The 288358-nt window shown below is 47.5% G+C and overlaps 4 protein-coding genes across 19 annotated transcripts in view; all 4 read right to left on the reverse strand.

The window, feature by feature from the left end:
* Window positions 1–15353: 15353 nt before the first annotated feature.
* Window positions 15354–190611, reverse strand: DYSF (dysferlin). 13 transcript variants are annotated; one of them, XM_083398134.1, is made up of 57 exons: window positions 190291–190547; window positions 172581–172636; window positions 171292–171383; window positions 159673–159778; window positions 156704–156818; window positions 155998–156185; window positions 153986–154114; window positions 152343–152405; window positions 150978–151028; window positions 149561–149591; window positions 149090–149205; window positions 147268–147394; window positions 145765–145868; window positions 145005–145073; window positions 144645–144688; window positions 142712–142794; window positions 138238–138279; window positions 136745–136860; window positions 135646–135759; window positions 133810–133987; window positions 132568–132692; window positions 130144–130250; window positions 125887–126079; window positions 124826–124981; window positions 124052–124183; window positions 118264–118430; window positions 117182–117296; window positions 116336–116441; window positions 115189–115331; window positions 112115–112288; window positions 99582–99675; window positions 98072–98149; window positions 90480–90661; window positions 88687–88827; window positions 81003–81032; window positions 79175–79201; window positions 76921–76962; window positions 71632–71733; window positions 70603–70764; window positions 69113–69278; window positions 68097–68170; window positions 59019–59081; window positions 52085–52183; window positions 49999–50127; window positions 48614–48769; window positions 47739–47830; window positions 46791–46961; window positions 45767–45909; window positions 41529–41668; window positions 39662–39750; window positions 38390–38485; window positions 36591–36732; window positions 30123–30222; window positions 27558–27727; window positions 26188–26297; window positions 25110–25257; window positions 15354–16123 (listed from the first exon to the last, which is right to left on the reverse strand). In XM_083398134.1, exons 1-57 carry the CDS (start codon window positions 190376–190378, stop codon window positions 16085–16087), a joined length of 6315 nt encoding a protein of 2104 aa, XP_083254260.1. In that variant the 5' UTR covers window positions 190379–190547; the 3' UTR covers window positions 15354–16084. The 13 variants fall into 13 exon arrangements, with proteins under 13 accessions (XP_083254260.1, XP_083254255.1, XP_083254264.1 ...); XM_083398129.1 differs by lacking the exon at window positions 190291–190547 and adding an exon at window positions 178688–178824; XM_083398138.1 differs by lacking the exon at window positions 138238–138279.
* A 7560-nt stretch (window positions 190612–198171) lies between these two features.
* Window positions 198172–263658, reverse strand: ZNF638 (zinc finger protein 638). 4 transcript variants are annotated; one of them, XM_083398125.1, is made up of 26 exons: window positions 262563–263657; window positions 232611–234189; window positions 229317–229378; window positions 228366–228407; window positions 226560–226849; window positions 224734–225023; window positions 224084–224230; window positions 223491–223622; window positions 220609–220991; window positions 220422–220477; window positions 219436–219816; window positions 218485–218534; window positions 217586–217717; window positions 217287–217415; window positions 215750–215791; window positions 215240–215380; window positions 214818–214943; window positions 213798–213847; window positions 208155–209526; window positions 207524–207577; window positions 205130–206270; window positions 204959–205027; window positions 203830–204102; window positions 201484–201573; window positions 200526–200644; window positions 198172–199222 (listed from the first exon to the last, which is right to left on the reverse strand). In XM_083398125.1, the coding sequence occupies exons 1-26, from the start codon at window positions 262652–262654 to the stop codon at window positions 199145–199147; spliced, it is 7320 nt and encodes a 2439-aa protein (XP_083254251.1). In that variant the 5' UTR covers window positions 262655–263657; the 3' UTR covers window positions 198172–199144. The 4 variants fall into 4 exon arrangements, with proteins under 4 accessions (XP_083254251.1, XP_083254252.1, XP_083254253.1 ...); XM_083398126.1 differs by lacking the exon at window positions 204959–205027 and having other exon boundaries at window positions 262563–263658; XM_083398127.1 differs by lacking the exon at window positions 215240–215380.
* Window positions 252133–288358, reverse strand: part of LOC310657502 (uncharacterized protein) — a 126245-nt gene continuing 90019 nt past the window's right edge. Inside the window, exon 13 of the transcript XR_014501805.1 lies at window positions 252133–252280. The gene's annotated coding sequence lies outside the window, so the exon portion shown is untranslated. The remainder of the gene's footprint in view (window positions 252281–288358) is intronic.
* Window positions 269419–288358, reverse strand: part of LOC310657514 (uncharacterized protein) — a 27026-nt gene continuing 8086 nt past the window's right edge. Inside the window, exons 3-12 of the mRNA XM_083398244.1 lie at window positions 287948–288009; window positions 287322–287363; window positions 285857–286593; window positions 284696–284752; window positions 284257–284405; window positions 283497–283558; window positions 282871–282912; window positions 273741–274126; window positions 269964–270710; window positions 269419–269776 (exon numbers count right to left, since the gene is read on the reverse strand). Coding sequence (XP_083254370.1) covers window positions 269703–269776; window positions 269964–270710; window positions 273741–274126; window positions 282871–282912; window positions 283497–283558; window positions 284257–284405; window positions 284696–284752; window positions 285857–286593; window positions 287322–287363; window positions 287948–288009 — 2358 coding nt within the window. The 3' untranslated portion in view covers window positions 269419–269702. The remainder of the gene's footprint in view (window positions 269777–269963; window positions 270711–273740; window positions 274127–282870; window positions 282913–283496; window positions 283559–284256; window positions 284406–284695; window positions 284753–285856; window positions 286594–287321; window positions 287364–287947; window positions 288010–288358) is intronic.

Here is a 288358-nt window from a genome sequence, read left to right on the forward strand (position 1 = left end):
GATTTGTGTCATGTGTGGCCGGGAACCTTTTTATGGGAGGAAAGTCTGACTCACTCCTTTAGCCGTTCACGTTTGGAGGGGGGGGAGAGAAGGCGGGAAGGGGGGCTCCTCTTCCTCCCTTTCATCCGCGCCTTGTTATGGGGGGCTCCCGGCAAGGCGGAATGGAACTTTCCTTGACGTGTCGGGGAGGCTCAGCCCCGTCTTGGAAGGCGCCCCGGTTGGCCAGGCCAAAGAAAACGCCTCGGGCCACCAGGGCGATGGCCAGAGTTATTATTCCAGGGGAGCCTGTTGGATGGAAACAATTAACAGGTTTTAAAAATTCTTTGATTGCGGGTTTTGTTCTATAAATAGCGGGGCGGGAGGGGGGCTGAGAAGAAAGAAAGAGAGGAAGAGAGAGAGAGGAGAAAGAAGAGAGAGAAAGAAAGAAAGAAAGAAAGAAAGAAAGAAAGAAAGAAAGAAAGAAAGAAAGAAAGAAAGAAAGGGAAGGAAGGAAGGAAGGAAGGAAGGGAGGGAGGGAGGGAGGGAGGGAGGGAGGAGACACAGTAGGGGGGTGCTTGCCTTGACAAGAGTTGATTTATTATTATTTATTAAATTTCTATATTGCCCTTCACCTGTAGATTGCAGGGCGGTTCACAACATAAAAATGCAAAACAAAAGACACAAAACACATAATAAAAACAAGAACAAAACAACACACACACCCTTTACTCAAAAGTATTTCTCGGCCACATTTTTGTGGCGGATGCTTCACCCCAGCTGCCCACCCGCTCCAATACCATACCTGTCTGCCCGGTCAAGGAACGCATCCTGGCTTGTGCTTCAGGGCACCTGGGGCTCAGTGGCGCTAAGGAAAGGTCTGCTGGGCTAAGGATTGCCCACATCTCTCCTCATTGGCCAAACCTTTCTGAGCTGATCCCAGGCAGCACAGAGCGAAACTAGATGCCACCTTCGTTGCGCAGGGACCAGGCAGTCATGTGTTTCCACCACAGCTTTATTCAACTTGAGGCACCAACGGTGATGCCATAACCCCCAAGTTTTTTCTTCCAGATGGTGCCTGGTTTCTCGAAGCTGGTTTCCTTCTTTCTTTCTTTCTTTCTTTCTTTCTTTCTTTCTTTCTTTCTTTCTTTCTTTTTATTTATTGGTTTTCACACATTACAATACAGATGTACCAAAGCCATCACCATTTCCTCCCCATCCCCCCATACATTTACATTTCTATTTCCTATAGCAGTTCATTTTGCCAAAATTAAATATTCACTTAGTTTACAAATCCATTCCTCCTTTGTAGGTATAGTTTGTGACTTCCACCTAGCAGTGATCACTATTCTAGTAGAAATCACTATTCTGGAGATACCACGGGGGGGGGGGGAGAATTTTTCTATATGCAAGTACAGCTGCGAAGCTGGTTTCTTGAAGTGAAACGGTGACAGGTACACGATTCAGGACCACTGCATTTGGGGAGGGGTGTTTTAACCTTTCCCAGTCACAATCCTAACTAAAATCCCCCTCCCCAGCCAGGCATGGTTACAAGATGTTTTAAAAGGGGCTCCTTTCCTGTGGAGTTTCCTTTGACATTATTATTATTATTATTATTATTATTATTATTATTATTATTATTGGAATAAATGGGATTCTGGCAAACTGGCTGCCTGCTTCCACCCAGAAGGCAACAGATGTCTGTGCTCACTCAGTGTCCCTCTAGTCCTGTGGTTCCCAACGTGGGGCAATTTGATTTTTTAAGTGGGGCAATTTGAGAATGCACATGAAATTTATTACGGTCAGAGACCAGCTTGAGAAACACTAAATGGAACTACAATCCCAAAAGCAAAACAAACATTTTAAACAATATACAACAATGGATTTTAAGTTTAAAAGTGCAGTAGGCATATAAACACATAAAAACTTAAAAACAGACTACTTTAGAGAAATGACCCAAAGTCACCCGTGGATCTGGGATTGGGAATTTTCTTAACAAACTACATTGAATCAGGGGATGGTCTGTGCCTACAGATTGGTGCACAGAATCTGATTCGAGAATGAGTTATTAACTGTGAATGGCCTTTTGTTTTGTTTTTGTTAGCAAAGCAAATATAGAAAATATAGAAAACAAGGTTAAAATGTTAAGGACATAATAAGACACCAAGCAGGGCAAACGAATGTGTAAGAAACCAGGAGGGGAAGTTGGGGGAAGTCGTGGGGGAGGGGGTAACCAGGAATTTATTTTTTGATTAAATTGTTAATTGTGATTATGATGTAAAATTCAATACCCCCCCCCAAAAAAAAAACCCCCACAGTGAATGGCCTTTTAGGCTTTCTCCACATGAAAAGGAGTTCATGGTCCGATCTGAAAATTATGAATATTTAGGTTACAAAACTATAAAAATTTAGAAAAATTAAGTTTGTGAAACAATAATTACCGTGTGGTTAGGGTAGATCAACGTGTCAGTGTCCACTTATCCCCAGTGTAAATATGGCATATCGGCAAAAGTCGGAAATTGAAAGATAACTATAGCATGTACACGAAAATTGATTTCAGATTTGAAATCAGCATTGAAAGAACATATAAGAACAGTTGAAAAATCTCATGCAAGAGAAAATGAAAAAAAATTGTTCCCCAGTGATGTCACAGCAGGGAGGGGGGCATCAGGATTTTAGAGATGCAAGATTGCACTGCAGGGGGTGGACTAGATGTCCCCTGGTGTTCCTTCCAAATCTATGATTCTCCGAATGATGGGCTTAAGCCGTATAATTCAATTATGAAAATAAGCGGCTTTGGGGACGAAAAGGAAAGCTGTGAATTTCCAAGCGAGGAGAACCAGGACCCTCCTGAGATGAAATGAGAAACTCCGAGCGTGTGAAGGGAGAATGCAAATGTGTAAAAATCTCCCCGCAGTCCCCCAACTGCCAAGCCCCAAAGTTGTCTGCTCTTGTTTGGAAAGGAAACCAAAAAAATTCTCCTCCTGTAAATGGAATAACGTTTTCAGGCTCCCCTCCCCGCTTCCTCACGCAGCCTGCCTCCTGTTTCTCCCCACCCCCAATTTGCGGTTTGTTGTCAGTTTGGTTCCAGACCTCATAAAATAAGTGCCTTCTCTGGAGAAATGGCAAATTACAACCTACAAATTAGCAAAGCCCTGACGCACTGCTCCTGCTCTGTCTTTCTAATTTGAGCAGGGCAAGCTACTGCCCCGTAGAACATGTGCAAAATGACTTGATCGATTTCCCCCCATCTCCATCCCTATTGCAAGGCCTTTGGTCAGATTTAAGAATCTAAGAAGAGTCATTCGGAAACCCGCAAGCGGGATTTGAACACAAGAGCCCTCGCCCCTCTTGTGTAAGGTTGCCAGATTTTTTTCACAGAATCTGGGGACACTTTTTTTAAAAGAAAAAAAGAGAACTAATATCTTCTCTTCTGTGGTCTCCTCTGTCACGCAGCCTTCCTCTGGGCCCCATCCTGCTCTCTTGGAGCACTAGCCACCGTGGAGTAGGCTTGGGACGGGCCTGGGCTTGGCCACGTGTCCTTTCCTACCTCTCCTCAGCGGCGGTGGCGGCAGCGGCGCATCAAGGCCAGGGTTCCCCTCTTTTTTCTCCTTCCTCTTTCTCTCACTTCCTTCTCCTCTCTTCCTCCTCCCTGCATCAGTTGGCCGGGTGGCCGGGCGCTCTTGCTCCCAGCTCAATTTGGGTCAAGGGGAGGTCAGTGGTTCCCCCAGTAGACACACTGGGCGTCCCCGGTTCCCCCTTGGCAGTGGTGGCAGCAGCAGCAGCAGCCTCAGCAGCCCAGAGCCAGCCTGGTACCGCAGTTGGCTCAGGCTGGCTTAAGGAGCTGCTCACTGCCGTGGCGCCCATCATTTCGTCTTGCTGGAAGTCCCCATATGATGTGTCTAGTGCCGTTGAACCCATCACACAACATTCATTCCCTACTAATAAATCTAAAGTAAAGGTAAAGGTATCCCTGCCCGTACGGGCCAGTCTTGCCAGACTCTAGGGTTGTGCGCTCATCTCACTCTATAGGCCAGGAGCCAGCGCTGTCCGCAGACACTTCCAGGTCACGTGGCCAGCGTGACAAGCTGCATCTGGCGAGCCAGCGCAGCACACGGAAACGCCGTTTACCTTCCCGCTGGTAAGCGGTACCTATTTATCTACTTGCACTTAAGGGTGCTTTCGAACTGCTAGGTGGGCAGGAGCTCAGACCGAACGACGGGAGCTCACCTCACCGTGGGGATTCGAACCACCGACCATGCGATCAGCAAGTCCTAGGCGCTGAAGTTTAACCCACAGCGCCACCTGTGTCCCACTAATAAATCTACAACACTTTAAATATAAATCGGGGACATTAAATGAAATCTGGGGACATACGGCGTCCATACGGGCTGCCTCTCGCACAGCGACCGTACAGGATGCCACGTGTGTGCAGTCCGTACAGGAAGCTGTTTGTGTGCAGTCTGTATGGGTGTTGCGGGTGCACCACCAGGCGGTTCGCCCCGCCCCTCGGCATCCTGGCCCAGGTGCCAGAGAGGGCTCCTCTGCCACTGACTAGTCCTTGCATTATGAACCAGACAGAAGGAAACTGCAACCCACACTCAGTCAGCATGGAAGTCTGAAAAACATCAGGAAAAACTTTCTCATGGTCTTCTTCTTCTTTGGCGATCCCTCATAGCCAAGCAAGGGACACGGGTGGCACTGTGGGTTAAACCACAGAGCCTAGGGCTTGCCGATCAGAAGGTTGGTGGTTCGAATCCCCACGACGGGGTGAGCTCCCGTTGCTCGGTCCCTGCTCCTGCCAACCTAGCAGTTCAAAAGCGCATCAAAGTGCAAGTAGATAAATAGGTACCACTCTGGTGGGAAGGTAAATGGTGTTTCCATGCGCTGCTCTGGTTCGCCAGAAGCGGCTTAGTCCTGCTGGCCACATAACCCGGAGGCTGTACGCCGGCTCACTCGGCCAGTAAAGCGAGATGAGCGCCGCAACCCCAGAGTCAGCCACGACTGGACCTAATGGTCTGGGGTCCCTTTACCTTTACCTTTTACATAGCCGAGTAATATTGTCTTCCATAAACATGGTTTTAACAATGAGTCCTTAAGTGACTACGGAGGCCAATTCTGGATCCACACATCCTTCCACAGTGGGGACATTGGTTTCCGGGCTGGAGTTGATCACGGTGTGGATTTGCCTTCCTCTGAACACATTTCTCCCTTGCGTCAATTGTCTTTTGCAACCACTGAGTGGTGATCCCACTGGGCGCAGTAATCCAGTCAGGAAAAAAGGGAGGCAGACTATGTTCAGGGCACCTTTTCTAGCCCCTCCCCCTTTTCGGGGTGAGCAGAGTGGATCCTAAAAAGGGCTGCTCAGTCATGGATGCAGCTGCCGAGCTGCTCAACTGCCTCGTTCCTTGAGTCAGAGTGACTGAATCTGTATCCACCGCCCATGTGCCGGTTCATGACTAGGGGCTTCCAGATTTCACAATCCTGCCCCCGTTACCATTTGCCGATCGCCATGGGACTTTGGGGGCTTGGCTTGGGTTTTTGGAAGATTCCTGTGCGTAAATTTGTTTTATGTGTGCAGACCAGTTGCCCGAAAGCAGAATGGACTCCCTCAGGAAATAGAGTGGACTCTCCATCCTTGGAGATTCTTCAGCAGAGGTTGGGTGGCCACCTGCCCAGGATGATTTAATAATAATAATAATAATAATAATAATAATAATAATAATTTATAATTTATACCCCACCCATCTGACTGAGTCTCCCCAGCCACTCTGGGCGGCTTCCAACAGAATATCAAAAACAATACAGCGTCAGACATTAAAAACTTCCCTAAAATGGCCGCCTTCAGTTGTCTTCTAAAAGTCATATAGTTGTTCATTTCCTTGGCATCGGAAGGGAGGGCGTTCCACAGGGTGGGCGCTGCCACTGAGAAGGCCCTCTGCCTGGTTCCCTGTAACCTCGCTTCTCACAGAGAGGGAACTGCCAGAAGGCCCTCGGAGCTGGACCTCAGTGTCCGGGCTGAATGATGGAGGTGGAGACGCTCCTTCAGATATACTGGGCCGAGGCCAGTTAGGGCTTTAAAGGTCAGCACCAACACTTTGAATTGTGCTCAGAAACGTATTGGGAGCCAATGCAGATCTCTCAGGACCGGTGTTATATGGTCTCGGCGGCCACTCCCCGTTGTGACTCCTGCATTGCAGGTGGTTAGACTGGATGAGCCTTTGGGTTCCCTTCCAATTTGTCAATTCTATATTCATAGGATGCTGCCATCTGCAATGCCATTAATTTTGCTCCATTAAGCAAAAGCTCTCTCCGGGGTCCTTCCACCTAAGATCCTTCAGGGATGCCAGGAGATGAAGCTGCAATGTTCAGCATGCAGAGCGCATGACAGGGAACTGGGCTCCCTCCCCTCATCCTAAGGAAGGGGTGCTGCCACTCAGTGGAGTTGGAGCCACTCCTGGGACAAGGATGTCCCCGCTTGCAGCAGAAGATCACAAGTCTCTGCTCTGCTCTCACCTTGCAAGTAATTTTGGCGCAAAACATTTGCTGGGTCCAAAATTCTCCCCAGAAGCTTTCCAGGGGACATTTCCATCCTACCAGAAATCTGCGCTGGTTGTTGAATGGGTGCCAGTCCAAGCTCAAGGCATTAATATTAGTATAAAGTAAAAGGTAAAGGACCCCTGGATGGTTAAATGCAGTCAAAGGCAACTATGGGGTTGCGACGCTCATCTCGCTCTCAGGCCGAGGGGGCCGGTGATCATCCACAGACAGCTTTCCAGGTCATGTGGTCAGCAGGACTAAACCGCTACTGGGGCAACGGGACACTATGATGGAAACCAGAGTGCATGAAAATGTCGTTTACCTGCCCACCGGAGCGGTACCTATTTATCTACTTGCACTGGTGTGCTTTTGAACTGCTAGGTTGGCAGGAGCTGTGACCATGTAACAGGAGCTCACCCTGTTGCAGGGATTTGAACCGCTGACCTTCTGATTGGCAAGTCCAAGAGGCTCAGTGGTTTAGACCGCAGCGCCACCCACGTCCCTGCTATTAGTATATAGGGTTCTTAACAACAAGTTTTCCTGTGAATTTGCCATAGCCCACGGCCACCCCTTCAATCGGTCAAAGTGGCACTCAGAGAGGTGCCACGTATATTACTCATTCTGCATTTGAAAGGACTCGGTCATTTAGTGTGGCAGCACAGACACATTGGAACTCCCTGCCTACTGACATCAGGCAGGCGCCTTTGCTGTGCTCTTTCCAAGCACCTGCTAAAACCACTTTTGTTTAGATCGTAATAACACCCTGTCCATCTGGCCCAGTTTCTGTTTTACTAATTTAGATTAATTTTAATGTTTTGGGTTTTTGTAAACTGCTTTGAGGGTTGTTCTTTTTTAAAGTGAATAGGTATTTTTTAAAAAATGCAATCATTCAATCAATCAATGCAACGGCAAGCCCACTAGGGACCCTGTTTGCTGGTGATAAAGCCTCGCATGTGCCCAGGGCCCAGGGCAAAGGGTCAGGATTGGGGAGCAGGGACTCTAGGTAAGCCCACTGCTCAAAATACTCAGATGAAATGAGCCTAAACCTGGCTTGGGAACTTGTAATACCAGTAATTAATTCTTAATTATCTATCTATCATCTATCTGTCTGTCTGTCTGTCTATCTATCTGGGGCTCTTATTTTTAACTCAGATGCACCAAAATATAACACATGCACTTCAAATTGTGAAAAGAAAGGAACTTGCATAGCATTTATGTTCAATTTGGTGGGACTTCCTTTCTTACATTTCAGGTCATGTCCTAAAAGGATCCTTTCCCACAGCATGGAGAGAAATATGACCCCCCCCCCAATTAATGTATAAATATAATTGTACTTTAATCAATTATATGATTTCTACTCCACCCATCTGGCTGGGTTGCCCCAGACACTCTGCGGAACATGAACATCTCAGTGACATGTTGGTGTTGGTGGTTATTTGCCAAAGATAAAATGTGATATTTTTCACTTTGCAAAGAGACCAGTTAATGCAGCAAATAAATGGGGGGGGGGGCCTCAGGCGCACGAAGCCCGGGAGTCTGCTACTTGGGGTTACGAGAGTTCATCTTGCTTGCGGTGTGGCAGCCGGCCAGCGTCTAATCCTGGCAGCCCTCCGCCTCGCCAGGCCGAACCGACACCCGAGCAGGAACACAAAGGTATGTTGTTGTGGCCTCCCCTACGGGCAGCCGGCACACTCCATAATTCCAGCCTTCAATTACGCACAACACAAGAGTTAAAGACCAAGGAAATAATATGAAAACAAGCATCACAAACTTCGCTAAGCAGTGGAACATTCTGCAATTAACTTTTATGCGCGCACAAGAGACAGCGCTCGGGGCCCCGACGGCACTTCGTAGGCCTTTTCCTGGTGCGCTTATGTGCTCGCATGTGCAGATGTGCAGACGGACCAGGCAGGAACAAAATCGCGGGGGGGGGGGGAGGACACAAATCTCAGCAACGTCTGCTGCCATCACAAAATAAATAAGTAAACCTCCCCCTGTGAGTCCTTCTCATTTGGTATCTCCCCTCACCCACTCACTGCACTGTTGTTGTTGTTTAGTCATTTAGTCGTGTCTGCCTCTTCGTGACCCCATGGACCAGAGCACGTCAGGCACTCCTGTCTTCCACTGCCTCCCACAGTTTGGGCAAACTCATGCTGGTAGCTTCCAGAACACTGTCCAACCATCTCGTCCTCTGTCGTCCCCTTCTCCTTGTGCCCTCCATCTTTCCCAGCATCAGGGTCTTTTCCACGGAGTCTTCTCTTCTCATGAGGTGGCCAGAGTATTGGAGCCTCAGCTTCAGGATCTGTCCTTCCAGTGAGCACTCAGGGCTGATTTCCTTCAGAATGGAGAGGTTTGATCTTCTTGCAGTCCATGGGACTCTCAAGAGTCTCCTCCAGCACCAGAATTCAAAAGCATCAATTCTTTGGCGATCAGTCTTCTTGATGGTCCAGCTCTCACTTCCATACATCACTACTGGGAAGACCATAGCTTTAACTATATGGACCTTTGTTGGCAAGGTGGTGTCTCTGCTTTTTAAGATGCTGTCTAGGTTTGTCATTGCTTTTCTCCCAAGAAGCAGGCGTCTTTTAATTTCGTGGCTGCTGTCCACACCTGCAGTGATCATGGAGCCCAAGAAAGTAAAATCTCTCACTGTCTCCATTTCTTCCCCTTCTATTTGCCAGGAGGTGATGGGACCAGTGGCCATGATCTTAGTTTTTTTGATGTTGAGCTTCAGACCATATTTTGCGCTCTCCTCTTTCACCCTCAATAAAGGGTTCTTTAATTCCTCCTCACTTTCTGCCATCAAGGCACTCACTGCATACCCTCCAACATTTCTCTGATGAAAACAGGGGCGCCCCATTCCATCATGATAATTTTATGATTTATACCCCACTCATCTGACTGGGTTGCCCCGGCCACTCTGGGTAGCTTCCAACATATACAAAAAACATAATAAAACATTATTATTATTATTAAAAACATACAAACTTCCCTATACAGGACGGCTCAGGTGTCAGATAACTCTTCAGCATTTCTCTAATGAAAATAGGGACATCCTAAGGAAAAGCAGGACATTCTGGGATCAAATCAGAAACCAGGACGGCTTTTCTAAATCAGAGGAGTCCCTGGAAACTTGGGGGGGGGGGGTCTGCCACACCAGGATTACAAGCTGAACTGAGACTGGCCTGCTTTTCTCCAAGTGTGAAAGGGCACTCGGGAAGGTTGCCTCTGGACAAAAAAAACACTCAGTTTCACATATACGCTCCTTGGATCTGAGCGGGCCATTATGGACCAAGAACAAGACCATGGGGTCATAGGAAAGAGTTTGATGGAGATGTCTGCCCTTCCGTGGAGACCCTCGAAACCACGGGTCTCCGTTGCTTTCCTCTTGCCCCAATCCTTTCCCATGGAAAACCTGCTCTTTAGAGATACACTGGAACAAAAGGCGATCCGGGGGAAACCCAAATTGCTGTTTGTTCCAATCGATGTCTAAAGAGCTTTTTTCCCCAGGGGAAACAGAAGAAGAGGAAGAGGAGGAGGAGTTTGGATTTGATATCCCGCCTTTCACTCCCTTTAAGGAGTCTCAAAGTGGCTCACATTCTCCTTTCCCTTCCTCCCCCACAAAAAACACTCTGTGAGGTGAGTGGGGCTGAGAGACTTCAGAGAAGTGTGACTGGCCCAAGGTCACCCAGCAGCTGCAGGTGGAGGAGCGGAGACATGAACCCAGTTCCCCAGATTAGGAGTCTACCACTCTTAACCACTACACCACACTGGCTCCATGGCTCATGGTCTTTAGGTTCATACGATCATAGAGTTGCACAGTCAGAAGAGACCCCAAGGGCCATCTAGTCAACCCCCTACAATGCCAGAATCCCAGCTAAAGAATCCCCAACAGACAGCCGGCCCACCTCTGCTTAGAAACCTCCAAGGAAGGAGGCTGGTTTGTTTTGAAATGACTTTTCATTCTGGTATGTTCTTGTCTCGGTTGCAGCCCATCCGGAATTTTTGGGACAGAACCAGCCTGATGGGGGGAATCCAACCATCTTGTGGGCTGATCTTTTCAAGGGGCATCCTGCAAAAAGCATTACGAGCAAAGCTCGGCTCAGACGGGCCCACAGCGATTACGTGATGGGAGAGGTATGGGAAAGCAGCCGGGAAGATGGTGTGGGAGGCCGTCAGAGGGTTCCTGGCAGGAGATCTCCCTGGCGGTGGTGGCGGGGGCACACTTCCACGGCGGGTCTGAAATGATTCCAACATAAAGTCAAGGAGTGTGCAGCAACGTGGCTGCCTTTTTGGAGACCAACCTTGCCAGAGGATTACCTGCCTCCCTTCCCATCCCATTGGGGAGAGCGAGAGAGCACAAGCTTGGGTTTGCAAAATGATGCACCGGGTGGAGAAAGCAGGTGGAGAGTCTTTTTCACCTCCTAACAGCAAATCGCAGGTGCACTGAGAAGGAGAGCTCATAGAACTGGAGAGTTGGAAAGGATCACAAGGATCATCCAGTCCAATCCCCTGCAATGCAGGAATCAAGCTAGAGAATCCTTGGCAGATGGACATCCAATCTCTGCTTAAAAACCTCCAAGGAAGGAGAGTCCACCATTTTCCCAAGGGAGACCATTCCACAGTCGATCAGCTCTTACTGTAACGACAGTGACTGTGGAAGGTCTATCTCAGAAGACTCTCCAGAAGAGACAAAAGGGAGTCCTCCATCACATCATGCAGTGGTTGCCACAAAAATGGCTTCGACGGCCATCAAGGGAAGAGGGTGGGTCTCTTAACAGCTAGGAGCCAGGATAGTCTCTGAAAATCTTTAAATGAAGTGAGGTACCAGACTTTGTATGATGAAAGACAAGCTGTGAAGATTTGTGTATTCAGCAAATATGATGTCCAACACTGAACAGTGATTCTGGATATTGACTACTGTTTCATAGACTTCTTCATCAGTGTGGTGGGAGGATAGAGAATTGCTTCATCAACTGAAAATATTTTTTTACAGATGATGACCTACATGCACATATCACTTTACAAATATTTTTATTGTCTTTCATCTGGTACCTCACGTCATTTAAAGATTTCCAGAGACTTTGAGATGAAAGATTTCATATTGTACTTGTTATGGTTTGAAGGAATTTTATAAAAGATTGTCCATTGCTTATGTACATGGTCATCATGTTGCCTAGACATTGCTGACCCCCTTACAACTTGAGCAGTGCCTCTGGGTACCAGATGCCAACCAGGGACAAAGCAGCCCGGAGAAACCATCCCTGCCACGCCTTACTTGGCAACTTGGCATCTGCTTCACTGTGCTTAAACCCAAGACTTGATGGACCCACCTTAGTCTAATCCAGAAGGACTGGATTTGAGTTTTGTTTTATTTTTTGCATGCAGAGGACCTGCTGTTCCACAGTTACTCTTGCAAAATGTGCGGGGAACCTACCAGGAGAGCTGCTGGCAGTTGAAAGCAAAGAATCCTGAGCCATCTCACCTTCTTCACCCAGCGCAATGGAGATAAACAAGATGGTGACACACCTCCATTTGATTCCCTGCTAAGTGGCATCAGATGCAATGGCTCTCCACATGTTTTTGGGGGGGAGCGATGGGAGAGCTATAAACACCCCGCCCCCCACCCACACACCCCTGAGCTTCATGTTCTGGAAAATAAAACACCAGAGGCATGCGGGAGGTTTAATAGGATTTCATTGGTAACCGCAATGCAATTGCGATATTGCTTCCAAGGCAAATACAGGTGATACAGAAAACTCCCAGCCACCTCCCTTTCAAAGAGCCCTGAGCTCTGGAGCGGCTCTGAAGCAGTTTTATATGTGGCTTCTGGTTTGTCTCAGCTGCAGCAAAGATCAGGCCTGCAGAAGGTGCTCCATAATATTGCATAAAATAATAAAATAAAATGCAAAACGGATTGGGGCTGGTTCCCTCTGGATGGGACAGGAAGCCTAGCCTGCCTTTCAGGCCTCGGCACCCAGGCCAGGAAACGGAATAAACCCTTTGAGCAAGCAAGGGGTGGGCCGCAGGGGTCTGTTGAGGTTACACCTCTGCATGGGTTGTCCAAGAGGACTCATGTGGGCCACTGTCAGCAGAATCATTCCCCCAACTGCTGAATGGTTGCAATGGTTGGGACCATTGCTAGGGATGGGCAAATTTCTCTCGGCTTCTCATTTTTCCACTCTGAAGTTCAAAGTCCTCATGAACATCCATCATCATTTTAGCATAAATTTCTTCCAACAATCTCAATTTGGGGGGGGGGTGCAATTTTGCCTAACACACACATTCCTGCAAAGCAACCCCCCTTACACAGTGAATCTTTTCATATTACTTTCACAAACATACACATCTTGAGGCCGGAGAACTGCATTGCAAAATTCAGAAAAGAGCGAATTTCGACGGCTGATGGCATTTCAATTCCCTTCTTGTTTTAGAAAGTGAGAATTCAGTAGGTTCGCTTTTAAACATGAACCGGATTGGATTTCTGCCCCATCCCTGGCTGCCAACCAGTGAAATAAATTGTAAGCCAGTTAAATTGCTCAGTTGCTAAGAGGTGAAAGCACTGATTAAATCTACACATATTTGCATAAGAAGTAAAAACAATTGTTCTGGAGGGTGGGGAAGCGAACCTCCAGGCCAAGAGAAGGCACAGCATTCAGAAAACACTTGCATGAGGAAAAAACAATCGCAGCTTGTCTTGAAATTGGCAGTCCGGTTGACCAAAAGGTCTCCGTTAATTTCCATGGTTATGGCTGTGATCCTAAGCACACTTTTCTCAGAGTAAGTCCTAAGGGATTCAGAGGGGTTTGCTTCTGAGCAGACAGGCAAAGGGTTGCTCGGCAAAGCAACGAAAATCTGCCATTCCAGTTTTTGCAGATTTGCTAATGGGGGAACAGCCACATTAGGCTGGCCAAAGTAGGTCGGTTGATGGGAGGTCCAAGCTTTGGACTGGAAAACGGGCAGAGGCAGATTGGAAGCGTGTCAGGAGTTGCTAGAAAAAATAAAAAGAATTGGGGCAGTGTGTGTGTGTGTGTGTGTGTGTGTCTGTTCTGCTTTGCAGCCCAATAATAACTTAGTCCAGCCTGCCATCAGTCGACAGCTGTGGCAGGTCCAGCTGCCAGAGGGCAGATCTGAAAAAAGCATTTCTCACCAATGTGAAACCTGGCAACGTTTTCAATCTCTTCACATTTTGAAACTTGACAACTTTGCATTAAGGGGGGGGGGGAGCAGCCTCTGTCTTCAGCCCCGTCGCAAGGTCTTTGCAAATGCTGTCCAAAATAAATCACCCAGTACTGTACTTATTTTTGAAATGTTTGGAAGTCAATCTAAACTTGGTGAATTTTAACCCTGATCATCTACTGCTCAAGAGCACCATCCAGTGAGAACTTCTCCTGCTCAAGCCCTGCAGAAGTGCATGGGGTTAGCACAAGAACATGGAACGAAGCTGCAGCAGGAGAACATCCACCCGGATGGTCCTCCAAATTTCCTTCTGCTTCCTGAATTCTGTAACGGTCTGATTTATCTTATCAAAATTTGAACAATTTGATTGCCTGTGACAACTGTGGAATTAGTTAGATGCGGGATAGACAAATCTGTCTGCTTCGGTTTCTATGGTTTCCTCTTTTTTTCTGATCTTAAATTCAGTTCCCCACATTTTGGCAACAATTTGCTATTTCTTAAAAAAATAAGGTAAAGGTAAAGGTACCCCTGCCCGTACGGGCCAGTCTTGACAGACTCTAGGGTTGTGCGCCCATCTCACTCAAGAGGCTGGGGGCCAGCGCTGTCCATAGACACTTCCGGGTCATGTGGCCAGCATGACATCGCTGCTCTGGCAAGCCAGTGCCGCACACGGAAACGCTGTTTACCTTCCCACTAGTAAGCGGTCCCTATTTATCTACTTGCACCCGGGAGTGCTTTCGAACTGCTAGGTTGGCAGGTGCTGGGACCGAACGACGGGAGCGCACCCCGCCACGGGGATTCGAACCGCCGACCTTTCGATCGGCAAGCCCTAGGCGCTGAGGCTTTTACCCACAGCGCCACCCGCGTCCCTCCGGGCATTTTAGTTCCTCCTAATGTACACATTTTTGTATGCAATTCTGACTAATATACACATTTTTGCAAAGCAATTTTCTCCAGCACAATGCATTTTTGCATGCCAGTTTCACCACTGTCTGCATTTTTAATGCACACTTGCTTTCTAATATATGGCATTTTGTACACACTGTTTGGCCGGGGAACTGACCGGCAAAACTCAGAGAAGTGTGAATTTCAAAGATCAGGTGTGTTTCAATTTGCAGATCAGAAAGTGTGCATTGGATAGTTTCTCATTAAAATTAAAACAAAATTGAATCCCCGGTTATGAGCACAGGATTTTGGGTGCTGTCCATCAGTTCACAGGTGAAATAATACACACCCCAATTCTCATTACACATGGATCTTCTCCATCCGCTCTGCTCATTCATTCTTTCCAAGCCTGTTCACAACAGATTTTTAAACAAATAGGGTATTTGTTCCAAAGAAAAATGTCATTTCCCTCCAATCTTTGGCCAACAGCGCAAAATATACTTTAAGTGTCACAGTGTGGAAAATGGCGGCCCTCTGTTCGAGTGCTTGCATTGACCCAGGCACGAGAGGTGGGTGCCCCAGAGATTTCAGCCCTAGAGATCCTGGAGAGGGGGTAGTGGACAAGGGGGCTGAGACTTGAAGAAGCTCACATGAATATTTGCATAAGGCACCCCGGAAACTGACCCAATCAAAGCAGAGTTTTTTCCAGGAGGAGGGATCGTGAAACAGGACCCACCCCTGGTAAGCAGGAACGCTGGGGAGTATCTGGATTATGAGGTGTGGAGGATTCCGGGGTCCGGATCCTAAAAAACCACCATGCTTTTCCTGTTTCCAAGAGGCTTTGAGCACCTTGCCAATGCCGGAAGAGGAAGTCTCATGCGAGGATCCAGCTCTCCTCCTGGGACGGCTACCGTTGGGCAAGAAGCGACCATTTTCTTGTCCAGGTGTCTAAGGGAAGTCTCAAGGAAGCTCTTTCAGCTTCTCTATACAGTCATACCTCATGTTACGTTCTTTCAGGTTATGTCCCACGGCGACCCGAAAGTACTGGAACGGGTTACTTCTGGGTTTTGCCGCTCCCGCATGCGCAGATGAGCAAAATGACATCATGCGCATGCGCAGAAGCAGCGGCCCACGCGTGCGCAGACGCGTCGCTGCGGGTTGCGTTCTTTTCATGTTGCGAATGGGCCTCCGGAACGGATCCCGTTCGCAACCAGAGGTACCACTGTACAGAAAACAAGCCTGCAGAGGGTTGGGGGAAGGCCAGCTTTGGTATACCAGTTGAGTCACCTGAGCAGCAGTCGCAGGGTTGGAAAAGTGGGGAGGGAGGGGTTGTGTGTGTGTCTGAAAGAGTGCCGTTCCGGCCAGGAGGCGCCGCCAATTCCTTTCCCCCTTTGCACAGCATGGCAGAGGTCGGGCCTTGACTTTGGAAAGGCGCCATCGTCCGGGGATCTCAGCGGGTTCCCCAGCTCCTTCCCAGCAGCTCTTTCTCCTCCCTGGCCCACGTTCAGCTGAAGGGCTTCACCAGCTTCATGGCAGCATAGTTCTGCAGGGAGACAAAGGCAACCAGGTGAGGAAAGGTCGCTCTGGGCAGTTTATTTTATTTTAATTATTTTTACTTTTCAGATATATGCATTTCACCGATTTTACAATCATTTTGACATTTTAAAACTTGCCTTCCTTCCCCCTCTTTCTGTGGTTCGTTAAATTTATTTTTAATATCTTCTGCATATCCAAATTAACTGTTTAGGGAAGTTTTTAATGGCTGTTGTTTTAATGTATTTTTAATCTTTTGTTGGAAGCCGCCCAGAGTGTCTGGGGACACCCAGCAAGATGGGCAGGGTATAAATAATATTTTTTTATATTATTATTATTATTATTATTATTATTATTATTATTATTTAGCATACTCATATATTTATCTTCTTTAAAGATATACTCTCCTTCCTCCAAAGTGGCTCTTTCCCCTCCCCAAAACAAGAGCAAATTTGCAGAAAACAACAAGTGTTCCTGAAGGAAAAACCCATGTGGAAATGCCTAACAGCACAGATTTCTTTTTATATATATAAAAAATTAACATTACTGGCCTGGCAGAGAATACTTCTGATATATTCATTTCCAGGAACAGTTTTGCTTCATCTCTTCCATATGTTAGAAGAAGAAGAAAACAGCCCTTGTCCATAAACAGATTCTGAGCGCCAGTTAAAATCTTCCAAACGGCCGATAACTTTTCCCAGCAGGCGAGAGCGGCTGCCTCTTTTGCTCTCCTAATAATGTCTGCCACCGAGAGAGGCCTTTGCCGGAGGATGGACTGGGCAGCAGAGTCCAGCAGCGTCCAGGCAAGACCAGCAAGGACAATGTTTTCTTATTTGTTTCTAATAAATTTGGAAAATTAATAATAAAAGAAAATTGGGGGGGACCAGCAAGGACAGGGGAGAAAGAAACAGATCATAACCTAGAAAGAGGGAGCGTTTGGCTTTCCGATGGACTCTTGGGGACTTTTGGTTCTCTTTTGTGCTGATTTTTATTTTATTTTTTTATGTCTACGGCTTAGAAATGGGGAAAAGAATTAAGCTGGCAGTTCCCAAAGCGCAGGGCTGCCATACGTCCGGAATTTCCCGGATGTAGCCGGGATTCATCTGCCGGAAATAATGTCTGGGTGGAATTTCTGAAAATCAGCAAAAATGTCCAGGAAGACCTAGGCATAGGGCAACCCATGTCGGAAGTGTGTTGCTGTTTTTTAAGCTTTGGCCCCAAAATAAATAAATGTGGCAACCCTACCAAAGCAGGCGGGACCCCCCTTGGGAGGAGGGGAGTGGGGAATCACCGGGGTGGGGGGGCCAAGAGGCATAAATGACCACCCGACTTTGAAAAACTGCTATCACTGGGTCAAGTTCATCCGTTCTGCTGAATCAATCCAACTTGAATAGTTTTAATTCGGTTTTCAATAAACGTGCAATGAATGGTGACAGTTTTGAATTTTCTCGAGTCGCCGTCTTCTTTAGTGGGTTGTGCAAACTGCCGTTAGGAATCATGTATTTGATAGGGTAGGAGAATGAGTTTATGGACCCAGGGGGTGAGTTGAGGGAGGGCCTTCTCGGTAGTGGCGCCCTCCTTGTGGAACGACCTCCCTTCAGATGTCAAGGAGATGAAGAACGAACCAACTTTTAGAAGATATCTGAAGGCAGCTCTGTGTTGGGAGGTTTTTAATAGCTGATGTTTTTATATATGTGGGAATCCACCCAGATTTAATAGTATTTATTAATAATAAGGGACGCGGGTGGCGCTGTGGGTTAAACCACAGAGCCTAGGACTTGCCGATCAGAAGGTCAGCAGTTCGAATCCCCGTGAAGTGGTGAGCTCCCGTTGCTCAGTCCCTGCTCCTGCCCACCTAGCAGTTTGAAAGCACGTCAAAGTGCAAGTAGATAAATAGGCACAGCTCCGGCTGGAAGGTAAACAGTGTTTCCATGCGCTGCTCTGGTTCGCCAGAAGCGGCTTAGTCATGCTGGCCACATGACCCGGAAGCTGTACACTGGCTCCCTCGGCCAATAAAGTGAGATGAGCACCGCAACCCCAGAGTCGGTCACAACTGGACCTAATGGTCACTCCGATTCGAACCGCAACCTTCTGATTGGCAAGCCCAAAAGGCTCACTGGTTTAAACCACACTGCCACCCGCGCCCCAACGCCTCTGAATGCAACCAAGGGCACAGTAGCTTGGAAAAAGTCTGCAAACTGCTGAAGAAAGCCGTAGAGAAAGGTATTCAATAAACAAGACCCCGGCGCACGTGCTCAGACCTCCACCCCGACCCCAAACTCTGGCCACCTCTGGACTATTCTCCCCTCTGTGGCCGGCTGTGTTTCCAGCACGGAGCCCGTCACATAAATATTCCGAACGCTTCCCTTATTAAATTTGTAGCAAAGCCAACTGACATCCATGTTTATGCTGCTTGGAAAGAGGTGGAAAGCAGCTCAGATTCACACATACACACGGCTCGGCGAAGGCAAGCAGTTCCCTTCCAAACCCGCTGAATTTAATTGGGACGGGCTGATAGCCACTGCTTGGCCTGCTCTGTTGCCCCCACCCTAAAAAAGCAACGTTGGAAGGAGAGCGAACGGAACCAGAGCCAACCGGGAGGGGGTGGGGCAGGGAAGTGTGACCCCAGGCAGTGTAATAAATTGCCGTTCGCACCAACTTATGAGGCTCTCTTCCCATTGGGGGGGGCAGGGGGGGAGAGGAACGCCCTCCGCCCCATAAAGCAAGCTGCTCCAAAGCAAGGCACATCATCACGCACCATTAGTAAGCTCCCTTGGCGGAACATGAGAACCTCCTAATTAATTTCCCACCGTTTGTCTTTCGGGAGGCTTCCTCCAGAATATCGAGGCTGTTATTTTTAGGGCTTGTCTGCGAGGCTGGGAGGGGGGCCCTCCCATCTGGGTGGAAAAGGCCAGTGTGGTGTAGTGGTTAAGAGCGGTGGATTCGTAATCTGGGGAACCGGGTTCGCTTCCCCGCTCCTCCACCTGCAGCTGCTGGGTGACCTTGGGCCAGTCACACTTCTCTGAAGTCTCTCAGCCCCACTCACCTCACAGAGTGTTTGTTGTGGGGGAGGAAGGGAAAGGAGAATGTGAGCCGCTTTGAGACTCCTTTGGGTAGTGATAAAGCGGGATACCAAATCCAAACTCTTCTTCTTCAAACTTGGAGGGATGGCGGAAGCCAAAAAGGCTTCATCGCCCAAGATGGGGAGAAAGAGGTCCTGGGGTGTGGCAGCAGGAGACGCCCCTTGTGGGTGCTGCCCATGTTCGCTCCATGTGGGAATCATGCGCAGCATCTCATTCTCCAGGTTGGGTTTGTTTCTGTGGCTGAGCCTGACAGAAGCCGGGAGTGCAAGAACACCCAGAGAGTCGTAGGTTAGTGGCCTTTAGCCTCCTTGCTCCACACCAAGAGGGGATGGTTCTCCAGTGTTTAGAATCACAGATGCATAGAGTTGGAAGGGGCCGTGGAGGTCATTTGGTCTAACCCCATGATGCAGAAATGGGGGGCTCAAACCCATGACTCTGAGATTAGGTGTCTCCTGCTCTAAAGTCACTTCCGCCCTGCAGAGGAGGTGGGATTGCGGCCCCAGCCCCAGTGTGATTGGGGGAATCCCCAGCCGCATCATCCCCTGGACAGCCAATCGGCTGGCTCTTGGGGCGTGGCCTGCCCTATTTAAGGCAGGTGCGGCAGGGAATCTCCCTCTTTTCCCGCCTACCAGCTGTTCCTGTTTCCCACCCTCCCGCCCTTTAAGGTTTCCGTTCCTCGACCTTGCTATGGACCTTGGTTGGTCATCGTTGAGGGGCCTGGTAGGGATTTTTCCACTTGGCAAATTGGCACCAGCCACTTGGTTTCCGCCTACCTCATAGCAAATCGTCACAACTTTCTGGGTATTGGAGGTTAGGCATTGGTATTGTTCTGTAGATGGAAGAGGGAAGGAAGCGCCATCACCTGCCCCACATATTGAAGGGTGGTCCGATAAAGGATTCCGGGGGCGTGGCCCTGTCCAAAGCCTGGGGAGGTGAGGGCCCAAGGCATGGCCCCTATCGGTGTCCCTGGGGGATTTCCTAGTTGATGTGCATCAGCAGGACTCCCCCTACTGGTGGTTAACCCTCCCCAGACTTCAAGCGGATGGACTGAAGCCGGATATAGTCGGTTAGGACCAATGCCTAAGCCAATACCGCTCATCCCCTGTAACCAATAAAGCTGTGGCCTTATTTAGCCCATTAACCTTAATGATTGTGTCATGTGCCTTTATTTCCACTGAGACCAGGGTCTTTCCCAGCCCAGGATGGTGTTGCCATCAAGGAAGGAACCTGGGTCCTTTCGCATGAACAGCGCATGCTCTGCCACTGACCACTGGCCCTCTTCCTCCTGGGACTTGTGCGCAGTCCTACCAGGGCATCAGAAGAGGGGTTCTCAAGGCCCCTGTCGGCCACTGGGCAGGGCTGGTGGGCTACCCTGGGCAAGTCTGCGTTGTGGGAAAGAGGTGGCCGTGGGAGAACATTATAGCCTCCCACCCACCTGTTCCAGCAAGGCAGCGAACTGAATCATGGGATCGTAGAATTGTAGAGTTGGAAGGGACCCTGAGGATCATCTAGTCCAACTCCTGGCCGTGCAAGAATCTCAGCTATCTGAAGGAGCATCTCCATGTCCCCTTCATTCAGCCCGGACACCAGGGTCCCTCTCCTGAGGGCCTTCTGGCAGTTCCCTTCCTGCGAGAAGTGAGCTTACAGGGAACCAGGCAGAGGGCCTTCTCGGTGGTGGCACCTGCCCTGTGGAATGCCCTCCCAAGGAAATAAACTATCTGACTTTTAGAAGACATCTGAGGGCAGCTCTGTTTAGAGAAGCTTGTAATGTTTACTGTTTTATCATGTTATTAATATTCTGTTGGGAACCGCCCAGAGTGGCTGGGGAAACCCAGCTGGATGGGCAGGGTATAAATATTGTTGTTGTTGTTGTTGTTATTATTATTATTGAAGCCCTGATAGGTTGGCCATCCAACCTCCCTTGAAAACCTCCAAGGAAGGAGAGTCCACCTCATTCCAAGGGAGTCCGTTCCACTGCTGAACAGCTCTCACCACCAGAAAGTTCTTCCTGATGTTGAGTCGGAATCTCCTTCCTTAGAATTTGAATCCATTTGTTTGGGTCCAGCCCTGTGGAGCCATAGGAAGCGAGCTTGCTCCATCTTCCATGTATGAGCTGAACAGCAGTTTTAAAAGCCGGCCGTTGTGCAATTTTCCATCTGCATCCACTCTGATATGAAGCAAGAAATCACTTCTCTGGGCCTTGCCAGGCCTCTTCGTGTTTGGGGGCATCCCTGATACTCGGAGCGTCACCAATTCCTCCCCCCCCCCAGCCCTTCCCCAATACTAGCACTATTGCCAAAGAGTAATGGGTAACAGAGCAGGGAAAGAGAACCCGGATCCAGGACGAGACATTCAAGTCAGCAACCTCAATAAATGGGGAGAGGGAAGGGGATGGGCGGGGGGCAGGGGAACGGTTCTAAATAAATGAAAGCAGAAAAATTCCATGACATGCCTCAGTTGCTTTTCAGAAATACGAGTCGGGCTGCCCCCTCATTTTCACATATCCAGCTCAATTTCTGTTCTGCTTCATCCCAGGGACTTAAGGGCTTCTTCCACCATCCAAATTGCCATGAAATGCAACCTCAGGCAGCAGACATTGACACCAAAGTAAGGCTGAAGTCCTGAGCCATTTTACCTGGGAATGAATTCAATAGGGTCTACTTCTGAGAAGACACGGTTCGGCTTGTGCCGTACGTCTTAGAGGGCACTGACTTATACCGAGTCCATGTTTCTCAGTGCTGTCTGTACAGACAGGCAGCCAACATGCCAGGATTTCAGGCAAGCATCGCTCACAGCCCTAATGGGAGAAGGTCATTGGAGATGGAACATGAGACCTTCTTCTGGCAAGGCAGATGCTCTGCCAATCAGCTACGGCCCTTACACCCGAGCAAACATGCTGAGGATCTGGTTCCATATTCTAAAAACATCTGTGGAGCGTAGGGTTGCCATATTTCAAAAAGTGAAAAGCCAGACACAAAAGTTGTTGAGGGTTCTTGTCTAAAGAGAAGTTTTTCACCTATATTTTTTATGAAAAACACCAAAAAAATCAACACTTCTGATAAGGGCTGCCAATGTTGTTGTTGTTTAGTCGTGTCCGACTCTTCATGACCCCCTGGACCAGAGCACGCCAGGCACTCCTGTCTTCCACTGCCTCCCGCAGTTTGGTCAAACTCATGTTGGTAGCTTGAAGAACACTGTCCCACCATCTTGACCTCTGTAGTCCCCTTCTCCTTGTGCCCTCCATCTTTCCCAACATCAGGGTCTTCTCCAGGGAGGCTTCTATTCTCATGAGGTGGCCAAAGTATTGGAGCCTCAGCTTCAGGATCTGTCCTTCCAGTGAGCACTCAGGGCTGATTTCCTTCAGAATGGAGAGGTTTGATCTTCTTGCAGTCCATGGGACTCTCAAGAGTCTCCTCCAGCACCAGAATTCAAAAGCATCAATTCTTTGGCGATCAGCCTTCTTTATGGTCATAAGCCCGGGTGTTCCTGTACATTTTAGCCGCTTTTCAAAAATTCCACCTGGACGCCATTTTAGATGGATGAAATGGCAGCCCTAGGGGAGTGGGATCGACAATTAATGAAGCGGAGATTTCCCTGTGGTTTTGTCAAGCATCACAGTGAGGCCACGAAGGACCTGCATGAGTCAACTGGTTGGCTTTAGAAATGGATTAGGTCACCAGTGGCTGCTAACCACGATGGCTGGCTTGCACCACCAACACTGTCCAAGGTGGCATGCTTCTGAGCTGCTGGGAGCCGCAGGAGGGAAGATCTGCTCTTGTGTCAGATCCTGATTTGGGGTTCCCCATAATGGGCATCTGGCTGGCCACTGTGAGAACAGGAGGCTGGACTAGATGGGCCTCTTTGGCCTGGCCCACTAGGCCTCTTCTGTTGTTCCGACGCTCTTATTTGTGGCATTGTCTTGTTTTGGCCAAAAGATATGGGTTATGCACAGATTGGAAACAAGCCAGGATACCCGGCTTGAATTTTCTGCAGGATCCAAGCAGTAATGAACAAGGGTTTGCCAAGGGTAAGATCTGCTCGCCAGCAGAATGTGCTCCCTTGGAAGACTGACTCTCCTTCCTTGGAGCTTTCTAAGCAGCTATTGGATAGACATCTGTCAGGGATGTTTCAGTTGCGATTTCTGATGGCCTGGGACTCTGGCTCAGACTCGGAACCAGAGGAGTCTCAGTCCGCACCGGATCCTTTGCCTCAGGCATTATCTGAACCAAGTCTGGGGCCTGATCCTGAAGAGCCCCAGTCTGCACAGGTTCCCCTGCAACAAACACCAGCTGGGCCTAGTCAGGGGCCTGAGCCTGCCCTAGCTCCAGATGCAGGGATGACCTTGATGCCTCCAGCTGGGCCATCACTTACAGCTGCTCCACTACCAGTTGGGTCAGGGGAGGCTGAGGCGGCCCCTGGGTCTAGTAACCCACCAACGTCTCCCGAGCTGCAGAGACTCAGGTCTGAGAGAAGGAGAGACCTGAGTACTCGCAGGAGGAGTGCTTGCCTTCGGGCGAAACAGGGAGGCGAGTCGCCGGGGGATCAGGACCGGCCATTACCCAGACAGAGATAAAAGGCTGTTGGACCCTGCCCCAGGTTGTGGGAGCAACGTTGCTGTATGCCAGATCCTGCCTGAAATCCTATACCTGTCCTTGCCTGGTTTCCTGCCTCGCGTCCTGCATTGGCCCTGTCGGACTGATTCTGGACTGGTTCATGGGTTACCCCCGGGCCCAGCACACGATTCCTGTCTTGCAGTGGGTTGGACTGGATGACCCTGGGGGTCCCCCCAACACTACAATTCCATGCATAACTTCCCCAATACCACTGTGCGCAGAAATGGATGCACACTGAAAAGGACATCAGGATAGGTGCCCAGCAGCCTCACCCCAACAACAACACCTTCGCTGGCTGCTTTGGGTTCATCTGGGAAGCTCATCAGATAAGGGAGGCTGGGCTTCACCTGGCAGCTAATGAGTTAGGGCCGCATTCCTGGGCAGCTAATGTGTCCAGGGTGACAGGAGAATAAAAACATGGGGAGTCTGCCACATTGCCGGGGAGCGCTGAGCCCTGCAAGGAACCAGCATCCCAAAAGGATCTGACCATTTGTCACCTCATTTGCCTGGCCACCTCGGCCTCCCTTCTCCAGGCCAAGCAGGTATGTTTTTAATATCCCAGCCGCAGAATTTGTTATGTGTGGGACCAGGGCAAATGGGTCGTTTTTCTTATCGGGGTTTGTGTTGGACATCTCGCGGCACTGCATGAATTATTCCGGCGCTTAAAAACGGAGGTACTTGGGAAGTTTGCCCCGTACCAAGCTGGGCAGGTGGAATGTAGCTAGGACTGGCCTGGGGGTGGGGAGGAAACTCTGCCGTCCAGATTAATGAGGCGGCAGCCCCTTCCTCCACATTTAGGCCTCGGGAGGAGGCAGAGAAAGCTCCTTTCAAGCCCCAGGAACGAGCAACGCAGCCTGCGTGACTCTCCATAAAGCATCCTGCTCCATCTTTAAGCGATTCAAGCTGGGAACACTTTCCAGGAGACTCTCCACACTGAGCACCGAGAAGGAGTTGGGCTCCCAAGCAAGCTGCTTTCTTGTCATGCTTCTCTTAGAGACGCCTATGATCCAACGGAGTCCCTTCCAAGCCTAGAATCCTAGGATTGCCTATTGAGAAATAGCACCTTGAACTGGAGACCGGGGCAAAAGTGGACTCAGAAAAACAAAGTCAGTGTTCATGGGAGGCTGAAAAGGGTCCCTCACCCCTGCTATAAAGAGATGCTCGTTTGGTTGAGATACCTGCATTTCAGGGGGTTGGACTAGATGACCCTCAGTGTCCCTTCCACCTCTACGATTCTATGACTTTGGACATGGAGTGTGCGTGCAATTTCATCATCTAACCAACTCCCTGTGGTTCTTACCGGGAAGGCGTAGATGAAGATCCCCAGGAAGAGCAGCACAATGAAGATTAAGAGGAAGACGAGGAAGACCCACTTGAACCGCCTCCACAGGATATACTTCAGAGTCTTGTAGGGGGAGGTAAACCACAGGAAGGAGGTCTCTGGGCGCCTGCAGACAAAGAGAGACACAGCTTGGCCCAGAAATCCTGGAAGCGGTGCCAGGATGGGCCACATACCCTTCAGAAGGGCAGTGCCCTTGGACAGAGACATCCCCCGGCGCTCATGTGGGTAATCGCAGCAGGTGAGACAGGGCAGGGTTGAGATGGAAGGTCGAGGCAACCACAGGCTTTTCAGAAGCCCACAGAGACAGGCATGGGCAGGACCAGGGTGAAGACCTCCGCTTGTCTCCTTCACTGTAAAATTACTCTGCACTAAGGTCTTCTGATGGGACGTGGGTGGCGCATGGGATGTGGGTGGCGCTGTGGTCTAAATCACAGAGCCTAGGACTTGCTGATCAGAAGGTCGGCGGTTTGAATCCCTGCGACGGGGTGAGCTCCCGTTGCTCGGTCCCTGCTCCTGCCAACCCAGCAGTTCGAAAGCACGTCAAGTGCAAGTAGCTAAATAGGTACCGCTCTGGCAGGAAGGTAAACGCCATTTCCGTGCACTGCTTCGGTTCGCCAGAAGCAGCTTGGTAATGCTGGTCACATGACCCAGAAGCTGTGCACCGGCTCCCTTGGCCTATAGAGCGAGATGAGCATGCAACCCCAGTCTCATCCGCGACTGGACCTAACGGTCAGGGGTACCTTTACCTTTACCTTAAGGTCTTCTGAGGTCTTCTAAAGTCTCAAGCTATATCGCCACACGATAGGGCCATGCAAGAGATGGGACGATGCAATAGAAGGGGTGTTGCAATGGGATAAAACAACAGACCAATGCCAATGGGATAAAACAACAGACCAATGCCAATGCAAGGAGTGCCCTGTTGCATGGCATGGCATTTCCCCCAAACCCACTTCCCAATGTTTGCTTCAGCATGGACTGAGGGAGCACAGGTGCAGAGCCCCTTTTTGCACCCAAGGCGACTGTGAACTCCTCTTACTTTGGGTCTTCCAGCTTGGGATTCATGTTTGGTTCATCCCGGCCCAATCCAGCTGGCCTCTCGTCATGCTCTTGCTCACTGATGATCTCCAGGGTCATTTCCAACTTTCCCTGTATGGGAGAGAAGGGGAATTTCGAGGACTGAGATGCAAAGACCACAACACTGATCTGAGGAGACCAAGGGGGCACCTTTCTCTGCCTGAGACCCTGGAGCGCCAAGGCCAGTCAGGGCAGGGAACCCTGGCTGGATAGACAAAGGGTTGTATCCAACGTTAGTCCTACTCAGCACAGACCCGCTAATATTAACAGACAGAACTAATTTCCTGCCCCTTAATTTTAATGGTTCTGCTCTGAGTAGGACTGAGTTAGATGTAGTCTAATTCCCCCGGAATATTTAGAGACGTTTTCTGATTCAGGCTGATGTAAAGGCCCAGAACGGCCACCCCAGAAAACCTCTGTAGTGTTTAGCTTCCTTTTTAGTTGCCGCTTTGTTAGTAGCGACTTCAAGATTGAAATTCCTTTACTGACGATTTGTTCATTGTTTTCTATGATTTACGTCGTACTTGCAGCGTTCAGTTCTGTTATGGTTATTTCTTGTTTGTAAGGCACTTTGGGATTCATTTGGATGAAAAGAAGCATAGAAATACAACTTATCCATCAAATCCCACAATTTATCTATGCACTGTGTGTGTGAAGAAGCATTTTCTTTTGTCTACCCTGAAACGTCCAACATTGAGCTTTCCCGGGTGATCTGTTTGGTTCTAGCGTTTGGCTTCCTCCCTTCTGTTTTCATTACAACTTGTAAAATCTTCTTCATCCACATCCCCACTTTTCTCTAAGCTAAAAGTATGCAAATGCCACCTTTCCTCCACCCCCTTGAACTTTTCCAAACCTCCGTCAATTCTAGAACTGCACGCTGTATTCCAAACGAGGTCACATCGTAGATTTGTATAATGATTTGCATATCTGAGACTGGCAGGCTTATTTTCTAAGGCCTTTCCAAATGCTCCCTAAACATGGAATTTGCTTTTTTCACAGCTACTCTACACTAGGAAGACCTTTTCACTGAGTGATCTGCCACGATCCCAAGGTCTCTTTCCTGGCCTGTTCCCACAAGCTCAGACCCCACAGTCGTGACCCGGATCTTGCCATCCCTGCTTGACCCAGAGAAGGCTTTCATTGTGCAATGAGAAGAGAGGAACCTTCAAGTTGAAGCATGGGAAGTCCTATTAAAAATTCATAATTTGGCAGAATATTCAGATTATTTGATATGTATATGTATAATTTGGAATATTTAATGTGATTTGATTGGATTGTTAAAGTGGAAAATTTAATAAAAATGATTTTTTAAAAGAGAAGAGAGGGACCTACTCCAATGGTCTTTTCTCCGTTCTCCTCTGCCACGCAAGGCCACCAGCCCTTCACTGTCTTCTGCTCGAAGAGCGAGACCACCCTCTCCGCGGAGTCAAGCAGGTCCACTGTGCACTTCTCGGCTGTCTTGACTGGCTTCAGCATGTGGTTGAGATCCAGCTGGATGGAACCTACAAGGCGGGAAGAAAGGAGGAGCCCAGCGCTGTGAATGAAACAGGCTGGATAGCTGCAGAGGACTCGGGTTAGGCAAGCTTCTGCCAGCAACAGGGGTGTTATTTGTAGGCAGCTGCCTTGGTGTGGAAGCCAACATCCACCGACTCCATGCATGAAGCATGCTTCTGCGCAATATGGAAACACAGGTTGCTTTCACCATCGCCACCATTGACCGGAAAAGCGGTCTGCTGAAGTTACTAGCATGCAGGGGTTTTTAACAGCCCAGCTGCCCACAGTTATAGATGTCAGTTATTTGTGACCGAAACAGAGAACAAAGACCTGACTTTCATAAATGGTTTCTTTCTGGTCACCTGGAAGGAATGATAGAATTGTAGCGTTAGTAGGGGCCCCCAGGAGTCATTCCTGCAATGCAGGAATCACAGATAGAAAAGACTTGACAGGTGGCCACCTAACGTCTGTTTAAACACCTCCAAGAGAAGAGAGTCCACCATCTTCCGAGGAAATCCGTTCCACAGTTGGATAGTTCTCACCATCAGAAAGTTCTTCCTAAAGTTTAGTTAGAATCTCTTTTCTTGTCATTTGAAGCCATTTGCATCTGGAGCAACAGAAAACAAGCTTGTTGCATCTTCCATGTGATAGCCCTTGAGATATTTGAAGATGGCTCTCAGATCTCCTCTCAGTCTCCTCTTTTCTAGGCTAAGCATACCTAGATCCTTCAACCATTCCTCATCAGGCTAGGTTTCCAGACCCCTCATCATCTTGGTCACCCTCCTCTGCACATGTTCCAGCTTGTCAATATCCATCTTAAATTGTGGTGCCTAGAACTGGACACTGGACTCCAGGTGTGGACTCCAGGTGTGGTCTGACCAAGACAGGATAGAGTGGGACTAGGACCTCCCTTGATATGGACACTAGACTTCCGTGGATGCAGCCTAGAGCAGCATTAGCATTTATTTTATATTATTATTATTATTATTATTATTATTATTATTATTATTATTGCTGCTGCTGCTGCATCACACTGTGGACTCATGGCAAATTGTGGTCTACTAAGAATCCACACTGGCGGCAGATGATTGGAGGAATGGCAATTTGCAAGGCCGATGTTGAATGGTTGTACAGTCATACCTTGGAAGCTGAACGCCTTGGGAGTCTAATGTTTTGGCTTCCGAACGCCGCAAACCCAGAAGTGAGTGTTTTGGTTTGTGAATGTTCTTTGGAACCCGAACGTTCGATGCAGCTTACAATTGGCTGCAGGAGTTTCCTGCAGCCAATCAGAAGCCGTGCCTTGGTTTCCAAATGTTTTGGACGTAGAACGGTCTTCTGGAACAGATTCTGTTCGACTTCCAAGGTACCACTGTATGGGGTCACTCAATGCCACTGGAAGGCAATACTTGTGAACAGAAGAGAAGCCTTTCCTCTTTGGAAGAGGAAGGAACACCTACTCAGCCTTGCTGGTCATGTGCCAGTGTTGAGAAGAACAGAAAATGAGTTCAGCCATCTCTCAAAAGGAGACTGTCTGGGTCTGCTTTATGGGCTACCGCACAAGTCACAGCTGCCAGACAGCTGCCAGTTTGATCAGTTCCATATTGTGGCTGCTAACCAGTGGCGGGTCACCTATGCACAGTGTTTCACCTGTACACAGGACTGGGAAACTCTCCTGCATTTAAATTCTGGGCTTGGTTCCAACTGCTCAAAGCATGCCGATTTGCTCCAGCTTTCAATGTTCCTCTTGGTTTTTGCACGGGCCTCCATGCGCAATGCTGCTTCTTTGCATTGGCGATGTCTTGGCACAGGGGAAAATCCTGATGCCACATCAAGTTTCCTTCCTGTGCTTCCTTTCAATGCATGCACAGTCCAAGAGTCCAGAGGGAAACTATGCCTGGCTGTGCACCCGCCAATCCCAAAACCAAAATTTGGAAATGCTACAAGTTAAGCGATGAGGGCAGCAGAGTGAAATGTTAGGATATTTCCGTTCCACCTTAAAAGGGAGCAGGCTTTGTGAGTCACAAAGTCTGCGCATTTCCTGTTTTCACAGGATGTTTCTGTTGTGTCTTTGCTTTCGTTTCTCTCTCTCTCTCTGCCGGAACTCTGAAGCAGGCAGTCATGTTTTTCTTTGTTCTGATCAACGCAGAAATAAACTTGTAAATAATGCTCTCCTGACTGCATCTTTCGCTGTGTGTTATCTGCTGATAGAGCGTGCATGGCTCTGGAATGTGGGAAGTTATTTCTGGAGCTCGTGTCGCTAATTGCTGATACTGCGTGTCTACGGGAGATCAATGGACGTCCGGAGACGACGTGGAGTCATGATGGACTTTGTCTCCCTGGCAGTATCTCAACAGGCAAAGAGTCCAAAGACAGCCCAAAGGGGGAAGAGACGTTGCCACTCACCCAAGTAGTCATCAAAAGAGAATTTGTCGTTGTCCCAGATCTGGAGGACCAGCTGCGGACGAACTTTGTTCTCTGTCTTGTCCAGGCTCCAAAAATGCTCCTGCATTTGTACATACATGGGAAGACAGGAAATGCTCCGTTAGAAGGATGAATATTCTGGTTTCTTTCATTTTATCAGCTAAACTGAAGGCTAGGTTTGAGTGTTTGGCATCCACCAATCTCAAGAATCCCAGCATTTAAACATGGCAGCAGCATTTTGAAGGATCAAGAGGTGAACTCTAAGAAGCTGGCATTAGGAGTTGAGCATGAATTACAGCGGGCAATAGGTGGGCATTAGTCCCCAATCGCCCCTCCCCCATCACCTTTATTAATTTATCATTTGCACTTCACCAAATCGTCCCAGGGAAGGATCCAGAAATAACACATTTAAAACAAGAGCAGACTATGTTGAAACAAAGCCACAAAACTAACCAGTAGATATAGACTAATCGAGGCAGGGCTGGGCACATTTATTTAATTTCCATCATTTAATCCGGATGTAGAATTAATATTTTCTCAGCACAGATTTTTTTTAAATTATTGAGGTGGGGCAAACATATGCTTGCCAAGCAAGCAGTAAGCGTGGCATCTGTGGCGAATCACAGAAGCACAGAATTACAGAGCTGGAAGAGACCCAAAGGTGCATCTCATTTAACCCCCTGTGATGCACTTGCTGCTCAACTGGTTTGGACCAGCCATGGTTTGAAAGAAAGCCTTCTGACCACATGGCTTTGGGCTTCATCCAGAGGAGGTGGGTCAAAGAGCTCTTCTTTCTTTGGTCTTTCTGAAATTTTGCCTACCTTGTAGCAAATCATCACGACTTCCTTGGTATTGGCGGCTAGGCATTGGTACTGGTATTGTTCTGTAGACGGAAGAGGGGAGGAAGCTCCATCACCTGCCCCACATATTGAAGGGTGGTCCGACAAAGGATTCCAGGGGGTGTGGCCCTGTCCGAAGCCTATGGGGGTGAGGGCCTAAGGCACGCCTCCTATTGGTGACCCCGGGGGAGTTCCTAGTTGATGTGCATCATCAGGACTCCCCCTACTGGTGATTAACCCTTCCCAGACTTCAAGCAGATGGGCTGGAGTCGGATATAGTCAGTTACGACCAATGCCTAAGCCAATACTGCTCATCACCTGTAACCAATAAAGTTGTGGCCTTATTTAGCCCATTAACCTTAATAATTGTGTCATGTGTCTTTATTTCCACTGGGGGGGGGGGCAGGAACTCGCCACGCAACTGGCATTCAGAAACCTTGCCGCTTCCAGCTGTGGAGGCAGAGCAGAGCATTCCTGGCCAGTAACTGTTGATAGCCCTCCATGAATTTGTCTCATCTTCCTGAAAGCCAATCGTGCATCCTGTGGGAGGGAGTTCCATAGTTTAACTCTGTGCTGTATGATGAAGGATTTCACTTTGGGGTCAGTGGGGTCCACGTGCTCTGCTTGACTTGGTACTATCGGCACGGGAACATCCCGGAGAGAGTGAACATGAAGGAGGCACCCAACCTGATCGTTGCGGGACACCGGTTCCTTCTCCAGTGGGGTGGTTTGCCCATCTCTGTGGGAGCTTCTGCACCAGCTGGGCAGTCTCCAGAGCACCTTGCCAAATTGGACAGGGTGCCCCCGAGGCTACGGGGCACGGATAACTGGGCAGCAGCCTGCGAGGAGGTGGGGGTGGAAGAACTGCCAGGGAAGACCGAAATCTCTCTCTTTGGTGGGGGTCGGAATGAAACCAGCTCAAAACAAACATCTGGGAGAACATTCCAGGGAGGCACACAAAGTATCCATCTTCGTAATGAGCTCCCCAGAGGACCAGTGGGGGCCCCCATCGCCTCAGACAATGGCGAGAGGAGGCCTCCGAAGCAACATCTGGGGGAAACGGCCTCACGTAGGATTAACCTCAAGGTGTCAGCTTCGAGGCCCAATTACAAAGACCTCCAAAGTCAAGGTGTGCACCGAGAAAGCTTCCTGGCTCAGTTTCTTTCGGGAGGAGGGGGTTTACAAGCCCGGCTTGACGCTTTGGAATAAAATAATGAGGAACGATTATCTGGAGAGAGGGTGGAGCCCAGCAGGGGAACAGAGGAGGCCTGGTAAATCCAGATTGGAATTCCATGTTGGCCGCTGATTCAGTCCCAGGGTTCGTTCATCTGCTGGGGCCCAGGAGCACCCTTGGGTGGTGGGGGAGCTCATTCACTCCACCCCCACCCGCCGGTTACTCACTACGGGCCCTACTAAAGCAAACAGTCTAATTGGTCAACGTCTAAAAGATATCGAGCATCAGAACAACCTGGCCGCTATAAGGAAATTCTGCCCTTGGTATGTTCATTTTCCACCTCTCCATTTTGATTCTCTGGCCCCATATCTGCACAAACTTACTATCCCAAAATACAGACATGCTTTTACACTTGCAAGACTGGATGTTTTGCCATCTGAGGTACTTGAGGGTCGATTCCAAAATATCCCTCCTGAGAAACGTCTTTGCCCCTGTGGAGACGGTAGCACCGAAACAGCGGCACACGTCCTCCTGTCTTGTACTCTCTACAAAGACCTGAGGAATGAGATCACCACCCCACTCGTACTAACCATCTCAGGGTGCTCAACCACTGCTGCAATGTCTTTTCCTCTATCAGATCAAAATGAGCAGATAATAGCAAAGGTCGCCAGGTTCATAGCGGGGCAATCAGAATAAGGGCCACTAACTGACGGCTGATTCAGGACTTTAAATTGTGCCCTTATATCAAACTTCCTTTCCTGCGTATACTGTAATGTTTTACTGTTGCTATGGCCATTGGCTAATGAGAATAAAGTTTTATCTTATCTGTCACACACACCAGCTTCCAGCAGCTCAGGTGACACCTCATGAGAGCTGGGCATTTGACACAAGTGCGCCATCCCAGAGACGTCTGGCTTGTGCCAGAGACCGCAGACACCAGGTCTCTATGCCTGTTCATCACTCAAGGACATATCCATTATCTGTGAGAAAAAGGCAAATCTCATAGCAGGGGGCACTGGGAAAGAAACAGAAAACAAATCTGGCCATATCATAATGCCATTAAATAAATCTATGAGATGTGGGTGGCGCTGTGGTCTAAACCACTGAGCCTCTTGGGCTTGCCGATCGGAAGGTCAGAGGTTCGAATCCCCATGACGGGTGAGCTTCCATCACTCTGTCACAGCTTCTGCCAACCTAGCAGTTCAAAAGCACACTAGTGCAAGTAGATAAATAGGTATCGCTGCGGCGGGAAGGTAAACAGTATTTCCGTGTGCTCTTGTTTCCGTCACAGTGTCCCGTTGCACCAGAAGCAGTTTAGTCCTGCTGGCCACATGGCCCGGAAAGCTTTCTGTGGACCAACGCTGGCTCCCTCAGCCTGAAAGCGAGGTGAGAGCCGCAACCCCATCGTCGCCTTTGACTGGATTTAACCATCCAGGGATCATTTACTGTGTGGTGTAAGAGCGGTGGATTCATAATCTGGTGAACTGGGTTCGATTCCCTGCTCCTCCACATGCAGCTGCTGGGTGACCTTGGGCTAGTCACACTTCTCTGAAGTCTCTCAGCCTCACTCACCTCTTCTCGCTTTACAAACTTCTGGTCTTGGACCTTAAGATCTTTCATAAAAGTAAAGGGTAAAGGGACCCCTGACCATTAGGTCCAGTCACGGATGACTCTGGGGTTGCGGCGCTCATCTTGCTTTATTGGCCGAGGGAGCCAGCGTACAGGGTCATGTGGCCAGCATGACTAAGCCGCTTCTGGCGAACCACAGCAGCGCACGGAAACGCCGTTTACCTTCCCGCCAGAGTGGTACCTATTTAGCTACTTGCACATTGACATGCTTTCAAACTGCTAGGTTGGCAGGAGCAGGGACCGAGCAACAGGAGCTCACCCCGTCGCGGGGATTCGAACCGCCGACCTTCTGATCAGCAAGTCCTAGCCTCTAGGACTTAACCCACAGTGCCACCTGCATCCCTTGAGACTCCTTAGGGTAGTGATAAAGTGGGATATCAAATCCAAACTCTTTTTCTTCTTCTTCTTCTTCTTCTTCTCTTTACCATATGGCGCCACCACATATAGAATACTGTGTAAAGCTCTGTTGGCCTCACCTCAAAAAGGATGTTGTCCAAAATCACGAAGGTGGTGGGGCTGCTCCCATATGAGTTTGGTCACGTTTGGGACTTTTTAGTTCAGAGAAAAGGTGAGAAAGAGGCAACATGATAGACTGAAGTTTACAAAATGATGCCTGACAGGGAGAAAGTGGGAAGAGAAAAGCTTTTCTCCCTCTCTCTTAACACGAGGACTTGCAGACATCCAAGGAAGCTGAACGCTGGGAGATTTGGGGCAGAAGAAATGAAGGCGGTTGTGGTCTCTCCTTTGTTAGAGGTTTTTGAGCAGAGGCTTGATGGCCATCTGTCCTGGATGCTTGAGCTGAGATTCCTGCATTGCAGGGGGTTGGACTGGATGACCCTCGGGGTCCCTTCCAGCTCTACAATTCTGTGATTCTGTAGCTCAGTCCCAGGAAGGCATGGCTGAATAGAAGGAGCCACGAATTGTTTCAAACAATGGAAGAAATATCTAAGAAATTTTGTATGGCAGGGGGGAAAGACCAAGGTACAAGTATTAAATACTCATAAGAGGGAAGGCTAGAGGGGGCTTTGCGCTTCCACATATGGAGATGAATTATGAAGCTGCATGTTTGATGTGGGTAAAAGAGTGGATTAGATTAAAAGATGCAGGTACAGTGGTACCTCTGGTTATGTACTTAATTTGTTCTGGAGGTCTGTTCTTAACCTAAAACTGTTCTTAACCTGAAGCACGACTTTAGCTAATGGGGCCTCCTGCTGCCGCTGCACTGCCGCTGCACGATTTCTGTTCTCATCCTGAAGCAAAGTTCTTAACCTGAGGTAATATTTCTGGGTTAGCGGAGTCTGTAACCTGAAGCGTATGTAACCCGAAGTACCACTGTATTTTGGATCTGTAGGGATAGGGCCTGAGATTTGGATGGCACGGCTACATGTCCTGTGAGAAAACGAAGTGGCGTAGAGGATTCTTCTATCATGTTTATCTAACGTGTGGTCCAGATACAGAGGGCTTGGAAATGTCTTGGATGCACAGCACCCTGAAAGCCCAGATCCATTTCGAGGGCACAACGCCACCTTTCAGGGAGGCCCCCACCCCATGGGCCCTTTCCTTCTGCAGCTGCTTTGCCCAAGACGCCTGGAGGCCTCGCCTGCCACCCCAGCTGGCCCTCTTCATGGCAGGTGCCGCTGCGGCAGAACACTTTTCCATCTGAGGGTTTCGGTTTGAACTTCAAGCCTGTGCCGCTTTGCTTCTCGTCTCCCCCCCCCCCCCAAAAAAAATCTCTCTTCTTTTTTACGGCCACAAGTAATGAAGCTGGACTTCAAACGGCACATGGCGAGATCAAAACCCACCAGAGAGGAATGAGTCTCCCTCCTCCAGAGCCCAGCTTGTCACTCATTATTTCTACCTTTGCAAAACCTTTTACAAGCTGTTTCTTTCCTGCATCCAGCGACGGCTGGCGCATGGGGAGGGGGAATCAATAATATCAGTGCAGCGGGGGTTGCTTGCTCAGAGGCTTTTGCGGAGGGGGTGGGGTGGATCAGGCCACGTTTTTGGCAGCAGACAGAACACAAGACCTGCTCAGGGCAAGATGGGCCAGGATTGCATGGGAAACCCAGTTAGATGGGGAGGGAACAAATAAATCATTATTATTATTGTTACTGTTATATCAGTTCAGAAGAATATTTATTTGCATCAGCCACTAGCCATTGCAATAAAATAAAATAATAAAATAAAATAAAATAAAATAATAAAATAGTGTACTGAAAATAGAGGTGAAAACTTAACTACACAAAATACATTTTGGAGGTTTACATCAATAATCAAATACCTTGGTTCTCAAACTTAATCCGTTCCAGGAGTCCGTTCAACTCCCAAAACCATTCCAAAACCAAGTCGCGGCTTCTGATTGGCTGCAGGAGCTGCGTCGGATGTTTGGCTTCTGAAAGGCGTTCAAAAACCAGAACACTTACTTCCAGGTTTTCGGGATTCGGGAGCCAATTTATTCAGCAACTAAGCCATTCAAGAACCAAGGTACCACTGTAATAGATCTTATTCTAATTGCCCCTGCTATTTATTTATTTTTTTTGCAGTTTTTGCTGTCACCTGGTTAAATAAATAAATAAATAAATAAATAAATAAATATAATAATAATAATAATAATAATAATAATAATAATTAGCCAGCCTGACTGAGGGAGAGCACCAAATTTTGGCATCACACGGGGTACCGCTAAAATTTGAGAGCCCCAAACTCTGCCACTGCTCTGCCCATGTGAGGAGACTGGGAAGGAGACTGGAGATGGAGACTGGAGATGGAGACTGGAGATGGAGCTTCCTTTAGCCCAGGAACACTCACCTTCTTGGAGACGCAGCAGACCTGCTCGGCAGGGAGGTAGTCAAAGGGGAAGACAAACCTCCAGTTGAAATTCCCTTCGCCTCCCATCGACCGGTAATGCACGTCCGTCTTCTGCTTGTTCTCTTCGTAACCGACCAGCCACCTGCAAAAGGAGCAGACAGGTCCGGCTGCTCAATGGTTGCTGAAAGATACCTGGAGTCGAGAGTGGATTCCATGCTCTTTATTCAGCTCATAGTAGTGAGGAATGGAAGTTCCCCCGAAATGTCTGCTTTATATACATTATTTACACAATGGGCCCCACGTGATTGGCTAATTCCAGGATTCTCCTGTAGGCCAATCTGGTTGCGGATTCACTTCCACCTGGAGTTGTATTGGGTGGCTCCTGCGGACCAATCAGACTGTTGCATTCTTGATCCTATGGTTCTAGGACCAATCTGACTGCTGCATTCTGGATCCTATTGTTCTAGGACCAATCAAACTGCTGCATTCTGAATCCTATTCTTCTAGGACCAATCAGACTGCTGCATTCTGGATCCCATTGTTCTAGGACCAATCTGACTGCTGCATTCTGGATCCTATTGTTCTAGGACCAATCAGACTGCTGCATTCTGAATCCTATTCAACTAAGTATAAGTACATAACACCTGTGCAAGTGAGGATGAAGGTGGGCTCTTTTTTGCAAATCAGGGGCATGTTCAAAGTACAGTGGATGCTCGGGTTGCAACCGTGATCCGTGCAGGAGGCACGTTCGCAACCCACAGCGTTCGCAACCTGCAGCACCGCGTCTGCGCACGTGCGGATCACAACTTGGCGCTTCTGCGCATGTGCGAGTGCCGAAACCCAGAAGTAACCCGTTCCGGTACTTCCGGGTTCGGCACAGGGCACAACCCGAAAATGGGGAACCTGAAGCATCTGTAACCTGAGGTATGACAGTAGCCAGCCAGACAAGCAACAGTCTGGAATCAGCAGCTGCTCCTGACTCCAAGCTGACAGGGGTGGAACATTTTCCTTTTTTAATGAAATCATTTTTATTTGATTTTACAAATATAAAATTATAGCAAATGTGTACCCATATATAGAGATTACTCTGAATCTCAAGACTTTCCCCCATTCCCTCCATGGATCCCATTGTCAACATTGACAATATGATTCCATCATCTATATTTGGTATCCAACCGTATTTTCCATAATATTTGTTACATTCCAAGTGAGATTAAAATCCTGCTGACGTTTTCCTCTGCTTGCAACGGTCTCCTAAATAAATTATAAATTTTCCCCATTCTTTTGCAAAGTTTTGGTCCCCTTGGTAAATAGATACCATTCCGGCGGAAAGGTAAACGGTGTTTCCCTTTGTTTTGACAGATTGGGGGAGGCTCGGGAGTTGCAGGCGGGCGGCTGTTGCCCAGGAGGGGTGCAAGGCACACGGTTTCTCTGCCATGGACAGGGTTCTGAAAGCTACCAGCATGAGTCTGACCAAACTGCGGGAGGCAGTGGAAGACAGAAGTGCCTGGCGTGCTCTGGTCCAGGGGGTCACGAAGAGGCGGACACGACTAAAGGACTAAAGAACAGCAGCGGGTGTGAGCAGTGAGCTGTGAGCAGTGAGCAGCTCCTGAAGCCAGCCAGAGCCAACTGTGCTACCAGGCTGCCTCCAGGCTGCTGAGGCTGCTGCTGCCATGTTTTCAGACAGATTTGCAAATCCGGGGACTGACCCCGGGAACCCTGGGACGCCTGGTAACCCTATGCTAAGCGGCTGGTGCCCATCTCCAGGACCTCCCCTGCGCCCCGGCAGGATGGCCTACCCTTTGACGTAGATGTCGCTCATCTTCTCCCCCGTGATGCTGAGGTCGTCCAGGATGACGTCTTTGGCATTCCAGATAATGCAGCGCAGGTAGAACCTGAAGCCCAACGGGAAAGAGATTGGGTTCAGTGGGTGCATCTAGGCTATGGGCACCTACCCTGCATTTGAAGCACACCTCTCAAAGGATGCTGGGAACTATATTTTGGCCCACACAGTGCTGCAGTTCCCAGCACCCTTAATGAATCGCCCTAAACAGGATTCCTTGGAGGGCGCTTTATTTATTTATTTACGCTTTTTATTTATTTCATTAGATATTACAAGTATTCCATTCACCTTCAAAACAACACAAGATACACAAAATACATCCAAAAAAATCATGAAGAAACAGCCATACTTAATGAAAAAGTTTCAATACCATATGTCTTCAAGGATCTTAAATCATGATTAGATAGTCTTCTACTTTTTAAGGGTGACTTCCGTCTACCGTTTCCCCTGCTTTATTCCTTTTTTTACCCTTTTTACTGCGTCTTTTATCACCTTAACCATCATCTATATTCTACCCAATACAATATTTATCAATCATGCAATTTGCGAAAATTAGTCAAGGCATGCTAGAGATTTTAGTTGGGGACAATGTGTTTTTTTAAATACCCTCTGTAACATTCCCACTCCTTTGTAAACTTTTGGTTTCTTTGATTCCTGATTATTTCTTTCATTTTTGCAAGTTCCAAATACGCAAACATTTTTATCTGCCATTCTTCCTTCAATGAGATTTTCCCTCCCTTCCAATCTCTAGCAACCACCATTCTCGCTGCTGTTGTTGCGTATAAAAATATCCTTTTCTTATCACCTGGGATATCTGTTGACAAAATACCTAGAAGGAAGGCTTCTGGTTTGTTTGTTTTTTTACAAATGTTTCTTTAAACATTTTCTTTAATTCTTCATACACGATATCCCAAAAAGCTTTTAATTTTTGTGCAACCCCACCACATATGACACATTGTGCCCTCCACATCCTTGGAGGGTGTTTTCAATGCCCGGTTTGGATGCAGCCACAGACCAGCTGCCATCTTGGATGGCTTTGACAGGGGATTAAACAAACTCATAGAATCATATAGTTGTAGGGCTGGAAGAGGGGATCCTGAGGGTCATCTAGTCCAACCCCCCGAAATGAAGGAATCGCAGGACATTTGTGTTTGTCCAGCAGGGCAATTCTTGTGGTTTTGTGGTGTGGGTGTGAATGTATGACAGAGGCAAATAGGAGCCGCATTACCTCTTTGCTTTCCGTGGGGTCACGTTGAACGGGGGCCCTGGGGGGCCCAGGGATTTGGGAAACACATCGACCCACATCTGGAGTTTTCCCTGAAATGAGGAAAAGAGGCTGTGAGGCAGGGAGAGTTCATTCTGGGAGCTCAGACAGCCCTGCTCCATCTCCCTGCTTCTGGAGAGAGGAATGGACCGAAAGGGGGCAAGGGGTTCCTTCTGGAAGCTAGCTATTTCTGGGGTAAAGATGGAAGAGGGAAGATAAAGGCATGAGTTCAGATTCCCCAGCTGGTGTTGGTTGTGAGAGCTTCAGGGACGCTTTGGCTTTTGTTTCTTTGCGCAGTAGGCCCTCAAAGCATCACCCCTTGGGAATGCAAAGTGAAATCTAGACAGACGGAGGCCAATAATTTTCGCTATGGAAGGGGCACTATGGATGAGTTCATGGAACGAACGAGATGGTGGCCCCCAAACGTTTAGGAACTGCTGATGTAAATCTTTATCCTGTGTGTGGTTTGGGAGCTGCACGGGCAGGGAAAAAACAATGCTGTCCAGGGTGGTAAAGACTGCGGAGAGAATAATTGGGTGCACTCTTCCCACCTTGGATCAATCTATGATATGAGATAGTGCGGAATAGTGCACACCCCAGAAATTATCTCTTTCAGCTTCTGCCTTCTAGAAGAAGGTCCAGGGTTATAAAGACTAGGACTAGCCGCCTGAGAAACAGTTTTTATCCAAATGTGATTTTGGTTTTAAACGCAGTGTAAGGTACTCTCTGTGGGAGTATATTGCATTTAATTATGGTTTTTGAATGTCTGATGTAGATTTTTTTCAGTTTTGTTGTTCTGTATGGGACAATGATAGGGACGCAGGTGGTGCTGTCGGTTAAATCACAGAGCCTAGGACTTGCCAATCAGAAGGTTGGCGGTTTGAATGGGAGCGACGGGGTGACCTCCCATTGCTCGGTCCCTGCTCCTGCCAACCTAGCAGTTCGAAAGCACGTTAAAGTGCAAGTACAGTGGTGCCCCGCAAGACGAATGCCTCGCAAGACGGAAAACCCGCAAGACGAAAGGGTTTTCCGTCTGCAGAGGTGCTTCGCAAGATGAATTTCCCTATGGGCTTGCTTCGCAAGACGAAAAATGACGAAAAATTTTGAATTTTTTTTCGCTCCAAAACCCCTTTTTCTGAAGCGGTAAGCTGCTAAAAGCATTTTAGCAGCAAAACCGCTAATCCCCCAAGCCTTAAAAAGCCGTTTTTAGCCCTTAACTTGTCAATAGTGCTAATAGCGCTAATCCGCCTATGGGCTTGCTTCGCAAGACGAAAAAACCACAAGACGAACGGATTCTTTTCGTCCTGCGAGGCACCACTGTAGATAAATAGGTACCGCTCCAGTGGGAAGGTAAACAGCATTTCCTTGCGCTGCTCTGGTTCACCAGAAGTGGCTTAGTCATGCTGGCCACATGACCGAGAAGCTGTATGCCAGCTCCCTCGGCCAATAAAGCGAGATGAGGGCCGCAACCCCAGAGTTGGCCACGACTGGACCTAATGGTCAGGGCTCCCTTTAGCTTTAAGGTAGTCTCTGTGGGAGTATATTGCCTTCAATTATGAGGTATTTTTAGAGGGTTAACCAGGCTGGGATAGCTGGGATAGCAGGCTTGTCGGATTTTGAATGTCTGGTGCAGATTTTTTCAATTTCGTTGTTCTGTTTGGGACAATGGCAATGAAGATTATCGTATCGTATCCCTACTGCATTCCATCTTTCATCTGGCTATTTGGGGGCGTGATTTCCCCCTCAGGCACTGGCCTGACACAGAAGGGCTTTCAAGATGACGGCAGCTGCGCCCTGAGACTCACCGCTGCCTCTCCCACCCAGGTCTTACCTGCTCGATGTCCGGTTGCAAGGGGCTGTACAGTCGCCTCGTCTCTACATGCTCGGGGACCAGGCCTTGCTTCTGCAGGGCGTACAAGGCTAGCCTCTCCTCCGGGGGACCCAGGTGTGGGTTGGGGGGCTTGCCATCATCTAAATGAAAGAGAGAAGGAGGAGACTGCAGCAGCGGACCAGCCATCTACTCCCAGTGCAGATAAAAGGGCAGATCTAAGGAAGGCAGAAGAGGCTTGGGACAGCTGGGACAGCCCTGTTCAACTTCCCCACAGATTACTTACACACAGAGAGAGACGAGGCTGTCAAGTATTCCAGAGGGTGGGTGGGTGGAAGGAAACTGACATGGCCAGAATCTCTGTGATCTTTTTGCTCTGCCACTTTCACCACGAAAACCTGCTCTTTAGTGTTCAATCAGAACAAACATCCGTTTGTTTTTTCCGTGGGTGGATGTTGGCTCCGAACAAGCGCCAAAAAGCAGCTTTTCACAGGGAAAGCTCTGGGGCAAAAAGGAAAAAAAATATAATTACTCGGACAAAGAGCTTCAGAGGGCAGGCTATGCCTGAAAAGATGAGTGTGGCTCAGCCCTCAGTATAAAATGGCCGCGTGTCTTCCTAGGATGTCCTGTGTGAGGCCTCCATCCTTCTGTGAGGCGCTCCTTGTCTGTTGCCTCCAGTTGGCCGAGCAGGGGTCACACCAGCCAAGTGTCCCGCAAAAAACGGGACGTCCCATTTTTTCGTGCCTGATTGTGGTGGCCATTTTGGGTGCTGCTCTTTCTTGCAACACTCTTGCCCTGAAAAAGCGCATTTTGGGGAGTCAGAGTGCATGCGGGTCAAGCGACTCGCCCGGGAGCACATCCCAGAAGGCACATGTCCCAGTTTTTGATCTGCAAAAGTTAGACTGCCGTCTCCAAGTCTCCAGCAGCCAACTCTGTCATTGGGTGTGCATGGACATCACAAAAGCAGCGGCCCCACATTAAAAATAGATCTTTCTCCCTCTTTGCCCCACCGGACACACTTCAAACATCACCAGCGCAGAGCTGATGGAAGCAAGGCCCAGAAACCAAGCTTGCAAAATGTCCTCTGCACTCTGGACTTGCGTGAATTCAGGTTCAGCTCTAACACAGCTGCTTTCCAGACCTCATTCTCCCCCCCCCCCCCCGCCCCCAGTCCCAAGGTCAAAGCTGCCAGAGCTTCAGTTCTGGGTTTGAAGGAGGAGGGAGAAAGAGCTCTGCTCAGCTTTATGCAGCCCTATAAACCTGAGGACACCCTCAGCCGGGATCACTTTGAGGGCACAAAGCTGCTGTGAAGTGAGCCAGTCCTTGGTGGCCCCTCAAACATCCAGACTCCTTTGGCCTGGAGAGGAGAAGACTGACAGGAGAGCCACCATCAAATATCTGGAGGGCTGTCACACGGAGGATGGAGCAAGCTTGTTTCCTGCTGCTCCAGAGGACAGGATCTGAACCAACGGATTCAGTGCCAATGAAGGAGATTCTAACTAAACATCAGGAAAAACTTTCAGATGGTCATTGAAATGGACTCAGAAGCTGGTGGGCTCTCCTTCCTTGGAGGTGTCTATGCAGAGGTTGGATGGTCGTCTGTCATGGATGCTCAAGTTGAGATTCCTGCATTGCACAGGGTGGAGCCATTGGGTCCCTTCCACTGCTACAATTCCACGATTCTATGATTGCCCCCAAAGCAGATTCTACTCCCTGCCCATCATCCAGTTTTGCTCCACCTTCAAAGGAACACCTGGAGGCCAGGCTGGGATCAACCGACACCAACCTCCCTTCCTTCCATCCATCCATGTATTCACTCAATATGAGGCAGTGTTGTGTAGTGGTTAGAGGATAACACCGAGATTGTTAAACTAGGAGACACCAGGTTTCCCTTGTCCATGAAGCTCACTGTCCCTCTCAACCTAACCTACCTCACAGGGTTGTTGTGGGGATAATAAAATAATAATTATTATTTATACAACCCACTCTGGATGGCTCCCAACAAAATATTAAAATACAATAGTCCATCAAACATTAAAAGCTTCCCTAAACAGGGCTGCCTTCAGAGGTCTTCTAAAAGTCTGGTAGTTGTTGTTCTCTTTGACATCTGGTGGAAGGGCGTTCCACAGGGCGGGTGCCACCACCAAGAAGGCCCTCTGCCTGGTTCCCTGTAACTTGACTTCTCACAATGAGGGAACCGCCAGAAGGTCCTCGGCGCTGGACCTCAGTGTCTGGGTAGAACCATGGGGGTGGAGACGCTCCTTCAGGTATACTGGACCGAGGCCGTTTAAGGCTTTAAAGGTCAGCACCAACACTTTGAACTGTGCTCGGAAACGTACTGGGAGCCAATGTAGGTCTTTCAAGACCGGTGTTATATGGTCTTGGTGGCTGCTCCCAGTTACCAGTATAGCTGCTACATTCTGGATTAATTGCAGTTTCCGGCTCACCTTCAAAGGTAGCCCCACGTAGAGTGCATGGCAGTAGTCCAAGAAAGATAACCAGAGCATTCACCACTCTGGCGAGACAGGGATTAAAGGAGGATTTACTGAGAACCCTGCACACTACATTGAGCTCCTTGGAGGAAAAGGTGGAATAATAATGCAATCAATACATTAATACTAATACTAATTGCACGTAAAATCACCATCTCAAGGCTATTTACACATGAAATAATCCAAAGTAGTCAGTGAAGCATAGCAAGCCCTTCATGTCTTGCAATCCCTATTGCCTTCTTTGTTTTTTGCTGGGTGGCCTCAGACACCCCCTTGGGGCCCAGGGGAGAGGAAGAACCGGGCAACCCTGCAAAACCTGCATTCCTCTGGGAATGCCGATTCCGGCTGCCAAGAGACTCTCCACCAGGTCACGGCTTATATTGTGATAGCTCCGTCTGTGTGATAATGTCTCTCTCTGCTGGCCAAAACCTACAAATACAGGACTCTGCTTGCCCACACAAGCCCTGGAGATGACTGCGTGGCCAAAAGGATGCCAAGGAAAAGGCAGGTGGGCAGGAGGAGAGAGAGTGGGTAAAACATGGTTTTTTCCCCATCTGGAACAGAATCCGAGCAACCTGTAAGTAAAGGTAAAGGTAAAGGGACCCCTGACCATTAGATCCAGTCATGACCGACTCTGGGGTTGCAGCGCTCATCACGCTTTACTGGCCGAGGGAGACGGCATACAGCTTCCGGGTCATGTGGCCAGCATGACTAAGCCGCTTCTGGCGAACCAGAGCAGTGCACAGAAATACCGTTTACCTTCCCGCTGGAGTGGTACCTATTGATCTACTTGCACTTGACCTGCTTTCGAACTGCTAGGTTGGCAGGAGCAGGGACCGAGCAATGGGAGCTCACCCCATCAAGGGGATTTGAACTGCTGACCTTCTGATCGGCAAGTCCTAGGCTCTGTGGTTTAACCCACAGCGCCACTCGCGTCCCTTAACCTGTAAGTAGTAAGGTATTTAAGAAGGCTATTGACAAGCCGGAAGGTGTGCAGAGGAGAGACCCCAAGGTGATCAAGGATCTGGAAACCAAGCCTGATGAGGAACGGTTGAAGGAGTCTGGGAAAGAGGAGACTAAGAGAAGATAAGAAAGCCATCTACAAATATCTAAAGGGCCATCACATGGAAGAGGGAACAAGCTTGCGTTCTACAGCTCTGTAGGGTAGGGCTCAAACCCATGGCTTCAAGTTACAAGGAAAGATCAGAAAGGAATTTCTGGTGGTTAGAGCTGTCCAATAGTGGAATGAGCACCTTTGGAAGGTGGTGGACTATCCTCCCTTGAGGGTTGGACGGCCAACGATCATGGGGGTTGGGGTCCCTTCCAACTCTATAATTCTATGAACCTATGAAAGATCTTGGGTGGCACTGTGGGTTAACCCACAGAGCCTAGGACTTGCCAATCAGAAGGTCGGTGGTTCGAATCCCCGCAATGGGGTGAGCTCCCGTTGCTCGGTCCCTGCTCCTGCCCACCTAGTAGTTTGAAAACACGTCAAAGTGCAAGTAGGTAAATAGATACCGCTCTGGTGGGAAGGTAAACAGTGTTTCCATGCGCTGCTCTGGTTCGCCAGAAGCGTCTTAGTCATGCTGGCCACATAACCCAGAAGCTGTACGCCGGGTCCCTCGGCCAGTAAAGCGAGATGAGCGCTGCAACCCCAGAGTCATCCACAACTGGACCTAATGGTCAGGGGTCCCTTTACCCTTTACCTTTATGAAAGATCTTAAGGTCCAAGACCAGAAGTTTGTTTACCAAGGTCTGGGAGACGGTAGATTTGATCTCTGAAGATGATCCGGTCAGGTTTGTAGACGGGAGGCTTCCAGTTGCGTTGCAGAGCAAAGAGGTGGAGCAGCTGAGAAGGACGGAGTTGATCTCTCCATTGGTTGGGACCAGAACTAAGAGCAAAAGAAAAAGCAAACGAAAGCTTCAACCAGCCCTATCCTCCAGGCTTAAGGCAGGAAAAATTTGATGTGCCTTGTTTCACTTTTCAGAGAGACGCTGTCTTGTTCCTGCACACCTCCCCTTTTATTGCAACGTGGTATGTGCAGGAGAACTTCTCACTATTGTATGCTGTGCTGCCTGTCAATCAGCTGATGGTTTACAGGCATCTCACAAAGCCCCAAGGGTCAGCTGAGCACCATGTGCAGCGCTATGCCAGACCTGACAAGCAGCTGATCGCTGGGGCTTTCACAGCTCAGCGCATGGAGCTTTCCAAACCCTGAACATCAGCCGACCGCCATCGTGGGACAAGCCCAACATCCTGCCTTAGATAGTGAGTGACCAGCTGCTTCGGGGCTCTGCAGGCCCCTCCGATCAGCCTTGGGTTCGAGATTCAGGTTCACAGCTCTTCTCGTTTAGTTCCCCAGCTCCACTGTCTCTCCAAAACCCCAGGCGGAAAAAGGACTTTCCTAGGCTGCTGCCGGAAATCCTCTCGAGCTGGAAATGCTTGAAGGCTTCTGCATGGAAGGCTTGCTCTCTACCCCAAAGTGATGCTTGGCCTCATTGCAGTCTCCAGTCCTCTTTAGCTGCCATTCCTGCATTGCAGGGGGCTGGACTAGAGGGCCTCTGGGGTGCCCTCCAATTCTGCAATTCTACCGTTCTGCCTTCCCCCTTGGCCTCCCATCACCCTCAGCTTTGCAGGAACCAGGCTGGATAAACAGGGGAGCTTGAGGCCACCCGGAGGCCCAGCTCTCTCCTGTGGATATTCCCGCAAACCCCCCTCCCCAAAAGAGGGGCAAGGCCCCCTGAGCTGCCTCGGTTTCCCCCAAGCACCCACATGCAGTAAGTCTGGGGCAGGCCACAGCGGGACCCAAATCTGGAGAGGAACCGGTTCTCGAGGTCCAGGGTGGTTTCCCCGATTTTCTCATCTTTGGACAAGAGGTCATAGTCGTAGAGGGTGACCTTCAGATCCTTCTCCAGGGGCAGAATACATGTCAGCTCAAACATCCTACAGGGAGGAGGAAAGCTCAATGTTACTCAGATGGACAGGGTCACTTTTGCTACACTTGCTTAGCAATGTGTTCTATGAACTGCCCTGAGACCTCCAAGCATTGTGTGGTATATAAATTCAATTAATAATGCTAATAATAATAATTAATTTTATTGGTTGGTTGGTTGATTGGTTACACACTGTATTGTTGATTGATTGGTTACAGTCCAGGGGTCAGCAAACTTTTCCAGCAGGGAGCCGGTCCACTGTGCCTCAGACCTTGCGGGGGGCCAGACTGTATTTTTTGGGGGTGGGAATGAACGAATTCCTATGCCCCAGAAATGACCCAGAGATGCATTTTAAATAAAAGCACACATTCTACTCATATAAAAACACGCTGATTCCCAGACCATCCACGGGCCAGATTTAGAAGGCGATTGGGCCGGATCCGGCCCCTGGGCCTTAGTTTGCCTATCCATGTGTTACGCATTCAGCAGAGCACGGGACTCTTTTTCAAAAAAATAAAATTTATTAACCAGGCCTTTGGTTGACCTGCTTGACATCCTATGCCCTTTTGAAATGTGTCTCTTTTTGGGGTGTGATTGGGTTGTTGTTTTTATTCTGACTATATATGTTGTGATCTTTTCTATGAAACACCGTAAGACCTCTGGTTATAGGGTGGTATATAAATTCAAGAAATAAGAATAAGAGGTATTAAAGAGGGAACCTTTCCCTCTTCCCTTCAACACCCCCCAGGTGTCTACATCTATGTCTGGCCTTGCGTTCACCCCTTACTTTCCAAAGACAGGCTCCAGCGTGCAGGGGAGGTAATGGTCCTGGTCATTGATGGATTTCTTCCCCACAGATATCTTGACATAAGGGTCACACTGCAGAGGAGAAAAGAAAGGTGGCCAGTCAAGGTGGGCTCTCTGCAGACCCAGGTAAAGTTACCTGGGCATGTGTAGCCAATGGAGAGACGCAAACAGAGGCAAACGAGGTCCCCACTTCCTGACCCCCAACAGAAGCCCCCCAAAGATACGTGCTTCTTGGTTGGTTTCATAAAATTTGCACAACATAAAAGAACCTCAAGCGCTTTACAAAAAGAAGAAGGAAAAATCAATAATATTATTGCATAAAACAATTAACAGCAATTATTATAAACCTTCAGAAAATCAACAGTAAATGGAAAACAGCTTTAAAGCACACACTGGCATTCTAGATATCTTATTTATTTATCTACTTGTCAAAATTTATATGCCACCCTTTGTAGATCTCAGGCCAGTTCACGACACAAGAATACAAGATAAAAACACAAAATGCATAATAAAACAAACCATGGGAAATAGGTCTTAGGGAGATGTTTAAATCTCCTCCAGCACCACAATTCAAAAGCATCAATTCTTCAGCAATCAGCCTTCTTTATGGTCCAGTTCTCACTTCCGTACATCATTACTGGGAAAACCATGGCTTTAACTATACAGACCTTTGTCGGCAAGGTGATGTCTCTGCTTTTTTAAAAATAAAATAAAATATGGCAATCCTATTTTGGGTAGCTATTGGGTTGTTGTTTTTATTAGGTATTTTGTGTTTTTATATCTTGATTTTATTCTGTGAGCTGCCCTGAGACCCTCGGGGATCCTACCTGCCTGCCCATCCTCTCCCAGGCTTACCTTTCCATTTGAGTCCTTTGGCTGCAGATCAAAGGCCCGGATGATGTAAACACGGACGAGGCATTCCTGGGGGCCTCTGGCTGGAAGCTGGTGGAACTGGCGAGGAGGAACTGCCACCGTGGGGTCATCCGGCAGAGGGTAGATCTTGAAGGCACCCTGCAAGCCAAGGGCCATTAGAGCCTCATAGAATCATAGAGTTGGAAGAGACCACAAGGGCCATCGAGTCCAACCCCCTGCCAAGCAGGAAACACCATCAGAGCACTCCTGACATATGGTTGTCAAGCCTCTGCTTAAAGACCTCCAAAGAAGGAGACTCCACCACACTCCTTGGCAGCAAATTCCACTGTCGAACAGCTCTTACTGTCAGGAAGTTCTTCCTAATGTTTAGGTGGAATCTTCTTTCTTGTAGTTTGGATCCATTGCTCCATGTCCGCTTCTCTGGAGCAGCAGAAAACAACCAACTCCCTCCCAACTCCCTGCATCCTACAGCCAAGCTCAGCGGGGTCACAGCTTACGGAGCAGGACCCGAGGGGCTCACACTGTGAACCAGCCCATCTCTCGAGGAACGCAATGGCTGTGACCTTCAGGAAGGAAGGTGGCTCTGGCAAGGAGTCCATCAAGGCCCTGAACAGGGGCAGACCTACATTTGGGGGCCCCTGAAGCTTAAACTGTCATGGGGGGCCCTTTGCAACCAGCAACGAGGTGTGGGTATCCACTGTTATTTTCTTCCATGGGGTTGTTCCACAACGGGTGACCACACCTTTGCAACATCTATGCTACATTGGGATTGTTGAAATATACTCAACGAAAAATTAATTCATTTGACTCAAATCAATGTGACTCTACTAGACGCAGCAAAATTAAGCAATGGGGTCTCTTCTGAGGCCCCTCTGGGATTAGGGGCCCAAAGCTTTGGCTTCGTTGATTTCATAGCATAATGCTGGTGGTCAACAAAAGAGGTTTAAAGACTCTCTCAAGGCAAATCTTGTAAAAATGCAATATAAACACCAACAACTGGGAAACACTGGCCTGCGAGTCCTCCAATTGGAGAACAGCCTTTACCAAAGGTGTTGTAGACTTTGAAGACACTCGAACTCAGGACGCAAGGGAGAAACGTGCTAAGAGGAAGGGATGCTTGGCAAACCCTCACCATGATCAACTGTGTCCCCACTGTGGAAGGACGTATGGATCCAGAACTGGCCTCCACAGTCACTTATGGACTCACTGTTAAGACAGTGTTCATGGAAGATAATCTTACTCGGCTATGAGGGATTGCCGAAGAAGAAGAAGAAGAAGAAGAAGAAGTGATATTGCAGCAGAGGTTTTATATGGATTACACAGCAATCGTCTCCAGGCCCTCCAGTATCTGAAAGAGGTTAGCAAACCTTGAATTCCCCCACAATGGTCGGGTCTTCATTCGAATCCTGAGTCTTGCCACGGTACAGCTTAAAGGTGTTGCAGAAATCCGAGAGACCCCCAAAGTCTTCTACGCTCTCCAACTCCGTTTCATAGACCTAAGGGAAGAAAAATGTGGGTTCAGTTTGTCCAGTTGGGAGGAGTCCCAAAAGACCAGGGACGCCGACTTGCCCCCCACTGCTTGCCTGTTGGTGGGGCGGGGAGGGCAGGAGGTAATCTTCACCCTCCAGAAGTCCCAGCCCCAGTTGGTGCACCAGCGCTCACCTGGGAGTGGCGGGGGATAACAGCCCCTTCAATTTTGGGGGGGTACTTGGACCCTTGCCCAGAAATACTTAGGGGGCCAGAGCTCCTTCCGCCCCCTATAGTTGGCGCCTCTGCAGAAGTCATGTAACTCAACACCCTGCAAAGTCGTTCCCTGTTCAAGAATCCCTCAGAGATGGCCTCCAACCTCTCTTGAGAAATCTCCAAGGAAAGAGAGCCCAACCCCTTTCAAAGAAGTCCATTCCACTGCTGAATGGCTCTTATCATCTGAAAGTTATCCCTAATGTCTAGTCAGAAACCTCCTCCATCACTGCAGGTGGGTTGGACTAGATCAGGCATAGACAAACTCGGCCCTCCAGACATTTTGGGACTACAATTCCCTGGTCCTGCTAGCTAGAGATGATGGGAGTTGCAGTCCCAAAACATCTGGAGGGCCAAGTTTGCCTATGCCTGGACTAGATGATCCTCCAGGTCCCTTTCAACTCAACAATTCTACAGTTCTATGGTTCTATCTCATCATGGGACTATCAGGTTGGGTCCTGCCCTCCAGAGCAGGAGAAAAGAAGCTTGCTCCCTCTTCCATGGGACAGCCCTTGAGATACTTGAAGATGCCTATCCTATCCCCTCTCAGTCTCCCCTTTTCCAGGCTAAACATATCCAGCTCCTTCAACCATTCCTCATCAGGCTTGGTTTCCGGAGCCTTGATCTTCTTGGTCTCCCTCCTCTGCACACCTTCCAGCTTGTCCATATCCTTCTTAAACTGGGAGGCCTAGAACTGGACACAGGACTCCAGACTGGTTCTGACCAGAACAGATTGGTCCTATGACTTCCCTTGATCTGGACACTAGACTTCTGTTGCTTCTGAGGAGCTGGTGAAGCTCAGAGTGGCTACTGTCCCAGACACCTCCCTGGCTAAGTTTCAGTCTAACCTCACAACCCCCTCCAGCTCGAGTCCCAGGTGCTGCAATTTCACCTCCTAAGCAACAACCGCCATCCTTCCCCTCCCAAGAAAGGTGTCCCTTGCGGCCCTTCACTTCATCAAATCTGGCCCTATCTGAAAAAAGTTTGGACACCACTGATCTCAGTGGCGTAGCGTGGGGGGTGCAGGGGGGCCGGCCGCACCAGGCACAACATCTGGGGGGGCGCGCGCTCGCACTCGCAGCTCTCTGCCCCTACCTGGCTCACTCACTCTCTCTCACTGCAGTGCTGGCTGTGCGAATCCCATCCGAGCCGCCGGGTCGCCGCCCACTGTGGAGGGGAGGGTGCCAGGCGTGCGGTGCGGTGCGGAGAGAGAGTGAGGGACTATCTGGGGGAGGGACAGTGCAGCGGGGGGGGGGGGCGCAAATTACTTGCCTTGCCTCGGGTTAGGGGGCGCAAATTACTTGCCTTGCCCCGGGTGCTGACAACCCACGCTACGCCACTGACTGATCTGTTATTGACTTAGATGACTGCTGCCCACCATCTAATGCCATAAACAAGAGGAAGGAACTCATTTTTCATTAGTGATGGCTCTTTGTAAACTGAAGTAAGCAGCATACAAATCGTGTTACCTAAATATATAACAAGAGCACACTTTGCTATTACACTGCTTTTACAATTTGGTTCTGATGCTTTCGGGCGCCCTTGCCATCAAGGAACCAATTTAACTGCATTGCTTAAATAACTGGAATTGCATAGGTGTCTCAACGAGAAAAATCCTTTTCTTTGCATAGTATTATCAGATGCTATTTGCTGAGGAATCGAGCTCTGGAGCTGTACTGATAAAGAACAAGAGGTCTCCCTCCAACCAGTTACCTTTAGCGTGTCAAAACCCTTTTCCAGGTATGAGCCGCATTTTTCCCGGTCGCCCGTGGAAGCGTAGAACTTGCTCCACCAATCGATGAACTCTTCTTCCTGGGAGAGGAGAAGAAACACTTCGTATCAAGAAATCCCGACAGCGATCAGCACCACCTGAGCGGCTCTCGCTTTGCACGATGGGTCTCCATCAACAGAGCTCAAGAATGAACAACGCTAGTCATTGCAGCGAAACACAACTCTCTTATTAGAAAAACCAGCGGGGGGATTTTGGTGGCTTTTGAAAAGCTGGAGCCGCAGCTCAGTTCTGCTTCCAGAACGCCATGGGTTCAATCCCTTAAGAAAAGCCCGCTGGATCAGACCAATGGCCCATCTAGTCCAGCGTCCTGTTCTCACAATGGCTAGCTGGATGCCCCAATGGAAAATCCACAAGCAGAAGAGCAGACCTCCCCTCCTGCAGTTTCAGCCACGGGGATTCAGTTTGATGTATTTTTAATCTTTGTTGGAAGCACCCAGAGTGGCTGGGGAAACCCAGCCAGATGGGTGGGGTACAAATAATAAATTATTATTATTATTATTATTATTATTATTATTATTATTATTATTATTACTGCCTCAAACTCAAAGCCACTCTGGCTATTAGCCTGCTTCATTTATTTCCCCAATCCTCTTTTCAAGGCATCTAAGTTGACGGCTACCCCAGTCTCCTGTGGCAAGGTGTCCCATAGTTTAACACTGTGCTGCTCGAATGAGTCCTTTCTTTGTATCTGCCCTGAACCTTTCAACTTACCTAGTTAAGTAGGTAATGAGGAAGCCGTTGGCCTGGCTCAGTAGAAGGCACACAGAAGGCTTCGTTTGAACTGGGGGGGGGGGGGGCGGTTGTAAAGAAATGTTATTTTTTTTGGTAATGGCTACAATTCTCAAGGTCAACTGGAGCCAAGATGAAGGAGCAATTGGTAATTCGTGAAACATCCTTAAGCAAATAAATATCTCATTTTGGAATTCCGCAAAATTCCATCACACTAACCTCACGGAGAAGCCGGGATAATGGGGGTTTATGGAGTTTGACTGCAAGCCAGGCAGGCAGGCATCTCGAGAGTCCCTGTCTCCAAAAGGCATTGCGCTGGGACCCAACACTTTCTCTCTCCCCCCCCCTCCCCCCAATTCACTTCCTCCCCTCGTAGGGATATTGAAGAAATCTCCCTTTTCGGCCATCCTTTTGCACTGCCTTTAAAAAGGAAGAAAAGAGGGGGAGCTGCATTCTAACCAAAATGCCTTTATTATGACATTCCACAGGTGCCGAGTTACAAAGAAAGCACTTTCAGTAATCTGACGATTTTACCTCTGGTCTCCTCTGCAGCCCCAAGACAAAGAAAGGGGTTAGAGGTTTCTGCTGATGTTGGGGCTGAGGTTACTGAGAATAACATGTTTTTTGTGTTTTTTAGGGGGGTGTTTTGGATGCGTGTATTGTTTTTTTTTTAAGCAAAACACCAGGAGACACAGCTGGAATGTTAACTGGAAAGGACACTGGCTGCTCACTCAAAACAGGAAAGCCGTGCCTGGCAAGAAAGGCTAAGAAGGGAGCTGGCTTAAGCGTCTTGCGAGGGACACAGAAGGCCCTGGATTGACATCGCATGGCATCCAGAAAGGAGTTTTTACCATATGTGGTGGGATTGCAGTAAGATTAGAAAACTTTGGGAAATGATATATAATGAGTTGAAGAAAATGTTCCAATTAACATTGGTTGAAAAACCTGAAGCATTTTTGTTAGGGATTGTAGGGAAAGACCTGCCAAGGAAATTTAAGGATATCTTTATGTCTGCGACAACGGCGGCAAGAGTCTTAATAGCACAAGGATGGAAGAAACCCCAACTAAAGAACTGTGGGAAGGGAAACTGATGGACTATGTGGAACTGGCAAAATTGACACACAAACTTCAGAACAAGGGCAACTGTGACTTCAAAGAAGAATGGGAACCTTTTGCAAAGTATTTAAAGAAACAACAAATTGAATTGGACTCCTTGGCAGGTTTTGAATAAACATTCACAAATTCATTATTAATAACACATAGATAGATAGGTTAGGCATTTTTACAATTTTATAATATGCAGAGAATTATAAGTATGGAAAAACCAGAGAGAGGCGTTGAGGGAAGTCTGGGGGGGGGGAGTGGAGGATGGGTTCCTTTTTGGGGAGGGGGGAAAAGTAGGGGGGAATTAAGGATGATATGTTTTATTGAAAAGCAATGACAAACCTGGACAGCATCTTAAAAAGCAGAGACATCACCTTGCCGACAAAGGTCTGTATAGTTCAAGCTCTGGTTTTCCCAGTAGTGATGTATGGAAGTGAGAGCTGGACCATCAAGAAGGCTGATCGCCAAAGAATGGATGCTTTTGAATTCTGGTGCTGGAGGAGACTCTTGAGAGTCCCACAGACTGCAAGAAGATCAAACCTCTCCATTCTGGAGGAAATCAGCCCTGAGTGCTCACTGGAAGGACAGATCCTGAAGCTGAGGCTCCAGCACTTTGGCCACCTCATGAGAAGAGAAGACTCCCTGGAAAAGACCCTGATGTTGGGGAAGATGGAGGGCACAAGGAGAAGGGGATGACAGAGGACGAGATGGTGGGACAGAGTTTGACCAAACTGTGGGAGGCAGTGGAAGACAGGAGGGCCTGGCGTGCTCTGGTACATGTTATGTACTGAGTTGAATAGGATCCAAAAGGCAGCAGTCTGATTGGTCCTAGAACAATAGGATTCAGAATGCAGCAGTCAGATTGGTCCTAGAACAATAGGATCCAGAATGCAGCAGTCTGATTGGTCCTAGAACAATAGGGTCCAGAATGCAGCAGCCTGATTGGTCCACAGGAGCCACCCAATCCAGCTCCAGGTGCAAGTGAATCCACAACCTGATTGGCCTACAGGTAACTCCTGGAATTAGCCAATCACATGGGGCCCATTGTGTAAATAATGTATATAAGGGAGACATTCTGGGGGAACTTCCATTCCTCCTCACCACTATGAGCTGAATAAAGAGCATGAAATCCACTCTCGACTCTGAGTATATTTCAAAAGCCATCCACTGCCTCCAGTGGCAGGGAGTTCCATGGTTTAACGACGTGCTGCATGAAGAAGTCCTTTCTTTTCCCTGTCCTGAGACTTCCGACATTGAGCTTCATTGCACGTCCATGAGTTCTAGCATTTGGGAGAGAGGGAAAGCAACTTCTCTCTAGCCCCTTTCCTCCTGCTGTGCATCATTTGAGAAACATCTGTCCACTCCTCCCCATTTCGGTGGGTTCTGCGCAGGAGACCTTCCCAGTGAATTGGAGCCCCTAGGAAGTGGGAGGTTCCTGGGGGGTCTCGGGCTTCTGCGTGGCCTGGGCAAGCTGTTCCCTGCAAGGGTCAGGAGCCACACACACACACACACCCGAGCCTGGGCCTGGCAACCCAATCCTGAACTGGGTGTGGGGAGGCCCCGGCATGGCTGCGTTCATGGGAGGTGACCACAGGAATGCCCAGCTGGCAGGCCACCCCTTCCGAGAGTCTCGGGGCTGGGTATCAACTGTCAGGTTCAGCTGGAGATATCCGATCCCAGTGGCTCTTCCAGGGAAGGGTAACCAGATAGGCCATAAAATATGCGCCACGATTTGAGACTCGCAAGCGCAGCAAATAACCAATTACCCCAAATAGTTTACAGATTTCGGCTCGCATGTTTTCTGGCTCGTGTTTCGCGTGCTAACTTGTCGCTTAATGGCTTATTTGTATTAGAGGCAGCAGAAGGCCTGGCTGGTTGGCTGGCTGCGAGGAGGCGACCCGACAGCTCTCCAAAGCGGCAGCTCCCTTCGCTGACGGGACGGAAGACTGCATCTTCTTCACATGCCAATGTTGGCGATCCAATTTAACATTGCACTTTCTCCATCTACTTCCAATGCACTCGTGGCACATAGCAACCGGATGCTGGGATATTCGGGACAGAGAAAAGAACTTCTTCACGCAGCGCAGACTGTGGAACTCCCTCCCACAAGGGGCAGTGGAGGTCACCAACATGGTCTGGTCCGCTTTAAAAGAAGATCAGAGAGGGCTATCAATGGCTCTTTTCTGCCACCATAGCTGGAGGCAGCAATGCTTCTGAATGCCAGTTGCTGGAAACCACAGGAGAGGAGAGTTGCTCTTGGGTTCGAATCCTGCTTGCAGATTTCCCTTTGGAGCGTGTGGTAGAGGTTGAATCCTGACAAGACAGAAGTAATGTTTTGGGGGGACAGGAGGCGGGTGGGTGTGGCGGACTCCCTGGTCCGGAATGGGGTATCTGTGTCCCTGAAGGACCAGGTGCGCAGCCTGGGAGTCATTTTCGACTTACAGCTGTCCATGGAGGCACAGGTCAATTCTTTGTCCAGGGCAGCTCCATCTGGTACACAGGCTGAGACCCTCCTTGCCCGCAGAATGTCTGGCCAGAGTGGTGCATGATCTAGTTATCTCTCGCTTGGACTACTGCAATGCACCTATGTGGGGCTACCTTTGAAGGTGACCCGGAAACTGCAATTAATCCAGAATGTGGCAGCCAGGGAGTGGCCGCCGAGATCATATAGCACCGGTCTTGAAAGACCTACATTGGTTCCCAGTACGTTTCCGAGCACAATTCAAAGTGTTGGTGCTGACCTTTAAAGCCCTAAATGGCCTCGGTCCAGTATACCTGAAGAGCGTCTCCACCCCCATCGTTCTGCCCGGACACTGAGGTCCAGCACCGAAGGCCTTCTGGCGGTTCCCTCCCTGTGAGAAGCCAAGTTACAGGGAACCAGGCAGAGGGCCTTCTCGGTAGTGGCACCCACTCTGTGGAACACCCTCCCACTAGATGTCAAAAACAACTACCGGACTTTTAGAAGACATCTGAAGGCAGCCCTTAGGGAAGTTTTTAATGTTTAATAGGTTATTGCATTTTAATACTCTGTTAGAAGCCGCCCAGCCAGATGGGTGGGGTATAAATAATAAATTATTATTATTATTATTATTATTAGCCACTTTGAGAACAGGATGCTGGACTGCAGGGGCCATTGGCCTGATCCAGCAGGCTCATCTTGTGCATTCATTTGTGGAATTTCATAAGTTTAGCCATCTCCTCAAATCCCCCATATGTGCATTGGAAACCCTGCAAATTCCGAGGACAGAATTGCTTGCTTTGTGTGAATGGCCCCATCTGAGAAATGCAGCTACGTGGGTGTAAAGGGATTTGTCCAGCTCACTGCTGGCATTTATCCCCTCCCATCCATCCTGGGCAGTGTGTGTGTGTTGCACTGGTGTGCAGTGACCCAGCTTCCTCAGGGATCATCTCCGTATCTTTCCGGCATGTGCTGTACAAGTTAATTTGCAAACGGGGAGGTGAGCAGTGAAAGCAAATGCCATGTCATATCTCAAGTACACAGTGTTGCTTTTACATTTGTTTGCTAAGCAAATGAAACAGCAGAGATAAGGCTGCACAATTTTTTTTGTAATGGTAGCTGCTGAACTGAGATTAGGCTGAACCGGACATCATTAGAGCCTGGCTGCTAGATCACAGTAGCTGCCAGGCTATCCCAGCATCCTGTTCTCCCAGAGGGCAGCCAGGGGAAAGTCCACAGGCAGGAGCAACAGGAGCTCTCCCCACCTGACCCTGTACTGGGTTCCTCAGGATTAGTCCCTCTGGTAATGGCAGAAGCTGAATCAGGCCCCTCTCCAGGTCTGAGACATCAACATTCCCCCAAACCCTAAACCCAGGGGTCAGCAAACTTTTTCAGCAGGGGGCCAGTCCACTGTCCCTCAGACCTTGTGGCGGGCCAGACTATATTTTTTTTTTGGGGGGGGGGGATGAACTAATTCCTATGCCCCACAAATAACCCAGAGATGCATTTTAAATAAAAGCACACATTCTACTCATGTAAAAACACGTTGATTCCTGGACCGTCCGCGGGCTGGATTTAGAAGGCGATTGGGCCGGATCTGGCCCCCGGGCCTTAGTTTGCCTAAAGGTAAAGGTAAAGGGACCCCTGACCATTAGGTCCAGTTGTGACCGACTCTGGGGTTGCGGCGCTCATCTCGCTTTACTGGCCGAGGGAGCCGGCGTACAGCTTCCGGGTCATGTGGCCAGCATGACTAAGCCGCTTCTGGCGAACCAGAGCAGCGCATGGAAACGCCGTTTACCTTCCCGCCGGAGCAGTACCTATTTATCTACTTGCACTTTGACGTGCCTTCGAACTGCAGGAGCAGGGACCGAGCAACCTGAGCTCACCCCATCATGGGGATTCGAACCGCAGACCTTCCAGCAAGCCCTAGGCTCTGTGGTTTAACCCACAGCACCACCCGCATCGCTAACATTCAGTTAGGGTCCTCCTAAACTGGTTCTTGTTTTATGGTCCCTATGCACTCTTGAGTGCAGCCTTGCAGATGGTGGGTTTTGCAGCTCTCGACCTCCAGGCCTTGCAGATACAGCGGCTGGGGTCTACACAGGAACAATTTCTATGTTCTTCATGCACTCCCAAGTTCTCAGCACCCACCAATCCTCAAATCCCCCCAAAATCACTTGAGAGATGTGTGGAAGGAAAGGGAGTCCCTGAGGCCACACGTCAAGGCATCCAGCTATTCCAACTTCATGACCCAATAGCTTCCACCCAGCAAGGAATCCTGGGCTTTGCCTCAACCGAATAACCCAATTTTGTGGTTCCAATTTTCTATTTTTCCTTTAATATCAGGACAAATTTTGCAGGCATAAATAGAAGGCTGGGGTTTTCTCATCTTTCTGTGTAACCGGAGAAAACGTCAATCCGACACTCCCAGCCTCCAATTTGTGGCTGTTTCCACCACCTACCACACGCCATTAAAAGAGAAAGAAAAGAAAACCCCCGGTTTGCAAAATAAAGCATAAAGCCGCCGAACCCAGTAATTAGGTGAGAAACGAAGCCATACATACATGGAGGTCGGCCCGGGAAGTTTGCGTGTTAATGAAAGCTGAGCTGGTCATGCCGTCCTCAGGCTACAAATAAAAGCTTTGATTAGTGGCGGAGTTAGACAAGCACAAATCCAACACACAATGGCAGGAGCAAGGGTTGGCTTTTGTAAAACACAAACAAGGCATAGAAATACAACCTCCCTTATCCAAACGAGCACATGGGAAAGACCCGGAGTCCAAATAACTGGATCTCCAATAACTCAAGGACAAGCAAGGTGTGAGAAAAAATATCCATGCTGAGTGGTTTTGTGAATACAGCAGCTGCCTTTGCACATAATGTTTTGCCAAGCCATGGTTTCTCAGGAATGCCTGGCTGTGCAGGAGATGATGGCACCTGCTTGGCTGCTCCTGGGCTTCACCACTAACACTCTTGCTTAGCCAAGACTGGCTGTTGGGCTGCAGCACATGGTATGGGAGAGAGAAGCCTGAAGAACCGCCCCAGGGATCATGATGGCATACGGAGAGCGTGCTGGATCAGGCCAATGGCCCATCTAGTGAAGGACTCGGGCACAAGAGCAGCAACTCTCCCCATCCCAACAGCCACCCAGAAACTGGGATGCAGAAACCACAGAGCCAGAGCAGAGCCATCAATAGCCCTCTCCTCCTCCATGAATTTGCCCCGTCCTCTGTGAAAGTCATCAAGGTTGGCGCTTCCTGGGGAAGTGAGTTCCATAGATTAACTGCAGACGGCAGGAAGGAGCACTTTCTTGTATCTATCCTGAACTTTGGATATGAGCCTTGGCTTAGCCATTGTCTTGCCCTGAGCTAAAAAGCTGGGGGGGGGGGGAGCAAAGGGGGCCAGGCTCTTCTATGGGAGGCAGCGCCTTCACATAGTCCTGAGATACTCTGGCTCTGTCTTGCGAACCAGGCCAGTGGGTGGTGGCAGAACTAATTTGAACACCCAAAAAGGCAAGGAGGCAAGAGGGCCTCTGAGGTCTCTGTTTTCATCTGGGCCTGCAGATTTTATACCTTTAAAGCATTTCATGGTGTTGCTTTCAAAGTGCTGTTTTCTGTTTGTTTGTTTGTTTGTTTGTTTGTTTGTTTGTTCGTCCGTTTGCATTTATATCCCGCCTTTTTCTCCAAGTAGTGCAAGGCAGCATACATTATTCTCCCTCTCATTTCATCTCCACAACAACCCTGGGAGGTAGGTCAGGCTGAGAGACAGTGACTGTACCCAACAGGTATCCAAACCGCGGTCTCCCAGGTTCTAGTCTAGCACTCTATGCCACAGAGTGTTTCAATGCTCCCCACCCCTTTGTTTACTCATTATAAGCTAGGTTTTTTGGGGGGGTCATTTTGGGCATCAGAAGCACAAGATCCTAAATAAGGAGAACAACAGCCTGAACACCTGCTTACAAGGGCCACATACCAGCTATGACTGGGAAATTCAGGGGGTATGGCAGCCGTGAACTAGAGAATGTGGGAACAACGTGGGAACAGGAGCAAAGAAATAGCCAATATCTTTGTTCCTGTTCCCACATTCTCTAGTTCAGGGCTACCATACACCCCGAATTTCGTAGTCATAGGAAATTGCATCTCATTGCATCCTCATTGCATCTAATGATGCTCAAACACACACAACCCATGGAAAGCAATAACTTTCATGTTGCAGAGATGTGGATAACCGAGGTTAATCAATGCAAAGAGCACAACAAGCTTCCAGAGTTAATCAGGCAAAAACAGACTGGGATTAAAATCCGAACTCCACCTCTCAGCCTCAGTTCCTCAATCTGTAAAATGGGTATGTCTGTGGCCTATCTCACAGAATTGTTGCAAGATCAAGGACACAGCTCTTGAGCAAGCCCTATGAAAATGGTGAGACTTGGTGATCTTCCATCCCTGGCTTTCCTCCTGTTGTCTCTCTTCACTGTTAAAATTACTCGACAAAGGGCTGCATACATTGATAGCACAGGGAGATTATGATAGTCACATTGCAAATCGCAACCATAATCATATTACGCTATAGGAGGGGTTTGCAATATCAGAGCAGTCGAGCAAAAGGGGGCAACAGTCCCCAATGATTCGACAATTGCCTTGCAGAAATATGAAATGATCATTATTAACACCGAATTATGAATCGCTTTCTAAACCACCATCTCAAGGCGACTTTCATATAAAAGAGTCGAAAACACAAACAACCAATTCGCTAAAGTGCCTAAATACAAAGGTGCATCTTACAGAACCCCCAAATGTTCCTATTTTCCAGGGACAGTCCTGGATTTTCAGAAGCTGGACCAGTTTCTGATTTCATCCTGGAATGTCCTGCTTTTCCTCAGGACGTCCCTGTTTTCACCAGAGAAATATTGAAGGGACTTGAATTATCTTACCCAAGAGCCATCTGAAGAGGGTCCTGTATAGGAAAGTTTTTTTAATGTTCTGTTATGTTTTTCTATATGTTGGGAGCCTGGGGCAACTCAGTCAGATGGACGGGGTATAAATAATAAGGTTGTTGTTGTTGTTGTTGTTGTTGTTGTTGTTGTTAAGGAACAGGCTATCCACAGTGCTATTTTTCTAGAAAAAGAGGTGCCAGAACTCACCATGAACACCTCCTTTGTTCTCTGATATTGGCACTGACGTCCTCCTGAGAGGTGCTAGAACTGAGTTCCAGCTGAAAAAAAGCCCTGGGCGCTCCTATTTTCACCGGAGAAATGTTGGAGGATATGATCTTACCGCCTCACCCAGAACCCCAAAAAACTCAGAAGCCCATGAGATGATTTGAGAGAGAGATGGGCAGAAGGGGAAAATTTCCTCCAGACCCACGCACCATCCCAGTGCCCGTCACCAGGGCAGTTTTTTTGTAGGTGCCAGAGAGCCCTGCTCCCCTGAGGTTTGGTGCTCCCAGTTGCATCTCAACTCTGGAATCCCAGACACGAGCTTCTCATTTTATTTGCAAGGAAACTCTCAGTGCCTCTCCTACCTAAGCTCTGAACTCTCTCCCATCCCATCTTCCCTCTCCGTCTCCTGGCAAACGATCGCCTGGTGGGGAGAGGGGGCTGCACATGGATCTTGCGGCGCCAGTGGCGACAGGGTGTGGCAAACCCAAGTCCCTGCGCCACATCTAAGTGGGATAAATCTTTGGCAATTTAAGCAGCAGCAGCAGAAGGCCAGGGCCTTCGGCAGCATGCAGGCAGAGAGCCCCTCCGGCAGCTCCAAATGAATTTAATTGGGAGCAGGCTTAAGGACGGGCAGCCGGGTGGAGCAATGGCAGGAGCAGCAGCAAACATCCTGGAGGTGGAATGCCACCCTGACGACAGACGTAGAAATGCCAAATCTGTGCCAAAGCTATATATTGGGCTTTAAAGGTTTAAACCTTTAAAGCCCTATACGGCCTAGGACCCTCGTACCTACGGGACCGCCTCTCCGGGTATGTCCCACGGAGGACCTTACAGTCTTCAAACAAAAACATCTTGGAGATCCCAGGACACAGGGAGGTTAGGCTGGCCTCAACCAGAGCCAGGGCCTTTTCGGCTGTGGCCCCGATCTGGTGGAACACTCTGTCACAAGAGATCAGGGCCCTGCGGGACTTGACATCTTTCCGCAGGGCCTGCAAGACAGAGCTGTCTGTCTTAACCTCTGCCCTGAGACAAAGTGAGCAACACAAGAACAGCCTCAGATTGAAGTCCACCTGGCCCAGCCTTCTGTTCTCCCAGTGACCAACCAGCTGCCCATGGAAGTCCACCAACAGGGTCCCATTGCAACAGCTTAGCCTCATCCTCCATTAACGGGCCTGATCATCTTTGAAAGCCATCCAAGTTGGTGACCATCACAGACCCTCCTGGAAGCAAATCCCATAGTTGCACCACACACTGAGGATTCCAATTGCCAGAAAGGGGGCCCCTCCCAACCCTACAATTCTAAGTCCTTCCTTTTCCATCTCCTGAATCTTCTGAAGTTCAAAGGCGATGCGGCAGAAAACTCCTAGAGAGCTGCCTGTTGGAAAGAGAACTGGGTTGCAACTTTCCACAGAAGGATCTGATCAGCCTCCGCTTAAGCCTCATAGGTTCTGGTCCTCTTAACGGAGACTGGGGGGTTGGGGGAGATGCCACTTCAAAGGAAGCCACAGTGGAGTCCCAAGAGGCTTGCCAGACCCCAGTCGCTCACCATCTTCTCAGCTATAATACCAGGAAGAACCTCAGAGGAATGCGGGAGAGGACGCCTCCCCTTCTAAGTAAAAGGGCGTCAGTTGCACACACACACACACACACACACACACACAAGCACCCTTTCTGGCTGCCTGATGAAAGGGCTGCTGAAGGAGGGGAGCAGGGATTGCTTGTTTCCCCACCAATGGACAGGGATGAAGTCATAAGCAATTTCCACGTAATAAAGGCCACGTTGGCAGCTTCCATGTGCCGGGATATGGCATTGCGTGTGGAGAAGTGCTCAGGCAGAGCTCAGCTTGAATGACTCTCTTCCCATCCACCAGATGGAACCGATCTGGTCCAGGAGAGAGCATGACTTGCCCCAGAAGTGAAGCCCTTCATCCACATGACATCACAAAATCTGGACGCATTTGTTTGTTTGAAGTGCTGGTCTTTGAAGCCTAAAAGGTCCAGGTCTGGGGTATCTTAGGGCTGCCTCTGTCATCTCACCCTCTTTCTTCCTTATTTCCCAACTCTGCCTTTGACCTGGTCATTTTCTTCTCTACTTCCTGAGTCATATTGCTGTGCGCTTGCTGACCATCCAAGAACCCTCACATCAACACGCTCTTCAGCCCCTCAACACAATAGACCTTCCTCAATCATGGGAGGCATCCCAAGGCATCATCTGAGCCAGCCTGCCAGGCTGGTTATGCCCATCTCTGGCCTGGCCATGTAGCCCACAGGGCAAGGCAGCACCATGGAGAGCTCCTGATCAGCAACCTGCTCTGAGAAGGATTGGAGGTGGCCTTTTCAGCCTCTGCTTCCAGTACCTCTCTCTAAGGCTCCCGAAGAACAGAGCCTCCTGGACAAGGCCAATGGCCCACCAGGCCTGGAATCCTTTTCTAGTATTATGAAAGGGTGGGGTAGCTTTTCTCAAGGCACTTTCCTCATGACATGCCCCACTTTTGAAGGAACGGAGCCTCTTAAAGGCCATGTGCCTGACCTTCTGCACCCGTTAGCCTCCAATCTGGTGCACTCCCTGTGCTGTTGCATCAGGACAGCATCTCCTGGTCTGCCCCGCAGAGGACCTTAAGGTCCATGAATAACCATAGTTTAGAGGTCCTGGTCCCTAAGGAAGTCAGACTATCCTCCACCAGGGCCAGGGCCTTCTCAGTGATTTCTGACCTGGTGGAATGCTCTGTCCCATGAGACCAGGGCCCTGCAGGATTTAACTTCCTTCCGCAGGGCCTGTAAGGCAGAGCTATTTCGCCTGGCTTTCAATTTGAATCTAGCCTGATCTTTTATTCCCCTTCCTTCCCTCCCCCCTCCCTTTTTTGTGAAGATTGCCTGCCCTGGGATCCCACAGCTGGTTCTCCTCTGGTCTCCTCGCTGGCCCAAATAGGACTAATTTAGCCAGCTAGCCCTGGTGATCATCTAATGTTTATTGGATGGATTTCCCCCCTAAATTGATTTTTTAATTCTGAATTTATTGTTATTCACGTTTTATACTGTATTTTATGCTGGTTTTGTTGCATCAATTAAGTGTTTTAAATTTGTTGTTAGCCGCCCTGACCCCGGTTTTCTGAACCAGGAAGGGCAGGGTATAAATAAAGATTTATTTATTTTATTTATTTATCAGGAGGTAGGTTAGGGTTCCAGTAGAAGACACCCATGTTGGTCCGTTGAATTTGTTCCAGGGGATGCCCCCCAGTGCTTGATTTAGTGGGGGCTCCTGGTCACAAGCATCAGAGTCAGGAATCCCATCTCACTTCTTAGAATCATACAAGTGTAGCATTGGAAGGGGTCACCAAGGGCCATCTAGTCCAACGCCCGGCAATGCAGGAATCTCAACTGAAGCTTCCATGACAGAATCATAGAAGAATCATAGAGTTGGAAGAGACCACAAGGGCCATCGAGTCCAACCCCCTGCCAAGCAGGAAACACCATCAGAGCACTCCTGACATATGGTTGTCAAGCCTCTGCTTAAAGACCTCCAAAGAAGGAGACTCCACCACACTCCTTGGCAGCAAATTCCACTGTCGAACAGCTCTTACTGTCAGGAGGTTCTTCCTAATGTTTAGGTGGAATCTTCTTTCTTGTAGTTTGGATCCATTGCTCCGTGTCCGCTTCTCTGGAGCAGCAGAAAACAACCTTTCTCCCTCCTCTATGTGACATCCTTTTATATATTTGAACATGGCTATCATATCACCCCTCAACCTCCTCTTCTCCAGGCTAAACATGCCCAGCTCCCTTAGCCGTTCCTCATAAGGCATCGTTTCCAGGCCTTTGACCATTTTGGTTGCCCTCCTCTGGACACGTTCCAGTTTGTCAGTGTCCTTCTTGAACTGTGGTGCCCAGAACTGGACACAGTACTCCAGGTGAGGTCTGACCAGAGCAGAATACAGTGGCACTATTACTTCCCTTGATCTAGATGTTATACTCCTATTGATGCAGCCCAGAATTGCATTGGCTTTTTTAGTGGCCATCCAACCTCTGCTTAGAAAGCTCCAAGGAAGGCGAGCCCACTGCCTTCCAAGGGAGTCCATACCCAGCTCTTGCCAGCAGAAGGTTCATCCTAAGGTTTAGCCAGATGACTCAGCAGCCTCTCTGGCTCTTTGTCTTGAGCGCTGCTGGACTCCGGGGTCACGACAGGCAAGGAACCGACACAAGCTGTCCCTGACTGGGGTGATGAGAGAAAAGGAACAGGGCTTCCTGTTGCTGATGTTGTGTCCAGCTAAAAGGGAAGGAGGAGCCTTTGGAGAGACCTGGCATGAAAAGGAGTTTCCTGGCAAGATGTGAGTGTTCTCAGGAACACTGACAACGGCGTGAGGCATCTGCACTCTGAAATAAGCACTTGGAGAGCCTGATCCTTGACCTCTTCCTGACTGTCCTGGGACAGGAACATCTTGTCCTGAGGAGTGCTCAAAGCCACTCCTAACTGATCCAGCATCTGAGGGTGTTCCGTGGTCCTCTCGTCCCCATTCACAAATGAGGCAAGCGAGAGTGCTCTGCAGATTGGACAGGGCTTGCTTGGATGAAGGTGGCCTCACCTAGCGGTTGTTCAGACTAGAAGAGGCACCAATGCCTTCTGGATGCCCAGCTGGAGCACAAGGGTGGTCCAGGTCTGAAGGAGCATCTCCACCCCCATCATTCTGCCCGGACGCTGAGGTCCAGTGCCGAGGGCCTTCTGGCAGTTCCCTCACTGCGAGAAGCAAAGTTACAGGGAACCAGGCAGAGGGCCTTCTCGGTGGTGGCGCCCGCCCTGTGGAACGCCCTCCCATCAGATGTCAAAGAGATAAACAACCACCTGACATTTAGAACACATCTGAAGGCAGCCCTGTTCAGGGAAGTTTTTAATGCGTGACATTTTAATGTATTTTTAATCTTTGTTGGAAGCCGCCCAGAGTGGCTGGGGAAACCCAGCCAGATGGACAACTCAGCCAGATGGGGGTACAAATAATAAATTATTATTATTATTATTATTATTATTATTATTATTATTATGACTCTAAGGTAAGGCATCAGATGGAAGAGTAAGCTGGAGTCACAGAAGACAGCGACTGGCTCCAGGTCACCCATTGCTGATTCGAACCTCGGCCTCCCAGGTTCTAGTCTCTCTAACCACTATACCACACTGGCTCAATTCAATTCCTGGCATCTCCAAGTATGTCTGCATTTCCATAGGAAAGAGATCCTGCCTGAAACCCCAGTTGAACTCAGCCATTATGGTAGCCTCCTATATCATTCGGGAAGAGGAATAGGAGAAAAGGAGGGTGGGGGACTAGGGGTGCCCCCCCATGGGAAATCCCTGACTCTTCACTTCTCCCTGAATCAGGGAGATCAGTTTTGGCCCAAGAGGGGGAATGAACAGGAGAAGGCATGCCAGCTGACAGACCACCCTGGGCAGGGCATATATGCCCAGCAGAGTCCTCAATCTTGTAGATCGACAACTGGAAATGCCTTAAAGGCTTTCCTTTCACATTTAATTCTAGGGACCCAATGCCTTTCCCCCACATCTCTGTGGGGTTTTCTTATGTACAATATTTTATGGGTGTGTGTACTAAACCTGTGGCCTAGGACCCACGTACCTATGGGTCCGCCTCTCCTGGTATGTCCTGCGGAGGACCTTAAGGTCCACAAATAACAACACTTTGGAGGCCCTAAGCCTCAAGGAGGTAAGATTGGTTTCAACTATGGTCAGGACCTTTTCAGTTCTGGCCCCAACATGGTGGAACGGACTTGACATCTTTCCGCAGGGCCTGCAAGACAGACCTGTTCCGCCTGGCCTTTGGTTTGGACTCAGTCTGACCCTTCTGTTTCCCTCCCCTTGTGGTTTTGATCTATCAGCTACTTTAAAATGAGGCTGCATTTTAAATTGCACTTTAACCTGTATTTTAAATTGCCCCCCCTCTTTTTCCCCTATTATGTTTCTACTGTGGTTTTATTGGTGTTAGCCACCCTGAGCCCAGCTCTGGCTAGGGAGGGCGGGGTATAAATAAAATTTATTATCATTATGATAATTTCCTCACTAGTCCCAGAATCTCCTTATTTGTCCATCAGCATTCATAGTCCTTATTTGCCTCCTAATTTTCATTTTAAAAATCATGAAAGTCCACACAACAACCCTATGAAGTAGGGATGACTGAGAGAGGAGATTGGGACCCAAGGGCTCTCAATGAGCTTGACTCACCCCGGCAGACTTTTCACTTGTGGGCCACTCCAACACATCTGTATCGGGGTCCAGCCATGCCCACACCCCGAAACAGAAGTCTCCTCAGACGAGGGATAGCAGGGGAACAGGACCCCAACATCCACTGCTCCCGGTTAGCAACCTTTTAGGGGTTGTTGCTGCTTTCATTTGATGAAAAATGTGATCCCTTCGCAATTCCAGCTTGTATTCTGAGCTAGAAACCGGAAAGGTTAGCCTTAATGTTCCCCTTTCTTGCAGAGTGATTACCTGGACTGGAATGAGAGGCTCTTTGTCATCAATATCAATGAGGACGTCATCCCTTGGAGTGAGGCTCACGTCATCTGAAATACAAAATAAATGAGGTTTGCAGAGTGCGGGGAGGCAGGACTGGAATCGTGTGCAAATCACAACCAGCCCATTCTCCTCTTTCCCAGTTCAAGAGACTCTTTTAAGGACATAAGAACCTAAGAAAAAGAATAACAATTTATTATTTATACCCCACCCATCTGGTTGGGTTTCCCCAGCCACTCTGGGCAGCTTCCAACAAAGTATTAAAATACAGTAGTCTGTTAAACATTAAAAGTTTCCCTAAAGAGGGCTGCCTTCAGATGTCTTCTAAAAGTCTGGAGGTTGTTTATCTCTTTGACATCTGGTGGGAGGGCGTTCCACAGGGTGGGTGCCACTACTGAGAAGGCCCTCTGCCTGATTCCCCTGTAACTTGGCTTCTCGCAGGGAGGGAACCGCCAGAAGGCCCTCGGCGCTGGATCTCAGTGTCCGGGCTGAACGATGGGGGTGGAGACGCTCCTTCAGATATACTGGACCGAAGCCATTTAGGGCTTTAAAGGTCAGCACCAACACTTTGAATTGTGCTCAGAAACGTACTGGGAGCCAATGTAAGTCTTTAAAGACCAGTGTTATGTGGAACGCTCTGTCTCATGAGTCCAGGGCCCTGTGGGATCTGATTTCTTTCCGCAGGGCCTGTAAGACAGAGTGATGGAACTCCTATTTGGCAATTTCCCAGGCTTTTTTCTGGCCCATGTAGGACCAGTCTGGATAGTTGGCCTTGGTGAAGATTTGACGTTTCCATCCCCAAAAAGTTTTTGATTTGAGTTTCCATTGAAATGAGGCTGCATTTTAATGTTGTATTTTAATCTTGTTTTTATGTTGCATTTTAATCAATTGTTTTTATACCTGGTGTTAGCCGCCCTGAGCCTTGGCTGGGGAGGGTGGGGTATAAATAAAATGCATTATTATTATTATTATTATTATTATTATTATTATACCTGCATGCATTTCAGGGAACACGGCCTCCTCCTTGTAGGGATCGCAGAAAAATGCTTCCAGGGAGCGGATGGTGCACTGTCCCACCACCGGCTTCCGGCCAAAGGGCCTGTTGTCAATCACTTTGATGATGATGGGGGGACAGTACAGATCTTCCCTTGGCAAGTTCTGAAACAAGAAGCAGAATTAGCACAGCAAGGCAAAGAAAGAGAGGGAGGAAGAGGAGAAAGAGGGAGGGTGGACCTCTTTCCACTGGGCATATGTTAAGTATAATTGTTGTATTGCACACCGAAATGGAGAATGCCTGTCAGGATTTGGAAGAGTAACTTCCTCCCTCCCTTTGGCCGTGGGATAAGCAGAACAAAGCAAAAATTGCCTCTTACCATTTAAAGAGATTTTTAATGATCACAGCGAAAGAGCAAAGAGTCCATCTCAGAATGAAGATGCTCCCAACTAAGGTTTCCACCCACTTCCTCCCTGGTCACTTCCACTGCTTGTAACCTGACTTCGCAACCACCATGCTTTTTGTATAGCCACCTTATCAGCTCTACGTGACCTTGGACTGATAGGCTCGACACTTTCGAGCAAGAGAGAGTCTGTTAGTTCTTTCTTTTCCAATTCTTCTTCACCTTGCTGTTCACCCCCCAGTTCTTCCCAACTTTTGCCTTCAGAACTATGCCTCTCTGCAAACTACTGTTCTAAATCTATACTGCTCCACTGCTCCTGGGCAGCTTCAGAATCCTGGTCAGGAGCAAGGGGAGGGGGAGGCTCCCACCATTCCTCATCAGAGCTCCTCAGCCTGGTCTCTGACAATGCCTTAGGTATATTGCTGAAAGGGTTTAACATTGGAAATTTCCTTTGCAGCATTCTGAAGCTCTCTGAGCTCTAACCAGTTAACTACTGCTGTTCTCTGCTCGCTTACACAAGAGTGTCTAACCTTAGATTACATGATCAAGGTATTCAATTGCAAATCGCCATTTCGAAGGGGAGGTGCCTTTGTCTTTTGTTCCCAGATACAGTTTACTTGGGTCATATAAATGAGCCTCTCCAGGACTTGCATAGCCTTAGGCTAGATGCAGGCTAATGCAACCTATGGGAGAGACAGTGCTTTGATTTTTACTCGTAATTATTTTATATATTGAAGAAAAAGAACCCATGCTTGGATAAGCATAAGACTTTTGGAATTGCTTGGATGTGTCACAGATTGATTTGTGCCTGTTTTGAAGGAGTTCTGGATAGTAAAGCTTTGAAGCACATTTATGGGTCTGGACGATTTTTATTCCAAAAGGAGTCAGCTTTTATGCATCCTATTACTTCAAGCGGTGCAATGTTACTATCTACAATAGTATAAAGATGGAAGAGGGGGCTGGACTAGATGATCTCAGGGTCCCACCCGACTCTTTGATCGTATGATTCAAAGAGCAAAGGTGATTCTCCAGCCAAGGATGACAAGAGAGAGGTGCGATGAGCACACAGAGCGGTGGCCTCTCACCACTTCCATGAAGAGGACAGAGATGTCAAAGTTGGGGTTCTTCTTGAGGTTCTTGATGACGCACGACTGAACCATCTGCCCTCCACACTCCACCAGGAGACTGGGAGACGTCACGCTGGCCAGCTGGTAGCTTTTCAGGTTCCGGAGGCCCCAGGCCAATATCTGAATTCGAGAAGGACAAAGGGAACCAAATATTAAAATACAGTAATGCATCAAACATTAAAAGCTTCCCTAAACAGGGCTGCCTTCAGATGTCTTCTAAAAGTTTGGTAGTTGTTGTTCTCTTTGACATCTGGTGGGAGGGCGTTCCACAGGGTGGGCGCCACTACCGAGAAGGCCCTCTGCCTGGTTCCCTGTAACTTGTCTTCTCGCAGGGAGGGAACCGCCAGAAGGCCCTCGGAGCTGGACCTCAGTGTCCGAGTTGAACGATGGGGGTGGAGATATACTGGACCGAGTATACAGATATACTGGGCCGAGGCTGTTTAGGGCTTTAAAGGTCAGCACCAACACTTTGAATTGTGCTCGGAAACGTACTGGGAGCCAATGTAGGTCTTTCAAGACCGGTGTTATGTGGTCTTGGCGGCTGCTCCCAGTCACCAGTCTAGCTGCCACATTCTGGATTAGTTGTAGTTTCCGGGTCACCTTCAAAGGTAGCCCCACAGAGAGTGCATTGCAGTAGTCCTAGCGGGAGATAACCAGAGCATGCACCACTCTGGCGAGACAGTCCATGGGCAGGGAGGGTCACATCCTGCATACCAGATGGAGCTGGGAGACAGCTGCCCAGGACACAGAATTGACCTGTGCCTCCATGGACACCTGTGAGTCCAGAATGACTCCCAGGCTGCGCACCTGGTCCTTCCGGGACACAGTTACCCCATTCAGGACCAGGGAGTCACCGACCCCTCAAAAATCAGCATCGTATTGTCAGAACCGATGCATTGTGCCTGATCATATCAAATGAAAGTTTCTCTCTCCCAGAGGATTGTTCGTGGCCCTCCAGGCATGGCTGACGTGGCCTCTGGCACCCACCTCAATGGCTGTACGTTGAAGGACGGGCTTGATCCCCTGAGGGACCATGAAGATGTTGGGCTCTCTCTGGGGCGGAGGGTAAGGCAGGTCCGAATCTTCAGACTGGAACAGAAAGGGAAAGGAGTCAGGTTAAATCAGCAATGATACACTGGGCAGCGGATTTGGGGCACAATATTCAACTTTCAGATTGGGAAAGGTTATGAAACACCAATTTGAAATTCACAGCATGTTGTACGCTGAAATAAATCTATACAAAAATGATGTACAGGTGGTATCTGACTCCTAGTAAGTTAGCAAAAATGTGTAAGATAAGTACAATAAGGAAAAAGAAGGTACCTTTTATCGTATGTGGTGGCTGTCTAAAGTAATAAAAGCATTCTGGGAAATGATATGAAATGAAAAAAATGTTTAAAATAACTTTGATTTTATTTAAAAACCAGAAGCCTTTTTATTAGGAATTGTAGGTGCCGATATTCCAAAGGATCAGAAAAGGCTTTTTATGTATGCAGCAACAGCCGCGCGGATGTTACTAGCCCAGAGATGGAAAGAAGATAAAGTCCTGTCCAGAGAGGAATAGCAAACCAAGCTAGGAGACCACTGTAAGCAGATGAAAACATTAGCAGGGGTTTAATAACACTTGTAATGTAACAAGTATTATGGGCAATATGGACAGATTTAAAATATGGATTATGAAATAATATGCAGTTGACAACGTTGACAATAAGACCCAAGGAGGGGATAGAATCATAGAATCATAGAGTTGGAAGACACCACAAGGGCCATCGAGTCCAACCCCCTGCCAAGCAGGAAACACCATCAGAGCACTCCTGACATATGGTTGTCAAGCCTCTGCTTAAAGACCTCCAAAGAAAGAGACTCCACCACACTCCTTGGCAGCAAATTCCACTGTCGAACAGCTCTTACTGTCAGGAAGTTCTTCCTAATGTTTAGGTGGAATCTTCTTTCTTGTAGTTTGGATCCATTGCTCCGTGTCCGCTTCTCTGGAGCAGCAGAAAACAACCTTTCTCCCTCCTCTATGTGACATCCTTTTATATATTTGAACATGGCTATCATATCACCCCTTAACCTCCTCTTCTCCAGGCTAAACATGCCCAGCTCCCTTAGCCGTTCCTCATAAGGCATCGTTTCCAGGCCTTTGACCATTTTGGTTGCCCTCCTCTGGACACGTTCCAGTTTGTCAGTGTCCTTCTTGAACTGTGGTGCCCAGGACTGGACACAGTACTCCAGGTGAGGTCTGACCAGAGCAAAATACAGTGGCACTATGGATGGAAGGAAGTCTAGAGATTCAGAGAAATCTCTAAACATTGATATTTATTTGGTATTGTTATAACTCTACACTTGTAAAAATGAAATAAAAATTATTTTCAAAAATAAGAGGAAGGAAGAAGAAGAAGAAGAAGAAGAAGAAGAAGAAGAAGTCAGAAGTGCCATTCGGCTTCCTTCACACAGCAAGGCAAACACAACTGGCGTGCAATGATTTCAGTCGGGAGCTGGGTCCCGCATTGCAGAGGGTTGTGTTTGCCTTGCTGTGTGAAGGAAGCCTTAAGGACAGACGTGGAATTGTTGTGTGTCACATGACTGTTTACACTCCAGCACAGCTTGCTGGGAACTTCCATTTGTGTCTAGCTTTTGCTTTTTGCTGTCTCACTTTGGACACGAAGGAGATCAGACATGTTTTCCTTTTGTCCTGATGTATGCTGAATAAACTGCTTGTAAATATGCTCAGAGCTGGACCATAAAGAAGGCTGATTGCTGAAGAATGGATGCTTTTGAATTGTGGTGCTGGAGGAGACTCCTGAGAGTCCCATGGGCTGCAAGAAGATCAAACCTCTCCATTCTTAGGGAAATCAGCCCTGAGTGCTCACTGGAAGGACAGATCCTGAAGTTGAGGCTCCAAGACTTTGGCCACCTCATGCGAAGAGAAGACTCCCTGGAAAAGACCCTGATGTTGGGAAAGATGGAGGACACAAGGAGAAGGGGACAACAGAGATGGTTGGACAGTGTCATAGAAGCTACCAGCATGAGTTTGACCAAATTGTGGAGGCAGTGGAAGACAGGAGTGCCTGATGTGCTCTGGTCCAGGGGGTCATGAAGAGTTGGACACGACTAAACAACTAAACAACAACGATATCTGTGTCCTTGTGTGAGTTATTTCCCAACGAGGGGGTGGCTGCGGGGTCTCGACACGCAATCTTATCTGTGGTGGCTCCTAAACTGCGCACCTGGCACCTTCATTGAACAGGATGCTGAAGATGCACATCTTTGACCTCGCCCGAGACCCTTGCGATGTCTGTTTTTATGCCTTATTTTTATTTTCATTGTTACAAGGTTGAAGGGTGTGAGAATAATAATAATAATATTTGAACTCATCACAGTGAAGCCGCTTCCAGAGTCTTCCTTCCTGCTCTGCCTTCGCCCTAGTTTTCCCAGCAAGAAAAGTTCCCAAGGTTCATCCTAACCATGATCTTTTCTAGTCACCGGAGCAAAAGGAAAACCCTCGGGGTCTGGGGGGTGGGGACCAGGCGCCCCCGAACCAAAGGCAGCAGTTGGAAGCAATTTAGGAGCCAGTCACTCTTTCCAGGCTAAAGTATTATTGCATTAAATGAAGGAGGCAGATACATTTCAAACATCAGATCAGGCCATATTTATTTATAGATCCCTATATGTGTGCATTAATAAGGCTACGGAGAGGGATGCCGGGCGGTGGGCTGCCAGAGGCGCTCCGACGTCGGCTCGCAATTTTCCTCGGCGGTTGCCAGGAGCTGCCAAATCAAAACAGCTTGTCGGGAGCAGTGGCTCTGCCAGGTCCGCTCCGGGGAAATTGGAGCCACGGATGTCTCTCCCGATAGAGCAAACCGGGAGGATTTAGGGGTTGGGTGCATAGCAGGGACCCTGTCTTCTCTAAGCCAGGCTACTGTTCTGCCAACGGCTGCAAGGTTGGCAGTGCCACCGTTCAAAGGAGGACATGAGCTATTGCCATCAGCTGGACGACCGTGATGCACTCTGGGTGGGGCTGCCCTTGGCCCTGGTGCAGAAGCGGATGGGAGCAGCCGGCCAAGAACCTGTGGCGCCATTCTTAGCTGCCACTGGCTGCCCGCTTACTCCCAAGTCAGGCTCAGGGTCCTTGCATAAATTTACAAATCCATGAACTACTTTGCCTGAGCCCTAATATCCCAGCTCAATCCCCAATATCTTCTCCATGCATGCCATTGGCCGTTCCTCGAGTTGGTGAGGTTTGTTTGACCACAATGAGAAACCGAGCCTTTCGTATCATGGGCCTGGCCCTGTGGAACTCTCTGCCACTGGAGATTCAGCAGGCACCTTCTCTTTTGACTTTTAACTGCCTGCCTAAACCCTGCTTCCAGCTAGTGTAGACAAGACTGATCTAGACTGGCCAGTGGCCTGACTCTCCTTCGTTCCTGTGACATCATCTGCATCTTTGGTACGCAAGACCCAACCTAATTGGGTATTGATTGGATGTTGGGTATTGATTAGCTGTCAGTTAGCCAGGAGATTTTGAGCTAGATGGCAATCACTGTTAATTGTATACATTGTGATTTGCTGTTTTTTTTTAATTGATTATAGATTGGTAATTCTTTATTGTGGTTGATAAGTGTAAACTCTTTATTATTTGCTGATGTTTAACTTTATGGTTTGCTATTAGATTCTGATGGCTTGTTGAATATTGCTTTGTTTGATAGAAGCTGCTTATTTTAAAGTTATTGTGACTTTTTCTATTGGATCAGATGGTTGCTGTTTGATGTTATATATTATGTTTTGATGTGTGTCGGAAGCTGTCCAGAGTGGGTGTGGTATAAATAAAATAAAATAAAATCATTATCATCATTACCATCATCAGAGTGAACTTTGCTTAGGAGGTTGAGTCCCACCCCAATGCTTAGATTTGCTTTAGAAGTAGAAAGCGAAGCATGAGAAATGTCAGAGCTGCTGGTCAGGCCGGCATGCAAGAAAGACAGTCCAGGAATTAGTTGAGCCAGGCTGGACAAGCCGGGACAGAGTCTGCCCTTCTACAGGAACACGGAGTCATCCCTGATGAGCCAGTCGCTGAAATACCACATTTTGGCCACACACAGAGGGGGCGCTGCAGCACAGAGCAAGCCAGCAAGCCAAGCAGTAGGAAGCTGCCATGGTGGCTCAGAGATCAAGGGCTCTGGCAGGATTTACCCCCCAGCAAAGGGGTCTCTGGTGGGCTGCATCCTGTCTCTGCAGCACCTACCGGCAGCAGTAAGCAGAACCCCAATGGCTGCCATACAGCTGGCTCCGGGAGCCACTGCTTATAAGTCCTCGTTGTGGGACGTCCAAATGGCTCCCAGACTCAGCACCGACAGGAGAATTGGGGGAGAAATATAATTTGAAGAAGGGCCTGGTGGGGTATCAGCAATTTCCCAAGAATGCCGGGTGCTGGCGCCAGGCTTAGCTGGGCTGCCAGACTCTCTTGTTTGGCAATTTATGGGAAGCAAAAGCAGTGGGGGACCCCAAATTCAGCAGCGAGCTTCCAGATTTGGGCTCCAAAATTTCAGGAATGGGAAGGGCCTGCATTTTAAAACATTCTTTTTAAAAAAACCCGTTCATCCAGGCAACTGCAACTAGGCACCGTTAAAACTCTCTGAACCACCACCACCACCCTGCCAAATAATATGCCAACTTCACATATCCTTTGGCTCTGAGGAAAACAGGGGGCATTGGCAAACACCCACACCCACGCCGCAGGGGTGCTGTAAAGATTACGTCTGCAAAAATCTTGCTTGCCCAATGGACTCCGTGACCCATGATGCTGAGCAGGAAATTAGAATGGCTGGGTAGCAAAGGGTTAAGGCAAGGGTCTCTGAAGTGTGAGCAATGGGCAAAAAGAGCCTCAGACATTTATTCTGCATATTTGGGGGGGGGGGTGAGGTTTCTTCCAACATTTAAGGCAACGAGAAGAGAAGCATGTGGCCAATTCAAGGAGAAATCCGGGTGAATTTCATAGGAAAGACCTGATAATAATTGCCCTGAAGGGGGCATTTTGGCCCAGCACTCCCATTCCAACCGCAGCCTGGCAGAAGCCTCTGGTCTTTGGTCCCTGGCATCCGAGATACAGTGCTCCTGCCTGTGGAGGTTCTGTTCTTAGCCCCCCACGGCTATCTGGTAGCCTTTCTCCTCCAGGGGGAGTGCTCTGAAGCTCTTTGGCCCAGTTGCCCAGTCCCCAAGATGGTTGCCCAGCAGAAAGCGGTGGAAAAGGAGAGGGTGAGCAAAACACAATGATACCCATCCGAGAAGCCCTTCTTGGTAGAAGAGGTGGGTGCACAGCTGTGAAGCGCCCGTCCCAGGCAAGGCAAGATGGAGGGGGAGAGAAAGCAGACAAGGAACATCAGATGAGGAACATCACCAGAGCAAGGACCCTCTTGCACCTGCAGATCTTTGCAGCTGCTGGACCAACAGAGCCCTGGTGCTATGGGGGGCTACCAGATTTCTCCTTTCTCTGGAGCTTTTAAAAGAGGGGGAAGCCACAGCCTGGATCGGCGGGAGACTCCTGTGTAGGAAATGAGCTTCTCCTTCCAAGTCTGGCCTCAGGTATGGGGCCATCGGGATGCGGGTGGCTCTGTGGGTTAAACCACAAAGCCTAGGACTTGCCAATCAAAAGGTTGGTGGTTCGAATCCCTGCAACGGGATGAGCTCCCGTTGCTCGCTCCCTGCTCCTGCCAACCTAGCAGTTCGAAATCACGTCAAAGTGCAAGTAGATAAATAGGTACCACTCCGGCGGAAAGGTAAACGGTGTTTCCGTGAGCTGCTCTGGTTCGCCAGAAGCGGCTTAGTCATGCTGGCCACATGAACCGGAAGCTGTACGCCGGCTCCCTCGGCCAATAAAGCGAGATGAGCGCCGCAACCCCAGAGTCGGCCACGACTGGACCTAATGGTCAGGGGTCCCTTTACCTTTATATCTTCCGCATTCAACCCAAAGTCCCCCGTTATCCTTCCCTGTCCCCAGATATCTCAACCCCAATTTTCTTGGAAAGAAAGCTCCATGGAAGTGGGAGAAGGTTCTCTGCAGATCTAACAAAGCCATGTGCTTTTCTTTCCAAAGCTCTTCATGCATGAGCTTGCAGCCATCCTTAAGAGCATCCTGGAAGGCAGATCAGCCATACTTCCAAAGTGCAGGTGGAAAGCAGAGGTGGAGATGGGATGGGCAGTAACTCAGAGCACATGCTTCGCGTGCGAGCAGATCTCAGGTCCAATCCCCAATGGTGGCATCTCCAGGTTGGTCTTGAGAAGATCACTTCTCTCTCTCTCAAAGCCCAGAGAGCCTGGAAGGGGGGCTGGTCAGCTAGAAGAGTCAATGGGGTTGACCACCACCCTGCCACCAAGAACCTGGAGCCAACTCTGTGGTCGGACCCCTGCCTCTTAAGGAAGCATGCAGGTCCTAGCACACCAGCTTCACATGCAGAGTCTCATGAGCGAGGGTGCCATGTCTCGCCTTTAAAAGCTGACCGGAGGCATATTCCCATCTGTTGGGACATCTTGGGCGCTTTCATACAGTCTCAGGCTCATCTCAAATTTCCTAGTTGTGCCTTGGGCAATGCCCCTGAATTATTACACAACTCGAATAAAGGACTTGGCCACACTTCTAGAAAGCACATTGAAATATACTCGGAGTTGAGAGTGGATTTCAGGCTCTTTATTCCGCTCATAATGGTGAGGAGGAATGAAAGTTCCCCTTATATACATTATTTACACAATGGGCCCCACATGATTGGCTAATTCCAGGATTCACCTGTAGGCCAGTCAGGTTGCGGATTCACTTCCAACTGAAACTGGATTGGGTGGCTCCTGTGGACCAATCAGACTGCTGAATCCTATTGTTCTAGGACCAATCAGACTGCTGCCTTTTGGATCCTATTCAACTCAGTACATAACACACAGGTTCAAGCGGTTTCTTTTTCTAGCCACAGGTCCGAGGGGATTTGCCTTCGCCCCACCAGTCCCCTCGGAAAATCACTTGGTCCCGCTAACTCAGAACAAACAGCCATCCGTGGAAAACCCAATCGCCATTGCTCCAATTCAGTGCTAAGCCACGAGAGAAAGTGGTGGGGAAAATGGAAGGGTGGGTGAGAGCCAAGTCTGCTTTCTTACATTGAGGAGCCTCTGTCTCAGGGCTTGGGACAGGAGCCCTGACACTGAGCTATATGGGCTGGGGGTCTGAGAGAGACTTGATCTATGGTCCACTTAGTGGAGAAGCCCCCAGCTCACTCCTCCTCTGTTGTGGGCTGGCATGATCCTTGGACACCTAGACTTCTCTCGAGGGTCTTCAGGTGAGATGCTCCCATCCTGGCTAGGGGCAGCAGTGCTCTCCGATGAGCCTCGGCTCACCTAAGGCCTTTGTTACAAACAGGTGAGATGGATGGACAGGCTCCTGGGCTGTGGTGGAGCTCCCATTTTGAGGGGGGTTGTGTGTGACAAGTTCCCTGGATCACACCAAGAGTGACAGAAAGAGAGAGAGAGAAAGTTCTCCAAAGAGCCTCACCTCATCGAAGACAGACGGAAGTTCAGTCTGTGGAGTTTTCCCAATTGCGCAGGAAGTGGAGCGAAGAGGGCAGTATGGGGATGGGGACAGAGACAGAAAAAGGTCAGAAATGCCACTGTTTTCTGCACACATCCAAAAAGCAATTGTCAGTGTTAGAAATCGCATTTTGCGCCCTATCCGTGGCTGGACGCATTCAGCTCTTGTTTATAGCAAACAGCCAAATTCGAAAAGTGACAGCCGGCCAGCTCTGAAGATTCGAAGCTGAATTGCTGCACGCTGCTCTCAAATCCAAACAAGGGGAATGGCAGGATATAAATGTGTTTTTAATTGGGAAATAAATTAAAGACGCTGTGAGCATCAACGGGTGGAACTTGCTGGGCACAGCTGCATAGCTAGACATTCGGAAAGGGAGGGTGGCGGCTCCCTCCAGGGGTGCCCTCCAGGGGTTAGGATTACAAATCCCATCAGCTCTGGCCAGCATGCCCATGTAATTCTGGGACTGATGGCAGTTGTAGCCCAAAACAGGGTTGTGGACTGGGGAAAGTTCATGTAGAGAAGCCAAGAGGCTGCAGTTTGCCCCCAACTCCTGGGCTTCCACATCCCTAGGCTAGGGGTCCAGGATGCAGCTTCAAGCAACAGCTGCTTGCTAAGGAGAACTTAAAGACCTGCTCAGTCTCTCACCAGCCACGGTTCAAAGAGGGCTGAAGCACACCCTCCTTTCCTTGACTGTGCAGACTTCATGCAAACACACCATAGACCACCAGGCAGCAGAGGCCCAGAGATCCGCTAGAGCCACTTCCGCCCTGGAGAGGAGGTGGGATTGCGGGCGCCACGGCCCCAGTCCCCAAGCAATTGGGGGAATCCCCAGCCGCATCACCCCCTGGCCAGTCAATTGGCTGGCTCTTGGGGCGTGGCCTGCCCTATTTAAACGCAGGCGTGGCTGGGGATCTCCCTCTTTTGCCGCCTACCAGCTGTTCCTGCTTTTCCCACCCTCCTGCCCTATAAGGTTTTCTTTCCTTGACCTTGCTATGGACCTTGGTTGGTCATCGTTGAGGGGCCTGGTAGGAATTTTTCCACTTGGCAAATTGGCACCAGCCACGTGGTTTTTCCCTACCTCTTGGCAAATCATCACAACACCTACTTAAGGTAGGTGTGGCCGGGGATCTCCCTCTTTTCCCGCCTACCAGCTGTTCCTGTTCCTTTAAGGTTTTCGTTCCTCTGACCTTGCTATGGACCTTGGTTTAGGGGCCTGGTAAGAATTTTTCCACTTGGCAAATTGGCACCAGCCCCTTGGTTTTCACCTACCTCATAGCAAATCGTCACAACTTTCTGGGTATTGGAGGTTAGGCATTGGTATTGTTCTGTAGATGGAAGAGGGGAGGAAGCGCTATCACCTGCCCCACATATTGAAGGGTAGCCCGGTAAAGGATTCTGGGGGGCGTGGCCCTGTCCGAAGCCTAAGGAGGTGAAGGCCTAAGGCACGCCCCCTATTGGTGACCCCGGGGGAGTTCCTAGTTGATGTGCATCAGCAGGACTCCCCATACTGGTGGTTAATCCTTCCCGGACTTCAAGTGGATGGGCTGGAGTCGGATATAGTCGGTTAGGACCAATGCCTAAGTCACCTGTAACCAATAAAGTTGTGGCCTTATTTAGCCCATTAACCTTAATAATTGTGTCATGTGTCTTTACTTCCCACTGGGGGGGGGCGGGAACTCGCCACGCCACCAGGCCCTTCTCCATCAGCATCACTCAGTCATGAGAAGAAGTGGCAAAGTCAGCCAGTCGCACAACAGTTCCTGGAAATCGCAGCCAAGAAAGGGTGTCTTACCTCAAAGCCAGGGATGTGGTGGATGGCCGGCTGTGGGAAGGAAGCAAAAAGCAAAGACCTGTATCAGTGCCTCCGTCTGGAGTGTGGGAACAAATGAGACCCCATTCCCATGCGCCAAGAGCAGCGCAATGGCCCCATGAAATGCAGCCGTCACGGGCATCTCACGCAGGGCCACTGGAGTGAACCAGCTCCCCAAATGGCCTCAGTCAGTCAATCATTCTCCCCAGGACCACGTATGGCCATGGGCAGAAGTCACCAGACCCATTTTGAAAGCCGTTGCATTCAGAGTCTCCTAATCATCTTGTTCTGGAAACCAAGCCTGATGAGGAACGGTTGAGGGAGTTGGGTGTGTTTAGCCTGGAAAAGAGGAGACTGGCTGCTGACAGGACAGCCACCTTCAGATATCGGAAGGGCTGTTCCGTGGGAGATGGAGCCAGCTTGCTTGCTGTTGCACCAGGGCAGTAGCAGACTTTGGGCTCTCAAAATTTGTGTGACGCTAAAATTCGGTGCTGCCCCTCCCGCCTCTTGTGCTCTGTTCTGCATCATTCAATAAACACACAAGACGTAACCAGCTGTACATTTGAAAAAAATAATATATACTATTCATTGTATTGAATTGTAGAGTTCAACAGAAGTAGTTCATAAAGTTCAACGAAAAAAGTAGAAGACCCAGTGGATCAGTTCATTCTCTAATCAGTTTATGCATAAGGTCCATGCATGTGAAAGTGTCTATTTCACCTGTATGTTCATAGAGTCCAACAATCCACACGAAAGGTTACAGCAGTTGCTACTATGCTATAAGATCCACTGTCCTGTGATATCATATATGGTATGTACAGTTATTGACGGTTTTTATATTATTTTTGCTGTGAAAATGTGTGAGATTACAATATTGTATTTATTTGCATTACCTAGAGTTTGTACTACTGATGAAGCCTAATAAGGCTAATATTCTGGAAATCCTTGTCTTAGACTCTGTGAAAGGATTCTGTGGAACTGCAACAACCTTTCGTGTGGATTGTTTGTCATGTAGTTGCGACTCCTGCATTACAGGGGGTTAGACTGGATGACCCTCAGGGTCCCTTCCAACTGTAGAAATTCTATGATTCTGCAGTGGTACCTCAGTTCTCAAACTTAATCCATTCTGGAAGTCCGTTCCAAAACCAAAGCGTTCCAAAACCAAGGCACACTTTCCCATAGAAAGAAATGCAAAATGGATTAATCCATTCCAGACTTTTTAAAAACAACCCCTAAAACCCCTAATTTAACATGGATTTCACTAACTAACAAGACCATTGATCCTTAAAATGAAAGCAATAAACAATGCACTGCAGTCACACAATCAATCAATCAGTAGCTGAACTGGGTTCCATACAGTCACAAAAAACAAAACAAAAATGAGCCGCAAAAACAAAAACGCAAAATAAACAGCAAAAACAGCTGACCTCAGCGTAACACTCAAATTGGAAGTATAACACTCAAAACAGAGCACATTCAGCTTCTGAAAAAAGTTTGCAAATCGGAACACTTAGTTCCGGGTTTGCAGTGTTTTGGTTCCAAGTTGTTTGAGTACCAAGGCGTTTGAGAACCAAGGCACCACTGTATTACATTTCTTTGTTGCTTTATAGCAGGCATAGGCAAACTCGGCCCTCCAGATGTTTTTGGCCTACAACTCCCATGCTCCCTAGCTAACAGGACCAGTGGTCAGGGATGATGGGATTTGTAGTCCCAAAACAGCTGGAGGGCCAAGTTTGCCTGTGGCTGCTTTATAGGAAGTAAAGATCTCAGAGCAACTTAGCGGGATAAAATACGGAGAAGAACAAACACAAACCAGGAAGATTTGCGAGAACGCACCCTTCAAAACAGCCCCAAAGCTCTGACAATGGCGCCATGAGAAGGATTACGGAAGTTAACAGAAACTACATAAGAAATATGTAACTGAGTGGTATAAGATAATCAACAGATAAAGTACAGTGAGAGTAATTGGAAGTCATTTTTAATTTCTGGTTGTGTAAGTTTTACAATCGTTCACATCACTGGGACTACAAATGATGTTAGTTATCAGAATTGTGTTGTTTCATATATTGCTATTGTCTGTTTGTCAATTTATAGTTTGTTTATTTGATTGTACGTTGGTTGGTTGGTTGGTTTGCTTTCCTGGCATAAATGTATCTATTTTAAAACAATAAAGATATATCACACAGACAAAAAAAGAGAGCGAAAAGGATTAGACCAGGGTTTAGCAACCTAATACCCACAGAGGTCGTTTGACCGGCCCACAAGCCACCCCCAAACTGAGCCGCCTACTCGCGTGCTGTGCTAAACCGGCACAGCAAGGCGCAGGGACTCGCTTCCGTGGCCCCATAAATAGCGTCTGCGCATGCACAGGCAACGAAAATCACAGGCGGTTGTGCATGATCCGGCCCACGGAGAGATCTCGGCGGGACCGATCCAGTCCAGGCAAGATAAACCTTGCTGACCCCTGGATTAGATCTTCCCTCCCACCCCCAACCTCCTCCCTGGCCCAGCCAGCCATCCCCTTCCCTGCACCCTTAACCAGCCCCGGAGGTTAAGCGTCCAAAGTGCGCAGAGCCGCCCACCCTGATCCCAGGCCTTGCCCGCGTCCTCAAGGCCCCTTGGGGCTAGCAGAAGGCCCCTCAGGGCAGAACGCTCCGTTCAAATCTCTCTCCTGCAGGGAAGCTTTTCCGGTGGCAACTCCATAACCTCTCCGTTCCCTGGCTGTAAATGGGAACACGACTACCGTGCCACCGTGCAGAGTTCTTGTAAAAGAAAGATTTAAAGATTGTAAAAGACTTGGTTTCCTTCCAAGGGCTCCTGCCTCACTCAGCCTCCTCTTCTTACTAGTCCTGACAATGCAAACCCCCCAGGAGCTATAAAGCTGCCAGAAGGAACTTCACTCAGATACCAGGGAGGAATAATCGGAACACACACACACACGTGCAAATAAATAAGGTGGAATTCTGAAATTTGACTCAACGAGGCTCGTTAAATGGAAACCCAGTTTTGGCTTAGCTGATCCAATGCGGGTTGGGATAGCTCAGTCGGTAGAGCATGAGACTCTTAATCTCAGGGTTGTGGGTTTGAGTCCAATGTTGGGCCAAAGATTTCTGCATTGCAGGGGGTTGGACTAGATGACCTTTGAGGTCCCTTCCAATTCTATGTTTCTATAAATGCTTAATTTTGAGTTTTATGGACCGTATGGCATAGCGGGGATGGAGTAGTACTTCCAGGGGACGTTGTGCTCCTTCTGGGGTGCTTTGCCCATCTTGGTGCCCACCCTGTTCTCAGCTCTTACCTGTGGCTCCTAGAAGCTGTAATAAAATAATAATAATAATAATAATAATAATAATAATAATAATAATAATTTATTTATACCCCGCCCTCCCCAGCCAAGACTGGGCTCAGGGTGGCTAACACCCGATATAAAAACAAATTGATTGAAATACAAGTTAAAACTTGTCATAACATCCTCCGAGATGGGATTCTCACAGTGCTGAACACTGCAACTGATGTCGAATTTTGCAAATGCCTTGAATCTCTGGAGGTGCATTAAGCACTCAATGCCCAGGTAGAATCATAGGACTGTGGAGACGGAAGGGACCCTGAGGGTCATCTAGTCCAACCCCCTGCAAGGCAGGAATCTCAACTACAGCATCCCTGACAGGTGGCCATCCAACCTCTGCTTAAAAACCAATGCCGTCAGCAGTGCCGGATTTACATATAAGCTAAACAAGCTCTAGCTTAGGGCTCCACTCTCTTGGGGGCCCCAAAAAAATTGAAAGGGAAAAAAAACTGAATGTGCATTTCCAAAATGTAAGATAAAAAACAAATACCGTGGTACCACAGATTAAGAACTTAATTCGTTCTGGAGGTCCGTTCTTAACCTGAAACTGTTCTTAACCTGAAGCACCACTTTAGCTAATGGGGCCTCCCGCTGCCGCCGCGCCACCCGAGCATGATTTCTGTTTTCATCCTGAAGCAAAGTTCTTAACCCGAGGTAATATTTCTGGGTTAGTGGAGTCTGTAGCCTGAAGTGTCTGTAACCTGATGTACCACTGTAAAATAAAACCTACCTACAGCAACAGTGTTTTGTGTTGTGTAGGCTCCTATGATGTAAGTCATGGGCCCCGCCTGCTAGTCTGCTCCCTAAAATATCACTGGTTTGCTCCTTTCTATATATAGGGTGCCTACATTCTACATGGACTGGTAGCATGGCAACATGTGCAAATGGCTTGAGATACCTTTTCGGTCCATCAATGACTAAAGGTAAAGGTACCCCTGCCCGTACAGGCCAGTCGTGTCCGACTCTAGGGTTGTGCGCCCATCTCACTTAAGAGGCCGGGGGCCAGCGCTGTCCGGAGACACTTTCGGGTCACTTGGCCAGCGTGACGAAGCTGCTCTGGCAAGCCAGCACCAGTGCAGCACACAGAAATGCCATTTACCTTCCCGCTATAAAGCGGTCCCTATTTATCTACTTGCACCCGGGAGTGCTTTCGAACTGCTAGGTGGGCAGGAGCTGGGACTGAAAGATGGGAGCTCACCCCGCCGTGGGGATTCGAACCGCCGACCATGCGATCGGCAAGCCCTAGGCACTGAGGTTTTACCCACAACGCCACCTGTGTCCCTCCATCAATGACTATATAGCATCTATTCAACACAGAAAACAGCGGCAATTTGTTGTTGATAAAGGGCCCCGTTACCTTCAGCAGCTTAGGGCCTCATCCAACCTAAACCCGGCCCTGGCCATCAGTTTTGGCTCCGCTCCCCAATCTCGAATCCTGATTCTATCATTTGTGCCCCCGTTTGGTGCTCTAGTTAAGGTCCAGCCAGCCAGACACTCCTTAGATGTCAAAATTGTCCCATCTGCCAACCGCTCCTCTCTTGCCGCAAACCCGGCGCTGGCTTTTCTCCTGCCAGGCACTGTTCTTGACCCCTGCCAATGTCAACAGACCAGCGGTGCCAGCTGGCAGAGGCTGCCCACAGACAGACCAGCCTCTCCTTCCCACTGCAGGGACTCGGGACGTGTCTTCCCTCAGCCCGGCACAGCACACTCCTTGCCTGCTGGAGAGCGAGATAAACACAGAGACACTTTGCACTTTTGGCTCAGCTTTCCAAGAGAGATGTCCCCCTAACGGGAACAGACCCAGGAGTTGAAGGGGGGTGTAGCTCCCCCCACCTCTGTCCCCAAAGCCTCAAAGGTCCGCATTTCCCTTGGAAAAGCAACACCGGCCCCACTTAACAACAGCAGAAGCAGAACAGGCTGTCTGTGGAAAACGATCAGATGGAAGAGAACAGATCGGAGATCAACAGAGGGCGATATGCACCCCTGTCCAAAGAAAACAGAGAGAGTGGTTCTGCCCTCCAAAAAGGGAGACGACCAGAAGCAGGTTCAACATCTGTACAGTGGTACCTCGGGTTACATACGCTTCAGGTTACATAGGCTTCAAGTTACAGGCTCCACTAAGCCAGAAATAGTATCTCGGGTTAAGAACTTTACTTCAGGATGAGAACAGAAATCGTGCGGCAGCAGCAGGAGGCCCCATTAGCTAAAGTGGTGCTTCAGGTTAAGAACAGTTTCTGGTTAAGAACGGACCTCCAGAACGAATTAAGTACTTAACCCGAGGTACCACTGTAAGTGAACTGGCCCTTTCAGAAGCAGATGGCCCTTGGTCCAGGGGGGACAAACCTGCAGGAGATTACAAAGGAGCCACGGCTCAGGGGGATGACAACCACTTGCATGCAAAATTAATAATAATAATAATAATAATAATAATAATAATAATAATAATAATAAATTTTATTTATACCCCGCCCTCCCTGGCCAGAGCACCAATCAAATCACAATAAAAACATAATGGGAGGGAAAGGGGAGGGGGGGAGAGAAAAAAAACCCCAATTTAAAATACAGGTTAAAATGCAATTTAAAATGCAGCCTCGTTTTAAAGTAGCCCATAGATCAAAAGCATAAGGGGATGGAAACCTAAGGGTCAGACCGAGTCGAAACCAAAGGCCAGGCGGAACAGCTCTGTCTTGCAGGCTCTGTAGAAAGATGTCAAGTCCCGCAGGGCCCTAGTCTCTTGTGACAGAGCGTTCCACCACGTCGGGGCCAGTGCTGAAAAGGCTCTGGTCCTAGCTGAAACCAATCTAACCCCCTTGAGGCAAGGGACCTCCAAAGTGTTGTCATTTGTGGACCTTAAGGTCCTCCACAGGGCATACCAGGAGAGGCAGTCCCGTAGGTCATAGAATCATAGAGTTGGAAGAGACCACAAGGGCCATCGAGTCCAACCCCCTGCCAAGCAGGAAACACCATCAGAGCACTCCTGACATATGGTTGCCAAGCCTCTGCTTAAAGACCTCCAAAGAAGGAGACTCCACCACACTCCTTGGCAGCAAATTCCACTGTCGAACGGCTCTTACTGTCAGGAAGTTCTTCCTAATGTTTAGGTGGAATCTTCTTTCTTGTAGTTTGGATCCATTGCTCCGTGCCCGCTTCTCTGGAGCAGCAGAAAACAACCTTTCTCCCTCCTCTATGTGACATCCTTTTATATATTTGAACATGGCTATCATATCACCCCTTAACCTCCTCTTCTCCAGGCTAAACATGTCCAGCTCCCTTAGCCGTTCCTCATAAGGCATCGTTTCCAGGCCTTTGACCATTTTGGTTGCCCTCCTCTGGACACGTTCCAGTTTGTCAGTGTCCTTCTTGAACTGTGGTGCCCAGAACTGGACACAGGTACCTGGGTCCTAGGCTGCATGGGGCTTTAAAGGTCAAAACCAGCACCTTAGACCTGACCGTGTACTCCACCGGGAGCCAGTGCAGTTGGTAAAGCACTGGTCCTAGGTTCCATTCCCCGGGGCATCTCCAGGCTACTAGCTAGAGCAGCTAAGCCTTATGGTAAAGGTAAAGGACCCCTGGATGGTTATGTCCAGTCAAAGGTGACTGACCTTATCAGTAACTTTGAGCAGAGCCTTTTCAGTGGTAGCACCCACCCCCTTCCCACCAGACCTGATTTTCAAGTGGCTCTTATTATTTTTTCCCCACCAAGCCTTTTTCTGTGGCCACAGAGCTGGTTGATCCCAGTCTGCTGCGGCTGCTGCCTTTAACCGTATGAGTTTCCAAACAGTTTTATTCTGATATTTTGAAAGGAAGGAAGGAAGGAAGGAAGGAAGGAAGGAAGGAAGGAAGGAAGAAAGAAAGAAAGAAAGAAAGAAAGAAAGAAAGAAAGAAAGAAAGAAAGAAAGAAAGAAAGAAAAGGTTTTATGCAATCATTTTTTTGGCTATTTTATGCTAATGTTTTTGAATTTCTCTCTCCACGTTGTGTGCTCCGCTGAGCAGCCCCGCAGCCAAAGAAACAATGTGTTTTTATAACAAGCAAACAAATAAAAAAAAAACCCACCACCTGGATGCCAAACGCTGCTCCGTAAACAAGAACATTCAATTAGCCTTGACTGGCTGAGGTTCAGGCAATCCGTCCTGCGACTTCCAGGGAGGTTGCAAGCCAGCTTGGATTAGCTGAGCTCCCCCTGGATTCCTGCATCCTCAGAGACAGAAGAGGCCAGCCTCTGGGTTCTAGATGTGGCAGAACCCTTCTCAGGCCTTCGGCCGGTGCCCTGGGCAGCCTTCTGCCCCAACGTCCAAGACCCCCGTCTCCCCTCGGCTCACCTTCTCACGCTGGATGAGCTCAAAGGCAGCCAGGAGCTCTCCGGCGCCCCGGCTGCCCCTCCAGATGGGGTGCCACGACAGCCGCGGCTTGTGGTCCAGGCTCGGCTTGCAAATACAGCGCCCCATGAACTCATCGGCGCCCTGGGGAGAGGGAGAGAGAGTCAGGGAAGGGGGACAAGTCAGCCACACACACGGCTTCACTGAAAGTGGGGGCAAATGCTCAGAGCGAGCCAGAAAATACCGTATTTTTTGCTGTATAAGACACACTTTTTCCCTCCTAAAAACTAAGGGGAAATGTGTGTGCGTCTTATGGAGCGAATGCAGGCTGCACAGCTATCCCAGAAGCCAGAACAGCAAGAGCGATTGCTGCTTTCACTGTGTAGCGATCCCTCTTGTTGTTCTGGCTTCTGAGATTCAGAATATTTTTTTTCTTGTTTTCCTCCTCCAAAAACTAGGTGCGTCTTGTGGTCTGGTGCGTCTTATAGAGCAAAAAATACGGTAATTTTGTGTTATTATATTGTAAACCACCCTGTGACCCTCAGATGAAGGACGGCACAGAAATTTACAAGTAACGATGTATATGCATGCTAAAAAGGAAAAAGGAAGTACACAATTAAACACGGGAATTTCCTTCCACAAAAGGCACCAACAGCCTCCGATGTTGATAGCTTTACAAAAAGGATTAGGCAAATTCATGGAGGAAAGGCCTATTGGATTCTCCTAGCCAGGATAGCTCTGCTTTGCCTCCACAATCAGAGGCAGCGATGCTTCTGAATCACAGTTGCTGGAAACCACAGGAGGGGAGAGATGTTCTTACGCTCAGATTCTGCTTGCAGGTTTCCCATAATAGGTAAGTGTTCAGCCACAGTGGGAACAGGATGCTAGAGGGGATGGACCTTTAGCCTGATCCAGCAGGACACTTCTTATGTCCTTAACTATATTGCCACTAAGGTAAAGGTAAAGGGACCCCTGACCATTAGGTCCAGCCGTGGCCGACTCTGGGGTTGCGGCGCTCATCTCGCTTTACTGGCCGAGGGAGCCGGCGTACAGCTTCCGGGTCATGTGGCCAGCATGACTAAGCCGCTTCTGCAAACCAGAGCAGCGCATGGAAACGCCGTTTACCTTCCCACCGAAGCGGTACCTACTTATCTACTTGCACTTTGACGTGCTTTCAAACTGCTAGGTTGGCAGGAGCAGGGACCGAGCAACGGGAGCTCACCCCGTCACGGGGATTCGAACCGCTGACTTTCTGATCGGCAAGTCCTAGGCTCTGTGGTTTAACCCACAGCGCCACCCGCATCCCATATTGCCACTAAACTTACCAGAAAAATAAGAAATCAAGGTGACAAACTTTGTATAAAAGAATGGAAATGGTTTATTGAACCATTTACAAACAAACTGTAAACAGAGAAGAACAGTGGCAAGATACTTTTATTAACCTGCAGTTTTATAAGAGTATACATTTAAAGGAGATGAATAAACGATTAAGTTAATTTGGAATGTGCAGAAAACATTAAAACATAAATTTAAGGAACTGGAGAAAGAGGGGGAAGGAAGTCGAGTTTCGAAATGTTAAAATGACAGTAAACTATTTGAAATGTATAAAATTTGAAATTTGTTTTTGAAAATCATAAATAAAAATTTTAAAACAAAAAAACCCCCTATATTGCCACTTTTTGCCCTCCTTTGAAAGTGGCATACAAATAATTATAATCCTCAGTATCCCGAACAAAAATTTGTTGAGATTAGCCGCCCCATTTCCACAGTGTATTCTCACGTTCCCACCCACTTACATAGGTGTCGTGGTCGTAGATTTCAACCACGATGTTGGGAGGGGACTCGGCAACGTTCTGGGGGGCTCCATGGATCTCGATCTCGTGGAAGATCAGGGTCTGGTCCCAGGTGGGGTTCAAGGTGTTCTTCACAACCACTGTCTTCTGGCTCTGGTGTAGGAAGGAGACGGTGGCGTAGGGGTCTGAGAAGGAAGAGGAAAGGGAGGCGGGTCAAGGCAAGGTCCGTGATTCAAAAGGTTCACGTTCTGCCGCGAGCCAGGATCAAGTCTCGGAAAGCTCTACATAAACCAAAAGGAAACCCCTTAAATTTCACATGGGGGTCTGAACTAGGGATGACCAAGAATGAGGCCTCAGGGTCCACAGTGGATCGCTTGGTGAAGATGTCAACATCATGTTCAGCGGCCGTGAAAAAGGCAAATTCCATATTAGGGATCATTAGGAAAGGAATTAAAAACAAAACTGCCACTATCATAATTCCTTTATACAAACCCATGGCATGACTTTGCTGGGAATACAGTGGTACCTCTGGATGCGAACAGGATCCGTTCCAGAGCCCCGTTTGTATCCTGAGTAGAACATAAGACGCAACTGCGCGAGCGTGGGTCACGTTTTGCTGCTTCTGCGCATGTGCATGACGTCATTTTTAGCGTCTGCGCGTGCACGAGCAGCGAAACCCGGAAGTAACGCGCTCCGCTACTTCTGGGTCGCCGCAGAGCATAACTTGAAAATGTTCAACCTGAAGCACATTTAACCCGAGGTATGACTGTAAAATGTCCAATTCTGGTCACGCCGTTGCATTTCCTCCAAGGTGGCTGATATGGCTTTACCTGTTTCCTCATTTAATTCCCTGAATAACAACCCTGAAAGGTAGGTAAGGCTGAGAGGGAGAGAGTGGCTGGCCCAAGGACACGCAGCGAGCTCCATGACCGAGTGCGGATTCGAACCCTGGTCTCCCGGGTTCCAGTCCACACTTTACGCAGCACTTCCTCATGCAGGGCAGAGTTTGACTGTGGAACTCCCTGCCACAGGAGACAGTGATGGCCACCAACTTGCATGGCTTTAAAAAAGGATTGTTTTTTTTTTACAATAATATTTATTAAATTTCATCAATGGACATAAGAAAAAAGAAAATATACAACAACACAACAGAAAAGTGAAAAAGAAGAAGATGAAATAGCAAACTTAAGATACCTGAACAGAAGAAAAGGAACTCAATGAATTCATTAAAATGCATTTTCATAAACATTTTGGTTGACTTCCTCTAATCTCCTCCATCTGAATTTCCTCTTAATTTGAATGTATAGCAGTTTCCAAAATCCAATCCTTTTACTCACAATTTCCAGGAGGGATAGTCCAGATTTTTTTTTCCTAGGAGGAATTGGCCGCTCACGATCACCAGACTCAGAGCTTCGCACTTTGAAGGAAGCGAGTTGATTCCCTAGTGCCACTGTCTCCAACCCCGCTCACTCTCGGCGCTCTTTTTTAGAGCTTACTGGGGAGCAGAGGAGTCGTCTCCAGCACCTGCAAGAACTCCAAGTCCTCAGAACGCTCAATCTGAGGGTTTTTTGGGGCGCCGCTGTGCTCTAGCGGCTCACCCCCATCTTCAAAGCGCCGGTGCCCTTCCCACGAAAGGGCTCCCGTCCACCATAATCGGGCGTGCCAACCGGAAGCCTCGGCTTTAAAAAAGGATGAGACCAATTCATGGAAGAGAGGGCTATTGATGGAAACTAGACATGATGGCTGTGTTCTGCCTCCGTAGCCGGAAGCAGCAATGCCACTAAAAACCGCAGGAAGAGAGAATTGCTCTGGTGCTTGAATCCTGACTGCAGGATTTCCATGGGCATCTGGGACTAGACTAGAAGGGCCACTGGCCTGATCCAGCAGGCTCTTTGTATGTTCTGGCCAGCGTTAGAGCAACCTCCAGCTCCCTTGTCTTCTGTCCAGGGTCCTGATGTCTTGCTTGACCTCCTTGACTTCTGATTGTGGGCACTCACAGTTCCAGACTCCTTGGGGACTGCGCAATGCATGCGCACAATTGCCAGGGCCTTCCTAAGTCCTTCAACTGCCATTGAGGAGTGGCTCCTTGAGACCCTCCTCAGAAATGCTGCGTGAATAAATGAGCTATTTCTCCGGGAGCTTTGAGACCAAACCCAAACGTTGCTTCTGGAACCATCCAGCAAGGGCTAAATATGGACACTCGCAACACGCAGCTGTGTGCAGCTGTTTTGTGGATGTGATTCAACAGTGTGTGGCAAATTCAGTCTGTGCAGTTAAAGCATATTTGGCACTTGCAGAACAAATCCACTTTTAAAAAATGGATTTTGTGTGCTAAGGAAAATGATGGTAGAAAATAGAGAAAAACTGCTTGAGCTGACATCTTATGACGTCCCCTCAAACCAATGCAAAAAGACCACCACGCAAGCTCAATGGATCGTCCGGGTACCACCTACGAGTCTATTATTCTCTGCAATGTGTATGCCAAACAGAGCCCATCACCCGTGCCGTCTTTGGGAGCAGAAACACAACCAGTTCCTGATTCTTTTAAGTGCCATTCCCGTTACTGCCAGCTTGCACACGGTGCCACCTTTATTTCGTTTGTGGGGCTGGCGTTTCCTTTGCCACACTGGGCCTGGCTCCAGAAACGAGCATTTGAAACCCAACACTTTGACCTGCGGCCTGGAGGGCACCAGGCCAGCCGGGTGCCCGTTATGTGCCACGGCACCGGGAGTGCCGGGCTTCCCCCACTCCGTGCCTTGGTTGGCATCCCAGCCAATGTACATCTCTAATGAGCCAGGCGGTTTGCGATACGATCAGCTACAACAGGCCAAACTCCTGCTAGGAAGAGCATGTCTTTCTCAGCCAACGCTTGTTGGGTTTTCCAGCCCGGAGAAGGTTGAATGCACTACGATAAACAGAACGTTAAATCCTTTAAAAAGGCCCTTTGTCTGAGCTTTGTATCCACACGCGGTTTTATTTTCATAACCACAAAAAGGCTCGGCCTTCAAGGGCTCCTTTATGCTTTGTTCGAGGGACGGTAAATCACAATCCCACATTGTGGACGTCTGCTCCCTGTGTTGTCATTGGCTGCCATCCACCCAAGGGAAGCGACTCCCACCCGGGCCGGCCAATCAGGAGGGATGAGATCACTCTGGTTTGGATCTGAGGCAATAAACCAGCAACAAACAAGAAAAGGAGAGGGGAAATAAGGGGCTCATTGTGGACAAGGGCGGGAGAAGGGATCCCACGGGGTGGGGAAAAAAGTGGGTGATCGTTGGGCTGGTCCCGGTTCAAGATCGGTGTTGGAGCAGGTTTCCACTCGATGGTTTCCCAGTCCAATGAGTCAGAAAGCGCAGAAGGAACGTGCTGTGCGCTCATCATCACGAAGAAGGGCACATTTCAGGCTTGAGAAAACAAACCCGACCCGCGGCGCGTCCTATAAGGGCTCCCTTTTTCAGTGGAAACTCACAGCGAGGCCAAACGCAAAATTGCCAGCGAGAAGAGTTTGGCGATCTCCTCTCCCTCCGTTGATGATAACTGGCCCGGAAAATTTTGTTCCAGCGGATGTGCTTCTGCACAATTTCTAAATTAGAACTGTGAATGGGGGGTGGAAAGATTTTTCCAAGGAGGAAGAAGACAACAAGGTCCAGAAGGGAGCTGGCTGTGCTAAACCCCAAAACTGATTGGGGTGCAGCCTTCAGGAGAGGACCAGGGAGACCTGAGGCCCATCTCCCCCTTCCCATCCCAGCTCAGGAGGTGATGGAGATGCCAAAGGAGAATTGTTCCTCTCCGCTTCCTCTCTGTGCACTTAGAGAAGCACAGGACTTTCCCAAAATAAACTGTAGGTTGCTTAGGGTGCTGGGAATTGGAGCTCCATGAGGGGGATACTACACTTCCCAGGGGTTGGGAGGTGCTGTGAATGAGAGCCAGTGGTGGTCAGAGTGTCGGACTAGGACTTTGCAGAGACAGGGTTTCAAATCCCTGCTCAGCCAGGAATCTCACCTTGGGGGCCAGTCAAACTGCCTCTCAGCCTAACCTACAGGGATGTTGTGGGGATTAAATGAGGAGAGAGAGAGCCTTGACTGCCACCCGGAGCTCCTCAGAGAAAAAGGTGTGTGTTATGTACTGAGTTGAATAGGATCCAAAAAGCAGCAGTCTGATTGGTCCTAGAACAATAGGATTCAGAATGCAGCAGTCTGATTGGTCCTAGAACAATAGGATCCAGAATGCAGAAGTATGATTGGTCCACAGGAGCCACCCAATCCAACTCCGGGTGGAAGTGAATCCACAACCTGATTGGCCTACAGGAGAATCCCGGAATTAGCCAATCATGTGGGGCCCATTGTGTAAATAATGTATATAAAGCAGACATTTCAGGGGAACTTCCATTCCTCCTCACCACTATGAGCTGAATAAAGAGCATGAAATCCACTCCCAGTATATTTCAGTGGGATATCAATGCAATCTATTGATCGATCAATGGTATGAACGCAGCCCAAGTTGCTGCAAGGGAGGCTGTGAGCCGCCAGGCCACTGTGAGGGTGAGAGTGGGGAGTTTGCCATGCCGTTCTCGGCAAGCCTAGCTTTGCAAATCCGGGAGGGAGACTCCTGGAGCTGCTTCACCCCTCCAAGCAGCAGCTATCAAATCCTCAAAACAGTCCATCAATGGTGTCTCTGAAAATTTTTACACACCTCTTGGGAAGACAGGCGAACTAACACCAGAGTACTGGAAGAAGCAAAAATCACCAGTGTTGAAGCAATGATTCATCAGCATCAACTTCACTGGACTGGTCATGTTGTGCAGATGCCTGATTCTCATCTTCCAAAGCAACTATAGTGGTACCTCAGGTTACATACGCTTCAGGTTACAGACTCCGCTAACCCAGAAATAGTACCTTGGGTTAAGAACTTTGCTTCAGGATGAGAACAGAAATCTTGTTCCAGCGGCACAGCGGCAGCAGCAGGAGGCCCCATTAGCTAAAGTGGTGCTTCAGGTTTAGAACAGTTTCAGGTTAAGAACGGACCTCCGGAACGAATTAAGTACTTAATCCGAGGTACCACTGTACTGTATCCTGAACTTAAAAACTGAAATGATTTTTTTTATTTTGTTTCAACTATGGCAGACCAACACAGCTACCTACCTATAATTAAAAACTGAAAGCGTAATGCTAGTGGTCAACAAAAGAGGTTTAAAGACTGTCTCAAGGCAAATCTAAAAAAGTGTAGCACAAACACCGACAATTGGGAAACACTGGTCTGTGAGAGCTCCAATTGGAGAACAGTCTTTACCAAAGGTGTCCTGGGCTTTGAAGACGCTCAAACTCAGGACGCAAGGCAGAAACATGCTAGGAGGAAGGCACGCTTGGCAAATCCACACCGTGATCAGCTCTCGCCCGGAAACCTATGTCCCCACTGTGGAAGGATCCAGAATTGGCCTCCAAAGTCATGCATTGTTAAAACCATGTTTTAACAATCTTACTTGGCTACAAGGGATCGCCAAAGAAGAAGAAGATCCTGTTTGTAAGACTCTGGTTTATCCGGCTGAAAGCGTCTGAAGTCCCAAAGTGATCCTGGCTTCTTCATCGCCCGGGGCAGGGAGCTGCAAACGGCCCACCTCACCCCCCTTTCACCCTGTAGGTGTTGACCTGACCTCAAAACCCAGAACTCCCCTCTCCCCCGGGCGAACGCCAATGTTTGCAAACCCTTCCTGCCTGGTTCAATTGAGAATCTGCAAAATATTCTCTGTGCGGGGAGATGGCAGCATCTTGGACCGAATGAATGACATTTCCCCCACACGCAGCAAGCACCGGGAAACCAGCCATGTATTACTTTCTACAAACAGGCGTTTGTTCTTGTGAACAACATCCCACACTGGGAGCCACAAAACACATTCGCTCACCATTTGCTTTAAAAAACACACACACCAAAAAAACTACAATAACATCACTTTATTAATCTAGATTTCCAAGATAGCCTACAAAAGAGAACCACAGGGCAAATATAAATCAGATCAAAAATATCAGAAACAAAAGCAATTATCATAGCAATAGTAAAAATGCAAAAAGCAGTAGATAGAAAGCAGTTACAATCCCAGGCAATCTTTTTTGAAATGTCTAAAATGTGGCTCTCCGGGCAAACTGAGATCTGGCTTAATTTTTTAATTTTAATTTTTTTAAAAAAAGATTAGTTGAGAGAACTTTACTTTCACCAGTCTAAGAATACTTGAACATCAGCTCCATACGACGTTCCCATCCAGGCACCTTTAGAGAAAACAACGGCCCCTCACACACCTCCAACAACCCCCGGTCTTTAAACTTCCAGCTCATTCCTACACACTTTTCATTAATTGCCCAGAAGGAGAGGAATCAAATGCCTTTCTTCACACAGAGCAGAGTTAGGGCTAATCCACACATACCTTTCCTCCCCTTTTCCCAGGCGCAGTCCGTGCTTTAAAGCTCCATGTCCGAGTGCCCTTTGTTTTGCTCCGAGATTTCCCTGTGAAAAGCTGCTCTCTAAAGCTCACTCGGAACAAACATCAAACCATGGGAAAGTCCAATTGATGTTTGCTCCAATGGAGCGATAAAGAGACGGTTTTCGCAGGGAAATCTCTGGAGGGGGAAAAAAGAAAAACACTTGGACACAGAGATTTTAAGTGCGGACTGGGACCTGAAAAGAGTGAGGCAAAAGTAAGGCCCTGAAACAATGGGATATAACTTCCATCGTCGGACAACATGTGAAAACAGGCTAAGGAAATGCTCCCAGGTGACTAGGAAGTTTGGCAGGCTACTTCCATTCCTGCAGAGATGGGAACTGGTCCATTCATCTGCCTTCCTTGGCAAAAGGTCCTCAAGACCGACATTTTTCAGGAAGCAAGGAGCCGCAGTGCCCTTTCAGCATCAAGAAATGCCAGTATCACACAGGGTGCTGTGCCTGGTAGCACTTTGACCTACGTCAAAAATCCCTGGGGAGTCTTGTTTGTGCATTGCAACCAGCCAAATGCAACCTTCCATGCTCTGGGCTCCCAAATCTCTTTGCCCCGCCATCAAGAACAAACAAACAACTTATCCACATGATGCTATGCGAAAGAATGAAAGATCACTACCCCCCCTTCTTTCTCCCATATATCTCTCCCCCAATAAGGTTGCCATATTTCAAAAAGCGAAAATCCGGACACAAAGGTTCTTGAGCTTTTTTTGCAAAATCTCCCCCCCCCCCCAAAAAAAGGGGGTTTTAAAGCTATTTTTTAGGAAATTCATCAAAACATTAACACTTTCAATATGGGCTGCCATACGCTCAGGTTTCTCCAGATATTTTAACCGACTTTAGAAAATTCCACCAAGATGACATTTTCAGTGGATAAATCCAGCCTATGTTTGGGAAATCTTGGACGTATGGCAGCCCCACAACCTCAAAATGCCTATGAGAGCCGCGTCTCACATGAAATGTAAATGACCTGTAGAAAGGACGCTATGAATTGAAAAAAGAGATAATATACGTACCTTAGTTATCCATGAAAATATTTCAATACAAACAAGTAAAAAAAAAATTTAAAGTAAAATCCCAAGGGAGCAATGCAATTTAGGAGGCCAGCTTACCTGAAAAGCTGTCCTTATCCATGGCAATCAGATCCCTCGCTTGATAGATATAACATCGCAGGTGGTACCTGTTCCCATCTTCAAGGGGAAGAGGGGGAATCAAAACAACAAATTATCCAAGTTCATGCTGGAGCTTGAAAACCGAACTTGCAAGACGCAGCTTTAGAATAGCATTCTGTTACAGGGACGCAGGTGGCGCTGTGGGTTAAAGCCTCAGTGCCTAGGGCTTGCCGATCGAAAGGTCGGCAGTTCGAATCCCCGCGGCGGGGTGCGCTCCCGCTGTTCAGTCCCAGCGCCTGCCAACCTAGCAGTTCGAAAGCACCCCTGGGTGCAAGTAGATAAATAGGGACCGCTTACTAGCGGGAAGGTAAACGGCGTTTCCGTGTGCGGCTCTGGCTCGCCAGAGCAGCGGTGTCATGCTGGCCACGTGACCCGGAAGTGTCTCCGGACAGCGCTGGCCCTTGGCCTCTTTGAGTGAGATGGGCGCACAACCCTAGAGTCTGTCAAGACTGGCCCATATGGGCAGGGGTACCTTTATCTTTACCTTACAACACACAAAGCAAATTACAAAACTTCACGACTTCCAAGGCATGGTGATGCCATCATCGGTGCCAACTCCCTGGGGCCCTGGGTGCCCAAGCACCCACAAAATTCCCCATGAAGGGGCCGGGCACCCACAAATTTCAGTGCCAGGGGCATGCACACTGCAGGGCACCCACAGTCATGGGGCCAAGTTGGCACTCCTGATGCCCACGGAGGAGGAGATGTCTGTCAGTGCCGCCTCAGGCAAACTGGTGTCCTTTGGATATTTTGGGCTGCTCCAGTCATGGGGGGGAGGGGAATGGGGTTTGGGGGCAAAAGGGGTCTTGTGGTAGGAGCTGTTGAACCTTCCACACACACCCAACAAACACACCCACCCACCTATGGCTTGCCCACTCAAGTCCTCATTTCTTCAACAAAGAAGCTGTGCCAGAATTGGGCCTGGCTGGTGGGGGGGGGCTTCATGGGGGAGACACCAAGGGGAGGGGGAGAGGCTATGGGGAGGTGAAGATAAGGCACAGTAAGAAGAAGAGTTTGGATTTGTAAGGATTCAACTTTATATGCCACTACTGATCCAAAATAGGAGCCCTGGTTTATATACTGCAGGTATGGGTTTCAGCAAAGGGGCACAAAGTCTCCCTACACAGTTTGGCCAAAAACATGCACAGTCCCTGAGCACCAGGGTTGTGTCATCCTACGTCAGATCTTCTGAGAACTGCAGGTTATTCTCTCTCTCTCTCTCTCTGGTGATTGCACACCCAGATATTCTTTTTAAGGGGCTGGTTTGCTACAATCATGAAAAATGTGCTTGTGTGATTGATTTGAGGAATTCTCTGAGCCCGGAGAGATCCCATCTCTCTTTTTGTCCAGCACAAGCAGAACCCCTTCCCAGTTCCCATCAACATCCTCTTGCTCTAAGAAGCCCAATTAGATGCATTTGGCAACAGAAGAAGACTGCGTGCGCTCTTACAATCAAAAATGCAGGAAATTGTGGGACGGTTCACGCCAAAGTTGAGGGTCGACACCGATTTGCCATCATCACTCTTGTCGTCCGTCACTCCGCCCTGAAGAAGGAAATCAGTTCCATTATGAGCTGCAGCAGTTTTGAGATTTCGGGGTGATGAGAGGGTGGAGAGCCACTCCACCCGATGGCTAATTTTCCTGCAGGCGTAGAAAGCCAGCAGATGGCTGCCTTCAGCCACCGCACATGAACAATGGGAGTTGTAGTCCATCAAGAACTGGAGGACATCCCTGCTTTATGCTTTTTGATCCCCAGTGGCATGGCTATCTCACTTTCAAAATAGCTGGGGCAACCAGCTACCCAATGGATAGACGGGGCAGAGAGAGTGTGCTTGGTTTTTGGTTTGTTTTTCAGTGCCAGCCTAGGTCTGGGAAGGGATGAACTGGAAAAGTATTGCTTAATTCTAGCAATCATCTAATGAAGTGGCAACATGTACAACAAATGTGCAGAGTCTCATCATGCCACAACCTGCTATCAATGATGTGACGGGGTTGCTCCAGCGCAACGCTTCATCACAATCGCCCAACACTTTATTCCTTCTTTCCTGAGCTGAGGCAACATGATAGAAGTTTTTAAAAATGACGCCTGGTGCAGAGAAAATGGATAGAGAAAGTTCCTTCTCCCTCTCCCATAACACTAGAATTCAGTGGGGACATCCCATGATGCTCAAGCCAACCCTCAAATTCTATGAGTGGCAAATAACTCATTGGCATTCAACAGAGCAGAGTGCGACCTTCTTCCAAGAGGTCATCCATTCAAGTCTACAGTTTCCAAGTCCAAGTGTGCTTTCCCCCCCTGCCCAGTGTTTACTGCAGAATCAGTAAACTTTCAAGGTGGCCTTGAAACTACAACTAATCCAGAATGTGGCAGCTGGACTGGTGATTGGGAGCAGCCACCAAGACCATATAACACCGGTCCTGAAAGACCTACACTGGCTCCCAGTAAGTTTCCGAGCACAATTCAAAGTGTTGGTGCTGACCCTGAAAACCCTAAACAGCTTCAAAGGCCCAGTATCCCTGAAGGAGCGTCTCCACCCCCATCGTTCAGCCCAGACACTGAGGTCCAGCTCTGAGGGCCTTCTGCCTGTTCCCTCACTGTGAGAAGGGCCTTGAGAGCCAGTGTGGTGTAGTGGTTAAGAGCGGTAGTCTTGTAATCTGGGGAACCGGGTTCGAGTCTCCGCTCCTCCACATGCAACTGCTGGGTGACCTTGGGCCAGTCACACTTCTCTGAAGTCTCTCAGCCCCACTCATCTCACAGAGTGTTTGTTGTGGGGGAAGAAGGGAAAGGAGAATGTTAGCCGCTTTGAGACTCCTTAAAGGGAGTGAAAGGCGGGATATCAAATCCAAACTCTTCTTCTTCTTCTTCTTCTTCTTCTCGGTGGGCCTTCTTGGTGATGGTGCCTGCCCTGTGGAACTCTGTCCAATCAGATGTCAAGGAAATAAACAACTACCTAACTTTTAGAAGACATCTGAAGGCAGCCCTGTTTAGGGAAGTTTTTAATGTTTGATGTTTTATCGTGTTTTTAGTATTTTGTTGGGAGCCGCCCAGAGTGGCTGGGGAAACCCAGCCAGATGGGCGGGGTACAAATAATAAATTGTGATTATTGTGATTATTATGATTATAGGGCAATTCAGGTTTTCCCGCAGACTTCTGTTTGTTACAATTCAGTGGTAAAGATTGGGTTCTCCTGGGGGAAGCACCAGGAGAAGGAGAAAAGAGAGGAAAATAGCTGTCAGATGCAAACCTGGAAATCCCAGACCTGTCCCTAGAGATGCAGAGTGTGGTTACCCCTAAGATGAGATAAGCCCAGACCAGTTTGTCACTGTGGATACTGGGAGACTGGTTTAGGGGTTGCGTTGGGGGCAAAGTGAGGGCTGGAACTCTCCTTAACCCCCAATTCTGCCCATAAAACACGACAAGCCTTGAGCTAGCGCTGCTATAAACGGAGCTCAAAGAACTAGCTGTTAAACGTATTTTGCTAAGAATGTCGGCCAGTAAAGTTAATGGAGTATAACTTCTCTTAATGGTCCACCCAGTGCCTTGAAACCCGGCTTGAAAGGCAGCCCACCCCAGTACCCTTTGTCTCCTTCTCCCGCTCCCCAAAGGCTCCTTTTATCGCCTGCTAATTGGGGCAATCAGGGTGAAATATTTGGCTGCAGGAAACAGGGGCTCCGTGTGATGATCCCGCTTCCTGGATTAACTCAACCCCCCAAACTTTCCATCTTTTCAAGTCTCAGATGTTTGGCAATGGCCTGGAAAACGGCAACCACTGTGCAATTCCCAGCCCCTCCGGGGGGGCCGCTTGGTCCTAGAGAACATGTCAGGTGGTCCAGCTCTTTCCACCCAAAAAATCCCCCATCAGGAATAGACATTAGCGTGAGATTCCTGCAGAGGAAACACAGGCTTTGCAGCTCCGACCATTCCTGATAATTGGGGGGCGCTGAGATTTTGCTAACGCTGCCTTGAAAATATGCTTCTCCTTCTTGCTTGCTTTCCCTCAAATCTTTTTGCTGGCTGCCTATTTTCTGGAAGGAAGAACCAAGGAAGTCTCAAGAGCTGGCTGAAGGGATCCACGGTTGCTTGCGCAGGCTTTTCTGGTCTAGAGCCCTTCCTGCCCCCTGAGGAAGATCTTGTTGAGCCCAAGGGGCACACAGCTCTGTGGCACAGCGTGGCAGAGTTCTTCTCTTGCTCAAAGCAAGCCTGACTGGAGATTTTTATAGCAGAGTCAAGCTGGGTCCCACGAGACCTGCTCTAGCCTATTGCTGTTCAAGATGCTCTCATTTTGCCCGGTTGTTCACCCTGAGATCCCTTCCTTTGCCCAGAGATGGGTGGTGAAGCACCAAATAGCTCCCAACTCCCCCCAAGACGTCATTCATGGCATGGATTCTTCCATGATTCACTTCCAATAGAATCAGTCAACACGGGTGGCAGTGATCTGTCCCATCAAGCCCAGGGCTTCTCAACCGGGGGATTCAGATATCTCAGCTGCGAATCACCTGGGCATGCATGATTCAGCCCCCAAGATTACTAACAGGGTGAGGCAGAAGGAAAAAGCACCCTGATTGGCACCCTAACAGACTTCCCCAGTGTCAGGGGACTGCCATCGGAACAGAGGAAGGAAGCAGGGGGGCGTTTGGGATACAGAGAGCCTCCTACGCTTGTGAGAGGGCTGATTTCCTTAAGAACGGAGAGGTTTGATCTTCTTGCAGTCCATGGGACTCTCAAGAGTCTCCTCCAGCACCTCATTGCTCAGTCCTAACTCTAGATCATTTATGAACTACATTGGTGCCTCGGTTTAAGAACAGTCTGGTTTACAAACTCCGCAAAACTGGATATAGTGTCCCAGTTTGAGAACTTTACCTCGGTCTAAGAACAGAATCCGAACAGTGGAAGGGCACCAGAGACAGGAGGCCTCATTAGGGAAAGTGCGCCTCAGTTTAAGAACGGTTTTGGTTTAAGAATGGACTTCCGGAACAGATTAAGTTCATAAACCGAGGTACCACTGTAGTTTAAAAAGCACAGATCCCAGTGCCATTCCTTGGGGGACTAAACTTTTTCCTTCTCTCCCTTTGGAGAATGGTCCGTTTCATCCTGAGCTTTGCTTCCTGCAACTTAACCAATCTTGATCCACTCAAGGATTTGATCTGGAGGCTATTTTTGAGATTCCCAGACCTGCCAAGGCGCAACTGCGAGCCCCCTGACCTTAAAAAACACACCTCCTTGTTTCCACTACTTGTGACTTGCTACAGACAAAAAGAAAAGAAACCTCAATAGGAAACGTATCTATATATAATATTTCCACCCCGCCCTTCCTCCCATAGGAAGCCAGGGGGCATTGATTCCATATTGGAGGGTTTGGCTGTTATTTCTGGTGCTAACTGCATGCTGGAAGTGAGAGAACTGACACATATTTACATGTGTTTACATGTGTGGACACGTTTCGGGAGGAAAGCAAAGGCCAGAACCCAAAACTGCCAAGAGTTGCCATTTCCCCATGGAATCCTGCAGGCAAACAGTAGCACAGAGTGGTTTTAAGGAACAAGGACATGGGCTGTGTGTTTTTTGTGTGGCTTTTTTTTTTCGGGATGGGGAATGAGATGCAAACTCAAAGCAAAGCCCTTGGCTGCGTCCCAAAGGTCAAGATGCACTTTTGAATTGGAAGCCCAGGAGTGCTTGGAAAAAAGGCTCCCAAAACCTATAAAATCTGGCAAAACCATTTAGCGAAGTATTCGGCGAAGAGCCTTGGAACCACAGGGAGGGAACCCACTAATCCCAAGCTATGAAGAGTTTGGAGGGAATCCAGGATGACCTACTGCACTTGAGAATTCAGGACTGGGCCCCAACCCTCCCAGAGTCGGCCTCGCGCCATGAGGTCTGGCCGCCGAGCCAGGATGGGGCCTGAGTCACCTGCTGAGCTGTGTGCACAGGGGATAATGTGCAGCCCAGCAAGGCAACACTCAGGAAAGGGAGCAGACATGCTCAGGCTAGGAAGCAGAAAATTGTGGGGCTGGAAGGGACCCCAGTTAAAGCTATGGTTTTGCCAGTAGTGATGTATGGAAGCGAGAGCTGGACCATCAAGAAGGCTGATTGCCAAAGAATGGATACTTTTGAATTGTGGTGCTGGAGGAGACTCTTGAGAGTCCCATGGACTGCAAGAAGATCAAACCTCTCAATTCTGAAGGAAATCAGCCCTGAGTGCTCACTGGAAGGACAGATCCTGAAGCTGAGGCTCCAAGACTTTGGCCACCTCACGAGAAGAGAAGACTCCCTGGAAAAGACCCTGATGTTGGGAATGATGGAGGGCACAAGGAGAAGGGGACGACAGAGGACGAGATGGTGGGACAGTGTTCTCGAAGAGGCCAGCATGAGTTTGACCAAACTGTGGAAGGCAGTGGAAGACAGAAGTGCCTGGTGTGCTCTGGTCCAGGGGGTCACGAAGAGTCGGATACAACTAAACGACTAAACAACAACAACAAAAGGGACCAAAGGGTCATCTAGTCCAACCCCCTGCAATGCAGGAGTCTCAACTAAAGCATCCATGACAGAAATAAGCGCCGGGCAGTGAAGTGGCCCATTTTGCTGGCGACACTAAATTGACCACAGTCATTGAAACAAAATGGAATGAAGATTGCAAAGAGCTGCGTAAGGACCTCCACAAAGTGAGTTATCGGGCATCCGATGGCAAATGCAATTCCCTGTCAACAAGTGTAAAGGAATGCATGTCAGAATGCAAACAGTATCGATGGCACATCCATGCTCATGGGGTCTGAACTGGGAGTGACTGACCAGGAACCAGACCTCGGAGTCCTAGCAGATACCTGAATGAAGAGGTTAACCCATGGGTAGGCAAACTAAGGCCCAGGGGCCGGATCCAGCCCAATCGCCTTCTAAATCCGGCCCACAGACGGTCTGGGAATCAGCGTGTTTTTACATAAGTAGAATGTGTCCTTTTATTTAAAATGCACCTCTGGGTTATTTATGGGGCATAGGAATTTGTTCATTATTTTTTTCAAAATATAGTCCGGCCCCCCACAAGGTCTGAGGGACAGTGGACCGGCCCCCTGCTGAAAAGGTTTGCTGACCCCTGGGTTAACCCAATGTTCAGCGGCTGTTGAAAAGGTGAATTCCATTGCAGGGTTCATTAGGAAAGGAATTGAAAATAAGAGGAGCCAATAACACCCTGCCCTTATACAAATCTAAGGCACGACCACATTTGGAAAACTGTCTCCCATTTTGGTCACCTCGCCTCAAAAAGGATGGAGCTGTAGTGTTGGAAAAGGACGATCAAATTAATCAAGGGGGGGCGGAGGAAATTTCCTAGAAGATTGCAGCGTTCGGGACTTTTTAGTTTGGAGCAAAGGCAAGGAAGAGGCAGGAAGACAGAAGTTTATGAAATTATGCCTGGCACAGAGAAAGCAGAGAAAGAAAAGCTTCTCTCCCTTTCTCTCAACACTAGGACTTGCAGACATCCCATGAAGATGGAAGATTCAGGACAGAGAAAAGAAAGGCCTTTCTTAAGCAGTTAAACTATGGAACTCCCTGCCACTAGAGGCAGTGATGACCACCAATTTGGATGGTGTTAAAAAGAGGATTGGGCAAATTCCTGGAAGGGGAGAGGGCTACTGATGGGCTACTAGCCACGAAGGTTATGAGCTGCCACCACAATTGGAGGCAGTGATGGTTCTGAATCCCAGTTGCTGGAAACCGCAGGAGGCGAGAGCAGCTCTTGCACTCGGGTCCTACTTGAGGGTTCCTCATGAAGGCATCTGGTTGGCCCCTGTGAGACCAGGAGGCTGGAGGAGATGGGTCAGCTGTTTCTAGGCTTGTACGTTGTGTTCCTACTCTGGGGAAATTGAGACGGCTGGTGTGGCTGGAGAGCAAATTCACCCAAACAAGGAGCCCAACCAAAGAACATTGGGGGTTTTTTAAGGAACTCCTGTGGTGGGGGAAAGGAGAGCTGGAGCAACCAGGGAATACCCTCCAATTTTTCTCCACTGGAAATAAGGATGTCCTATTCCATTAGGGACGTGGGTGGCGCTGTGGGTTAAACCACAGAGCCTAGGACTTGCCGATCAGAAGGTCGGCGGTTCGAATCCCTGCACCAGGGTGAGCTCCCGTTGCTCGGTCCCTGCTCCTGACAACCTAGCAGTTCGAAATCACGTCAAAGTGCAAGTAGATAAATAGGTACCACTCCGGCAGGAAGGTAAACGGTGTTTCCTTGCGTTGCTCTGGTTTGCCAAAAGCGGCTTAGTCATGCTGGCCACATGACCTGGAAGCTGTACGCCAGATCCCTCGGCCAGTAAAGCGAGATGAGCGCCGCAACCCCAGAGTCAGCCACGACTGGACCTAGTGGTCAGGGGTCCCTTTCCCTTTATTATATTATTATTATTATTATTATTATTATTATTATTATTATTATTTATACCCTGCCCATCTGACTTGCCCAGCCACTCTGGGCAGCTTCCAATATATATAAAAATGTAATAAAACTCTAAACATTAAAAAAAAACTTCCCTGCACAGGGAGGCCTTCAGACGTCTTCTAAAGGTTGTACAGTGGTACCTCGGGTTACATACGCTTCAGGTTACATACGCTTCAGTTTACAGACTCTGCTAACCCGGAAATAGTACCTCAGGTTAAGAACTTTGCTTCAGGATGAGAACAGAAATCGCGCAGCAGCAGCTGGAGACCCCATTAGCTAAAGTGGTATCTCAGGTTAAGAACAGTTTCAGGTTAAGAACGGACCTCCGGAATGAATTAAGTACTTAACCCGAGGTATCACTGTATAGTTAACTTATTTCCTTGGCTCAAGGGCTGAATAAGCCTCCAATGAAAATAGGGACGTCCTAAGCAAAAGCGGGGTTTGGGGGGATCAAATCAGAATCGAGGACGGCTTCTGTAAATCTGGGACTCTCCCTGGAAAATAGGGACACTTGGAGGGTCTGCCAGGGTGTCGGGGGGGGGGGCAGGGGATAAGAAAAGGGGGGCAGCAGAATGTAAGGAGAAGCTACTGGATCAGGTTGGTGGCCCATCAGGTTCCGCGTCCTGTCCTCACTGTGGGAAGCCCACTTCTGGGAAGCCCACGAGCAGGATTTGAGCCATGAGGGAGGTATTGGGGGTGGGGGGCAGCCGGGGGGCAGGGACATATGAACGCACACAGGCTGGAAGACAGAGCATGGCCTCTATTCCAGGATTCCCAAGGCAGAGAGCTTGGGAAAGGCGGGGGGGCGATCCCCTCTAAAGGCCCCCCACCAGAGCCATGCAGAAGCCTGTTTTTCGGCCCCCCAGCTGCCCTCACAGTAGCAGTCCTGGCTGCAGCCCCATCCTGTTTACAGCCTAATGAACATGAAACCAGAGCCGGGCTGCTGCGCTTGAAAGTCCCCCGTAAAACATCCCGGCTCAAACCGGCGCTTGAAAGGCAGCCGGACGAGACGGAGCTCCAGGCCCCCCCACCCTCCCGTCATTTCCTAACCTCTCCAAAGTTCACCTCCTGCTGGGGAGCTGAGAGCCAGGAGTGTCTCACACGCACAAAGACGCTCACAGGTTGCCCCGGCCGTTAGTTGGCGCGGGAAAGGTTCCCCACACAATGCAACGGCTGCCGCCACCCAGATTGCGGGCTGTGCAATGCTCGAGGTTTATGGGGGGCCACCCGAGGCCACGGCAGCGACAGCACCCGACTCGCAGCGCAGAGTCCGGCCAGTTTCCTAAATGCACAGCGGAAGCTGTGCACAGAACCTTTTACACCAAGTTTGGGGAGAAGAGAGGAGAGCAGCCCACGTCCTAATGCTGTTATTCAGATCTACGGGGTGCCCCCATTTGGAACAGTGGGCGCCGTTTTCTGGGCACCTTGCCTCCAAAAGCGTCCTGTTGAGTTGGAAAAGCCTCACAAACAGGAAGCCAAAATAAGTATTTCTCCCATGAAAATAGGGACATCCCATTCCATCATGATAATTTTACTCTGCGCAGCTTCCAGCCTACAGTCGTACCTTGGATCTTGAACGCCTTGGTACTCGGACGTTTTGTCTCCCAAATGCGGCACCCAGAAGTGAATGTTCAGGTTTGTGAACTATTTTTGGAACCCGAACATCTAACGGAGCTTCCAATTGGCTGCAATACCTTCCTGCAGCCAATCGGAAGCCGCGCTTTGGTTTCCAAACGTTTTGGAAGTCGGACGGACTTCCAGAACGGATTCCGTTCAATTTCCAAGCTACGACTGTATATAAAAATATAATAAAACATTAACTTCCCTCTGCAGGATTGCCTTCAGACAGGTCAGGTAACGCCATGCCCTCCAACATTTCCCAATGAAAATATGGACGTCGTAAGGAAAAGTTGGGATGCGGGTGGCCCTGTGGGTTAAAACACAAAGCCTAGGACTTGCCGATCAGAAGGTCGGCGGTTCGAATCCCCGTGACGGGGTGAGCTCCCGTTGCTCGGTCCCTGCTCCTGCCAACCTAGCAGTTCAAAAGCATGTTAAAGTGCAATTAGATAAATACCTTCCGGCGGGAAGGTAAACGGCATTTCCGTGCGCTGCTCTGGTTCGCCAGAAGTGACTTAGTCATGCTGGCCACATGACCCGGAAGCTTTACGCCGGCTCCCTCGGTCAATAAAGCGAGATGAGCGCCGCAACCCCAGAGTCGGCCACGACTGGACCTAATGGTCAGGGGTCCCTTTCCCTTTAAGGAAAAGTGGGACATCAAAGCAGAAACTGAGACAGCGTCTCTAAATCAGGGGTGTCCCTGGAAAACAGGGAATCTTGGAGGCTCTGCTACCCTGTGAGAAGATTGCAGTGTTGGGGAGCTTTTAGTTTAGAGAAAAGACGAGTCTGGGCTCATCCATTTGTGCCACGTTTTCAAGGCACAGGTCAGTGCTTTTGAGGTCTCTGTCTGAGTGGGTTTGGGGATGGCTTGCTTGTTTGCTTGTTTGCCCTTCTGCTTTCCCAGGAAAACCCGCTTTCATCACTGAACTGGAACAAACGGGACCTGGGTTTTCCGCGGAGTGGGAGAGTGTTCTTGTGCTCCTGCTTGGGGTTCCCATTGCTGTATCTGCAGGGCCACCGTGAGAACAGGAGCCTGGACTGGATGGGCCCCTGGCCTAATCCTGCAGGGGTCTTTTTAAGAGGAAGAGAAGGAGCAAGAAGTAGAGCAAGAAGAACAGAAATCTCCACACCAGATTAGACTTCACAGAGGGCATCTTGTGGGGCAGGCAGAGGCCATGAAGCCCACCTTCTTCAGAACCATATTTCGAGGGATACGGAGTGTGCAGTCACAGTTAAAGGAAACTTGGCCGGGTCTCAAGGCGAATAAGAATATACCAAAGGGGGGGGGGAAAGGAGGAAAAACCCACCCTTAAAAAAAAGAAAACCACATGACTACATTTTATATATTAACTTGTTTAAAACGTACTCCAAATGTCAAGAAAGAAGGAAAGGGCGAAATGTAGCAAAAAATAAGGAAAATCGTAGGGTAGAGGGAGGGGGAAATATAATAGAGTCTTTGTGCTGGGAGTTCTTTGGTTCCCATTAGCTCCTTGAAAAGCCAAGAGATTATGAAATCCAATGTCTTAAGAAAGCCAGCATATTAGTTAAGAAAATAAATGTGGGAAGGGGGAGCCGGTGAGGGGCAGCTTTGGGGGAGAGGTTGACAGCGAGGCTCCCAGCCAGGCATGCGAACAGCGGCCTTGATTTCGGCAGCATTTAAGCAGCTAGGAAAACAGCCCTGGACAGGTGTCTGTGACTCCCTGGGATGAGGTCATCCCAAGGGGGGCGGCTGCAGAATGACACGGGCCTCGAACCCGGCACCTCGTGGGCCGAAGCCAAGGCGCAGCCCGGCACAGCCCGGGCCAAACCGGTACAGTCGGACCGTGCGGCACTATGACTCCTAGGCGGCGCTGGTGGGAGTTGTAGTTTGAGCCAGTTGGAGGGGGCCAGGTCGGCCCAGGGGTCTGCCAGAGGTTAATGCCATAAGGACGTCAGAAGAGTCTCCTGGATCAGACCAGAGGGGGCCCATCTGGTCCAGCCAGAAGGAGCATTTAGGGGGGAGTGAGAGGTTCGGTTGCACAGGACGCAGAGCACTGGGGGCACCGCAACAATGAGGCAGAATGAAAGGCGAGAGGTGGGGGAGAACCAAATTTTAACGTCGCCCAGACCCAGAGGTCCATCACAGGAGGCCCATTTTGGGAAACCAGCAAGCAGCATCTGAACCCAGTAGCAGTATCCCTTCCTGCAGTTTCTAGCAACCACCATTCAGAACCATCACTGCCCCCAGATTTGATCCTGGAGTGTCCCACTTTTCCTTAAAGGTAAAGGTAAAGGGATCCCTGACCATTAGGTCCAGTCGTGGCCGACTCTGGTGTTGCGGCGCTCATCTCGCTTTACTGGCCGAGGGAGCCGGCATTTGTCTGCAGGTAGTTTTTCTGGGTCATGTGGCCAGCTTGACTAAGCTGCTTCTGGCGAACCAGAGCAGTGCATGGAAAAACCGTTTACCTTCCCGCCAGAGTGGTACTTATTTATCTACTTGCACTTTGATGTGCTTTCGAACTGCTAGGTTGGCAGGAGCAGGGACCGAGCAATGGGAGCTCACCCCGTCACGGGGATTCGAACTGCCAGCCTTCTGATCGGCAAGCCCTGGGCTCTGTGGTTTAACCCACAGCACCACCCGCATCCCCCCACTTTTCCTTAGGATGTCCCTATTTTCACTGGATAAATGTTGAAGGGTATGGAGTTGTCCCACCCCTGAGCCGTCTGAAGGCAATCCTGTAGAGGGAAGTTAATGTTTTATTATGTTTTTCTATATGTTGGAAGCTGCCCAGTGTGGCTGGGGCAACCCAGTCGGCTGGGTGGGGTATAAAGAGTAAAATTTACATGATGGAATGGGACGTCCCTCTTATTTTGGCTTCCTGTTTGTGAGGCTTTTTCAACTCGACAAGATCCTTTCGGAGGCGAGGTGACCAGAACACAGCACACCCTGTTCCAAATGGGAGCACACCGTAGATCTGAATAACAGCATTAGGACATTGGCCCTTTCACTTTCAGTTAAAGAAATCCTTTAAAGCTGCCACACGCCTCCTGCTCTCCAGACTTGGTGTGAAACTTGGTTGTGTACAATATTCTGCTAGATTCCTGGTTCGCTTTTAGGTCATGTAAAAGCCCCCAAATAATGTGGAAATCCAGCTGTTTTCTCCTGACCAGCTCTTTGCAGTAGCTCCTGCCTGTTGCGTTTCAAGCCCAATTGAAATACTTTATTGTCACTTGTACAACTTGTATACAGTGAGATTACACGAGCACCCCCCACTCAGCTCTCTTAGTCTTAATTCCCCTCGTTTACTGACACACACACACACCAAACTCGAAAGTCAGTTGCCCTGTTGTTATCTTTTCATTCAGCAGCCTAACAGCCCTGGATAGAAGCTGTTCTTTACCCTGTTGGTGCGACTAATCCTGCTTCTCTATCTTCTGCCCGAGGGCAGGAGATCAAGAAAATGCCGGCCAGGGTGTGAATCATCCCTGAGAATTTCCCTCACTCTCCTCAGGCAACGTTTTTCCGCTGTTTCATCCAGCGGATTCATGGGACAGCCGATAATACCTTGTGCTGTATTCACCCCCCTCTGTAGGCACTTCCTATCAGTTGATGTCAAACCAGCGTACCACACCGTGATGCAGTGTGAAAGGACATTTTCTGTTGTGGACCGGTAGAAGGAGATCATCAAATGTTGCGCCAATCGTCAGCCCCTGTCTGAAGGCGGCTGAGCACAGCCACAGCCTCACAGGCCTAAAACATCTTCCCGGCCTACAAGCGCATGTATGGGCCATGCTTTCCTCAAGGGTCTTCGCTTTGGAGACAGGAACGGGGGGTTGCACACCACTGGGGTTGGGGTCAGGGCACAGTGGCGCAAGCCCTGCTCCTCACGGACTCCATTCTGCTGACTCACAGCTAAACAGGCGACGTTGAGCCCCCCCCAAAGGAAAAATATGGGCAGCCTACCAGGGCCCCTTCCAGGGCAAAGACGGCTGCGGCGCCCGTTTGCTCGAGGGGCTCCATCCGACGTCTCCAGCGCCGGCGGCGGAAGGAGTCGGTCTTGCAGTACTTCAGGTGGAACTTCCAGCCAAAGAGCGAGGCATATTCCCAGCCTTCTCCTTCCAGCTCCTCCTGTTTATACTGCGGGAAAGAGGGAAAAGAAGGTGCTAAGCTAAGCAGTTGGCTCCTTACCTCTCTCGCCCTGACCTAGCCACTGTGATCCACACGACGGTCACCTCCAGACTGGATTATTGTAACTCACTCTACGTGGGGCTGCCCTTGAGACTGACCCAGAAACTCCAGTGGGTGCAGAATGCCATGGTGAGACTCCTCACGGGGTCCTTGCCGCGGGATGACATTCACCCGGTGATGTACCAGCTGCACTGGCTCCCGGTGGAGTACAGGATCAGGTTCAAGGTGCTGGTTTTAACCTCTAAAGCCCTATATGGCCTAGGACCCTCGTACCTACGGGACCGCCTCTCCCGGTATGCCCCACGGAGGACCTTACGGTCTTCAAACAAAAACATCTTGGAGGTCCCAGGCCACAGGGAGGTTAGGCTGGTCTCAACCAGGGGCTGTGGCCCCGATCTGGTGGAACGCTCTGTCACAAGAGACCAGGGTTCTGCGGGACTTGACATCTTTCTGCAGGGCCTGCAAGACGGAGCTGTTCCACCAGGCCTTTGGCCAAGGCACAGTCTGACCCCCTCCTTCGGTAATCCTCACAGAACTCTAGCCCAATGGTTGCCATTAATCTGATTTGAACTGATTTTATAATGAAATGATTTTAGAATGTTGTATCATTTTACTGTTGTTAGCCGCTCTGAGCCCAACTTTGGCTGGGGAGGGTGGGATATAAATATTATTATTATTTATTTATTTATTTATTTATTTATTATTATTATTATATGTGGTGGTCTTATAGTAAGGTTAAAGCTCACTTGGAAATGATATACAGTGGACGCTCAGGTTGTAAACGTGATCCGTGTGGGATGCACGTTCACAACCTGAAGCGTCTGTAACCCGAGGTATGACTGTACAATGAATGGGAAAGGATGTTCAAAATAACCTTTGTTGTTTTTTTAAAAAAAAAAACCCAAAACAAAGTCTCCACCTGGGTCCCCTCGCTGCATCTTCCTAGCCCCTCTTCCCCACCATCTTCATGGGTCTCTTTCGATTTAAAGGTTTAAAAGCAGCAAATAAAACTTCTGGGAGTTTCCCTCTCTGCGCTGGTGGATTTGCTGTGCAAGGGAGACCCCTAGAGAAGAGCTCAAGAAAGTCCAACTAACTCCTATCCTCACCTCCTAGGAAAAGTCCCTTGCTTTTTCCTGTACGACTAATTGCAGTCGTTAACAGTCATCAACAGGTTTACCACACTGTTGCAGGAATTTATGTATAGGTTGGGGGGGGGGTGCCCCTCCAGTAGATATCACACACATGCAGCCCACTCCCAAATTCAGCAAAATCGCTTTTGTGATTTGTCCCCACAAAACACTCCATCACAGTTTCTTCCTATCTATTCAAAGAGCCTCTGCTGCACAATACCAAATGTAAGAATTCACTGATCAATGTCTCTATTTACTGGCTCATTGGGAAAACTTCAGAAATTCCTATAGACCTGTGAGCTCAGCTACTCAGCAGCCCCTCTGCCTGAGTGATAATTCCTGGCATCCTGATACCTGAGTGCCAGACAGGTACCCATCCCACAAATAACCAACCCAGATGAAGACAAGAGGGTGTGATGAACTTGGCTGGGAAACAGGGAAATATCTCTCTTGTTACACTAGATGGGTGTTTGGTGGAGGGCAAGGGGAACCATGGGGCAGGGTCCAGGATGCTCAGATTCCTGCCACCAGACCTCCCCTTTCATGATGTAACCGTGATGTATGAGTGATGTAGTTTGTGGGGGGGATGTAACATGGGGATTAGCAGCTAATAAAAGTTTGGGAGCTCTTTTGTTGGGGGGTTCCACCTTGTGGCAGGTGGGAGTCCTGTTGCGATAATCTTCAGTAAAGACCAAGCCTCCTGGCTGCTGTTTTGCTCCGGTATTCCTGGCTGGTGTCTTTGTTTTTTGTCCAAGGGAGCCCTCAGATTTCTCCGTTAACAATACCCATTGAGTCAATCACCCATCTCCTACTACCCTTCTGAGAAAAACCCCCCAATCTCCCACTATATATAAGGGTCTGGTGACTTCAGTTTCCATGTATCTGAAGAAGTGTGCATGCACATGAAAGCTTAGACCCAGAACAAACGGAGTTGGTCTCTAAGGTGCTACTAGGTTTCTCCTAGGAGTCAGACAGTGCTAGAGAGTCCTTCTCGAATCTGGGTCCCCAAATAATAATAATAATAATAATAATAATAATAATAATAATAATAATAATTTATTTATTTATACCCCGCCCATCTGGCTGGGCTTCCTCAGCCGCTCTGGGCGGCTTCCAACAAAATATTAAAATATTGTAATACATCAAACATTAAAAGCTTCCCTAAACAGGGCTGCCTTCAGATGTCTTCTAAAAGTCTGGTAGCTGTTGTTCTCTTTGACATCTGGTGGGAGGGCGTTCCACAGGGTGGGTGCCACCATCACCACCGAGAAGGCCTTCTGCCTATTCCCTGTAGCTTTACTTCTTGCATGGAGGGAACTGCCAGAAGGCCCTCAGAGCTGGACCTCAGTGTCTGGGCTGGATGATGGGGGTGGAGACGCTCCTTCAGGTATACTGGGTCGAGACCGTTTAGGGCTTGAAAGGTCAGCACCAACACTTTGAATTGTGCCCGTACTGGGAGCCAATGTAGGTCTTTCAAGACCGGTGTTATGTGGTCTCAGCGGCTGCTCCCAGTCACCAGTCTGGCTGCCACTTTCTGGATTAGTTGTAGTTTCCGAGTCACCTTCAAAGGGAGCCCCACATAGAGCGCATTGCAGTAGTCCAAGCGGGAGATAACCAGAGCATGCACCACTCCAGCGAGACAGTTCGCTTGGCTTGGCTTGGCATGCTCTCCCTTTTCTTGCACCCACAACCTCACCCCTCCCCCCAAAAAAGGTGTACCTTCTTCACAGCTTCCCTCTGCGCCAGGTCCCTCCTGCGAAGCCTCACCCATCGCCTGCGCCGGTTCGTGTGGTACATTTTCTCCGTCGGCACCCAGGACTTCGGCCTGTGGTCTGGCGGGATGGTCAAGCCGTATTCCCACCCTTGGAGACAAGACAGATAAGAGATGCAAAAAAGTTTTTTTAAAAAATGGAGCCGCATCCCTGTAGAATTAAAAAAGATGCTCAGAATATCTATAGGGGGGAAACCCCAAGACAATTCTTGCTGAGCAGAGTAGGAAAGGAGGCAGCACAAGATAGGAGAAAACTATTCCTATATGCAATCGCAGCAGCCAGAATACTCCTTGCAAAGAACTGGAAAGGAAATCACATACCTACAAAAGAGCATTGGTTAATGAAACTAACAGAGTTTATAGAACTGGCAAAATTCACTGCGGTAATAAGATATCAAACACACCAGAAATTAAGGGTGCAATGGTTCGAAGAATATATGAACAAACACTGTTCTAAAGATCACATGCTGATATGTTTAGACTAAGCTTGTAAGGTGACTTGATGTTATACCGTAATAGTACTATAAAAGAAGTAATTACAGGGATAAATGATATGCAATGTAAATAAGAATTTAAATATGACGAGTGCTGGTGGACGGGAGTCAAATGGATGTGGGTACATCATCCTTTTTTCTTTCTTACCCTTTCCCTTTACTCTCTTTGGTTTGGGGGGGTTAAGTGTCTGTATCTTATTGTTTGTTTGTTTGTTTGTAAATATGCTTGAATAAACATGAAAACATTTATTTTTTAAAAAAAGACATAAAAGGGGGCATGGAAGTGGCCAGAAGGAACACTGGACCTCTTAAGCGGGCAAGGGGGACTGCTTCGCACTTGGCAATCTCCGTGGGGCAAAAACACGGGGGCAGTATCTTGAAAAAGGGGATCCAATGGGTCAGATTTCAAAAGGTTTAGTGTGTGGAACTGCACTTGGAACATCTGCACCGGCCAAAGCCCACCAGATGTGTCTGCTGACTTGAGGGCAACCAAACCCCAGGAAGACTGAATATCCAAGAGGAGGTTTTGCCCACCAAGGGACGGTTGCCATGGAGGACAAAGGGGATTTAAAGGAAACAGGGAGCACCCCCAAAAAAATACCTCTCTCATCGACTGCTCTGTTGAGATCCGTGTCCCATTCCACGTCTTCCCATTTCCATCCCAAGGGACATTCGATCTCATCCTTAGACAGGACTTTCTCCCCATTCTGGAAAAGAAGAAGGGGACCCCGTGAAACCCAGTCCTTTTCCGAAGGGTGGCGGTTGTGGAAAGCTCCCCTAAACCAACATGTGGGATGTGAAACACAAGAGCTGTCAAGTACAACTTTCCTAGAGTGAACATGTTTACACATGGGGAGGAATGTTTGTCCAGCCAGCAGGTCAACTTCCTGTTTCCTTCTGGGCTGGGACAGACTTCCTCTGCATGTGACTAGAGGTGGGCGTGGCCTCACCTGTGCAGGTAACAACAAAAGCACATGGCAGCCATCTCTCTCTCTTTGACTACATGCATCGAAGAAGCAACATCTGCTTAGCCAAAGATGCTCTCTTGGTTTCCAGCCAAGAGAGGACAAAGGATCTGTCTTCTTATGAGATAGTTTCTAGGTATATGTTATTTTTCTAAGATAAGTCTGCCTTCTGGGATCCTATTGTGAACAGAAAGATGTGTGAGTAAACCTTTTTATACTTTTATAGAAGACTGTGTTGTGTCTTATCTTTTATGAGGGAATAAGGGGAAAATACCAGAACAGTTATTATAGAGGCTTTAGCGAGCCTGAGCTAACGCAACCGCTGTGACCTTAAAAAGGGGAATGTTACTCTGCTAAATTGTGAACTTAACACAAGTTGGAAAGGCTATAATCAAAACAATATATCGTCTCCTGCATCCCTGAACATTGCCACACAGCGGAGCCAGTTTCTACGGAAGTGTCCGAAGAGGGGGGTTCCTCACCACGTCAGTGTAGGCCTCCGCCATGTGGATCCACTGACCGCCCGGAAGGCGCACTTGATTCTCAAAGACTTCCTCCACGAAGCTCATGTGCCCAGCATCCACATCGTACAGCAACCTGTGTTGGGTGGGATGGAGAGATGACAGGGAGTGGTTGTTTGGTTGTGCATTGACACCAAAAATAGCTCCGTATGTGTATTACTAGCGGGGTACCACTGGAAAATTCCACTGGCGCTAAGCCAGAGCAGCAGAGGGCTGAACAGCTGATAATTCTCAAACTATCCTATCTCAAGGGCCATTGCACAGAAGAGGGAACAAGCTTGGTTTCTCCTGCTCCTGAGCGTAGGACTCGAACCCACGGCTTCAAACAACAAGAAAAGAGATTCCGACTCAGCATCAAGAAGAACTTTAATAGCTCGTCGACAGTGGAACAGTCTCCCTTGCTAGGGCAGATTTGAGGGTAAACCGTACGTGGAACGAGTCTGTCCCTGCGGCTGGATGGAGGTAGAAACTGTCTCTCATGCCTTGTTACGCTGCCGTTTCTACAAGGGATATATGCTTGGTATTTATTACCCCTGCTATGCAAAAATCTCCAAATGAATCCGAACTTCAATGTCTAAAATCCCTGGTAGAGGACAAGGATCCTGAGATCATGTTAAGGGTAGCCAAATTCTGTAGGATTGCCATAAAACTTAGGAAACAAGCTGTGCTATCATAACGATTAAGGTTTTAATAATTTTAGGTTATATGTTAGTGACTAAGTTATAATTTATATATATATTTTTAACTGTTGCTATATCTGTATTGTCCCTGTTATAACTAATTGCAAATTCAAATGCATCCCTATGGTGTTTTAGGACTTCCTTGATGTCGTATGTGGGCTGGAACTGGTCTGTGACCGAAATAATAAAATTCATTCAGTCTCCCTTGCAAGTGACCTCGCCTTCCGTGGAGGTTTTTAAGCAGAGGTTGGATGGCCATCTGTCATGGATGCTTTAGCTGAGATTCCTGCATTGTGGGGGGTTGGACTAGATGACCCCTGGGGTCCCTTCCAACTTGACAACCCCCTGATTCTTTGTACTCACGTCTTCTCGGGGCTGACGAACCAGTCTCCAGCCCAGGCCCAGCCAGTGGAGGGTCTGAAGCTGTCCTTTGGCAGCTTAATCTTCCCGGTGACATCCGAGTACTTGGGGTACGTCAAGCCGGTGGTACCCCAGTTCCCAACCAAGGCCAGCTTGGTCTGGTTTTCATACTGAGACGGGAAAGAGAAAGGAGGAAGGGGGAACATTAATAATAATAATAATCATAATTTATTATTTATACCCCACCCATCTGACTGAGTTTCCCCAGCCACTCTGCGCGGCTCCCAATCGAGTGTTAAAAACAATACAGCATTAAATATTAAAAATTTCCCTAACCAGGGCTGCCTTCAGATGTCTTTTAAAGATAGGATAGCTGCTTATTTCCTTCACATCTAGTGAGAAGGCATTCCACAGGGTGGGCGCCACTACCGAGAAGGCCCTTGGTCTGGTTCCCTGTAACATCGCTTCTCGCAATGAGGGAACCGCCAGAAGGCCCTTGGCGGTGGACCTCAGTGTCCGGGCTGAATGATGGGGGTGGAGACACTCACTCAGGTATACTGGACTGAGGCCGTTTAGGGCTTTAAAGGTCAGCACCAACACCTTGAATTGTCCTTGGAAACGTACTGGGAGCCAATGCAGATCTCTCAGGACCAGTGTTATGTGGTCTTGGCGGCTGCTCCCAGTCACCAGTCTAGCTGCCGCATTCTGGATTAGTTGTAGTTTCCAGGTCACCTTCAAAGGTAGCCCCATGTGGAGCTCATTGCAGTAGTCCAAGCAGGAGATAAACAGAGCATGCACCACTCTGGCCAGACAGTCTGTGGGCAGGGAGGGTCTCATCCTGTGTACCAGGTGGAGCTGATAAACAGCTGCCCTGGACACAGAATTAACCTGCACCTCCATGGACAGCTGTGAGTCCAAAATGACTCCCAGGCTGCGCACCTGGTTCTTCAGGGGCACAGTTACCCCATTCAGGACCAGGGGGTCCTTCACACACGCCCACCCCGTCCCCCAAAAACAGAACTTCTGTCTTGTCAGGATTCAACCTCAATCTGTTATCCGCCATCCATCCTCCAACCACCTCCAGACACTCACACAGGACCTTCACTGGTTCTGATCTAAAAGAGAGGTAGAGCTGGGTGTTTTAACGGAGAAGAAGCAAGGAAAAGGCTGAGGCAATCCCCAAAGAGGACAGACCCTGACACACACATCCCTACACACCCTGTGAAACACTGGCGTTATTGCAAGAGAGGAATATCTAAGCTGATAGAAAATGTGCCTTTGTGCCGTTGAGTTGCCCTTGGAGGCTGTGTATCATAGGAGAGGGATGTGTTTGCTTCACTGGTCAAAAAGCTTTGCTTTTGTACATTTCACTGTTCAAAAACTCCTGAAAGGGTGATGAGAATAAATAATAATAATAATAATAATAATTAATTTGCGTGGCAAGTCCCCTCCCCCATGTGAAATGAAGACACTGGACACATTATTTAAGGCTAATGGGCATAAAAAGGCCACAACTTTATTGATTACAGAATTGAACGGTATTGGCCTTAGGCATTGGCTCCTATCGACTACCCGGCATGGGGACCGGGAACGGTTATCCACCAGCCGTGGGAGTCCTGTTGAAGTACGCCAACTAGGATCCCACAGGTGTCACCGCTCGGGGGTGTGCCGGAGGCCCTCACCTCCCTAGGTTTCGGACAAGGCAACGCCCCCCGGAGTCCTCTACCGGACTACCCTTTTCCTTGGGGGAAGGTGATGGCGCTTCCTTCCCCCCCTTCATTTGCATAACAATTAACCCCTTCCAATGCCTAACCACCAATACCGCAGACGTTGTGACGTTTGCTACGAGGTAGGCGGAAAAACCAAAAGACTGGAAGTGCGCCAAATTGGAAAAATTCCTACCAGGCCCCTTGCGGCGACCAACCGGAGTCCATAGCAAGGTCATGGCTAGCTAAGCCTAAGGGTGGGTGGGATGGGAAAACCGCTCAGCTGGAAAGGGGAAAGAGGGCGGTCCCCAGGCGTGCCTGGCCTTAAGTAGGCTAGGCCACGCCTCCCCTGCCCGCCGATTGGCTGGCTGGGTCGAAGGCATGCCCGGGGATTCCCTGGATCTTGAGGGGGCAAAAGGCCAGCCCCCGCATGTGTGGGAGGGGGTAGCCCGCAACCCCCTCTCCTCCCAAGCTCGGAATGGCTTTATTATTTGTACCCCACCCATCTGGCTGGGCTTCCCCAGCCACTCTGGGCAGCTTCCAACAAAGATTAAAAATACATTAAAATGTTACATATTAAAAACTTCGCTAAACAGGGCTGCCTTCAGATGTTTGGTAGTTGTTTTTCTCTTTGACATCTGATGGAAGGGCGTTCCACAGGGCGGGTGCCACTACCGAGAAAGCCCTCTGTCTGGTTTCCTGGAGCTTTGCTTCTCGCAGGGAGGGAACTGCCAGAAGGCCCTCAGAGCTAGACCTCAGTGTTTGGGCTGAACGATTGGTGTGGAGACGCTCCTTCGAGTATACTGGGCCGAGGCCATTTAGGGCCATCCCATTCAGTTCCCTGGGACATACTTGCAGGTAAGTGTCTGCAACAATCTTCCCCAAAACACCTCTGGGTGATTCCATGTATTTTATGCATCTGCCTGTCTGACGGTAGAAGTCAAGGAAACATGGACTTGCCCTTATCGAGGGCTACAAAGATCCCCTTGTAATCCTGAGGACTAGAAGCGTAATTCTCCATTTCAGCCGAAGGGCCACAAGCGGAGAGGGGACTAAAGATCTCCTTTAAAAACAAGCCGCGTGGATGCACAAACAAATAAAAATGAGTTTTGGCTGCAAAGGTTTTTTAAAGGCAAAAACGAAAAAACAAACGCCCTTCATACCAGTGACAGGAAAGGAGATTGTGACTTAAAAAACCTTCTAACAACAAGAAGTATTCAACAGTGGACAGGGGATGTAGTGGGCTCTCCCCTTCTTGGAAGATTTTAAGCAGAGGCCAGACAGCTATCGCTCAGAGGTTCCTCAGCTGTGATTCCAGACCCTCCAACATTTCTCCAATGAAAATAGGGACATCCAGTCATTATTATTATTATTATTATTATTATTATTATTACAAGAAAGAAGATTCCACCTAAACATTAGGAAGAACTTCCTGACAGTAAGAGCTGTTTGACAGTGGAATTTGCTGCCAAGGAGTGTGGTGGAGTCTCCTTCTTTGGAGGTCTTTAAGCAGAGGCTTGACAACCATATGTCAGGAGTGCTCTGATGGTGTTTCCTGCTTGGCAGGGGGTTGGACTCGATGGCCCTTGTGGTCTCTTCCAACTCTATGATTCTATGATTCTATGATTTATTTATTTTTATTATTATTATTATTATTATTATTATTATTATTATTATTATTATTATTACCGTGCCCATCGGACTGGGTTCCCCAGTCAGCTTTCAACATATATAAAAGCATAATGAAGCTATAAAGCCACTTCCGCCCTGCAGAGGAGGTGGGATTGTGGGCGTCCCAGCCCCTACGCCATTGGGGGGAATCCCCGACCGCATCACCGTGGTCGCACTGGTTGATGATCTCCGGCGGGCTAGGGACAAAGGTGAGAGCTGTTTCCTAGTTCTGCTGGATCTCTCAGCGGCGTTTGATACCATCGACCATAACATCCTTCTGGACCGTCTTGAGGGGCTGGGAGCTGGGGGTACTGTCATACAGTGGTTCCGCTCCTTCCTCCTGGGCCGTGTTCAGAAAGTGGTGGTGGGGGATGAGTGTTCAGAGCCCTGGGCTCTCACTTGTGGGGTGCCTCAGGGTTCTGTCCTCTCCCCCATGCTTTTCAACATCTATATGCAGCCGCTAGGAGAGATCATCAGGAGGTTTGGGCTGGGTGTTCATCAGTATGCAGATGATACCCAGCTCTACCTCTCTTTCAAATCAGAACCAGTGAAGGCGGTGACGGTCCTGTGTGAGTGTCTGGAGGCGGTTGGAGGATGGATGGCGGCAAACAGATTGAGATTGAATCCTGACAAGACAGAACTACTGTTTCTGGGGGACAGGAGGAGGGCAGGTGTGGAGGATTCCCTGGTCCTGAATGGGGTAACTGTGCCCCTGAAGGACCAGGTGCGCAGCCTGGGAGTCATTCTGGACTCACAGCTGTCCATGGAGGCACAGGTTAAATCCGTGTCCAGGGCAGCTATCCACCAGCTCCATCTGGTACATAGGCTGAGACCCTATCTGCCCGCGGACTGTCTCGCCAGAGTGGTGCATGCTCTGGTTATCTCCCGCTTGGACTACTGCAATGCGCTCTACGTGGGGCTACCTTTGAAGGTGACCCGGAAACTACAACTAATCCAGAATGCAGCAGCCAGACTGGTGACTAGGAGCAGCCGCCGAGACCATATAACACCGGTCTTGAAAGACCTACATTGGCTCCCAGTACATTTCCGAGCACAATTCAAAGTGTTGGTGCTGACCTTTAAAGCCCTAAACGGCCTCGGTCCAGTATACCTGAAGGAGCGTCTCCACCCCCATCGCTCTACCCGGACACTGAGGTCCAGCACCGAGAGCCTTCTGGCGGTTCCCTCACTGCGAGAAGCCAAGTTACAGGGAACCAGACCAAGGGCCTTCTCGGTAGTGGCGCCCTCCCTGTGGAACGCCCTCCCACCAGATGTCAAAGAGAACAACAACTACCAGACTTTTAGAAGACATCTGAAGGCAGCCCTGTTTAGGGAAGCTTTTAATGTTTGATGTATCACAGTATTTTAATATTCTTTTGGAAGCCGCCCAGAGTGGCTGGGGAAACCCAGCCAGATGGGCGGGGTATAAATAATAAATTATTATTATTATTATTATTATTATTATTATTATTATTATTATCACCCCCTGGCCAGCAAATCGGCTGGTTCTGGGGGCGTGGCCTGCCCTATTTAAGGTAGGTGTGACCGGGGATCTCCCTCTTTTCCCGCCTACCAGCTGTTCCTGTTCCTTTAAGGTTTTCGTTCCTCTGACCTTGCTATGGACCTCAGTTAGTCGCCATTGAGGGGCCTGGTAGGAATTTTTCCATGTGGCAAATTTGCACCAGCCCCTTGGTTTTCGCCTACCTCGTAGCAAATTGTCACAACTTTCTGGGTATTCGCGGTTAGGCATTGGTATTGTTCTGTAGATGGAAGAGGGGAGGTATCGCCATCATCTGCCCCACATACTGAAGGGTAGTCCGGTAAAGGATTCCGGGGGGCGTGGCCCTGTCTGGGGAGGTGAGGGCCTAAGGCACGCCTCCTATCGGTGACCCCGGGGGAGTTCCTAGTTGATGTGCATCAACAGGACTCCCCCTACTGGTGGTTAACCCTTCCCAGACTTCAAGCAGACGGGCTGGAGTTGGATATAGTCGGTTAGGACCAATGCCTAAGCCAATACCGCTCATCCCTTGTAACCAATAAACTTGTGGCCTTATTTAGCCCATTAGCCTTAATAATTGTGTCATGTGTCTTTATTTCCACTGGGGGGAGGCGGGAACTCGCCATGCAAAGGGCTGCCTTCAGGTGTCTTGTAAAGGTTGTCTAGTTCCTTATCTTCTTGACTCGCGGGTCGCATGACTCCAGACCCTCCAGCATTTCTCTGATGAATATAGGGATGTACTAAGGAAAAGCAGGACATTCCGGAATCAAATCAGAAACCGGGACGGCTTCTGTAAATCCAGGACTGTCCCTGGAAAATAGAGGAGCTTGGAGGGTTTGTGATTCCCTTCCAACTCTGCCATTCTATAACTCTACGAAGACCAAGCCTAGCTCAACCCAAAGAGGATTTGCCTCACCGTTTCCGCAAAGACCGAGAGCCTCCCCTCAGCCGACTTGTTGAATTCCTTCTCGTCCACGGCCAGCCCCAGCCACAGTTGCACCCGGATCTGGGCCGGGATCCTGGGCCCCATCTCCTCTCCTTGAGGACACTGAGACAAAACCGGGAAGAAGCCGTCAAAATCCAGCATCCCTCTGCCTTCCAGGGCGACGGCTGGATCACAGCTCTTGCTGAAAGCCCCACTTCGCCCCCCCCCCCCAAGTCTCATCCCATCCCTATTTTGGGGTGTCAATCATTTCGTTTGGTGGTGCCTAAACTTGGGAACTCCCTGCTGGTTGATATCAACTCTTTAGGGCACAGCTAAAAACAAGCCTACCCAAGTTACTAAGGAAGTTGGCAAGAATTATATACATATATATTATTTATAATTTTCATTTTACAACAAACAAAAAGCAAAACACTCTTAAAAATCAAGTTATTACATATATCGTATTTCAACTCCCCTCCCACTCTTTCTGCAGTTCCTTATGTTTATAATATTCCTTATGTTTATAATATTTCCAAATGAAAACTATTTATTGCTTATCAGAATTTGAACCTGTTTCAGTATTTTAACTTTGGGTACGTTTTAAAGTATTACTGTGTATTTATCCCAACCATTTTACAGTTTTCTCTCTTTGCAAAACTGCGTCAAGGTCGTTATTTCTGCAATCCGGCGCCCTAAACATTTCACAAAAGGAATTGATTTTCTTTCCTTTTTCCTTAAAGACATTTTGGCACTGGCGGAGCCTACCTTCAAGAAAATGGTCTGGAGCTTCCCGCAGTTTTTGCCGCAGCAACTGGCCCCGCTCCGGGAAAAGAGGACCTCGTGGGCTGGCACCCGCGAGTAAGCTACGCGCCGGTCTCCCTGCAACATCCAGATGACCACGTCTGGCAGGCTGTTCTGAGGCTGGAAAAGAGGTTTGGGGGCAAAGCTGTTCAGCTTTTTGCTCAAGATCACGAAAAAGGCGTTTTAAAGCTATTTTTATGGGGAAACAGGAAAAAAAAACCGGCATTGTCGATATGGGCTGCCATATGCCTGGATTTTACCGGACATTTCCCCGATTTTCACATGGACACTGCTGTCAACCACAGGATTCCAGATATGTCCAGGAAAATCAAATGTATGGCAATGCTACTCGTGAGTAAAGCCAGGCGGCAAAGAGGGTGACTACATTCTGCATGGACTGGTTGCAGGGGGACATGTGCAAATGGCTTTAGATACCTATTAGGTCCATAAATTACCATATAGCATATATTCAACAAAAAAACCAGCGACAATTTGTTGTTGACAAAGGACAGCTGGACATATAATGGGGCCCATTACCTTCAGGAGCTGAGGGCCTCATCAAACATAAATCAGGCCCTGCCCAGATGTTTAGAAAACTGGTTTTAACTTTCCAAAAGTTATTTTAACTTTTTGAAAGCCTTCGATCACTGTTGACCATTCCTCTTGTTTTATCTTTTTTGCAAACCACTTTGAGGATTCTTTTTATAGAAGCAAGTGATGAAGAAGAAGAAGAAGAAGAGTTTGGATTTGATATCCCGCCTTTCACTCCCTTTTAAGGAGTCTCAAAGCGGCTAACAATCTCCTTTCCCTTCCTCCCCCACAACAAACACTCTGTGAGGTGAGTGGGGCTGAGAGACTTCAGAGAGGTGTGACTGGCCCAAGGTCACCCAGCAGCTGCATGTGGAGGAGCGGAGATGCGAATCCGGTTCCCCAGATTACGAGACTACCGCTCTTAACCACTACACCACACTGGCTCTCGATGTGCAAACTTTACGAAATGAAGAAATGCGAGGCAAGGCCCTCACCTCCTCTGCCATGGATTTCAGCCTGGAGAGCCAGTCCTCCGCCTGGTCCAGCACCATCTGCAGGTCAGAGTCTTCATGCTTCAACCTCAGAGCCGCCTCGACAATCTGGTTGAGATTGGTGGTGCGGAAGCGATACAGGAACTTGTCTAGATGGGTGCTGGTTGGTTTCTGGGTGACGTCCGCCAGCGGCTGGCTGTGGAGGGCAAAGAGCAGGAGGGAATCACCCCAAGGGTTTGTCAAGAAGGAGATCCCAATGCGAGGCTGACTCCAGAGAGGACATGTTAAGGATAACAGTTTAACTGCATACTAAAATGCAGAGTTTCTATATGTGCTAAAGCAGCTAGCAAAAAGAAGTACAAAAGCAAACATCAGGAAAGGGGGGGGCAGGAAGTGAAGAAGAAAATTGTGTATATGATGATAAATGTTTGGGAATATTTTTGGAGACTTAATAAAAATGATACATCTATAAAGAGAATGCCAGCATGTGCATTGTTGAAAGGTTTGACATTGGAAAATTCCCCTGAGGTATACGAAAACTCACTGGGTGTTTAGCAGGCTAATAATTAACTCAATAACTCAAAGTAATTTGGACGGATTTGTAAAAATCTGAAAACTAATAAAAAAAATATTTTTAAAAAACTTAGCGTTTTCTGCTAGTTTACACGTGAGTGTTTAACCTTAGATCACACGATCAAGGTATTCAATTGCAAATCTCCATTTTGAAGGGAGTTGTCTTGGTCTTTTATTCCTGGCCAAAGTCAAAGAAGGATGTGCTAATGATGCCTCTAGAGGAGAAACAGCCTCAGGCAGATGGAGGCTGTAAGGAGAGAGACTTTTGAACCTAGGTCTGTTTAGAATTATATTATATATCTAAAGAAGATGCTGAGCCCATGCTTTGCAAAGCATGGAATCATTTGGATGTACCATTGATTTGGTTTTGTACCTGCTTGGGAGAAGTTTTAGTTAGTAAATCTTTGCATCATATTTCTGGGTCTGGACAATTTGTATTTCCAAAAAGGAGTCCGTTTTTATGCACCCAATTGCTTCAAACTGTGCAATATTAATATTTGCAATAGGTTTGTCTCCTCCCTGCCATAGCTCTGTAGCACAATATCTGCCTTGCAAGCATCTCGGGGGCAGATAGTCAATTTATCTTGCTTTAAGTGCTGAGATACTTATTCTGAATTGCATTGTGATCTTTTTATCATATAAGCTGGAATCTTTCAGAAGCTTTGCTTGGAAAGGTGGACTACAAGTATCTTGAGTCAGCATTTCTTTTTGATTGAACAAACCAAAGCAGAATCTGTTGCCTTCCTGTACAAATCTGAAATCTTTCCAGCCTTCACGCCTCTATCTGATACCTTCCTTTCTTTGCCCTCCATTGGAAATGCACTTTGCATGCGCCTAGAGACACCCTTTCCTTTATCACAAAATTTGGAGAAGCGTGAATTTCAAAGGACAGTTCTATTCCCATCAGCTTCTTGGGTTCGAGAAGGTAAACACAACAAGGGCATTGGACTGGATCAGTCCAAAGGGACCCATCTAACCTAGCATCCTGTTCAGATGTCTGTCAGAAACCCCGGCCCTGCTCCCGAGTAACTGTGCATAGGCTCATAGTCTTTTAAAAAAAAAAATTGAACCTACGGTACCTGGTATTCCCAGTTGGCTCCAATCCAAGTACTAACCAACCCTAATTCTGCTTAGCTTCCAAGATCAGACATGTTCAGACTGATAAGGCCACAGGTGCTTTTTTCAAATTAAATTCTTTCAACATATACCAACAAGATACAGTTTTTTAAAAATGAAATATCCTACCCTAACCCGGAAGCTGCCGTTCAGATGATAGAGGTCCAATTAAACCCAAAGGACTTCTTATCCCAGACTATAGGTAAAGGTAAAGGGACCCCTGACTGTTAGGCCCAGTCTTGGCCAACTCTGGGGTTGCAGTGCTCATCTCGCTTTATTGGCCAAGGGAGCCGGTGTACAGCTTCCGGGTCATGTGGCCAGCATGACTAAGCCGCTTCTGGCGAACCAGAGCAGCACACGGAAACGCCGTTTACCTTCCTGCCGGAGCGGTACCTACTTACCTACTTGCACTTTGACGTGCTTTCAAACTGCTAGGTTGGCAGGAGCAGGGACCGAGCGACGGGAGCTCACTCCGTCGTGGGGATTTGAACCGCCGGCCTTGTGATCGGCAAGTCCTAGGCTCTGTGGTTTAACCCACAGTGCCACCCGCATCCCAGACTATGCTTTGCATCAAAGGCAACAAACAGTTTAAGTTTTATAAAATAAGGGGGGGGGGGTCCTCTGTTTTCAGCTTCGTCCATAATAGAGCTCTGCCATTCCGTTGCAAAGGAACCTTTGGGCTTTGAGCCTCATGCCAATTTTATTTCAGGCTTTAATCCCCCCCCAGGTGCTGTCTGCCTCTTGCAACAATTTGTCAAGGAACCACCCTCTGAGTTCTTCCAGGATCTCCTGGCTCTGAGCTGCAAGAAGAGAAGAACTTAGCAGAGGTTTGAGCTGAAAGTGAAGACCGTCTCCCGTGAAAAGATGGAAAGGAGCCAACTCTGGACACTGAGACACCTTTTGTCCAGTAACTGCCTGTTATTTGGACCAAAACTAGCCTGCATTTAGCAACCGCCGCCTTCCCTGCTGTTGCCATCGACACGACATCATTTCCGCTTCTCCCAGGACAGCTGCTGTGGCTCAGTGATTTATTCCAAGCGGAAGCGACAGACCACAGGGCAGGGGGAGAGAGAGGGAGGACAAGAGCCCAGCCTCCACAAAACGCTGGCTTGGCAGCTTCGCCAGCGATATCTCCCCCCGGTTTATTTGAGTTTTTCTTGGAAGGAGGCTTCCCTCCGGGAAAGCAAAGTCCCGGGAATTGACCCAGGTCACGTATGACACACGCGCAGCAGACCCGGGGGTGTCTTGGGCCGTTTGCAAACAAGCACGGCTTCTTATAGGGGGTAGAAGCATCAGCAAGGGGGGCAAAGAGAGAGAGAGAGCAAGAGAAGCTCCTTCTGGGGGGCTCAGGAAAAAACACCAGGAGCTGAGAAGATGCAGTGACACCCATCCCTCATATTGAGCAGTTTGTTCCTGGAGCATTTCCAGCTGTGCCATTTGGACTTTGCCAGCGGCTCCCAGTTAGCTTTTGCCTAACCCAGGGTTTGGGGACACGGGTGGCGCTGTGGGTTAAACCACAGAGCCTAGGACTTGTTGATCATCTATTGTCGCATTTGCATAATGCACTTGAAACACACTCACTAGAAGGACAGATCTTTGGCCACCTCATGAGAAGGGAAGACTCCCTGGAAAAGACCCTGATGCTGGGAAAGATGGAGGGCACAAGGAGAAGGGGACAACAGAGGACGAGATGGTTGGACAGTGTTCTCGAAGCTACCAGCATGAGTTTGACCAAACTGCAGGAGGCAGTGGAAGACAGGAGGGCCTGGCGTGCTCTGGTCCAGGGGGTCACGAAGAGTCGGACATGACTAAACAACTAAACAACAACAACAACAACATTTTCATGGGAGAAATGTTGGAACGTATGGAGTTATGCAACCCCCGAGTCATCTGAAGGCAGCCCTGTATAGAGAAGTTTTTTTAAAAAAAATGTTTCATGTTTGATTATGTTTTTCTATATGTTGGAAACAGCCCAGAGCGGCTGGGGCAACCCAGTCAGATGGGTGGGGTATAAAAAGTACAATTATCGTGATGCGATGGGACATCCATATTTTCATGGGAGAAATGTTGGAGGGTAGGGAGTTAGCTGACCCCTGAGCCGTCTGAAGGCAATCCTGTAGAGGGAAGCTTTAAAAAAATATGTTTTATTATGTTTATATATATATTGGAAGCTGGCCAGAGTGGCTGGGGAAACCCAGTCAGAAGGGAGGGGTATAAAAAGTAAAATTATCATTCTGCAGAAGGACGTTCCTGTTTTCCTGGGAGAAATGTTGGAGGGTATGAGTTAGGAACCAGCCGTGAGGCCGTGAACTGGAGGCGGCTGTCTGCCCCCCCCCCCCCCCAATTGAGGGTCTGCCCCAAAACACAATGAGGCCCATTCAGGTAGGCAGCCCACCAAGTGGAAATTTACGACCTGCCTCAAGTATCGCTTTTTCGAATCCGTGCCTTGGCTCGGCCGATGCTCCCAGCCAGAAGGAGGGCATTCTTGGCTGCCAGGGACCCCCTCCAACCCAAACAACCCGGCTCCTAACAACCCCACAGAAAGAGGCTCGCGGCCCCACAGACCCCTACCTGCAGTCCGCGATGACCTCATCGATCAGCCGTGCGACAAGGGTGTCCAGGTCGCCCACGGAGCACTTGGCTTTGATGGCCAGCTGAACCAGAGCCAAGTTCTCTTCCTACATTGGGGAGAAAAAAAACACACTGCTGGAGTCACACATGCACACAGACCACTAAGCTAGACTGCCAGATTGTGGGTGCGCAAGCGAGGGCGGGGCTGTGTTGCAGGAATTTATGTATAGGTTGGGGGGGTTGCCCCTCCAGCAGATATCATGCACATGCAGCCCACTACCAAAATCAGCACAATCGCTTTTGTGACTTTTGTGATTTGTGCCTTGTTCAAAGGGCCTTTGCTGCACGATACCAAATGTAAGAATTCACTGATAAATGTCTCTCTGTACTGGCTCACTGGGAAAACTTCAGAAATTCATATAGACAGGTGAGCTCAGCTACTCAGCAGCCCCTCTGCCTGAGTGATAATTCCTGGCATCCTGATACCTGAGTGCCAGACAGGTAGCCATTCCAGAAATCACAAACCCAGATGAAGACAAAAGGGTGGGATTCACTTGGCTGGGAAACAGGGAAATGTAAATATCTCTTTTGTTACACTTGATGGGTGTTTGGTGGAGGGCAAGGGGAACCATGGGGCAGGGTCCAGGATGCTCAGATTCCTGCCACCAGACCTCCCCTTTCATGATGTAACCGTGATGTATGAGTGATGTAGTTTGGGGGGGGGTGTAACATGGGGATTAGCAGCTAATGAAAGTTTGGGTTCTCTTTTGTTGGGGGCTTCCACCTTGTGGCAGGTGGGAGTCCTGTCGCGATAATCTTCAGTCAAGACCAAGCCTACCGGTTGCTGTTTTGCTCTGCTATTCCTGGCTGGTGACCTTGTTTTTTGTCCAAAGGAGCCCTCAGATTTCTCTGTTAATAGCTGGAAGTGTTTCACCAGCTACGGCCATTCCTGGACACGGAGAGGTTTGCCACAGCAACTCATGCGCTTGTTGTTCCAAGTCTGGGTTGCTGCAATGCACTCCGTGTGGGGATTCCCTAGTGTTGCAGCAATGGCAGGATGCTGCAGCCCAATTGCGACAGGAGGGAAGCCTTGGCAGCATCTCACTCCTGTGCTCAGAGGGGGCACAGCTTGGCAATCTCAGACCCTCCAAAGGGTCCCTGTTTTCCAGGCACGTCCCTGATTTAGAGAAGCCGTCCCGGTTTCCAATTTGATCCTGGAATGTCCCACTTTTCCTTAAGGGTAAAGGGACCCCTGACCATTAGGTCCAGTCGCGACCGACTCTGAGGTTGTGGCGCTCATCTTGCTTTATTGGCCGAGGGAGCTGGCGTTTGTCCACAGACAGCTTCCGGGTCATGTGGCCAGCATGACTAAGCCGCTTCTGGCAAAATGCCATTTACCTTCCCGCCGCAGTGGTACCTATTTATCTACTTGCACTTTGACGTGCTTTCGAACTGCTAGATTGGCAGGAGCAGGGACCAATGGGTGGGGGAACCCAGTCAGATGTGTGTTGGGTATAAACAGTAAAGTTATCATGATGGAAGGGGACGTCCCTATTTTCATCGGAGAAATGTTGGAGGGTCTGCAATCTGCTGCCAGGCCAGGTTCAAGGTATTAGTATTATTATATAAAGCACTTAACAACTTAGGATGAGTTTCGCCATGGCACTGCCTTGCCCCACAAGCCCCCACTTCGGATGGGGGACTTGGCATTAATACACATGCCCGTGCCATAGAACACAAGTCCCACACATCGTTCACTGAGGCAGGACTGCCCTTTGGAACTGCCCGCCACTTGATCCCAAGCAGACTCCTTCCCTGCCCTCTTTTTGGCACCTGCTAAAAGCATCCTTGCTTAGACAAGACAAGCCAGATGCTTAGAACGTTTGTGGTAGTTTTAATCTGTTTTAGTCTGTTCTGTTGCGCTTTTGACCTTCTGTATTTATTATTATTATTAATATTATTATTGCCTTTATACCCGGCCATCTGGCTGGTTTTCCCCAGCAACTCTGGGCAACTTACAGCATATCTAAAAAGGTAATAAAAAACATAAAGCATTAAAACCCTCCCAATACGGGGCTGCCTTCAGATGTCTAAAATAAAATTAAAAAATATTAATGGTTGTGATAATTTTATTGCCATACCTTTTTAGAAATTGAGATTGTTTTTTCCCTACCATCCAGTAGGAGATACATTTTATAAAACGCATATAGGGCAGGAAAGCAGAGGCCCCTCCCAGCCTCTGTGTGCTTGTGGCAAGCTTGCAGCCCTCCCCTGAGCCAGTGCAGAGTGCTTTCTCAGGACTAGGTCACTTGGGGCTGTCCAGGGGGGGTGTTGCCAAGTCGACTGGTCTCCCGTGAAGGCAGAGAAAGGCCCCCAAAAACGAGAGGAGGGAGCGTGTTAATGGGAGACGTTTAGGTCACTCACCAGCCGGTCCGCAGCACCACAGAGGCGGTTCTGCACGTCGGTCCTGTGGCTGATGTCTTCCCAGTAGGAGGAAAGGACCACCACCGGTTTCACGTTGCCCCACGGCAGGTAGTAATACTGGCAGCCTGCAGGGATGGAAAACACCAAAAAGCCCCCAGCCAGTGAGACAAGGAGACAGAGACACAGATATATCTTACTTTCTGCCGGATCAGGCCAATGGCCCAACTAGTCCACACGCTCCAACATTTCTGGATTGAAAACAGGGATGTCCTCTTCCGTGATAATAATCTTACTATTGATACCCCGCCCGTCTGACTCTGGGCAGCTTCTAACATATATTAAAATATAATAAAAGGTTAAACATTTCAGAAAAAAAACCCTATCCAGGGTTGCCTTCCGATGTCTTCTGAAGGTTGTATAGCTTGGGGGTCCTTGGCTTGGGGGGGGGGTCACATAACCGCATCCCCTCCAGCATTTCTCCAATGAAAATAGGGATTTCCTAAGGAAAAGCAGGACATTCTCAGATCAGGTCAGAAACCGGGATGTCTTCTGTAAATCCCGGACTGTCCCTGGAAAATTGGGGCCCTTGAAAGGTCTGCTAGTGTAGCTTCCTCTTCTCCCAGGGGCCAAGCAGATATCCTAACGGGAAACCGGCAAGCGGGATTCGAACACAAGAGCAACACTCTCCCCCTCCTGCTGTTTCCAGAAACTGGGATTTGGAAGCACTGAGGCCTCCGACTGCAGAGGACAGAGCAGAACCATCCCAACTAGCAGCCATCGATAGCCGTCTTCTCCATGAATTTGCCCAATCCTCTTTTAAAGCCGTCCAAGATGGTGTCCACTTCCAGTGGAAGGGAGTTCCGCAGGTTAACCACAGCTCAAGAATCCCTGGTACTGTTTGACAGCAGAGCAACCTCCTTGATGGAAAGGTTGGGTGGCCGCCTCTCTGGGCCCATCGATCTGTGGTGCCTGCTTTGCCACGGGTTGGACTGGATGACCCTCAGGGAACCCTTCCGGCCGCACAATTGTGCGACTCTACAAAGCGATTCTATAAAACTTGATCGTTCCCTGCAGCAGGACCTGCCCTTTGGAACTCCCTGCCACTTGATCCCAAGCAAGTGCCTTCCCTGCCCTCTTTTTGGCAGCTGCTAAAAGCCTTCTTGCTTAGACAAGACAAACCAGATGCTTAGAAGGTTTGTAGGAGTTTTTAATCTGTTTTAGTCTGTTCTGTTTAGTCCTTACCATCAAACACGGCCCGGCTGTACTGGGTGGTGGAGGCCAGAGGGAGGCAGGTGCTGTCAAACTTGTTGCCATAGTTGCCCACGCTGACCTCAAACTGGATGGCATCGTCCACGTTCTGCAACATGGTGGCCGAATAGAAGGCGGCAAAGAGAGAGTATTTCCTCCGGCGAAGGTACTTCTGCCATGCGGGGAAGAGGAAGGAGACAGACGGCATGGATCGGGCCCGCCAGAGTCTCGGAAGACCCAGAAATCGGGGCGTGGGAGTGCGGTGCAGTGGTTAGAGTGATGGGCGTGGAACCCGGAAGAGGGGGGTTCAAATTCCCACTCGGGGGGCTGGCCGCTACCTCCCTCTCAGCCTAACCCTACATTGCAGGGTTTGTGTTGCGAGGATATTGTGGGGGGAAGAGAAGCATGGATGCCACCTTGTGCTTTCCTTGGGGGAAATGCTAATAATAATAATAATAATAATAATAATAATAATCCACTTCCCCCAGGGCCAGCTAGTCCTGAAAGTCGGAAGTCACTGTGCAGACAAAAGCACTTTTGCATTTTATAATTATGAGAAATGTAGAGCTGGAAGGCTTCCGCAAGCATCATATGATTACTATTAATTATCATTAAATCAAACTTAGGAGTCACTCCTTTTTTTGCAAAACTCTCTTGTCCTCCAAATCTCATGCTGCGATCAACCTGCTGGTCTTTAAGGTGCCACGAGACTTTTCATATCCGGAAACTGGCTGCCAAAAGCAGTGCCTGGGTGCAAATTGTCAAAATGTCTGGGAAAATGCAACCCCTGTTTGGGGTGATTCCCCTTAAAAATAGCTCCAAAACCTCATTTTCCCCCCGAGATTTCCAACAACTTTAGGCAAAAAACTTTCCCTTGTGTTTGGATTCTGCTGCGAGCATCCAGCCCACCGGCCTCAAGAGGGACCTCTGGGTGATTCTTCTTTTTCCTTTTTTTAACTTTTATTGATAAATGCAATACTTACAAACCAGAACACTAAACAAACATATTATACATAGATGCATACACCTCTCAACTTACCATATTTTTTGCTCTATAAGACTCACCTTTCCCCTCCTAAAAAGTAAGGGGAAATGTGTGTGCGTCTTATGGAGCAAATGCAGGCTGTGCAGCTATCCCAGAAGCCAGAACAGCAAGAGGGATTGCTGCTTTCACTGCGCAGTGCTCCCTCTTGCTGTTCTAGTTTCTGACTTAGCCCCTCAGTCCCTTCCCCCACCTCCCGGAAAAGCCCCCAAGAGCCACACTCCCTTTAAAGAGCCGCATGGGCTTTGATGGGCTGCCCTTCTCCCTCCTCGGGGAAAAGCCTGCAAGCGCCGCACACACGCTCCACGCGGCTCGTGAAAGGGAGCGCTGAGCAGAGCCTGGGATGCATACAGGCTCTGCTCAGCGCTCCCTTTAAAGCAAATTTTTTTTATTGCATTCCCCCTCTAAAAACCAGGTGCGTCTTATGGTCAGGTGCATCTTATGGCATGAAAAATACGGTAGATTACAAAAAAAGAAAACGGAGTATGTTTGTTTTCTCTGGGTGATTCTTTCATCCTTCGAGATCCAGAAGGAACTTCTGGGTTTTTTTCCTGATGAACATAAGTGGGTCAGACCAGAAGAATATATTTTAAAACACAACTGGAGGAATATATTTTTTAAAAAAACACAGAGACAGACAGACAAACAAACAGACAGTCACACACAAAAACACACACACACACACGGAGTTTGCAAGGTGGACGGCAGGGAATGGCAGCTCTGTGGTGTCTCTGGGAGGACCTGACCTTGTGTCCAGAAGTGAAGGGGGTGTCCTGGGGGCGCCTTACCTCCACCAGCAGAATGTCATCGGGAGGGATGTCCCCGACCTTCTGCTCCACGTGGTCCACCAACTTGGTCTCCAGCTCCACCAGCAACCGGCCACGATAAGCCACCCCTTCTCCCTGGGGGGTGGAGGAGAAGAGATCTAGCCAAGTCCTCCAACATTTCTCCCATGGAAAGAGGGACATCCCATTGCATCATGATAATTTCCCCATTTATAACCCCCCACCCATCTCATTAGGTTGCCCCAGCCGCTCTGGGCAGCTTCCAACATATAGAAAAACATAATACAACATTAACTTCCCTATACAAGGCTGCCTTGAGACGGCTTGGGGGTCGGATAACTCCATCATTTTCCCCATGAAAATAGGGGTTTCCAGAAAGTGGCCGTCCAAATCGTGGAAGCTTCCAGTCTGAAGGGACCCTGAGGGTCATCCAGACCAACCCCCTGCAATGCAGGACTTTGTGTTTGCCCCATGAGGGGATCGAACCTGCAGCCTTGGCCTTACCAGCACCATGACGCATTGCTGTCTCCAGCTGTGGAGGCTGGGCAGAACCATGGTGGGTTGCCATATCTCCAGATTTTCCTGGACATTACCAGAAAATCCAGGGGGACTTCCGAAAAGCGGTGGTTTGGCAACCTAACCTAAAATGCTCAACGAAATTTGGGTTATTTCTCAACAACTTTGGTGTCTTTCTAAAAAAAGAACTCAAAAACTTTGGGAATTTTCTCAGCCGTTTGTTTGTGTCCAGATTTTCACTTCTGGAAATATGGCAGCCTGAGGCTAGCTATTCTATACTGCATCAGTTATCCCTGCTAGTAAGTTGTACTTATTGAATTTATTAATTTGGGGTTTTCTTTTCCTATCAGGCTTCCCTGAATGCAATACCCACATTCAAAGATTCCTGCGCTTAATATCCTGCCGTTTCCGGGTTCCCTCTCCTGACTTTTGTACTTGACCAGGAAGAGATGCTCCGGCAGTGATGAGGACGGGGAAGAGAATGTCCCTCTTTCCACGCAAGGTAATATCGGAGACTACGCCGCAGCGTTTATCTCCATTTATGGCGTACGGTCGCGCCCCGGACGCTTCTCCCAACTTTCCTCACCTTTCCCAGGTTGAGCTCCTCGTAGGGGTCCGGAAATCCCGTGAACTCCCTGGGGCTGCCGTACAGGTTGACGTAACAGGGGCCAAAAGTGGGCAAGAAACCCAGCGCATCGTCCACTGCAGGGAGACCGAGAAGGTGAGACGGGAAGCAGTAGCAGCGCTGGCTTGAGAAATGTGGACTTTTCTGGACTGACCGGTGAGCTGGAAGGGGGCCGAAGCAAGCAAAGCGCCAGCACCCACCCAAAAGAAACACACAGGGGGGGCCGCTAGGGTGATGGGGGCCATGTCCCAGGACACCAAATTTCCGTAAAACTCATTTGTTTGTCTATTTGCTTGCTTGCTCACTTGTTTCAGTAAATCTGCATGCCATTTGATTGTAAAGTGGTTTGCGGGGGGGGGGGGGGACAACAACAATAAAACAGCCGCATTTTCACTAAGGACTCAGCTACCTCAGTTCAAACACAGCATTTTGAATGTGTTTATAAACATGCAACACCAGATGGCGCCAGAGAGCATGAAAATTTTACACATGTTTTTCCATAGGGTTTTTCCTCCCTTTCATTAAAGGTAAAGGTAAAGGGGCCCCTGACCATTAGGTCTAGTCATGGACGACTCTGGGGTTGTGGCGCTCATCTCGCTTTAATGGGTGAGGGAGCCAGCATACAGCTTCCGGGTCATGTGGCCAGCATGACTAAGCCGCTTCTGGCAAACCAGAGTAGCGCACGGAAACGCCGTTTACCTTCCCGCCAGAGCGGTACCTATTTATCTACTTGCACTTTGACGTGCTTTCGAACTGCTAGGTTGACAGGAGCAGGGACCAAGCAACAGGAGCTCACCCCGTCGTGGGGATTCGAACTGCCAACCTTCTGATCGGCAAGTCCTAGGCTCTGTGGTTTAACCCACAGCGCCACCTGTGTCCCCTCCCCTTTCATTACAACAATCTAATTAATGACTTATTTATAGCGTTTTTTCCTGGGTGCAGATCCACCTAAGAAAAATTAAGAAAAACAATTTCATTCCATAAGTTAACACCTTTGAGGGATTGTTGGTTGGCTGGGGGGGGGGGGGTTTACAACAATTTAACATTTCTTTTACTACGATTGTTTTGTTATAACAATCTAATTTCTGACTTATTTACAGCATTTTTTTCCTATGTGCAGATCCACCCTAAGAAAAATTTAAAAAATAATTTCATTCTGTAAGTTAAAACTTTTCAGGTTTTGTTGGGCTGATTGCTTTTTTCAACAATCAAGCGGCATATAAATTTTACAAAATAGATAAATGAATAATAAAACAGAACAAAGCAGCCATTACAGTTGGAGTCGGGACAGTAAAAAGCCAGATGCACTGCTAACACTGCTAACAGCAACAAAACAGAGCATTGCACACAATTTTAAAGAAGAAGAAGTCCGGATTTTGAGCATGCCCCAAACACGAGTATTGGGGTGTCGAGTGCGAAAGGGAAGCCAAGTTTGCACGTGCAAAGGAACATACTGTTGGTAGCTTGGAAAGGCTTCACAGGGACAGGAAACTCCTCTGAGGTGCAAAGAAATGGGAGAGAAACCAGAATGTTAGGATCTCCAGGTCTCGGGGACAGAATCTGCACCCAGGATTCAGGAAAGGGGAGGCGGTAAGACCAGAACTCATGAACCAAAGTGGGGCAAATGAGGAGAGGAGTTAAAAAGAAGGCAGGCATGGGGTCTGGGGGCTCCTAAACCCCACATCTCCAAGGGTGGGCACAGAAGGGACCCAAAGGGTCATCTAGCCCAACCCAATGTAGGAATCCCAGCTAACATGGCGCTTTGAAGCCCCGATGCTTCCAAGCACTGCACACTGGTCTAGGCAAGAACCAACAACCAGCTGAATAAAAATAATTATAATAATAATTTTATCATTTCTACCCCACCCACCTGGCTGGGTTGACCCAGGACTCAGCTACATTCGGAAAGAAACTACGATTTGAGTGTACTATAAACATGCAACACCAGAGGGCGCCACAGAGCAGGACATTTTTATTATCACTTTCCATAGGGTTTTTTTTTTCTTTTAAGGATTTAATTTCTGACTTAATTAAAGTGTGTGTGTTTTCTCTCTGTGTGTGTAGATCCAGCCCCAGCCACTCTGAGCCACTTCCAATACATATAAAAACACAATAAAACATCAAATATTGATGTTTGGGATTGACTGTTGAGGATTGCAAAGAGCCACGGATCTGCTAAGGGGCTGTGCCTACAAACCGGCCACATCTTTGGCCAACAGCTCAGAGGTTCCCTATTCCTGCCATGGAGAGAGGAGGGAGTGATTTGAGGGTGGAGGGAATCGAAGAGAGGAAGACCAGCAGGGCAGAAGCCGCCAGATATTAACTGGGGACTCATCCCCAATTAACTGTGGCCTCGTTCTTTTAAGCTCCATGTCCCAAAGCCTCCCCCTCCGCAAAAAAAACCCACCCTCCAAAGTGCTTCTTTGGAGCAAACGTCAATTTGGGTTTTCCGTGTGTATGTGTACACTCAGAACTAAAACTAATGTTAAAGTTAAATTTCCCTAAAAAAACAGGAGCGTTTTTCTGGGTATTACAAGCACTGACATCCCCAAGCGTATAAGAAAATTATTTTTATATGCAACCTCGGCCGCGAGAATGCTCATTGTGACATATTGGAAAAGTGACAAACTCCCTATCAGAGTCGAATGGTTCCTCAAATTGACAGAATTATCCTCCCTTTTGGAAAGAATCAGAGATAAACCCAGACAAGAGTTCATCCTAGAATGGGGCAATTTCAAAAATTATTTGAAAAATAGCTGTAACCTAAACACATTAGTTGCCTTTGAATGATTTCTGTAAATAATATATATGATGGGAAATGATATTGAAATAGAAAAGAGAATTTTTATAAATCAATAATGGCAAATCAAAGCAAGATGTTTAATATAAAGGAAACATGGAGAAGATGGGAAGTCATTGGTTCGTGTAGAAAGCACAGTTAAAATTGCATGCATCTTTTGTGATATTTTTACTGAACTGATGTTAGTGAAGATGACTAGGTGTTGTGTGTATATATATATATATATATAATATTATATATGCTTTCGTAGATTTTCACGGGTACAGGAATGCAGGTTTTGGTGTCCTCGGGTGTCTTCCCGTGTAAAAGTTGGGGTGTCTAGGCGACGTTTCGACGAGGTCTCACTCGTCATCTGCCTGAAGATGACGAGTGAGACCTCGTCGAAACGTCGCCTAGACACCCCAACTTTTACACGGGAAGACACCCGAGGACACCAAAACCTGCATAATATTATATATATATATATATATATATGCAGGTTTTGGTGTCCTCGGGTGTCTTCCCGTGTAAAAGTTGGGGTGTCTAGGCGACGTTTCGACGAGGTCTCACTCGTCATCTTCAGGCTGGTGCTTTCGGCTTCTTGTTACTGGAACAGAGCAGGATCTCAGTGTTTGAGTTCCTATAAATACTGTTGAGGAGGTGTGGTGTATAGCCTCCAATGTTCTGGGCAGAGAGGAGGTTCCCAGGCTAGTGTGCCTTTTCTTCTTTTGTTCCTTAATTACTTGAGGGATATCTTGAGTGATTTCTTGAGTGATTTCCTGAATCCCACTTAGGTGGGTCATTAGGTGTGGATTAGTTGCTAAAGCCTTCGTGTCTTGAACTCTTGAACTTTGTGAAGAGTTTTTCTGAGAAGATGGCTGTACTGCACTTGGTTGTGCTCTGGCTTGGCTTCGTGTATAGGGGCGAGCTGTGGTTTTGTGGCCTGTGCCAGCCAGATCTGTGTAGGGATTGCAGGGGGGTGCAGCATCCGGAGGTGCCACCCTGGTTTGGCTACTGGATGGTGTCTGTAATTTATCTGTGGAGAGGGTCTGGGTTTGGGTCTGGTGTGGTTGATTGGTGATGGCGTTCTGTGTGCCTCTGGATCTGGTGTCAGATTTTGTGGGGAGGGCTAATTTCCAGATGTCTGGCAAGCCATCACCAATCAACCACACCAGACCCAAACCCAGACCCTCTCCACAGATAAATTACAGACACCATCCAGTAGCCAAACCAGGGTGGCACCTCCGGATGCTGCACCCCCCTGCAATCCCTACACAGATCTGGCTGGCACAGGCCACAAAACCACAGCTCGCCCCTATACACGAAGCCAAGCCAGAGCACAACCAAGTGCAGTACAGCCATCTTCTCAGAAAAACTCTTCACAAAGTTCAAGAGTTCAAGACACGAAGGCTTTAGCAACTAATCCACACCTAATGACCCACCTAAGTGGGATTCAGGAAATCACTCAAGAAATCACTCAAGATATCCCTCAAGTAATTAAGGAACAAAAGAAGAAAAGGCACACTAGCCTGGGAACCTCCTCTCTGCCCAGAACATTGGAGGCTATACACCACACCTCCTCAACAGTATTTATAGGAACTCAAACACTGAGATCCTGCTCTGTTCCAGTAACAAGAAGCCGAAAGCACCAGCCTGAAGATGACGAGTGAGACCTCGTCGAAACGTCGCCTAGACACCCCAACTTTTACACGGGAAGACACCCGAGGACACCAAAACCTGCATTCCTGTACCCGTGAAAATCTACGAAAGCACATATATATATATATATATATATATATATATATATGGAAAACGAATAACAAAGCTTAAATAAAGAAGAAGGAAAAAATGGGGTTTTCTGCAGAGAGCTGTTTGCTCCCATTGAGCTTTAAAGAGTGGCTTTTTGCAGGCAAATCGCCAAAGCAAAAAGGAAAAAAGAGCGCTCAGACACAGACTGTGCCTGAAAAAAGAGGCAAAAGGTAAATGCGGAGAAACCCTGGGACATGCCAGGACAGGATTGTCCCAAATGCACAGTAAATGCAACTGGCGCAAGGGGAAACTCTGTGCCAACCTCCTGCAAGCAAGAAACCAGTGTGGGATGAGAGATCCACTCCACTTCCCAGTAGGGAGGAGTTGCGGTGGACCGCGTGGCCACCCACTCCCCACCGGGGGCGGGGAACCTTGTCCCCCGTTGCCTGGGGGATCCCGGCCACATCAGAGCCCGGCCAGCCAATCTGCTGGCCAGGGGGGCGTGGCCAGGGCCATTTAAATGGAGGAGTGAGCCAGAGGACTTCCTCTTTGGCTTGCTTCCTCAATCACCCGCCCTCCGTCCCTATTTTGCAGGTTAGGCAATGGCCTTGATATGGACTTCAGTTGGTCGCCTTGGTTGTCTGAGGGGCCTGGTAGGAATTTTTCCACTTGGCAAATTGGCACTGGACACTTGGTTTTCGCTTACCTCATAGCAATCGTCACAACTTTGTTAGGGTTGTGGTTAGGCATTCTTTGACCTTGTGTGGGGGAGGGGAGGTGTGGCCATGACCTGCCCCTCCAAGCTTAAGGGTATTCCATTAAAGGAATCCGGGGGTGTTGTTCTCGTCTGAAGCCCGGCTGGGGGGCTAAGGCCTTGACACGACCCCGACGGGAACACCAGGGGAGCTTGAGTTGGTTTGCATCGACAGGGCTCCCCCTACCAGTGGCTTACGCTTACTGGGGACTTCCTGCACAATGGGCAGGAGTCAGATATAGTCGGGTCCAATCAATGCCTAAGCCAATACTGCTCACATTCTGTAATTTCAATAAAGTTGTGGCCAAAATTTGCCCAATAACATAAACCTAATATCCGTGTCCTTGTGTGAGTTATTTTCAACGAGGGGGTGGCTACGGGGTCTCGACACGCAACAGGTGCAATGGGAAGGCTGGTGAAAGCAGAATACAGCCTCCATTCTTGGTCCGATCCTCAGCCTGGGTGGGCTAAAGAAGTCCCACCCTCTTCACTTTGGAAGTGATGCTCCCTGACTGCCAGGAGAGCTTCTAGTTCAGACTCCAGTTCAGACCCAGCAGCTGAAAGGCCCCCTCTTCCCAGCTCCTTAGCCTTCCCCCCCCCCCAACTCCCAGGAGCAGGTCGGACGCTACGGAGAGCGGTCGAATACCTTCCAGTTCCCCTCCAGGAGCTGAGATCTTGGACATGCAGAGATGGATCGTGCCAATGATGTCGTTGTGAGTGACCCGGTCCCTGGAACAAGAAGGGCTGTTTTTATTTCAGCGTCTTAGATTTGGACTTTGTAGACAGTTTTCGTTTTCTTCTGCTAAAACTCGGAGCTTCCTCCTAGCTGGGGCACCTTCTTAAAGAATATCCGTCATACCTTTGCAGGGGGTGGATTAGATTAGCCATGTGGGATGTAATCCACTGGGAGCAGTCAAATACAACATTCCTTGTTTTCCTAGAATGGACATGCAAGGGAATGTTAGTCCAGCCAGTCGAAACTTCCTGTTCCTCCTGGCTGGAGCTTCCTTCCCTTGCATGTGACCAGAGGTGGGTGTAGCCTTACCTGTCCAGGTAACAAAAGGATGAGTCATGCAGCACACCTCTCTTTTTCACTTCCTTCTTCATTGGACCAGCTTTTTAGCTAGGAATGCTCTGCTAGCTCTCAACTTGCAGAAGCACTGGGATTATTCCCCCATATTGGGTAGATCCACATGTACATATTTGTAACTACGTCTGCCTTTAGGAATCCAACTGTGAACTGAACTGATGTGAGTAAACTTCTTTCATTGACTTTAAATAAGATTATGGCGTCTTTATTCTTTTAAGGGGAATTAAAGGGAATTTACAATTCAGTCTGAGACAGACTGAATCATATAATGGTGAGAGGCTCACACGAGCCTGTAACCAGCTATCTGCTGTGCGTGTAAGAAAGGGGAATGTAACTCTGCTACATAAAGAAACTTGCGAGCGCAAGTTAGGAAGGATATTAATAAACAATATATAGTCTCCTGCCACCCTGAACATTCCCACAACCCATGGGGTTCCTTCTGCTGAAACCCAGAGCTTCCTCCTTGCTGGGGCACCTTCTATAATAATAATAAATAATAATTTTTTATTTATACCCCCACCCTTCCCGGTTCAAAAACCGGGCTCAGGGTGCCTAACAACAAAATTAAAACATAAAATACAGTATAAAAACATGAATAACAATAAAATTCAAAAATTGATTAGATAATCCCCAGGGCTAGCTGGCTGAAGTGATCCTACTTGGGCCAGCGAGGAGGCCAGGGGAGAATTAGCTGTGGGGTCCCAGAGCAGGTAATCTTCATAAAAGGGGAGGGGGAGGGAAGAGAAGGGAAATAAAAGATCAGGCTGAATTCAAATTAAAGGCCAGGCGGAATAGCTGTCTTACAGGCCCGGCGAAAGGAAGTTAAATCCTGAAGGGCCCTAGACTCATGGGACAGAGCATTCCACCAGGTCAGAGCCATCACTGAAAAGGCCCTGGCCCTGGTGGAGGATAGTCTGGCTTCCTTGGAGCCTGGGACCTCTAAACTATGGTTATTCATGGACCTTAAGGTCCTCTGCGGGGCAGACCAGGAGAGGCAGTCCCATAAATACGAGGGCCCTAAGCCACAAAGGGCTTTAAAGGTCAAGACCAGCACCTTGAACCTGACCCTGTACTCCACCGGGAGCCAGTGCAACTGGTAAAGCACTGGGTGAATATGCTCCCATGGCAGAGACCCAGTGAGGAGCCTCGCTGCAGCATTCTGCACCCGCTGGAGTTTCTGGGACAGTTTCAGTAAGATCCCTTGTCATTTTGCAGGGGGTGGACTAGATGACACATGGGGTCCCTTCCAACTCTACAATTCTATGATTCTATGACACTGAGAGCGAGAGAGAGTCTTGTCCTGCTGCTTTTCCTGGGGGAAACTGCTCTTTAGAATTCAATCGGAGTAAAAGAACGGTAATTCAGATTTCCTCCGGATTGCCATTTGCTCCCATGTAGCACTGAAAAGTTTCCCTTCCCTGCTTTGTGCCTTAGAGGAGCCCAGAGGCAGAGCGAGGGCCAAGGAGGGCCCAACTCCTGCTTCACTCACCAGTCCACCACCCGGATCCTCATCCTCTCACACATGGATGGAAACTAAGGAGGGAAACACAAGAGGAGACAGGAGGTCAAGGAGAGCAGCTCAGCAGGACGCAGGATCATGCCCGGAGCGCAGGCCCCTCTGGCTGCTCACTCCCCATGGCCAGCAATGTCTTAGGCGACATGATGACCATGTACAAACGCAATAGACAATCTTTATAGAATTCCTTCAAACCATAACAAGTACAAAATGAAATCTTTAAGTCTCAAAGTCTCTGAAAATCTTTAAATGAAGCGAGGTACCAGACTTTGTACGATGAAAGACAAGCTGTGAAGCTTAGTGTATTCAGCAAATATGATGTCCAACACTCACCATGGCCGGCAGAGTGATGGTCTGGTTCCACTGGGGGTTGGCGTTCTTCTCCACTATCTTACTGCACAGCTGCCGGAGGGAAACAAGAGTTCGGGGGTCAGGGAGAAGGCTTCCCTGTGCATCATCCCAAAACAACGCCGGATCGTGATCCTCAACCCTCCCACCCCAGGCAGAATATCAGGGTTAAATGTGGGGAGGGGGACTCAGAGAGGGGAGCCCTAGGTAAAGAGGCCCCTTTTATATTCCGTATTTTTCCATGTAAGGCAAGGTTTTTTGCTAAGTAAAAATTACTCAAAAATTGGGGGGTCTTCATACACGGGTGGTGAATGCACAGGGGTTGGGGCTCTGGGGAGGGTGGCCTGGACTCGGGTTTGGGTTCTGGTTCTGGCGTGTGCAGCTTGAGTGGGGGTTTGGGCCCGATTTCTTCATTTTGGGTTCCAGGTAATAGGGGTCGTCTTATACACGGAAAAACACGGTACTGCTCTGAACACACGCATGGAGGGAGCCGGCTCAAGCCTGCTTGTGAAGGCTGCTTTTGACCCATTTCTGTGCTATGGGGAAGGTCTGGGTGCAAGAAGGGGCGATGCCATGCAATTATGTGTTCTGCTATGCTTCTCAGACTCACTATAAGGGCACAGCAGAGGCCAGACAGCCGACAAATCCATTGTAATGCCCAGGTTCACACCCAGAACCCAACTTTTGGCTTTCGGAGACCCAGGGGTCTTTTGTGTGCCCCACTCAGGGAGCAGAGCCAACTCACCATTTTCCCGGCAAAGTTCACTTCCACAAAAGGATCCACCAAGTTCTTCTTGCTGCTGTCGAAGCCAAAGATCTGCTTGACGCTGTCCAGGACGGCATCGTCCACTGGGGAGAAAGAGAAACTGAGGCAGGAGCAGTGGGAGGAAGGCAGTGCGGCCAGTTTAACCCAGTCAGATGGGCAGAATATAATAAACTATTTTATCTGCCATCTGTCCAGATTTTAATTTGCTCTGAACTAATTTTAAGATGTATTTTTATTAACTGATTGCCTGTTTTTATGTTCTTTGTATACTGTGTTAGTTTTATGATGATAGCTGCCCTGTGCCCAGCTCTGGCCTGGGATGGCGGGGTACAAATAAAATCAAATACAAATACAAATTTGTTGTTGTTGCTATAATTATTTTTCTCAGTGCTTAAGCACGTCTCATTTTTAGGCAAGCAGTCAACCGGCCGTCTCAAAATGTCATCGCCTGCTCTTTTTAAGCAAACAGGGCAGATCTACACACACATTTTTTAACGCTAAAAAAAGAGTTCAGGAATGGTCTCGATAACCAGAGAGCCATGTGACGTTCTTTTTTAACATTAATAATGCCTTGATAATATGTGACATCAGGGGGCGCTGCAGAGCGACCCTCGTCCAGAAACGAAGGAGACTTTGTGGAAAGGAAGCGAAAGAGAAAAAACAAAGGGGTCTGTTTCTGTCTTGACATTTGGGAACAACATTTTTACCAGCATTCTAATAGCATTTTAAAGGTGAGCGCCAGCCCAGGAGCTCTTGATAATTCTATTCTATTCTACGGTGGTGCCTCGCAAGACGAAAAGAATCCGTTCCGCGAGTCTTTTCGTCTTGCGGTTTTTTCGTCTTGCGAAGCAACCCTATTAGCGGCTTAGCGCTATTAGCGCTATTGGCAGTTTAAGGGCTATTAACGCCTATTAAAGGCTTAAGGGATTATCGGATTAGCTGCTAAAAGGCTTTTAGCAGTTTAGTGCTTCAGAAAAAGGGGTTGGGGAGCGAAAAAAAACCTCAAAAATTTTCATCAATTTTCGTCTTGCAAAGCAAGCCCATAGGGAAATTCGTCTTGCGAAGCGCCTCTGAAAACGGAAAACCCTTTTGTCTTGCGGGTTTTCCGTCTTGCGAGGCATTTGTCTTGCGGGGCACCACTGTATTCTATTCTATTCTATTCTATTCTATTCTATTCTATTCTATTCTATTCTATTCATTTCATTCATTTACTGGATTTCTATACTGCCCTATATCCAAGGCAGTTCAGAGAATAAAATCAGAATACAAAAGCACAAAATACATCATCAAAATGAAAACAACCACCACCTAATTGCCCAATAATTCCTGCTTCCTGCTCGTCCAGGGATCTTCCCAGCGTTGTCCTACTGTTTCCCTTGGGAGCACAGCCAAGGCCTCCTCCCTCTGTGGCTGGCTCCCCCCTTTGCTCCTCCCCCCACGCTCTTTCTGCAACTGCGTTCCCAGCCCCCCAGCCCCGCTCACTCTGGGGCAGGTCCTCCGCTCGGTACACCTTGAGGGAGAAATGGGCCCCCCTCAGAGAGACCCCCGTCGCCCTGAGGACGTTTCCTTCGATGTCCTCCTTCTCTTCGGCCGTTTCCTTCCTCTCCACCTGCAGAACAAGCGGCGGGGGGGAGGTGGAGGGGAGGATAAAAGGAGAGGACTAGGAATTCACCCTTGGAGCTTGCAAGGAAAACTGCACCTGTTGAACTTCTGGGTCCTGTGCACCTTGATTCCAGGCACTGTCCTAAAAGTTCTAGGACTCTTATAAAACGATGCAAATAAAATGTTTCAAGGGCGTTTTAAGTGCATTATACAAATGTGACACTAGATGGCAATGGCGAGATGATGGCAAATCCAATCTGTTTTTCGAAAAGTATTTTTTTAAAGCATTTTTTATATGCGTCGAGATTCCACCCTGGCCTAGTTTAGTCAAAACTAATGGTTGTTCATCGGTTGCCTTTTTCCCAAGCTGGGGCCCAAGGTGGCTTCCAACACATTTAAACAATGCAGGTACATGAAATATAAAAAGCTAAAAACGCATGCAGGATAGCCATTAAAAGGCCATTAAACTGGAATAATGATTAAAACAATGGTTTTTTGGAATGCAGTTGATAAAAATCAATCAAAACAGCACAGGGCTTAAGGTCAGTGTGCGGATTCTGGGCTGAACATTGACTCTTGGTACAACAGAGTGTGGTCAATAGCATTGACTGAGAAACTAACACGCCAGGTGAGAGCAGCAATATACTATATATTCCTTTTATAATATATGGCAAAGGTTTACTGGATACATAAATTGTTCAGGCTGCAGCAGGAACCTACCCAGTACTGCTGGAAAAATGGGGCAGGATCTCTTAGAGCAAGCAAATGAAACTTTAACACACAGAGTGATAAAAGTCTGCAATTTCATCAGTGGGGAGAAGTTACAGTGGTACCTCTGGATACGAACGGGATCCATTCGGGAGCCCTGTTCACATCCTGAAGTAAACGTAACACGCGACTGCGCGTCTGCGCGGGTCGCGTTTTGTCGCTTCTGCGCATGCGCATGACGCCATTTTGAGCATCTGCGCATGCGCGAGCGGCGAAACCCAGAAGCAACGCACTCCGTTACTTCCGGGTCGCTGCAGAGCGCAACCCAAAAATACTTAACTTGAAGCTGCTTCAACCCGAGGTATGACTGTACTTGTTGTTTAAGGTAAAGGTAAAGGTACCCCTGCCCGTACGGGCCAGTCTTGCCAGACTCTAGGGTTGTGCGCTCATCTCACTCTAGAGGCTGGGAGCCAGCGCTGTCCGCAGACACTTCCAGGTCACGTGGCCAGCATGATAAGCTGCATCTGGCGAGCCAGCACAGCACACGGAACGCCGTTTACCTTCCCACCAGTAAGCGGTCCCTATTTATCTACTTGCACTTTGACGGGCTCTCAAACTGCTAGGTTGGCAGGAGCAGGGACTGAACGACGGGAGCGCACCCCGCTGCGGGGATTCGAACCGCCGACCATGCGATCAGCAAGTCCTAGGCGCTGAGGTTTTACCCACAGCGCCACCCGCGTCCCACTTGTTGTTTACTGTTTACTGTTGTAATAATTGTTTTCTCAACATTTATCTTCTGTATCATGAAAATAAATAAAAACTGTATTAAAAAGAAAAGGCATGGGTCCTGCAATGATGGAGTTTCTCCCCAAAGGTTTTGGGGCCCAGCATGTAAGATACCCCCAATAAATTTCCACCCCTTCTGGAGATGAGAAGGTGTCACAACCAAACCTCCTTCTTCTGCCCTTTTTGTTAAATTTAAAGAAATACTCACAGGCGCTTCGTCGCCAGGGCCCAGGACGTACAAGCTGACCTTCAGGTAGCCCTTAGCCCCTGCCGAAAAATCCTCCGGATCGGAAAGGAGGAGCCACTTTCGGAGGAAGGCGTGTCCTGAAGCAGAAAGGGAAGTGCGAATATCGAATTGGCACCCAGGAAGCGGAAGGAGATGCCATTGCTGATTGATTCTGGGCCAAGTTCAGCGAGTTCATATATAAAGCCCTTAAGAACTTGGGACCAACTGAGCTATGGACACACAAGCTCTACGTTTACCTCTTCCCAAACTTTCTTCTCCTTCCACCTCTAGTTTAATAAATAAAATCATTCAATCCTCTGGATAAAATAATTTCGACATCTCGGAAGCGGCAGAGCACATTCCCTCCCCGCTAAACTCATTTATCTATGCTAAACAAACCAATTCCTTGCTAAAACAAAGTCAAGAGGCAATCGAGAAGTAAATTCCACTCACTGGATTCGGCATAAATTGTCCCAACATCCACCTGCAAAACACAAGCACAGAGAATCATAGCATTGGGGAGTTGGAAGGGACAAAAAAGGGTCATCTAGTCCAACCCCCTTCAACCCATTGGAAATTGTGAATCGGGGAGAGAGGAATCCCCTTGCTTGCTCCCCAGTCTGGCCAGTGTGTGCGGCCCCCACCTCGCTGAAAGACCCCCCAACCCACTTTTCCACCAGGTTTCTGTAGGAAGTGGCCATGGGGGCTAAGCACAGCTCCCATATCATCCAACATTTCTCCCATGAAAACATGATAATTTTACTCTTTATACCCCACCCATCTGACTAGGTTGCACCAGCCACTCTGGGCAGCTTTCAACATATAGAAAAACATAACAAAACATTAACTTCCTTATACAGGATTGCCTTCAGTTGGCTCGGGGGGTCAGATAACTCCATCCCCTCCAACATTTCTCCCATGAAAATAATAATAATAATAATAATTTATTATGTGTTCCCCAGCCACTCTGGGCAGCTTCCAACAAAGATTAAAAATACATTAAAATGTCACACATTAAAAACTTCCCTGAACAGGGCTGCTTTCAGATGTGTTCTAAATGTCAGGTAGATGTTTATCTCTTTGACATCTGATGGGAGGGCGTTCCACAGGGTGGGTGCCACCACCAAGAAGGCCCTCTGCCTGGTTCCCTGTAGCTCTGCTTCTCGTAGTGAGGGAACCGCCAGAAGGCCCTCAGAGCTGGACCTCCATGTCTGGGCTGAACAATGGGGGTGGAGACGCTCCTTCAGGTATACAGGACCGAGGCCGTTTAGGGCTTTAAAGGTCAACACCAACACTTTGAATTGTGCTCAGAAACATACTGGGAGCCAACGTAGGTCTTTCAAGACAGGTGCTATGTGGTCTTGGCGGCCACTCCCAGTCACCTGTCCAGCTGCCGCATTCTGGATTAGTTGTAGTTTCCAGGTCACCTTCAAAGGTAGCCCCACGTAGAGCACATTGCAGTAGTCCAAGTGAGAGATAACTAGACCATGCACCACTCTGGCGGGACATCCCAAGATTTATTCAATGAAAATAAGGATGTCATATTCCATACCCTCCAAAAAATTTCCAGTGAAATTAGGTATGTCCTAAGGAAATGTGGGACATTTAGGGATGAAATCAGAAACTGGGACGGCTTCTCTAAATGAGGGATATCCCTGGAAAATAGGAGCAGTTGGAGGGTCTGGTCTCCCCTTCAGAAGCCCTTCCCAGAGGAAAAACTACCCCAAGGAAGAGGCCAGGGGCCAAGCGAGGAGACCGAGCCCAAATGTCTTGCATGCATTTGTGTCCTCAGCCAGGCATCGTATAGAAGGAACGCAAAGAAGGACCAGTTTCCTAAACCCACAGAAGTGAAATGGAAGGTGGCCCTTACCCGGAATTCTCCAAGGACAGAATCCGTCCGCAGAGAGCGAGAGTCAACGACCTGGAGAGGAGGAAGGAGGAATGTCAGAGAAGCTCCGAAGAGTTCGATACGCAGGAAGAACCTTCCGTTAGTTTGCATCTTGCAGGGAACATGGATCTGCAAGCTTCTCTGAGCCATAAATGGAGCCGCCTGGCCAACCAGAGGCCAACACCTGCCTCCTCTGCTCTTCCTGGAGGCATTTTGGTCGGCTGCAGGCATGGCCTGCAATCTGGCACCAGGCAAAGCGGCTGCAAAGTGGTGCCTCTTCCTGGGCTGTGACACCAAGCTCAGTGTGGTGAATCCAAGGGCGTCTCAGGACACAAAGGGACTACACATCCCAACATGCAAGGCACAGTCCTAAGCCCAGGGCATCCCTCTCGCTGATTAAATGCCTGAGCCCAGAAATCAGGAGCTCAGGAAATGAAGACAAGGCAGAGACTCAGCCATCCGTTAAGTGAAGAATACTGCAAGACTACAGAACCCAACATGCAGTGCTCACGCTCAGCACCTGCATCAATCAGAATGAAGCCATCCCGCAAAATTTCTGCTCTGCAGATTTTAATGGTGAATATTCAGTGGATCCTCAAATAGTCTTTAGACGACATAGTTGGTGGTATCTAACAGGAGATTCATCCAAGAGGTTTTTCTCCAAGAGCAATACTGAGTAATCGGGCATACTGTAAACTGCTTTGATTTTTTATTTTAGGATACAGTATAGTGGTATATAAATATCTTTATAAAAATAAACTTCTCCTGAACGAAATCACCTCAAATGAACTTTTGACGCAACCAATAAAATGTGTTAGAAATGGGAGAACACAGTAGGTCTATTTCAGTTTCTCCTTTCCCCCTTTTTAAAATCAGTTTCCCACATCAATTTGCTTTTTTTTAAAGTCCTCATAAAAACTCTGACATTTTACTACAAATTTCTCCTCGTGTTCACAGTCTTGTGTGCCATTTAGCCTTCAACATCCAGGGGTTTATTTACAGAGCAATTTCCCCTAATATAATGCATTCTTGTATGTCGTTTTCACCAAGACGTGCATCTATGTGCACAGTTTGTCCTAGTCATGTCTCTGCATCTTACTTGGCTAGAGAATCGGATTGCAAACTTCAGAGAAATGCAAACCTCAAAGGGCTGCTTTGGAAAGTGTGGAGTAGCTTGGTTTGCCTTTAAATTATTATCTTTATTATTTATTATTTGTTATTTATTATCCCTTCTCAGCCTTCGGGCTAAGACCAAGTGTAGTATTATTTATTAATGTGAACTGAATCTTATTTCTCCCCATCCCTAGAAACAGTCCCCAAAGTGAACGCTCCCTGACCCCCACTTACTGTGATGAATATGGGCTCATCAAACAGCTCCATCGGGGATTCAAAGACGTTGAAGAAAAAGGTCTGTGGGGAACAGAAAGAAGCATGGGCGCACCCATCACCCATGCACCCAAGGGTGCACCCATGCACACATAAGACATTACACACAAGACCACAATGGACGACAGTGAAGCCTGCCTGAAAGGACCACCAAAAGACAGCTCCTCAACCCCCCCCCCCCCAAAAATCAATTTTATCTGTCCTGCTCCTCCCAAAATCTAAAGGCCACGTGCCACTTCTGAAAGATGCTCAAGGCTGAGCTTTAGAAGGGCGTCCCAGGAACATGCCAGTCAGTAATCACACAGTTCAAAGATGGAATTAACTTGGGTTGCTATATTTCAATGGAGGATGCAGCAAGCTTGCTTTCTCCTGCTCTGAGGGGTGGGACCCGAACTCAGGGCTTCAAGTTACAAGAAAGAAGAATTCATTTCAACCTCAGGAAGAACTTTCTGGCGGTCGGAGCTGTTTGGTGGTAGAATGGACTCCCTCTGAAGGTGGTGGACTCTCCTTTGCTGGAGGATTTTAAGCAGAGGTCAGGGGTTCTTTTGCTGTGAATCCTGCGCTAAAGGGAGTTGAAGGCCCTTGGGCTCCCTTCTGTTAGGATTATGATGCTCCATTCCACCTAAACAGATGTGTGGAGCTGTTGCGTGTAACATGTCTGTTTACATTCCAGGACAGCCTGCTGGGAACTTCCATTTGGGTATTGCTTTTGCTTTGTGCTTGCTGCTTTTTGCTTGGACACGAAAGAGAGTAGACATGTTTTCTTTGTCCTCAACTATGCTGAATAAAGTGCTCGTAAATACGCTTCCCTGGGACGCAGGTGGCAGTGTGGGTTAAACCACAGAGCCTAGGACTTGCTGATCAAAGGGTCGGCGGTTCGAATCCCTGTTGCTCGGTCCCTGCTCCTGCCAACCTAGCAGTTCGAAAGCACGTCAAAGTGCAAGTAGATAAATAGGTACCGCTCTGGCGGGAAGGTAAACGGCATTTCCGTGAGCTGCTCTGGTTCGCCAGAAGCGGCTTAGTCATGCTGGCCACATGACCCGGAAGCTGTACGCCGGCTCCCTCGGCCAGTAACGCGAGATGAGCGCCACAACCCCAGAGTCGGTCATGACTGGGCCTAATGGTCAGGGGTCCCTTTACCTTTACCTTTAAATACGCTTCACATATGCCTCTGTCCACCACTTCCGTTGTGAAGAGTCATTCACTCTGCTGATAGAGCATGCTCAAGTTTCTAAAGGCTTCTGAAGCTACGAGTCGCTGATTGATGCTGTTCCAAGGGAGACCGGAGTTCACTTGGCTGCCGGCCGGTGGGCTGGAGCCAGCTGGGGGCCTGCGAGTTGCCCCAATTCCCTGGACGCATCCCAACACCTTCCTGCTCAATGGTTCTGTGATTCCATGAAATGGCACCCAACTATATTCCACCTGCCCCCACCCAGAAATACTCAGTGAGCCTCTCCTTTTCCTCTTGGGTCTCCTCAAAAGAGCAGCAGAACATTGTTAGGTAGACAAATGGGAGCCACCTAGTCCGGTCTCCTGTTCTCACAGTGGCCACCCAGATGGCCCCCACGGAACCCCAAAGTGGCACCCGAGCACAACCTCCTCACCTCATCAAAGAGGGGGCAGTTCCCTTTGCGGATTCTGGTCCTCTTGGTCTGCCCGGCGGCCGTGACCTTCACCACAGATTTGATGTTGACTCCAGGAAGCTGCCGGCCTTCGATGACTCGCACCCGGATCTGGAAACCGCAAAGTTGCAGAAGAAGCAGGTTGCCATCGATATCCTCAGGGACTCCCGAGGCTGAGCCGGTTCCCCAAAAGGAGAACATCGGAAGAGCCCAGGGACAGCTGGATCAGGCCAAAGGGGGCCCATACCATCTCCTGGTATGCCCTGCAGAGGACCTTCAGGTCCACAAATAACACCTTGGAGGTCCCAAGCTTCAAGGTGGTTAGATTAGTCTCAACTAGGGCCAGGGTCTTTTCAGTACTGGCCCCGACGTGGTGGAACACTCTGTCACAAGAGACCAGGGCCCTGCGGGACTTGACCTCTTTCCGCATGGCCTGCAAGACAGAGCTGTTCCGCCTGGCCTTTGGTTTGGACTCAATCTGACCCTTATGTTTCCCTCCCCTTATGGTTTTGACTTTTAAAATGAGGGTACATTTTAAATTGCATTTTAACCTGTATTTTAAATTGCCCTCCCCTTTTTTATGTTTTTACTGAAATTTTATTGGTGTTAGCTGCCCTGAGCCCTGCTCTGGCCAGGGAGGACAGGGTATAAATAAATTTATTATTATTAATTATAATAATTATTATTATCATTATCATCTAGTTCAGCATCCTGTTCTCCTGTCAGATTTCCATTTGGAGACGCCAGGTTGCCCCCAAGATTCAGGGGGCCCAGCGTGCACTGAACATGTGTGACATCGTGCACACGCAATGTGCATGCGGTGGAGGAGAACAAGTGCTCTGGTGGTGCCAGCCCCTGGACGTGCGACGTGCACCATGCGTCACACGCACCATGTCGCACCCATGCAATGCATGCAGGGCCACCTCAAGACCAAAGGGGCCCAAATGTGGAGGGACCCTTCCGCACCCTAGAGTTGCTGAACCCATTCCCACTGGAAACCCGCAAGCGGGATTCAAGCAGAATAATGATGATGATGATGATGATGATGATGATGATGATGATATTATCTTTATATCCTGCCCTCCCCAGCTGAAGCCGGGCTCAGAGTGTCTAACAACAATAAAAGTAACACAGCATTCTCAATTCAATTCATTCTAAAATCAATTCAGAATCAAATTCATGGCAACCATTGGGCTAGAGTTCTATGGGGATTACCAAAGGAGGGGGTCAGGCTGTGCCTTGGCCAAAGGCCTGGTGGAACAACTCCGTCTTGCAGGCCCTGCGGAAAGATGTCAAGTCCCGCAAGGCCCTGGTCTCTTGTGACAGAGCGTTCCACCAGATCAGGGCCACGGCTGAAAAAGCCCTGGCTATGGTTGAGGCCAGCCTAACCTCCCTGTGGCCCGGGACCTCCAAGATGTTTTTGTTTGAAGACCGTAAGGTCCTCCGTGGGACATACCAGGAGAGGCGCACCCGTAGGTACGAGGGTCCTAGGCCGTATAGGGCTTTAGAGGTTAAAACCAGCACCTTGAACCTGATCCTGTACTCCACCGGGAGCCAGTGCAGCTGGTATAGCACCGGGTGAATGGGATCCCGCGGCAAGGACCCCGTAAGTAGTCTCTCCGCGGCATTCTGCACCCGCTGGAGTGTCTGGGTCAGCTTCAAGGGCAGCCCCCCTGCGATTCCCAACCTCTGGCATCCAGGGACATTTACAGCTTCTGACAAGGGAGGGAATAGTAGCCTTTGTGGTTAGCAGCCACTGAAAGCCTCAGCTACTCCCCAAACTTTTCCAAGCTCCTTTCCAAGCTGGCAGCCAGCTCTGCCTCCTTTGCAGACAAATTCTGTAAGTTCAACTAACGCCATGTGCAAAGAAGGATCTCCTTTGATCTGGGCTCATCTTGCATAGCATACTTCTGCCTCAGGGCCAGAGTCTTAGACGGCAGAGTCTGCAAGTTTGGGTGCAGGGGGGACGACCTGGGGAGAGGGCGCTTGATCACCTGGAAGTCTTGCGGCTTGTTGGACAGGAGCTTTTTGGAGGGGGCTCTCCTCCTCTTGGTCCCGTGGACCACGTGCGATGGGGGCTTCTTGGGCAGGGAGACTTGATCCGGTGCAGAGGGGCCCGTGGAAGGATCAGCTTCATCGCCCGTCCCAAGGGGGTCTTCAGACTCTTCCTCACCGGCTGTATCTGGAGGGAACAGGAAACCAGGTTGTTTCGAAAGCAGCCGTTCCCAAACCTTTGGGCGTTCCCTCGGTACCACAGCCTCATTCCCACCACCCTGCAAAAAGCATACCGTATTTTTCGCTCTATAAGACGCACCTGGTTTTTGGAGAGGAAAACAGCGCTGCGATCCCACTGGCTGTCCTGGCTTATGGACAGCTGCGCTCCCTTTAAAGAGCACACAGAGTGTGTGTGTGGCTCTTGGGGGCTTTTCCCCGAGGAGGGAGAGGGGCAGCCCTTCTCCCTCCTCAGGGAAAAGCTCCCAGGAGCCGCACACACGCTCCACACGGCTCTTTAAAGGGAGCACTGAGCAGAGCCTCCCCCCTGCATTCGCTCCGTAAGACGCACACACATTTCCCCTTACTTTTTAGGAGGGGAAAAGTGCGTCTTATAGAGCCAAAAAGACGGTAATTCAGAATAGCTGACCCTTGTAATAAATAAATAGAAACCAGAGTAGGACGCGAGGGAAACTGTCTCATACTGACCTGTCACCATGTCCAGCTCAACGGGGGTTGGATTTGGCTCTGGGGGGGCAGGCGGCGGAAACAAAGGAGCAGCCCCAGGAGGCGGGACGTAGGATGCTTGCAGGATGAGACACGCCTGAGGAGTAAAGAAGATGCCTGATGGAAGTGGGGTGCTCTGAGCCCTGACACAGCACACCAGGGAATAGCTCCCTCTAAATCCTGGTGAGGCTCAGGTTTGCAGGAGGGCAATTGTGGTCTGCAAAGCAATGTCCTGGTTCACACAACACCAAGACAAACCACTGCTTCCTTCTGCAAAGTTTGGGTTGCTTTCCAGCTGCTCTTTGCTCTATCACTTGTTGAGCATCTGGAGCTCAGGGGGGTCATCAAACAACCTATGGACAAGGAAGCGTTCTGGGCTCACAGGTAACACCAAGCCGTGGTTAAAACAAACCATGGTTTCGAGTGAATTGTTCAGGTGTGGGGCAGGATTCCAGTGATTAAGCAAACCAGGGTGTTATTTGCAAACCAGTAAACCTTGGTTTAATAAGTCACAGCTTGGTGTTATTTGCAAACCAGGCCAGTCACTTTAATTGCCTTCATGCAAGTAATGTCTTGCTGAGTTTGGCCTTCAAAGTAGCTTCTGCCAGGTGCAAAACCAATCTCACGTTGCACCCAAAAGAGAAGCAACATTTCTGTTCCCTTTGGGTGGGAAATATAAAATCTAGCCAGCTGGAAGCATTCTAAGACACAACCCAACTGCAGATCTTGGTATGCCTCTTTTATTTTTACCATCAGATGTGATTCAGCAGCCGGCCACTAAGGGGCAGCCCTCAACCACTCATATCAAGGCCCAGCAATTCAAGATTGTATCAGCAGGCAGATTCCCAAATCCTGCCACTTTGGCGCAGTATCGTTTGCAGGCTGCCTCCCACCGGTGATGGATAATTTCCTAGCTTTGCAAACAATTCAGCAGTAGAATTCCCAGCAAGGAAATGAGACAGAGTCGCCTTCTTTGACCCTGAAGGTTTCCGAAGAAAAAACTTGACTGGAATAATCTCTCAGCGATGCTTCCAAGGAACGTGATTCTGGCCACTCAGCCAGAGATTTTGCTCCTTCGCCAAAGACCCTGAGAAGCAGGAGGCTCAAACCGTGAAGCTCTAAGGCCCGGGAGCCTGATTTCCAAAGCTCTTTTCATACAGGAGATCTGGGGAGCCTTGACGCAGGATCCGAGCAAAGACCCAAGGCCGTCTTTACCCGGGGGTGCAAGGGGTGCGGGGCACCCAGGTGTCAAATTCTGCTTTTCCATGTGAAGCAGGAAACAACTTCACCAGACAATGGAACAGCTCTTTTCTTATTTTTGTGGCTGAGATCTCCTGAGTGACACAGGCACCGTTAGGCAGTTCAATGCACATGCATACTCCGTCCATTTCCCTCTCTCCCACCCACCCTTCCAGGCAGCCCCGGCCCCGGGCAAGCCATGCTATGCCACTGCTTTTACTCAGTCCAATCTCCCTAATGTCTACACATTCACAGATCCACCCGGTCCTACTGCCCTTAGTGACACAAGACCCCCATAAAAGTGTGCGGTCTAAAATTGTGCACCAAAAATTCCTCTCCTGTGGACTCCACCCACATCAGCTTCTCATGATGGGCTTTATTAAAGCAAAAAGGCTAATTGGACAGCCTCTGAAGGACTTAGAGCAACAGAACAATCTGGCCATTATAAAGAAACGCTGTCCTTGGTATGCCTTTTTCCCCCTTCTCAGTTTGATTCCCTGGCACCATATTTTTATAAAATAACCATCCCAAAATACAGATGTGCCTTCTTCACACTGGCCAGACTGGATGTGATGCCCTCTGCCATACTTGAGGGCTGACACCAAAAGATTCCAGCTGAGAAACGACTCTGCCCCTGTGGAGATGGCAATCTGGAAACAGTGGCTCATGTTCTCCTGTCCTGTCCCCTTTATAAAGATCTGAGGAATGAGATCATCATCCCACTCTTACTTTCCATCCCAGGCCGCCCATCTGCGGCCACACTGGTCTTTCTTTTATCAGATCAAAATGATCAGACAACAGCAAAAGTTGCTAGGTTTATCGAGGGTGCAATGAGATTAAGGGCCACTATCTGAACAATGGTCATGAAATTAAAAGACGCCTGCTCCTTGGGAGAAAGGCGATGGCAAACCTAGACAGCATCTTAAAAAGCAGAGACATCACCTTGCCAACAAACGTACGTATAGTTAAAGCTATGGTTTTCCCAGTAGTGATGTATGGAAGTGAGAGCTAGACCATAAAGAAGGCTGATCAACGAAGAATGGATGCTTTTGAATTGTGGTGCTGGAGGAGACTCTTGAGAGTCCTATGGATTGCAAGAAGATCAAACGCATCCATTCTCAAGGAAATTAGCCCTGAGTGCTCACTGGAAGGACAGATCCTGAAGCTGAGGCTCCAAGACTTTGGCCACCTCATGAAAAGAGAAGACTCCCTGGAAAAGACCCTGATGTTGGGAAAGATGGAGGGCACAAGGAGAAGGGGACGACAGAGGACGAGATGGTTGGGCAGTGTTCTCGAAGCGACCAGCATGAGTCTGACCAAACTGCGGGAGGCAGTGGAAGACAGGAGTGCCTGGTGTGCTCTGGTGCATGGCGTCACGAAGAGTCAGACAAGACTAAACGACTAAACAACAACATCTGAACAATAATCTTGGTCATTTGATTGCCCTTTTTTACCCATTGTTGTCTTTTTAATTGTATATATTGCTTGTTTTATGTTGCTATGGCTGCTGGCTAAAGCGAATGAAGTTTATGTATCTACGCATTCACAGAGGCTCCCCAGAGTTTCAGGTGAGATGCTTCCAGCCATCACTGGAGTGGCCAAGGGTCGATAGGACTTGACTGAGAATGTGCACAGCATCGTCACCTGGTTGGTGGACTTCGCTTTCCTCCAGCTGCCAATCAGTGAGATGCACCACCAAGAAATGGACTTACCCCAGTGCTCTGCCCCTTGGTATCCAGCAAGGGAGCGTTGAAACTGGCTGCCAGGTTGGGAGATGCCAGGACATCCCGCAGGGGCACATGGGCTTCGCCCAGGAACCTTTGAGAGAAAACAGAAGAAGAGGAGAAACTGTGAACAGGGAAGAACAAAAGTTCTCAGGGGGTTCAGAGCAGAGCTTGGGATATTGGACACAATTAAAGTTCAGCTCTCTTTAGGAAAAAAAGTTTAAAACTAGCGTTTTAAATGCTGGACATCTTCATGGAAGAGAGATCAAGCTTCTTTTCTCCTGCTCTGGAGGGTAGGACCTGAACCCATGGCTTCAAGTTACAAGGTAGGAGATCCCAACTAAACATCAGTGTCATGGTCCGGTTCACGGGCGATCAAAGTCCCGGCAGGGGTCATCAGGACCGGGGGCAAGATGGCTGGGTGGGAGCAGGAACGGAGGTCCTGAAGCCAGGATTCAGGAAGCCAAGGGTCTGAGGGTCAGGAAGTAAGGAGTCATGAAGTCAGGTGTCCAAGGATCAAGAAGCCGAGGTTCAAGGATCAGGAAACAAGAAGCCAAACGCATCAAGGCAGGAAGCGTGTTGCTGTGGCAAAGAGCTGAAGGGAAATGCTGACCTTATATCCCTTCCCAGCTCTTGCCACCAGGTGCAGTGAGTTACCAGTCAGCCTCACCTGTGTGGCCGCACCTTGTCTCCTCAGAACAAACTTAGGAAGGCCCCGGTCCTGCAAAGTCCTATTGGTCACAGGGCCTGGCTCCTGCACGCACACCTGACAATCAGGAATTACTTTCTGACAGGAATCTCAACTAAAGCATCCATGACAGATGGCCATCCAGCCTCTGCCTAAAAACCTCCAAGGAAGGAGACTGCAAATGAAGAAATATGTCCATGCCAAAACAATCAGTCCCTCAGTCTGGAAATCAGAATGGTGCTTAACTGCTCCAATGCCATCATTACGAATCACAATGAATGCACAACGCAAAGGATGATGGACTGGGGAGGGGAGGTCACTCTGCCACCAGGCTGCATCCTCTTTAGTCATCTATTATTATTATTATTATTATTATTATTATTATTATTATTATTATTTATATGTCGCCCTATGCCTGGAGGTCTCAGGGCGGTTCACAAAAAAGATACTAAACATACAAATTGCTCAGTTGGTTAGTGCATGATGCTGATAATGCCAAGGTTTCAGGTTCAATACCCGTGTGGGACAGCTGCATATTCCTGCCTTGCAGGGGGTTGGACTAGATGATCCTCAGGGTCCCTTCCAACCCTACAGTTCAAGGATTCTGTTTACCCAGAAGCAAGTCCCTCCAAGTTCAAGGGGACTGAGGTTCTGCTAAGGGTCTTTAAGAGGACTGCAGGCAGCCTTAATCTGACGACAACAACCCATCAATCCTTTGAACCGATCCCTGTTTTCAGGCCGAACATCTGTTGCACCACTTTGAGACACAATACTAAGCGCCAAAAGGAAAACCAGATAAGTTAACCATCCTGTCTTGAAGTTCCCTGGAGAGGTGGAGACCTTGCCAAGGAAACAGAGCTGCACTGGCTGGAGACTGACAAGCGGCGGGTGGAGCTGGACCCAATTTAAAAATAGGAAGGAACAAATAGCCTTCCCAACACCTTCTTGGCAAAACACGGCCAGGGCCATAAAATCCCCATCTTGGAGAGTCTGCTCCAATGTCTCCCTCTCCACTTCCCCACATTGTCTCCGCAGGAGAGAGAGGCCTTTTTTCCGTAGAAATCCCCTTCCTGCTCCTTCAGCTTCTGACGCAAAATGAATCATGACGCAGCTCGACTTCAGGCGAGGTGAGCCAAGGGGAAGCCCGGCTGACTCGAAGTTTCGGAGGACACAACAGAAGAGCTTCAAAAAAACCTTCGGGCAAGATCTGGGTATCCAGAAGCAAGAGTCGGTGGTGCATGCATGAGAGGGCTCCTTCTGTGCTCCTACACTTTGTCCATGCTCTGATGCTGGAGATATTCCCCATGGAAGACAAGGGCCTTCTTTGTGGCTGCACCAAAAACAGAAGAACGTCCAGAGGCCCAGCATTGCCCCACCTGCCCCCATCTGCCTTCAGTTGCTTGGTCAAGACTCACTTTCCTTTTTTAGGGGGATTAAATCAGGGTTTTCCAAACTGGGGTCTCCAGCTGTTTGAGGACTACAACTCCCATCAACCCTAGCTAGCAAGGCCAGTGGTCAGGGATGATGGGAGGTGTAGTCCCCAAACAGCTGGAGGTCCCAGTTTGAGAAACCCTGGATTAAATGAACCGGAGAAGAACCGGTCAAAGTGCCAGACTAGAACCTGTGAGTACAGGGTTTGAATCCCCCGCTCAGCCATGGAACTCCCTGGGTATGACCTTGGGCCAGTCCCTATCTCTCCGCTTGAACTGCCTCAAAGGGTGGTTGTGGGGTTTCAATGAACAGGGGGAGAACCTCATATATGTTAATGATTATAATTTATTATTTACACGCCACCCATCTGGCTGTGTTTCCCCAGCCACTCTGGGCGGCTCCCAACAGAACACTAAAAACAGAATAAAACACCAAACTTTAAAAGCTTCCCTAAACAGGGCTGCCTTCAGGTGTCTTCTGAATTTCAGATAGTTGTTTATTTCCTTGACATCTGATGGGAGGGCGTTCCACAGGGTAGGTACCACCACAGAGAAGGCCGTCTGCCTGGTTCCCTGTAACCTCACTTCTCGCAGGGAGGGAACCACCAGAAGGCCCTCGGAGCTGGACCTCAGTGTCTGGGTAAAACTATGGGGGTGGAGACGCTCCTTCAGGTCTACTGGGCCGAGGCCATTTAGAGCTTGAAATGTCAGCACCAACACTTTGAATTGTGCTCGGAAATGTACTGGGAGCCAATGTAGGTCCTTCAGGACCGGTGAAATGTGGTCTCAGCAGCCACTCCCAGTCACCAGTCTGGCTGCCACTTTCTGGATTAGTTGTAGTTTCTGGGTCACCTTCAAAGGTAGCCCCACGCAGAGCGCATTGCAGTAGTCCAAGCGGGAGATAACCAGAGCATGCACCACTCTGGCCAGACAGTCTGCGGGCAGAGAGGAACTCAGCCTGTGTACCAGATAGAGCTGTGGACAGCTGCCCTGGACACTACCTGGAGCTCCTTGGAACTGGGGTATAAATAAATGCAGTTTCTGAGGTGGTGGACAGAACCCTCGGATTTCTTCTGGACTTTTGAGGGTGCGTAACTAGCATGTGAAAACAGGATGAAGAAAGCTGGCAAGGAGCACCCTGGATGGCGGCCAAGGCGTCAGAGGGCAGTTCCAGACTTATCTTGGGTGGTGTCCTTTCCAGACCCCTATCAGGGAAGAGACAATAGCAATGCACCCTCTGCTCAGATTATAGGGAGGGGAGAATCCTCACAAGGAAGTCCTGCTACGAGAGTGGGACTAGCCTCCTCACTTTGGGGGCCTGAGAGCCCAGCAGCAGTGGGGTTGGTTGGTTGGATGAAAGAGAGAACTATGGTGTATTTAATACAGCAACACATGCAAAAGCTTGCAGAATCGTAGAACTCTAGGATGGAAAGGGAACCCCAAAAGTCATCTAGCCCAACCCCGTGCCCTGCAGCAACCACAGCTGAAGAATCCCCGGCAGATAGCTCTCCAGGCTCTGTTTTCAAACCTCACAGGCTTCCCCCTTCTGAGGGAGGCTGTTCCGCTCTTGAACAGCTCGAAGGAGCTCAAGGGGGCGAACAGGGTTCTCCCTGCCCCCAATTAATCCCCATAACAACCCCGGGAGGGAGGTCGGGCTGAGAGGCAGTGGCTGGTTTGTGGTGGGAATGTAGAGAAATTTAAAAAATCTGGGAAATGATATATAACGAATTGAAGTAAATGTTTATAATAACATTTGTTAAAAAACCAGAAGCATTTCTGTTAGGGATTGTAGGACAAGACCTGCCAAGGAAAATGAAGGATCTATTTATGTATGCGACAACAGCGGCAAGAGTCTTGATAGCACAAGGATGGAAGAATGAGGAAACCCCGACAAAAGAACAGCGGCAAGAGAAATTGATGAACTATGCAGAGCTGGCTAAATTAACATACCGTATAAATTGCAAGATAAGGACAACTGTGACTTCAAAGAAGAATGGGAACTCTTTACAAATTACTTAAAAAGACAACAAAATGAATTGGACCACTTGGCAGGTTTTGAATGAACATAAACAAATTTAGAGTGGTACCTCGGGTTAAGTACTTAATTCATTCCGGAGGTCCATTCTTAACCTGAAACTGCTCTTAACCTTAGCACCACTTTAGCTAATGGAGCCTCTTTTCCCAGGAGTGATGTATGGAAGTGAGAGCTGGACCATAAAGAAGGCTGATTGCCGAAGAATGGATGCTTTTGAATTCTGGTGCTGGAGGAGACTCTGGAGAGACCCATGGACTGCAAGAAGATCAAACCTCTCCATTCTGAAGGAAATCAGCCCTGAGTGCTCACTGGAAGGACAGATCCTGAAGCTGAGGCTCCAATACTTTGGCCACCTCATGAGAAGAGAAGACTCCCTGGAAAAGACCCTGATGCTGGGAAAGATGGAGGGCACAAGGAGAAGAGGACGACAGAGGGCGAGATGGTGGGACAGTGTTCTCGAAGCTACCAGCATCAGTTTAACCAAACTGTGGGAGGCAGTGGAAGACAGGAGGGCCTGGAAGAGTTTTTATTTTTATTTTCTGGTGGTGTTTGCATGTTTGTTGTTGTTGTTTAGTCATTTAGTCGTGTCCGACTCTTTGTGACCCCCTGGACCAGAGCACGCCAGGCACTCCTGTCTTCCACTGCCTCCCGCAGTTTACTCAAACTCATGCTGGTAGCTTTGAGAACACTGTCCCACCATCTCGTCCTCTGTCGTTGAAAACCAGATATCACCCAGCCATACTCAACAGTGGAATGGACTCCCTCAGAAGGGGCCAGCCTCTTCATCCTTGGATGTTTTTAAACAGGGGCTCGAGAGCTCTCTGCCAGGAATGCTTTAGCTCTGGTTCCTGCATGGCGTGGGGTTGGGACAGATGACTTTTGGGGGTCCCTTCTGATCCTACAATTCTACGATTCTCTTATTCTACCTTGGGCCTGTCTCTTTTTTGGTCCCAATAGCCCTGGGTGCATCTTGCAGTCTTGTCCCCTTCCAAAGGCTTTGGTTCCTGCTTTGCAGGAATTGCTCAGCTACAGTTCCTGCATTGGAGGGGGTTGAGCTAGATGACCTTTGGCGATCCCTTCCAACTCTACCATTCCAATATTTGACGAAGGAGAGACATCCCTCCAATCATTATTTTTCCCCCCAGACCTCGGGCACACAGCCAGACTTGAGGTCTCCGGATTCTCTTGCCCTGAATCATCCTTGCTATTCCTGGATATCCTCTTTCGACAGGGCTATTCTTAAACAGTCCTCTTCTCTTCTCTTCTCTTCTTCCCTTCCCACCCGCCTAGAAGGGGCTGCTTTCTCAGAGCTGACACACTGAACTCTTGTGGCAGCTCAGATTCCCTCTATGGTGCAACAAGAACCCCTTTTATGGGAGCGCCTGTTCAGCGCTCCAGGAACTCTGGGAAGACGAAGCTTCCCAGATGCCTCTTCCTTTGCAAGGAGACCTCTGGCTCCATCTCCACGAAAGCAACAGGGACTAGCTACTTGATGAGGCTCAGAGATGATAATGATAATAATAATAATAATAATAATAATAATAATAATAATAATAATTTATTATTTATACCCCGCCCATCTGGCTGGGCTTCCCCAGCCACTCTGGGCAGCTTCCAACAGAATATTAAAATACTGTAATGCATCAAACATTAAAAGCTTCCCTATACAGGGCTGCATTCAGATGTCTTCTAAAAGTCTGGTAGTTGTTGTTCTCTTTGATATCTGGTGGGAGGGCGTTCCACAGGGCGGGCGCCACTACCAAGAAGGCCCTCTGCCTGGTTTTCTGTAACTTGGCTTCTCGCAGTGAGGGAACCGCCATAAGGCCCTCGGTGCTGGACCTCAGTGTCCGGGTAGAACGATGGGGGTGGAGATGCTCCTTCAGATATACTGGACCGAGGCCGTTAAAGGTCAGCACCAACACTTTGATTTGTGCTCAGAAACGTACTGGGAGCCAATGTAGGTCTTTCAGGACTGGTGTTATGTGGTCTCGGCAGCCGCTCCCAGTCACCAGTCTAGCTGCTGCATTCTGGATTAGTTGTAGTTTCCGGGTCCCCTTCAAAGGTAGCCCCACGTAGAGTGCATTGCAGTAGTCCAAGCAGGAGATAACCAGAGCATGCACCACTCTGGCGAGACAGTCTGCTGGCAGGGAGGGTCTCATCCTGCGTACCAGATGGAGCTGATAAACAGCTGCCCTGGACACAGATTTGACCTGCGCCTCCATGGACAGCTGTGAGTCCAAAATGACTCCCAGGCTGCACACCTGGTCCTTCAGGGGCACAGTTGCCCCATTCAGGACCAGGGAATCCTCCACACCTGCCCGCCTCCTGTCCCCCCAAAACAGTACTTCTGTCTTGTCAGGATTCAACCTCAATCTGTTAACCGCCATCGATCCTCCAACCGCAATGCAAGAGGAGCTACCCCTGACCTGTGCCACCATCTTCCCAGAAGCTCCTTCCCCCAAAGCCTAGCAGGGGCGAGCCTGGCTGAGCTTACAAAGTGGGAAGCTACTCTATACATGTTCAAGGGTCTAGTTGCCCATAAGACCCATTAGAATGTCAGACTACAACCCCAGATGACACCCGGGGCAGACCGCACACACCGCACCCACCCCTTCCTCCTGAGAGGAGGATAAGAGAGCCGTCTTCAAATATCTCAAGGGCTGTCACATGGAAGACAGAGCAAGGTTGTTTTCTCTTGCTCTGCAGGGTAGGACTCGAACCCACGGCTTCAAGTTACAAGAAAGGAGATTATGACTCAACATCAGGAAGAGCTTTCTGGCAGTTAGGGCCATTAGACAGTAGAACAGTCTCCCTCCAGAGGCAGTGGATTCTGTCAGGAATTCTAACAGATTCTCCATTGGAGGGTTTTTAAGCAGAGGTTGGATAGTCTTGAATGTTTTAATTGAGGTTGCTTCATTCCAGGGGTTTGGACTAGATTAGGGTTGGGGAATTTGGGGGGATTTTAAAGCACTTTTTGTTTTAATCGCTCTACTTGCCACACGTCCAGGTTTCCCTGGACGTTTTGCCGATTCTGCAAAAATCCTCCCAGGCGCCATTTTTGCAGCCTGATTCCCAGATGTGTCTGGGGAAACCCAGACATACGGCAGCCCTAGACTAGATGCCCCCAGGGGGTCCCTTCCAGTTCTACAATTCCATGACAGTTTCTACCATCTCCAAATGTGCCCACAAGCCAAAAAAGGTTGCAGACCCAACCCCTAAAGTAGCCATTCAGCGTTGGCAATCATTTGGGGGATTTTGGGTACTTCTTTCATGTCCAGGCAGCCAGAGCAGCAACAGAGCAACATGGTGACACGGGTGGCGCTGTGGGTTAAACCACAGAGACTAGGACTTGCTGATCAGAAGGTTGGCGGTTCAAATCCCCACAACGGGGTGAGCTCCCGTTGCTCGGTCCCTGCTCCTGCCCACCTAGCAGTTTGAAAGTACGTCAAAGTGCAAGTAGATAAATAGGTACCGCTCCGGCGGGAAGGTAAACAGTGTTTCCGTGCGCTGCTCTGGTTTGCCAGAAGCCATAGCTGTCAACTGTCCCTTATTTGGCGGGAAACTCCCTTATCCCAGTGCCATGTCCCGCTGCTGTCCCTTATTGATGATGTCCCTTAAATTTCCCGGGTTTCATGCTCTCCCGGCTCAGGAGGGAAGCAGCGGCTCGGGGTTCTCCGCCTCCAGAAAGAGCGTGCGCATGAGCTGCCACGTCTCCGTCTCTCCCTTTTCCCCCTCAGGGGCACGTCATGAGGAGACGGGTGGCAGCGGGCGGGCAGGCAGCCCCTCTCTTGCGAGACTTTCACCGCGCTGCCAGGGGAAGCCGGAGGCGGCAGCGGTGGTGGCTGAGGAGGCGGCCTGAGGGAGGAGGAAGAGGAGGGGATGGGGAGGGACGCAGAAGGGCGGTGCTTCAGCGGCCGCCATGGCACCGCAACTGCCTCATACCGGGCTCGCGGGCAGCGTGGGTGAGAGTCTCTCTCCCTCCCTCCCTCTCTCTCAGACAGGGAAGGGCCGATGGAACTCCTCACACCAGGACAACGGCAGCCCCAATGTGCTGCTTAGCATCCCCTCCAACCAGTGCAGCATCTTAATGTAGTGATTTCCCCCTCTGCATCCCTTTCATAACTCTTTCATAACTGCAAAAGCAGCATGGCTCCATCAGTGCTGGATTTATGTATAAGCTAAGCAAAATCCCTTATTTTGGCTGCTGATCCCTTATTTTCGAGGCTGCTGGTCCCTTATTTTCAAATCTGTAAGTTGACAGCTATGCCAGAAGCGGCTTAGTCCTGCTGGCACATGACCCGGAAGCTGTATGCTGGCTCCCTTGGCCAATAAAGTGAGATGAGCGCCGCAACCCCAGAGTCAGCCACGACTGGACCTAATGGTCAGGGGTCCCTTTACCTTTAACTTTTCACGTCTAGGCAGCCAGAGCAGCAACAGAGCAACATGTTGACGATGCAGTCAAGGCTAACAAAGGCAGCCTGTGATCCAGGCTTTGAACCCCACCAACGTCCTCTGAAAAAGTGCGAGAAATCACCTTTGAAGGACCATAGCTCAGTGGCAGAGTGTCTGCCTCGTAAACAAAGAAGAGACAGGGAGCTGCCTTTATACTGAATCAGGCCATTGGTCCATCTGAGCTCAATATGGTCTACTCCAGGGTTTCCCAAATTCAGGTCTCCGGCTGTTTTTGGACTACAACTCCCATCATCCCCAGCTGGCAGGAACAGTGGTCAGGGATGATAGGAATGGTAGCCCAAAATCAGCTGGAGACCCAAGTTTGGGAAACCTTGTTTTACGCTGACTGGAAGCAGAAGAGGATGAGCCAAAGGTCTGGCTCCGTTTAAGGAAGCGTTCTATGTTCCCAGCTGCAGATCCAGAACTGCAGCCTCAACCCTCCCTGGTCCGGCTCCGGAAACCTGAACTCCTGCCCTGCATCCGAAGCTGCTTTGGGTCCACCAAGCTCACAGACTAGCTGTGCCTTTGGGGGGTTTGGGGCAGCAGGGAGAAGCCAAGGTTTGAACATGGGACCTGCTGAATGTTGAGAAGCCCCTTGGTGCCCTAAGACGTGGCTCTGTGACTTTCTCTCTGTTATGTACTGAGTTGAATAGGATCCAAAAGGCAGCAGTCTGACTGGTCCTAGAACAATAGGATCCAGAATGCAGCAGTCTGATTGGTCCTAGAACAATAGGATTCAGAATGCAGCAGTCTGATTGGTCCTAGAACAATAGGGTCCAGAATGCAGCAGTCTGATTGGTCCTAGAACAATAGGGTCCAGAATGCAGCAGTCTGATTGGTCCACAGGAGCCACCCAATCCAGCTCCAGGTGGAAGTGAACCCGCAACCTGATTGGCCCACAGGTGAATCCCGGAATTAGCCAATCACGTGAGGCCCAATGTGTAAATAATGCATATAAAGGAGACATTCTGGGGGAACTTCCATTCCTCCTCACCACCATGAGCTGAATAAAGAGCATGAAATCCACACTCGACTCCGAGTATCTTTCACTCTCCCTTTCCGAGAATTGTTTCCATGTCACTCGGCAGCATAAAGAGTCCTTTCAGCCACCTCCTCCCCTGCCAATGCTAGGAACTCACGGAGCCACGGAGAGGCCAGGCGTTTCTTTGGGCGAAGAATGCCTTGAACTTCTCCGCAGGCAGAGAGTAGGTGGCAAGCGGTTTGCATGCCCCAAAAGAGCAAGGAATCCTGCTCAATATTGATCCAGAACAAAACTCTCAATGTATAGTTGACAGAGTAAAAACACGTTGCAGGATTCCCCCCAAAAACAGACCAGAGGCAATTAATATTTCATCCAGCAGAGCTTTGCTGCTACTGAAGGCAAATGAGCATAATGGTCACAAATCCCATACATTCAGGACTGGCACTGTCCATAATAAATCCAGCAGACTTAACTTAAACTTACAATAACTTATAATAAGACTAAAACCTTAACACTATATACAGAACACCACACCAGAAGCAAGAGAGATAGAGACAGAAAGAGTGAAACGCAGGCTCCTTCTGGCCCTACTTTTATAGTCAGCATGACCTTAACAAAAGAGATAACAGAACCAGTTGAAACCATCTGTACTCAGCTTCTCTGAAGGAATAACCCAAACATCAGGAACCTTCTGCCTGCTTCTTTCACACAGAGCTGCTTCCAGAACCCTCTTGAATTAAGTCGAATAGGAAAGATCTCTCCACATCAGATCACTAAGAAATGCAAACTGACACAGGATGGGTGCTCCAACGCCTGCAGCAGCCAGCTCCACTCCCATGGACCCCTAGCCACGAAGGCTGCACAATCAGAGGCAGAAATGTTTCTGAATCCCAGTTGCTAGAAACCACAGGAGCGAGGAGTGTTCCTCTTGTGCTTGAATCCAGCTTGTGAGTTTCGCTTTGAGGCACCCACTTGGCCACTGGGGGACCAGAATGCTGGCCTAGAGGGTCCATTGGCCTTATCCAGCACAGTTCACTGGCCTGATCCAGCCTAGGACCCTCGTACCTACGGGACCGCCTCTCCTGGTATGTCCCACGGAGGACCTTACAGTCTTCAAATAAAAACACCTTGGAGATCCCGGGCCACAGGAAGGTTAGGCTGGCTTCAACCAGAGCCAGGGCTTTTTTGGCTGTGGCCCCGATCTGGTGGAACGCTCTGTCACAAGAGACTAGGGCCCTGCGGGACTTGACATCTTTCCGCAGGGCCTGCAAGACGGAGCTGTTCCACCAGGCCTTTGGCCAAGGCACAGTCTGACCCCCTCTCTCCTTCTGTAATCCTCATAAAACTCTGGCCCAATGGTTGCCATTAATTTGATTCTGAACTGATTTTAGAATGAATTGATTTTAGAATGTATATCAACTAATAGATTGTGATTTTATGTAAACTGTGTTACTTTTACTGTTGGTAGCAGCTCTGAGCCCGGGTTCGGCTGGGGAGGGCGGGATATAAATAAATTATATTATTATTATTATTATTATTATTATTATTATTATTATTATTATTTATTATTATTATTATTATTCTGCAGTAAGTTATAGAGTTGTAGAGTTTGAAGAGACCATGAGGTTCATCTGGTCCAGCCCCTGTTGCCCATTACAGGGCTTGAACCCACAGCCCAGAGATCAAGAGTCTACCGACTGAGCTCTTATGTCCTCATCTGCTTGGCCATTGTGAGGACAAGATGCTAGACTAGATGAGCCAACGGCTTCACAAGAGGGTTAGCCAAATTCACGGAGAACTTTATTTTATGCCTACTTTGCTTCCCAAGCAAAGCGAATTTATTATCCATTTACGCAAAAGGTCTTTTGGATTTGCAAGTCACATTCCAACTTTTGAGCACCCCTCGTTGGGGGAATTTGCACATGGCAAGACGTCCCACTGCCTCGTATCTCCCAACGGTAGGACCGGCCATGAGCCAAAGTTGGCCAGCTGCTCTGAAGATTTTGTGGAGATCTCCTACCTGTTTCTGCCCATCTTCTCATGGTCTTTGACGACGACATGGAGCTCCGCATTCTGATCTAATGGAATCCCTTTCAGGTCCCACTCAAAGCCCTAAGAGGAGAGGAGGGAAGCAGGTCAGGGACTGAGAGCGGGGGTCCCAATCCTCCCTCTCAACTTGCCGGGAGATCCAACTGATCTAGTTACTCATGTTGGCTATTTGCAGATTAGTTGCACTGCAGAAGGCGTGCTGGGGAGCCCACACATTACAAGGAACGCACAATAACTTTTGCAAGGTTATACAGTGGTACCCCGCAAGGCGAATGCCTCGCAAGACGGAAAACCCACTAGACGAAAGGGTTTTCTGTTTTTCAATGCGCTTCATAGGACGAATTTCTCTATGGGCCTGCTTCGCAAGACGTGCGATTCTTGAGATTTTTTTTCACTCCCTACCCCCTTTTTCTAAGGCGCTAAGCTGCTAATAGCCTTTTAGCAGCTAATCCGCTAATCCCTTAAGCCTTTAATAGCCGCTAAACGGCTAATAGCACTAATCCGCTAAACCGCTAATAGGGATGCTTCGCAAGACGAATAATCCCCTAGACGAAGAGACTCACAGAACGGATTCTTTTCATCTTGCGAGGCACCACTGTAATAACAAAAACAAAAACTCCTTTTACAATACAGTGGTGCCTCGGAAGACTAATGCCTCGGAAGACGAAAAGCTCGCAAGACGAAAGAGTTTTTCATTTTCTGAGGTGCTCCGCAAGACGGATTTCCCTGTGGGCTTGCTTTGCAAGATGAAACGTCTTGCGCCTTTTTTTTTTTAACCGCCAATGCATTCCTATGGGAAACCGTCAATACACATTGGTGCTTCGCAAGACGAAAAAACTCGTAGAACAAAAAAACTCGCAGAACGAATTAATTTCGTCTTGCGAGGCACCACTGTACATCAATAAGCATGACCCATCCACCAGGGTACTGAGAGAGCTAGGTGCTGCTCTTTATATTCTTATACCCAACTTAACATAACTTAACAGCACCTGCTGTACTGCTTCACAGCTGCAAAACTAGGTCACGTTATTTGCTCTGGCCCTTAAAGAAATACACATCTTGTGGAACAATAATGAACCTTCAAATTTAAAGAGACCGTTCAACAACTCAGTGCGGAGGAAGTCCAGGCTCAGAGCATCTTCCAGAGCTGATCCCTGACAGTGGGAACGTGATGCTGGGACTGACCCACAGCCGTCTCTGCTGAAATTAAGCACAGGGTCATACCCATCAGAGACTCAGGCAGAGGGGCGGCTGGCTCACCTCGTTCCACACGGGGTTGACGTTGTTCTTGATCACTTTGGTTCTCTTCTTCACCCCTAGGAAAGACAGCAGAAAGATAAGAAACGGCCCCAGTAGCAGCACATTTTGCACAATGGTCTGAACAGATGTTTCCGCATTAACAATTCACAGCCCAGTCAGAGAAGGGGCAGAGCTCAGCAGCAGGAGGTGTGCACAAGGACCTGAGTTCAGGCTATTGCATTCCGAGTTTAACATTATCTTGGGCGGAAAGAGCCTCCTCTGAATCCTTGGCCAGAGGTTGGTGCAGATGGCCAACTCCTGCCCAAAGAGACTCCAGATGGCACCCAACTACTAGGTGGCAGGGTAGTGGGCAGTAGGCAAGATAGGGGAAGGGGTGCAGCAGGATCAGGGCTGCAGTTCCAAGGCTGGGCAAGGGCAGAAAAGGCAAATGACAAGCAAAATGGCATCAGCAACGGAACAAGCCTGGGTGCAAAACAGGTTTCTTTGAGGTCTCTATCTCTCTCACACACACAAGCACATCCACACTCTTTCTCTCTAAAACACAGAAAGCCTTCGGTCCAGCCATCTCCTCTGGACGGCGGGTCTAAAGCCACCCATCTGTCTGTCCCCATCAGAGTAGACAATTGCAATTCTGGAAGGACTAACAGCAACAAGATCCCTGGCAGCCGGTGTGGCTGAAGATCCCACACACACCTGTCCCAGATCATATAGATCCAGGTGTCAGTGCTCTGTTTATCCACCTGCCCAATTTAAGAGGGAGATGTTGGAACTTACCAGAGAACAGGGAAAGCAATCAATTCGTTTTTTTCCATATAATTTCTATTAAATCTCCAAAAATATTCCAAAACATTTATTATCATATACAATTTAAAAACAAAAACATGCAAAGTTTCTTCTGGACTTCCAGACCCTCCTTTCCAGATCCTTCTTTTTTACTCCTTTTTTATTAGCTGTTTTACAGCACATAAGTTTTGATTTTCTAAATCCCACTACCGTTAATTCTGTCAATAATCCGTGTCTTATATTTCAAATCCTGCAAGCGACTTCATATATGGGTGATAATTTGAGAGATAATCCTCCTTAAACACGTCATCATTATGTCCTCTTAATTTGGCAGTTAATTTCGCCATTTCAGAAACCAGTTAATTCATTATAGTTAGTTGATGTTTGATCCATCCAGTTTTATTAATATCTCTCTCTTTTTCTCTCTCTCTCTTTCTTTTTCTCTTCTCTCTCTCTCTCTCTCTCTCTCTCTCTGTCTCTCTCGCTCTTGCTTTCTCTTTCTTATTCTCTCCTCTCCCTCTCTTTTTCTCTCTTTCTTTCTTTCTTTTTTTCTATCTTTTTCTCTCCTCTCTCTCTCTCTCTCTCTCTTTCTCTCCTCTCTGTCTGTCTGTCTGTCTCTCTCTCTCTCTCTTTCTTTTTCTCTCCTCTCCTCTCCCTTCCTTCCTTCCTTCCTTCCTTCCTTTCTCTCCTCTCTCTCTCTCTCTCTCTCTCTCTGCATGTGTGTGCAGAGTCTAAAATAAGGAGATAATGGGGAGAGCTTTGGGCTCCCACTTCACTAGAGGCTGCGGGGGGGATATCAGCTGTTTCTCCTCTGGCAGCAAAATGCCTTGGGCCGGCCCTGACGCCAGGTCACCTTTCCTCATACAGTTGTGCACTTGACTCCTTCATGTCAAAGCGTGTAAAAAGCCCAGACCAGAGGCCCTGATTCAGGCCCTGCTTGCCATCATTTATCCATTGGCCTGGTTTCATTTTAAAGATATAGGCCACCTATTTCCCCCTCCAAAAATGCAAGTCTTGCCCAGCCAGAGTTCTCTGACTTTGCTGTCCTAGCTATTATTGGGCTGCAGCCTCCAACATCCTCAATCAGCTCATCCAATGGTTGTGGATGATGGGAGATGGAAACCCAAACTTCTGGAAGGCTGCTCTAACCACCCAGCAACATGCCCCTGGCATAGAGGCCGCCTGGTGCTTCTGGAGTATAGCTTGACTGTCCTAGGAGACGAAAACCATTCTGCCTCATCCGCTTGTTGCTTTTATAATCTATCTTTGGAGTGCATCACGTGTCTGATAGTCTAAACAGGGATGTCCAAAACCGGAAGGAGGATCTAGACTCCGAAGCAGAGAAAAAAGGCTTGGAAGGCTGAGCAAACCATTTGGCAGGGGCAGAAAGGGACTCTCTCTCTCTCTCTCTGCTCAGTTTTGCCACAAAATGGTAAAAGGAAAAGGAAGACTCTTGAGAGACAGAACAATAGGAGGAGCTGCTATTGCCAAAGCTCTGCAGGAAGGTCTGCCTGGTATAGCTTTGTGGCTCTCTCCGTGCAGAGCCCAAAACTGCTATATATGGTCACTCAGCAGACTCAGACGGTTCAGCATTTGAAAAAGGCATCGCTCAGAATGGGAAGGAGGAAGGAAAGAGTGGAGCTCTGTTTGCAGATGATATTTGTTCCCAAGGAAGTGCAGGAGGGCAGAGAACGCCCAAAGTTGCCGCCTCTTGTGGGGAGAAAAAGGCCACTGCTCATTTGCAAATGCTAATTTCCCCCCGTGACACACGTGCAGGTTTAAAATTGTTCCTTGCAGCGATGGCAGCATTAAGACAAATTCAACAGTGTAAATAAGTTTTGATGGATGTAATAAGGGAATGCTGAATGGTATAGTTTCTGTAAAATATGCAGGGATTGATGATACGTAAAATGAACCATGGGAAGAGAAGAAGGGAAGTCATGGGTATTTTAAGGATGTAATAAACGAGTACTTTAAATTGTAAAACATAAAGTTTAATTTAAAAATTATATACAAAAAAATAAATTTGTTCCTTGCAGGACACGGGAGCACAGCTGGCAACATGAGCCAACGTACCAAAATGGGAAGCCAAACCAGCCTTCAGCAAGGCGATTTGGACTGTGACATCATAGAATCGTAGAGTTGGAAAGGACCCCCAGAGGTCATCTAGTCCAACCCCCTGCAAGGCAGGAATCTGGACCTGAAATAACACACACAATACACCAGGCCCAGGAAATCCTTCTGGCCCCCCGCTGAGGAATAACGCCTGGCTTGATATATATAATGAAAGGAAGAAAAGGTTTAAATGGGATATTCCCCCCAAACCAGAAGCTTGTAGGTATATTAGGGGCAGGTGCTCCAAAGAAGATGCCCAAACTATTTATGTTTGTGAGAACAGCAGCTAGAATATTATATGCTCAGAAATGGAAAGAAGAGGAGGTTGCAATGAAGGGGAAGTGGCTTTCGGAAGTAATGGACTAGGCAGAAATGGCAAAGCTGACAATGAAATTAAGAGGTCAGAATGATGAACTTTTCAAAGAAAAATGGAGGGCTTTCACTTTTAAAAAGCATTACAGCCAAATGAAATCGCAGGCAGGATTTGAGATAAAAGCAGCAGAAGAAAAATGACAAAATGATTGCAGCAGAGAAACTTTTTTGTAATAGATAAAGATATAATCCAGGAGTAAAAACACTGCGGAGATGAAGTCAACTGATGAAATAATGTAATTATTTGATTTGAGGTGATTGTGAAAACGTTTGGAAAAAATAATTTTAAAATAATATAAAGGGAATAATGCACGGCTCAAATGTTGCTAAGCGTGAGTCGCTGACCCATCTCCAGGTTTCAGTCACCTCACCTGCAATTCTGGACCTCAGGTCTCTGAGAATCTCTGTGCTTTGGAATAAGTGCAGGGCCAGCTATGCAGCAACTGACAGAAGGGAGAACAGAATCGGAGGTCTCAGCAGGGTGGGGCACTGGCAGGAATCCCTGGCATGAAAATAGAACTATTCCAAGCTTAGAAGGGGGCTCTTATTTTCAGCCGGGTGGAGAGTTTGGAGGGCGCCTTGTCTACAGTTTTATCTGAGGTTACACACGTCTCCATAACTCATGCCACTTCCACCATTGCCGCACACAAGTGAAATGTCAAATTGCACCTCTGTTCCCAGGGAACAATCAACATGCTGAGCCTCTCGACTTGATATCAGGTTGAGACCTAGCTCAGTCGGTAGCACACAAGACTCTTAAGCTCGGGGTGGCGGGTTCGAGCCCCACGTTGGGCAAAAGATACCTGCATTGCAAGGGATTGGACTAGATGACCCTCAGGGTCTCTTCCAAGTCCACAGTTCTGCTATCAGATCACTCCCTGGAATATAGGTATGTCCATATTAATCTTTGCTGGATGCAGACATCTACCGTATTTTTCGCCCCATAGGGCGCACCGCCCCATAAGATGCACCTAGATTTTGGGGAGGGGGGATAAAGAAAAGGAGAGCTGCGCAAAGCCCGGGCGTGCTCTTCAGTGCACCCCAGGCTTCAGAATGCAGGCAGCTCTGTGCAACCCTCGGGAGACCGGCGCGACTTCGCACCGGTCTCCCTAGGGTTGCGCAGAGCTTCCTGAAGCCTGGAGAGCAAGAGGGGTCGGTGCGCACCAACCCCTCTCACTCTCCAGGCTTCAGCAAAAGCCTGCATTCGCCCCATAGGACGCACACACATTTCCCCTTCATTTTTGGAGGGGAAAAAGTGTGTCCTATAGGACGAAAAATACGGTAGTTCCCTCTCCAGGTTCCCAGAAACTCTGCAGATGTTTTCACATGTGTGGCTTAAAGAAGTTCTTGTTTTAACTGGGTTTTCATGTGATCTGTAAATGTAAGGTGGGGGCTGCCCATTATGCTCCTTGGCATGGTCTGTGGGGGAAAGGCAGGAGGGGAGGAACATCTGCTTTGCATGCAGAATAATCACATCTCAATCCCCGGCAGCATCTCCAGGCAGGGCCAATGATTTTATCCTTTAAAATGTCCCTGGGTGTTGCTGCGTTGTTGTTTTTTGTGTCCTTTCCTTATCTATAATCATTCAATAAATAAATACATTCTGTTATTTATATGGTCAAAGGTATAAGGAAGAAGAGGGCCGTGACAACATCACACCAAATAAAAACGTGAATTGGAGTTGGTTGTGGAAACACATCCGAAGACAGCAGTTCAGAAGGAACAAAGGGGCAGATACATAAGAACTTGAGAAGATCGCGGCTGGATCTGGCCCAAGGGGACCCATCTAGGCCAGAATCCTGTTTTGCCAGGGGCCAACCAGATGTGACAATGGGAAACTTGCAAGCGCAGGATCTGAGCGCAAGAGCAACTCTCCCCTCCAGTGGTTTCCAGCAACGGATTCAGAAGCCTTGCTGCCTCCGACTGTGGAGGCAGAGAAAACCCAAGACTTTCCCATTTCTCCCAGGAGGAGACCAGAGAGCAAATCACCACTTGGCCGGGAAGCTCACTAGGTGTGGCTTGGAAGCCAGTCCCTGCCTCTCAGCCCCCTGCAAATCACAGGTAAAGGTAAAGGGACCCCTGACCATGAGGTCCAGTCGTGACCAACTCTGGGGTTGCGGCGCTCATCTCGCTTTATTGGCTGAGGGAGCCGGCATACAGCTTCCGGGTCATGTGGCCAGCATGACTAAGCCGCTTCTGGTGAACCAGAGCAGTGCATGGAAACGCCGTTTACCTTCCCGCCGGAGCGGTACCTATTTATCTACTTGCACTTTGACGTGCTTTCAAACTGCTAGGTTGGCAGGAGCAGGGACCAAGCAACAGGAGCTCACCCCGTCATGGGGATTCAAACCGCCTACAGCAAGTCCTAGGCTCTGTGGTTTAACCCACAGTGCCACCCGCATCCCTACTTCGAAGCATAGCTGTCAACCTTTCCCTTTTTCTTGCAAGGAATCCTATTCGGAATAAGGGAATTTCCCTTAAAAAAGGGGAAAACGTTGACAGCTATGCTTCGAAGGGTCGTTGTGAGGATTAAATGAGGAGGGAGGGGTGGGAACCATGCCGGCCACCTTGAGTTCCTCAAAAGACAAGGTATGCTATAAAATGCAATGAAATAAATACGAAGACTGCCACTATGAAAAGTAAGTCCAAAAGCATGAATCAAAGATACGATTAGAATAAACTCCCTCTGCAAAACCAACAAAACAGGAGTGCCGGGCAGAGCTCCCTTTTTGAGCAGCCTGTGGGGTGGGGCAGAGAGGAGGAGGAGTCCCCCCCCCCTTGTCCAGACCTCTGCCCCCCACCCTCTGCCTCTGGGCTGAGTCTCGGGGGGCCCTTACCTCGGAAGGTGACGCTGGCCACCGGGTCGCTGCGCTTGTCGCCCTTCTCCAAGGCGGGCAGGCTGCAGGCGCGCTGCAAGACGCAGCGGAACATGGTCTCTCTCTCTCTCTCTGTCTGGCGCGCGTCCGCCTTCAGGGGCGCAGCGCCCGCCGGTCACACAGAGCCATCCCCGCCCAGCGCCGCCCGCCTCCCGCCCAGCGCCGGACGCAGCATCAGGACCAGTCGGCAGGCAGGCAGGGCGGCGCGTTATCCCGCCAGGGGGCGCTGTGCGATCGGCCGCCCGGGATGCTCGGAGCGCAAAAGGAAGCGCAGCTGCGCGCAGCTACTCGCCCCGCCGCATTTCGTTACTGGGATATGTTTGTTTGTTTGTTTGTCTGCTGTTAAATTTATATAGCCACCAGTCCATTAATATTCCCTGGGCGGCTTACAACAAGGTGTTTAAATGACAATATATAATAATAATTTTAAAAGCAACCATAGGCAATAAAAGACGGCAAGAAAACGTCCAAGCATAAGGGCTGGATTAACCGTTAAGCAAAATAAGCAGGTGCTTAGGGCATCAACGGAAGCACCCCAGAAATTTTCCATTGCGGGATTTTAAACATGAATGGTCACCAGTTGCTCCTCTGAGTGTTCGTTTTCTCAGTTAAAGTATATTTAAAATCCCAATAGAACAACAGTGCAACAAGTCAGGCCGGATGCCTCATCTGGACTGAGTATAGAAGCAGATGTGTCGGGCAAGATTAGTTTGAGGATCTGATCAAAGACTTTGCAATTAGAAAAAGTCGGAGAAATTATTTTCAAATAGAAATAAAGTGGGAGCATACAAAAGTAAAGATTATTTTCCATCCTACTGCAGGTTTTGTTTCCTTTCAAAAAGCACAGTTTAGATTTATAGTTTATTATTGTTTATATTTTGAATGAGATATATACGGGGGCACCAAAATCTTTTAAGTGTTTGGGGCCTCTAAAAAAAGGTCTCAGTCTGGCCCTGCCCAGCATGCAGGATGAAATCACCTCTTTATTCACTCCGGTTTAACTGCATTAACTGCACTGGAATTCCACCGAGAACAGGGGAGGCATTCCTGATGAGTTCTCACACTTCTTTTTCTATTAATTAGTTAAATAATTTTATACACTGCCCTTCATCTGAAGATCTCAGTGTGGTTCACAAGGTAGAAATACAGGCTGAAAGCACAAAATAAATAGTGAAAACGCAAAGGAAAGGAAACAATAACACCCCCTTCCCACAAACACATTTAAAAGGCCATAGAATATTAATCAGCCAAAGACCTGGTTTAAAAGGAACATTTTCGCCTGGCAATAGCGTGATAAAATTCAAAGCAGCAAAAATTAATTGCCCATTTATTCAAAATCCAGCTAAAACTATTTAGTTTAATTAATTAAACAAAACTGATGAACTTGATCCTATGATATCAGCTTTTCGAAGTCTGGTTTTCATTTGTGCCCTCCATAACCCCCTCCTCTGCTGCCCTCTGCCTCTTTGCATCCGCCTAGGTAATCCTGGGGGCTTTTATGGTGTAGGGTAAGGTGGGGCGGGGGGCACTGGGGGCAAGTTGATGGAACCAAGAGAGCAGTAGCACTAAAATGTTTGAGACCCACTGAGAGTGTCCGACCAGGGCCTGGTTCAAATCCCCACCCAGCCATGAAGCTCACTAGCAGAGCAAGGTGACAGATATCCGCAACTGTCCTTTCTCCCTCCCTGGCATTGGGTAGCCTGAGGGAGGCTGCCTCTGATTATGGGATGTTCCCCTCCAGCCTGCCACATGCAGCATCCATCTAATACACCGTTCATCCTCTTCCACAATCTAACATACTTAGAATCATAGAATCATAGAGTTGGAAGAGACCACAAGGGCCATCGAGTCCAACCCCCTGCCAAGCAGGAAACACCATCAGAGCACTCCTGACATATGGTTGTCAAGCCTCTGCTTAAAGACCTCCAAAGAAGGAGACTCCACCACACTCCTTGGCAGCAAATTCCACTGTCGAACAGCTCTTACTGTCAGGAAGTTCTTCCTAATGTTTAGGTGGAATCTTCTTTCTTGTAGTTTGGATCCATTGCTCCGTGTCCACTTCTCTGGAGCAGCAGAAAACAACCTTTCTCCCTCCTCTATGTGACATCCTTTTATATATTTGAACATGACTATCATATCACCCCTTAACCTCCTCTTCTCCAGGCTAAACATGCCCAGCTCCCTTAGCCGTTCCTCATAAGGCATCGTTTCCAGGCCTTTGACCATTTTGGTTGCCCCCCTCTGAACACGTTCCAGTTTGTCAGTGTCCTTCTTGAACTGTGGTGCCCAGAACTGGACACAGTACTCCAGGTGAGGTCTGACCAGAGCAGAATACAGGGGCACTATTACTTCCCTTGATCTAGATGCTATACTCCTATTGATGCAGCCCAGAATTGCATTGGCTTTTTTAGCTGCTGCGTCACACTGTTGGCTCATGTCAAGTTTGTGGTCAACCAAGACTCCTAGATCCTTTTCACATGTACTGCTCTCAAGCCAGGTGTCACCCATCTTGTATTAGAAAACCGCATATGTTTCTGTCCACCATGACATCTGGTTGCAATGAGTTCCCCAGGCCACTTCCATGACACAGTGAGTTTTGTCCATTCCAAGCCTGTGGCCAGGCTAATCCCATGGGGCCTCAAGCCAGCACAGCAAAAGGCTTAATTCTTCTGTTTGAGTTTCATCAGTGACCGAACCTGCCTAACTGGAGAGTGAGATTAGAGAAGTGGGAAAACTTTGGGTTTGTCCTGCTCACCTACTGACACAGGTGCAACACTTGGAGCTCCTGCAGAGGAGTGAAGTTGTGATACAAATTCAATAAATCCGTATTTTTAACTAACATTTTATATTCTGTATCAACCGTTTGGAGGCTATGGGTGATTAAGCAGGAGATAGTGACCCTATCCAGGCCGTGGGTGGCGCTGTGGGTTAAACCACAGAGCCTAGGACTTGCAGATCAGAAGGTCGGCGGTTCGAATCCCCGTGACGAGGTGAGTTCCCGTTGCTCGGTCCCTGCTCCTGCCCACCTAGCAGTTCGAAAGCACGTCAAAGTGCAAGTAGATAAATAGGTACCACTCTGGCAGGAAGGTAAACAGTGTTTCCGTGCGCTGCTCTGGTTTGCCAGAAGCGGCTTAGTCCTGCTGGCCACATGACTCAGAAGCTGTACGCTGCCTCCCTCGGCCAATAAAGCAAGATGAGCGCTGCAACCCCAGTGTCGGCCACGACTGCACCTAATGGTCAGGGGTCCCTTTACCTTTTACCTTTTAGTGACCCTATCCAACAGGTAGAATAAAAACAGTCAAGAAAAACCCAGTTGTGCCATCTGAGGGTTCCATAGAAACACAGAATTGGGAAAGTTGGAAGGAACACATTTGAGCTACTGACAGCATCTTTTCAAAGTATTCCAGCCATTTCAACCTCAGGTGGAAATCTGATGGGAAGATGGGGAGAGGCGGACAGGAAGTTGGCAGGGCCAGTAAGCAGAGGGAAACAGGAAGGCCACTTTCCTCTTGGCAGTGCTAGGATATTGATGTTCTGTTCCACCTAAACAGATGTGTGGAGCTGTTGTATGTCACATGTCTGTTTACATTCTAGAGCTGCTTGCCGAGTACTTCCGTTTGTGTATTGTTGTTGTTTAGCTGTTTAGTCGTGTCCGTCTCTTTGTGACCCCCTGGACCAGAGCACGCCAGGCACTCCTGTCTTCCACTGCCTCCCGCAGTTTGGTCAAACTCATGCTGGTAGCTTCGAGAACACTGTCCCACCATCTCGTCCTCTGTCGTCCCCTTCTCCTTGTGCCCTCCATCTTTCCCAACATCAGGGTCTTTTCCAGGGAGTCTTCTCTTCTCATGAGGTGGCCAAAGTCTTGGAGTCTCAGCTTCAGGATCTGTCCTTCCAGTGAGCACTCAGGGCTGATTTCCTTCAGAATGGAGAGGTTGGATCTTCTTGCAGTCCATGGGACTCTCAAGAGTCTCCCCCAGTACCAGAATTCAAAAGCATCCATTCTTCGGCAATCAGCCTTCTTTATGGTCCAGCTCTCACTTCCATACATCACTACTGGGAAAACCATAGCTTTAACTATACTGTATAGCTTTTGCCTTTTGCTGCTTCTTTGTTGGACACGAAAGGGGGAAGACATGTTTTTTCCTTTGTCCTGATGTATGTTAAATAAACTGCTTGTAAATATGCTTTACATATACCTCTGTCCGCCCTTCCGCCACGAGGAGTTTATTTTCTCTGCTGGTTTGCGTGCTCAGCTTCGGAAAGGCTTCTGAAGCTCTGAGTTGCAGTTTTGATGCAGAACCGAGGACTGGAGTTCGACCGGTTGCCGGCCAGTGGGCTGGAGCCAGCTGGGGGTCTGCCAATTGCCCCCGTCCCCTTGAGTGCATTGCAACAGGCAGGAGGGCGGACAATCCCTGAGAAAGAGGGGGGAAGCACCTGAGGCATTCCTTTTAGGTATACCATATTTTTCGCTCTATAGGGCACACCAGACCATAGGGCACAACTAGTTTTTAGGGGGGGAAATAAAGGGTGGGGGAATTATTTTTTCCCCCAGCCCCAAAGAGGAAAGAAGCCAAGACAGCAAGCGGGATCCATTCCGCTGGCTGTCTTGGCTTCCTCTTTAACCACACGCAACCTATCCAGCTGGGAGAGACTGCACGCGGCTTTGGCAAAAGCCAAGACAGCCAGCGGGATGGATCGAAAAGTTTGAAAGCACATCAGAAGGCTTGCGGATAGCTGCCTGAAGCCTGGGGAGTGCAGTGGGAGTTGGCACTGCGCTCCCCGGGCTTCAGGCTGCAGGCTGCTATCCGCAAGCCTTCGGAGCACTCCGAAGGCTTGCGGATAGCTGCCTGAAGCCTGCATTCACTCCATAGGACGCACACACATTTCCCCTTCATTTTTGGAGGGGGAAAAGTGCATCCTATAGAGCGAAAAATACGGTAATCACAAACGATATTCCTGACAATCAAAGGGAAATATTCCTTTATGCAACGACAGCTGCCAGGATGCTTATAGCAAAAGACTGGAAAGGGAGAAAAATTCCATCAATGAAAGAATGGCAACTTAATTTTGTGAACATATAAACCTGGCAAGACTCACAGCATTCATAAGGGGACAATTGGACCAGAAATTATTAAAAGAATGGGGATGCGCTAAAGAGTATATGAAAAAACATTGTTCTGGAGTAAGCATATCAGTGTGTAATGAATGACGCTTTGCAGGGTTAAAGAAAAAGAAAAATGATGTAAAAAGTATAAAGATAAAGGTAATCTACATTAGACACAACAATTTAGAAAGAGTAAAATTTTTGAGGTCTTAGAACAAAGGAAGTCAATATGTGTATATATGTATGTAATGACTAGATTAGAATGAAGATATGGTTTTATTTGTAGATGTGTGCTTTTTCTTTTTCTCTTTTTTGTGTTCTGTTTTTCTTTCTTGTTTGTATAGTTTTATTTTGGATTCAATGTTTGTAATTTTTGTTGTAATTTTGCATGGGAAAAAAATTTAAAAAAGAAAGAAAAAGGGGGGGGGGAGCCTCGCAGGCTGGTGATGCAGGAGGCTTCATGAAGAAGAGCTCTAGAAGGCGTGTGCAGGATGAGTCCTCTCGGCTGCCCTGTGGACGTCGAAGGCAGAGCAGAACCACCTTAAATAGCACGAGCTTAAAGTGGATGACTGTCCCCCCCACAAATTCTGCACCTGTTGGGTGGAAATACCCTTTGGCCGCAGGAGGACTGATGACTCAGTGATCCCAGGGGGAGAGAAAGAATCCAGCTGGGAAATCACGTCCTGCCTCTGGATTCTCGGTTTGGGACTTTTCAGTTTGGAGAAAAGGAAGGGAGGAAGAATTGGCAAGATATAGAATTATGCATGGCAGGGAGACAGCGGGTGAAGTTCTTCTCCCTCTCTCATAACGACAGAAACTCAACATCTAATGAAGTTGATGGATGGAAGATTAGGGGGGGGGGGAGAACGTCCACGCAGCGCAGTATTAAACTGTGGAACTCCCTCCCTCAGGAGGCAGCGCTGGCAGCCAGCCAAAATGGCTTTGAAAGAGGATTAGACAAATTCATGGAGGAAGAGAGGGCTATCGATGGGCGTCCCTCCACAGTCGGAGGCAGCAAGGGCCTCCTCGGTGGTGGCGCCCAGCCTGTGGAACGCCCTCCCATCAGATGTCAAGTCAATAAACAACTGACTTTTAGAAGACATCTGAAGGCAGCCCTGTTTAGGGAAGTTTTTAACGTTTAATGCTGTATTGTGTTTTTAATATTCATTTGGGAGCTGCCCAGAGTGGCTGGGGAAGCCCAGCCAGATGGGCGGGGTATAAATAAATTATTATTATTATTATTATTATTATTATTATTATTATTATTATTCTGACTCCCAGTTGCTGGAAACCACAGGAGAGGAAAGGACTCTCAGATCCTGCTTGCTGGTTTTCCACTGGTGAGAAGGTGGTCTGGGCAGGTCCCCTTTGGCCTGATCCAACAGCCTCTTCTTATCATAGAATCACAGAATCGCAGAGTGGGAAAGGGTCCACGGAGATCATCTAGGCCAACCCTAGCAGAACAGACTCCCTCAGAAGGTTGTGGACGACTTGTAATGATGACATTGGAGCAGTTCTACATTATTGTTGTTGTTGTTGTTGTTGTTAGAATTTATATACCACCCTATACCTGCAGGTCTCAGGGCAGTTCACAGAATTCTGATTTCCATACTGATTGTTTTGGCAAGGACATATGGCGCCATTTCCAGTCTCCTTCCTTAGAGGTTTTTAAGGAGAAGTTGGGTGGCCATCTGTCAGGGATGCTTTAGCTGAGATTCCTGCATTGCAGGGGGTTGGACTAGATGACCCCCGGGTCCCTTCCAGCTCTAGGATTGTAGGATCTCAAGGGAGCAGAAAAGACTATTTATGCATGCGACCACGACTGCACAGACATTATTGGTCCAGAGATGGAAGGAAGATAAAGTCCCTACCAGAGAAGAATGGCCGATGAAGTGGATGGACTATGCCTAAATGGCAAAAAATGACTGGAAGAATCAGAAATCAGGAAGACCAGAATTTTAATAAGGAATGGAAGCAAAAATCTGACCTTTTCCTGTTAAGCAAAGATCGTAAAACAACCCGGATGATCACCAGATTCTGTGTACAGATCTGTAGGCATAGACCATTGCTCGACCCAATCTAGTTCGTTAAGAAAATCCCCAAACTCGGTTCCATGGGTGACTCTGGGTCATAGCTTATCTTAAAGTTTTAAGTGTCTATGTGTTTGTCGCATTTATAAATTTTAAATTTATTGTTGTATGCTGTTTTAAAAGTTTGCTTTCCTTTTGGGATTGTACCCCCAAGTGTGTTTTAAAAGCTGGTCTTCGACCGTAATAAATTATCTATCTAATAAGGAATGGGGGGAATTTATAATTTATCCCAAAGAGCATTGCAAACAGTTAAAATCGTTAGTAGAATTGGAATGACACTTGTAGTTCAATGGTGAATTTTGGACACTGTGGAAATGTAAAAGATCTGAATCATCATGAAAGATGCGGGAGGAAATGATCAGCAATAGGACCCGCAAAGGGGAGGAGGGAAGTCTGGGAGATTCCATGGAATCTTATTTATGTGTTTGGTATGTGACTAAAGTTTTAATCTGAAAACCAAATAAATATTTATTTATATATTTTTAAACACCCTCTAGGATTCTACTCCACTGCAATGCAGGGTATCTCAGCTAAAGCACCCTTGACAGAGGGCCACCCAACCCATAACTGTCAACGTTTCCCTTTTTTTAAAAGGGAAATTCCCTTATTCCGAATAGGATTCCTCGCAGGAAAGGGGGAAAGTTGACAGCTATGACCCAAGCTCTGCTTCAAAAACTCCAAGGAAGGAGAGCCTGTTCCACCATCAAAAATCTCTTGCTCCTCTCATGTTCTCCTCCTTTGCAAAGCGGCCGCTAAGCCCTGGGCACCTACGGGCGCTTCTGTGACACAGAGGGAGCTCTGCCAGGTCAGCCATCCCAGCCCCCGCTGGCCAAACAGGTGCTGGGGCCAGGATCCAAAGGAGGAAACTATAAAAAGAGCAGGGTGTGGCGGTGGTGGGGAGGTTAGGTTTCTCATCTGCCTCCTTTGCTGGGCTTCTGCAGCTCCTATTGCCAAATTCCCAGGGCAGAATCCAGTCTCTCCGATTATGAGGAAGGGTCTATGGAGGTGGGGCAGAGGAGGAATGAGAAAGGAGGAGGACCGGAGACCATCTGAAACACTCCCTTTTTTTATAAATAAATAAAAATTCTTTTGGCTTTTTTTTTTTTTGCAATTTTTTTGGCAGCTCCCAAAAGAATTAATGATAATAATAAAAAAGCGATAAAACACCAGACATTAAAAGCTTCCCTAAACAGACCCCTCCCTTCTCTCTCTGCCCGTGGGATCCTTTTCCCAGGATGCCTATTAGCATATAAAGCCCCTAACAACTGGGAACCAGAACAGGTACTAGCACACATGCCAAATAATTCCCATTTAGCGTTTAGAAGAATGAGCTCCATTCATGTGGCAACACCTTTGTCCTTTGGAACTGCCCGCCACTTGATCTCAAGCAGGTGCCTTCACTCACTGCACTCTTTCCAGCACCTGCTCAAAGCGCTCTTGTTTAGACAATGCTTAGAAAGGACACATGCGTGATCTCTAAGCATGCTTAGAAAGAAAATGTGAGTCTTAACCGGTTTTAGTAATTTTAACTTTTTGTATGTTTCAAACTATTGAAATTTCCTCCTCGATTTTCTCGTTTTATCTTTTCACAAACCGCTTTGAGGTTTCAGTCTGCAATCTAGCAGCGTATACATTTTATGAAATGGATATAAATGAATAAATAAAGTAAGCGGGGCATTTAGCTTCACTGACTCATAAGTTACACACACACACATAAAAACATAATAGGATTCAACCGTCGGTTGCTCTGACATTATAGCCCATAAATTGGGTATAAATTTTATGACGTACATAACAAATCAGTCATCAGACTTCCTTAAAATACTGCCAGAGAGATGACGCTGGGTGGTGATGACCCCTTTGGTCTTCACTGACCCAGATCCTGTTTTGCTTTTCCTTGTGAACGAATTCAGCAGCAGCAGCAAATCTGTAGCCTCAGATGCAGGAGGGTGACCCCCACCCCCCTTGGAATATGGAAAGGGAGGGAGGCGTCAAATGAATTAAAGCCCAAATAAAATCCCCGCACAGAGAAAGCTAGCATGTAAGGGAGAAGCATTCTAGATGCCCTGGGATGCAGGAAAGGCCCGCAGCAACATACAGTTACTACACGGTGCTGCCTCACATCATCTGAGCCCCCTGCGGTCTGATGTGGTGCAGTCCATGCACAGCACCTTAATGCGCAACACCTCAAGTGGCCCCAGCCAAGGCTTTCTGCTGCCCGAGGCAGGAGATCCAATCCCCTGCCCTCCCAGCCCAAATGCAAAGCACCCAAGGGGCAAGCCAAGTTTCATGTTGCCTCTCCCTCGCTGTGGAAATGCAACTATAATGATGGAAATAAGACTGAGCAATAGCCAAAATCAGCTGCTCCCCCTTTACCCAATGGTAGGGCTGGTTCTCTGAGCCATTCCAAAGAAAGAGAGGCAGGTTCCTTAACATTGCATTGAAGCAGAAACACAGCGAATGGACACAGCCACAATTGAGCATTTTTATGATTTCACAAAGCAAATGCCCAACACAGAACTTTAAACTTGGGCTGGATTGAGCAGCTTCCTGGGGTCCCATTTCCTTTCTGGACCTGGAAGAGACTCTGCCACAAATATTGATTCTCTCGCAGGCTGAGCAACTGCACCAGGATGGAGGACTTTGGGACCATGAAGTTTGGCTGAGGATGAGCAGGAGACACACCTCCTAAGAGCCGGCTGGATCAGGCCCAGCGGCCCATCTAGTCCAGCCTCCTGTTCTCAACGGGGCTGAGCAGCTGTCTTTGGGCATGGGTAGGTCTAAACCACAGAGCCTAGGGCTTGCCGATCGGAAGCTCAGCGGTTCGAATCCCCACCATGGGGTGAGCTCCCGTTGCTCGGTCCCTGCTCCTGCCAACCTAGCAGTTCGAAAGCACGTCAAAGGGCAAGTAGATAAATAGGTACCACTCTGTCAGGAAGGTAAACGGCATTTCCGTGCGCTGCTCTGGTTCGCCAGAAGCGACTTAGTCATGCTGGCCACATGACCCAGAAGCTGTACGCCGGCTCCCTTAGCCAGTAAAACGAGATGAGCGCCACAACCCCAGAGTCGTCCGCAGCTGGACCTAACAGTCTGGGGTCCCTTTACCTTTGCCTTTTAGGCAAACTAAGGCCCAGGGGCCGGATCCAGCCCAATCGCCTTCTAAATCCAACCTGCACACGATCTAGGAATCAGCATGTTTTTACGAGAGTAGAATGTGTCCTTTTATTTAAAATGCATCTCTGGGTTATTTGTGGGGCATAGGAATTTGTTGATTTCCCAAAAAATATATACTCCAACCCCCCACAAGGTCTGAGGGACAGTGGACCGGCCCCCTGCTGAAAATGTTTGCTGACCCCTGCCTTTGGGGAACCTGCAAGAAAAATCTGAGCACCAGAGCCCTCTTCCCTCCTGGGGTTTACAGCCGCGGGTTTTTGGAAGCCTTGCTGTCTCCAACTGCAAAGGGAGAAACTTAGCTGGCCTGGCTAGTAGCCATCAATCTCCCTTTCCTCTGGGAATTTGTACAGTTCTCTCGTAAAGCTGCCTAGGCCATCACACTTCTTGTGGGAGGGAGTTCCACAGTTTAACTACGAGCTGCGTGGAGGACTGTGTCTGTCCTGAACCTTCCAACATTCACCTTTGCCAGGTGTCCCCAAGTTCTAGGGACAGGAGGGAGGAAAATTTCTCTGCACCCACTTTCCCCATGACATGCAGACTTTTTATAAACTTCTACCACGCTTTGGGACATGGGTGGTGCTGTGGGTTAAACCACAGAGCCTAGGGCTTGCCGATCAGAAGGTTGGCGGTTCGAATCCCCGCGACGGGGTGAGCTCCTGTTGCTCGGTCCCAGCTCCTGGCAACCTAGCAGTTCAAAAGCACGTCAAGTGCAAGTAGATAAATAGGTACCGCTCCAGCGGGAAGCTAAACGGCATTTCCGTGCGCTGCTCTGGTTCGCCAGAAGCGGCTTAGTCATGCTGGCCACATGACCCGGAAGCTGCACATGCCTCCCTTGAAATCGAGATGAGCGCCGCAACCCCAGAGCCAGCCACAACTGGACCTAATGATCAGGGGTCCCTTTACCTTTAACCACGTCTTAATTCTCTTTTCCTCTAAACTAAAAAGTCACAGACCTCCCTGGAGATCTGAGGTTTATGCAGATGTGTACAGGGATTGATTTCTTGCTTGTCCCGCATTCAGCAACCTGCAAATAGAAACAGCCCCAAGCGTCCCTCTCCAAATCCCCTTTGGCCCCTGAGAATGGGAGAGAGAGAGGTGGTGTTCTCCTCACCAGCACCCTTGGGTGCTCTCTCTGCCCTGTACCTCTGCTTCCCTCGTCTCGGCCCCCGTAGTTGCAAACTCATCCTCCTTCTTACCTTCAAACACCACGGAGCAATAAGCATCGCTGATATCCGTATCCGGAGTCTGGACGTTCTGTGCGTGGAGGACGAAGACCCGCAACATTTTGGGAGGCCCAGAGGGTTTCCTCCCCCTCCTCGTCTCGGATCTGGCCCGTCCTCTGGGATGTTTGCTTTCCCTACAGTTCAGGCCCGTCTCCCTCCTGCTCTGGAGCTGGCAGAACAGCTTGGCTCCAGCTCCAGTGACAAACAGATAGAGCTCTTAAAGGGACACCAGCCCTGGCCAGCTCCAAAGCCAAGAGGGCCTGCAAAGACATGGGCGTTCGTTTGTAGACAACTGGACACTCCAGCGCTGGCCTTTAGGTCATCGCCTCAAGACAGAGCAAGTTCAAAGAGATAGACAAATGTGCCCGGATCCGTTTCTGATTTTTCCGGCCACATTTCCACGTCAGTTTGCAATTGCTTTTTAAATTCTTCGTGAAAATTTGACAGCTTTTCAGCGGGAATTTCCCTTAAGACACACAATTTTGTGCCTCGTATAAGAATCTTCATGAGCCGTTTTTCTCCTAACAAATGTACACACACACATAGATATGTGTGTGTGTGTGTGTGTGTGTGTGTGTGTGTATATATATATATATATATATGCAGGTTTTGGTGTCCTCGGGTGTCTTCCCGTGTAAAAGTTGGGGTGTCTAGGCGACGTTTCGACGAGGTCTCACTCGTCATCTTCAGGCTGGTGCTTTCGGCTTCTTGTTACTGGAACAGAGCAGGATCTCAGTGTTTGAGTTCCTATAAATACTGTTGAGGAGGTGTGGTGTATAGCCTCCAATGTTCTGGGCAGAGAGGAGGTTCCCAGGCTAGTGTGCCTTTTCTTCTTTTGTTCCTTAATTACTTGAGGGATATCTTGAGTGATTTCTTGAGTGATTTCCTGAATCCCACTTAGGTGGGTCATTAGGTGTGGATTAGTTGCTAAAGCCTTCGTGTCTTGAACTCTTGAACTTTGTGAAGAGTTTTTCTGAGAAGATGGCTGTACTGCACTTGGTTGTGCTCTGGCTTGGCTTCGTGTATAGGGGCGAGCTGTGGTTTTGTGGCCTGTGTCAGCCAGATCTGTGTAGGGATTGCAGGGGGGTGCAGCATCCGGAGGTGCCACCCTGGTTTGGCTACTGGATGGTGTCTGTAATTTATCTGTGGAGAGGGTCTGGGTTTGGGTCTGGTGTGGTTGATTGGTGATGGCGTTCTGTGTGCCTCTGGATCTGGTGTCAGATTTTGTGGGGAGGGCTAATTTCCAGATGTCTGGCAAGCGGGATGTGTCGTCACGCTTGTTCATGTTGTGAGGGTGTTTCTCTATCTCGATGGCTTCCATGATTATTCTCTTGTGGTGATGTTCCATGTTAAAGAGCAATTTGGAATCTGCAAATCGAGATTTGGAATCTGCAAATCGAAGCCATCGAGATAGAGAAACACCCTCACAACATGAACAAGCGTGACGACACATCCCGCTTGCCAGACATCTGGAAATTAGCCCTCCCCACAAAATCTGACACCAGATCCAGAGGCACACAGAACGCCATCACCAATCAACCACACCAGACCCAAACCCAGACCCTCTCCACAGATAAATTACAGACACCATCCAGTAGCCAAACCAGGGTGGCACCTCCGGATGCTGCACCCCCCTGCAATCCCTACACAGATCTGGCTGACACAGGCCACAAAACCACAGCTCGCCCCTATACACGAAGCCAAGCCAGAGCACAACCAAGTGCAGTACAGCCATCTTCTCAGAAAAACTCTTCACAAAGTTCAAGAGTTCAAGACACGAAGGCTTTAGCAACTAATCCACACCTAATGACCCACCTAAGTGGGATTCAGGAAATCACTCAAGAAATCACTCAAGATATCCCTCAAGTAATTAAGGAACAAAAGAAGAAAAGGCACACTAGCCTGGGAACCTCCTCTCTGCCCAGAACATTGGAGGCTATACACCACACCTCCTCAACAGTATTTATAGGAACTCAAACACTGAGATCCTGCTCTGTTCCAGTAACAAGAAGCCGAAAGCACCAGCCTGAAGATGACGAGTGAGACCTCGTCGAAACGTCGCCTAGACACCCCAACTTTTACACGGGAAGACACCCGAGGACACCAAAACCTGCATTCCTGTACCCGTGAAAATCTACGAAAGCAAATATATATATATATATATATATATATATATTGTTCTTGGTATGAGCATTTGTATGCATGCACACTTCTTCAGATACAGTGGTACCTCGGGATAAGTACTTAATTCTTTCTGGAGGTCTGTTCTTAACCTGAAACTGTTCTTAACCTGAAGCACCGCTTTAGCTAAAGGGGCCTCCTGCTGCTGCCGCGCCGCCAGAGCATGATTTCTGTTCTCATCCTGAAGCAAAGTTCTTAACCTGAGGTACTATTTCTGGGTTAGTGGAGTCTGTAACCTGAAGCGTCTATAACCTGAGGTACCACTGTACACTGAAACAGAAATCACCAGACCCTTGTATATAGTGAGAGGCTGGGGAGGGGTATTACACAGAAGGGGGGTGGGAATGGCCTCTGCCTCTCCGCCTAGCCAACCTCACAGGGTTGTGGTGAGGGTAAAATGGCGAAGGAGTAAATGAGGTGCACCACCTCAAACTCCTTGATAAACAAATAATTTCCTCTCTCCCTTTCATCGATTCAGCACAGATTGTACACAGAAAATGCCCCCCACCCTTCACTCTGATTGCGTTTACTGAAACAGGTATTAGGATTAGTGAGGTGTGAACCCCCATCGGCTTCCCTAGGAAACAACTATTATCTGTAGTACAATAGTATCTGTTATCTGTAGTACAATAGTACTTATATTGCCATATTTTATTTTATAAATTGCTTGCTGGTCATTGACCGTATTAAAGATATTTGAATTTTGAAACAACTTGGGCTTTTCTGTCAAACGCTAAAAAAATGAGCATCCTCAGAGCTTTCTTTCCCCCTTTTCTTTTTCTTTCTTTCTTTCTTTCTTTCTTTCTTTCTTTCTTTCTTTTTTCCTCTCTCTCTCTCTCTCTCTCTCTTTCTTGGCATAGGGATTTCAATTCAGGGAAATGCTTCCCTTCACAGGGCGGAATGCCAACCCTGATGGGGCTTCCCGTATTTCGGCCAGGAGGTCATTCCATGACACGGGCACCACCTGCCTCTGTGTTTCCACAACCTCCAATCTTCAGGTAATGCTATACCATTTGGCTTCCAATGACCCTTTTTAGCAAGTTCCCCCCATCCAAAGTTAGCCCCTGGCTTTGCAATATTGAAGATTGCCATGTTCCTGTTTACTTCTGCTTTCTGCCTACGCAGGAGCCTGTGATTCATTTTAAGGCAAGGGGCGCAGATCTGCGTTGAAAGACAGGCTTTGTTTTTTCAGAAGCAGGGAGCAGCTCTTGTTTCCTTATCCCAGAATCCTAGGTGTGTCGTCTAATAACGGATTTCTAGCATTATGAGAGAGGCTAGTCTCTTTCTCCACATAGTGCAAATTTTTTGAAATTCCTGTTCATGGCCTCATTTTCTAGCACCAGAAATGCAACAGATGGAAAGATGGTACAACTCCGACCAAGGAAGAATGGCAGATAAAATTGATGAGCAATGCTGAGATAGCAAAACTTACAGGAAGAATTAGAAACCAGGAAGAGGCTGAGTTTACTAAAGAATGGGGAGAGTATACAATTTATTTGAAAAACTATGGTGAACAATTACATTCATTGGTAGGACTGACAGAAAACCTGTAGTAAAAAATTGAATTATAATAGAGTTAGGGAAGAGATGCAGAGGGGGAAATCTTTATGAGGATCCACCAATAAGGAGGGGGAGGGAAGTCAAAGGGGATTTTTTTGTTTTTATTTGATGGCGTATCTTCTTTCCTTTGTTTATTCTATATAAACTTGAAAATGCAAAAATAAAAATTTTAAAAACAAAAGCAAATGCAACAACCTCCTTTGTAGGGGCCTCCTGCTCCCCTTTTTTTAACCCTTTCCTGCACCGATTTCCAGCTCTGCTGCGATATCCTTTTTGAAATGGGGCAATCAGAACTGCACATAATTCCAGATCACGTTGCAGCATAGATTCATATCGGAGCGTTGTTAAACCAGTCACTTATTTCTTTGAATAAACCTGCTCATTCCCAGCTGTATCATTTGCAGCAGCTTTTCTCATTCGATTTTCTCATAACCATTCCTCTTCGAGCTGTTCCTTAATTCTGAGATGCTTCTTCCACTGTTTTATCCATTCTCTGCTGAAGGATCTGCAACCTATTGCTCCTCCTCGCCTTGAAATCTTTCAGTTCCAGTTGGTCATTACAAAACATTTTGTAACTATGAGATATTGAGTTTGCTTCTTCCCTCCTCCCTCCCATTGCCTTTTCCTTTTGTGTTGTGTCTTAAGATTGCAAGATTGAGGGCATGAACTGTGTTATCATGGACGTTTGTAACCCACAAGGGGAGCCTTTTTTAAAGTGGGGGATGAACAGAGAGATGAAATGAATTAAGCAAACCATGAATGACATAATTAAGTTCTGGAACTCATTCCCACAGAAAGCAGTGATAGATAGCTCTGAAAGCTAACTTTACAGAGTCCTGGAGGAGTCAGGTCTATCAGCAGCTGCCATCCCAGAATACCAGTTGCTGGAAACCACAGGAGGAAGGTTTCCCACAGGCATTTATTTGGCCATTGAGAGAACAGGATGCCGGTCTACTAGATGGACCTTTGGTCTGATCCAGCCGCCTCTTCTGATAATCTTACGCCCAATGCTTTTTTTCTTTAAAGATGTTTAGGGGTACTCTCATTTTGACTCAAGAAAATCACCATTTTATAGTTCAAATCAGGAAAAATATAGTAAATTGACAAAAGTACAAAGATTCACAAAATGTTTAGGGGTGTGCGTACCCCCCCCCCAAAGAAAAAAACACTGCTTACACCTAATGGAAACCTTCATTTTACAAGCCTTTTTCTTCAAGCCTGTATAGGATTTGAAAATTTTTGCTATGCCTTTTTATTGTTGCATCACTTCGGGAGCTTTTTATGGGATGCGATTAGTTAAATGATTAAATAATTTAATTGCCACCGTCTCTGAAACAGATGCAAGGAAAGCTGTACCTTTCCATGTCGCATGGAACATTTTTATGTCCCTCTGAAGAATGTAGTCCCTCTGGACTTGCAGGATCAGATCAATACACACAAGGGAAAACAATTGGGCTATAAAAACTGGACAAAACCTGGATGATGCTGGCCCCGAAGAAAAGAATCACAGAGCCAGCAAGAGGCTATCTGGCATAATCTGGGTTTCTACTCAGGGTTGTTACCTTATTCTCTCAGTCCAACCTGTAATGCGGGGACAGAATAGAAAGGAAACTTGCAGTAGTTGGGTCTAATAGCTTCAGTAAACACCGCAGAGTAGCTGCTAAGTCACTGACTCCTGGCCACAGCTCCTGCAATATGGCGACAACAGAGCACCTTTACTTGGGAATTTACATCAGCAGGGGGAGTTTTGAAAACGTTTCACAATAAATAAGGCTTGAGTAAGAAAAAGCAGGAGCTTCTATTTGCCGTGGCCTTTTAGTAATAATAATAATAAATAATTCATCATTATTATTATTATTATTATTACCCCGCCCATCTGGCTGGGCCTCCCCAGCCACTCTGGGCGGCTCGCAAACGAATATTAAAAACATAATACAGCATTAAATATTAAAAACTTCCCTAAACAGGGCTGCCTTCAGATGTCTTTCAGAGATAAGATAGCTGCTTATTTCCTTCACATCTGGTGGGAGGGCGTTCCATAGGGCGGGCACCACCACCGAGAAGGCCCTTTGCCTGGTTCCCTGTAACCTCACTTCTCGCAATGAGGGAACCACCAGAAGGCCCTCAGAGCTGGACCCTGGTGTCCGGGGTGGAGACACTCCTTCAGGTATACTGGGACGAGGCTGTTTAGGGCTTTAGAGGTGAGCACCAACACTTTGAATTGTGCTCAGAAACGTGCTGGGAGCCAATGCAGATCTCTCAGGACTGGTGTTGTGGTCTTGGTGGCCGCTCCCAGCGACCAGTCTGGCTTCTGCATTCTGGATTAGTTGGTTTCCCTTTACCCTTTACCTTTACTCTTTTAATGTCTATGTGCATTAGGGCAGCCTGTTGCCTTGCCTTTCCTCCTGCTTTTCAGCACCTCCCTGCCAAAAGTCAGTACAGTGGTACCTCGGGTTAAGTACTTAATTTGTTCCGGAGGTCCGTTCTTAACCTGAAACTGTTCTTAACCTGAAGCACCACTTTAGCTAATGGGGCCTCCTGCTACCGCCGCACCAACGGAGCCCGATTTCTGTTCTCATCCTGAAGCAAAGTTCTTAATCTGAAGCACTATTTCTGAGTGAGCGTAGTGCATAACCTGAAGCGTATGTAACCTGAAGCGTATGTAACCCGAGGTACCACTGTATTCTACACTCAGTTGCTTCAAGCTCCCATTTTTTGTATCTCTGCATATTTTTCACATTTCCCCCCATCCCACCCATCTGCCACTCCCCCCCCCCCCCGGATATATGGGAGTTACTGTTCTAGTTTCCAAAACTCAGGCTCTTTTCTGAACAGTGGAAACGGAAACTAAAGACAGGACTCAGAAGCTGCTATGCCTGGAAGATCCTGGCAGAACGATTCCAAATTTTATAAGGTCATGAAACGCAGCAGAAGGCAGAACAAAGGGAGAACAAAGTCAACGCTTTTCAGCTTCTAGACTGGATGTCCCCCAATGTGGCACTGGGTACTAATAGCAACCAGCCCACATCCCAGGGCGAAAGTTCTTATCACAAAAGTGGTGTTTGTCCGAGTCTATATCCCAAAAGATTAAAAACTGGTGGCAATTGTGTAGTTTTGTGTGTAAATAATAGTTTGTATTAGTCTGTCCCGGGGAAGTCATGCTATGTCTCAAGGTGACTAGACAAAGGCCACCCACTTTTGCTTCTGGCACTGCCTACTGCTGACAGGTGGCCGTCATACCCACTGAACTGGTCAGAGGGTCCATAAGTGTGTCTCTCTTTTTTTTTAAATGTCTGAGTTTATTGAAGAATGAACTAATGTTTTATGTATGCTCCCTTTTTCCTTTTCTTCCTTTTTCTTTTCAAGATTTAAATGTGCTTACGAGAGGCATATATTTATATCTCTTTCTTCCTTTCTGGAGTTTCTGCTTTTATTCTTTTCTTTTTTGCTCTCTCTACATAAGCCTTTGTATTTTCTTCTTCTTTTGTTTAAGTTTGTGCATTTTCATTTGTGTGCATGTGCAATACAATCAATAAAAAAACAAAAAAACATGTGCAAGCTGCCTAAATGTACCTGTTAGAAAAAGAGGAGCACGTGACCATGTCTGCAAATCAGACAGGATGTTCAGAGAATGGCAAACATCCAGCTAAGGAACCTCTAGCTTTTGAATATATATATATTTTTTGGGGGGGAGGGAAGCAAATATGTGGCTGGGGAAACCCAGCCAGTTGGGCAGGGTATAAATATTATTATTATTATTATTATTAGCTCAGGGCAAAGAAACAGCACAATCCTAAGCCAGTCTACTCAGATGTAAGTCCCACTGAGTTCAGTGTATGCTAGATCACTGTGGGAGGCTCTCTGCCTCTGAATACTAGTTGCTGGGAACTGCAGATGAGCCGAGTGCTGCTGTGTTTTCGGATCCTGTTTGCTGGCTTCCCGCAGTCATCAGGGGTCACCCTGAGAGCAGGATGCTGAACTCATTGGGCCACCGGCTTGATCCAACAGGCTGTTCTCAACTCACAGCTAAGGGAGTACAGAACTGCAGCACAAACTTATCTTTCGACTACTGGAATTCCGAGCTTTCTGGTGAAACAAAAAAAAAAAAATGTATTTTTTTGCGGGGTGTGTGTGATTTTTATTACCAGGATGGCACAAAGACTAAATTAGAATTACACATATAGTGTTCTGGTAAGAAAGTTGCATTCTCTAAATAAAAGCATTTGCAACTTGGCAACACATTATGGGTTTCTCTCATCCCCTTTCAGAATACTCAGCAATAGTTAAATACAGCAAAACTGAATCAATTTAATATCTTATTATCTACCACAAAAAATTAAAACCACCTAGGAATTCCTCCAGGTGCTCAGTCTTAATTCAGACATTTGCAAATTAAATTCATTTTCTTCCTGAACATCACCCATGTGCTTTTATAGACTGTACATTTTTCGAAATTAAAGAATGAGAAAGAACTCTTGAGTTAGGGAAATTTCCTTCTGAGATCCGGCTTTCTTTTGGGAGAGGCAACACAGCATTTATGCAGCTTTGTCTTCCATTCCGACACTGGAAACATGACGCCAAAGAAAACTATGGAGGCGGTGATTCTGTTCTTCGTCATATCCCGTCCCTATACTCAGCAAGCAGCTCCTGTCACCAAAGATGTGCTGGTCTTTAAGGTGATACAAGGCTGTTTTTGTTGCAACAGACTAAAACTGTCACTACACTAGCCCTGAGCAACAGTGATTCTCTACATCTTCTGGATTCAGACAGGAGACATCTGTCAGCAACACAAAGTCTGGCTTTTCAACACACCAGAACAGGCAGCGTTGAGCTGATAAAAAACAAACGCTGTGTACATCTGTGCCGGCAGCACAGTAGGAACATTTATTCAAACCCATCCAGCATCACTGCAAACAGCAACCCAGAGCCACCGCACTATTCAGATCAGTCCACCTATACTGAATAAACTATATACAACATGTATACCACATGGAAATCTTCAAAGGAACAAAAGGAAACATGAACACGATACACAGAACTGACTGGACCCTAAGTGAAGTTTGGGGAGGCTCTTCCTGTCTTCGTATCACCTCGAGCTCTGTTCCTCGTCTTCCCCGTCACCCTCCTTTTTCTTTTCCTCCGCTGTATTCTTGATCATGAATTTCTGCAGAGAAACACAGAAACAAACCCTTTTGCAGCGACTGAGAACTTCCTCGGGTTTTTGAGGGGAACGCTTTTATCGTTGAATTTATTGCCGTTGCTCAGGCGACATTCCACTCCCCTGGTTGCTGGCTTTGAGGGTGTTCATTTAGGAGAGGGGCAAAGCCCCGAGGGTGAGGGTGGGCAGCCTGCCAAACGCTAGCCTGGCTCTAGAAAGGTCAAAATGATGTCTGCACTGGCTCTGGACCCATGTGTGTGACTGCACAGAGAAGACTGGCCAGTATGCTAGGACACTCTAGCCTGGGGAATCTGGGCGTTAGGAGACTGGGTAGCAAGTGGGCAGGACCTTCAGCTTCTAAAATGTCACAGACCCCCAAATCAGATTTATTATTTATTTAACATACCTATATATCACTTTCTCCCAAAGCAGGGCTCAAAGCTGCTTGCAACATTAAAAAGTAAACTTGTTGGAAGCAAGTTAAAATGCATTTAAAACCGGCATTAAAGTATACTTTAAAAGGTAAATGGTAAAGGGACCCCTGACCATTAGGTCCAGTCGTGACTGACTCTGGGGTTGCGGTGCTCATCTCACTTTATTGGCCAAGGGAGCCGGCGTACAGCTTCCGGGTCATGTGGCCAGCAGGACTAAGCCGCTTCTGGCGATCCAGAGCAGCACACGGAAATGCCATTTACCTTCCCGTCGGAGTGGTACCTATTGATCTACTTGCACTGTGACGTGCTTTCGAACTGCTAGGTTGGCAGGAGCAGGGACCGAGCAACGGGAGCTCACCCCGTCGTGGGGATTCGAACCACCGACCTTCTGATCAGCAAGTCCTAGGCTCTGTGGTTTAACCCACACTGCCACCCGCGTCCCTAAAGTATAGTTTGCCCTGAGATTAATGAGCCCCTCATAGCGCACTGCTGCTAGGGTCAGTTGCACTCTTTTATATGCATGTGTGCATATGTACAGAGAATCTGGAGATAATGACCACATATAAGTAAGAGTGACCTCCTGGGACAGAAACATGGCATGCTTTTTGCAGAAGCCTGGGACAGCTCACTTGGTAGAGCATAACTCTTTTCCCAACTCAGGGCTGTGGGTTCGAGCCTCGCGCTGGGAAAAGATTCCTGCATTGCAGGGGGCTGGACTAGATGACCCTTGTGGTCCCTTCCAACTTCACAATTATCTGATTTACAAAGGCCCCCGGTGCCTTCCTAGTGCCTGAGACGTCACTCTCCAGGAGAAATGGACTTCCATTTTTCACTAAAAACATTTCATTCACTAGAAGGAAGCAAGTAAGCACTACCTCCATATTTTCCTGGTGGAGCTGAGATTGGCAATGGGTTTTCATAGATGCTTCATCCACACAGAAACAGGAACAGATCTGACAGAAAAAGCCAGCCTTTGGAACAAGGAAATCCAAATCTTAAAAGAGAAAGGACACACACATTAACAAGTGCAATTCCAAGTCATCCTTTTATTTTGCCCAGATAGGGCAAGAGGAAAAATGACACAAAAGGCCACAACAACCAGAAGACTCCCTTTACAAATGCAAAAGTTATTTATTTCCTTTTGTGACAATGATTCAGAAAGCACTGAGGCTTAAGACAGTTTTCATAACTACTATACCTATAAGTTTTCATAACTACTATACCTATAAACCATAATTTCAGATGACCTAGCATTGCCATGTAATTATAATACTTAGCTTATTTGCGCTATGTTACCTCTGTATGTAGCTTAAGCGGTTTATACTGTTTTTTGTATTTACATTGCTTTGTTAATTATGCTATTTAGGTCTGGTTATTTATGCTATTTGGGCTGTTTAAGCTTTTTAAAATTGATTTATGCTAGTTCTGATGTATTAGTGAGATATAGGGGCACTTCAGGAGATGGATAGGCTCTGTATCCATGGCAGGTATTTAGGAAGCAGTTGGATAAATTGCTAATTTTATCACAGGTAACAAACTGTAAGATTCATGTCACTGTTAATATTGTCATGCAAAACACAGAAAGAAGTCCTCAGGTCACTTCCACAAGATACCACACGTGGATGCAGGACCACACATCTTATACTAGAGCAAAACCAAGACAAAAAAACCTGCTTCATTTGCTTAAAGAGCAACAGCAACACCAACTCCCAACTCTGTTACATCCCAAATGTGGGGACAGTTCAAAAGATTCACCACAAATTATAGTTAAATAGGAAGCAGGTGATAAGAATGTTGAAGTGCTTTTTATTGTAGAACGTAACACGATCTTACCTTTCAACTGGCTTGGAGCCTTGCATTTCTCTGAAGAATCTGTTTTTCTCCGTTTAGACTCTGGTTCCTCGCATTCTGAGTCAGTTAAATCTATAAGAGCAACATTTTAATTAGCATACATATTTCCCCCCCTAGGAGATGCAGTATAGTAACAACGCCATGTTCACATATAAAAATAAACTACGGAGAAGCATGAATAAGAGACTGTGCTGGTACACAGCAGGAATACAGCAGCTGCTCCCCCCCCCCCCCCGCTCCCAGAAGCTAAACCATGATTATGTGCAACCCTAGGCAAACCTAGATTTGTCTCCCCAGGTTTGCGCAAAACACTAAGCAAAGCTTTCACTTTGTAGGGAAAGGCAGCAGCAGCAGGAGAGGCAAAACAGCTTTGTTTCTCGCTCCATGTACCAGCATGCCTACAGATTCAAGCTAAGCCAGAATCTGGTTTTAATGTTACATGCAAACCAGACCACTGTAGTAGTAGTAGTAGTAGTAGTAGTAGTAGTAGTAGTAATAATAATAATAATAATAATAATAATAATAATTTATTATTTATACCTCCACCCATCCGGCTGGGTTTCCCCAGCCATTGTGGGCAGCTCCCAACAGATTAAAAACAGAAGAAAACATCAAACATTAAAAACTTCCCAAAACAGGGCTGCCTTCAGCAATAAGTCCTCAGTGTCAGGACTCCCCTATTTGACACTGACTCAATGGTGGGTATTACTGAAAAGGCCCTTTCCCCTCTTAGCCACCGGCTATGCCACACCAGGTGAGGATGCTCAGAGAAGGGTCTCCAATGATGCCTACGTGGCTTGGCTCGTTAGATTTCTTGTCTGCCTGCTTCACCTGAACCCCTTCATAACCTCAACCTAATCCTAGCTCTAATCTCTCTTTTTAAATTTTCGATCCACTGGGGCTCGCATTTAGCTTCGCTTTCAAATTGCAGACCATTTTCCACAATGCATGGGAATCAGAGGGCAGTTTCCAACATATTAAAAACACACAGGAATCATCTGAAGCAGGCACCCCCAAACTTGGCCCTCCAGATGTTTTGAAACTACAGTTCCCATCATGCCTGACCACTTGTCCTGTTAGCTAGGATGATGGGAGTTGTAGTCCCAAAACATCTGGAGGGCCAAGTTTGGGGGTGCCTGATCTGAAGTATACAGCAGGGCTGAGGATACAGCATTTCTTTCAGCCTTAACAGCAAGTACTAAAACCAAGTAAGAGGCATTCACTAATTTATTCCAAATGCCTGGGAGAACATTGTCTTTACTTGCTGGGGGAAACCCATCAGAGTTACTGCTCTCCATGCCTCCAGAGGAAGAAAGACCTACAATCCGGGGGGGGGGGGGCGACAGGGAGGAGGCCGACAGAGAATGTTCTCTCTTGCATCAGCACGCAGCTGAGCTTGCTGGTGGGATGATGAGATAAGCACCCCTTGCTGACTACAGGATCCAAGATGGTTGATACGGTCCCATGCAATGGAGGGCTTCACAAGTTAATACGGAGAACTTATCTGGATCTGGTAGCATATAGCCAGCCTCTGCGGATCCCACATAATACAGCTTGTGTGAGCATGTACAGACGCAGTTGTTAGCAACTTTGCAGCAGCTTCTTACATGAGCTCTATTCCGCAAGGACAGGCCAGCACACTACCAGGGCGAGGCTGTCCCAATCGAAGCCTAGCTGCAGTAATAGGCTCTTGTGGAGTGAGGTCAAGGAGAATTGCTTTTCCCACCTCCGTTGTGCCTCCCTACTCCTGAGCAATAAAACGGGGGGTCCTGATAAATTCCTGGCCCTAGGTGGAATGTGAAAGAGCTCAGCAAACACCAGCAGAGAGGCACTGGCGGGTTACTTTGCCAATATCTCTTAAAGCAATCCATTAGACAGCTGGTTTTGAACTGGGAGCTTTACCGTCTGCTCACTGCATCTGAAGCAACAATTTGCTCTCCACTTGCAAATACAGATACTCAAAATTGGCTTGCACTGACTGCAATACCATTACGACAAATAACAGCCATGATGCTGCAGTGCTTACAATTTTATAAGGCAAGTCAGTATTATTGTTCCCATACTGTGGCTGGGAGGATGAAGGCGAAGGGTGTGGCTTACCAAAGGCCCCTTAGTGAGTTCAAGGTAGATTCAAAAATGTGAGCCATGGCCTTCCTGAGTCATAGCTCCATCTCTTAGCCACACAGATGCGCCATGCCTGAGGTGCTGAACGGTTTGGAGAGACTACCTGATAGAAACAACTGCAAGCATCTGTTGGGCAGTTCTGTCAGCTTTCACCTAACTCAAACCAAGAACATAAAAACTACAAAACTGCTTTCTGGCTCCTACCTTTTTCAGGCTTCTCAGAAGGTTGTGAAGAGGTCACCTCACTGCAGCTCTCCTCCTTCAATTCTGCACCGGGAACCTGGTCTTGAGGTTCAGATTTTGTGTCCAGTTCTGCTGTGGCCGTGGCCTGACTGTCCGCCATAGAAACACTCACGTCTGAGGAAGGCATCTGCACGTTTTCTCCTGCTTTCTCCTCACTGGCAGCAGACGCAGAGCTTTCTTCAACTTCCGTATCAGCTTCTCTACCAACAGCACCCTCTCCAAGACTATCCGGCTCTAGTTCAGCATAAATGTCAGACAGCTCAGTTACTCTTCCTCAGATCTTGAGGAACTAACAACAGTTTGAGTTGCATTATCGGTAAGGACTAATAATCATTGCCAAACATAAGCAGTTTAAGAGCTTCATCTTTTTAATTCATGCAAAACTGTGATCTTCAAAATGCAGACTTCCCTTCTTTTCGTTTTGACAAACATTTCTCAAAATTCTGCATCCAGACAACCAAACCCATTCAGAGAAGCGTACAAGAGAATCATGCAAAGTACGTTTCCAGACAAAAGACTTGTGGGCCCGCAGGCTGGAGGTCCCCCACCCCGGCACTAACATGTCTAAAACCTTTGTCACACTATGAGTGTACAAGGCAACTTCAGGGACTATAAATGAGACATAGAGACTAAGGCATGCAGGGCCCAAGCTGCAAGGAATTTCATGGGTCCTGCCTGGAACTCCAAATTTACCTAGTGTGGACCTCTTGGTAATATGTTTCTAATAGGCCATCTCAGGAGAGCCTATGTTCAGTGGCACCTAGAGACTCTTAAAGGAGTTTGCATGAGCGCAGATTAGTGGAAAGAGAAACAACAGAGTTCCCTTCTTGCAACATGCCTAACTGCGAGGTACATCACGCAGGAACTCGTCTTTCCATGAGCCTCCAGTGTGGCAAGAGTGTCGGACTCTGAGCTAGAGGAGGGTTCAAATCCCCATGAGACTCTCTAGGGGAGCTTGGGCCAGTCAAGTCTCTCAGCCTGAAGCTACCTCACAGGATCAAAATGGGGAGAGAAGCAACTTGCCTGCCCTCTTGAGCTCCTGGAAGGAAAAGCAGGAGAGACATGCAAGACTCAAGTAAATAAATCTCACCAGGTGGTTGCTGGTCCTCCCTCATACTGCTCTCGCTATCTGGCATTTCTGCCTGGTTCAATATTGGTTCTGCAAGTAGAAGGTTGCATATATAATTCTGACACTTTTGCTCAGGTGGCTTTCACCTCTTCCATGGGGTTGAGCCCTGTTAAGACATAACTCCATTCCTACCTGCCACTGGCTGCTCACACCCTGTGTCAGCTTCAGGCGTCCGGCTTGTTTCTTCATCTCTTCCTTCATCCTTTTCTGTGTCTATTAAGGCAGCCGGCTTGTCAACTGTGGCGGCCACAGAAATGCAGGTCTCCTCTTGAGGCTCCTCTGCCTGAGCCTCAGTTCCTTCAAGTTGTTCCTTTGAGGCCTGCTCTCTCTTCTCGGCCAGAGATTCCCCTGGAGTTCCAACTTCTTCTGGCTTGGCCACATCCTCTTCTGGTTCAGCTACTGCCATGGCAACCTCTTCTCCCGATACACTTTCAGCAACTGACTCTTTCACTTCTGCGGGGGGAGGAGAGTCACTTTTCCCCTCTTCCTCATCCTCGCTTCCAACCTCGTCTACAGTAACGAAGTTAAGATCTTCTTTCAAGCGATTGAAGTCCGCCAGGAAGTCTTCGTCATCTTCCGCCACTTCATCCAAAGTCACCAGATGCTGATCATCGATGTCCTCGTGGATCTCGTCCACGGTAACTAGAGTGCTGGGATCTTCTGGGATCTGAGAAGAAAGGAAATCTCCAGGATCCTCTCCAGGATCCTCAACAACCTGCTTCTCACCCTCCCTGGATTTTATGGCCTCGCCAACCTTGAAATGTGACAGCTCACTCAGCGGCATCTCTTCCACTTCTCCAATTTCATCCACGGTGACTAAGGGCTCTGCTTTAAGGTCCGACTCATTATCCCCTAAAGCAAACGCATCCTTAGGGTCTTCTTGCTCTGATATCTCATCTAAAGTAACAAGTGACTGTGGATCTTTGATCACTTCATCAATCAACTCCTCCTCGTCGTTCACTTCATCCACCGTGACCAAAGTCTGGGAATCTGGCACGGCTTCCAAGTTCAGAAGCTCAGCCTGCAACATTCCACCTTCATCTTCTCCAATCTCATCCAGAGTAACAAAGGAAAGCTCATTCTCATCAACGTGCGCAGAGCTCTTGGCCTTCCTTTTCTTGGAACTCGGCTCGGAAGGAAGGCTTTTCTTGGTGTGATCCTTCCTTTTGCCTCGTACGGGGTTTCTCCTGGGCTGAGCGGGAGAGTCCACTTCCTCTAGAACTTCATCCATGGTCACAAACTCATCCAAGTTAAATGGAGAAAGCTCTTCTTCCTACAAAAGAAAAACAAAGCTCAGCTTTAGCGAGCAAGAGAAATCAGCAGAAGTATGGTGACAAAGATGCCCAGTAAGGGCAGTTCAAAACCAAAGAGGTGAACATAGAAACAGAAATTTACCATGGCCACACAAACACAGGATTTGTGTCTTTGACTACTGTTTATAGAAGCTGCTATCTGGAGGGGCTTTGCCCTAAAATGGGGGTGTAAGTAAAGGCTTTTGAGCTTAGCATGACTAAAGAACACAGGCCAGGTATTTTGTGGTTTATATATTGCAATTTTATGTTGTGAAGTGCCCTGAGATCAATGGATGAAGGGGCGCATATAATTTTTATAAACAACCAAACCAAACCCTAGATCAAGGCAAAGGCCCCTCCAGTCCAGAATCCTGTTCCCACAGCAGCCAGCCAGGCACCATGGGGAAGCTCACAAGCAAGACATGTGTGCAACAGCTACACCCTCCCTGCAACTGGTATTCAGAGGCATCCTGCCTGACGGGAGAGGTGGAACATAGCTGCCGTGAGCAACCGTAGATGAGCGTCTTGTCCTCTGTGAATGTGTCTCATCTGCTTGGATGGTCCTCCAAGCTGGTGACCGCCATTACATCTTGTGGAAGGGGATTCTATAATTTAAATGCAGCAACTTTTTACCCTTTACCCACCAAAGTTCCTAGGAACCCAAACTTTGAAGAAGAAGAAATGTGGTAACCCTTTTTTAAAAAAAGGAAAAGAAAAAACTGGGATATTATTCTTACTGCTATTGCTGTGTTTGTAGAAAAAACTCAGAATCTCCCCCACCTCACACTTTCCCTCTCTCATCTCTCGAATCACACCAACGGCATAGGCTGGTTTTCTCTCCCTGCTCCGCTGCAGGAAACACAACCCAAGTAATCCAAATCCAAAATTTAAGTGGAACCGTGTTCAATTCCATCAGTTGTTCAAACAAAAGGTCAGAATAGGTCAGAAAAATGACCCTCACCTTGTTTCCAATAATAATAATAATAATAATAATAATAATAATAATACAGTGCCCATCTTCCTTAAGGAAATCTAGAGTCTTAAGTTCTGAGCCATAGCAGCTTTCTCCGGTTGTGGTATTATATGACCATGAGCATTATAATAATTTTTTAGTCAACAGGAAAGTGGTAAGAAAAAATAAGCCTTCAAAAACTCATTGCAGAGACCTTATTTCAGGTGCTTCTTGGAGTGACTGTAATTCTAATGCTGTCCCTGGCTTTGTTTCTTTCCTTACCTCTTTTGGTTTTGTGCAGCTTTTAGAACCTCTAGTAGTTCTCCCAGCAGACACCTGAAGAAAATTTAGAAAGGGGAACAAGAATCAAAACAACAGAATTGCAAGCTCACCGATACACGACTTCCCCCTTTAAACTTGGATGAAATTCATTACACGCTAAGAAAGTTAAGACCGTGCCAATCATTTTTAAGATCCGGGTATTGAGCGCACCAACCACATCGTGAGTAAGTGGTCCCTTCTCAGCAGCCAGTATGTGCAAAACCGTCAGGATTCGACACAGGAAGCCTCACCTCACGGCAGAGGAGACAGCGACAGCAAGGGAAAGAATGAACAATACTTGCCGCCCATTCAGAACTGCACCGTCAAGAGCTGGTGCTCTACTCTCAGGTTTACCCAGAAGAAGTTCCCGTCCACCGAGTGCTTCCGAGTGAGCCGCTTTCCAGCTGTGTGTGCCATGAATCTAGAGACGGCAGGACCCCCGCCTGCCTGTTTGCCCCGCTTAATGCAACCGCTTAGAGGAAGGGGAAGGGAACTGGGCCCGGGCTACCACTGCACTGGTTCAGGATCTGGAAGAAGCGTCAACGTTAGTTACCAGCCAGTCACAAGGAGCCAGCACTTTAGCCCTTCTCACCTTATTGCTGCTGCTGTCTCGCTTCACACTGGATGATCTACTCTCCCGCTCCGGGGTCTGCTTTGAGCTACCCTTAGTTTCCACTGGGGAGTCCTTGTCTGGCAGCGACGAACTCTTCCCAATGCCTAACTTAACAACAAGAGAACGTACGTTGGACTTAGACTTGCCGCCATCTGTCACGTTTGACCTGCCGCTCGGAGGTCTTTGCTGATTCGCTTCTTTTGACACCACTTTCTTTTCAGTGACTGTGCGGCTCCTGGTTGCCGGCTTCGCGGGAGTCTTCTGCTCCTCTTTTCTCAGAGTCGAAGCTTTCGTCTTGGATACATTTGGGACAGACATCAGAGCCTTTAGCATACTTTCACCAACAGAAGTAGTGTCCGCACTGGATGCTGATTCTGATGCAAGATTGATGGATTCAGCCGCTTGTCCCGGTCCTTTACTGGGCTGTGCCTTGGGTAGAATTTGTTCAGGACTCTTGTCGTCTGTAATCTTTTCAGGTTTCTCCTCCTTGGTTGGTCCCTCATTTGATACCAGCCTTTCAGGTTGCTTCTCTAAAGTTGTCTCCGTCTTGACTACATGTTCAGGTTTGACTAATTCAGGTTTCTCCTCTGTGACTTCCACAGCTTCCAGCACCGCTGCCTCAGATTCCACCACTGTATTAGCTTCAGCTGCGGAACAGGGGATTTCAGATTCCTTGTCTATCACCCCCCCAATCACCTGATATGTAGGTATTTCTGATGTATTAAGTAATGCTTCAGTACTATCTGCCTCTTGGGTTACTGGCTTGTTATCTGACTGTACATTGCCACTTGACACTTCCTCCACGGCAACTTCTGCAGAGTCCACAGGAAATGTCTCAGAGGTGGCAGCAACTCTGTCTTCTCCTTCCACGGTCGTGACAGAGTCTACTCCCATGCTCTCCGCTTCAGTCGTGCTGGATAATTCTTCTGGTGATTTACCAACAGGAGTGGCTAATTCTTCACTTCTGTTTTCTCCAGCAGCTGCAGGTGCATTTTCCAGAAATTCATCATTAGAGGTGTCTGTAATTTTTTCTTCCTTCTCCAAATTGGATGGCAAAGTAAGAAGAACTCCTTCGGATTTTACTTCAGATGATCCTAAATCAACTGGCGTAGTAGGTGTGGTTGTTGCTCCAGTTCCAGAATCCTCTTCTGACCCTTCTGTCTTTGATGGTTCTGACGCCACTTCACATACCACTTTCTCAACGGGTCTTGAGTCTTCTTCAGTCTTCTCTTCTGGAATCCTAGGCTTCTGATCAGAACTTGGTTCTTCCTTGGCCTCAGGAGGCTTTGGAGAAGGAACAGCAGCTGGGTGCACCACTCCTGATCCTTCGGGAAATGTGTTCAAGTCAGGGCTAAATATATTTAAAAAGACAGAAGAAATCAAGCTATGTTGAGAACTCCACAGTAATCAATAACCCCTCGACGCCAACGGTTGGGATTTCCTGATGCAAGAGAGCTTAGCATTAGGAAATCTGGCCCAACAACCAAACTGGTTTTCACAATGAGCCAAATTCTAGGTTACCTCTCTCTTAAGTTGCTTCAGCATGGCAGGCATCTTAGCATTTCTCTAATGGTACTAGTCAGTATGCATGTGTGCTCTGTGTGCCTTGGAGCTGACAGGTCAGGTTTAAGTTTAGGTAGGGAGAAAGACAGACAGAACACAGGGACGCATAGCTCTGGCTGTGGATATAAACCAATTTAAAGTTAGAATAGGAAACCCTCCTGATCTTTTATCCACCTTCCTGCAGTTCCGCTCCAGAAATATGGGTGCTAAATGGGGTGTTACCTAGAGAACTGAAATGAGACTGACAAGAGTGGAAATGTCCACACATACACACTCGCTGAGCCTTTAGTCCATTTTCAGCTTTCTGATAGATTCCAAAATAATCAAATTCAAGGCGACAATGTATGGTATTCCAGAGAACTTCCACTTACAAGTACATAATTATTAGGAATGTAAAAACGGTCCTGCTGCAATCAGATCAAGGCTCTATTTGGTCCACTGAGCTTCCAGCAACAGCCAAACTGGTGCCTCCTGAAAGCCCGTTCTAGTGTGTCTCTAGAATAATCTCCACCTGGAGGTGAATGATTTCAAAGCTGGGGTAATGGCAATTCTGCTTTGATGACCTAGGAAAGGATACTAAGATATCACATATTACAACTGAAAGATGATCACACACCAAACTGGGTGCTCTACATGTTATGTGAAGTGAGTCAGGCGCCCTCAGAAAGAGGGCAAAATAAAAGCGCCATAACAACCTCCCCCCCCCCCCCCACAAAGCACAACTGGCAGGGTGAAGTGTGCTGTATTCTGCAGAACCAAATGACAAGGGGAGGTGTGTAAACTGTGCAGGCAATTGATGGGAGAAGAACTGCCACTATCACAATCGATTAAAGGAGGGGAAAGTGTCTTGCCCAACCAGGAGCCATTCCAAAAGGAAACACCAAGCCTCAAAAAATAGGACTACAAAGCAGTAAAATATATGCAAAAATAATGTTCTCATTGATAGTTTTAATATTTCTTGCAAACCACTTTGAGGTTTTACACCAATCAATCAGTATATAAATTTTGCTAAGTAACAGAAATAAAAATTTGAGATCACTAAATTTGAGAAGATCTCAGGAACCTACCTGGACCCTGAGATCATCTTCTGAGGCCCTTCTTCTTATGCCTCCTCCTCGAGAGGTCCGGAGGGTGGCAACAAGAGAACAGGGCCATTTCTGTGGTGGCTTCACGTTTGTGGAATGTTCTCCCCAGGGAGGTTTGGCTGGCACCTTCATTATGCAACTTTAGGTGCCAGGCGAAAACGTTCCTCTTCAACCATGCCTTGGGCTGACTGATTGTGTTGTGGAAGGCTGGATTATTGGGTTGCCTTTGTTGTATTATTATTATTATTATTATTATTATTATTATTATTAATAATTTTCTCCTTTTCATATTTCGATTTTATGCTGCTAATCGCCTGAGATTCTACGGGTATAAGGTGGTAAACAAATTGAATAAATAATAATAATAAATAATAATAATAAATGGTCAAGCACAAAAGGCATGGATTTTGTGACTTGCAAAGGGGATGCTGATGCGCATTTGAGTAAATGAAACTAGGAGAGTAAGGAGTGCAAGGCACACTATAATGAAGCACAGCAAACAGGATCCAGCAAAAACAGTATGGTTCCTCCAACTTTTGGCAAATATAGATGGGACCTTCCAGCTGGGATTGGTGATGTGACGCAGCTCAACTTCATGGCATTAGTGAATTTACAGAACTCCAGGGGGAAACAAAAAAGTTCCTGAGTAATACACATCTGTATGGTTTGGATAGACAGCTGCATGAATTCAGAGGTAAACTGCAAAGAGCATGTTTCTAAATTCTGAAGATATCCAACCGAGATTGGCTTAACACATATATCCCCTTCTCTTTGGGCTTTCAACAACACAGCTTGCACATGTGACTCTTTTCAGGTGAATCTAAACAGGAAAATTCCCAGATAGGTTGGTCATGCTACTCAACCAAAAGGGAGCCTTTCTTGAAGAAGAGAAGCTACTCACACAATGATTCAGTCCTTTAAAATGTGTTTTTTAGGTGCAGGTAGTGAACTTTAGCCATTCATTTGGGAGATTAAGAGTTCCAGGACCTTCTGTCAGACAAGAAAAGCACAGACCAAAAAAAAAAAAGGGGAAAAAAGCAGAATTCACAGCCAAGAATAAAATCCTGCCAAAGAGATGGAGCTTTCAGGAATGATAGAGTTGTGACATCAAGATTCTATCAACAGGGTGCAATAATTTAAACAAGTCAAGGAAGCACCAGACACACAACCCCACTTGCTGTTGCAGTCTCGCACCCTTGAGGAAGCTATTGGAAAGGACAACCCATAAAAAGCATGCCACACGTGAGTGAGGCAAAAGAGCCACACACAGCTGTTCTTCACCCGAAGCTCAGTTCATCTTCAGCCACCTCCATCTGGTTCTGGGGAAAAACTGTTTGCCGAAAACATGCCATCATGGGAGGAGGTATCAAAGTACATTCAGAACAAGCAGGTCCATCAACTCATCCAGAAGATGAAGTGATAGCCATTGTGAAGAAGTGACACACAGTTTATTAATCAAGATTTCATCTATTACGTACGATCAACCATAAAAACATATGGCGTCCATTTGTTCCCCAACAGAGTAAGGTCAGGGGAGCAAGTAAAAAGAAAAATCTGCCTTCTTTCTGTACTCCACGATTTAAAATATTTTCTTCTTGCCATATTCCATCATGAGCGCAAACGATTCAGTGAAGAACAAGCTTTATGCCTACTGGCCATGCTGCTGGTTTCCTTGGAACAGAGAACAGGGTGTGTGGTTTGTTTGTTTTGGGGTTTTTTTGCGCAAAAAGCCAGCAGATGAAGCTGACTCAGGTATGACCCATGCAAAGTGACTCTGTTACATGGGCCTCCTCAACAGCGGTTATGTTAAATGCTTCCTTCAGATGCAGCATCTCAGGACCCAACGTTTACACTCAAGTAAGGAGACAATGAGTTACCAAATGAGCCTGGTGTTCTGCATGTACCAAGTGTACGTATACAGTATTAGAAATGTGTATTATACTTCCATTGCAGGTGCATATCATCAACAACTAAGCAGGCTGCACATGTGTAGGTGAGAGCTTTGGGGAAAAACACAGTTTTATTAGACGTGAAATAGGGTACATATCAGCATTATGATGTAACAAACACCCCGGGTGTTAATTTTCAAATATACTTGCTAGCCAGAGTACAATTATTTTAACTACATCTGTAGGCTATAAAGTTGTGTATGCATCTCCCTTTTAAGAAGAATCTAGGAAGATAATTTGAGGTGCAGAAGTCATTTTGAAAACAAAAATGTTCTTTTTTCCACCTACAGAAAAAAACTCTTGTTACTTTAACCTATTCTCTTTGATGCAAATTAATTATAAATACAGTCATTAAAATTCTGTGTATCTCATCCATAATTTTATATTGTGTGAACACTTGACAGGATGCACTATGCATTTAGCACATGGTTCTTGGGATACTTTAAACTGCTAATGGTCTTTTCTATTACACTTAAATAGCGTGACATGATAGACCAGCTTCAGGGTCAACTGCAGACTCCTTGAAAAAATGAATTGCACAGCAAAATATCTTTATATACTTGGGAAGAGCTTGAAAGCACTGATTCAAAAACACCGGCTTGTCACACAGAATTGCATGCACTGCTGCAGCTGGTTAATTCCAATGTCATTTTTCTGTAGTCATCTGAATTGCAAATACTGTGTATGGTTCAGTCCACACCCCACTAAAGTCAATGGTAAAGTTCCATGGATATTAATGGAAATGAACTGTACGCACACATTCCAGGCACGCTTGCTGACTTCAGCAGCTACGACTGCATGACAAGTCCAAAACTTGACAGAGGGGTGAGAGGGATACACAGAGAACAAGTTGTTTCACATAAGAAGTGACAACCCTAAATAAATCAGAATACTGGGCTTACCACGGAAAGGTGAGGTGGATAATCAGTCTGCATGCATACTCTCTCTCTCTCTCTCTCTCTCTCTCTCACACACACACACACACACACACACACAGAGTTCATTTAAATATTTAAAAAACAAACCTTTCGTTGCCTGGTTCTTGTTTCTTCTCCTCCTTTCTTGTGACTTCAGCCTGTTGAAAAACAATGTCCAGTTCTGAGCTCTTGAAGCAATTAACAAGAAACCATGCGAAATACTTCGGCCCACAGATACACAATAGAATTTTAAGAGCAATGAAAAAGAGGCTCTACAATTGGCTCTTTTCTGCAGTTGTCCAAAACTAAATACTTTTGCGTAAAACAACAAAAAAAGAAATGAGAGTGAAAAAATGGGAAACAGGGCAACTCGTATGTCATGACTCTGTTCTTTTAATCGCACGATTTCTACTTCCCAGGAATCAACCTTAACTATAAGCTTTGCCCATTACACCTGACGCCATGCTAATGCCCAATTTTAAGCCCTGTCAAGGAATAAGACTGGACCGTATACCTAGCTGGCAACTTAATCAGTCTACAAAAGCAACAAGGGAAGAGGGAGTGTTGGAGTGTAACTGAGCATCAGCTGATTGTCAGTTCTTGCAAAGTGCAGGGCTTTGCAGGAGACACCCATTGTTGGTGCCTTCCTTCGCAAGGCAGTGCTTACAAAGAGCCAGGAGCTGCCAATTGACTGGCTGGCAGCGCCAGCAAACTCCAAATCTGTCCCATCCTCGTCTTTACTTGCTCCACACACCATGTCATAAATGACATTATATGGGTTGGGCAGGTGGGTCTGGCTTGGCCAAAACTGCCTGGGCCACCACATAGGGCTGCCTCAAGCTTCCCCACAACTGTTACATAGTTTAGCCACTGGGTGGCACTAGACTTACTTGTGAGTGGGCAGAGTCAGGGCTTTCCTGCACCTGCTGTGTCCTTGCTAGAGACAAGCAAGCTCTTCTCCAGTTTCCCAACCACTCCGTAGCTTTCAAACCTTCCGTGCCAGCGGGCAAGAACAGCCCAGCAGCATTAACAGCAAACATCCACATCCAGGCTGAGTCTTCAGAACCCACCACGGATGCACACAAGCTGGAAAACTGAGACGCGTTTAAAGAAAGGAAGCTCACTTACCGGCGACGGTTCAATCTGTGGTGAGCGTGAGAATGTCAACCGTGATTCTCCAAGGTTGTGTGGATACCTTTTCAGGAAGCGGCACATGGATGCAGCTGACTCAGCACTATCCAACTGGAGAATGGCCTTAGAAGTTAAGATATGCATAACGTTAACATTAAAGTATACCCTTTGTGCAGTCAGTACAGTGATACGCATGTAAATATTACTTATTAGCCAGATGGAGTTTTTTCTCCTGAAAGACATTATTTCTAGGAGTTTGTTGCTGTCCTTTAAGGCAGCTGGGGAGGGGTGGGTGAGAACCTTCCTGTGCCACTGGGTTCCTGTGCCACAATAGTAAACTGTGTCATGGTGCTCTGGGGAGAGTGCATCAAGTAACAGGTCTGCTTACAAAAAGAAGTTTCCAAAACAAGAACAGCCACCTTGTTCTTATTTGCTATCACCATGTAGTTATCTACGCGTCCAAATCGAAGTCCAACACAAAGTATTTCGAGTTCTGAATATCCCTTATCTGGCAGGTTGCCCAAATGCACAAACTGTGAATGGATATTTTCTGTGTTCACCTAGTTAAAGAAAACGCAGGCATCAATTTTATCTATTTACAGTACCCCATTTCCTGCCCACCCTTCACCATAAAGTCCCACATTAAGCAGTGACTGCAGAGCAGATGGTTTCTATTTGGAGTTTGACTTTTTCTTTCACCAGGTCTGCTAGGCCATTGAGCCTGGCTGTTTCCTGCCTTCTCTGGCAGCATGAGGTTTGGATTCATTTCCTTAAGCCATCTATTCCGTGGAGACCACAGAACAGTATTTCAGCTACTCACACCTGCACTTCACTTGGGACATTCTGAGGCTTGCCGCCAGCATGATGGGGATCAAAATGATTATCAGGAAAAGCACTACATAACAATTCGTAACGCTTCTGCTACTTACCTTTGGATTGACATCTTTAATCATAGAAACAAATATAGCTTCCTAAAGAAAAAGGGATCAAAAATATTTATTTAAGAAAACTAAAGGTGTCTGCGGATTTACAGATTATACATAAATCACAGCCATTTTCACTGGGTCTCATTTTGATTTGTGTTCAGCACAGTAACCCTCTTAAAGCATTCAGCTTTGGCTCCACTTTGCAAACACATTCTTCCCCGCCACCCCATTCCCACCTATCCCCCAGGAATACCACTCCATGCCCCTGACAAAAGGGGGCTCTGGCTCATGAACGCACACTCATTTTTACATAGCTGTTTTCCAGCACTGCTTTCATTAGTCTTCCAACTCCAGGGAGAATTGCCCAAGATGTTAATTCACGATTATTTACTGGATTAAACAGGCAGACGAATACTTTGCACATCATGGTAAGTCATGGTTTAGCACTATGTGGGTGAGCTGAAACAAGCCTAACAAATTCTCAGGCTTACATGCTCCCTCCCTCTTCCGTAGAGGAGCAAGAAGGATTTCGCTAGCATATACTTTCATTTTCACAGAATCCCTTCTTGGCATTGGGAACAAACCAGAGAATGTGGTTCAGACCAAAAACTGGCCAGATTCTAAACAAATCTCCACAACTTGAGTTATGAAGCTGGCTTGCTTAATCAACCAGGGATTGAGTTAAACCATGACTCTCTGGTTCATGTGTAATGCTGAGCCAGGATCCTATGAAACAGAACGGAAACCCTAGCAAAGTCCTTCTCCCTGCTGGGTGGCAGTGGGAGCAGAAGAGCATGTGGACCCAGATACTTGGCTCAGCTCCTGCACACAGCACTGAGCCATGCAAACCAGCCCAGACACACCAAGCACAGAACCTCAGATCATCCTAATTGGCACCGCTGCCTCTGCAGTCTAGGTATCAAGCAAGTTGCTTATAGAAAGAAAGGCCAGAGGGCAGGGTTTGAAACAGGTCCTGCAACACATTTGCCTAAATAAAAAGTGAAACACAACTAAATGGAATGTGAGGAAGCAGAGGACAGCAGCTCCTAGCAGACCATTTGCCGATGCTCAAAGATGTGACTCAATGGGGGTTGGACTTGATGGCCCTTGTGGTCTCTTCCAACTCTATGATTCTATGATTCTATGACTGTATTAATTGGTTGTAGCACAGGCAACTCCGAATTTACTCAGGGGTTACGTTCCAAGGTACCGTGCGTTTAAGTGAAATTGCATAGCATAGAATCTTAAGAGTTGGAAGGGACCCAAGGGTCATCGAGTCCAACCCCCTGCAATGCAGGAATCTCAGCTAAAGCATCCAGGACAGATGACCATATTTGAAACATCATTAAAAAAGCCGGCAAATACACTGTTCCATCCCCACTTCACACCCCAAACGGTTGATGCAACAAAGAGCCTTGTGGCACCTTAAAGACAAATAAAGTAGATAGCATTATAAACGTGTTTGTCTTTAGAATACCACAAGACCGCACTGCATTCTCCCCCCGCCCCCACCATTTTTCTTAATGTTTTAGTTACCAACCTCATCTTTTATGTCTTTGAATTCCGGTGCCAAAGTAATGCTCAGTTGGTTCTGCTCCACATACATTGGAAAGCAGGTATAAAATTGCACCATGGAGTCTGCAGTTTTGCAACTCATTTCTAGGTATGCCTTTTGAAAAAGAAGGAAGAAATCTACATCAGCCACCTGAAGCCAGATAATCCAAAGTTACAATATGCAGAAATTTTATGTGGTTTTCCATGAACGTTCATGGAAATACTGCTTTATGGAGCATTTCTGCTCTTTATTTGCATGTCCAGTGAAAAATGGCTTCTCAATACCTTTTTATGTGAAGATACAATTAACACATCTTTCAGTTTTCCAAAGGGCTTGGTTAAATTAGAAATCTCATCTGGAGTTAATCCTGAAGCAGGCAGGTTAGAAATCAAAACCACACACATCTCTTCTGCTTCCTAGAAAAGCAAAACAAAAACAAAAAATTAGAATTATTATCGACGAATTTTCACATAACATTAGCCTGCTGTTTCTTATTTTTTTCCAAACCCAGCCCAAATTTCTGCTGCCTATTCTAATCAATCCGTATTCTTTTATTTCTCCGTTTCGTCACTCTAATCCTGCTAACATCTTAATTTGTTTACAATAGTTTTCAAATATTCTACAAATCTTTTCCAATCTTCTTTAAAAACTCTGTCTTCCTGATCCCTTATTCTACTAGTTAATTTAGCCACTTCTGCATATTCCATCAATTTCATCTGCCATTCCTCCTTTGCTGCTACTAAACCCTCCTTCCATTTCTGAGCATATACCATTCAGGCTGCTATAGTTCCGTACATGAATAGTTTTTTCCCTGATTGCTTGGTATATCTAAAATTACTCCTAAAAGAAAAGCTTCTGGTCTTTTTACAAAGGACCTTTTAAACATGTTTTTCAGTTCTTTATAGATCATCTCCCAAAAGTCCTTAGCCATTTTGCACGTCCACCACGTAGGATAAAAAAGTACCTTCCTTATCTTTACATTTCCAACAGATATCAGATTCTGACTTATACATCTTTGCTAACCTACTTAGGGGGTCAGATACCACCTATATAACATTTTCATGAAATTCTCTTTTACTGTGCTGCATGCTGTAAATTGTAAATCTTTCTTCCATAGTTTCTCCCTTGTTTGCAAAGCATTTCGAGGACAAAATTGCTTGCATCCACCGGGATCTTGGCTCACCTTGGTGACCGATTCACTTGCTTCAATGTTCTTTGCAGCTTCTGTCACATCTGTATTTAAAAAATAATTTTGTTAAAAGATGAAAAAGTAATGTGGCTGTCACTGATGAAGAGTTCATTTGGTGAGTTGGAAGCCCAAACTCCAGAACAAGGAAACCCCAATTTTAAACTGAACCAATCCTTTTGTTCCAGACTATTGTCTTATATGGAACAGGTAAAAATTTGCCTCAATGAAAGCAACACTTTTAAGGCTGGAATCCTATAGTCCAGTGGTTCTCAACCTGTGGGTTCCCAGATGTTGTTGGACTACAACTCTATCTTCTTCCTCTCTTCACAACAATCACTACAGGAGCCTCTTGACTTTTTTTTATAGTCTTTATTTACAGTATTTACAACCGGTCACATCGTTATCATCCATCAGAGCCACTCAGTTCAGATCTCTGCTGAGGCCTGCGTTTGCCCCTCCAGCAACTCATAATCCCTTGCTAGCTAGGGGTGATGGGAGTTGCAGTTCAACAACATCTGGGGACCCACAGGTTGAGAAAGGCTGCTATAGTCTCTTTTCTGGGAATAAACCCAATGAACTCGTTCTGCCTGGACACTGAGGTCCAGCACCAAGGGCCTTCTGGCGGTTCCCTCACTGCGAGAAGCCAAGTTACAGGGAATCAGACAGAGGGCCTTCTCGGTAGTGGCACCCGCCCTGTGGAATGCCCTCCCACCAGATGTCAAAGAGAAAAATAACTACCAAACTTTTAGAAGACTTCTGAAGGCAGCCCTGTTTAGGGAAGCTTTTAATGTTTAATAGGTTATTGTATTTTAGTGTTTTGTTGGAAGCTGCCAAGAGTGGCTGAGGAAACCCAGCCAGATAGGTGGGGTATAAATAATAAATTATTATTATTATTATTAGGGCTGACTTCTGAGTAGGATGGCAGAAGTGAGTCTCCAAAGATACCTGGCACTTCCGCAGGTGGGCTCGTTTCTTTGGCTTTGGATTTTAGAGCTTCCTCGGGTTCTGGCGTCTTCTCACTCTCTACAGCTTTTGTGGCTTCCTCAGGCTTCCTGGAACCACTGTGAGGCTTCTTCTGTTTCACAGCGGCCTTTGTCCCTCCAGTCTCGTTTGCCTTGGACTTCACAGCTGTCTTGGGTTCTGCTGTCTCCTTGCTTCCTGCAGCTTTCAGGACCCCCTCAGGCTTCTTGGGGTCTGTGGGCTTCTTTTGCTTCACACCTGTTTTTGCTCCTGAGGTCTTTTTGACATCTCCAGCCTTTTTTGGTTTTCCAGCCACTTTTGTCTCTCCAGCCTTTCGAGAGTCTCCAGACTTTTTGTCACCATTTGCTGTGATCAGACAAAACATTCATCTGGTTAGAAGGGGCTTCCTGTTTAAGTTATTAACCTTAAAAAAGACAGTGACGACAGTGGCCCCGAGACTATGTTCAGACAACTTAAGAAGGTTCAGAAATGCACAAAACAGGAACTCAGTTCTGGTAACAGAATTATAGAATAAAGGAATCAATAAAATGAACAAATATTTGAAAAGAACCCAGGACTTCCAACGAGAAGTATATTAAAAAGACAACTCTCCTCTGCACCGTTAACAAAAATGCAGCCCAAGAGATTAGTAAGAAGGATTTCAGTTTGACATATTTTGGTGGGAAAGTATTTATTAAAAATGAATAGGCTTCAGTGATCCAAAAATGTAATTGTTCAAGGCCTCATTTTGCTGAACTTGCCACCCCTGAAAAACATTACCCCCTTCTCCATGCAGCTACAACATTTTTCAACACGTTTCCATCTGACAGGGATCCACATATATCAGTAAGCCTGCATGATGGGAAGACTAGGCAAGATTCTTCTTCAATTTTTTTCACCCACATTCAGCACACAATGCACCAAACTGCAGGAGATGGAGCATAAAGGAAGGAAAAGCAACCAGAACTCACAGGCAGTGGCCAGTGACACAGCTGCCGAGGACGTTTTCGCAGCTGCTTGATCTTTCCTGAAAAAAGGAACAAAATTGTGGATTAATTGCTGGATACAATCCCATTAAAATAAATCACAAGTTGGAAAGTAAAACAAAAAGCTGATTTAAAGAATGTGATAGGCCAGACTAAGTAGCGTCATACTTACGTTCCACTTGCAATTGACTTCTTGGCATTATGTGAGCTTGAAGGAGCTTTCTTAACGTTCTGGGAGGTTGTGGGAGGCTTCTTGGCATCCTGTGAACCTGGGGCTTTCTTGACGTTCTGGGAGGTTGAGGGAGCTTTCTTGACATTTTGTGAGCTTAGAGAAGCTTTCTTGACATTCTGTGTGCCTGAGGGAGCTTTCTTGACATTCTGCGTACCTGAGGGAGCTTTCTTGACATTCTGCGTGCTTGAGGGAGCTTTCTTGACATTCTTTGGGCTTGGGGGAGTTTTCTTGGCATTCTGAGTGTCTGGGGGAGGTTTAACAACCTGTGTACCTGGGGGAGTTTTCTTGATACTCTGTGATGGCTTCTTTTCATTTCCTTTGATCTGAAAAAGATAACACTCTATGTTCTCTTTTATGAATATACCCATGCACAATCTGTGCAAAAAACCCTTAAGCTACAGAAATACCTTTCCCCAATGACTGAGCAGAAAGTCACATTGCTGTCCTAACAGCTGTATGCATAAACAGAATACCAGATGCAGAGATAAATGGGCCACTGTTATAACTGCTGGGGAGGGGGGCAAGGAGAAGAAGAGAGATCAAACCTTCCCTCCACATGTGGTGTAGTCCCAATGAAAACTGGCCTCCTTGTGCCCACTATTAGATGAGAACCACAACTACTACTACTACTCACAATGCAATTGCTAACAACACACTCAGGGGTCTACTTTGATTCTCTGGCATACATTACTCAACTTAATGGTCTTTTCAATACCTATCTACCCTTTTCGTTTCCTCCATGCACATTTTCTGTTTCAACCGGGTCACAAATGGAAGTCACAGATATTGGGATGCAGTCCTCTGGCTACAGTTCTTCCACACAGACTCAGCAGGCTGACACACAACTTCTGAACCTTCTCCAGCTCTACTCTGGTACCCATCAGTGCAACTGCTCCACCACTGAATTAGCACATTCTGCATTACTTGCAGCTTCTGGATCATCTTCAAGTGCAGCCTGACATACCGTGCTTTAGAATTAATTCACTCAGGAGGTTTCCAGAGCATGCCGTAGGAAAAGTATACCTGTCCAGGAATGGCTGTAGCTGGTAATCCAAAAGGTGTTCAGAGCCACTGAGGTTGCCTGGGTCTCTAGAAACTGGATCAATGAGTACCCCAAGAATATGTATCTCATTTTTCAATGGGACTGCCATCCTGTCCATAGCTGGCTACCTTACTAACTGCTAGACTTGAGGAAACACCAACTCCCAGGGTTTCCCCCCCTGTCCTGAGTCAGTTCTGTTACTGGCCAGCCCATCACTGTGTTCAGGGCCTGCTCCAGAACCCACCCAGCTCTCCCAATAGCTTCATATAGGCATTAAAGAGCATGGGAGACAAAATGGAACAGTTCTGGTCACCTCACTTGAAAAAGGGTTATTGTAGAGTTGGAAAGGGTATTGTAGAGTTGGACCATAAAGAAGGCTGATCGCCGAAGAATGGATGCTTTTGAATTCTGGTGCTGGAGGAGACTCTGAAGAGTCCCATGGACTGCAAGAAGATCAAACCTCTCCATTCTGAAGGAAATCAGCCCTGAGTGCTCACTGGAAGGACAGATCCTGAAGCTGAGGTTCCAATATTTTGGCCACCGCATGAGAAGAGAAGACTCCCTGGAAAAGACCCTGATGTTGGGAAAGATGGAGGGCACAAGGAGAAGGGGACGAGGACAAGATGGTTGGATAGTGTTCTCGAAGCTACAGGCATGAGTTTGACCAAACTGCAGGAGGCAGTGGAAGACAGGAGTGCCTGGCGTGCTCTGGTCCAGGGGGTCACGAAGAGTCGGACACGACTAAACGACAACAACAAGAGTTGGAAAAGGTTCAGAAAAGGGCGACCCAGATGATCAAGGGGATGAAGCGACTGCTCTAGGACGAAATGTTTCAGCATTTGGGATTTTTACATTTAGAGAATAGGTGAGTAAGAAGTGACATGGCAACAATTTATAACATTAAGCGTAGAATCATAGAATTGAAGCGTTGGAAGGGACCCAGAGGGTCTTCTACTCCAACCCCCTGCAATGCAGGAATCTCATGGCATGGAGAAAGGTTTCCCCTCACCCTCTCTCCCAACACTACTAGATAAAAGAATATCCTTCTTCATGCTGCACACACTGTGGAACTCACTGCTACAAGGGGCAGCGATAGCCACCAACTGGATTGGCTTTAAAAGACGATTAGATAAATTCAGAAAGGACGAGGCCATCAATGGCCATTAGCCATGATCTGCCTTCATGGCAGGAGGCAGTAACTTAGGATTGCAAGAGACAACAAACTAATAAAAAAGGCTATGCTTGAAGCAAGAGGAAGGACAAAAAAATTGTGGGAAAGTAGACGGAGAAATGCTATTGGGTGACAGACACCTACTTTGCCTCTGTCTTCACCCAAAAGTAAAGCAGTGCCCAACCTGGTGATAACAGAATGAACAATGCAACAGCCAGTCTCCTAAGAAGACATGCCTGGCACCTAACACCGCTATCACTTAAATGTCATTATTTTAAAGTTTTTAAAACATTATTTTTGTTCATTATTTTTATTCAGTTAGATGTTTTTGATTTTATTAGTATTTTGATAAAAAAAACCTGTTGCTGTTATTATTATTTTGGTTGTCCTGGACTCTTATACAGCTGTAAAATGTTCTGAATCGTAAGCAGGGCAACCTAGTCAGATGGCCAGGGTACAAATAATAATAATAAAAGGATGATGATGAAGGGAGGATAGAAATGCCTTAAGTAAGTAAGCAGCATAAAGATACATCTTGGGGGGCGGGGGTGGGGGAGAAAGCTTGTCAGATACTGTGGAAATAAGGCACCTTAAATTACACAAACTTACCAGGCTGGGATCCACTTTGGACTTTTCTGCAACACTTATTTTCACACGCCTGCCATTAACCAAGACTGGAGATGTTTCACCATATTTGACAGCTGCTGTTACCGCCTCCTTATAATTCATTTCAAGAAAGGCCTAACAAAAAGGAAAAGTTTCATCATTTACATCTTGCTCTAACCTTTTACATTGTGGTTTTCAGATCTGAGTGAAGGAGCATCAGGAGAATTGAGAATGGGAGCCAAGTGGCCAAGGTTCACCAAAAACCTTTAAAGTGGTTTTGCAAAACAGCTGTAGCTAAACAGTCTAAAGTTTCTAAAGTGAGGTTTAAAATAGGTTTTTCCATTACTACTATCAGAAATTTTAGACTCCAACGATCAGTCAATAATCTATCAATAAGCACATTGCTTATAAAGAATGCAGTGTGCCATGCTTACTACTAGCAGTTGTGCAGCGCTGCTGTGAACCACACCAGAGGCTATATATAGGACCTCTGGGGTCAGTATACTGGGTGCTAGGATTGCCCCCAGCTAATGTGACTTACAGAAAAGATGGGATATTTTGCAGAAACTCTATGTTACGACATTTAAGGTACTTACCTCATTTCTAGCACGAAGCACCAAGATATCACTAACTTTTCCAAAGGGCTGAACAATTTTTTTAATATCGTTATCTGTATAGCCATCATCTGGTAAATCAAATATTCGAAGAATCGTACCACAACTCAAGGCTTTGTCTGTCAAAAACTGAAAATGAAACAGTATTTCAAGCATATTTCAAACCAGTTACTGATTTGTGTGCTTGCTCTCTCGCTCTCATGTATGCAGGCAGGGAGACATAGAGAGACACATAGAAATAGGTAAAGTATAGTGTACTTAAAGGAGCATTGCGGGAAATGCAAGAATGGATTAAAAAACCTGCATATTACATCTCTTGAAAAAGCACTGAAATGACTTCACAAACTATCTAAATAAAAGTCATTTCTCAATATTTCATCGTGATTTAGTATGGGGTATGAAAGATGATGGGATGTGGCTGCAAACCCTGGGGCAGGCATGATTGTCAATGACTGGATCAGAGGCAGGAAGCTCTCTCCCATGTAAGCAAAAAGCTTCCATTTGGTCCCACAGAGAAAAGCCCATCTACATCTAGGGACCAGAGAGCCAAGGACACCAGAACTCTGACCCTGCATAAATCCAGATCCAGACCTCACATTAAGCCTAAACCCCTTCTCAGAAGACTTACTGACCTGACTGCAGGGAATGGGTTGAGAAACATTTGTTTCCTCAGCTACGACTCCGTCTTTGTTTGGGACATCAATATCCGATGAGCCATGAGGAGGTAAATCTTTCTTGGAAGACTTTGGAGGAGCCGTAGGATGACTTGGGGTCTTCTTCACACTTCCAGGAGTCTTCTCTGGCTCAAGCGGTATCTTCTTTAAAGCAGACCCTCGGGTGAGCGCTTGGAGCGATTTCTGTTTGTTGTACTCTTCAACAAAACTTGGACCCAAGCATCTCACCGCTTCTTCCAAGTCCTTGCCTGAATGGAGGGGGAGAGATACTGAATGCACTGTTTTGCCAGTGGAAAAAGCATGCCACCACTTGTTGATCCTGGACAAAGAAGGCAAGGGCACACACAGCAGCTGCAGCAGCAGCAGCAGCGAATGAAATAAGGAGCTGGGCACTATTTATACCAGGGGTTGTCAACCTGGTCCCTACCGCCCACTAGTGGGTGTTTCAGGATTATAGGTGGGCGGTAGGGGGTTCTATGGCACAAGCTGAATCCTCCTTCCGTCGAGCACTGGTGGGCGGTAAGGAAATTTTACCATCAAGAAAGGTGCATCAGTGGGCGGTAGGTATAAAAAGGTTGAGTACCCTGATTCATAACTTTCCTACACCTTTGTATATAGACTCCCCCCCAAATACAAGTCTAAAGCACAAATTTAATAGTAACAACAAAAACACCCCATAAAACCCATTATAAGTAATGACAATGCGTTTTTCAATTCACAAATTACAATCCAATGGGGAACCCCGATACTTTAAAAATCTTGTCCTTTTATGTAAATGGTTTGGGCAACGCAGCTAAGTGACATAGGGTTGAAACTCCAAAATCCCATGGCACCATGGGCACTGTCTTCTTGGACTAAAATATAGGACTATGATCTAAGTCTCATGAACAGCAAGGTTGGTATGTTGCGGTGTTGTACGTGCAACATAAAATTTGAAATAAATAAATAAATTAAAGCCCTGTTTCTCCCACCAAAAGGAATACAGTGGTACCTTGGTTTACGAACTTAATCTGTTCTGGAAGTCTGTTCTTAAACTAAGGCATGCTTTCCCATAGCAGTGGGGGACTCAATTTACAAATGGAACACACTCAACAGAAAGCGGAATAGGTTCTGCTTCCAAGGCAAAGTTCACAAACCAAAACACCTACTTCCAGGTTTGCAGCGTTCTTAATCCAAGTTGCTCACAAACAAAGCTGTTCTTAAGCCAAGGTACCACTGTAGTAATTTAGTTACCCCTGAGCTCGAGTGAATGAATGGGAGGCATAACCAATGGCACAATACAGTGGTACCTCAGGTTACATACGCTTCAGGTTACAGACTCTGCTAACCCAGAAATAGTACCTCAGGTTAAGAACTTTGCTTCAGGATGAGAATAGAAATCGTGCTCCAGCGGCGGAGTGGCAGCAGGAAGCCCCATTAGCTAAAGTGGTGCTTCAGGTCAAGAACAGTTTCAGATTAAGAACGAACCTCCAGAACGAATTAAGTACTTAACCCGAGGTACCACTGTATTCTCCTTCCCTTAACACCAGGCCAGACATGATGGCGCCACCCTCTATGTATCTGTATCTGTGTCGTCTGTGTCTGCTTTTCTCTCTCACACACCTGTCCAGGAACAATCAGAAGCAAAAAAAAATTGTTCAAAAATTGTTCTTTTGCAGCTGCATCTTTATCTGCCTCCCACCTAACATCATATCTGGGTATGCCTTGATGGAAATGGCTTTGCAGATCAGATCAGGACCACTGCAAGGCTTAAAAAGGCCCACAGGCTGGAGCCTCCATTTTACCTGGAGATCTGGTGGATCTTCTTGATCCTCTTTCTCTTTCTCTTTCTCTGCTGTAAGATCTTCGATAGCGTGAAGAAAAGAAATGAGGGCGTCGTGGAGACCTTGACCTATACCGGGGACGAGGCAGATATCTTGGGCTTCGACTTCTGGGTCGACGGCGCCCAGGGCTCCTAGACCGCGAGCGAGAGCGGCGCCAGGCACGGCCAGAGCTTGAGCGTCTTGAGCGTCTGGGACTAGAACTGCAAGAGCGTCGCCTCGGTGTATGGTTTTCCTTTCGGTCACTTTCATGTCTGTAAAAACAGAAAAGATCGTTCTTCCCCAACATTCTGTATTTAATATGAAATAAGTAATCCGATCTAACTGGACAGTTTTTAAAATGTTTTAATTTAAAAAAAATACTTTATTCCTTATAAGAAATAAAACTACAGGGCAGTATTAAATAGGATAAGTGTGCATTCAAATGTTATTTGGCTTCGTGGATTCCACGACCAGGAGTGAGCCTCAGAACAAGACTCCTACGTCCCCCAAGTAGTACAGAGTGAAAATAAAGGTGGATTTGAAAAACAGGGCTGCATCAAGACAACTGGAATGCCAAAGAAATGTCAACAATCTACCCTGATTTATTACACCTATACAGTGGTACCTTGGTTCCCAAACTTAATCCGTTCTGGGAGTCCATTCGACTCCCGAAACCATTAGAAAACCAAGGCGCAGCTGCCGATTGGCTGCAGGAGCTTTCGGCACTCAAGTGGAAGCTGCATCAGACGTTTGGCTTCGGAAAAATGTTCACAAACTGGAACACTTACTTCCGGGTTTGCAGTGTTCAGGAGCCGATTTGTATGTCAATCAAGCCATTCAAGAACCAAGGTACCCACTATAAAGGAGAAGGAGGGACATCCTGAAAGCAAGGAAAAGCTGGAGTGAAAGAAGCCAAGCAATTAAGCTTTCACACAAAGTGCTGTATCCAACTCAGAGGAAATTCACCAAAATTAAGAAACCTATGTTAGTCACATCCATTAATTTCAACCGATTTACACTGAGTAAACTGCATGGGATACAACCCAGTTTGATGTTATGTCAGACACTGACTTGCACTGTGGTACCATTTCAGTCGTGGTGAGAGAACTCTCGCAAAGATTCAGCACCTACAGAACGTTTTGGTATCTGCACTGGTAACACTCCTTGGGCTCAGGAGAAACTCATGCAAGCCTTCAAGTGCCAAACAGGTAGGCAATGCCATACTTAAACAAATATGATGCTCTATAACCATAAGCTCTGTAACTATGATAACTCTCATATATAGTTTTATATAGTTGGTTGTTCCTCCACCCTCAGAAGCTCAGGGTAGTGATGGTCCGGGAGAGGGCATTCTCTGGGGCAGCCCCTACACTGTGGAACTCCATCCCCACAGAGAAGCATCTGGTATCTTCATTACACAGCTGGCAATGAACACTGAGGATGCATGTCTTTACCTTACCTTTTGACATTTGAGATATGTATTTTCAGGACCCATCTTATTCCAGTGATTGTGAGTTGTTTTAAACTGTTCTTAATATTGTGTTTTAGTTGTTGCAACCTGCCCTGGGACATCAGTGTGAAAGGTGGGTGGTGAAGAAGCAGAAGCAGAAGAAGCAGCTGCAAAATCTCCCTGGGACAACATGCAAAGCGACATCCACAATTCCAAGATTTAAACAACGTTCTCCCAATCACAGAGAACTCAATCCATTATAATATCTTTAGGAAAAAGGGAGATGAAATATTACTGCACCTTATCAGTACTATGGGAAGTAGTATTTGCAAAATTACCTTTTCGATGAAGAGTGGGCTTCTGGATTCCAGTCAGGAAATCTGTTTCAAGAATAAAACTATCAATGCAAGAAGTTTTTTTAAATTATTTTCATTGTTATCTATTGCTACCACTAAGAAGCACCTCCCTCCCTTTCCTGTGCTGCGGAGAGTGAGGTTTGCATGTCTGCCAGGTACTGGCAGAGGTGTGTCAATTTCCCAAGTTAGCCTCTGTGTTAAAAAATATTCTAAGAGGTTGTCCTAATCTGCTTGGGAGCTTTTAAGGTGAACATGTAACACAGCAATCGAATTAAGTGAAAGACCACATTACAGAATTAAAAAATAGTCACATTATTAGTCAGGTCCAACCCCTTACCTGAGAGCAAGACCTAAATCTGGATCCCAGCTCAAGCACCCACCCTCTCGCTCTCTCTGTGCATCTCATCCCCATGTCGCTTACCACCCGCTCTGCTTCCTAGAGAACTGTCACCCTCCTTGCTCTTTCTCTCTTTCCATCCTTCCACGTAATTGCCCTCACTGAAACTTGGCTCACCCCCTCCCACACTGCCACAATGGTGGACCTCTGCCTTGGAGTCCTGGCTTGTTCTATGCTCCTCACCCTTCCTGATCATGGTGGTGTTGACCCTGTGCCCAACCACTGGTTCTTCTACCTTTTATGCACTACCCTGCTTAAATTTGTGTGGCTATATTCCGTCTCAGATCAACCCTAATTCCCTAGAATTGAAAAACCATTCATCTCATTTCAGAATGGCGCATGGCATTTAGAGCTTTTCAGTGTAGAACAAACAGATCAACATACAGATTAAGCAGAACATATTGCTTAAAAGTATTATGGTTGAAATTCACATCCCACTGAAATCATTTTATTGACTATTAGTATCCCTTTAGGAAAGTACAAGAATCAAGTCCATCTTCGTATAATTAATGTACAAATTAAATGGGCATTCTTACTGTTGGCGTAGCTGACGACAGTTCTCAATGTGGGCAGTAGAATTCTGATGCTGAATCCAGTCCTAGAGAAGGAAAAGCCATAAATCATAGTTACAAGTATTTTATTATTGTTATTAGAATGACATTTACACCCCCGCTTTCCTCCATGCAGCTCATGGTAGTATACATGGATTTCTCACGCCCTCTGCCACCATTTGCCCTTATAACCATGTTGTGGTATATACTCAGGTTGTCCAAAACTCATAAGACAAGACTAAGATTTCTTCTATCAAGATGATCTACAGTGTAGTGCCGTCTGATGTCAAGATATGCAATATGTTGCTGTTCTGTGTTAATTCAAACCTGCCAAATTAATGGCCTCTGAACTGCATACAGAACAGAATTAGGGTATTTTGGTCTTCCCAGTACTGCTTTACATTGGCCCAGAAGGATCCAAATATGGACAGAAACGCCATAATTCTCAGAGAGGGGAAAGGAGAGAGAGAAAAGCAAACCCAAATACAATGCTGCCATGGCGTTGTGATGCATTCTCCTGGAAAAAAGAGCAATGCAGAACTATGTCCCAGCATTAGTCACCATACAGACAACTGGGATAGCACTACATGGGCAAGTCAGCAGCAGCGACTTGGGAAGAACAATGGGGGACATCACAACCTATATAGCTTGACTGCAATCGGTATCTTTATAATAGAGGTAAAAGAAAAGTGTTTCAACATAAAGAGCTGCAAAGACACAACCCCGCCCCCCTTTTAAGCTACATACCTGCAGGTATAGGGTGGTATACAAATAAAAATAATAATAAATAATAATAATAATGGTCTATGCATTTGAAGGTTTGCAGTGCTGCGCAATAAAAGTATTCTGTGCTGCTACATTACGGTGGTCTGCGGACATCTGTAAGGCTTATATTTTTCTGGGAGCCGTGATGTCCGCCCAAAATATAAGCCTAAAAACGTAAACAGCAACCAGCCATCTTAGCAACAGCAGCACCTGAAAGTGTGGTGTTCACATGGAAACATTATTTTGGGCTCTCGCATCTGTTAAGCTCCCTTCTCTGAATGTTTTTAAAACCCAACTTTTGTCTCAGGAATCACAAAACCTCCTGCTTCAGAAGGCCTTTGCTGCCCATAGGACATTATTATATTATTCCATTAAATATTAAAAAGAGGCTAAAATTCATGTTCTGCACCAAAAAATTATGAACGGGTGGGGAAAGGAACCTAAACAATTCAGTAAACAACTAACTTGTATGCAGAATGCAAGAGAATAGAAAAACATTGAATAAATTACACTCACGTTCTGCTTAGTGTGTAGAGTAAGCAACAGGCAACAAAATTTTTTATTTCGTACAAAGTTTTTCTGTCCCAAACCAATTCCCATATTGCAGTATTTATTCTGTTTTTAGGCATCTGCAAAGACTGATCCAGAGTCAATAGAGGAGGAGACTCTTAATCTCAGGGTCATGGGTTTGAGCCCCACGTTGGACAAAAAGATTACTGCCCTGCAGTGGGTTGGACTAGATGGTGGTCCCTTCCCATTCTACAATTTTATGATTGTATGACTTATTTTCCGCACTCTCACGCCCTTAAAAGGATTTTGAGTAAGTAAGAAATATAAACTTGGAGACATGAACATCTGCAATGCATATAATTCAGAACCCCACCATTGTGCAGTTAAACACAATTCACAAAACTCAATTTATTACACAGCCTGAGCTAATGGATTAAGAGTCTATGAACGAAAATCTAGAATTGGTTGGGATAGTAACACACAGTTTGAGGTGGACACGAAGCACATTAAGAGAAACAGAAATTTGATACAGAAGAAAAGTTTAAAAACTCTGTAACTGAGTAATCCCCTAAGGACAAAATTATAATCACACTAACAGTACATTCCTTCTTAACTCAGTGGGACATATTTTTGAGTAACTGCACATCGGTAAATTACCTATGGCCGGCCTTCAATCCTTTGGAATTTGAAAACGCAAAACACTGCACTAAGTACTTATAGCCTTCTTATGATTGTTGGGAGGAACAAATGAATGCAACCCATGCTATGCCCTTGAGATGCTTAGGGCAAGAGGGGAAGAGCCGGAGAAATACACCGAATTTTGTGATAATGTCTAGTGCAATCTATTTCAGAATTAAGTGAAATAAAAAAGATGTTTGGAAATCAAAGTCAAATCAATACTGTACATATCTCACTTTGTCTGAATAATACTTCTCTGTGTTGTGGGGTGATCCCCCGCCCACAAAGAAACTATTGTCAGAATCCCATACTTGTAAATGATGTTTGGCTCTCCTCTCCCACCCTGTCCTTTGGTTCTCTGTCAGGAAAAGAGACTATCAGACAGTCATGATAGTATCTTCTTTGGTATGGAGGATAATATTTCATACAGAGATTATGGTCATTGAAATTCTCAAAGCTGCAGGAAATCCCTGGGTTGGATCCAGAGCAAGGAAGTCTCACTTAGGTCCAGTGAAATCAATCTGTAGCATTATTAATAACTTAAGACTTTTGATTTCAATGAGACAGAAAGGAACTTGCTCTGAATCCCATCGTCTTCTTTTTCTAAATCTAGCTGGGCTTTCCTTCTCGCAGTGAACGATTCCTCATCGGCCATGTGTAGTCAACTCAGGAGCTCTGCCCATACTGCTAGATTCCTCTTTAAACTTTTATCCAGGCCTATTCAAGAACAATTTGTGCCAAGTTAATTGGGAGATAATCTCAGGTAAGCATGTACAGGACTGCAGCCCAAGACAACTTAAATGTAGTTAACCTGAAGCTTTCAAACCTTACTTGAACTTAAGGTATCAAGGGTCAAACAAGTAGTTAGATGCATCAGCTAAGAAAATTTAACTAATGCTTCTGTATAACTTATTTTGTTCTATCATCCTTATGCTACATTCTAACACTATAATAAATGCTTTCTTTACCAATGTTTCTGACTGGACTGCAACCTTAATCCACTGTCTACTTTAAGCCCAACTTCCTTTGATCCCAGAAGCTACTAGAGCAAGTTTAATTATAGACAGAGGAAGCAGTAGAGGGAACAGGGAATCCAAAGTCATTTGAGAACTTGTCTATCATAAGGCAGCTTTTACAGGTGAAACCTGCAGAAATAGCCAGTCACATTGTGCAAATCAGACGCACGCAGTATTTATTCCCAAGCTTCTTGATTGTTGGACATTTTATGGGAATAAAATCTACAGATATCCAGAAGTCAATTAAACCCAGTACATAGAACACGTTGTGTACAAATGTATGTAATCGTGAGGGTGGGGAATGACTCACCTTCAAATGTCTACATTCTACATTACACAGAGAACACACATGTGGAAATATTCTTGGAGATGCAGCATAGTAATCATTCATCATCGACGGAGTTGGCAATCTCTTCAGCTTCTGGGCATCTGCCTGTGAAAAAACTGGAAGCCAAGAGGCTTTCACCATGCCAAAAGCAGACTCAATAGGATGCTGAGGTTTCTCATGGATTTTTGTCTGGCCACTGGCAGGTCCAGGTGGAACCTCAGAAGGATGAGCCCTGGATTCATGGTGAATCCTATCATGCCGGTTTACACCCTCAGGCATCTCAGGTGCAAAAGGGGGTGGCGGCTGGTTCATAGTTGGAGGTGGTTGGTTCACAGGCGGCATCATGGGCTGAGGAACAGTTGGCGGAGGAGGCAAAGTCTGTGGGGCAACAGGAGGCATCCCAGGCAATGCTGGCATCCCAGACATGGATGGTACCACGGGAGGCATCATGGGTGGTGCTGCTGGAGGCATCCCGGCTCCTGCTGGAGGGAGGCCTAGCCCTGGCCCCTTGTTGGAAGCATCCATGGGGAAAAAGGACTGCGTACTTGATGTGCTTCTCTGGAATCCCATCTTTCGTATCAGCTCTTCTACCGCATTCATTTGACTACTGGTTACACCAGAGGGCGCCAAAGACATAAGAGTCGTCTGCTGTGTTGGAAATCCTTTCATGTTTCCCTCAATTGATGCATCAGAATTGTAGACTTTGACATCAAGAGGAGTTTCAGTATATTCATACTTGCTTTCATGCCCGTAATCAATTACCTTGCTCTTCACCATGGTACCATGACCATCGTCACTGTGAAACATTTCCTTTTCTCTGCTCTCAGAAGGTAAACTTGGTAACTGATGAGTCATTTTGCGCATTCGGATGTCCCTCAAAATTAAAGGCATGTTTTCTGGTGTCAGCTGATCATCCGGATACCGACTAAGTTCCTCCAAGTCTTCATTAGATAAGCCAAAGCTTGCTAAGATGCTGGAAGCACTCTCGGTTGTATAACGGTTCTGGATACGTGTGGCTTGTTGTGAAAACTTTCCTGAAGTGATCTGGCCACTATTTACAGGCGGAAATGGATTGTCCCAGTGAGTAGCACATCCCTCTTCCCTCTGGTGCCGCTCTTGTCTAGGATCCATTCCATGTTGTGTGACCTGAACATTTGGCCTTGGGAATCTTGCCCTCATTTCTGGTTCCATGACCCTTTGAGGCATTCTGGGAGGAGCAGACGGGTGTTGCCTTTGAAGACCATCCGGTCTAGGTCCCGGTCCTGGCCCCAGAAAAGGGCCACGCGGCATTGGACCAGGTGCATTGGGTCCCCTTGGCCTTGGAGGCATGTTTCCTCTAGGGTTAAACATGGCAATTTTCAGAAATGCTTCATTTAACAAAGCATAAGATGCTATAGAATGGGTTGAAGCTACCGAGTTCAACTGGTGAAAAGCCAACTGTGTCTTAATCTGAGCAAGCTGCAAAGGAGGAGGAGGAGGAGGGCCCAACAAAAGTGGGCTGGCAATGCCAAGGTTCAGAGAATTCACAAAAGGTGCAAAATTTTCCAAGAACACCACAAAGCTGAAAGTTAAACACACAAAAATTAGATTACATTTATTTTTAATCTACTTTCTAAAATGGTTCTACTGCCTGTAAGTAAATTGTTTGAAAAACACAACCGTTTCGTTTTTTTCTCAGTAACAACTTGTTTTAGCAAAGGATTGGGGGTTTTACTCACTTGTCAACTAAAAGTCATTTCGTATGTGTTTCAACGCACTACAACCTTTGAATTTAAAAGGCTTTATATCCCACTCTAAACCAACCATGCAAACAAGCATTTTCAATTGAAAACCCATGTGATTTTAATGCATTCTAGCCACATATCAAGTGTAATTTAATCAGGCCATTAGAAAGATAATAATTTACACTACTACGATATGCAGAGTTACTAGACAGCAAGTTCTATTCAATTCAATGTGACTTACTTCCAAGTAATTAGGTAAAGGATTGTCCTATAAAACAATGTATTTGACAATGAAGATGTGCTACGACCACTATTTATGTGACCTCATCAAGTAACAAAACTAGAGGATGTTTGAAACTTTGTGGCAAGAGCTACATACAATTTCCCAACTAAATGGCTTCAACCATTTCAACCCAGAAATTACTTAAGGATACTATGTGGGCAAGGGAAAATCACAGAAGAGTAACACAGAAAGGGCATTAACAGACCACCTGGTCCATCCCCCTGGCAGGACCCATAGCAAGTAAGTTGTGAAACTGCCACCAGTCTCAGTAATCTATATTAGTGACATATCAGTCTTTAGAAAATTCTTCTGAAGGTTTACGTACCACTGATATCCAATAAAATTTCATAGCCTTCCATCAGGAGATTCTAGCCTTAATATGTCCCAAAACCTTTTCTTTCTTAGACCAGACATGTTACACACCAGAGGTGTCAACCTGTGCCCAAGATCGAGGTGGCCCAGCGTGTGTGTGACATCGTGCGCTCAGAACGCATCGTGCTCATGTGAGGTCATGCACGTGACATGCAAAGTCGCGTCGCCAGGAGGGGCCCAGTGAGAAGCCCAGCGCAGTGCGGCTTCAATGGCTAGCAATTCCTCCTCTCTCTCGCTCATGAGGAGCCTGCCACTGAAGCCGCACCCCATTTGGCTTCGCGCTTTGCCTCCTCCACCCCAACATTCAGGAGGCCTGGCCCCCTCCCAACAGATTTCGAGGGAGCCAAAGACACCGCAGCCCCATAGAGTTGCTGCGCATGTTACAAGCAGTTAATGTTTTCAAACAGGCATTAAACATAAATGTGAAGGCCCATAAAAATCCATGAGAAAATAGTTTACTTCACACACAATATTCTTCCAGCTTCTGCATCTAGTGAATTCCGCAAACTGATGAATCGGAAAATACACCAACACAATTGAGGAACAAAGTTAATAAAAGTTAATAAATACTGCATACATTCTCTGGGGAAAGGAAACAAAATTTTCTAGTTTTCTGTGAAGCAAAAGTAGTTGTCGCTCCAAATGTTCAGCCCCTGCAGCATTTTTGCTAAATCATCACTCATTCATACCATATTAAAGCAAAACAAATAACCACCTAGCTGAGAGCAGTGCAGCATCCCCCAGCAATGTGTGCTTATTTATCTAAGGAATCAAATGCTGAACCTCTATCAGGCATTCCCTACAAGGAGCTCAGAGTGGCCTCCTTTGTTCTTTCCCCTTCACTTCTCCTCGAAGAAAGCTGGTGAGGAGGGTTAAGCAGCAAGTGAGACACTGGCCCAGGGCCACCTGTTGCGCTTCATGGAGGAACAGCAGCGCTAATCTCGGTCCCCGCATCCTAGCCCAACACAATAACCACTAAACCACACTATTCCTGAATGTTATCACAAAATAGTCAAACATATTTTACCTCAACATATGCATTTCTAAACATATTTTACATTTTTTAATGTGTTCTAAGATGCTTGGAGAACTTTGGGTAATACCAATGAATAATACTAATACTATCCCAAACTATTATTATATGTGTTTTAGTATTTTAAGCCAAGTACTGCACCATAAAATTCAGATAAATGCAAAATCTGAAGTTTATATGTATGTTTCAATCTGTGTTTCAGTCAGGGACATGAGAATTGGGTTAGTCTGCTTAAGAATGCAGAGCAGGGGCAAATTCACCTCTAGACCTGTGCAGTATTGTGATGAGAGTGGCACAATTTTGCTTCCACCTCGTGGCCTAAATTAGCAGTACTATTCAGTTTAATGAAGTCCACCATAAATTCATGGCTTAGAAGATATCCACCATAGTTGCAGCATCAGCCCCAGCTCAGAAACAAGACTTTTTAAAGAAACATGTAGCAGTTACTTGTTGGATTTTCGAAAGGGGACACACAATAAAACACTGCAGTGCTTTCTGTTCAGTGTTCTAACCCAGTTTTAGGATACTCCATTCCCACACACAGCACAGAATCATAGAACTGTAGAGTTGGAAGGGACATTTGAGGGTCATCTAGTCCAACCCCCTGCAATGCAGTAATCTCAATTAAAGAATCCCCAATAGGTGCCCAATCAACCTATGCTTAGAAACCTCCAAGAAAGGAGTCCATTACTTTCTGAGGAATTCCGTTCCACAACGCTTACCGTCAGAAAGTTCTTCCTGATGTTAATTCAGAATCTCCTCTCTTGTAACTTGAATCAATTGTTTTGGGTCCTACTATCCAGAGCAGCAAAAAGCAAGCTTGCTCCATTTTCCATGTGAAAGCCCTTTAGATATTGGAAGATGGTGATCAAATCCTATGAATTACTCTCTCCTTTGAAGCGGGCCAAATGCATTTTAAGACAAGATTTTTTTGTTTAAAAGTCTTCAAAGGCCATTTAAAGCATTAGGGCCATTTAAAGACATACAAAACAATCAAATCAAAGATGCATTTCTGCACTCAGGGGGCTATCGTCACTGAGGTCTTTTTGTTGCTTGTGAATGACCTCTTGCCTCTCTTATCTAGTGATGTCTATTTTCAACTTTTAAGACCAGAAGAGGCACAGCATCATTTAGCAGAGTTCCAGGGAAAGAAGGGAACTCATTTTCTGCCTTTCGCTGCTGCCTTTAAAAGCCTGTTGCTAGCATTCAGTTGCCGCACGGCCACCCCTTCCACCTACTGAACTATGAATAGCATGACTGGTATTAGGCAGGTGCCTTCACTGCATCCCGTTGGGTGCCTGCTTTTGTTTAGACAAGCCTGCCCCAATATTTACAGTGATGCTGAAACATGTTTTAATATGTTTTTAGTTTTAGGGTGATTTTAATTTTCTGAATGTTTTACATGATTGGTTTTTTAATAAACAATTTTATTGTTTTATATTTTTTGTAAACCACTTTGTGGCTTTCTCTCACAATCAAGCAGCGTATACATTTTATGAAATGAACCAATGAAATTAAGTGTGGGAAGTTGCAGCCAAATATAACTAGTAAGTTTAAGACTAGATAATGCACGAAAGGGTTGAGACCACAGTATTCCGAGACTCAGTTGGCCACCTGGAAGGAAGTTAATTTTCCTCCTTTGTTCATTCTCTTTCACCCCGCGTGAACTCACCGAGAGAGGACATGTTCAGACTGCACATGCAGAAATGTCTTTCTTTATTCTGTAAACCCAAAATTTCTACCTGTATTATATACCACTACGGCACTAGAAATCTGGGAAGGTATCTGTATGAATGTAACATGGCTAGGGAATGGATCACAAAGTTACCGCAAGGATCAAATGTTGACCAATTCTAAAGAAGTTCAATTCAGTAAGTTACATTGACAATGAACGTCGTTTGACAATCTGGACCACCTCTGTCAGTGAGAGGTCAGCCAGGATCTGGCAAGCAAAGAAAGCCCAAGGTTTCCTCCAGGCTCAAGATCTGCCGAAGAGGGCATGAACTCTGGCTTCCTGTCCAGCCTCAAGTTCACCAGGTGACTAACATTTTGTTTTGCTCTGCATGTCTCAGATGCAGAGCCATGGTAAGGCTCCTTCTCCTGGTCTACACAGAAGGCAAAAGCACATGTGCTTCAGGAACATAACCAGGCAGGTGTGGAAGTAGCACTGGAGGATGCCATTTTTTGAAGTCGTACCTGGCTCAAAGCATCCAAGTGACGAGAGAAACCCCTTGAGTGCCACAGCCTCAACCCAGAAGCAGCCAGCCAGCAGCTCCCACACCAAACAAGTCCACCCTCCAGCCTCCCTCACCTCAGCTCCGCGCGTGAGATGCTGCCACCATGATAATAAAATTTCAACATATTGAAAAGCAACCGGGGGAGGGGGGGAAAGCATGTGAGACCCATTTCCACTAGCGAATGAGGTTTTGATCTGGGGAGTGCAAACCACATGCCAAGAACTGAAACATTCAGTTACACCCTAGAAGCCACAGGAAATTTCTTCATAGATTTTATGGACTCTTAACTTAGCTTGGCAGATTTTGCAAGACTGAACATAGTAAATTATACGGAGTCAAGAGAGCTGATCCATCTAGTGCAGTATTGCCTATAATAACTAGCAATGGCTTGCTAGGGCTGTCTTCCTGCCCTATCTTGAAATACCAGGGATATACAAGGCAGATGCTCTATTGCTAAGCTATGGCCTTTCTGTACAGTGTAATATGCTAAAGAGTAAACGGAGTACTAGGAGCACCAGACCCATGTTGATAACCAAAGCTAGTCCTGTTCTGGCCTGTCAGAAACAAACCTTGCAGCTTCCTTAATGTAAGAAACTGAGACAGCTTATAAATTTGCTGTAAAATGTCATGCGTATTGAAGGTACTACAAAAAAACCACCAAAGCTCACTAGCGTTTCCAGTGTTTAAGCCTAGGCCAAAGAAGCAGTAAAGCAGCTCTTGTCACTTCAGATAAGAGTCCTGATTTGTGAAAGCTGGCCTGGGAGCTGTTTTGGCAGAAGGGTGAGGGCTAAATACCTGGGGGGGGGGGGGGAAGAAGTTACAAGCACCGTCCAGTTTGTGCAGAAAATCAGCATGTAGGGCGAGTGGACTCTAGACTCGTCCCTGGAAATACCAGCGTGATGGGAATTAGGGACACAACAAAAGCTGAACAAACTGCCCCGTGATCTTTGGACGGAGGGCGGTACATAAATTTAATGAAAAGCAGCCAAAGGGGCCCCATCTCGGTCAGCCTCACGCTCTCCACGAGATGCCCCAGTGGTAAGAAACCCACAAGCAGGACCTGGAAGAAGAAGCAAAGGCAACTCCCCCCCCCCCCCAATTCCCAGGTAGGCAACATATGGAAGGAAGGACCAAGAAGCCCAGAGATTTCCCTCTCCCGCCTGGCTTCGTTCTCCCCAAGCTGCCTTTCCCCAGCTGCCACCTTCCCCCAGATGCCTTAGGCGACAGGCAACTTTCACGAGGGGCAAGAGTCATAGTTTTTTCTTTGTCTTTTCTGCAAGATATGCATGGATCCTGGCTAGGGAGTTCATGTTGCACGTGACACGGGTGCCCAAAACAAAGCCTGCAAAATGGGAGACGGATTGGGGATGCGTACAGTGTGGGAATAAAGGCAGAACCAGAGGAAGCTGCAATGGCGAGGCAAGGATGGAAACCAATAATAATAATAATAATAATAACGTAGTGTTGTTCACAGGGCAGCTAGGAGTAACATTGCATGAGGCACTCACTTGCCCCCCCCCCAAGAGGGGAGGATTTCGGTGTAGACTTCTTATTATTATTATTATTATTATTATTAACCAGTGCTTTTTTCTAAAAAAAATGTTTAGGGGGTACTCTCATTTCCCCACACCTATTCAAATACTGCCCCTCAATGAAGCCAAACTTAGCTTCACAACCTGTTTAGAGGTATGCATACCCCTACATACCCACAGAAAAAACCACTGTATATAAGTATGCAATTTATTAAACATCTAAAAGTATACTAAGCACATTGCAAAAAATAAGAATGGGCTGTCTCTACCCAAAGATTTTAATCTTCAAAATTCAAGCAAAGGGCCAGTGCTTTTTTTTCTATAAAAAAAAAATGTTTAGGAGTACTCTCATTTTCCTACTCATATTGAAACACTGCCCCCCAATGAGGCCCAACTTAGATTTGCAAAATGTTGAGAGGCAGTGCTGGATTTACACATAAGCTAAACAAGCTGTAGCTTAGGGTCCCACTCTTTTGGGGGGCCCCCAAAAACTTAAAGGGGGGGGACTGGATGTACATTTCCAAAATATAAGATAAAAACAAAAAAAAAAAATGAAACCGACATACAGCAACAGCGTTTTGTGTTGTGTAGGCTTTCTGCAAACGGCTTTCGATACCTACTAGGTCTATAAATTACCATATTGCATCTATTCAACAAAAAAAAACGGCGACAATTTGTTTTTGACAAAGGACGGCGGGACGCAGAAAGGGCCCCGTTACCTTCAGGCGCTGAGGGCTTCCTCAAAGCTCTTTAGCGGTATGCGGAGCCCCCCGAAAACCCACCGTGTTGTTACTGGTTATTATTGATTCCCACGAATAATATTCTTCCCTCCCTCCCCCCACGGCTTCCCCTCAGGGGGGCCCTGGCGGCCGAGCGGCGGAGCCTGAGGCCTGAGGGGCCTGAGAAGCGCCGAGGCCTCCCTCCCCTTCCCTCCTCCCCCGCCGGGACCCCGCTCCTCCTGCCCCCCGCCGCCGCTTCACCTCCGCCGGGCTGGGCCTCGGGTCCCGCCGGCGCGGAGTGAGAGAGACGCTCAAGCGAAGGCCGCGGCCGCCGCGCTGCTCCTTCCTCTCCCGCCTCGCCCCCGACGCGGCCGCCGCTCTGAGGGGAACAAGCGACGCGGACGGCGGCGCGGCCCTGCGCATGCGCGCCCGGGGGTTCCCGGATGGGGACGAGGGAAAGGGCCGCTGCGCGTGCGCGGAGGAGAAGGGCGAAAGCAGGCGGCGGGCGGCGGCGGGAAAGGGACTGAGCATGCGCGGGACGAAGCCACGCACGCGCAGGCGGAGACGCCGCAAGGAGGAGGCTTCCGGGTCCCGCAGGTCTCCTCGTCCGGGGCTAAAACCGGGGGTCAAAGGGCAACAAGGCCGGCTTCTAACTTCAGAGGGGTTTTGCTGCAAGGATTGGTGCTGCGAGGATATATGTTGCTTATGGCTCAGCCATATGCAAAGGGATATGGAGAGAGAGAGAGAGAGAGTTGTTGTCGTTGTTTAGTCGTGTCCGCCTCTTCGTGACCCCCTGGACCAGAGCACGCCAGGCCCTCCTGTCTTCCACTGCCTCCCGCAGTTTAGTCAAACACTGTCCCACCATCTCGTCCTCTGTCATCCCCTTCTCCTTGTGCCCTCCATCTTTCCCAACATCAGGGTCTTTTCCAGGGAGTCTTCTCTTCTCATGAGGGGGCCAAAGTCTTGGAGCCTCAGCTTCACGATCTGTCCTTCCAGTGAGCACTCAGGGCTGATTTCCTTCAGAATGGAGAGGTTTGATCTTCTTGCAGTCCATGGAACTCTTAAGAGTCTCCTCCAGCACCAGAATTCAAAAGCATCAATTCTTCGGTGATCAGCCTTCTTTAAGGTCCAGCTTTCACTTCCATACATCACTACTGGGAAAACCATGGCTTTAACTATAGCGACCTTTGTTGGTCTCTGCTTAGAGACCAACTAAGTTTGTTCTTGGTATGAGCTTTTGTGTGCATGCACACTTCTTCAGATACCTGTCGGGGTACAGTGGTACCTCTGGATGCGAACGGAATCCGTTCCGGAGCCCCGTTCGCTGGTCGCAATTCGCCGCTTCCGCGCATACGTGTGACATCATTTTGAGCATCTGCGCATGCGTGAGCGGCAAAACCCAGAAGTAATGCATTCTGTTACTTCTGGGTCGCCATGGAGTGGAACCTGAAAACACTCAACCTGAAGCATATTTAACCCGAGGTAGGACTGTATTTCATACCAAGAACAAACTTAGTTGGTCTCTAAGGTGCTACTGGACAATATATATATATATATAAATATATATATATATATTTCTATTGCATCAGACCAACACGGCTACCTAACTGAATCTAGGTTTGCAAAGGTTTCTCTTCTAAAGGCATGAAAATCAGTAAAGCTCACCTGCCCAGCTCCCAACTGAGCCTCGTGCAAATCCCCTGCAACAGCCTCCTCCTGTTTTTCACCAGAAGATGAAAGGCAGACTTCATCTGTCCTCACCCAAGATATTGCGGGGGCGTGGGGTGGCATTCTTTTCTTAACATGACAAGAAAAAGATGTTCCCCACATGGTCAAGGTGACACGATTCGTACATGGAAATAAACGCACCAACAATCTAAATCAGGCATAGGCAAACTCAGCCCTCTAGATGTTTTCGGACTACAACTCCCATCATCCCTAGTTAACAGGACCAGTGGTCAGGGACATCAAAAACATCTGGAGGGCCGAGGTTGCCTATGCCTTATCTAAACATCTAAATGAGGGGTCAAAGGCCAGCTGCGCAAAGAAGACTCCATCTATTCAACAAAGGGGTTTCAATTGATCAGCCAATTATATGTGCATCTATTTGCTCAAGATCTTTAAGAAATACAGTGGTGCCTCGCAAGACGAAAAGAATCCATTCCGTGAGTCTCTTCGTCTAGTGATTTTTTCGTCTTGCGAAGCAAGCCCATTAGCAGATTAGCGCTATTAGCGGTTTAGCGGCTTTTAAAGGCTTAAGGGATTAGCGGATTAGCTGCTAAAAGGCTATTAGCAGCTTAGTGCCTTAGAAAAAGGGGGTGGGGAGCGGAAAAAACCCCCCAGGAATCGCAAGACATTTTCGTCTTGCGAAGCAAGCTCATAGGGAAATTCGTCCTGCGAAGCACCTCCAAAACGGAAAACCCTTTCGTCTAGCGGGTTTTCCGTCTTGCGAGGCATTCGTCTTGCGGGGCACCACTGTATGTTGTTTTTAGATGGTGCAGCTTTAAAGAGCTTTCAGTAACAACGCTGAAAGGCAGGCTATTGCTTTCTATAGGAGCTTTGGGATCCGTCAGATTCTGGGACAACCAGCCTCATCTAAGCCACATGCTTAAGTCTAATTAATGCACAAAGGGGTTAATGCCAGAGAGTCAACTGTCCTGGAAGGTTTAGCTCACCTCAGGAGGGATTAGGTAATCCAAGCTTTTGTTCCTTTTCAGTCTACCAGAGCAGCTCAACATGTAAAGTGATTTTGAGCCGGTTATTGCAGCTCAGACCGCATGGCTCCTACAAGTCATTCTTGTGTCCCTATACCAGGGGTCTGCAACCCGCGGCTCCGGAGCCGCATGTGGCTCTTTTACACTTTTGCCGCGGCTCCAGGGCGGATACTAGCGAGGGGAGGAGGCGCATTGTGCGCCCCGACACTCCCCACTGTGGCGGGCACTGTACTGGCTGTGACATCGCATGGGGGCGGTTCGTGCGTTAGTCACGCACCGTCCCGACGTCACTTTCCCACCCGCCTGCCCGCCACATTGTAAGGGGCATGTACGCTGGTCACTGCATTGAAAGGGGGCATGTACGCTGGTCTCTGTTTTGAAGGGGAGTGAAGAACACACACATACAAAAAGGTAATTTGTTAATTTAACGTTTATTTCTATGCGGAGGAGTAATTCTAAGGGGTCAAACAAAGAAATAATTTTTTAAAAGTGACAAAAAAGTTATTTTTATAATGACGAGTTTTGTGGCTCCCAGGTTTTTTTTTCTTCAGAAACGGGTCCAAGTGGCTCTTTTTGTCTTAAAGGTTGCAGACCCCTGCCCTATACCAATAATTTAGGAACTTTCATCACTAAGCCAAGTTTTACTGCCTTGTGTTTTCTGAATGCTGTATGGAAAAGCACATGAATCTGATCTTTGGAGAGTTTGGAAGTAAACCATTTCTAACTCAACAAACATGCTAAGGGAGGTGGGAAGTTGTGGAACTCACAAAGCCATATTTAAAAGGTCCAGCAGCCTATATTTCCATGCTTTATTTTGCTGCGTGTTTTGTGATTTTAAATTGCTGTTCTCTTACCAAAGAGTGTCATGAATTCTACTCAGTATTGATCCAAAGCAGAACTCCAACGTATAGTTAGCAGAGTAAAAATTTAAACATGCTGCAGGATTCCCCAAAAACAGACCAGAGGCAATTAATATTTCATCCAAGAGAGCTTTATTGCTACTGAAGCCAAAGAGCATAATGGTCACAAATTCCATACATTCAGGATTGGTCATGTTCATAAAAAATCTAGTTGCAGCAGACTTAACTTAAATTTATAATAAGACAAAAACCTTAACACTATATAAAGAACACCACACCCGAAGGAAAGATAGAAAAGAGAGCAAAACCCAGGCTCCTTCTGGCCTATTATTATAGTCAGCATTGCATTGAAGAAGAGGTAACAGGCTCAGTTTAAGCCAGCTGTACTCAGCTTTTCTGAAGCAACAACCCAAACATCAGGAACCTTCTGCTTGTTTCTTTCACACAGAGAAACTTCCAGAACCCTCTTGAATATTTTTTTTAATGATATTTATTAAATGTTTAATAGTTACAAAAAGAAAAATAGTCACAAAATAGTTACAAAAAGAAAAAAAGACACAATGAAAGTTTAACAAACAATACATCGAAAAGAAAAAGAAAAAACAATACCACAAAACAAGAAAAAATTAAAACATTTAAAAACACATCCAATTTTCATTTCATTATCTTTCATATGCTTGTTTCCTCGACTTCCTCGCACCTCCCTTTTTTGTATTCTAGTTCAAATTAACTAGTTCAACAAATCCTTTCCTTCTTTCTCAATTTTTGTTCTATAATTTATCCTAACACAATTTAACTTTAATTTTTCCACTTTAGCACATTAACAATTAATATTCATATAATTCTTAATAACGCTTCTGCTAAAACCATGTAACTTCATTCCAATATTCTTCTAACATTCATTAATTTTACAATATTTCTGTAAATATACTTAAATTTTTTTCCAATCTTCTTCCATCGACTCTTCTCCCTGGTCTCGGATTCTGCCAGTCATTTCCACCATCAGAACCCTCTTGAACTAATTAGAATAGGAAAGATCTCTACACATCAGATCAATACTTTCTGTACCAAGAAATGCAAACTGACCAAGAGCACTTGTCCCAAACTTGGATCTTGGCATCCAGGGAATTCTCCTTTCTAGATGCCTATTTGGTCCTTGCCCCCAACACAGATCCCAAAAGCCACTGAGGGAGATCACCCATGATGAAAATGCATCTGATTGTTTATTTTACATAAAGTGATCTGCCCTGCCTTTTTGCTTCGGAGGGGCTAATAGCAGCTGTAGCCTTTTGCTGTTTTCTAATGAAATTAGGGACGCGGGTGGCGCTGTGGGTTAAACCACAGAGCCTAGGACTTGCCGATCAGACGGTCAGCGGTTTGAATCCCCGCCACGGGGTGAGCTCCCGTTGCTCGGTCCCTGCTCCTGCCAACCTAGCAGTTCAAAAGCACGTCAAAGTGCAAGTAGATAAATAGGTTCCACTCCAGCAGGAAGGTCAGCGGCGTTTCCGTGTGCTGCTCTGGTTCGCCAGAAGTGGCTTAGTCATGCTGGCCACAGGACCCGGAAACTGTACGCGGCCTCCCTCGGCCAATAAAGCGAGATGAGCACTGTAACCCCAGAGTCAATCACGACTGGACCTAATGGTCAGGGGTCCCTTTACCTTTACTTAATGAAATTATACCTGCAAACTTTTGAGTAACCAGCGCCCTGTTTTTAGTGTTATAAAGTGCATCTGCCACAACAGATTACAAAAGTTAAAATCTGTTAAGGCGCTGCCGTAATTTGTATTGTTCAACCTTTTGAATATTATGCATCCCAAAGGTGCTTCCTTAGGGTCAAAGTGCTGGCTGTGCAAAACTTGCATTGGCTAGAAACCAAAGAGAGTTTCAGTGTTTGCATCTTGGATATATTAAGCTGGCTTTGCTCCGCCTGCGCAGCTCACCTTTTCTCCCCAGCGTGATTCAGAGAAGTCGGCACAACAGCACATTCTAGCATTTTTTAGTTTTGCCAGCCTGGTGCTGAAGGGAGTCAGCCTCAGCTTATTCCCAAACAATGAGGTCCCTTTTCCTTTTGCAACTCCTTTTCCTTCTTTCTTAGCTCCAGGAATCAGAATGCAGAACTCTTGAAAACTCATTGGATTCGTGTGCAATCCTAGTGACAAAGGTGTACCAGCAAGCCTGCTCCTTCAGAGGGATTGTGACCGCATCCCAAACCGGTCACTTGCCTGTTTCCAAAACGTAGTAGTGCCTTAGCATCTGGGGGGCAACCATGCCTTGTCATGCTCCTTGACAGGGATGGGCGCTTAGCTAAAGCCCCTCACCCCACCTCTGTTTCCATGCCAGACACCTTGCAGCAAAGTCAGGGAATTTGTAAGCAGCAGGTGGTCTGGGGACCTGGAGAGCAGATGCCAAGGGAGCCAAAGTTCTCCTTCAGAATGCTCAAGCACAGCAGAATAAAAAGCCCGCTTGGCAGGCCGGACCCCTGAGAGGCCACTTCCAAACAGATTGCTTTATTTTTATAAAAGCCTTCCATTTTACTCATTGGTTTATTTGTAGCCTAACCTGCTGCTTTTATAGCTTCAGGCATGTATGCATGTATTTTTAAATGGAGAAAGGGAGGCTTTGTGAACTGCAACGTAAAATGTTCCTAAAATATAAACTGCGCCAAGGTTAGATCCCCTCAGTTGTTTTCTCGCTGCCTGCTAAATGCCAAGGTTAAGAGGCTTAGCTCAGCAGCTGCTGAATATGGAGATAGGCAGGCACGATAACATCAGGCTCACCTTAGATGAAGGAACACTATGAATCCTCACGGCTCACGCTCTTCCTCGGTCTCCTTCCCACCTTCCACATCAGGATTTGTCCCCCCTGAGCTTCATTCATAGTTATTGGCATCCTTCCGTCTCAAGAGACAATGGAGTGTGCCTCTGGGGGTGAAGTCAGAGACACTGCTGGGTCAGCTCAATGGGCTATTTAGTTCAGCCTCCTATTCTTCGCAGGGGGAAACCAGCAAACGGGGCGTGAAGGCAAGAGCCCTCTCTCCTCCTGCGGCTTCCAGCAACTGGCATTCAGAAGCCTTGCTGCCTCCAACCATCCTGGCGAGGAGCCATCTCCTCCATCCGTTCCTCCAGTCGTCTTTTAAAGCCATCGAGGTTGTCAGCTTGCCCAAAGAGGCTCATTGCTGTGTGTGCTGCGCATCCAAAGTGCCTCCATTTCTCCTGCATGGGGGATTTGAAATAACTATAAAAAGTGGCACGAAGAGGCACTCCTTTCCCCACTTGTTGGTACTTTCGAGAAGGTCCAAAGCAGGTGCCTGGAGACACATTTCACAATATGTATCAAAGCAGCTATCCGATTTTTAATACCCCTTTTAAAAAGCATTTTAGTATGCAGCATGCCTCCCCAAGCTCCGAGCTGTGTGAGGTTCCAGGTGCTTCCCCAGGGTTCGCTTTTCCTTTTGGAAATGAGGCACAGCAGAGACTGTGGCGTCTTTAGGATATACGGTTTATTTACACACACACACGCGAATACCGATCCTACAATGGAGTGGCTCACAGCATCAGCGCCCAGAAGGCCTTGCTTCTCTCGTTGTCGTAAAATCACAGAATTGAATAGTTGAAAGGGACCCAAGGGTCATCCAGTCCAACCCCCGGACATACAGGAATGACAACGTCACCATGAAGGCCCTCACGGTGCCTCACCAAAGGGTGGGGATGAGTGCAGAAGGTGGAGAAACCAGCAGCTGAGCAAGGGCTAAGCCCAGGAAGCCCTCCTGCATTCAGCAGCGGCAGCAGAGACAGCCCCACAGTGCTCTTTGGCTGCAGCTTCTCCCCCTTCCTGACCTCCATGCACCAGCTGAGGCTCCCTCTGCAAGCCATCCCACCCCCACCCCCAAGGCCAGGAAGAGAAGAGGAGCTCTTCCAGGTGACATGGTGCGTCACAACGCCAAATGAAACCCACAGAATCATAGAATCATAGAGTTGGGAGAGACCACAAGGGCCATCGAGTCCAACCCCCTGCCAAGCAGGAAACACCATCAGAGCACTCCTGACATATGGTTGTCAAGCCTCTGCTTAAAGACCTCCAAAGAAGGAGACTCCACCACACTCCTTGGCAGCAAATTCCACTGTCGAACAGCTCTTACTGTCAGGAAGTTCTTCCTAATGTTGAGGTGGAATCTTCTTTCTTGTAGTTTGGATCCATTGCTCCGTGTCCGCTTCTCTGGAGCAGCAGAAAACAACCTTTCTCCCTCCTCTATGTGACATCCCTTCATATATTTGAACATGGCTATCATATCACCCCTTAACCTCCTCTTCTCCAGGCTAAACATGCCCAGCTCCCTTAGCCGTTCCTCATAAGGCATCGTTTCCAGGCCTTTGACCATTTTGGTTGCCCTCCTCTGGACACGTTCCAGTTTGTCAGTGTCCTTCTTGAACTGTGGTGCCCAGAACTGGACACAGTACTCCAGGTGAGGTCTGACCAGAGCAGAATACAGTGGCACTATTACTTCCCTTGATCTAGATGCTATACTCCTATTAATGCAGCCCAGAATTGCGTTGGCTTTTTTAGCTGCCGCGACACACTGTTGGCTCATGTCAAGTTTGTGGTCAACCAAGACTCCTAGATCCACCCACCTTCAAAAATTACAACATATAATAATAATAATAATTTAATAATTTATTAATTAAATCTGGGCGGCTTCCAACAAAGTATTAAAATACAGTAGTCTGTTAAACATTAAAAGCTTCCCTAAAGAGGGCTCCCTTCAGATGTCTTCTAAAAGTCTGGTAATTGTTCTTCTCTTTGACACCTGGTGGGAGGGCGTTCCACAGGGCGGGTGCCACTACCGAGAAGGCCCTCTGCCTGGTTCCCTGTAACTTGGCTTCTCGCAGTGAGGGAACTGCCAAAAGGCCCTCGGAGCTGGACCTCAGTGTGAATTCCATCCCCACTTAAAACCCCCAAACAACGTTGCAAAGGAAAGAGAGTCCTGTAACACTCCCAGAAAAGTCCCGAGTGGGAAAGGGCCTCGGCTGTCCCAGCTCATCCTCCAGGTGGTGGTGGGAGCAGCAGCAGGATTGTCAGGGCTGAGTCAGTAAGTTCGAGTTCCCCGGATGTGGGAGAGAACTTCAGGGTAGAGAAGAGGACACTGTGCCTGAGGGAGAGGGAGCTGGAGGAGCAGGCGAAGGAAGGGCAGTGTCTTCAGGCGTAGAGGGCCAGGAAGAGGCTGCTAGTGAGCCAACAGCTCCACAGGGACAAGGGTTAAGTTCTGGATCAGAGACTGGCGAGAGATTTATGATGGCTCTCGTGAGGTGCATGGACAAGAGGGAACTTGAAAGGCGGGGCGATAAATTCCCGAACTTTATGAGGTGCTGGGGGTGTAAGCGGAGGCCTCTACCGGTATCTGAACTGAGTGACCCTGATGAATGATAATGAACTCTTGATGACCATTGTAAATATTGTAAATAAAGTCCATTAAAGCACTAGAAGTCTCCGGAGGTGTTTGTGGAGAGAGGAACACACCGCCCTGACAAGATGAAGTGGACAAGAGGTACCCCACAGCCTAGGGGCTACTGCCTACCATGCTCTTGGATTCAAGCAGAAACCAAGCCTGGTCTCACTGCGTGTCGAGACCACGGGCCCTGCAGCCCTCTTAGATAATAAAAACACAGACACAAATATTGAGGTCAATGGGATAAAATGGGCCACAACTTTATTGGTTACACACGTGAGCGGTTTGTCTTAGGCATTGGGTGAAAGAAGACTATATCCTGACTCCTGCCTGTCTGCAGGGAGCCTCCTAAGAATAAACCACCGGTAGAGGGAGCACTATGATATACATAAAATCATGGCACCCCCAGGGTTCCCAAAGGGGTTGTGGCATGGCCCTAGCCCACGCCCAGGCTTTGGACAGTCACCACACACCCGGATCCCTTTAACGGGAAACCCTTAACGAGGAGGGGCAGGCGGAGGCTACAATCTCCCCTCCCATAAACAAGACTTACCCAATGCCTAACCGCCACTCAAGCCCCAAAGGATCTCTGCCAACACCCTCACACCTGCAACCAATCCTTAATGCCCTGGATGAGATCAGCCAGCCAAACATCACTTCCCAAATCGGAAAGTTGAACGCCGTCATTTTGAAACAAGTCCTCCTGGTTGTAAGTAATGTTAGGGTGTCGTATCACCCGTCCATTCAAGAGCCGCACCTTCTCTGCCACCCTACGGTTAATAGTTCTCCTGGTCTTGTTGATTCCCCGCGGGTGGCAGAAATCTGGCCAATGCCGCCTCACCAGCATTTCAGACCAGAATAAGGTCAGGCCTGGGAACAAACCAGCCAGCTTATCAAAGTCCTTCATCATGCTTACGGCTAGGTCCTTGCCGTTCCTTTGACCCAGGTCGTTCTCTCCAAGTTGAACAATCAGAGCTTTGGGGGGGCCTTGCAAGGCAGCTCTGGCCATCACGATTGGCATAAACTCCTCCCATGTCATGTCACACTTTGTGACCCAGGAGACACTGAAGCTTTCAGGAAGCCCCAGGCAGCTACCCAAGCAGGTACTGGTGGCACGCACAAAGGCCCAGTGGGTGATATAGTGTCCCACGATCCATATGTTAATCACGGGGTAACCTGAAAATAAAGGACAGAGCGTGATTACCACGGGTTCTTGCAGATATACCTTCTGTATGCATTAGATCTCCAGCGTCCCATATCCTTGATTCCATCGGTTGGCAGACCCCAACGGGCAGATCCTAAAGGAATGCACAGCGTAATCCACAGCCGGGAGACCACAGGCCTGAAGAGCTTTCCGTTTGTCGAAAGCCTCCCTTGATATGTGTCTCCACTACCCTGCATTAAATTAGCTGCACTAGATTTCGCCAGTTGTCATTTAGCAAGCTTTGAGGGTTCATGTCCAACCTTTGTGGCACTTGTGGACAGCCCTCTGTGGCTTTTTCAGAAGAAATATCCGCCTGGAGATCACGGACAATCCAGGACACTTAGCTCTGCTCCAGGGCCAATCATCACCACAAACATGTCTAATCCCTAATCCATTTGCAAGGCAGAAGCTGACACAGGCAGTCCACTTCCTGAGCACTTAAAAAAATATCCCTGCATGTAGAAAGCAAGTATGTCAGATACAGGGCTTGCCGTCCCCCCAATGTGCTCATTTTCTCTCTGTAGGAAATGGAAAAGCTTTCGACCATGTGAACCCTGACATAGGATGCAATCTGACACGGCACAAGACTATTACCCATTTAAACCATAGCAAAATAATACCACACCACGTCAGACCTTGCATTGTGTCCTGGTGTCAAGGCATAAGACAGGATAGAGTGCTTCCCAGTTTGAGAGAGGGGATGCAGCAGAAAAAGACAAACTTGTTTTTCTAACTTCAGCCTTCAAATTCCTGATTACGCTGCAGGTCCTTATCCTCCTAAGGATCTCAAAACCAAAACACTGAACTCTCCTTCACTGCATAAATGCACTGCTGCTCCTGAAGAGGTGCCAGACTTGCTGCAGTTGGTACCTTCCCCTCCTCACCTCTGCACTGAAGCTCAGGTTATGGAAAACCGCTCTTCTGATTTTCCACACAATCTGGTAAGACCCAATTCAGCACATAAGATTGAGCTTTTGCAAGGCACGGACAGAAACTCTCGGACCCCCGGGAGAATTCATCAGTGGGGGTGAGCCCTAAATTCCGACTCACCCTGCAGCAAACGCCATGCCTTCCCACTTTTTCAGAAATCCCCACCCCAAAGAACATCCTATAATAACAAGGAAGTGGCTGCTAAGGCAAGCCAGGGGCCTTGGTTATATGCCCAGGGACCAAGCGGCAAGGATCCACTTCCTGGACAGCAAGCTCAACCCAAGGACGTCCTTTAATGCCCACAAAGTGATCCAATGGGTCTCCCTCATCGGATTGTTCATGGTGGAGGAAGTGCCGGTGCTCAATGGCGCAAACTTAGGTGCCCATGCATCCCCCTGTCCTACAGAACCCCCCCCCCCCAATTCAATGAATAAAGAGAAATGGCAACTAGTATTTGGGTCAAATCAGGTCACGACTTTATTGACTACTGGTGGAAAGACTTAATTTGGGTTCGACTGGAAATGAGCGAGTTCTTGACCTGCATCAAAGAGTAGTCCCTTGCTGGATTGCACCTGGGGAGTGCTGTGGCCCTAGCCCCCACCTGGGCCTCTAGATTTGAGGGGAAGCCCAGGCTGCTGCCCCACTTGGACGAAACTGTGCGGACTTTGGCCCAATACACAACCCTGTGCTCACAAATCCATACCTTCTTGGTGGCCAATCCTCAAAAAACCAAGAAAATAAACAAGACAGTGTAAGTTCAGGGACGTAGGTGTGCCCTGGAATGCCATCTCCTAAGGGACTTAATTCTATCTGCTGGTAAGTCCCAATTTGTGGTGATGGGGGAGGGGGTTGGATGATGAGCAGTGGTGGGAAGCACCAGCCGGGCAGAGGAGGAAGGCTCAGAGCCTGGGGAGTGGTGGTGGGGCAGAGAGGAGGAGGAGAGGAACGGTGGGGTGCTGAAGAGGCAACAGGCTTTCTCGAGCCGGAAGAGCCAGGCGCAGAAAGCGGTTCAGACTCAGCAAATGCTGCAGAGGAGGAGAGGACAGAGGCTGCAGAAGCATCTCAGGAGCTTGCCCTTCTTACTGGACTAAGTGTCCTGAAGAGAATGGACGCCGTTATGCTTTTGTCTTTACAAAGCGTGTAAATAAATAGTAGATTAGCTCCACGATGTCTTACACTTCTTGCTGTGTTTTGCCAGAAGATCAGTGTGCATATATCATTATGATGTCGCTAGAAGAGCACTGGAAGAGAAGAGAGATGCCTTTTCCAGAGCTGCGCGTACCAGAGGATGTTCGGAGTTCCGGGGACTTGCTGGCACCCCCAGAGCGTTTTCCAACACTAAGCTCCCCAACCCCCTTATCTACAAGGACACAGAGGGCTTGCAGAACAAAGAACAGATTCCTCACCTCCCCGATTCCCACCCACCCACCAGGAGGAAGCCGTTGGAGTTCCTTGAGTTGCCACCATCAGAGATACAACTGCAGTGACTGGAGACAGGCAGTAGTGTATCCAAAGCAGTGATCAGAGGAGGAATGACTGCCGGGAGGAGCAGAGAGAGAAGAAACACCCTGGGGCATCTGCCAGATGCCTTCACCTGCCCCAGCTGCAACAAAACATGTCTCTCCTGCATCGGCTTCTACAGCCACAGCAGACGCTGCAACCTGCCAACAGTGTGACCTCACCCCCTCCATTGTCTCCCGGATGCCAACCTAACATGCAATTTACCTAGCTGCCTGCAGAGGGTTTCAAAAACTGCAAGTGAAGAATGCCTTGTTCTGCTTTAGTTTCAGCTGAAAACCAAAAACCTAAAAGGCAGCTTTGCAGAAGAACTCAGCATTGTGACCATCTTGGGAGTCTCCAGGCCGTCTCAGTTTCTTTGATGCTCCTGCCTGCTTGGCTATGCCTTACTAAAGAAAAATAACCCCGCAGGGGCCAGACGCCTCATCCTATTGCAAACCCTTCCCTCTAAATGGGTTTCCCGGGTCTTGAACCGAGGGGCGCTCAGCGCCTTGGCAGAATACCCTGGCATTTCATGCAATGAGCAATTACAATTTCATCACCGCCAGCCCCTGGCTATTTTTAGCTGTCTGTTTTGCAGAGCCATAAATGAAGGTGGCAGGAGGGCGGCAGGACTAGCTAATACATCTCCAGGGTACTGAATTACAAGCATTTGGAGATCGTGGGCAGGCTGGCAACTCCTGAAGAACGTCACCTCCAAGTAAGAGCATAACTGCGCTCAACGCACGCTGGCAGTGGTCCAGCACTTTCTGGCCAAGGCGGTGACCATTATGTGGATCTCAGGGGGTGGCTCTCTAAAATGCTGCAAAGCACGTCGCCCCCTCACCCATCAACGTCTCCAAACCATCCTGGTCCCCTCTCCCCAGCCTCTGCTCCCCACCCATGGTTGCCAGCAGGAGCAGGGAGATTATGTTGTTTTTCGCCTTCAAGGCAGCTGGTTTGCGGCAGACACATGATGCCAAAGGTCAGCTGTGCAAGAAGTGACCGAACTGTTGTGACAGCAGCCCCGGTTTCAGATGTCTTCATTTGCTCCTTTACAAAAAAGCAGTCCAGCGTCCCAGCCGCGTCTGAAACTGAGCGCACTCAAGACGTGTTGTTTGCTTCAGAACATACCATGTGATCCTCGCCGCGTGGAGGCATAAATAAGCCCTGCCGAGTGCTGTGAGGATTACAGCCTTAGCCTCACACCATAAAGAGAGTCTTGAGGGGTCAGGTGGAAGGCTTCCCTCTTGGGGAGGAGAGGGCTGTTGACAGCTACTAACCAAGATGGCTCTGCCTCCACGGCTGGAGGCAGAAATGCTTCCGAATGCCAGTTGCTGGAAATACGCTTTTCCACTCACCACCAAGACCGTTTTCCCAGACTCCCTCCGGCCCATAATTAACTTCATTGAATCACTTTCAGGTACTTCCTCCCAAAAATGATGGAAAACAGGAGTTTTTTGTGACTCAAAAGCAAAGCAAGGGGAATAGTTTTTGCTCAACTTTCCTTACAATCTTTTTTAAGTTGCAGGACAATAGGGTTTTAAATGTACAAAATTTATAAGTGCTACCTACCTGTTTTAATGATCTGTCAGGAAAAAAACATTGATCCATACGAGCTGTTGATCCGTATGTTATGTGTCCACACAAAATCTTCAAAATGGTGCTGATCGTATTTACAAAGTGAAATTCATAAACTTTCCACAAAACCTGGCTTACAGAGTACTGATACGATTTAAAGTCCTTGTTTCATTTTGCCAGCACAGCACATGAAAGATTCAGTCTGAGGGCAAATGCTGGTTAAACACATGAATGAAAGATCAACTATGAATTTCCGAGGACCTTGTTAACAAGAGCAGGTGGAAGGACACTGTACATCATCTCAGATAGTAGTGGATAGCCTAACTTTACAATCTGTTAGCTCTAAATTTCACATAAAATTGTTGCAGTGGGAGTTTGAATACAGGTTGAAAGTATAAAGAAATCAGCACAGTCTAATGGAAGAATGGTCTAATGAGCTGAAGTCCAGGGAAAGGTACATTAGTTTGCCATTACCCAGAAATAAGTGCTGTCCAACTCGGGCGTCTAACTGAAGCACAGTGTAATGAAAGGAAGTTGAGGGAAAGTTGTAATTATTTCACCAGATTCTTAACATACTGCAAATAAAGTATTTGAAAATCTTGAGTGCACTGGACATGGAATCATTTGCATATGGAGCCAAAGTGTGGAGCTTGAAATATAACTGAATTTGCTACACTTTTAGGTCCCATTATACAACTCCTTCTAAGAATAGTAGCTACTACTTGCTCAAGAGGCAAGCTGTAGCTATAATCAAGAGAGCAAGTGAAGGCTGATGGTTTATGCATAGGAGGCTCAGGCTAAATATCAGTTAGCAGAATTCTCCATATGTTCTACCCTCTCATATGTCTGATTTTGCTCTAGGTAGTAGTAGCAGCTAGGGATGGTGTTTTCCCATCTCACTCTTTAGTGCAAAATTGGAACAAACAGCAATGCACCAAAAACTCAATTGCTATTTGTTCCAATTCATTGCTAAAGAATGGGCTTCCCTATAGGGAAGAAACAGGGCAAATGGAAGTGTGAATAAGCCCTGAGTGGTAATGTAGCACCATTTGCTGCAAATAGTACCACTGGAGCTAAATAGAAGCTTCAGAGGCGAATTTTCAGTAGAAAAACAATGCAAGGTTAATGCCACTCTACTGCCCTTGGTATCATTCCAGACTGGGGGCACCTAGCTACTTTTTATTAAGGAGGAATAAATAATCCATCATAAGTACATTGTTAAACTTGTAGTTTGGCTATCACATAGCATCTGCCAACAACTCATCTCCCCAGTCTATTTATTGCCTATTTAGGAAACATCCACAGGTACTAATACAGAAGCACTAACATCCTTTTGTCAAATCCTGGATTCTCATATCAAGGTCACATTATATAAAACTTTAAACCCTTTTCAGATAAACATTCCAGCAACGCTGAATGCGTGAGTGGATGAAGCCATACTCTGTTATCGAATTAGCTCACTTGAGAATAGCAATATTCTTGTTCCTGGGGGGGGGGGGGAGGCTAGCTCCCTTGACACACAGATTTGTATGAGAGTACACTCTGTTCTCCCATTCAAATGAATGTGTGCAGATTTGACATGGATAATGCATGTGATCTCTCTTCTCATTGCCAACGTACATTCAATATCCATTGACTGACTGTGAATGGGGTTATAAGCAGTTCCTGTTTTTATCTGTACACTGCCTTAGGTTCCATCAGGGAAGAAGGTGCAATAGAGAGAGAGAGAGAGAGAGAGAGAGAGAGAAAGAAAGAGAAAGAAAGAAAGACCCATTCATCAGCAAACTTGAAATACCATGTTGTTTGAAGCTGATAAAATGACATTTTTAAAATAATGTGTAAGTATAATAATCAACCAATGAACCAATCAATCAATGACTATGAATGTCCTGGCCAATAGTTATCTTGTTGCCAATGGGTATCTCAGTGCTGAAGAGGCACTCACCATTATCTGATGGCTTGGTAGGCGTCTGAATGTATTTGTTTAAAGCAGCAGAAAAACTAGAAATAGAAGACCAAATTTCTGTGCTAAAATGGGTATATCTGCCAAACCACTCACACCTGCAACCAACCCTTCAACCCCACTGACACCTCGCTCAGCCAAACATCATTTCCAGCATTGGAAAGATTTACACCATCTGGCCTGTACAAGGCAGCATCCTTGAAGTTAATGCCCTCATGGCGGATAACAATGCCTCCCAGAACAACAACCTTCTTGGACACGGCACTATCCGTGCGCTTCCTGGCCCTTTCGGTGGCAGTTGGGTTGTTGCTACCAAGCCACGCACGTCGCTGTAGCAATTGTGACCAAAATATTTTGAGTCCAGGGAGAGCGGCCGCCAGCTCTTCCAAGTCCTCTTGCATGCGGGTACGCAAACTTAAGCTGTGTACCAACACCAAATCATTCTCGCCCAGCTGCACCACGATCGCTGCGGGAGGTCCTTCACAGGACACCTTCTCCCGCACCATTGGGAGTAATTCATCCCATCGCATTCCACATCTGGACATCCAGGATACGCTCACGTGGTTGGGAAGGCCAAGGCAGTGCCCCAGTTCAGACTCCGCAGCCCGCAGACTGGCCCAGTGCACAATGCTGTGGCCGACAATCCAAATACGCACGGCTGCTAGACCTGAGAAGAAGGGAATAACAAGCAGGCATCAGAACACACACCGCTGGTGACGCTTCCTGGCATAACCCTTGTAAGCGTCAGACTTCCAGTATCCCATATTTTTTATCCTGTCAACTGACAGGCCCCAAGGTGCTGCTGTTGTGGCAGCGCCTATGCGAAAAGAATGAGGCGCATATTCAGTGGCTGACAAGCCACAGGCTGAAATAGCTTTACCCATCACCCGCGTAAACTGATGCCTAGCTAATGGGGTGCCGTTCTCATGCACTAAGAATGGGCTAGCCCCAGGGGGACGAAGAGCCATATATTTCCTGGTATCCTTAACTGGGCAAGGGCCTTCCTACCAGGGGCAGGCAGCCTAACCGTGGCGCCTCTGCCCAATTGGTCAGTCTTGGGGTTCCTGACAGTAATGACGAGTTCCGCTGCTGATAATGATACATCCTGAAGCAATAGACCTCTGGTAACTCGACCCTGGGCAGATTCCAGCACCACCTCACCAACCTGTAGTGCTCCAAAAAATGCAATGGAATATGCAGCTGAAAAAACTCTAGCCTCGTATTTTGTCCTGCAGATAAGTCTTAACTTACTGCGAATGCGGCACAGACGGTCAAATGTGACAGGCTTCCTCCCTAGTGCTCTGGGAGGTTGAAGCTTACTCCAGCCCTCCAAGACTTTGCACACGATAAACTTAGTGCAAGGGTCTTTGGAAAATAGTGATTTGCTAAAAAACGAAATTGCAGCCAACTGAATCCTGATAGTCTTAGTGGCACGACCAAGCTGCAACAGGTGCGCCAAATACTGCAGCACCTGCTCAGTAGATGGAGACAAACTCCTATCAATAGCCAAAAACTGCGAGCGAAAGGCTAAGAAGTCAGTCCAGGCCTTCTTATAAGACCTAAGTGTAGAAGGGGAAGCGGAAGCCGCTACTCCCTGTAAAACTAAATGCTGCCAAGGTTCCATAGATGATCCGGGGGAAAACTCAGGCAGCTGCTGTGCATCTGGAGCCAGGGACCTGAAGCACTCCAGATGAAAGCAGGACAGAGCACCAGAAATGTCATCAGAAGCTCCCGGAATTAACCAGGCAGAAAACACAACATTGAACCTTAAGCAGTGCAGAACGAAAGGGTGTAAGAGGGCCGAGACTCTGCTGGAACGTGAAGACTGCTTTGCCAAAACGCTCATCGCTGCCTGGTTATTGGACCAGAAGCAGACCCGACGGTCCCTGAACACCTTGGTCCAAATGTGCAGTGCTACTACAATAGGAACACAACAGAAGAGTCACACTGGGCTACAGTTCAGGGTTGTCATTCACAACTCTGACTCCGTCCCCCTCAGCTCAGCAACACATCTGCCCACGGCAATTTTTGGGTGGCATAAAACCTCCTCACCAACTAACTTTGCTGCTGCTTTTTGGCCAGACACACTACTCCCCAGTTACAGCTACCACACAATATTTTTATTATCTGTTTGTTTCATAAAAATTACACATTGTCTGATTGTATGAACCAATAAACAAACCGAAAAGCAGTTTACGGAAAAAGGTATAACGATAAAATGATCAGTAAGAAGAATTACTAACAATTTAAGGCTTTGAGAAAGCTCAAACGGAAACGAATTAAAACTCACACCATCTTTATGAACATCCAGGTAGGCTTGCCTATATACAAAGATGATTTTAGCAGACTGGGGGGGAAAGCACAGCGAAGGCGTCTGCTTAATATCACTACACAGGGAGTTCCAAAATGGAGGTGCTGAGGGTTGCACTTCAGACTCTCCATGACAATTTTCAAGAAATATTTGGCTTGTGAAAGGATCCCTCCCCTTCATCCATGAGTAGGCACTCTAAGGCCTGGGGGCTGGATCCGGCCCAATCACCTTCTAAATCCGGCCTGCGGACGGTCCAGGAATCAGCGTGTTTTTACATGAGTAGAATGTGTGCTTTTATTTAAAATGCATCTCTGGGTTATTTGTGAGGCATAGGAATTCATTCATTCCCCCAATATATACTCCGGCCCTCCCGAATGTCTGAGGGACAGTGGACCGGCCCCCTGCTAAAAAAGTTTGCTGACCCCTGCGCTTAATCCATACCAACCAGCTTTCTCCTGGACCTCCCTTGCCACCCTCCATCATAGCAAAATACTATGCCATGAAACCAACAGCATCTTAATCCATTAGAAAAAGATTGCCTTCAGGACCTGCCATGAAATTTAGAGTACAGTCACCATTTCAGTTAACAAATCCCTTAATACTTATCCTCTGCCATATCTCACCTTGGGTCTTTTCAAATAAATTCCTTCACTTGTTTTACAATTGGTATATTTTGGTTTCTTTTTCTAATGTATGTTATTGCTGAGTGATTGGTAAAATGTCAGGCCATGGGGAACCAGCCCCGGGCTAAGGCATTTATTTATCAAAAGTACCTTAATTCATAAGGCATGGTATTCAGAGGCATGGTGCATCTGACAGTGGAGCAGCTCCACGGTGGCCAGTAGCTGAAAATAGGGTTGCCCTACGTCCAGAATTTCCTAGACATGGATGGAATACGGAAGTCGAGAGCAGTATTTGGGCAGAAATCATGGAAATGTCAGGGGAAATCCAGACGCATGGCAACCCATGTTGGAAGTCTAGATTTCGCCAAATTTACTTAAAATCTCATTTTGAGATTTTTGCAAGAAAAGCTCAATAACTTTGGGCAAAACTAAAAAAAGTTCAATAACTTTGCCCAAAAAAGTTGTCCATATTTTCACCTTTTAAAATATGGCAACTCTCCTCCTGGTCCTCTTTGAAAGCTGTTCAAAAATTGGAGAATGCACTGAGCTTTGAGAAGTGAGGGCAACAAAACTCTGCACATGACCTCAAGGGAGGATCTCATATCAGGGTCTTCTCAATCTCACAGCAGAATCCTGCGGAGTCATCTCCCTCCTATGGTATCACAGAGGGAACAGCTGCCCTCCTAAACCTGCTCTTTCTTGTTCCCTTCCTTTCTAGTGCCCAAGAAACAGGGTCCAATGCATGTCCTGGTGAAATACCCAAGCCCATTTCAGTGGGGCTTGTGCAGGAGCAGCTCCTTGTGTTTTATGCTCAGTGGGCTTTGACTGTAGGAAGCCAGGCTTAGGCCACAGGACCCCAATGAAATGCCCACATCTGTAGTTGCCTGAGCTATAGCTCGCCATGCAACCACTGGCTTAGACTTCACAGTCAAGACGGCGGAGAGGACACAATCAACACAGGGTTTTCTGCAGTCTCTTGTCTGGCCTGCAACTGGCCTTTTCACTGCAGCCCAAGCAGGACAAAACAGTTCATCCATTCATACCCCCCATCTACCCCCATCAGCTGCTGAGCAGGCTCAGCAATGCACATGGAGTCATTGAGACCAAAGATGCATCCTCTTCAGCGCTATGACCAACTTCAGCTCACAGTTTAAAGGGGGGAAAATATTAAATTTATATACCACCCTTCATTCGAGGATTACAGGACCGTTTATAGTATCGAAACACATTTCTGCTGTGCATTTTGCCAGAAAGGCCCGCAGAACTGTTCCACCAGGCCTTTGGCCAGGGCACAGCCTGACTCCCTCCCCCGGCAATCTTCACGGAGCTCTGGCCCAATGGTTGCCAGTGGCTTGAATTAATTAATTTTATAATGAATGATTTTAGAGTGTTGTTTGTGCTGTACTTTTGTACTGTTTTATTGTTGTTAGCCGCCCTGAGCCCGGCTTCGGCTGGGGAGGGCGGGATATAAATAAAATTTATTATTATTATTATTATTATTAACAACTACAATAAAATCAGAAGTGTAGAGTTGGAAGGAACCACCATGGGCCACCTTGTCCAACCCCCTGTAGTGCAGGAATCACAGCTCAAGAATTGCTGAGAGGCTGCCATAAGAGCTGGCACAGAATTATACAGCAGCACACGCCTCAATCCGCTCTCTTAATTGACTTCCATTAAGGAACGTACATCAATGCCTGTCCGCTGATCAGCCTGCCCAGTGCTACCTACTTAGAGTGGCACTTCGGACTCTAGGGACTTCGGAAGAGGGAGAAGCCCTTCCCAGCAGGGTTTTTCATCTTTAAGGGAAATGGCAGTGATGAGAACTGGGACCTTCCATGCGAAAAGCTTGCCTTCTGCCACTGAGCAACGACAGAAAGAGGACCCCTGTGTGCAAGGAGAGGCACAAGCAGAACTGGGGGAAGGCAGCTCTTTTGGAAGGATAAGTTTGAGATGGTCTCCACTTCACAATCCTTGCTCAACCCTTCGGAAAGCTTTAGAGGATACTTCACACACTTCCTACGTTAGCAATCTGTTCTATTAAAAAGCTGATAAAAAACAACAAGAGTTTGGATTTGATATCCCGCTTTAAACTACCCTAAGGAGCCTCAAAGCGGCTAACAATCTCTTTTCCCTTCCTCCCCCACAACAAACACTCTGTGAGGTGAGTGGGGCTGAGAGACTTCAGAGAAGTGTGACTGGCCCAAGGTCACCAGAGGAGCGGAGAATCGAACCCAGTTCACCAGATTACGAGTCCACTGCTCTTAACCACTACACCACACTGGCTCTCAACACAAACATCCTTTCCATTATGCAGTCATTACTCAATTTTTACTTGGGTATTATAGATAACTTATTCACGGTCCTGCTTCAATTCTCCCAAAGTGGAGTGTGCATACTCTGTCTCTCTCTCTCTGGCTCATGTATACATATGTGTGTAACCTAGAAAAACTTCACTTCACCTCTTCCTTCATATTTAAATCTACCTCCTGGTGGTTTAAAATCATTGCTTCATTCCAACTTTCTTTCTTTTCTTGCACAGCTGAAAGCCATTGCTCTTTGTGCTTTACTATACCTAGACCTTTCCATTCGTCTTTACAGAGCACATCTTCTGGAGGCCTGTCAACTTGAAAGCCCTTGCTTACCCAGGTAAGAGAACCAACCAGTCCTTTCACAAAAGCATGAATTAACAAGGGATCAAAGCATCCCAGAAACAGGGAGGGTCTCTGTCCCTGAAACCAAGAAATGTTGGACCTGCATCCAGGCATTACAGTCATGGTATTATGAGCTTGAACGAGATGACGCTCAAAAACCTTTAAGAATCCTGACAATGGATGGGCAGAAAGCTTATCTCTGGGCTACTAACAGTGACTCCAGACCAGACCGCCTTGGTCCAGCATGGACTTACCGTCTCAGTGGATCTAGAGGGTGCTGAGCAGCTGCTTCAGCGGACGGAGCCCTGTTCCCTTTGGTGCTTGCTGTTTTCTTCCCGTCTTGCATCTTCCCATCAGCGAGATCGGCAGGAACCCAGGCAAAAACTTCCTCCCCCCAGGGCTTCTTGGGAGAAGTGCAAAAGGGTGAAGGCTAAGCATGAGATATTTGGCTCAAGGGTATCCAATCCAAGCCGATTCTTCGGTCAACATTGGCCTCTGCTGCTCTATCAATGGAGGAGAGAAACTCCTTGGCCAAAGGGTAGCTTATGCTGAAAACAAGTCCTCCTTCTAAGATGCTGAAAGACGGGAGAGGACACAGGAGACTCTCCTTTCACAAGGGTGCAGGGAACACCAGGTCCTTCTCCCCCACAACTCCTTAGAGGTCCGGGTCGCCCTTGGACCTTGCCTGCCTCTTGCTGTCTCCCATCCTTCTCCTCTTTATGCCGCTGGCTGGGACCATCCACCGGAGAAAAGCGTCCGACGTTCTCCGCATGGCAGGAAGGGAAAACGACAGCTCAGCCACCTCTGGGCAAGGGACACGCTGTACTCAGCCGTCTGCCTGTGCCAAGAGGGTCTCATTAGCTGTCCCTGGAATGCGCTGTCCAAAGGCAGAGCTGCCTGTCACTCAAGTCCAGCTGGCTGGACATGAGGCCAAGAATCTTGGGGGAGGATCGCTGGCACACACATGGTCAGGTTTGTTTTCTTAGCATCGGGATCAGTCACATCCAAGAGGCAAGGTCAGGACTTCAGCCTGCTTGTCTGACCTAAATGCAAACTATATGTAGGGCATGAGCAACCTTTCCTGCAGTTCCAGGCAGCAAACAATGGCAAACTAAAATAAATTAATCAACGATGCTCTTCTTCTAGGCTGCATCAACAGAAGTCTAGTGTCCAGATCAAGGGAAGGAATAGTCCTGCTCTATTCTGCCTTGGTCAGATCACACCCAGAATACTTCAATTCCCAACAGCCCTGCCCAGCAAGGCTAAGAGGCAAGAATGATGGGAGTTGCAATTGAGCATCATCTAGGGAGACCAGATTAGCCAGCCAGCCACCCTGCCCAAATACCGTATTTATTGCTCTATAGGGCGCACCGGACCATACGGCACACCTAGTTTTTTTGGGAGGGGGAAATAAAGGGGGGGAAATGATTTTACCTCCACCCCCAGCCCCAAAGAGCAAAGAAGCCAAGAAAGCCAGCATGATCCATCCCGCTGGCTGTCTTGGCTTCCTCTTTAGCCACACACAACCTCTCCAGCCGAACTCCCACCAGGCTCCCAAGGCTTGTGGATAGCTTCCTGAAGCCTGGAGAGCGAGAGGGGTCAGTGCGTACTGACCCCTCTCGCTCTCCAGGCTTCAGCGAAAGCCTGCATTCGCTCCATAGGATGCACACACATTTCCCCTTCATTTTTGGAGGTGAAAAAGTCTGTCCTATAGAGCGAAAAATACGGTAACTTAGGTCACCGATAGTCAAGAAATCTGCTCCTTTCCTTTCAGAAAGAAAGTCTTGTGCTCTCAAAATCTGTGCCACCTGAATTCAAGTCCCTACAGCAGTTGCATACAGATCTCCACAGCAGCCTGCTGGATTTCCTGTGCCTTTCCCTGCTCCTTTTACGGCTGACGTAGGAAATCTCCAGCCAACAAGCTTAATTCTGTCCCAGCACAGGCCTCAGTTTGACCTGTGACACTGTTTTCCCCAAGTCTCACCCACCAACCTCACACCTGAAGTCATATGCCATGGACTGGCAGATCACCTGGTTTGTGTGCAGAACTTCCCAGGTTCAATCCCCAGCAGTATCTCCAGATGATAATAATATAAATAAATAGATTTATATACTGCCTTTTAACAAATGATCTCAGGATGGTTCACAAGATAAAAGGACAAATAAGTAATTAAAACAAAAACAACAAAACAACAACAATTTATTTCTTCTACCCTGCCCATCTGACTGGGTTGCCCCAGCCACTCAGTGCAGCTTCAACAAAAATACAGTGTCAAACATTAAAAGCTTCCCGATACAGGGCTGCCTTCAGAATTCCTCTCTCTTTGACAAGCGACAGGAAGGTGTTCCACAGGGCAGGCACCACTACCGGGAAGTCCCTCTCCCTGTTTCCCTGTAACTTCACTTCCAGCAATGACTGGACTGCCAGAAGGCCCTCGGAGCTGGACCTCAACATCCAGGCCGAGCAACAGGGGTGAAGCCACTCCTTCAGGTATACAGGGCTGAGGCCGTTGGGCTGACGGCATTCCATGCCTGAAACCCTGGAGAGCTTCTGCCAGTCAATGAGGCAATATTACGCTAAATGGACCAGTGGTCTGACTCAGGATGATGCAGCTTCCAGCACCAAAAGGTCCCGGGTTCAGTTGCCAGCATCTCCAAAAAGGGCTGGGAGAGACTCCCTGCCTGAAGCCACCAGTCCGTGCACACCATTTTTTCTCAAACTTGAATTCCCAGCTGCTGTTGGACTACTGAAGGAATGGGTTTCCCAAACCCAAAACTGACTGTGAAGGCAGTCTGAAAACTGCACCAAAATCCCTATTTTTCCTTAGCTAAAATCCATTAACTTGAGCTCTGAGTCAATGTATAAACAAAAACCCAGCTGTGCTCGAAGCTCTCTCCCTTATCAGTCCATGGCGGCAATGAGTGACCTTGCCACGTTCCAGTAGAGCAGGGATGATGTGTGTGTGCCTTATCTTATGTGCTGACCACAAAAGACACACAGACCCAATCTGGGAACAGCACCAGAGCGTGTTCCCAGAGATGATGACCTATTCCTCCCAGATAAGAGTAGGAAGAGGAAGATCCTTTTATGGTCAGAAGTACAGGAAGGAAGATCCTTTTATGGTTGAGGGTACCAGAGCAGGAACATATGTGATGTCAACCTGCGTACATAGGCTGACGTGGTTGGGTTTACATGGGAAGGAGGGAGAGGGTGCCTGGAGGATATATATACTGCATGAAACTTGTCATTTCTTTAGACTTGTTGTGGACTTGATCATGCAAGTGCCTTCTACTATCCAGAGAGCAGAATAAACTCTTTCTTGGAATCAACCTCGGTGTCATTTGACTTCCTTCCTCCTGTCCCGGAGCAACGCAGACCCAATCGGTGAACTCCAATAAGGCTACACTACAACCCCTACCATCCATGATCACTGGCCCTGCTAGCTATGGATGATGGGAGTTATAGTCCAACAACAGCTGAGAATTCAAGTTTGAGGAACACGGGTATAGAAAATACTCTCCAAGGAGAAAGAACTCTCCAAGGAGACAGCATGTTCTCCTGCACTTTGCCATCCTGTGAATTTTCTGTTCTGATGGCTTCAGTTTTTGCAACTGTTCACACCAACTTCAGGAATCCACACACACAGCTGAGTTGGAACAGGCCATGTTTTCCCCGTTGGCAGCTTCCTAGACATAGTTGGCAGGGGCAGCCCAAATATTAGGTCCATTTGTATTCCCACAAGATCAGACTTCAGAGATTCAGAATTCTCTGAGATGCCCTCACTGTGGCTGTTCACTTTCCCAACGCATGGAAGTGCAGCAGGGCAGCAAGAGGATGCAACGGAGAAAGGGATGCTGGCAACAAATCCCAGCTCTTACTCACATGATGACAATTAGATGAGGGAACGGAAAGTCCAGAGGCGGCTGCTGGCAAGAGACAAAAATGACTGATGGATAACCTGGGCAGTAGCTCAAAGCAGCAGACAATGTAGACTGTTCGATGTGCCTGCAGCCACCAAGCTAAGGCTCCAGTGCTGACCAGCTGAAGACTCAAAGTGCCATGGCTCCTTAGCATCTTTAGGTACCCTATGCACAATACCCAGCAGCAGCACTATAGTTCTTGCCAATGTCCAAGCTGGACTGACGCCTCACTGATGGAAACTACACCAGCTCTAAAAGACCAGAACAGATGTTCTTCAGCCATTTGTCAATGCCCTTGTCTGAGAGATTTATAGCCATCTTCCGTGTAGTTCTGAGCGATCAAAATAAACGCCTGGCTGCTGAATGACACCCCAGCCACGGGACTTCACAAAAAACGTGATCGCCCTGTTGATTTCCCCCCCCCGTGCGCAATTAATCTTTGCAGGCGCACTGATGTCTTTCCAACAAAGCCTCTGCAACAGATCAGACCAGATGATCTCGGCTGCTGGGAACTGCTCGGTGCACCAGACAAAGTTCCTCTGCATGTTCCAGTTGAGCTCTATGCCTTTCTGTGTGCCCAAGTTATTCTCGCCCAGCTGCTTGATAACATCTGGAAGCACCAGCTGCTCCCAAATCATGCATGTCCTCCTAACCCAGCCACACGACATGCAGCCTGTGACCCAGCCCAAGGTGAGATTCTCTCCCGGACACCAGCATGCGCTTCCTTGCACCTTATGGGCAGGGGCTGGAACTAAACAGAAACAAAGTCAATGTGATGGCTGACTCCCATATAACCGGACCCCAGCCGTCCCGGTAATTCAGGGCTAATATGGGGGTAATTAGCCCTGGCAGCCTCCCCAGGTTGGGGGAGGACTGTCTCGTAGACCCGCAGATTGTCCGAGATTGCCAACTTGCATCAAGGTGCAAGCGGCAGGACCCTGGGTCGCAGAGCAAGGGAAGGTTGGCACTCTCCGATGTCATTCTCATAGCCGGGAATATCTGTTCGAAGAAATGATTAGATTTGGACAATAAACAGACATGGTCTGGAACGAAGAAGCTTAAGAAAAAACCTGCAGAATTGTATAGTCTCTGGTGAACAATCTTGGACTTCAAAGAGATTCTCATCATGGTGTGTGGATTGTGGAGGTGTTTGGTATGTTCTTTTTTCTCTCTTCTTAACATCTACAATTGGCTTTCCATGCCAAGCCTCATTAAGAACTTAATTTTTTTTAAAAAATAAAAGAGTACAAATGGACTTCTATTTAAAATTGGGGATTCAACTGCACAGCTTTACTTAAGACTTGAAATGCTTCCTAAAGATAGAAGAAAAAATAAGATGGCACCTGTCAGTACTATGCAGCATGGGAAAATGTGAAATCCTCCCTTCTTTGAGAGAAACAGGAACTATTTACTGGCTGATTACAATGATTTGAGACAATATTTTGGATAACATACAGTGCAGCTGTTTGCAGGTGGTTTTTTCATTATGAGCGAGAGCGAAGGCTAGATGGATGCCTAGCAGCCCCCCTCTAGGGCCCGGAGGGGGACTGTGTCTCCAGGAAGGCTGATCGATCACCAGATGACTGATATTTGTGGAATACAGTTTATTTATCTTACAATATTGCAAACAGTCTGCTCAACAATTATTAAGAATAACTCAAGAATGTGGAAGGTACCGCGTTATTAAATCTCAAAAGGAAGGTTTGGACAACAGCCTGGACTGTAAGGATTAGCAATTTGGGAGTTGCTGCGTCATTAAATTTCAGAAACTTCAGACAACAGATTTGGAAAACAGCTTAGATTGGAATGGAATCTGGAATCAGAGAAAGCTGCGCGGGCAAAAAGACAGTTGAAAAAAAAAAATATACAAATAAAGCTGTATTCGATGGATGCAAGGATATATAATGTCTGACAGGACTGAGAATCACAGAGCCAGAGAAGGAGAACTTTAAAGCATTAAAATCGAGATGTAGAAAATATTGAAACAACGAGGAGAGATTTGGACATGCTTCAAGGTCCAGGCTATGGGAAGCCCCGAAAAATTAATAACAATAATTTGGATGGTAATTTGGTCTTTTTATATTTTAGTTTTTTAATTTTAATTGGATTATGATTTGATATGTTAATTGGATGTTTTTTATTGGGAAATTAATAAAAATGATTTAACCCCCCCCCCAAAAAAAAAGTGATACCGCCACTACTGCCTCCAAGTACCCCATTGAGTGCAGCCTTTGTAGCTCAGGTGGTAGACCATGAGGCTTTGGATCACAGGGACATGGGTTCAAGTCCCACGTTAGGCATAAGATTCCTGCATTGCAGCAGGTTAGACTAGATGACTCTTGTGGTCTTTTCCAACTCTACAATTCTATGATTCTATAATTGTAGGGAAATGACTAGCACCTCCCTGGCACTGTGCTACTGGCTTTTGGGAGCCCCACCCCAAGCAGCTGATGAGGCAACCCCATGAGACCTATAAAGCATCCATGCAAGTCCTGCATTGCAGGGGGTTGTACTAGACGACGCTTTGGGTGCCTTCCAACTCCACAATTCAAAGGTTCTGTGATTCTGTTAAATAATGTTCACCCCACCCTAAATGACTGAATAAAGAGAATACAATTCTCTTCAATCACCCAGACTGGTGACCTGCAAGCAAATCGCTGACTCCCCTCTTGTCCATGGCAGTGTTGGCCTATGTCAAGAATAGAGGCTGTATTTGAAGCACAAGAGATCCATCCACAGCAATGAGAACACCTAAACAGCAATGCACCAGCTCTCCTGGCGCAGCTCTTGAAGCCTCAACTAGCATTTTTCCTCACTGGCCCAAGAGCCAGCGTAGTGAAGTGGTGAGAGTGCTGGACTAGGGCCAGGGAGACCCGAGTTCAAATCCCCACTCTGCTTTAAACTCAATGGGTGATGTTGAAGAAGAGTTTGGATTTGATATCCTGCTTATCACTACCCTAAGGAGTCTCAAAACAGCTAATATTCTCCTTTCCCTTCCTCTCCCACAACAAACACTCTGTGAAGTGAGTGAGGCCGAGAGACTTCAGTTGAGGAAGAAGAAGAAGAAGAGTATCAAAGCAGCTCACATTCTCCTTTCCCTTCCTCTCCCACAACAAACACTCTGTGAAGTGAGTGAGGCCGAGAGACTTCAGTTGAGGAAGAAGAAGAAGAAGAGTATCAAAGCGGCTCACATTCTCCTTTCCCTTCCTCTCCCACAACAAACACTCTGTGAGTTGAGTGAGGCTGAGAGACTTCAGAGAAGTGTGACTGGCCCAAGATCACCCAGCAGCTGCATGTGGAGGAGCGGGGAAGCGAACCAGGTTCACCAGATTACGAGTCCATTGCTCTTGACCACTACACCACACTGGCTCTCAGGGTTGTTGTGGGGTGAAATGAGGAGGGGGAGAACCATGTATGCCACCTTGAGCTCACTGGAGGATAGAAATGTAGCCACAAATCAGTAAAATCACATATCATTGTGTATTCGGTATGCCACAAAAGGAACCAGTCGCCCGGACCAACGGATTGCAGAAAAGATCCCTGCACCCTAGAAGCAACAGCACAGGTGTGTTCACCACTACCAGAGAAGCCGGCTGGATCTCAGGGCAGTCCTGAACCTGAGCAGGAACTGTGCATTATATCACCAATGCAAGTCTTGACGGATATCTCCAACACAGAACAACCTCTCTCTACAGCCAGACCCACCCTCAGCCCCCTTCCCGACAACTCCTCACCTGAGCAAGGAGGAACGACTCCTGGCACCACTTCCTGACTGCTCTCCTGCTTCTTTTCTTCGCTTCCTGCAGGAATACTTAACTGGGGGCTTGGGCCAGCCACACTTGGGCTTTCCTGCACACTTAAGGCAGCTTGAAACACCTGTGTTGCAACCAGCTGCATCATGGAGACAAGGGATAGGGATGCTGCTTCGATCTGTATAGCAGGAAGTGGGGGCAAGCTTGTTCCTTGGGTGAGTCCAGCACCCACTCCGCCTCCAGACTGCAGCAGCGACAGGGCCTGCATGACACTTTGTTCTACAAGAGGCGTCAACGAAAAGCGCAACGGATCTTGACGTTGCCGGTCTCCTTGTCCCTGCATTGCTACCTCATTCTTGGGCAGCTCCTGATGGCCAGGATTTGTCTGCAGTGGATAGTCTGACTTGTTGGGTAGTTGTTCTGCCACATCAGATTTCGCTGGAGGTTGCCGGTCTGCTTGTTCCTGCGTTGCTGCCTCCTTCTTGGGCAGCTCCTGATGGCCGGGATTTGTCAGTCGTGGATGCTCTGACTTGTTGGGTGGTTGTTTTGCCACATCAGATTTGGATGGAGGTTGCTGGTCTCCTTGTTCCTCCATTGCGGCCTCCTTCTTGGGCGGCTCCTGGTGGCTAGGATTTGTCTGCAGTGGATGCTCCGACTTCTTGGGTGGTTGTTCTGCCACATCAGACTTGGCTGGAGGTTCCCTGGAGCTTCCTGCTTCTGCAGACGATGCTAAAGAGGGGGAGAAAAAGCAATTGGCTCATTATTATTAGTAGTAGTAGTAGTAATATTTATTAAATTGGTATACAGTGCTAGCTCTGGATGGAAACAGGATCTGTTCCTGAGCCCTGTTTGCATCCTGAAGCGAATGCAACCCGCGTCCGCACTTGCGCGGGTAGCGATTCGGCGCTTCCGCGCATGAGCAACATCATTTTGAGCATCTGTGCATGCGGCGAAACCTTAAAATGCTTAACCTGAAGCTACTTCAACATGAGGTACGACTGCACCGCCCTCCATCCATCCATCTCAGGGCGGTTCACAACATAAAAATACAAAATTTAAAAACCCCAAAGATACAAAATGGAACCAATACCGCCCGCCCCCCGCAGTTCATCAACACTCTATTGCAACAACTTCAGGTCTACCTTTGGCAACAATACTGCAGGGAAGCAGCAGAATATCTCCCCTGATCCTCGGTCACAGCTGAATTTGCAACAAGGTTCTACCCTGCATAGCATGAGTGCAAGAAGGTCATTGTACTAAGCAACTGTAAAAACTACAAAGTGGGTGGGGGAAAACTCCAGAGGAGTGAAATGGCTGAGATCAACCAACATCCCCTTTTGAAATGGGTTGTAGAGTCACTCACACAATCCAATATAGGAACAGGCTTGGTCTCCTTTTTTTAAAAAATAAATAATAATGTTTATTTCAATTTTCACAAATACAAAAAAAATAAATTGAAAAAGACAAAATACAGTAGAATAAACGAGAAAAAACAAAAATTAAAATTAAAAATACATAGAAAACCACCCCTCCACCCCACCAACAAGAGAAAAAACAAAAAATAAAAACATTTAAAAAAGAAACACTTCCATTTTTCAAAATTCCATCCTTCAATGACTTATTTCCTCGACCTCCTCCCACCTCCCTTTTTGTATTCCAATTATTAATTAAGTCAGCAAATTCTTTCCATCTTTCACTGCTTACTCACTTATTTATCTTAATCCATTTAAACCTTATCCTCCCATCAACATCTAGAAAATTATCTATACTCCAATCTAATAAGAAAAAAAAGAGAAGACCCTTAAATCTTATACCTTTAAATCCTAATGTCTCAAATCCTTATCATATTTCCACTAAAGTCAAATAAATTCATTCCACCATCTCCCAACATTCCTTAATTGTACAATATTATCCTAATTGCTGTTTTAGAAAATTCCCAATTTTCCCCCACCATCTCTTCCCCCTGGTTTCTGATTTTATCAGTCTTTTCTGCTAATTATCAGTCTTTTCTGTCAGTTCCATTAATTCAATCAACCCGGTGCTCTTATGTCCGAGGCTCTTAACCCTTCTCCCTGATCTGTCTGCGGGTTTCTTTCAGTACCTAAAATTAAATCCCAAAGGGCTTTTTTCTTGGCAGCTCCTTTATTCAATTTCAACATGATTGCCCATACTCCATGTTCAAAATTATAGTCCAAGAGATATTCCAAAGCATACTCCACAGTCTCTTTGAGGTTACGGAATTCCAGTTTTCCAAGCTTTCCCGCAGTGCCACCCTCCAACAGAAAAACCATCCATCTTGCCTTACTCAGTCCAAGTGGGGCACTGCCTCTCCAGTTCTGACTTTCAAAGTCCATAACCTCAAACTTCAATTTATGTTCATCAATTTGATTCACTGAGGCCAAGGCTTCTACTTGAATTTCATCTTGCAGAGACAAAATAGGTTGTTTTGGTTGTTCCATCCTCTTCTCCAATACTTGCCCTTTCAGAGTTGGTTCCACATCCCGAACAGCACCTGTTGAATTACTCACTTTCTGTTCCAAGACAGATACATTCTGTTCCAAGCCAGAGACACTTTGTTCAAGAGTGTCCACTGTCTTTATCAATTGCTCCAACAGAGCAGTTATTTTATCAGCCATGTTCCCAGGAGCTTCTTGTTTTTCCAGTATTATATTAAAATTCTTCAAGGCCACTTATTTCTCGGCCTCCATTCTTTAATGGAATTTTCCGCCTCAGAAGTGTAACAGTCGCAACAGTTTCTGAAGCTCCCTCTATCGGCAACAGTTTCTATTTTTGTTATATTCAGTTCAGAGTTCAGTAACAAAATTGCAAATCAGCTCTTCTTCTTTTTAAATACCACAAAATCAATACGAAAAGGTATATGTCTCTATTCAACCGTCCATCAAGATATGTTCCATTCCCCGTTATTATTTTTTCAAATCATAAAGCCTTTTGACAGCCCGATCCCAGGCTCGAGACAGCGGTGAATTAAATCGTCTTCTTCACTGTCCTGCAGGTTTAAATCGTCCACAAAAGAATTCCCCCCTCTTCCCCTGCTTCCGAGGGGGTGTTCAATGTCTTAAATGGTGAAAATTAATACTTGACACAATACTTTTCATAGGCTTCAGCTTACGGCGGCTTTGCTTTAATCTTTTTACAAAAGGATTAGACCTTCACGTTCCTGTTTAGACCTTCACGTTCAAGTGCCAAATCCAAATGTTTAGTAATCCAATTCAATTTACTTACGAATATTTACTTAAAGTCCAAATGTCCACAGGAAAAGTCGGCGCTTTCTGGCAACAGCTATGTGGCTTCATTCCCTGAAAGTAGCGGTCGATTCGATGTACCGTGCCGCTCACCCCACGTCGCTCCGGAGCCCCGAAACCGGGTCACCCCGCGAGTAGGGGAGGCGCAAAAGGCACGTGCCGAATCCCAAGCCCACGGTCTTCTTCCATCCGTGGTTTTTACCGGGTCTCCGCCTCGCCGTGGCGGTCAGACCCTTGTTCCCAGGGAGCGGATTCCTCCGAGACGGAGGAAATCCGCCATTACCAGGAGCGCCAACCCGGATGTCCCGGAACAGGCTTGGTCTCCTTGGCAGGCATTATATTGACACAATGACAAAGCCAGGAGAAAAACCCCAGAACAGAACAAACTATTCACTGAGCCACAGCCACTGCAACACGCCTGCCATTATCACACACATAATCCTGCTTAGAAAAAACCGAAGGCCAGTTACTGAAGCATCTGTAACATCCACCTTACCTGAAGATCTAGTTGATTTTCTCAGTTCTCTCTTCTGGCTAGACGAGGTTTGAGAACTTGAGCTGGGGGAGTTTCGTCGCTCTGAAGACCTGGACCTATGTCTGCGGCTCCTAGATCGTGACCGTTTTCTGCTGTGGGGCCCAGGGCTCCTAGATCGTGACCGCTTTCTGCTATGGGGCCCAGGGCTCCTAGATCGTGAAAGTTTTCTACTGTGGGGCCCAGGGCTCCTAGATCGTGACCGTTTTCTGCTGTGGGGCCCAGGGCTCCTAGATCGTGACCGAGTCTGACTTGAGGCATGGCCAGGAATTGAGTGCTGTGTTGTGTTCGGGTTAGAACTGGTAGAGCAGGGGATTGGAATAGGTTTTTCCTTCTTGTCACCTTCATGTCTGCAAAAGGCAGAAAAAACAGGATTTGAATGACTTCTCTTTTTCAAATGTAAAAGGAGAAATCAGATCTGCCAAGATGTTATTTTTGCAAATGGAAATCAACTAGAAATAGGAACTGTCGGGGTTAAAGCTAAAAGCATCAAAAGCCTACAGAATACGGCTGATGGGCCTGCAGCATCCAATGACTAAAGGAACCCAGATGCTGGCAACAGAATGCCCACCTTCATACCAGAAAAGTATGGCTGCCACCTGCACTGGGAATGGCTACCTGCCTGCTAGTGGCTTAGCTGCAGCGCAACCCACAGCTGCTCAGCCAGCTGGCCCCTGGAGCCTTAGAATGAAGACATGAGGGCCTGCAGTCTGAGTTAAGCAGCTCCTACATGTACAGGTCAGGGACAACCAGTAACCTTGAGTGGAAAATATTATCCCGGATGGTTACTGTCAGGGGACTTACATTGGAACAGGGGAGAGAGGCAGGGTGGCCCATTGGAATACAGAAAGCTTCTGAAATTCCTGAGGAGCAGTTCCTCTACCAGCAGTGAGAAAAGCCACATCTCCAGTGGAGAAGAGAGGGAAGGGGCCAGCCAAGTGAGGAAGGGGCTCAAGGATGCTGCGGAGAGCCCCAGCGCCTCACCTTGCCAGGTTGGCCAGGAGGGACACACACCACTTCCGTCGCCCACCTTGCGCAGAGGGGTGAAATGCAAGGAGGGGAGGCAGAGGCTTGGGGTGTTGAAGTTCTTATATCAGGGGAGAAGCCGGAAGGGGCCACTCTGGGATTCTGTAAGTGACTAAGATGGACATGAACTTTGGAGATCTGCCCTGTAAATAGTTTGCACAATGAAACCTATAAAAGACAGGTTTGGAGTCCTGCCTGGTTACTTGCGAGCAACCACCAGCAGCATCTGACAGGTTACTTTTTCTGCAGAAGTGTTTTTTGTTATAGTTCCTAAGCAGCAGTGAACAGTGGTCAACTGCAGATAACTTAACCATTTTACAGTTTTGAGTCTTCTCTACTAAATACAATGAAAGACCAGAATTAGTCCCAGTGCAGAAGGCCCTGATGCAAATTTTCCACTCAAAATGTCTCTGAAAACCCACACCATTGGGGAGAACAGGGAATTGAGATTACTGCAGCCTAATTCTCATTACTGAGTATTCATGTTGAGATTAAAAGGTTACCTCTGTAACGAAGAGCATTCTTCTGGATTCCACTCAGGATACCTGTTTCAAGAAAAGCCAGCAAAACAGCTGTGTTATTCATTTGACACGGTACATGTACTCCATTCCATTATCATTCAGGCAAGTTTCTAAAACTTTCTCTCCCTTTTGTCCAAATTATTGATCTCTTACTACTGATCTTCTGGGGAAGTTTAAAGGTGATTCTATGAGGATTCCCTGACACTTTGACCCAGATTCCGAAAAGCTCCCTGGCATGAGACTCAGGTCCCAGCTCCTCCAAGAACTGGTTTGTCCTGAAGGCACACCTCATAAAACTCTGCTCATGCTCCACAGACATCTAAAAGCCACAGAACGCAAGATGAGATGCCTCTGAGCTTCTGCCTTCTTCCCTGGTTCAGCTCCACAATCGGCCTACAGACCACTTATACAAATTCAGGCAAAACACAACCTAGAGCAGGCACTGTTCCTTCAAAGGTGAGCTCCCACAACTTCCTTGGCTGAGGTTTGTGGCAAGGTATGTAAGCAATGGCTCTGCTGCTTTTAGCAAAGCCCCGAGGTTGCTGCGAATTGTTCGCAGCGCTTTAGCAGAAATGCTCAGAGCTCCAGGTACTTCAGTGCAGTATATTTCTTGTGAGCTATATATATACAAATATCTACAGGCTATAATACACGAGAAGTTCATACAGTCAAACAGAGTATCTGGCTGCACCTTAAAGCAAATAGGAAGACCTCTAACTCTCTTTTTCTGACCACACTCCTCTACACCACCACTTTGCTGCTGGACAGGTTTCCCTTTTAAACCGATGACAGCCAATCAACTGACAGCACATTACTGCTGTCATTCTGACCCAGCACTTCCACAGAAAGTATTGCAGGCTGATGGCACCAGCCAGTTGCATCAGCTAGCAAACTCAAGACTTACTATCTCACACAGCATTCTGTGAATCCCAACACTCCTCCTTAAGTCAAATGCTTGAGACCTAACTATTCTCTTGTGTCTCAAAATTTAGGAGCATCCAAACATTTTGTATATAAATCTGCCACATTACATCTTGTATTACAGTGCTGTACTTTTAACACATTTCTTTCCAAAGCATTTTTACATTGCCATATCTTATCGCAATATGTTTACTTTTGCTCTTAAAGTTCTGTTGATTGGCAAGCTGTTGTGCAAGCTGTTATCACTGAGCACAGTGATTGGCATTTCAGAAGGTATTCCTGTTTCTTTTGTTAGGCAAGCAAAGCACTCTATTTGTGACACACATTTGCTTATGGCCGAGTACTCTGCTTCACAAGTACTTGTGGCAACAAATGTTTGTTTCTGGGATTTCCACTGAACCAGGGCATTTCCAATATATATAGCATAACCAGTGGTAGACTTTCCATTTTCTCTGTCCCCCCCAGCTGTCATCTGCATATGCATACACTTGCTGATCATTTCCTGTATTCAGCATCAGTTTGTAATCTTTTGTGCCTTTCAGATACCTTAGGATTCTTTTAAGTGCTACCCAATGTCTCTGAGCCGGGTCTCCACTTCTTTGGCTTAACATGTGCACTACCAATGTTATATCGAGTCTCATCTAGCAACTTAAATATAACAGAAAACCTAACAAAGAATGAAACGCTGTTGCACTCTCACATTTTTGTCCTGGTTCATTTTTGTACTGTTTAGTTATGAGAGTGTCAACCTCATTTGCCTTTTCCATTCCATATGTCTTCAGTAACTTTTTGATCTTGTCCTTCTGATTTAGAGAGCAGACGCCCTCTTCATTTCTCTGAATCTCTACTCCTAAGTAATTTTGAATTTCACCCAAATACTTCGGTGTGTATTTGTTACCTAGGTTGTTCATAAACCAAGACATTTGCTTTTGTGCAGTTGTTATTAGATCTCGTTAACATACAAAAGTAAATAACAAATGCTTCCTTGCACCATTGCTGTATATAAACAGGAATCAGCCAGGCTTTGTTTGAATCCCATCTTTTTCAAAGCTGTGTCTATGCATTCATGACATAGATGTGCACTTTGGTGTAAACCATATAGTGCCCTTTGCAGCTTTAACATCATGCTGTCTTTTTCCAGCTCATAACCTGGTATTTGCGGTCAATACACCTTGGTGTCAATAGGAGCATTTAAATACGCTGAGGCAACATCAAAATGATTCAACCCCCTCAGACTTGACATTGCTAAAACTGATTTTACTGTTTCAGCCTTTGCTGTTAGGGGAAACACTTCATCATAATGTATCTTTTTCCTTTGTGTAAAGCCCTTTGCGATCAACCTGGCTTTCCTTTGACAACTACCATCAGCCAGCTTTTTCACTTTAAAAACCCACTTACAGCTTATGGGCTTTTTACCTTCAGGCAATTCTGTAGGTACAAACACATTGTTTAATAATAATAATAGTAATAATTTTTATTTATACCCCGCCCTCCCCAGCCAAGACCGGGCTCAGGGTGGCTAACAAGCAATAATAAAAACAAGTTGAATGAATACATCTTAAAAACAAGATTAAAATACAACATTAAAATATTGAAACAATAAAATATTAAAAGGCAGCCTCATCACAGGAGGAGAAAGGAAAAAGAAAGAGGGGGAGGGAATCAAATTGGCTCCCCCGGCTTGCGCAGAGCTGCCTCTTATCCCGAAGCCCCGGCGCGCTGAGCTGTCTCCTTATCCCGAAGCCCCGGCGCGCTGAGCAGTCCCGCCGGGGCTTCGGGTAGCTGTGCGCAAGCCGCGGGAGGGCTCCCCCGGCTTGCGCAGAGCTGCCTCTTATCCCAAAGCTACCCGAAGCGACTGCTCAGCGCGCTGGGGCGTCGAGATAAGAGGCAGCGCCTGGGGGGGGGAATAAAAAAAAATTCCTTTATTTTCCCCCCAAAAAACTAGGTGCGCCTTGGCTCCGTGGTGACGCGCCGGTCCTGGAAGCCGGAGGAGGAACTGAAGGGTCTCCTTCTGTTCCTTCTCCAGCTTCGCTGAAGGGCGCTGCGCCTTCTCCCTCTCTGCGCACCGCCCCTCCTGTGAAGGAGAGGTGCTGCGCAGAGAGAGAGAAGGCGTAGCGCCCCTTGAGCGACGCGCCTGTGGTGCAAAGCTGGAGGAGGAACAGAAGGGACTCTTTCTGTTCCTCCTCCCGCTTGGCAGCGACACACCTGTCCAGCGAAGCCCGAGGAGGAACAGAAGGGTCTCCTTCTGTTCCTTCTCCAGCTTCGCTGAAGGGCGCTGTACCTTCTCCCTCTCTGCGCAGCGCCTTTCCTGTGAAGGAGGGGCGCTGCACAGAGAGAGAGAAGGCGCAGTGCCCCTTCAGCGACGCGTCTGTCCTGGCTTCTGCTTTAGCCCTGCGCAGCCTCTTTGGGCAGGGGGAGCCTTCATCCCGCTGCCCTGAAGAGGCTTGGCGCGGTTACCCCAGAAGCCAGAACAGTCACACTGTATCCCAGAAGCCAGATCCCTCTTGCTCTTCTGGCTTCTGGGGTTCAGAATATTTTTTTCTTGTTTTCCGCCTCCCAAAACTAGGTGCGCCCTATGGTCCAGTGCGCCCTATGGTGCGAAAAATACGGTACATGCTTTTCGTTCAAAGCCCTAGCATCAGTCAGCAATGCTTTTCTTTTACAAAAAGTCTGAGAAGCTCCACTGTCCAGAACCACAGCTCTTCATTTTCTTGGCCATGTGCAGACACCCAAGCGGTAGATTCTCTCTGCTGCCTCCTGCTGTTTTTGTTGTTTTCTCGGGCAGTCCCGAAGCAGATGTCCACTGGACTTGCAGCAAAAACATCTTTTTACTTTGTTGACCACCGGCTGGCCTGCAGCAGCTCCTCTTGACTGTTCTCCGGCTCCCGACACCTCTGCTCTTCCTGGCTGTTGTTCTCTCTGGGATGCTCCAACAGCTGGGCTGAGGTCGTCTTTCGCTCTGCATGCATGTCCTCCTCTGCATTCAACCGTCCGGTAACATATTCCAGAGTCAGTTTATCATTCTCTACCGACTTGAGAGAATTTACCAGCATATCATAGCTGTTGTCAAGGGAACTCAGGACCATAAAGACTTTGTCCTCTTCACCCACAGGCTTCCCTCTTAAGGCTAGCTCCTGGAAACAGCCTGTTAGGAATTTTAGGTGGTTTACCAGAGAGTCACCCATTTTCCCCCGACACCGGTACATTCTCCTGGTCAGTGTTATCAGAGAGCCAGCTGTCTCGCACATGGACAGCCTTGAGCACATTCCACGCCTCACTTGCCGTCACCTTATCAGTTACGTAGACTAGCTGGCTGTCGTCCAATATAAGGATGATTGTAGTCAAGGCTTTCTCATCCTTTTCTAGCTGGGCCTCTGCTTCTGCCAGCTTTTCATCATCGTCCTCCTCCTCCTCAGGGGGCTTCCACCACTTTCCACAGGCCCTCACGCTTGAGGAAGTGTTGCATGCGGACCGATCAGGAGCTGTAGTTCATGGCCGTCAGCTTCTCCAGCAACATGGCAGCTCTGGACTGCTACATACCTGCACCTCACCTCCAGCTCCCCACAGCTAGATATCTGCTACCTGTACTCTTGCACAGCGGAAGCGTGCTGGGCCCATAACCATGTCGCGAATTCGTCGCGGCGCTTTAGCAGAAATGCTCAGAGTTCCAGGTTCTTCAGTACAGTAAATTTATTGTGAGATATATATACACAAATATTTACAGCTATAATACACGAGCAGTTCATACAGTCAGTCAGAGTACCTGGCTGCACCTTTAGGCAAATAGGAAGATCTCTAACTCTATCTGACCACACTCCTCTACACCACCACCTTACTGCTGGACAGGTTTCCCTTTTAAACCGATGACAGCCAATCAGCTGACAGCACATTACTGCTGAGTCATTCTGGCCCAGCAATTCCATAGAAAGTATTGCAGGCTGGTTGCATCAGCTTGCAAACTCAAGCCTGCAGACTTACTATCTCACACAGCATTCTGTGAATCCTGACAGAGGTATCCAGGCAGTCATTTCCAAACCATTTCAAATCCTCAATCTACTCCCAATAAATTAAAATGAAAGGCCTTACTGTTGGCGTAGCTGATCGCATTTCTTGAAGTGTGCAATACTGCCCACGTGCAGATTCCAGCCCTACAGGAGGGAGGGAAGAAATCAGCATGAGAACACAAAGAAGCCTGGATGCTAGAGAACAATGCATCACCTAGTCCAGCATTCCTTCTCCTGCGGCCGTCAGCCAGATGCTTCTGAGAAACCCACAGAAGGACCCTCCTCTGCTGCTGCTGCTGCTACTCCCAGCAACAACTATTTTTTTAAAAAAATCACAGCATATTCATTTTTTTATAAAAATAAAACACTAAGTTCCACTTAGTGATATGCCCATAACCCACTGATGTGACTTCCGTCTATAAAACTGCAAATCTGGTCATTAAAGGTCATGAGAGTCTGTGGCAGTGTTCAAAACTAGCCACGTGCCAAGCACATCTTGCACTTCGCTATCAGAAACTTACAACCAAGTGGAGATGCCTGGGTGCCATAATCCTCATAGCGTAATATCTTCTTGAAAGCCAGAGTGGGCTCAATACAACCGTGTGCACTTTTTTTCTGCAAAAACAAAGAACTCACCATCATACTTGAACATTCTATTTTACACAGAGAACACACGTGTGGAAGTGCTGTTGGCGACACAGCACGATAATCATTCATCATTGATGGAGATGGAGATCCTGAAGACTGAGGCATCAACGAAGCTGCAGGTGTTGTTGAGGGTTGAGCCACGGAAGGTACCACAGGTCCTGCTGAAAAAAGGCATGATTCTGTTATGCAACAAAGACGGATGCCAACGAAATTCCTGGAGAGAGGGTGCCAAGGGCAAAGGCCACCTTGGAGCTTGCTCCTACTGGATATCCCCTTCCCGCCCCCCAAAAAGATCATTTCCCATCAACTACTCTACACAGTGAGGTGCCCAGTAGAGAGGGGACAGAAAGCAAATAATGTGTCAGGGTCTTCTCCAGCTGAGCCCCTCCCATCCTCCAAGGCCATTCTGAAGAGCCACTCTGGTGTAGTGTTTAGAGTGTCAGACACAGACCTGGGAGACCAGATTTGGCTGGAGGTTCTCTGGAGCTGCCTGAGAAAAAGCAAGCGGCTCATTATTATTATTAACAATAGTATTAAATTGGTATACCGCCCTCCATCCATCCATCTCAGGGTGGTTCACAACATAAAAATACAAGATGAAAAACCCAAAACATACAAAATAGAAACAAGAACAAAATGGAACCAATACCACCCCCCCTTGCGACAAAGGTCTACCCTGCATAGCATGAGTGCAAGAAGATAATTGTACTAAGCAACTGTAAAAAATACCAAGTGGGTGGGGGAAAGCTCCAGAGGAGTGAAATGGCTGAGATCAACCAACATCCCCTTTTGAAATGGGTTGCAGAGTCACTCACACAATCCTATATAGGAACAAGCTTGGTCTCCTTGGCAGGTATTATATTGACACAATGACAAAGCCAGGAGAAAAACCCCCAGAACAGAACAAACTATTCACTGAGCCACAGCCACTGCAACACGCCTGCCATCATCACACACATAATCCTGCTTACAAAAAACCAAAGGCCAGTTAATGAAGCATCTGTAACATCCACCTTACCTGGAGATTCAGTTGATTTTCCCAGTTCTCTCTTCTGACTAGAAGAACTTTGAGAACTTGAGCTTGGGGAACCTGGTTGCTCTGAAGACCCGGACCTACGTCTGTAGTTCCTAGATCGTGACCGAGTCTGACTTGAGGCATGGCCAGATATTGAGTGCTCTGAAGCGTTTGGGTTAGAACTGGTAGAGCATGGCATTGGATTATGTTTTTCCTTCTTGTCACCTTCATGTCTGCAAGAGGCAGAAAAAACAGGATTTGAATGACTTCACTTTTTCAAATGTAAAAGGAGAAATCAGATCTGCCAAGATGTTATTTTTGCAAACGGAAATCAACTAGAAGAATTCTCAGGGTTAAAGGTAAAAGCACAAAAGTCTACAGAATACGGCTGATGGGCCTGCAGCATCCAATGACTAAAGGAACTCATATGATGGGAACAGAATGCCCAGCTTCATGCCAGAAAATTATGACTGCCACCTGCACTGGGAATGGCTACCTGCCTGCTAGTGGCTTAGCTGCAGCGCAACCCACAGCTGCTCAGCCAGCTGGCCCCTGGAGCCTTAGAACGAAGACCTGCAGTCTGAGTTAAGCAGCTCCTACATGTACGGGGTCAGTGACAACCAGTAACCTGGGGTGGAAAATATTATCTGGGGGGGTTGGTTACTGTTCTGCAGAAGTGTTCTTTGTTACATGGTTCCTAAGAAGGAATGAACGGGGGCCAACTGCAGATACTTGCAGTTTTCAGTTTTGAGTTTTCTCTATTAAATACAATGAAAGACCAGAATTAGATCACAGATCACTTTCTTGGGCATCAGAAATATCCCAGTGCAGAATGCCCTGATGCAAATTTCCCATTCAAAATGTCTCCAAAAACCCACACCATCGGGGACAACAAGGAAATGAGATTACTGCATCCTAATTCTTATTACTGAGTATTCATGTTGAGATTAAAAGGTTACCTCTGTAACGAAGGGCAGTCTTCTGGATTCCAGTCAGGATACCTGTTTCAAGAAAAGCCAGCAAAACAGCTGTGTTATTCATTTGACACAGTACATGTACTCCATTCCATTATCATTCAGGCAAGTTTCTAAAAATGTCAAGTATTTCTCTCCCTTTTGTCCAAATTACTGATCTTTTACTAATGATCTTCTGGGGATGTTTAAAGGCGATTCCATGAGGATTCCCTGACTCTTGGACCCAGTATTCCAAAAGCTCCCTGGTCCCAGCTCCTCCAAGAACTGGTTTGTCCTGAAGGCACACCTCATAAAACTCTGCTCATGCTCCACAGACATCTAAAAGCCACAGAACGCAAGATGAGATGCCTCTGAGCTTCTGCCTTCTTCCCTGGTTCAGCTCCACAATCGGCCTACAGACCACTTATACAAATTCAGGCAAAACACAACCTAGAGCAGGCACCGTTCCTTCAAAGGTGAGCTCCCACAACTTCCTTGGCTGAGGTTTGTGGAAAGGCCTGTAAGCAATGGCTCTGCTGCTTTTAGCAAAGCCCTGAGCTATCCAGGAAGTCATTTTCAAACCATTTCAAATCCTCAATCTATTCCCAATGAATTAAAATGAAAGGCCTTACTGTTGGCGTAGCTCATCACATTTCTCGGAATGTGCAGCAGTGCGCACGTGCAGATTCCAGCCCTACAGGGAGGGAAGGAAGGAATCAGCATGAGAACATAAAAAAGCCCGGCTGATAGATGAGAACAAAGTGTCACCTAGTCCAGCATCCCATCTACTGCGGCAGTCAGTCAGTATGCTTCTGAGAAACCAACAGAAGGGCCCTCCTCTGCTGCTGAGCAGCAACTATTAAAAAAAACCCACCCTAATGGTATATACGGTATATACGTTTTTTGCCAACTGACACCTTGGGTTAAGAAGCCATTTGTCACCTAGCTTATATATCTGAGTTTCTACAGCAGAGTAGAAACACACTCACCTGCCCTTCAGTCCTGTGTATGAGTTTAACACTGGACAATGTTCAATATTGTACAATGCATTTAATATTAAAATAGACAACAGCAGCTCAAAATCAGATAAGACAACAGTCTCCAGACATGGTGTCAGGTTTGAATCCCACCAATGTCAAATGGGCTTTCTGGATGTGGGGATTCATGAGGCCCTGAGGTGGCAGAGATGTCTCCTTTGGGATTAGGGGAGGGGAGATATGCTGCAGTGATGCTGTCCAACAACATTTGGAAGTCACCATGTTGACTTCCCCAGGATAACATCAACCACTCCTCATAGCGTAAGATCTGCTTGAAAGCCAGAGTGGAAAATGCACTCATCCTGGGCTCAATACAACCATGTGCACTTTTTTTCTGCAAAAACAAAGAACTCACCATCATACTTGCACATTCTATTTTACACAGAGAACACACGTGTGGAAGTACTGTAGGCGACACAGCATGATAATCGTTCATCATTGACGGAGATGGAGATTCTGAAGACGGAGGCATAAACGAAGCCACTGAAGGTACCACAGGTCCTGCTGAAGGAAGGCATGACTCTGTTATGCAACACAGATGGATGCCAACTAAATTCCAGGAGAGAGGGTGCCAAGGGCAAAGGCTACCTTGGAGCTTGCTCCTACTGGATATCCCCTTCCCACCCCCCAAAATGATCATTTCCCATCAATTACTCTACACAGTGAGGTGCCCAGTAGAGAGGGGACAGTAAGCAAATAATGCATCAGGGTCTGCTCCAGCTGAGCCCCTCCCATCCTCCCGGGCCATTCTGAAGAGACACTCTGGTGTAGTGGTTAGTGTGTCAGACACAGACCTGGGAGAGCAGATTTGGCTGGAGGTTTCCTGGAGCTTCCTGCTTCTGCAGATGACGCTAAAGAGGGGGAGAAAAAGCAAGTGGATCATTATTATTATTAGCAGCAGTATTTATTAAATTGGTATACTGCCCTCCATCCATACATCTCAGGGTGGTTCACAACATAAAAATACAAGATGAAAAACCCAAAAGATACAAAATAAAAAGAAGAACAAAATGGAACTGTCAAGGAACTGCCATTGGCTCAGGGGCGAGAGGGGGAAAGCCCTATGGATTACAGAGATCCCCCAAAGATCGTGGGAAGCAGCACCTCCTCAGCGCAGGAGAGTAACCACGCCTCCAGTGGAGAGGAGCTTCAGGGCTCGGAGGAGGCGAGGCGGTGCCAGGACACCTTGCCTGGCGAAAGCAGGGAGGAGAGAGGTCCTCCGTTACCCACGCCCTCTCTGCACAGAAGGCTTCCGCGCTGAGAGGGGAGGCGCAGATTGGCCGTCAAGAAACTACTCTGCTGGGGAAGGTTTAAGGACCGCCCACTCACAGATTCTGCCAGTGAATGAACGAGCCACGGAATAGTGGCGCTCTGCATGGTGAAGGGTTTTTGGCACCAATACCGAGGCTTTACATCCGACCAGGGAGGCACTTGCCTGATTGCTCTCGAGTAACCCCCTGATATCCGTACAGGAACAAATACCCGCCCCCCTGCAGTTCATCAACGCTCTATTGCAACAACTTCAGGTCTACCTTTGGCAACAATACTGCAGGGAAGCAGCAGAATATCTCCCCTGATCCTCGGTCACAACTGAATTTGCAACAAGGTTCTACCCTGCATAGCATGAGTGCAAGAATATCATTGTACTAAGCAACTGTAAAAAATACCAAGTGGGTGGGGGAAAACACCAGAGGAGTGAAATGGCTGAGATCAACCAACATCCCCTTTTGAAATGGGTTGCAGAGTCACTCACACAATCCAATATAAGAGCAAGCTTGGTCTCCTTGGCAGGCATTATATTGACACAATGACAAAGCCAGGAGAAAAACCCCAGAACAGAACAAACTATTCACGGAGCCACAGCCACTGCAACACGCCTGCCATTATCACACACATAATCCTGCTTAGAAAAAACCGAAGGCCAGTTACTGAAGCATCTGTAACATCCATCTTACCTGGAGATCTAGTTAATTTTCTCAGTTCTCTCTTCTGGCTAGACAAGGTTTGAGAACTTGAGCTGGGGGAGCTTCGTTGCTCTGAAGACCTGGACCTATGTCTGCGGCTCCTAGATCGTGACCGTTTTCTGCTGTGCGGCCCAGGGCTCCTAGATCGTGACCGTTTTCTGCTGTGCGGCCCAGGGCTCCTAGATCGTGACCGTTTTTTGCTGTGGGGCCCAGGGCTCCTAGACTGTGACCGTTTTCTGCTGTGCGGCCCAGGGCTCCTAGATCGTGACCGTTTTCTGCTGTGGGTCCCAGGGCTCCTAGATCGTGACCGTTTTCTGCTGTGGGGCCCAGAGCTCCTAGATCGTGACCGTTTTCTGCTGTGGGGCCCAGGGCTCCTAGATCGTGACCGTTTTCTCCTGCAACGTTCAGAACTCCTAGATCGTGACCGTTTTCTCCTGCAACGTTCAGAACTCCTAGATCGTGACCGTTTTCTCCTGCAACGTTCAGAACTCCTAGATCGTGACCGTTTTGTCCTGCAACGTTCAGAAGTCCCAGATCGTGACCGTTTTCTCCTGCCTCGTTCAGAACTCCTAGATCGTGACCGTTTTCTGCTGTGGGGCCCAGGGCTCCTAGATCGTGACCGAGTCTGACTCGAGGCATGGCCAGGAATTGAGTGCTGTGAAGCGTTCGGGTTAGAACTGGTAGAGCATGGCACTGGAATATGTTTTTCCTTCTTGTCACCTTCATGTCTGCAAAAGGCAGAAAAAATAGGATTTGAGTGACTTCTCTTTTTCAAATGTAAAAGCAGAAATCAGATCTGCCAAGATGTTATTGTTGCAAATGGAAATCAACTAGAAATAGGAACTCTCGGGGTTAAAGCTAAAAGCATCAAAAGCCTACAAAATACGGCTGATGGGCCTGCAGCATCCAATAACTAAAAGAACCCAGATGCTGGGAACAGAATGCCCTGCTTCATACCATAAAATTATGGCTCCCACGTGCACTGGGAATGGCTACCTGCCTGCTAGTGGCTTAGCTGCAGTGCAACCCACAGCTGCTCAGCCAGGTGGCCCCTAGAGCCTTAGAACGAAGACACGAGGGCCTGCAGTCTGAGTTAAGCAGCTCCTGACTTCCGGTCTGCTGCGGAGGATGATGGCGGTATGCTGAGTGTCGTCTGCAACACGGAGCAAGCAGAGAGGCTTGGAGGGCAGCACTAGAGTTCAGCGCACCCCCCAAAAAACCCCCACAGGAGTGTGGGGACCCAAGGGTTCCAGCAGGATGAAAAGTCTCCCCCCCGCCCGATCACTGTTAAGTCTGAGTTAAGCAGCTCCTACATATACTGGTCAGTGACAACCAGTAACCTAGGGCAGAAAATATTATCCCGGGGGTGTGTGAGGTGGGGGCGTTACTGTCAGGGATGAAATTACTGCAGCCTAATTCTCATTACTGAGTATTCATGTTGAGATTGAAAGGTTACCTCTGTAACGAAGAGCGTTCTTCTGGATTCCACTCAGGATGCCTGTTTCAAGAAAAGCCAGCAAAACAGCTGTGTTATTCCTTTGACACGGTACATGTACTCCATTCCATTATCATTCAGGCAAGTTTCTAAAAATGTCAAGTATTTCTCTCCCTTTTGTCCAAATTACTGATCTTTTACTAATGATCTTCTGGGGATGTTTAAAGGCGATTCCATGAGGATTCCCTGACTCTTGGACCCAGTATTCCAAAAGCTCCCTGGTCCCAGCTCCTCCAAGAACTGGTTTGTCCTGAAGGCACACCTCATAAAACTCTGCTCATGCTCCACAGACATCTAAAAGCCACAGAACGCAAGATGAGATGCCTCTGAGCTTCTGCCTTCTTCCCTGGTTCAGCTCCACAATCGGCCTACAGACCACTTATACAAATTCAGGCAGAACAGAACCTAGAGCAGGCACCGTTCCTTCAAAGGTGAGCTCCCACAACTTCCTTGGCTGAGGTTTGTGGCAAGGCCTGTAAGCAATGGCTCTGCTGCTTTTAGCAAAGCCCTGAGCTATCCAGGAAATCATTTCCAAACCATTTCAAATCCTCAATCTATTCCCAATAAATTAAAATGAAAGGCCTTACCGTTTGCGTAGCTCATCACATTTCTCGGAGTGTGCAGCAGTGCGCACGTGCAGATTCCAGCCCTACAGGAGGGAGGGGAGAAATCAGCATGAGAACACAAAACAGCCTGGCTGTTGGATGAGAACAATGCATCACCTAGTCCATCATCCCTTCTCCTGTGGCAGTCCGCCAGATGCTTCTGAGAAACCCACAGAAGGGCCCTCCTCTGCTGCTGCTTCTCCCAGCAGAAACTATTTTTTTTTAAAAAAACACAGCGGTATATACATTTTTTATAAAAATTAAACACCAAGTTCCACTTAGTGATATGCCCAATACCCACTGATGGGGCGTCCATCTATAAAACTGCATAATCTCGTCATTTAAGGTCATGAGAGTCCGTGGCAGTGCTGAAAACTAGCCAGGGGCCAAGCA

The sequence above is a fragment of the Podarcis tiliguerta genome (genome assembly GCF_965153285.1).
Source record: "Podarcis tiliguerta genome assembly, chromosome: 9".
In the NCBI taxonomy this organism is placed as follows: domain Eukaryota; kingdom Metazoa; phylum Chordata; class Lepidosauria; order Squamata; family Lacertidae; genus Podarcis; species Podarcis tiliguerta.

Bases quoted from the DNA above. Each gene is read 5' to 3' on its own strand.
- DYSF (XM_083398129.1), bottom strand. From the start codon at position 178,781: ATGTTCCGCTGCGTCTTGCAGCGCGCCTGCAGCCTGCCCGCCTTGGAG. The intron at 68,171-69,112 runs GTATAATAATAA...TTTGTATTTCAG, and splicing joins GTTCCCTGAAATGCATGCAG to ATGACGTGAGCCTCACTCCA. The intron at 27,728-30,122 runs GTGAGTGGCAAC...CCCGCCTTGTAG, and splicing joins CTCTTTTGATGACTACTTGG to GTTCCATCCAGCTGGATCTC.
- ZNF638 (XM_083398125.1), bottom strand. From the start codon at position 262,654: ATGCAAGACGGGAAGAAAACAGCAAGCACCAAAGGGAACAGGGCTCCG. The intron at 215,792-217,286 runs GTTGGTAACTAA...CTTTTTCTTTAG, and splicing joins TCAAAGACATAAAAGATGAG to GAAGCTATATTTGTTTCTAT. The intron at 209,527-213,797 runs GTTTGTTTTTTA...AAATATATTTAG, and splicing joins CAAGAACCAGGCAACGAAAG to CCCTGACTTGAACACATTTC.